A 288,358-nucleotide genomic window follows, 5' to 3' on the forward strand; every position below is an offset into this window, starting at 1 on the left:
AATTAGGAAATTATAAAGTAACTATCCACCAACTTCTATTTCTTTATAGTCCTTGGATTTAGAGATGCTCTTGAACCAAAATGTGAAAGGATATGCAACCCAGATTCAAGCCTTGTTTAAAATCTGATCTGCATGTGGAAAACAGGTACTTTATTTGGACTCTTAGTCTCCTTGCCCTAGGCACAATAAAATATTCTACACTAAAATCAGGTTTGGAGTCTGGGATTCCACCCTGCTTTTATGGATGGCCAAAGCAGAAGCCTCTCTCTGAACATTCTCTGGTGCCTGAAAGGCAGGAAATTTGCTGCAAAACCTGCAATCTTTGTATGATAGTCACATTCCTCACTAGATCAAGGCTTCTGCTATCTTTAAAAATATGACTATGACAGCTGCAGGAATTAATTAGCCTTGATAAACCTCTGCCATTATTTTATTTGATGGCACACTTATGCCTTCTTGTAACACAGCATTGTAAAATAAGCATGTGTTTGTCAGGCAAAAGTGGTAAGTGATACTGATTGATTCTACTCTGTTGAGCAGGCTGGAGTAAATAAGGTATTGCCTGAAATAATTTCCAGAATGTGAAGTCCCATTGGCTACAGTGGAGCAAACAGCAGTCATCCTGTCAAAAAGATAATAGCTTCCTTATTTTTTGGTTGTTAAGAAACTCTTAAGCATCTTGACCTATAAATGAGAACTCAGAGCTGGAACTAATCACCATCCAGATGGATTCTCCCTTCACTATTGACAAAATAGCACTCCAGAAATAACCAGCAATTGCATCAGCTGATCATCCACTATTAAATTCTGTCTCAATCAATGCCATAAATCTGACAGACGGTAAAAATCACAGCAGCCTTATTTTCATTTTAGGGCTAAAAAAAGTGTGTCATTTGAAAGTGTTGTAATTAGATGAGCATTTAAAGGGTTATTTAAGAACAGCATTCCTCCAAAACAATTATGAATTGGAGTAAGAGATCTGAGCAAGCCTGTTCACCTAGCATTTGAAGAGTGGCAGCTACTGCCCTTCTGAGTTGAGTTCACTGTGTTCCAGATGCCTCTTTGTCCAGGCATGCGCAGGCTTGACAGTTTCACTACAATGAGGCAAATGTTATTAAAAACATAACTGGAAAGTCTGAAAAGCCATCCTGTCTCCCAACCTGTCCCATTAAGAAAAAAACAAAACACATACATACATACAGAGGAAAGAAAATGCTCACATTATATTTGCATGCAATGCTAGTCAAATCTGTAAACCCTCCTGTAGCTGTTGTGCATCACTCCAACATGCAGTAAGCTTAATGCCTACTTCAAACAGATAGATAGCAAAGATTTAGCCCTATGCAGGGAACAATTTTATGCCACTCTTCTGCCCTGGGTACTGGGAGGTTCACTTTGGCCAGAACAGCTCTGCACTCCCCTAGTTGCCAGCAACTGAGGCAAACATCCTCTGAGGCCACAGAGGAACAAGGAAAAAAAAAAATGTAGATGTGCCTGCCATCACTCTTTCTTGTCTGGGAAGTGAAGAACATTAGATCACTACAGACACACAATGCCAAATTCCTTAAGTAGTAAAGAGACTATGAAGAAATAAACTTCTCTCTCCTTCACTATAGCAATTACACAGGCACTGCCATCCAAAATATTCTGAACTGTGAGCTAATGTGTTTAGTTCAACTGCACGCCTGTCACTCAGTCTCTAGTAGACAACCTCTGTGTTTCACAGAGATTACCTGGGTCCAAAATGACTTTGCTGTGTTTGGGAAATGAAAACCTCTGTGATGGCTCTACCTTTCCTGCACCTGAGTGTCAGTCACAGATGAAATGCTAGCTGGCTGAAACTGTCAGGGGAAGGCTACAGCTAGACAGAAAGCCCTTTTAACAAAAAAATGGCTAAATAAACGGAGAATGTTGCTTGCCAGCACTATGTCAGTCTTATGACTCTGACATTGTGCCAGTTCAAACAGCAGCAGCTACACTCTGATTTTTTTTTCAGCTACCCCAAAACCGTATGATTGCCTAGTAGATGCCCACCAGGGTCATGGTAATGCTTGCTAATGATCACTCCAAAGCCTGTCTACTGGAATGGGCTGTAAGAAGGTTAAAAGCTATTATCATATACTTTCCAGCTAGACAGGTTATGCAAGAAAGTATTATAATGAAGCTGAAAAAGAAAAAAAAAATTGCACCTAAACCAGTTCAGGCTAAAATAAAGAGGAAGGAAACTCACCACCTACAGCTCTTCTTGCACTTCTTTCAACAACCACAAGATGACGTCCTAAGCCTCATGTGTTCACGAAGTCCATCCACTATTTTGTTTTATTCCAACCCTAAATACATCTCACATATGGAGAGGTACAATAACATGTATTTAATATTTCAGAAAAAAACAACAGTCCAATCATAAAGTATGTTGTTGCTGTGGGTATTTGGAAATCACAGTCATAAGCACCTCTGGGACTTACCTGTTAAACAGAGACACCAGAAAGTGACTCAAAATGAAAGCATGTAATGCTGTTGTGTCCGTAGGATTTCCACTGCGCCATTAGATACCTAAGTAGCTGTTAGTGACTTGAAAGCAGAACCAGATAGGGAGATGGCAGCATTCAGTGCTGATAGAATCTTGCATACATGCTATCTCAGCTAGCTACCAGCACTCAGCTCTTACCCAGGGCTTTCCATTGCTCAGTGTTCTCTGCAGAGGAGGTTCTCAGGTATACAGATGGGGAACTGAATTAGAGAGAAAAAATCTCTAAAAATTCATACCCATAAAAAAATGGGGATAGAAGTTATGTTCTTTGAGTCCTAGTGCTCTTGACCACAAAGCCACTTTGAAAAAGTCTGTCTCCCAGATACAGCTTCACTGCAGCCAACAGATGACATCCATTGGCAAGTGAAAGATGAAGAACACAGTAGGGTAAAAAACACATTCCTGGAAGCCACTGAAAAAAAGAAGAAAAAAAAAAACCTCCGAATGAATTATAATTGCTTATGAAAGACTCCAAGGTAGCTCTATTTCTTTCCCAACCCCAAAAGATATCAGGACTAGCAGCAAAAAGCACAGGGCATTCAGAACACTGCAGGAGGTATGCAGACTCCTGATACAGAGCAGCAGGGCAGCCAGCCACCGCAAAGGCATTCACGGGTTCCAGCACCGAGTGGAGCACTCACTGAATACAATATCTTCCTTCCAGGAAGCTACCTAGAGACTGGCAGTGAGGGCCAATGAGCCTCAAGTGTCTTACACCTTGCCCTTAACTCAGGGCAGCAGGGAGCTGCCCTCATCCATTTGGGATCCACAGACCGAATAGGGCCCCTCTCATTCCTTTCCACAACAGTGCTGCTGCTGCTGTCTCATAGCAGTGGCGGACAGTGTTCCCACCAGCACTGCCTTAGTAAGGGCGTGCTCAGCCAGGTGGCAGATTTGGGTTTAAACCCTTCAGGCATAGAAGTGAACTGAACTTGCACATGCAGCTTCCTGGGTAACTGCTATAGCTGTTAAGCTGTTGTGTTCAAACAGAACAGAAGACACAATCACTAAAAGAAAGGTCCTGTGTTCAGTACTGCAGATGGTTAAGGAGTATGAGCAGGCATGCTCACACTGCCTGCTGCATCCAGCCCAAGGCCTTCAGAGACACTGAATCTTTCAGCCAAGATCAAGTTTAGGTGCCGAGCTGCTCAGCCTTGAGAAGACACAGATACTTCCAGGAAGAGATACAGAATTATCAGTGGCTGAGAAGCTAATATAAAACTTAAGTGCACCTGCTGTTAGGCAGTAACGGAACAGTTATCATTCTGCATTTAAGCATCTGAACTCCCCTCAGTTCCTTTTTTCAATAGAAGACAGCCATGTCCTCTATTGGGTCTGACCCTTAATGCCATGAAAGCAGCTCAGCATGGAAGAGGGATTGGGAAAATTAATAAAGTCATAGACACCATCCAGCAGGGAACAATGAATAAACCAGAAAACATTAGAATGTTTTTGTATTAATAACCTATGTTCAAACTTCATGTTTGATTTTGTCACAGGTCTCAAAAAGGGCACATTACAAAGGAATAAATATTCAAAGATGGACAATGAAAGTAATCATGAGCAAGCAAGTAGGCTAAGGCCTCCTGTACGAGAAAAGATTAAGTGAGTCAGCACTAGCCTGAAAAGTGACACAGTAACAGGAGAGTAACAGATATCTAAAGTAAGCTAAGGAGATGGACAGAACATATAAATCAGATGCCTTTCTTCAGGGAAGGTATTAAAACCATGCATGTGTACACTTGAAGACTCCTTCTTCCCCCTCAGAACATTCCAACTAGAAGACAAAAAAAATTTACAAAAGCTTAGAGGAGACATTTTTAGTGCAGATTTTAGCTAACTGTTGGAACTCATGGTCACAGCAAATTATTTGGTTTAGTAAGGTTAAAGAAAAGCTGTAATAGCTCCCTGCATTTACATATTAGCACATTACAAAATACACTAGTTCTTATACTTCACTGAATTGAATGATTACTGGCAGGAATTCCCAAGAAGGTATTCCACATCATACATAGCACTGTATGACTGGGAGCAGGATCATACATTCACAGCTGTGAGACAACCTTCTCTGCAGAATCCCCTAGTTCCCTTGCCTTGAGGGTATACTCCTCCCTATTGCTCAGAGTATCAGATAAAATACCATGGAGAAGTGATTAATAACACTCTTCAGAAGATCATGGATGAACTTCAGAGTCACCATTCCAATGGGACCATGACTTGACAATACACTGGCTTTGGTGGCATTACTAAGTTTAGGTATTCATTCCTACTCACTATAGCAACTAACAATATCAGGGCTAGAACAAAAGAAAACAATACCAGCTTCATCCTATGCCCTCTCTGCAGTTTTATTGTGGGATTATTCTCTTACTTGCTTCAGTCCTTAGCACCACAGTGTGTTGACACAACTCATGGGGTATAGCCTGGAGACAGAATATTTTAAGCTGCTGTCGTGACCAAAGGAAATATTCTCAAGCTGAGTTCCCAGTTAGCAACTTCCTTTGCCCCACAACTGTTTCAGACTGCAGGCAGATGCAGGGAGACAAGAATACATCAACTTCGCAGGAATGACCTTCAAAAGAATTTCTTTGCACACAGGAGAACAAATACCATGGGGAAAAAATAAAATAAAAAAGAGCAAGTACTTAGTCACCTGTTCACATAGGTATCAGAAATGTGGAAGGACAGTGCAAGCATGGCAGCTAAGCAGTCAAGATAAAGAATACTTTAAGAAACCCAACATTTATTCTAAATGTAAAGACAGATACTAGTGCAGGCCAAAACAATGAAAGCTACAGTTTTTAGCAAAATCTTAGGCATCATGTTATGCTTGGAAAAAAACATTAGGCTCCTGCAGCAAAATTCCCGATTTCCTAGCCCCCTTTCCCATATTCCAAGGGAGAAGCTTTGCAGAAGTATTTTGCATATGAATCTGCTCTGCTTTTACTCCAGGATACATGAAGCCTTTGTTTTAATTAAGGTAGTTAACAAATGTTTTGTTCAGATAGCTGTCTGGCTGAGAACTGATAGCACAGTTAATTAGTGCCTTCACTTCAGCGTTATGCCCTTACTTCTAGAGTTCAAGAAACACACACTAGACTCCAAAGGCTACTTATGGACTTAGCACCTCTGTGAACTCTAGCTATTAGCTCCTGCCCCGAATCCCTGACACTCCCTGGCCTGGCAGGGGAGATCAATTTCACTGTTTTCTTTTTCAGAGCTAAGAGTTCCTGTTTGGGAGTAAGAGGAAGCTGATTAAACTTTTAAAACTAATCCTGCTCACATCAGGTCCATCTAGGCAGAAATATATACATTTACCACATAATCCAGCTGCCCTCATGCAAAGGCCTGCACAGTGTAACTGCTGCTGTTAGAATATTAAGAAAGAAAAAGACTGAAACAAGTATCTATGCAATTAACAGAGGAACCTGAACACCTAGTCAGCTCTTTATCTGGTGTTGCCCTACAGGGGCTCTGTTATTGGAGACCTATTCCAGTTTCTGGTTCTGTTTCATGTCTTAAAAATTCCTGGAACAAAATGATGATGGCCACAATGTGTTGTGAGTTTAAACACAAAAAGTAGAAAGGTAGAAGCAATCAGCTTTGGGAAAGGCTTTTGCTTTTACTTCAATTGTGTAAGTGTATGTGCGTGTGTTTTTAATTAGAAATAAGACCTCTCCACTCAGCTTGCTCTGATCCATGCTGTGCCTACTTAAATCCTGCCAATGAATTTGAATAGTCAAACAAACCTCTGTCCCTCCCCAAACATCCACCATTCACATTAAATAAAATACATAACAATAGAGGGAAAATAGACCTGAAAAGAGCTTATTTCCAAATGTAAAGGTCTAACCTGAGGACAACTATTTTCATGCAAATCTGAATTCTTCTTGCCCATATACATAGACCAAGAACTATCTGTTCACTTAACACTGTAAGCTTCTCTTATGGATGAACAGGGAAGAGCAAATTAAAAGAAAATGGAATGGAAATCTCCCAAAGCAATAGAAGAGAAATGTACCTTCCCTGCTCCCAAATTAGCAGGAGACACTGAGAGTAACCTTGTGCAGTCAGGACAGGCAATAACGAGGGGAGAAAACTGGGTGAAACCCCAAATCCATCTTATACAGCAAAAGCCAGACCAGCCTGCCAAATCATAGGGGAGTGCTGCTGCTAGCATCAGTTCTAACTACTGACCTGCTCTTTGTCTCTTCTCAGGCACACAGAAAAATGTCTTCAATTCAGTCAGCCTCCAAGTCAGTCTTACCTGTCCAAGGATGCTGATGCAGGGTTATCTCGGAGGGAAGGTTACCTTTGCAACACCTTCCCACAGCAGTTGCTCGGCCTGTGGCCACCTGCTCCATAACATTTCAAATACTTTATACATATCCACTGCTGCATGTCGCAATTGGCTCAACAGCAGAGTTTCCAGTTTGGAAACTGGCAAGCCCAAATTTCACCCCCTCCCCCCCCCCTTTTTTTTTAATCTGACTTGGTCTGAAAGCAATTAAAATGGGGGAAAGAAAAAAAATCCACTGCTGAACTGTGAAAATAATGTCATCAGTTTTACTAATAATCATGAACACCAATTTCAGTGAAATACTGCAGAGAGCTACCAGAGATACCTGCAGCAGTAGTAGCTACATCTTAACTGGGCAGAGGAACCTACTGCCTGATGCAGGGCTGGAGCTATTACGAGCTCTTAGGAATACAGGCCAGGCTCTACTAGGAACCCTGCCCTTCTTTCTGCAAAAGAAGAATGAATCCACAACATTTCAACTGAAAGTACAAGGTCAATAAACTTGCATTTTCTAATTCTGCATAATCCTTCCAATATGAATAAATTACAGCAACTCTGCTGAACTGAACCAGAAACAGTCTCTCTTCTGGTGACAACCAAATAAGCTACTCCAAGCTGTGTACAAGGTACAAATTGCTTCTGTTAATTCACATAGGCAAGGCCAGTTCATGACAAGCTACAAATTCAGGTCCTGGTCCTACTTTTTCAATTGTTCAAGGAACGTGTCTAGGATTAAAGTGGGACTACAAATTTTCAATTGTCTGCACAAAAAACATCTGACCCATACTATCTGTCACCCTATAAAATCAACAAGCATTAGACAAGTTACTGTCACTTTTACCAGAAAACCAGCTGGACCTGAGGAGAACAAGATGAAATGCTAGTCAACACATCTAGTCTACTCTAATGCTGCGCAGTCTGCACTGCTCCAGCGTAAGAAAATAGTGGGGAAAAAAAAAAATGGAAATAGCTGGCAGACACAACACCATAAAACGAACTCTGATGTGAAAGCCAAGCACTAACATGAAGATACTGACTACAGAAGATCTTGGCAAACCTGAGTTTTATTGGGTCAGCATTTTTCATATGAGCTATTTGTGAATTTCTTTTATCTTTGTCTGAATTAAATGAGCAAGAGACTGAGTACCAGGGAAAGAAACAAAAGAAGAGGAGATGCAAATTAACACTGTATTGAATTATGCCATATGAGCCATTGCCTTATAGTAACGTGGATGGACACTTAGCAGATTTTTCATACTTTCTGATGCCAGTAAGAAGATATATTAGGAACAAGGCCAATGATTAATGTTCCTCTGGGGAAAAAATACACTAGAAAGCAGTGATCTGGTGAGAATAACATTATTCAGTGAACATGACTGCTTCTGTGGATTGCTATCGCAGGACTCTTCTTCAAAAATGTGCTTTTCCAAAAATCGACATTACTCATCCATGACTGTAGAACAAGAAAGATCACAGCACACCAAGTTTCTCACAGATACAATACCATTTACTTTGACAGTTACGCCAAGAGGAACCTGTCTCCTCTTTACATGCAATACATTTCTCATTACATACCAGACCTGCCTGTACAGATGTCAATATCTTCTCATCTACCACTTCTATTTTAGATAATGTGGTATTAACAATACCTGAAAATCAAAAATAACCCCTATAACTCCAAATTATAGTTTCACTTATGTTGTTTGGTTCCTTCAGTGAGTACATCTCTCTGAAAGATTTACATCTGACAAAGATCAGCATTTTTAACCCATTTCTGAGCAAAATGGTATGTATCACAGAAAACTGGACTCTAACCTCAACTAACGCTAACTCTGAATTCAGAATGACTCAATTTAAATAAACTACTGAGCATAGGACACAAGGCCACTGACCAACTCATTAATGAAGGAAATGGGATTTGGGGAGGATTTGAGGGGGAGGAAGAGTTGGCATAACAACTAGCATCAGACTGTGACCTGACAGGCAAATATTTGTAAATTATGGTGCCCTTATGAAACCTCATGAAGGTAAAGTGAAGTTAACATTCATATTCTTTTCTGAGTCTTCTATTCATTGCACAAAACAAAAAGGGAGAGGGCAGGATCCCACACCCCAGTGTTAAAAAACGTACAGGGGAAGAACAGTTCCCGAACAGGTTCTTTTGTGAATGTGCTCAACCTCAGCAGCCTCAGCTCCCACGCAGCTCTTCAGCCACACACTGCTCTGGAAGTCTGTCTCCACTTCTCACCACAGCCCTTCAACAGCTGGTGCAAAACATCCAATCTAATTACAGAGATGCAAAGACAATAATGGTGATATAATGGTGAGAACAGAGCGCTGCATAGCTACACTAACACAAAAAAACACCACAGAAGATGAGGCATCTTCTTAAATATGCTTCAAAGTTCATCTTAGTAGGTATTACCTTTACTACACTGTCTCCTTTTTCCCATGTTGTAACAAGCAAGGTTACTTCAAATTGTAGCTTTTTTAGTTCATTTCCCTCCAGAAATTCTTCCTTATTTTCTTGCACTCTGACATGGCGACTGGAAGGTTCCCCTTCATAACGCAGACAGCATGTTCTAAGTCAACATGTTTGTGTAATATCTCTCAAAAATTATTCATAACTGGGAACTTACCTCAAATTATTCATAAAATATTTTATTCTAACATAAACAAAAGCCAGTGAAAGTTTAGAAGACCTAGTTTTACTATGGATTATTTTACTTCTCAAGCTGTTTGCAAGAGCTAAAAGGGGTATACTAGGTCTCCTCGGTGGAGATTGTAGAGTTTGGAGAGGGACTTCATACCAATTCTGAGATGTATCTGAAAAGGCCAGAAGCGACTCTTGGAGGTCCTCTGTTTTTTGTTCTGCACTCAAACCCACAAGGTGACTGTCCAAATATCAAACTGGTATCTGAACATTTTAGCCTTTCCTTCCCAGGGTTCCACAAAAAAGCCCAGTTCCTTTGGTCTGGAAGGCTGGGTTACTTGACTCATTTTTATTTTAACCAGTCAGGTCTTCTCTTGTGCTTGAGATACCTTAGGACAAAAGCCTTAATCAACCACTTACTGTTTAAGGTCAAATCACTATCCTCTTTGTTTTACACAGACTAAATCTCCACTGAGCTCAGCCTGCAAACACTGAAGAAGATCTGAACTCCAACTAGCATAGAAAGCAGTGTGATCCTCATTAGTACTTATTAAGACACTCATGAAAGTATTCATTCTCAGAAGACAGCTCATTCAGGCTCTGGATTAATCAGCTCCTACCTCCCCTCAGTAAGACTTGGCTACAGCCCAGCCCCTTGAATATGTCATACAGAGCACACGATACTTCACAAAACTTGGAGGAACCTGTGAAAACCTTATGAACAGTTCATATCCATGGCAAGCAAAGGTGCATTGGCTGATTTTTTTTCTTTCAGCACAAAACATGATCTGTGATTTTTGTTACACACATAGTATCTTCCATGCACTACTCTGGATTGAAGAGAATTAACAGTATTCCCATTTTGCAGTGAGGGAAAGGAAAGAGATGCATCATTATTAGACTGTGCTAAGTGGTAGGCTAGAAGGTAAATGTAGGCTTGATCTAGCTGTCAGTGGAAATGGATAAGACCCTCCTAGACAGGATTGATGAATGCTTTGATATATGCATTTTAAAACAATGTTTCCAGACTATAAAAGCACTGTTTACCAAAGGAAACATACTCTGCTTTAAAAATCCATTATATGCGTTTCAAAGGTAAGAAACTTCATTGCAGCAAACATACTACTGAAAATGTTTCCGAGGTACAAATATGTCATCCCCAAATCTTTCTTTCAGAAACTGCAAACAAATAATTAGCCCTTCGGAACTCAGTCTGTAGCTTGTAGTTAACGTGATGTTACTAATGCATTTATAAACACCAGGCTCCAAACCCAACGCTGAGATATTCCATCATAATTTAGATCTCTCATTATTTTCACCACCCTGATGAACATGCTGTCACTAGCAGAGTGTTTGACAGTTTACATTACCTGCAGACATGAGTTCATGTCAATTCAATTAAGAAAGATTAATTCCAGAACTGACAATGCATAAATATTTTTAAATTACACCTGGCCTTGTTGGCAGTGCTTGCTCCAAGACTGTCTTTAGAAGAGAGAACATGTCTTTAGCCTCCTGGGCAGAAAGGGAAAATGAGAGGAAGGTGAAAGAAAGAATGTTTTATAAACTCAGTACTCCATTATACTGCTCAAGTCAATCCTTTTTTTTTTAAACACCCCCCCCCCCCCAAAACAAATTTCTCTCTCCTCTGGCTGTTACCAAATGAAAGGAAACAGGAAAGATTCGATCCAAACAGCCACTGGCAGAAAATTGTCAGAGACATATTTAGGATAATTGTTTTGCTGACTGGTTTAAGTGTAATTTGTGTACATTATTGCTTTGGAAGGCATTCAGATACCATGGTGATAGATACCATGGTATGAGAACCATATGAAAATGCAGATAGATAATATTTGACATTTATCTCCACGAACAAAGATCTGGGTAACACCCCACTGACTGCACTTCTGATGAGTTAAGATAAATGTCACATTAAACTAAGCCATCTTGTATTCTAGTGAAACATTCTTACTCTTGGCTCTGGTGTGTAATAATAATGTCTAGCTTCAGTGCATATGAGCATGCTTTATTAGGTGAGTATCAAGCACAGGATGATAAAATGACTTGCTCATTATCATCAAACAGGTCAAGGGCAAGAAGAGAATGAAGATTTCTTATATTCAGGTCCAGGGTTTCATCTAATAGGACAAACTTTCTCTGAGATGTCAATGTAACAATTATTGTCCAAAAACACCAACTGAAAAAGCAAAAACTCTCTGCTGCTGAAGCCAAATCAGTCATACCTGAACTAATAAACTCTGCTGAGAAAGAGTGCAGCCCTACATCAGTATCACTATCCTGCTTTTGGGACTTAAGCAGTATCTCTGTGCTGAATTATGCTGAACTATGCGGATGCACCAAATTCAGCAATACTAACCTTGGCTTAGGTACAGGTTTGTGCAGAAATTTTCAAACACTGGCCCACTTCAGAGTTTTAGCTTTATTTCCTAGGAGAAGAAGGCTTATGCTATCATATTCTTTGTCTATCTATCCCTCTTCTCAGTCCTTTCCTAGTAAGGCTTGAAGCTGCTAGCCAGGTTCCATCTCACACACATAAGACTTCTAGATGACCAACAGCATATATGAAAATGCAAGATGGATCCAATAAAACATCTAAGCACTTTCATGTTGGGCAATGCAGCAGCTAACCTTTACATACCTGGATCTGGTGTACCTCTCCTCCTAGACAGGAGGCAGAGCTTATTAGGTGCCTTTCTCTATGAAATACGCAGAGCGAATTATACAACGCTAAATGAAAGCCAAAGTAGCCATCCTGCGGAGCAGCCTACACCTGACCAACAAAGAAGCACTCAAGCCAGCTGTGTGTCTGAAACTCACCCTCTGAAGGACTTAGCTTCCTTCACAGCTCTAACCTCCCCTCTAGAGAAATGCACCAAGATTGATGCTTAGCCCACTCCACAAGAAATTTTAGCCTCCAAGAACTGCTTATTTTACCCAATGATTACGTTGTGTAAAGTGCTCATGCTCCTCTCTTTCAATCTTTTTTTTTAATCCTGGAATGTATTTGCAAGAATCTAATTGTTCATCATGATTTTTAAGATGTGCAAGGGAAAACAAAATGTTACGAAGGCTAAACCTTTTTTAAGTCACTTAGGGAAATGCCAAAGTCACTGAGAGTCACTTAAGTCACTAAGAGAAATGCAAAAAACAGAAACCCAAAGAAAATAAAGAAATTGGTCTCAAATGCCACTGAGGCAGCATCTTAGCCTTTTCACACGCTCAACTCCCTCCCCTTCCCACACAAAAAAAGTGTCCATTTTGACAGAAAAGAAAAACTCGGTCTCTATATAAATACAAGATGTTCGGCGTGTCTGCAAAACAAACTCTATACACATGCATATTACTGTTCTCACTTACCTGATCAAGCTTTACTAGAACATATTACATCTGATCTGGTCACTGCACATATCAAAGCAATCTTCATCAGACTCTACTTCATCAGACTCTACTAATGGGACCTGGTTCTGGGTTTCCTGTTTGTGGTGAACAAACATATTCATATTCTTTCATCTAATCTCCTAGTTTAACAGAACGATTACTCCACAATCAATGCTAAATGATGCTGAATCTCAAATGCCTCTAACTAGTTTGTAAATCAACTCTTCCTATCTTCTCCCATTTCAGTTTTGGGAGAACTATGCTTTAGATTGAAATTCTGAGGATTCTCAAGGAAACATTCTGCTAGATTTTACTACTCCCCTTTCTTAATTTTTCTCCTGGTGCATCTGAAAGACTTTGATTCTAAATTAAATCCTTCTTCATGCTATATAGTTATTCCTTTTATTTTTGATCATTTTAATCAAAACCTTCCTTTATGAAATAAAATGTGGAAAGTTTCATCTTCCAAATGTTTAAACATGTCATTCAGAAAAAAAAAAACCCAAAAATCTAGTAACCCAAAGTTTCTAGGAATTAACTATTTGTTGCCCACATTCCAGTCAGACCAATGGGGTCTCTGCCTTTAACGAGTTTCTGCTTGAAGTATTTGGGGTTAGCTGTCATGAAGAGGTTCTCTTTACACTGTATTGGTAAGTCAAAATTCAGACACTAATAAAGCAAACCTTGGCCAGAGGTTCGCTCTGAGTGAGTGCTGAAGTACTCAAGAGTCCCTAAAAATGCTCAGTGAGCCAAACACTAAAAGAGAATTCACAGAAGCCAGAACATCGAATGGAAGGTCACCTAAATTAGCTCCCAGAAGAAATGAAACTGCCAGAAACCTTAAAGAAAATGAAGTAGTTAATGCAGACCTCAAGGAAGATAACCTATCTCTGCTCAACACTGGTCATGTCCCTTCCCAAAGGTAAATGCCTAAGTCAGATCAGCTGTAATAAAAGAAAAAGAGGACATGCTGATTCTGCAGGGGAATATCTATTTTCAAGTCCCTATCTCTAAGGGCTGACTGATGATCTAAAGCAGATGTCACACCTGCACACAGCTTTTTAAGCGCAACAGGACAGGATCACAATACATGTAGAAAACTTATCCCTCAAAACACCTTGTTTCCACCTGGTTTTTTTTGCACACAGCTATATCTGACATGCAGTCACTAAGAATGACTGTTAGACTGGGCCACAAAGATGGGAAGGAAAACCCAGCAACAAGGACATGCAAAATTAAGTTACACATATCCTTGTCCTCAGGAATGCAGGATGCCCTCCAATTGGGCAGTCTGCTTTACTTTGCATTTGTCTAGGATAGTTACCACTCTGCAGGTGAGGAAGAGAGAGAGAGAGAGAGAGGGGTAGTAACTACCAGGTCAAAGCCAGTAAATGGAAACTTGAAATGCAGCAATTTCTTAAATCTGTTAAAAACAGTTGCAACAGCAGACCTGACAACGCCCTTAGTAACCAAGGGCATCAGTTGGTCATTTCATAAACAGAGCCCTAAGTTTCTTCCTGAAACCTGACCCTATTTATCCTCTCTCGTCCCTGATACCATTCAAAAGGGGAATGAGGAAATCCTCTCTTGAGAGATTAACACAATCAGGGATTCCCAGCTCTCTGGGAGAATCCGATTCTATGGTATTTCATCAAAAAATACCCACCCACCAGTAAAGGAGAAATGCTAAACCCCAGAGGAGATGAGGTACATTTCCTGGTTTCTAATCTAGCAGCTCAGATTTTTCACAGTCATGTCTGAGAGTGTAATGTCTTAAGAGCCACAAGGGAAGTGGATCTTCCACAGAGCACTCACCAATCCCCTATTTCCCTACCCTGTTTCTCAGGTGAAATATTTGACAAACTCATGCTACCACAAGAGTAAAGCCTTGATACTTGGAAAACTTAACCAGACACACGAGAACTGCCCAAAGACAGTAAGTGGTACCACATGACGGTTTACTGTTTCTCCCTGTAGTGCATCAGGCAAATAACTGTTCCTAATAAAAGCCTGGGAGCAGTTTGCTGGGAACATAGTTCTTTACTGTTCACAGAAAAACTTTCGAAAGGACTGAAACAAAACACAGTAGCTTCTCCAGCCTCCCTCACAAGAGCTCATGGAGTATGATCTAACCCTACCCAGGCAGGACACAATTTTGCAATCTGTAGGTGAGATTTAAAGGTGTGCTTTTCAACTCTTTTGGGAAGGGAAGGGAAGAGAAGGAAGCCCTACAGGTCTTCCAGTGGTTCTCCAGACCCATTAGAAACTTTTTGCAGAAAGACTGTATGCATAATAATGCACGTGCATTCTAATTTTTGTTTTTAAAGTCACCTTTTTACAGACTCCCAGTCACCTGCAGACCACAGGTTGAAAATTGCTGGTTTAGAGAACATTCTGTTAAGGAGGACTGTTTATTTTTCTCCCTTTCCAAAACTATTCATCACAAACCCACTACTTTGCCAGGCAGTGGATGGCAGAATGGAAAGCTTTATCATTTGGCCTGTCTGCGAAGAGATTAGAATCAACCTGTGGTCATCCAGAGTAATGGAGAGCCTAGATACAGCAAAACACAGATAAAGCAAGATGTGCCACTCATACTGCCTGACGTACAGTGGGAGCATAGAGGAGAAAGCAAACTCAGCGACCGCACTGACCCCTGAGAACAGATACACCACCATTGCCCACCAGAGTGGCAGGTAAGCCAGTGTTATGCTAAGTAGGACGTGGTTCCTGCAGAGAGAGCAGGTTTCCCTGTAACCTGAGCATGGTTCACCAGACACCTGGTTAACTGAAAAGTGGCTATTATCTTGGTAAGCTACACAGCTAATGCAAGGACACTGCCTTTTATATACTATCTAATCAAAGGCTTAGGTAACATCATGAACATTTTAAGGACGCAGTAGAAATATCAAGGCTTTCTTGGACACTGCCGTTAGTCAACCTACAGAAATCAAATTTTGGTTTCTCGGATGTGTCAGTTTCTTAAGAGATGTTTGTGGTTTTGAATTCCTTATTTTTTAGATTTTTTTTTTTTTTAAACAGAATACTTTTTTTTTTTTTTTTTAAAGACAGGTTTTTTTGAAACAAACCTCCTCCAACGGACACAGACAATAAGCTTGGGATCAGATGAGAAATCTGCTGAGGCAAATTCTGGAGGGAAGTCAAAACAAATCTGTTAAAAAGATCTGTATTAATATAAATTTTGTTTATGTGTGTGAAGACAGTCTCTCTTCTCTTGCTTCCTTACTTGGCCATTTTTAGACAGCTGACTAGCTTAGCAATGCTACCTTTCAGTGTAATCTGCACTTGCCTTAGCTGGAGGAGAGCCAGCATCATCACTTGATGTATCAGGAAAGCGTGGGGGCTTGGACTACGATTTCTGTCAAGGAACAACAAGGCCCATACATCCAACTTCAGGTATTTGAAAATCTACTGTTCTGAGTTTTTAGCCAGAAGTCCTGACTCTTACCAAATTCATCCTACTACTGTAAAGTACAAAAGCTGATAAATCTCCTCTTTGATTTAAAGCTTTCTAAGGAAGTCCTTCTTAAAGACTTCTGAAATCCAAACCCTATTTGCTGCAATTCCCACTCACGCTGCTCCACTGCCTAATCCATTTTCTCATATGAAAAGTAAATGATTAAAAAAAAAAAAAAGGCAGCATGAGTGCAACAGCAGAAAACTATGTTGCCAGCCTAGCTCTTTCATTCACTTAATAATTGTTCTGGGCATATTAACACGCACTTTACTAACAATTTTGCAATCTGCAGAATAATGTGATTTTTATGAAGTGGGGATATAGAAACAAATGGCAGCTAAAATAACAAGAACATGATTCATTTTATGTCATCCTCCTCTGCAAAGAATTTGCCTCATACAATATTTGAATTGCAAGAAAAAACAGAATTTGTATTTTTCTACAGCTTCTCCATAATACGCAGGAGATAAAAGCCCACTGCATTGTCCTTCTTAGGGACAACAGCATCCTGAAAATGAGAGCAACTGTCTGTCACACTGCAAATCACACTGCTATTGTTCTTGTAAGCAGACGAAAGATATTCCAGGCTGCAACATCCTAAGGCTAGAAAGCACAAAGTGAATGAGAAGGTGTAACAGGCAGAACAGTTTTCATTCTTGCTTTAGACTTATCATTCATGACCACAATGGAGATACCCAGAGGCTCTCGTACAGCAAGATTATTGGCAGACTAATCAGCATTTTTATCCGAAGTCTAGACAAATTTCCCAAAAGGCCTGGGACAACAAAATAGTTTGCAACAGAAGAGAAAGTAACTACTTTTTTTTTTTTTTTTTTAAACACAACTGAAGTATGTGTATACAAGTGTAAAAACAGAAGAAAGTTAAAAGAAAATAGAACATGAAAGTTATAAAAGTTATATGAAAGATTAAGAAAGGGTTACACAAGACAACAAGGCACATGTGTGCAGTTAAAGAAAATATCCAAGAGAAGAAAGTAGCTACAGAAAGCAGCAGAATGGGCAAAACAAAATAATAAAAAGGGCAAGCAGAAATTAAAAAAAAAAATCCCTCCTCCTTTTGTATTCCATCTGTTTAGCTTGTCAAGTTTTTAGGCACAGTGCTACCTTCTTCTGTGTTTCTAACACACATAGCACTAAAACTTTCAGACACTACAGAAATAAATAAATACTTCAAGAGAATCGCAGGGCAGCCTGTGGCAGATGGTGCAGTATCAGAACAAAGAAGGCACTGAAAGGCTAATATATTTAAGGTACCTTATATATTGGTTTTGGTCATGGAGAGGTGGTTTTGTTCTGATTCTCTTTGAAAAAAAATATAATCTACATCCATGAGCAGTCTCTGCATCAGGCAACAGAAGACCTCCCTCTTAGATGTTTAGACCCCTGTATGTTTTCCTGAGTCAATCCAATATGACCATAGGGAAATCTATGATCCTTAAAAGAGGGGCCATGAATGACATTAAATGGCATACTTTACTGCTAACTTTGAAAGCAGCTATTTAAATTCTGTATAGGCTTTATCCTAAGATTAGGTTTTGGTATGAGCATTTTAGTGAGTGAGTGGATAACTTTTACATTTACCTGCTTTTAAAGCCTCAAAATATTAACAAGTCCCTTAAATTAATAATGTCCCCCACATTTTAAACCAGTTTCTCATCTGTATGAGCCAAATCCAAACAACATCTTCCAAGCAGAGAATATCTTTGTCATTTTAAAAAGTCCACTCTAGGTTATGTTAAAATAAGTGGGGGGGGGGGGGTCATTTTTAAAAATTAAGAAGAAAAATAAATCTACTTTGCTCCTCTGTACTTCTCAATTTTGCATCATTTACATTCTAAATTACAGACATTTTGTGCATTTCTTGCCTAAGCAAGAGCCACTTGTCAATAGATGTATCAAAATATCCTACTGTGATTAAATAATGCGAAAGACCTGGCTTAAAAAGAAATAGGCAGGAAATTCAAAGTTGCATCTGACACTTTAACTCAAACGACTTAGAAAGGGGGGAAAAAGTTAAAGCTACAAAGACTCTCTTTTCTATGAAATTAATTTGAGAAGGAAGACAGTAGACTGTCTGCAAGTTGTGCCATCACACTGTGACTCAAACAACTCACCGTCAGCCTGGACAGACAAGAGAACACACAAGATAATCCTGTAAGCTGTAAGCAAAGGTGACTGCGGTTCAGGAGGCAGCACTGCTCCCAGCGAGCCACCACAGAATCAACACCAGGCTAGGGGAACACGCTCCCTTTGGCTTTGGTGCATTCTGAACCAGACACTTCGAGGGGTAAGTGGAGACAGGCACAACAATATTCCTGATCACTTGGATCGTTACAGATTTCAGGGCATTTATAGATATGCACATATTGATTCCACTGGACTATTCTGTTCATCCTTCTACTCTCCTTGTAGCTTCAGAGTACACATTCCCCATTCCCTTCCTCGGACGAGGAAGCATTCAGTGATCATGTCACATTTCAGCCTCAGCATAGCTCCATTTTAGCAGCTGATGAAGAGATTTCATATAATTTATAAACCTCCCTCAGCTGAAAAACATGGTCATAATCTGTCCCTTCAATAATCTCTCAGTCTAATGTATTTCAATGCTGCTGAAAGGTATTTCTGAAGACTGCTAAGTTTCATCTGTTCTCAGAGAAGCAAAAAAAACAATAAATAAAAAATACAAGGAGATAGGCTGACCTAAGACTTGCTCCCTAGAACAGTCCAAGAGAGATTCTGAAAATTAGCTGGAACTCTCAAACACCACCAAATCATCCCTGGACTGAGTGAACTACAGGTTTGGAAAGGAGTGATGACTGATGAGCTTGTGCTCAATGAATATCAAAAAGGTCCAGTAATTTGCTGATTACACCAATGCCAAGGCAGAAAAAGATGCTCACTCACCAAAAGCATTTAAGCAATTGGGGTCCCTATCTTAACAGCAAGATTGCTTAGACACTTCTACCAGAGCAGATATTTAACACAGAAACTATTCTCCCCAGTGGAAAGCTAATACGTTTTGCTGACTCCCCTCACAGCCAGAGGACAAGAGGCTTGAGGAAACCACAAGATATTGCCTTGATCTACAGGAGCTTCATTAAGTGAAAGTGCTGCCCTAACAGTCAATGGACCATGAAGAAATATCCAAAAGTGTGCTCAGCTTCCTCCTTAAGTGGAAGCCAGAGAGATCTGCTAGTCTTCACGTGCCTCTGCTCTTTTTCTTCTGTAGGAGTTCCTCACCCAGAAAGCAAGAAGATTACAGATACATTGCTGACATCAAGCAGCTGCACTGCATTAGCAGCAGTGGATCCCTGAACACATTTCTGTGGGGATGAACAAGGAGGCATAGGCCTGAAATCAAGGGTATCTACAGCTCTTAAATTGGTGGCCAAAGAAATTTGATCACTGCTGGGTACTGTCGGTGCTGAATGGTGTCCCTCTAGTGGGTCCAAGAATGATGATGTGATGCTCCTGAAAACTGCAGAATTCAGTGTACCAGGTAACCAGATAGTGCCATTCTGGGTCAGAAACACACTTACCACAAAAGGAAAGTAGACAGACTTACCTCCACTGACAGTGAAGTGAGCAGGCCTGAACCAAGATTAGCTGTGCAAGAAACGACTGGCAACCAAGGTTGTCAACAGAATTTGCTCCCTTTTTTTTTCCCAGCAGGCATTACATGTGAACCCTTCACACCAAGGTCGCATTAAGCAAAGCCAGAGGTCCCTCAAGGTTCTTTGTAAAGCTCTTCTGGAGATCTCAGAAAGGCCCGATTGCACATAAAGGGAGAACAAATATATTTTATTATCTCAGGCTTTTTTGATGATCCCACTTTGGACTCAGATGTTTGAAACTTGGTGTATTGGCTGTGCTGAAGCTGGGTTCTTGGTTTCTTAAATCCATTGACCATTTCAGCAAAAAGTCTGTAACTTTGATATCCCATCCCAACAACTATGGGATACAAAGGAGTATCAAGCTGAGAAATTACTTGGTATATGACCCTTCCCAGAGGAAAACAGTATCAGGCATGAGAATCAGTCAAAGAATTCAGCTACCATAGGTGACATAGCATTATCTTTGGGAAGGCCGTTTTTTCCAATGAGAAATGTTTCCTTAGCTGAGGAATATCTCAACAAGAGACAGAGACATGGTAAAGGCTACCTGAAGACTGATGATAAAACAGCAGCAGACAATATAGTATGATCAAAATCTGTGTTATTTCTCTACATGAGAGAGAATTATTTTAGTGAGGTGTTCGTCTCCCACATAGTTGATGGGAAGTGAAATTGTGCCAGACATACTCCACCTAAGCTGAATACGAGGGACGGCAGATTATGAATACACCTTCCATATGAAGGCAAAAAAAAAAAAAAAAGAAAAAGGCAAGTCTTTTTACACTACATTTACACTACATCTGCAGTGTAAATGTACTTTCACTTCAAGAAGAACATGGCTGGATCCAAATATCAGACATGATATATAGGATCTTGTATTACACTCAAGGTAGACATACTTAGCTAATGACCATAAAACCACTCACTCACAGTTGAAGAGATTAAATCTAAAAAACTATCATTCTTACTTGAAAATATGCATTGAGTAACCAGCAGGACTGTGACAAAAAAGACTAGAAACAAAAAACAGTCCATCTAGAAAGCAAAGAAGGGAAAAGTTCAAAAGTAGAAAGGAAGAAAGGCCTTTAAGAGTAGAGAACTGTAGCACAAGAAAGACGCAGAGAAGAGGGCACAACTACAAGAATGAGAGAGTTCAGCAGCTAAAAGAGGACAGGCCAAGTAGAGACAAACTGTAGGACACTGAAAGCAGGAAATATGTAACCCTTGAAACAAATTTGCCCCTAGAGATGGTACAGAGAGATAGCCATATTTTGCAAGGCAGCTATGTCCAGTGTTAAGCATGACCCATGTCACATGATCTAATTACAGCCAAGCAGCTGCTTCGTCTATCTCCCTCTCTTCTTGCATCCATCTTCCCCACTTAGACTAGGGCTCCATTTGCACCAGTAGGGAAATAGCTTAAGAAGTTAAAAAAACAAAACAAAACAAACAAACAAAAAACCCCCCACTAATTTAGTAGGATTCTGACCTCTTCCAAGTGAGATTCCCTGATGCTCTGGCAAGCAGGCATGAGTAATCTAATAGAGTCTGAGGGCGACAGGACCAAACCCAACAGTGGAGTAAGTGAGAAAGTGATGTGAACGACAGCTTGTTCCTCCTGGGCCTATTTACAGGAAAAGCAGGAGGGAGACCTGGACAAAGATGACATGGGATACTACTGGGTAGGGAAAAAGAGAAAGCATGGAGTACACACATTATATGCAAAGAAAATCCAATGAGCTTAACAAAATATTTCAGAGAAAACTAAAATTTTAACTTTTCAATTATTTCCCCCCCCAAATGGCACTGCTACAGAATTACTTTTTGTTTTCCTAATATTTAAAGATATTTAAATTGAAATATGGTGTTTAAAGATGGCATAATATTTAAAGATGACATACTTTAAATTAAACCTCATGTTAGCAAAAAAAACCCCTCTCAATCTGCAGATAAAGAAAAATCAACAATTCTATGCCTTATTAATAATGAGAATCAAACAATATAAGCTCTTCAGTGGGTGAATAAGGCATTAGGAAAACTACCTATCAATGGAAGACAGAACAACTTTTGTGTACGGGTATCTCAGAACAACATTAACCATCCCAGCCAGCAAATTTCTAAACACAGGAGAACAGCTATTTTTGTGATTTCTTAAGATATTTGCATAACGTATGTAAAAAGCCTAGAGATATATTTCCTTCACCGTTTTTAACATCCCCACAAGTAAGTTTTGTTAGAGCCCAAAAGAATTGTCTGAACACAACTATAACAGGAGGAAGAATTCTGCATTAGTCCCATTAACATTGCTATTACTTGATGCATACTGTGTTTTACTTTGACTCAAATTTTGTATGTAGTTAAAAAGATCATGGCAAACGCACGCGCGCACACATACACAGATACACAATCTCCTGTTTGTACATGATCAGTAAATCTTAGTCACTCTATATAGAGTTTCAGTAAAGAGGAAAAGATCTTATCTCTAAGATAAGTCTCATTATATGGGTCATGAATAACATTAGAAAGGATTGCTGTGTCTCAAAATTGGACACCAGCAAACAAGGGAGCTACAGAAGAGGGATAACAAACACAACAGACCAAAAGAGAAAAACATACGTCCAAAGCACTACGTAACTGCCCTACTTTGTTTATAAAACAGAGTTGGCTAGTAACGAGCATTAATTTAATTACTTTTTTAATGGTGTGGCATTATTCTACACATACATCTTCAGTCAAAACAGAACAGTGGCACACTCGTTTATTTTTGTTAGTTTTACATCCAATATAATTACGGAATTAGCTAATAAGCAAAACCATTTAGGAAAGATATGAAACTCAAATGGGACACATTGGGGAAAACTGTTTTAATCACATGATTTATCCAAAAGGAAGTGTAAAATGAATATAAACAGGCCCATTTTCATCTTGACTCTCTGTAAATGTTTAATGTGGAAAAAAATGTGATAATTAACGTTTCTATACTCATATGCTTAAGAAGTCATTACAATCAGCCTTTGTTTGCTGCAGAGTTGGCAGCATGGACCTACTGCATTTGAGAAGGGAATGTTTTAGGGTCATTTAACATTATATCACTCTTGGTGATCCAAGAGCTGCTATAATTCTGCCAAAGAGTATAGAGGGTTTCCCAGTCAAGTTTCATCCTGATTTTGATTATTGTTTATCTCTAGTCCACGTCTGAATAGTTGTAGTAAAATAGAGGAAGTTTTACTCCTGGATTTGAGGTCAGCTTGTAATGAACCATGGTTTCAATCGCATGAACAGCTGCTTCTTTTATAAGCAAAAAGGGTTCACTTACAGTTCAGGGTAACACAGTAATAATTTAAGGAACAAGGAAGCTTCTATTCATTTCTTTATTTTTTATATGTTTTTGAAACATTTTGACATTTGAGTGCCTATAGTGGACTTGTCTCAATAGAATGTAGTATTAACCCTATTCTGCTTTACAAAAAAAGAACTGAACAAAGTGAATTTTAAAAACAGAAATACAGTAGACCTATCAATCATCATATAAAAGCCTTTTTCATTGGGAACTTCATTTTCTGTAGCAAGAAAAACTATTATTGAACTTCTAAAACTTTGTAACTCCAGTTAAAAGGGACACAGTAAATCAGGCATACTCTCTGAAAACAGGACCAAAAATACCTGGAAATGACAACAAACTAAAGCAGGAAAAAAATCCAAGAAACCAAGCCACTACTAAAATCAGTGGGACATAAAATTTCTCACCATTAACCACCAAGACCTTGACAGAAAGAAAAATTTTTTTATTTTGTTTTCCATTTAGAATGCAAATGTTTTCTTGGATGAGTAGGAGTCATTTCTATGAACTGCAGAAATAAAAGATTACTAGGAATTTTTACATTTGTTCTCTTATGCTCATTTGTCCAACTTAGATTTGTTAATGTACTTGTAAGGCAAACGGGCTTGAAAGGTGAATTTAACAGCCTTTTGGCATTCATCATCTCAAACATATTATGGCTTCCCATTTTTGACAAAATCCATGTCGATGCTTTTTTGTTAATCACCCTGTTTACTTTTGGCAATGGATAAGTCAGTGGACTGGAAGCCAAGAGACCCAGACTGTATTCCTGGCACAGCCATTAACTTGTCATATGATCCTAGGTAAATCTTTGTGGGCCAGATTTACTCCTAGTGATCCTTAATCATCCAAGTAATCCCCATGGCAGCTCACTGAAGCTCACTCTCAAATAATCTCACGTTTTAACATTTGCTGTCCTGTGTTAAAGGCTCTGTAGTCAGTCCCAGAACTTCTGTAAGCCTCAGTTTCACTATCTGTAAATGGAGAGAATGTCCATCTCAGGAAATCCTTTAAGATAAAACCGCCATCTTTTCACATTATTTATGTTCTAATGCAGGGCTTATGCACTTTGGTGGATATATTAGGGCTCCTCCCTTGAGCGGGAGACACACTGATTTGTTGCTTATGATGACAGGCTAAGGGTGAAGCTGGAGGTTTTCACTTTTTTTTCCCCAGGAATACATGAATATCCTCGTTTCCCACAGCACATCCTTCCTTGCAACTAGCAAGATGGTATTCCAGATACAGATAACTCAGATCTTACGCTTAAGATTTAAACAGCTTTCTGGATTACTCCTTTGTCTTTTCCTTCTTTGATCCCTTCAAACACCCAGCTGCCCCCAAAAGAAAGAGCATCTTTGGACATGCTCATAATGTAATGCAGGAGCAAACATGAATCCAGAAGTATCATGACAGCAAAGAGAATTTTGTAAGGAGATTTCCCCACCAACTTACAGCAACCTTACCTCAAATCAGTGTTGCTCATTATTGGATTAAAGCAATCCGAAATACTCTGGGTGCCTGAAGAAGCTGCTCTAAAACTGCCGCAGGGTCAGCACAGGCACAGAGACATATCCACTGACACTGCTGTGAGACTCTCAACATCTGCCCATCTGCCGCCTTCTTCTCATTTTAAGGCAGGGTTTTGCTGCTCCCAGGGGTCTGCCTAGTCTGCCACTGCCAAAGTCACCCCCTTGCCTTCAACAACCTACTGTCATCACTGCCTTCTTGCCTCATATACGCTACAGTGAGTCTTGTCTTTAGTCTGCTCACTCCAAACCATGAACAGAAATTCTCTGCATCCTAATGTTTGTGTACATATGATACAGCCCCAATGGAAAGTGCAGCACAGGTCTCTGATTATAGGAATGCAATTAACTAGTGACAAGGAATAAATAAAAGCATAACTGACAGCAGAAGTATATCCAGCCTTCAGAGCCACTTCAGAGGTCACTGATGACAAAGATGAGGCTGCTGGCCATCGGCCAGCATCAGTGGATGCCTCAGAAGCACAAAACCAGGCATGCATTCGAGATATTTAAGTAAGAATTAATCTGTAACATTTAATATCACCCAGAGCACACCAGGCATCCCCAAAGTAATGCAGAAACACAGAAATCACATTGTCAGGCAGACTCAAGATTAAGCCATTCCCTCAGGTTACACTTGTCCTGAAGAGAACTTTACCAGTTCTCCTTCCTAACCTTTAAAGAATATCCTCTCTGCTCCTGTCACTGTTACTTCAGCTCAGTTCAGGCTATCCAAGCTATTCCATACTAGTGTAACTCTACTGCGTTTGGTGGACCCGCTCCATATTTACAACTAGAAAGATGAGGAGAGCCTTGTGCTTTTACTTTACCTGACTTGTTTCATTACTCAGCTATAGGCACGCATTTTTCCAGTGTTGTATTACTGATACAGTAAATGTCTGGAGTTCCACCAACCATTATAAATGAGATTTTACTTGCTAATGCTAGTACACCAACTCACACTAGGCTCTTCCACTCAGAGCCATTCATTTAAAAGTATCCAATTGCTTTGCAATTCATTTTAATCTCTATGTATTCTTTCTTTAGTAAGTAATCATCAAGTACTAATATTGTTAGCAGCAGTTTTACAGACTACTGAAGGTTCACTAAAATTTAGTAGGATTGGGTTTGGTTTCTCTGCAGTGTATTTTAGTGTGGTATTATCAAGGCGAAGCCAAATTCAAATGCCCGAAAGTTTTATTTTATCTAGTAGACAAAGCTATGGCAACTGGTACCTCACTTTAAAGGAAGACTGTCATGATGAATTCTAAAACTTGAATCCTAATGGACCAATGTCCTGAATTTAGAAGTAGATGGCTGCTTCTTTATCTCCCAGGAAACACTCAGGTGTTCACAGGAGGACTAGCATGATGGAGACTCCCAGGAGAAAAGGAATGAGAACATTAAACAGAAGAAAGGGTCCATGACTATCAGGTTGTGCCTTTATTCCTCTCCCATGCTTAAGCTGTTAGTTGTCTGATGACTCAAACAGGCTCTTGGCTCCTTTCTGAAGTGGCCAAGGTAGGATGAGCTAATTCAGCATTTTATGTGATCTAATTCAGAAAATATGCAGCTATCCCACTACGGCATACACTGCTCTGCAAAGTTATTTTATTCATGCCTATGTATCTCTAAGACTTCAGAACACTTGGCAACTTATATTTCTCAGACCTGCTGCTTTCTGCATGTCCTCCTTGTTGCTTCTTCTCATGCCCAATTAGATTCATTCCTGTTCTTCTCACCAGCCTCTCATTTTTCCATCTTTGACGCCTCCTAAAACAAGGATGACTTTCCGAAGCAGAAGCACAACCAGCACAGCTCTACTACTCAAAAAGTCCCTTAATTTTTGTACCACGCATTAAAAGCTTTCCTTCCTTTCTACATATATCAAACTAATATATCTTGGGAAGACAGACACTCCCTCCTACAGGTCTGTATGTGTTTTTTAAATAAAATTTAGCTTTGGGATTTTTAGTTTGAACTTAAGCAGCAGTGATTACATCTGTGTTGATGTACTCTGTGTGTCAATCCAGGGATTAAAGTATGGCACTTCTGCTGTAAGCTGCAGACATGTAAAAACATTCCAAGCTAATGCACTTCTCACTCCTGGAGCTGTAAGACTTCCAGCAGGGAAGTTGCTCAAGGTCTCTCCAAATGACAAGCTATACTTTCATTTTTCAAAAACATGGTTATCCTAGGTTTTGGACAAGCAGCACCCATGTGTCAACGGATCAACTCCTGGAATGTAACTCTAATTTTTGTCATTTTCTGAAGGGACTATGAAGCCAGTGGTTAACAGGTCTGTATGACGAGCACCATGTTTATGCAAAGGACAGGCTTTTGGAAGCACAATTAAAGAGTTCCTAATAGAACTATAGCGAGAACACGGACATTTGAATGGAAGATGAGCTAGCCTTTCCCAGCGCTTGTGTGGCTTTAAATGCAATCCCCCTTTGACTGTTTTTTCTGTCATTAAAGAAGCCTTTCATCTCCTCTCACTACATCTCAGCACTGTTTGAACCTTGGTTTTCTTATGAGTTATATCTTCTGGATTCATAAAGTACAGGCCAAAAATTAAAGTTTAACAATACCACTTCAGTATCATATTGAAAAAAGGGAGAACAGCCACTCCTTCACCAGGCTGCTTTGCAGGGTAAATCAGAGTAGCCTATGGATCTGTGAAAGACTGACAGCACACTTCATCCCCAGAGACTCACAGATTAACACAACTTTTTCTCTTCCCCTTAGTTCAATCACTTGTTGCCTGAGCAAAGAGCTGGTGCATAAATCAATCACACCTTTGCAGAATAACATTAAGGAAAACTAGTTGTTTAAATCACATTTTCAGGGTAGAATTCAGGCTGAAGAAAGCTAGTTTTGTGTTATTCTAGGATGGCACAACTAAAATAAGTAAGATAAATGTGGCTTCACATTTGAGATTCTGCCTATTAAAATGTATTATCCCAGATGCTGGTTATGTACTTGTAATGCAGGTAAGGAAATGGCATGCAAGTACAAAAACTTCCTGAGTAGTTCACTAATGGCTATATAAATGGTAACTGCCTGTGCACGCAAGTAGCGTTACGTTTTATTGCTAAGGTTTAGCGATTATTGTATGCAGAGTAGGCTTTCAAAGATGGTAGCAGTCCAGCTTTTTCTGACAGGGCCTAGGATTTCCAGACAGATGCCTTCAGAAATTTCCACGCAGGCTCAGCAGCCTATAAATAGATAGTAATGGATGCGCTGCTCACGCGCTATGGACAGTCCTACTGTTATGTTATGAGCTGCTGCAAAACTTGTAGGAGAAGCACTTTTAAACTGTGTAGCTAAAATGGAAAAAAGGAAGTAGGTTCTCTTAGAACTCTGGCCTACAACTGGGTAAGAACAGGAGAAAATTGAAATAAAAATTCCCTCAAAAAACAAGGGTGAGTATTTCCCCAGATTTCACAGTAAGATCATTGCTTAAAAACCAAAGAACATGAAAAAACAAGTTATAAGTTTCCATCCCCCCCCAGGGGAACTTCTAACAAACTGATATGGGAATAAATCTATATAAGGTTCTTTCTCTTGCTCTCTCTAAATCATCTTCCTGTTCAAAAATCAATCCTATATACTTCATATCAAAGAACATTTGTGCATATTTATGAACCACCCATACACCCAAAATTTAATTAAGTCTATGAAACTTTTTATTATAAATTAATTTGCCATCAAAATGCATAGAACTAAGTTTCAGATGTATTTCCAGAATAGCTAAAGTACCTTGAAGTACTGCAGCTAAGACTATCCTTTCAATTCAAGCTTTTGGTATTTAGATTTTATCATTCCACATACTTATCAAGATCTAAAAACTGACTAAATGGGACTACTTGATATCCATACGGCAAAGGGACAGAGTAGCAATTCTCTAAGGCTCTCTCAGTATTACTTATGTGTGACCAAGTTACATCTTTACATGGCCTCAAACTGCAAGAGCAACTACAACGACATTTCACCAACAATTATATACTCTAGAAACAAGAGACTTTAGTAGTTTCTCAAATCAGTGGAGATTCAGCATGCATGCATCAGTTAAGACAGAAATAACTGCTCAAAGACTAACTGTAGTTCATTTAAAAGATGACTTTCAATTGCTCATGGTGGACTACTGCATGTAGAAGAGCATGTAAACAAAATGTATCATAAAAAAATCCAGCATAGCTTACAAGAATAAAATTCTTGAAACTCTTTGTTGTTAGGAAATGTGAAAACAGAGAGGATGACAAAGCAGCTGCTGAAACAGCAGCAGAGGTATATTACCTGACAAAAATTGATCATTCAACTGCAACGGCTGTTTTATTTCATTTGTTTTACTAGACTCACCCATAGCTGAAGTGATAGATCATGGTAGGACAAGTTCTCCATGTGATGCTAAAAATGTTAGCTCTTCTTGAAACTGAAAGAAGAATTTTTGGCTAAAAGAGTTTCGTCTCTGATTTGTTCATAAAATGAAGTTCATGCAGTTATATTATCTGTGCATCTGTCATTCCTCCCCATAATTTTGGGGCCCGTTAACTGAATTCAGCCAACTCTGAAAACTACATAGTTGTCTCAAGATCTCAATTTCACACATACTTCATAAAATCAGAAGGTGAGTAAAGAAGCATGAACCAGCAACATCACTGAAAGAGACACTGTAGCCTGTGTTTACAAGTCATCTGGTCTGATGGTTGGCTAATTTGAACACAGGAAGCGACCAGCAAATCAGCACACATTTTCATCTAAACCAACAAAGCACATGCTGCTACTTGTCCTGCTGGTGGACAAAGGAGATGAGAGCGCCACAGGTGTTTTTCAGTAGAGGAAGTATGCGTATGTAGCAAGGAAACAATGTACTGCAAAGGTAACCATACAGTGTAATAGGGAGCTAGTTTGGCTGGGAATTCAGGACACAGGAAACAAATCTGTAAAGAAAACAAATTTCATTAGTTCCACCGTTCACGGAACCATTTGTCCACTGTGGTCAAGGATGTCTCAAACCATGAAAATACTAACATGTTTCCAGTTGTTCTTCATTAATGCCTAGTCAAAAAGGAGAACAATACATTATCTTATTTATCCCCAAAACAGCAATGAAGCTCCATCAGTAAAACTTAGAATTATAAAAGCTGTGCTACAATGAAGTAGTCTGAACTTGGATAATGTAGCAGCACTTACAGATGCGAGATTGTGGCGATCCCCCTCTTACTAAAGAATAATGAGTAGTAGTATTTGCTTGCATGTAAGTGCCCTGCTCAACCACAAGGCATACAAATAATCCTTAAGTGCAAGTAATGTTTTACGTAATGGAAGCTTTCAATCTATTACTTTTCCTGCCAGAAGAGATTATGGATTAGAGATATTGTCAGCCTTGAACACACAAAAGCATTGGATGTTGTCTACATAAGGCACAAACATCCTTTCTCTGAAGCTGAAAGGATCTTAAAATGCTTTCCAGCTAATAGAAGTTACTTATGCGTATGAGGAAAGGACCGACGGAGTGTGTGAGGGGGACCCTTAAGCCCAAATTCTCCCCTTTTCTTAGAGCTTGTGGAATTTGTAATTTCCATTCACCTCACATACAGCAATGAAAAGAACATTTATATAAAAACTGATACTTATGGATTATAGAAATGTTTTAAAGGTTAATTTTAAGGTCATACATAATATCAGCTGTACACAAAGCATCTTCCAAATGTATTTTAATGTATTAAAAATGATGATAAATATAAATTTAAACAAAACTTTAAGGTTTATATCAGAATTGTGTGTGTGAAGGCAGTATAAAAATACACCTGAAATCAAAATATAGGCTATGCTACAGGAGATGGTGTTTTTCTGGAATATCCCCCATAAAATTACATCCCATACTATCTGGAGCTCCTCAGGCTGGCCCAGAAGAGCTCAGAATGTATGCAACATATTTGCAGAGATTTTTTTTTTTTTTTTAAACTAGAGGATCTCTGGCCACCTACTCTAGCAGCACAACATGGCTACAAAATGAAGGCCAACTTTCGGATAAATATATACACAAAATGAGTCTGCTTTTCCATAAAGAGAGACTGGTCTGCAATTTGGCCTACAATTCCAGACTAGAACTTTGCGAGGGAGGCAGAGGAAGAGGTGGAAGAGAGGACTTCTCTGTGAGACCGTAGGTCTTTTCTGATTCCAGCAAAGTGGAATTCCTTGAGCATAACTCTGGTTTCACACTTTTCCTTTTAGTTTCAAAGGCAAACAGAGAGGAGGAAAACCAAAACCAACAGTAAGAAGTTAATAGGACATTATCAATCTCGAAAATGGTTTTGTGATGTAAGTTTTGGGAGCGTGTCTAAGTGCATTCATCTACTGCTAGATTTACATTAACTCCTAGGATTTTGATGAAAACAGACATTGGTTTGGAATGCAGCCTTTAAAAGGTTACAGCCAAACATAAGCAAGTTCCAAAGTGTAAGAGCAAGCTTTTCTTTGTCTGATTATACAGCAAACTATACAAACATATGAATGCCATGTTTTTCAACTTCCGTTAGTCAAAGAAGATTATGCACAAATTATCAGATCAGCAGAACTACAGCAGTAATTCCTGATTACATATCTATTTAGGAAATTAGATTTAGAATCAAAAAATAGAAAACAAACAATCCACCAAAAAGCTGGGAGTTAATCTTTCAAAGCAACGATAGAGCATGAACGGAACTTAAAATGTGAAGTAAAAAAACCAGAGTGCTAATGAAGGTCCTTATAGTACCAGTCAAGGTATGGACCCCCTCCCTAAAAAGCTTACAGCCAAAACAGACTGCAGATGAGAAGAGAAACAGAGACCAGAGAGAAGTTGAGCTGTCAGCTGCCAACAAACATGTATTTATTTAATAGATGTTATTAGCCACTCTACATTAGCCAGCTCTACAAAGCTGGCTGACCCCTGAAGAAGTCATTATAAACAATTATAATCCAAACAAGGGGGAACTAAACACTAATTAAAGCATCCTCACGCTACTTTGTAGTATGAAACAATCAGACCTAGTTTTTTAAGTTCCTAAATTAAAAAAAAAAAAAAACACAGGAGAAAATTACACCTCTGGCAAAGGCACACTAGGCACATAAATCCTCAAGAGTTCACGAGTTTGGTACTTGTATTTAAGAGTCTTTGAAAGCCTCCCCCTCAGCCAGGTTGATGAACTGCTCAGTCACATCTCCAGCAATAACACAAACCCTTTTACTTCAATGTTCCCATCAAGAAATAAATTCAGGATAAAAGGTGGAGATAATGGGTGGCACAGGCCCTGACCCTCCAGGAATTCTGGAAAGAAATGAATCACATTTTATGTTTTGCTGTTTCCTTATAAGAATGCTACCTGTACTTCAGGAGACCATTCCTTTCATGCCCTATAGAATGTTCAGTGTACATAAAGTTGTCAATTCTTAGTAATACTCTGAAAAGAAACAATATATAAAACACAGAAGAGAACTATGTATTAAGTACATGTAACATTTTCATCAATAAATGCCATGTTTATTTCCCGAAGTCAATTAGAAATAGCATATTAGAGTGGGCAAAAATCTCCTCATGATCCAAGGCACAGTGTTGTGCCTTGTTTTTATTCTCACCTTGAATCAGTCTGCATTTTTGAGCTAAGTTAAATCTTCATGTGTTTGCAATGATTCCTGCTAATACAGCTCTTCTGACAAAGACAAACATCTCTGCAAGCATTTACTAATCACACAGTTTGCTATTTAACAGAACTAGTTTTAGAGTTACGAAATCAGTGCATCTACTACTTGACCACATTTGTTATTGCAAACCTCTCAATGACAAAAAAATTAGTTATTAGCTAAAACCATAACCATCACAGTAACCCAAACCGGAATAATTACTCATCATTCATTTCTTTTCTCCGTCAACTACTAGGTTTTCGAACTTACCAAGCACTCTTTAATCCTCCTACTTCGTTACCATTTGCTTTTCATATTAATAGTACATTGTTTAGCATCCCTCTGAAAGTTTGTTGTTATCATAAGATAGCCCTGAAGCACATACTGATTTTGAGCATGCAACTTACAAGCAGGGTAAAGAATCATGACAGGGGACAAAGCAAGTGAACCTGAAACAATAAACTAAGAGAACAGCAGGTACAGAACGCAACCTTACCAAGAAAAGGAGACACTGCTGGTGGGTTGGTAATACAAGGCAAAGTGATGGAAAGCTAATACAATCAACTGGAATAAAACACATGAGAAATCAAAGCAGTGTGAAAGGTATGTTTGATAAGAGTGATGATAAAGGTTGCCTAGTTGCCTGGTCTGATGGACTAAAAAGGTTAAAGGTGAAAAGAATAATCCTGTCCATATATGATAAGGACTGATTAACCTGAAAGACATACATCCAAAAAAGTACTTAGAAAAGACCTGAAAGCAAGAGAGAGATGCCCCACGTCCAAAAAAAAAAAAAAAAAGTTTTCATCGTGTAGGAAACAGCAGAAAGAGACAGGAAGAAATAGTCTCAAACCTAATACAGGGAGTAGAAAAGTAACTTGTGCAGAGGGCACATTTCCTTTTCTCAAAGCAAACCAGATCTCCTTTACTTTGTAATGCTGTATGTTTGCATTCTGACGGGTTACAACAAGCAAATCCAACTACCATCTGTGCTAAACCAAAAGCAGCTCACTGTATTTCCAAGTTGAAATCCACATAAGAGTTAACAGCAGTCACAATGGTCTAGATTCCAGCACCTTTACTCATGCTGACTAGTACCATTAAAAACAAATTTAAAAATATCATAAAACAGAGACAACAAAACTGGTATTATAGCAGTTAATGGACATACAAACCCACTCTTGGACCAGTATAAATATTTAGTCAGCTGATGCTTCATTATGTGCCTCCACTAAAGAGGAGTTTCCCTTACAGAAGTTAAGATTGCAGCACGTGTATGCATGTGTGCACATGCACAGTTTAATGTATCTCAAGACCATGGAATTCCCATCAGACTATAAGGGTTTATGAATGAATTCAAGAGGCCTCACAGGATACCATCAGTGATGAGCCATTTTATAGAGTGGGAAGTTACAATAAGACTTAAATAATAATAATAATAATAATAATAATAATAAAATCTGTCAGAGACCCAGAGACACACTAATGGAAAACAGACCACATTTTTAATTGCGTGCTTGATAGAACCATTCTGAAACCACAGTGGCAAAACTGAAGCTTGGGCCTACACAAACCATACACAGGAATTGTGCTGCTCTTCAGAAAATCAAATCTAGTCTTTAGATATAACAGCAACTGCCAGTATTCCATTACGTACCTATTATTGGGGGGGGGGCAGAAGGGGGGAAAGAAGAGAAGGGAGGGGAAAAAAATATATATATAAATATATATATATACATACACCAAAAGTACTGGTATTGCTATACTTTGCCCTCCCATTCTGCCTAGTCTCATAAAACTGAACTGCGAGCAAAGGCAGACGTTTTTACTTCTATGGATACACTCAGGTTATCCAGACCCAGGTTTCTGCCAACATATTTCAGTAACTATTGTGTAAATTCAAGCACTGTCCCATCACTCTAATCTGTTTTAGAAATACAAAATTACTAAAGCAGGACTCAGCTATGACTTTCTTTAGGGTAGTCAAGTTACATAAGGAAGAATAGAGACACTTGATGTAATCAAATACTAGCTGGAATAAATTGCAAGCTTTTTTGTTTAAACAGGTCAAACCCTGTGGTCAGCATTCAGGAAAATTCAAAGTGAAGTTAATGGGATTCCTCCCTGAACAATTATAGCAAGTTTGCCCAGTACGACATTGAAAGTAAATTAATTCTGTAATTTCGAAGATTTGAAGCAGTTTAAAATAACCAGGATATGTTTTTAATCTTTCCATCTTAATATACTAAAGATTGCATTGTGCTTAGAAGATGACTGTTTCTTCGAGGCGTTCTCTCTCCAACTTACAGCAAAACAGGACAACATTCACCACTACTGCAGTCACTAGTCACGCTACTTTATTCTACATTATTTACTGGACCACAACGATCATATCCTTCTTTTGACCCCAAACCTTGAAAAATTCCACAGACTGTTAAAATACTTACAGTAAAAGCATCCATCTAACCTTTCTGCTCGAGCAAAACAGTATGCTCTATCAGGAATGAAAAACTGGTTTCACTGAGGCTCACTTGACATAGGAATGAACCCACTGAGTATGGAAGGTAAAGACAAAGGGTGTTAAAATAGGAGTGAAATGTTGCAAGGAGCGTTTCCCCTTAATGAATTACCGGGAGATTTGTAGCAGGCCAGCCAGGGTAAGTCTTTCAGCATGTGTATCCAGAAGTGTCATGGACTTGCTGCACTATATCGTTGCTGCCCTTTCCATGAACTGGGCAGTTTCCTTTCACCAGTTTATTTTCACTTCTATTCTGGCAGCTGTCTACAGCAGTAGACATTTATCTTAAATAATTTGCTACTTGTTGGAGAATTCATGCCGGGACAGGGAGGGGGGAAAGAGAGAAATAGTCATTCTTGGTACACCATGTCGTAACTTATTAAAAAAAAATTCAATAAAGATAGGACAGATTTTCCAGATTTTTTCCCCATTTCAGAGGGGATCTAATACATACAGGTGCCTTCCCCTCTTCCCCCAAGCAAAATAACACCAGAACTTGCTGGATTTAAATCTCCAATTATTTTAAGTAATGAAATTTGTGGAAGTTGCTTGCTTTCATTTAAATCCTCCAAAGGCTGTGTGTTTCTTTGCAGAAGGAAGCTCAGTGATGACTACAGGTAAAAAAAAAAAAAAAAAAAAAAGTAATAATACTACTAATAAAAAGTGTAATAAGCTTAAAGCTTTTCTATCTTACACAACTAACTTTTTGCAATAATACGGCAGAGTCTTTGATGCAAACTACCTGTTCTTACATTCAGCAACTAACATCAAGGGCAGAGTTTCTGGAACAAGCACATAGGACAGTAGAAACTCAAAGAGGGAAGAGCAGCATTTAATAGGAGTTTTTGCTGAAATGTACCATACAATGCCTTAACTTCTGTGTTATGAACAAAGTGATCATTTGCACAGTCTGTACAGTGCTCTGGAGTAAAGAAGGAATGTCAACGTCAGGTGTTACCAGCAACCCAAAGGGCTGTTCCAAGCTGGGAAAAAAAAAAAAAAAAAAAAACATTTCTGTTCTCCTTACTGGCTACAGTTATGGGAGGCTGTCAAAGTACATTGCTGGCAGACCTTATAAAGTATTTGGTATATTTTATTAAATAGGAACAAAGGCAAAATGGGGAAGAATGAAAGTAAAATTGCGTTCTTATGTTGCACATATGAAAGCCAAGGGAGTACCCGGTATTACAAGCACTGGTTGTTATGAATGATTTGATGAAAGACAGGTAGCTGTTAAACTTAAATGCTTTTCTAGCCTTTATACAAATTCTGTGAAGTCAGAAGTTCACTGCAGCAGGTGAGAAGTCAAGCAAGCCTCCCTAACCCTTATTTTCTCTCATTTGAATGCAACACTTTACACTGAAAGTTTGCACACTACAGTCCCATAATAAAATAAGTAGAACCACAATTCACTATTTAGAGTAGCTCATCTTTCCAGACTGAGCTAGCACTAAAACTAACCATTCTACAACTGCAGAGCTAGAAATCCATTGCTTCACATAACACATTCATTATATTTACAATGTGTACTGTCCCTGTTCCACTACCTCAGAAATATTTCAAATAAATTTAAAAAAAAAAGAAAGCAATTTTGGTAAACAAAATATTTTTTTTTGACCATAAAGTTTGAGCAACAACTAACCAGCATTCTCCAAAAGGAGATTAACAATGTTGAACCAGATGTTCTCCATTTCACAAGTGTCTGTGTCTCAAAAACACCCAAGATAAATATCCTTTGGAAAATGTCTCCCAAGTTCAAACTTAAGCTTGAACAAAAAAAAAAAAAAAAAAAAAAAAAAAAAGACAACCCACAACACTGCTCCTCACTCTATGTTTATGTTCCATATCAGGTAAAAACAGGTAAACAAAACAGGTAAAAAATAAAAAGTATGTGCACCTAATTATGACAAGCAAGTATGTTAGAGTGGAGTTATAATCAGAACCTCAATTGCAATGTCCTGATTCAGCCTAACATTTAAGCATAAAATGAACTTCCGATATGTGAGTCAGTCTCCTCGAAATTGTCCAATATTGAAACAACAGTTTTGACTTCAGTTAAAATCAAAACCAGACAGATTTGCTCCAGTTCTAGTCTCAGTTAGGAGTTGGTTGAAAAATTCATGAGAATAAGAATTTCCATGAGTATTGAGTTTCAAAGAGCAGACATCTTACAAGAACTGCTAACCTTGAAATACTTTCCTTGGAAACTTATGGCATATGGATGCCATTTCATCTGTGCCCATTTTTCAATCCAACCTTAAATTACACTGGATCTAAAACTGCCTCTTTATCCAGCCTCTCTCTCAGCAAAGTCCTGGTGAGAGTCTCATCTCTTTTTTCTCCCTGTCTAGAGGCTTACAAAACTATTCAAAATTTAAATTAAAACCTAGCAAGCTGGTCAATTTGTATATGCAGTGGAAGAGTCTCAAATCTGCTATAGCTATATATACCTAGGAGAAAGAATCTAAACAGAGGACACCAATACTGCGTTATAAATTCTGAAGATCATCAACTTTTGACACAGGAACCAGTCATCTTGGGTACCCTGTTTAACTAGACCAAAAGCAGCAGGACATGATCACACTTACGTTGTTTTCAAAAGTAGTTAAGCTTCTCCATTTTAAATATCCTGCAATGGATCAGATCATGTATCATCAGGAAGTGGTGTTATTATTCGTTTATAGTAATTTAAATATGCAAACCAAAGTGTTGATGAGAGACTAAAGGTTTAGGACTAAAGATTTAGGACTACAACTGGATTAGCCCTCATCACATGTGGGGTGACAAAGGCGGCGGCAGCCAGGGGCCTGCATGTTATTCAAAAGAAAATAGGAAATACAAAGCCAGAACATAGGTACCTAGCAAAATTTGTGCAGTCTACGAGTCAAGTTTTGTGTTTTTTCTTCAGAATTCAGCTCTTCGAAAACCAACATACAACAATCAGCTTCATTCTAGTCACAACTGATTCACTATTAGCTAAGATTATCCAGTATTTCCCATAATGAAAACATCTTTTCAGCTGACAGTAATTTTGTAAATTTTCAACCACTTAATCTGAAAACTCCTATTCCACTTATCTGCTCTGGAACGATGTTCTGGAGAGCTTCACGCAATTATTCCACTGCCCCCTGAAATGAGATTAAGAAATGATGCATTATTTTGCCCTTTCAAAACATTCAGATGATAATGCCTACCACTAGAACACTTAAGAACAAGGACTTGAAAATTCACTGGTGAGACCATCATTTCATAGTTGTATAAGCTCAGCATGGAAACTGGGACAAGAATGCAGTGAGTAGTGAGAAAAAAAAAGAAAAAACACACAAAAAAAGACTTGGTAGGACAGAAGCAAAAGAGTTCACATCTGCAGACTAATCTCTTCTTCAGCGAGTGACTGAGGACAACAAGCTACAGGTGCTGTCAGCCCAAACCCTGTGACAGAAGTCTCTGTGGGATTAAGTCACTGTAATTCCATTTTGTGGAATTATGCTGATGGTGTTTATGAAAGTTAATTTTTGTTTTCAGTTTCCTTTAAAAAGCAACCAAGAAATAATATCCAAAGTCCTTTACAATATTAAACAATATTATTTCTTTTCCCTCATAAAACGGGTCTAAATACCTCACACTGAAGACCCAAAGTAGTAACTTTGGGCACATTTTAGACCCCCAACTTCCCTGCACCTTTATCACACTTTATAAAATGGGGACAGCACTCTCCATCACCTTGTGGAGCTGCTCTGGAAACAAGATGCCTTAACTAAGATCTCTGAAGCCTAAACATTACAGAAGGGTCCCTTGAGAAAACACTGTATAAATCAGAGATAGCGAAGATTGTTTGACCTTCAAATTCTAAAAAGCGGTATTTTCCAATTAAGTGGAAGAGTCACCCAACTGCAACTGCATGCAACTACAAAATGAGTTAGTATGTCCAAAGTATCTATTAAAAATCACAACCACAGGCCAAACATTTCTAGATTTCTCTCCCTTCATGTGTTCCCTGATGTATCAGTCTCTGATCAAAAACATTTTGCCAGCGGCACGGACTTAGCAAAGGCAAAGAAAGAGAGAGAGAGACAGAGAGAGAGAGAGACAGAGAGAGGGACACACACACAAAGCCAAAACCCCAAAAGCTGTTACATGGTTTATTTACTTAGAAAAACATGTTTTCACTGTAATCTGAACAAGGCTCCATAACTACATTCTGGGAATTAAAAGATTCAAACTCTGTGTTTTTAATTTCTTTTTTTAATAGAGTCAAACCTTTCAGAGATGTTGTATGGTCTAGTGATGGTCAGAGAGAAGACTGAGAGCCATTAGGATCCTGGGTCCTAGTCCAAATTCACAGCACTGACTCATAGTCTGGGACAAGTCACTTGACCACCTATGCCTCAAACAGTCCAGCTGGATAATACAGAAAGAAAAGCAGGAACTCTGAATGAAAAACAGTTATTATGACTAAGATGAGCTCCTAGGTAAGTCAAACATCAAATAAAATATGTTTTCCATATAGAAGCTGCTTTCCTAGAGTGGAATAAAATGTAAATGCTTGTCAGTTATAACGATCTGAGGCAAGTGGTGAGAAAAGAGGCTCCAACAGACCAACAGGAAAGACTCAGCTAGGAATGAAGGACAGTCTGAGGTGCAAAGAAATGGAAAATAGAAGTCAGTCAGGCATCTGGCAGTAACAAAGGTGAAACCATGATTTGAGGAGGTCAGAAACAACAACGTGTCTGAGTCAGAAAAGGTCATTTATTCAATATTCCAGCTGTTAAGACAAAAGAATGCAAGACTCTTTTCAGAGCAGAGATTGCAGATGAATGAATATGCAAAAGGTGGACTGTTATCTGAAAGTGACACTGGCGGATATGATGAATCTATCCTGTCAGGCCAGAAAACTTCTCACCAACTCTTGATTTTATCTTTTTCGTTCACCCCTTCTTGCGCTCCTTCAAGTAGAGTTGTCCTCACTTTCACCAGGTTTCCCTCTTGTCCAGAAATCCAGTCTTTTCACTAAACTTCAGCAGGCCTATCCTAAGTTTAATAATACTGCACTGCTCTAAATATTGGACCTTCTGAAGGATTACTGTCTTCCATGACTCTACCAAAACCTCCAAATCACAGAAGTGGCAGTACAAGGAGATAAGATGTTCCCTAGTAGACAGTGGATACCTTTTCCAATATATCGAAGTACCATTCATCCACAAACAGTAATAGAGCTCTTTCTACTATTCTGCTGCCATAAGGATATTCTTATGTGAACCTGAGACAGAAAATTCTATGCTATCTTTCTACATATAAGAAGAGTCTCAAGGTTATCACATACTTCAGCTATCCTGGATCACAGAATAGCCCACGACCTTTCATGGAAGACTGCTCCAGGCACCCCAGGCTCCAGGCATCTGTGTCAGAAGCCAGCCAGCTCCCAAACTAAGGTAGCATAAAGATGACATTTCCTTTTTTCTGCCTTTCCTGAGCTGTGCTTTCTGCATGTTTTGGGGCCAAAAATGCTGAATGAGCCATTCTATTAAAATGCAGTATTTTTGAAAGAAGCATATGTCCTATATTAACAGAACAGTGGAAGCAGCAGTATCATTTTTATTGATATTTATGTGAGGCTAATATGAAAGTGTCTAGATGAGACTCCCAGTAAAAAAAGATAACAAATTTTAAAGAAACACCAGTACCTTCTATGAGCACATGAAGTGTAGACATTAAAAGCAAAACAAACAAGTGCAGCATCATTTGACCTTAAAACAGATATTGATTCTCCAGCATGACTACGAACATTCAGATTCATCAGCCATGACCTCATGGTTTTAGAGAAAACAAAAACCACAGAAAGGTCAGATGTCTTTGAAGTGAAATGCAGGCTGAAGAAAAAGCAAGTGACAGTAGGGAATTCTGAAATAAGTGAAAAAGGTAGTCTGAAAGGCAATCATGCACAGGTTGCACAGGGAATCATTTTAAAATAACTTCCTTGGGCTGACTTTACAGATAGAAATGATGGAAGTGTTACATGAACAGCACTGCCCAGTTTAAGATTAAACTTCAGGGAATCTGCTAATATAACTGACCAGAGAAGCAGTTTGCAGAGACTGACAAAGTTTATTCAAAACATTACAAAGCAAACACATGCAAAACTTGAGTTTAAAGAATTTATAGTGAGGGGATTTGGGTAAAATTGACACACAGCTGCTCCTTTGTTTCTGAAAAGGATACTATCCTTTACAATACATTTTACCTCGATAGTAAAATATATTTAAAGTCAGAAGATACTTACTATGTAATTCCATTCTCAGTAGTCAACAGAAGGTGAGCACTTCAATATTGCTTCAAATAAACCAATTCTCACATGAATCTAAGAAAAAGCTTCGAAAGACAAGACAAGCATAAAGTCAGGTAAGGCTAGGATCTGTATATGAAAGTTGACAGTGGAAGAAGAGTTGACCGTTAAAACATGTGATGTCAGTAAGAAAAACTGTATGAAGCTATTTCAAAAATATTCATATATGAATAATACGGAAAAACAGAGTAGGCTAACGGAATCAAAGTTCCTTTCTGGTAACATCGTATCATATCACTGACTGCACTGGAGAAATGCGACTATTCAGAAGCCTCTCTCTAGATATTTTTTTCTCCTTATGAAATATCAGGGCCCATGCCACTAAACAGAGAATGAAAGAGCATCTCACACAGCAGGGATGGCTCCAACCACTTCCTAGCCCACGGTGAACACATAAGCACACGAGCACATGGAGACAGCTTCACACACTTCCAGGACATCACTGCAAATAGGAACAATTCTCGTTAGAAAATCCTGAGAATCTCAAAGTTCTGGCTTGGGAAAGGACTCCAGAGTTCCTATGAGCACGCTGATTGCTGAACAGGCCCACTGCCAAAAACAAAGGTCTACACAACTAACCAGGGTTTTTTGAGCATCTCAGCAGTTAGTGGAATTAAGATGTCCAAAGACATAAACGGCAGCTAGATACCTTTGAGGCAGTGGATTTACGTCAAGACTTTTTGCAGCTGCAAGAACACACCAAAAGATGGGGGGGGTGTACTTTTTTTTTTTTTCCTAAGGGTATCAGTCTGCATTCATAGGATCTGTTAGCTGTGCAGATATACCTACAGACTTGGTAAATTAAAAAAAATGCAGACAAGCTCCATTTGATATTCGACTTCTATTCTAAAATAATTAATTAAACAAAATCAGCTATAGCAGAAGCCTGCAGTAGTGGATGCCCTGAAAATGCGCTGATGTTGTCATTACATTGTATGAGCTAATACTCCGGAGTTTTTACAGGACAGGATAACCTCCCAGGGCACAGGAGAAGCCAGCAGCACTTAGGGAATGCCAAGACAGAGCCATACAAACAAGGGAGGAGTGCCACATACTGTGTGGCCTCAGGCAGCTCCACAGGGGACAGAAATGCAGCCTGGCGGCTTCCTACAACCATACAACTTCCAAAATACTGTAGGGAAAACTTTCAATAGCACAGATTTTTTTATGTTCTGTGAAGCCAGCACTGACAGTTCCTCACTTTCAGCTACTCAGGGAAAAACTGAGGTCAAAAAAAAAAAAAAAGAGAGAGAGAGAGAGAGAGAGAGAGAAAAGCTTTACCACTTAAAAGTAAAAGCATATTTAAAGAATAAAGACAGAGAGGGTAGCAGCTGAGTAGCTGGCTAAAAGAAACCAAAGGCAGAGCCGAAGGCCTAGGCAACACACAGTCTTGCAGCCACCAAACAATCCAAACTATTAGACCTGCTAATCAAAACTTGGTCTGCTATCCAATCTTATCTGGAGATGATGAGGCTATGAAACACGGAACAATGTTAATCTGCAGTCACCCTGCTGTCAGTGACTCTGCTTTAACAGGAAATGGGAATTGTTCTGTAAGGTCAAAACAAAAATCTCTATTGACAGTATCCTGAATGGGATGTCAAGGAAAAAAAAACAAAAAACAGAGAATCCCAAGGCAGACAAAAGCACAAGAAACTTCTTGTTTGAATTATTATAACTTAATATTCTGATTGTTCCCTTTCCATTGCTTTCATCATCTTCTTTACTACTCACAAGTAAGCTGTTACATACTTAACCACTCCTGTTTGACCTTAACACAGTTAAAGACAGAAACACTTAGCAGAGTCACTAGAAGAAACATCATGCCGCTCCTATGGACCTCTGAGGAAACTACTGATTTTTTGCCCAAACTGGTATAGACTTGCCAGTGTTTGACCACATTAACTTTGGGTTGGGACTGCAGTTTACTATTTCCCTTTTCCCTTTTGGAAGCACAGTGTGTTCCCAATATTATTTTCAAAATTCTGAGCATTCAGAGGATCAGGTTCTTATATCTTTCAGTGTGTTTTCTATTTATGCCAGAAATTAGTGCACAAGCTCTTTTGTTGATAGGCACCTATTGTGGTATCAGCCCTTATTTTAAGTGACCTAGGTTTAAATTCCATGTCAGCCCCCATAGGACTGGTTAAACTCCTAATTAACCAAATTAATGCAACATTCATAAAGGAAAAGGTAACATTTTAATATTTACCCTTAAAGGATACTATTTAAAAAAATAAAATAAAAAGAGTTAAAAAGCCTCTGCTGAACTATAGAATTAGAAAACACTGAATTGGTGATAGTTCAAACAGTTTGGAAAAAAAATACAAATTTTCCACCGCTGTCATCCAAAAATATCATTTTAAATGTTTTTACATCACATCTAAATAGAACTTTTCTGAAATAACTTTAATGATTTTTCAATCTTACCTACTTTGCAAGCTGAGCCAAAAGGCCAAAATACCACTGAATATGCTGCTCACCGAGTATGTCGGAATGGACCAATAAAAGGTAATACCAGAAATGAACTTTTTGTTGCAGGTTTTCCAGCCGATGTTTAAAATCTCAAGAAGCTTGGGAAGAACGGACAGTATTTTAGGTGCTCAAATCAACAAAATCAGAACTTTGAATCAGAACTTGAGGCAGGCAATGTGCTTTCTGTGCTTGATACACTGTCACTACTTCAGTGTAAATGGCACATAAATATAATTATACAACTGTAACAACTTTGCTACGTTTGTTATGTAATTTGTTATAACAAGCAACAAATTATAATAATTTGAAAAGACGTGTAGTTCGTGCTTTCAACAAGGAATTTAACACCTATGCCAGTCTCATTCTCCCACCCTAGTCACTTCCATTCTCTAAAGAATCTGATCATTCCTATTAAACAGCAGCCTGACTGGAAGAATGGATTGTATTTATCCCCAACATCAAAAAAGTCAAAAGGATAGGACAGATGAATATAGCCTAATTTGTGAACAGGTACTAGATGAGTTTGACCCTTTTTACATTGCCTCAGTAACGAACCTGACGGCCTATAAATTTTTTGCTATTTGCACTTAGAAAGGACTGGGATAAACTGTAGAAAGAGACTTTAAACAAAAAAAAAAATAAAGGCCTCAGGTTAAAGAGGAAATCAAGGAGTCACAATTGTTTTCTATTAATATTTCAATTTTCTTACTATAACTCTAAAATACATCATGTACTGCACAGCAATTACTCTTTGTCTAGGAGAACTGATGACAAAAATGGGAAAGCTGGGTAGAAGTTTTCACCTGTTACAACCTACCACAATAAATTAGAACCTGAATATGTATTCATGCAAGAGATATCTACAAGAAGATATCTACTACTCTTCTATTGTCTCACTAAATTTGATTAAAACAGCCAATAAAATGAGAAGCACCGTATTATGTGAGTATTGTTAGTGCTGCCACTTGATTGCAGTAGAATAATCTTCAGCTAACGCACATTCCCAAATAGAAGAAGAAAATCATGTCTAAAAGCACTGACTCTGTTTAGAAAAAAAAAAAATAATAATAATAAAAACTATCCTTCCTAGCTCTTTCTTCCTCTGCTCTACCAGCCTCAACAACCGGGAACAAGGAACAGCCTCCTCAGCATCAGCTAACTCTATCCGCAGATCAAAATTTACATAAGACTTTGGCCTGAACTATACATTGCAAACAAACAAAAAAACCCCTGAAATTATCTTCAGCTCACAAGTTATACGTTCAGTCTTCCTGAAGTGCTGTATGCTGCACCTCTACACGCATTCACACAGAACTCTCAGAGAAGGGACAGAAGGGTCAAGTGGCTTAAGTCTGCCTCCGTCTTCCCTGATCCTAGGCTGCTTCCCAGTTTCTGCTGTAACTCACTGACAACATTAGGCAAGGCTGCCCAGAATCTCCATGATGACGCAGTCTAAGACCTTCATCTCCGACAACCCTCCTACCACAAACCCATCTCCAGAAGTGCTGGAAGAGATGGCAGGAGAGGTGTTAGAAGACAGCCTTCCTCACCTAGATTTAGAACTCTTAATGCTTTTTGTACTGCCCTGTAATTTCTTCCCCAGCATAAAGGACTGAGGAAGAGCTCACATGCATATGTATAAATCAGGTTATAACCAAACCTTTAGAGCAAGTCTGTAGCTCCTCTTGCAGATCCCTAAAGTGGTATACAGCACTTTCTGCCAGCACTGGTAAGAAGCTACTGTCACTGAAATGCACTGCTTGTATTCTGGAAATTGAACTTTTCCTTCCCTGGCTTCATAGCAAAAAGAAAGCTCATGCTTGCCACAGCAGATCTAGCCCTACGAGTTTAATATTACCATGTTCTGAAATAGGTGCACTTGGTTAAGATACCGTAGCACTTCTGTCTAATGTGGTAGAACTGCCCCAAGCTAATGAACATTTGCAACTATCAGGCAAGTCATGCAATCCTGTCTTTCATACAGTATTTTTTTCCCCACTTAGTGGACACAAGCCTTCAAAAAGGGGGAGGAGGTAGTGTAAACAGTGATTCTAATAAAAATCACAACTCGCACCACAAGTTCAACCACAACTCTAAGCTCAGCACTGCAAATTTTGAACTACAGCAGATGTCCACCTAATTTGACGTTCTCTCATCCTCTGCTCTCAGCTGTTCGCAAAGGACACGACTGCTAATTTCTTGCCTACGTTTTTACCTTTGCTTTGCCAAGTAATCCATTGCCGAATTACTTCAAACAGTAAATTGACTCTTTATGCAAAGGGCACGTGCTTCATACAGAACAAGACCAAGTCTAGCAATTTATACTCAAATCTATCATTATTTGTGTTCCTTAAATCACAAATTCCTAGAGTACTGTAATTATATGATAACCCCTCAAAGCAAGGTCCCAATTCACACAGTATGAAGTTCAAAAATTCAGACTTTTCCCAATGCAAAAATCAAGAAATCCCCACACTTCAGATAATGTCATGGGTTTTGGTTTGTTTGTTTATTCAAACAGAGGTAGCAATTTTGGAGAGCCCTGAATAGGGATTTTTGAATAGTCATGGTCAACAGACTTAAAGCAGTTGTTGTTTCTGATTCCAAATTTAAGTCCGAGAAGGAAACGCTGCTTATTCCTGGTAGACTGGGTCTCCAGAACTGCTAGGAGGAAGGACAGAGGAGCGTAAGGAATTCTTTTTCATGGAAAAGAAGCTGAATTTATTACAGGCTCTTCAACCTGGTAAGGTTCCACATTTAAAAGATAGCTTTGCACAAACTGTTTTTGCCCATGCATTTTTATTATCTAGTAAGTTGGTGAAAATTGCATTGATTGATTTTCATTCCTAACAGGCTTATTCCTCACATATGCTTGTAAAACCTGCTCAAGACTGTATCACGAGAGGACACGGATTCAAACTTTAAACAAATACATAAAGCCATGACCCATTTGTTTTGATATTCTGCAATGTTCCAGACGGGGAGAAAAGCCATCACCGAAACCATGAGACATACAAGACTTCACAATTTATTAAGAAGATTAGCTGGGTTTAGTTTGTGCAGTAATGATTAGTCACTGAATATGTGTTGGTCTGAAAGCCTAAAAGGTCAGGGATCAAGGAATTATTTGGCTTAATTGTGTTTGGGTTTTTTTTTCCCCATCTTTTTGCTGGTTAAAAGTTTCTTTAAATCAAACAGAACTTTGCAAACACAAAACTCCAAGTATATTCCATACAGAACAACAAGTGCACCTTAAATACTGCATGTTTTTTTTTCCACTTTTGGATTATATTTGTAGAACTGCCTGCTGTGAAATGACAAAGTTCATGGTTCATCTGAACTTTTGAACTCAAGTGAGTATTTGACACAGCAAAACAATCTAAATGAACCTAACACAAAGTTTTCATAGTTTAAATCTAGCTTTCAGGCCTTTGTCTGGGGCAATTGGGTAGGAAAGTTCTTTATTGATGTTGTAAAAACTACCAGTTTAGTAACAGGCAGAGAGAGTGGAGAGATCAGTGGAAAGAGCACCTTAGCATTTCTGAAATAGTGCTGGTTTGGTAGTTCATTGAACTTTACCTGACCCCATTACAAAGGCTTCCCCAGGACAAGTTGTAGCTGCATTTGTGACAAGACTGAAGCTTCCTATCTTATTTCAAATAGGCTCCAGGGCTGGGAGTTCACAGATAAAGTTAGTTAAAAAAAAAAAAAAAAAAAAAAAAAAGCGCTGCACACATGAATTCACTTGACTCCCTGCACTGCAATTTCATTTTTATGCTCAGGCTGAATTCTCTTTATTATGGAGAAGTCGAAATATTTTTTCCAAAAGGAAACCGTTTGTCACCTGCATTCCTGACATACACCAGAAAAAGTCCTTAAAAAAAAAAAAAAAGAAAAAAGAAAGAACGAACGAACGAACACGGTGCATTTAAGATTCTTATGCTAGCGCTGCTCAGCACCCAAGACTTGGCCTGCTTGTACGCGACTGCTCATCTCGGCATGCTATACTAAATCCACGATTCTTTCTTACAGTTACCAAAAATCCTGCAGCCTTCTCAACTGATCCTTTTAGACCTACCAAGCCACATAACTTGTGAAATATTTCGAGGCTTTTAAAATTACTTTTAAGACCCTGCAAGATGCCCTCTACTTCAAGTTCATGATCAGTTTCATAACTCACCAGCAGGTACGAACAACAAAGATCTCTGACCAATTAAAAATGCTGATCACATACTACACAGGGTTTAAGTGAGCCTTAAAGCATCACAGATGAGTGATAAAGCCCTACAACTGTTCAGTCCCTTGCAAGTCCCCTGTGAAAATAATCATACTGCACAAGAACCTGTATTTCACCAGTCCATAAGAACTGAGTCACTCGCTACTTCCCTCCCTTCAAATGGGTTAAAAAAGCAACCCAGTGGTTATTTACAGGGAGCAGCTAAAATAATCACTATTACATTTACTATCATGTCTCCAATGCAGATGTAATGTTACTTATGTGATTTTATTTTATTTAGCTGAAATATGTCAGAAATACACATTTCAGTACCAGAAAATTCTTAAAGCAATTTAAAAACATTTGGTACTACTAATTTTTCTTTCCACCTAAACTTCCAAGTTTACCATTTAACACCAAAGCCTATTTATATCATTGTATTTTTAACTCTCCCGCTTAATTTTCAGGCTGGTTGTATTTCTAAGATATCCGTTCTCTTTTTATTCATCCAAGACATCTGCAAGAATGGAAGAAAAAAAATACCTGTCTCGTTGCTTTTTAAAAAAAGAGAGTAAGCAGAGCCCGTGGCTCCAAGGGGCTGGACCGCCTGGGACCGGCCCTCCCCAGCAGGCTCCCAGCACCCGGGGTCAGCGTCGGACAGACAGACAGAGGCAGCAGGGCACGCACTTAAGCAGGCATTCGCAGGGTGCCGTCTGAGCCACTTCGGCCACTCCTAGTTTACGCTGCAATTTCTGAAGCGCTCTTTGCCACTCAGATGTGCACAGGCAAGACATTAGCATGTGTGACCTAGGAGAGGCTTCTTCACAGTAAATTAAGCCAGCTTTACCCTCTGGGGCCGCTCCCTAGGACTCCTGCTCCATTCCCGATCATGCAATTAACAGGTTATACAGATGCAAATAATGATAAGCAAGAACTCAATTTGCCGCCCAAAGCCGACTGCACACTCACTTAATTTCAAATGGAAATCAAACAGCTAGACAAGTGGATGCTTTGTACCTGCAGTTAACAGCCTGGTATCTTGCGATATCACTTGCATGAGAAGCTGAAACCGCAAAGCTTTTGCTCAGAGAAGGGCAGGGTCCGTCGCTGAGTCTGCCATCGACCGCGCCAGGAACCAGAGCGGCCGATCCCGAGCAGGGAAAAGCCGCCTCGTGAACATGAAGGCAGCACGGAGCCCTCACCAAAGCCTGTCCGCGGAGAGGGACAACAACGCTGTCACGGTGTCGGCGAGAAAGGCTCCAGGGAGCTCCGCGAACGTGCCCCGCCGAGCGGCCCGAGCCAACGGCCTCGCAGCCACACGTGCCGCGCACACGTGCGCAGGGCTCGCCCGCCACGTGCTTACAGGCCGCCTCCGCCCCTGCCCTCCCCCAACGGCCGCACTGCCCTAGCCCCCCGCCACCCCCAACGGCCGCACTCCCCTAGCCCGCCCCCCCCCAACGGCCGCACCCCCCCCCCCAACGGCCGCCGGCCACACACACGGAGGGCCGCACTCCCCTGCGCCCCACTTGGGCTTCTTAAAAATGGCTCTCCCTAAAGCAGGTAGTGGGCTGCCTTGTGGCACATGATGTGTTAGGAGCATTTTTTGAAACATTATTGGGCCTGGAATTTGAGTCCAGCTATCTGTTTTAACCAGGGAGCCCAGCCAGTAAAGGCTGAATCTCCCCCCCACCCCCCCATTTCATACTAGATAGCCTTGAACAAATTTGCAAGCAACACTTCAGCTCCAACTCTAATTGGAGAAGAAATTAGGGTTTCTGGTTTGGGTACACCTCTGAAAAAGCCATCAAAATAACACCACAAGTTCAGTTACGTTTCTAGACAAAATAACAGTTCAAATCCGCTTGCAGTTTAGCTCCCTAATACCTCCCTGGGTGTGCTCCACGTTGTCCTAAAATACTTGAAGAAGCTGACAGTGACTGTTTCATTATTTGAAGGGCAATAATACCTTAGTAAAATCTCTTACAGGGACTTGATCTTAAACAAGAACATTTTGTACACTCCAGTATTTGTATTTTTATCAGAGATCTGAAAAAATAGTTGAATAACTTCTTGGTTGGTTCTATAGATCCTCCGTGAAGTGTCTAAATTCACACTCTAGATGCTGTGTAAATTAACCTTCCCAACTTTTCAAGGGATAAAGTGAAATTTCACCAGTCCCTTCACGTTAGACATTTTTGAAATATCTACAATACACCAACACCCAGCATTCAAACACAGCTGGATGAATTGTCACAAACCCAAGTAAGCCTGGATTCGAGTTGCGATACGGACCTTGCAACTGTACAGTGGACAACCATAAATCTGGCTTGTGGTTTCCAACTAGCCACTGGCTACTGTGCTAAGGCTTGCAGGACAGTACCTTCAAATCAAGCCTTCTGCAACACAGGGAGGAGAATTTTGTTTACCCCCTTGTGTGTGGGAGTGATTTTGTGCTTCCTGCTCCTCTGGCAAAAGACTGTGGACTGGGATGGGGAGGAATCAGCTAAACTGAAGACAGAGGAGGACTAACTGGCACCCATTTACTGATCCAGGGAGAAAGTTACCTCTGGCATCTGGAAAGATAATGGATAGGAAAGATTTTGTTGCCAGGCCCCCTAAGGCTGCTATTACCTTCACAATGACAGGTGTGGATGACCAATATGTGTTTAATCCTTCAGATCCCCTTGTCTTTCTTCTGGGAAGTTTAGAACAGTATATCAAACCCATTCCCCAACTGAAACACTGAATCCTCTGTGAGACTTAGGAAGTTGACCCTTGCTCTGTAGACCCCGTGTGTGCCCCTGCTCTCCCATTTCTTTCTAATTTGTTGTAGGACTTGTACTGGCAACCTATTACAGATGCATCAATCAAATCTACTTCTAAAATGGCCTGTTAGACTGCTGTGTTGATGCATGCATTTTTAAGAGATTAGGAGGGAGAAAATGTAGAAGCAAGCAGTGCCACTGAAATTGGTTGGGGCCAGTTTTACTAATTCTGAAATAAATAGAAGTCAAACAGCCAACACATGAATGGGCAAAGTACGGTGTTTGGAACTATGCAAATGCAGCAAACTTTAAAAAAGTCTGTATTTAGGCATGACTTCTCTAATTATATGGCATCTCCCTGCTTGTTGCTGAAGGAAGGTCAGGTCTACACGCCAATTTAAGATAGCCATTAGATCATTAGATCAGTTAAAAATTAACTCTTCCATTTGTTGGCTATACCTTGTTGTGTGTAGCTATTCCATAAGCTACAAGGCAGTGGCAAATAACTCTAGCCTCTAGGAGACATAATTTTGGACACTTCTGTTGGCATTACTGCAGCTCCTCGCAATGTTGCATAAACACAGAGCAGAAAGAGTCCCAGTGTCTTGCCTCAAAGAGCTTACTATAAAATAAAAGAGAACAGATTACAGGGCTTTACAACAGACCACCAGAGCAACACTTATCAGCTTGAGGAGCAGGCATCTCAGGACCCCAATTTTTTTTTTTTTTGTAGGCACTGTAGCAAAGGGCAATGAGGTAAAACAGGTTATACCTCTTTCCAAGAAGTTTTTACTGGAGCTTCTGCCAAATATATGGATGAAAGCACTGTGCTGCTGGTTTGAAAATGTAGCAAGTGGGAAATAGACACTGGTGTCATTAACAGGTTAGAAATTGAAGTCGACCTTAGCCACTGAATGAGGAGCTCAGATAAGCGATGAAACTCCTTAAAAGAAAAGACAAATCACTCACGCTGACTTACACGATGGAGAGAAGGATTCAGAGAGGGATGAGTGAAATAACAGTCTAAGAAATAATTTTTGTAGCTGTGTTTCTGAATGGAAATGATCAGGGAGAAACTGAATTTGTGGAGAGCAGACAGAAAGATGTGTTAGAAACTGGGATATGAGAGGGTGAGTGTTTTATAAAAAGATTTTAGTTGTGTAGGTATCTGGAGAAGCTTCTATCTGGAGGTTACTGAACAGGAGGAATCCGTAAGATATAAATACAGTGCCACCATGCTCTAAGCGCAGTTTTCAAAAGCACAGAATCAGTGCATTAAAAGAGCTGTAGAGAGACACACTAAGACCTTCCACAGTTATCACTGTAACTACAAAGATGTATTTTTCATATACATTAGCCAAAGGACGTTTTTTATCTTCTGTTTCTGGTATTTCCTGTACTGCTTTTATATAACCACTACCAGCTGTATTGTAAACACAGCTCCCAGCAATGTAGATTTCCAGCTCAAATAATTGACAGCTTTCTCCACTGACCTCATCCTCTATTGATGCATCATCTCCAAAACACTTTCCACACACACACACTCTCTTACTCTTTGCATACTCTTAACTCCTGCCACTGGTTACTGTACTGTGAGGTTAGATTTGGACCTCTGTCCATCCACTGATGTGGAGTTGGTGGAAATTCATTTGGTGATGTTGCAAAAGTATTATGAAATGCACGTATCTTAGCCATTCTGTCATCTGCTTTAAGGTCATGATCCTTGTGATGCCTCCCTTTTATAAAATGCTCATGCTTGCTTGCTGTGTCACCAGCTGTCCTTCCTATGTCAGTACCTAATACTGTTCTTTATTTCCTCAGCTTGATCACTCAGCAGAAATTTCCCAGAAGATGATCTCATATCTTCTATGCACAGTAGTGCGACTGCCTCCCCTAACTGGCTTGTGGCAGTATCTTTTTCTTTAAGGCTTTGGCTTATACAGTTTAGCTGTTTCACATCTCCTCATCCGATCATGTTTGTTTTCGAATCTGTGTGCAGTCTTTAGAAGTACTGAGTCATTAAAAACAGCCAGTCCCAATCACTGTTAACTGCTGCCTCCTTTTGCAATGAGGCATGCTGTGCTGTCTCTGGATCTATTGCCCCAATAAACATCACATCTGTGACCTCAGCTCATTCTGTTGTATGTACCTCTGTGTTTCTCTCCTGGGAAGCACATTTTTGCAGAGGGGCTTCCTTTACCTTTTGAACACAGTTTACCATGTGCTGGCAGTTTTGCTTTTAATGGCACGATTGGTGCTCCGTTATTTGCACTCTCTCTTCCCTTCATCTCAGCTCAGGGTGCAGTTTGTAGTCTACCAAACCCCTCACTTCATTCTCTCCTCCAAAGTAACATCCCCTTCAGTCAAATTCATTTAAGGGCTACTGTTTTGCATAATCATCCGCGCAGGTCTTCTACCAGGTATCATCTAAAGCCCACTTAAACAGATTGAAAGACCTCTTCTGATGTAAGTGAACGCTGGATGGGACCTTTTAGTACTTAACCTGATCAAGTTAGATTGTACCTTGCAAAGTAGCTGAGGACCTAGAGTTTTCAACTCTTTTTCTATTTACAGCAAGAATAAGTTCTATTTCAAAGGAGGTCTATTTCAAAAGACCTCTGATGATCTTACAATTACGAAATCAAACTTCATCCTACATTTCACAAAAAGGCAAAGGCAAAACAAAACAGAAAAGACCCCAAATCCTTCTGTGAGCTGACCTATGAAAGCTGTAGCATGCGTATGTATCGTTCCTTTTCACATAACAGGATGCACTTTGATCCATGGGGTCTAAGCTGTCTGACACAACTGAAGCAAGACTTTGTTTTGAAGTGTTGTGCCTGTAATACAGATTTCTTTACACAAAAGGATGAACATCTGCCTTACAACCTATGCAATGCCAGTAAAGATAGCAAAAGTGCATTATGGCATTACCTAGGGCCTACTACTTTCACTCTTATGAACTTCCAGTGAAGTAAGTGGGATTACTCACTTGAGTAAAGTAAGCAGAATTCACTCTTAAATAAATGTTTTCAATAGATCTGCACATAGACTTCACAACTGGCTGACTACTGAAACATTTTTTCAACAAATGTACATCATTGCCTTTACATATTTGCTGCTGGATTTTTGGCTTAATTTTAAATTTTTATGTTTAGTATTTTAACATTTTTGATCTACCCAAAATGTAAACAAAGGAAGAGGGTGAAGGTGTTTCACAGACACAATTGCCTCAGGCAACTGTCAAATGTAAAATTCAGTGGAAAGTTTCAGCATGTCTCTAGTTTAACTGAGTTGAGGAATGCTGCAAAAACAGGTGTTGTCTGACACAAGCAATAATTATCTTTCACCTTGATGGATGTTAGTTTAATCTGTTTTTTACATGGTAGCTAGGTCTCAGCTGGGTTAATGCCAGAAAGCAGATGAGATGTTTTGCGTAGTTTGTATATGACAATACCCCAGACAGTTTTTCCTCCCCCTTTTTATTTATTACATAGAACAGTTTTAATAGTCTCTGGTTTATCCATTTTAACTCTACATTAATTTTATATTACACTATCAATATATGTGCACTCCCATTAATGGATTTTAAATGAGCTCACAGTTAAAGTGATGGCTTTTGAGGACTTCGCTAGAAGAAAAGACACACTAATTAACAGATTACGCTTCTAAAATATGGATGGATCCCTATGCAATATTCACAAAGAAAAATGGTTAAAGTACAAGTTTATAAGAACAAAGTAAAAAAAAAAATTGTCATTTAAATGAGAGAAAAAAGGGTAAGTTCTATCTTTAATCCAAAATGCTTTGTTACTTTTAGTATCTAGTGTTTACATTACATCCTTCATTATATTGAGCCATTCCAAACTAGACAACACCCTTCCTATGCCCTTGGGCAGGCTTTCTAGCCCCGTGGCCATTGGAATGGTCTATAACCCAAGTTAACATTGACCTTGGCACAATTTCAGGGATTCTCTTTACATAAAAATAACAGTTCTTCAACAGTTTCTCCAAGGTGTTAGGCAATAAATACAGCAAGCTCAACGTAAGGCACACAGGGCCTCCTGATTTGGCAAAGTTTTTTATTGAGCTTAAGTTAATAGATGGATGATACATCACTTCTGATGCAAGGTTCCTGGTGGTATTTCTCGCTTGTGCACACGCATGGTATTATATTGCTTGATGATTTCATACTAGCACTCTGCTAACTGATGACTGATATCAAAATGTCTTAAAGTACATACTAACTTCCACCAGATTATGTTGTCCCAATCAAGTGCCCTCTAATTCTTAGGAGCTCCTGATAGACAAATTTTCTGAACAACCTAGTCAACCAGCCACCTTCAAGAATGAGAAGAGGTCAATGTTCAATGGTGATGAACTGCTTCTCTAGGAAATTTCTATTTCACTTTATGTTCCATCTGTTAATAGCTCTCACATGATACAGACTTTCAGCATGACAGTAACCTTATGCGCTGAAAATGGTAGTTTAATGTTAGCAGAGCTGACTGCATCTGAACACACTTCCGACCTTCTCCCACTGTACAGAACAGCTAATGGTTTACCTAAGATTTGCTTTATTTGGCTTCCAGCTTCCTAATTCTTTTTCTTAAGGACACTTGTGTTGAAATTGACTTTTAAAAACTTTGGCATACACACACCAAATTTAATAGTCTTTATAATCTGGATGCCCTAAGATTCTCATTCATTTCACCTCTTGAAGACAACTGGCATTACTGTTTTGGTGTTACGCTATTAGGCTAAAACAATGTGAAGGCACTGTTCCAAAGGACAGCACAGGGCAGGAGCAGAAGACGTGTCTGCATGAAAACCTGTGTTGAAAGCAGACTGTGGTCTCCAGTGCTTACTGATACACAGGGAAAGATTGTCCCAAAGCTGTATTTCTGAAACAGACTATAAAAAGGATTGCTAAGCTGCCAAGTAAATTCCCCAGTGAAAGAAAGAAAAAAAAAGGGACATGGAGAATTTCTATTATAAAGAATTACCAATGAATTTGAATGCTCTGTGATGGTGGTAATTTTTGTAACTACACTGTTTGCCTTAGAGAAAACAAAAGACAGGTAATACCGATGAAAGAAAACAAAGAATAACAAAACTTATAGCAAAGGCCTATCTGGTAAGGCAAAAGTCTATCCATCAATCATAGAACAAGAAAGCAAAAAACAGGTTTCCTTCAAACTTTAGGAATTCAATTTCAGTTGGGTACATTTAGACAAAAAATATGGAAGCATAGTTGAGTTATTTAAAAATCCTGTCCCCACATATATCTGAGGTTTAATTTCTTCTTATTAAAATATATGTAGTACCATTTCTCTAACGTCTTCTTTTTTCCTGCACCCGGAAATGATACCAGGACTACGTTTTGTTTTTTCGAAGACAGCACGAAAACAAAACAAAAGTACCTGCATTTGCATGTAGTGTTGTAGGTATGGGGTATACATACATAGTTTCAGAGTTGTGCATCCATTTTTTCATCTGTCCAATTCCCCATTTCAACCTGACTCTCAAACCACAAACCTTGCACAGATTACAATGCTTGGCAGATAATTTTACGCTCTACAGAAAAAACAAAAGATAAAAAGAGAGGACCATGTGTGCTTAGGTATTAAATAAAGATACTTATGGATATCTTTTAATTAAAACTGAAGAGTAACTTTTATAACAGGTGCCCAGGAATTTCTGTGAAAGACGTTCACATGAAAGATTGGCCTGCTTTCAATATGGAATCTGGTTCCGTTTTGTCAATGTTTTTAAGATGGCATTATGATTTATTTAGTGACAGCTGGCAATATCATTACTAACATGTGTGCCCCTCCCAGGATAAGTGTCGGAAACACTCAGCAGGCAAGATACAGTATTAATGTTCTTGATTGCTGCTACAATAGATAAAGTCCATAAGTATAAGGCAAGAGAAGAAATTTCACCTGTGTAGACAGAAAATAGGACAAAACAGAAGGTCTCAAACTTATTCTTAAATTTGTGCAACAAAATTACAAGCGTTTTACAAACTCAAGCATTTCAGACTGTGTAGAATCATGTCTTTAAAGAGGTTTCTTTAAAAAAGCTGATGTAGAAACCTTACACAAAGCATAGGAGCAATACTGAAAGTCCAGTAGTTAGGATACGAGTTGAGGAGCTGACATGTGTTGAAGCATGTGGTCTACCAAAAGACTATGGCAGTCAGAAACTGAAGCATGGTGAACTATCTGTGAAATGGGAATAATAACACTTCCTTTCCTCATTAAGGGAAATGCAAAGACAATGCATTAAGGAGACTAGTACTCAGATATTACATTCATAATGACCACACAAGGGACAGACCTTGTATTGTAGTTTGGGAGTGGAAATTACAGAAGAATGATTGAGCTCTGTGTAGTCATGGCACAGAAACACAGCCAGGCTCACTGAATTAATATGTCCTCTCCAGGTACAGATGGCAAATATGGAGGAGTTGAAAACATCTCAAGAGCCTGTAAAAATATTTAACTTTAGACAGTTACCAAAAAAATCATTCAAACCCTGGAAAAATGCCATCCTTTGAGACCAGAATGAAATGAATAAAAGAGTTAACAGAATCAATGAACTTTGAGTAAAATGTGTTGAAGGATAAAGAAATAACTCAAGAGGACACATACAGGGAAACATGGCACCAGTTCCTAAATGTTATTAATAAAAGTTAAAGACCCAAGGAAAAAAGAAAACCAAACACCACTCAGACATTTACTTTAGGCACCTCACAGAATATATGGTAGAAATAGACCAATATTAAAGTTAATGAAGAGTAGAAGAAAAGATCAACCTGAGACAGATAATCTTTCACATATATTAAAACACGAAGCACTGGGATATATTGTCAAGACGATGTTACACTGCACACTGTTTAAAAGAAACCTCACAAAAACCTTTATTCAAAATCAGCAAAATTAGATTAGAATTGCCAGAAAAAAGAGAAAACATTATTTCATTAACAACATTAACAAATAAACATTAACAACATTCTAAACAACACAAAGACTGTTAAAAATAAAACTCAAATTTGGAAAAAAAGCCAGAAGTAGAATTGCAAAGGAGAATTTTTCTCCCCCCCCTTAGGTTTTCTCAATAAGGCCAAAATAAATTGGAGAGCTGGAGACTTTCGTAAGGAAATAGGCATAAGAAACACCTTCCCAGTGCAGGAGCAGTACAGGGAGAAGCAATGTAGCTGATTCCGATTGCTACGGCATGTTAGGATGCATGTGCCTTGGGGAAAATTGAATACTGATCCCTGTTCATATCTTGACATAACTTGACTGTTGAATAGCAGCTGTTGAGTGAGTAGACTCAAAACTTTAGAGACAAATACTCTTAAACTTTGAAAAATTCCAGATATGGAGTAGGTTCCTCCTCAAGCAGGCCTAGATTACCATGAATGTACTGTTAAGAGTACTTTATGTTTGTGTGGGATAACAAAGCTGTAACTACATGATATTAAATTGGCCAGCTCAAACGTTTTAGGGGGAGGAGTTGTTTTCTTTTTTTTTTATATAGCTTTATGTGATTTTATTACAGATAGGGCCTACTGATTAGCAAGAATCTTTCTACTTTTTATTTATGACCAAACTATTCATTACTGGAAATGGATGAGAAGCAGGAGATTTTTCTAGTACCTGCTATGCTGCTCAGAAGAATACATTCAACACACTGTTGCCTTTTTGTAGTCATTAGTAAGTATCATGTCACTACCATGGTGAAAATGAACAGAGGAGAGGAGAACAATTAAAGCTGAACCTTGATCTGGTTAGATTTGGCAGGCTTCTAAGAATGTGACATATCTTTTTTTTAATTCTACCTTCTCAAACCTACATCCTAGAATATATAAAAAAAAAAATTTGGAAGAAATTTTGACATCTTGCAAAAGTTATCTTCAGTTTGGTGAAATGATAGATCTGTGACCTTGGAATAGTATTTACATTTTATGAAGACACTCTTTCCCTTCCTCGGTAATCAGTCTACAGTGGAAAGAAACAAGTGTTTTAGTTAATCCAAATCAGTTTTGAATTAGATTTTTAATCTGATATTTTATTTGATAAGGGCTACTCCCTCCTTTCCTTTCCCACCATTTAAAGAGATGTATGGTAATGTTTTGGGTTTTTTTAACCACAGAACCTTGTCTTATCATGGTTTCAAAGTAGCAATCTTTAAAATAGAGCTGGAATATGATTATTTCTAGCATTTGTTCATTATTATAAATCTGATAATATTAGAGATCACTTTGTAAACTGAAGGCTGTTTCATGTAGGTATGATATGTATCTATTGCTTTTTTTTTAATAAATACATTTTAATATTTCAGATTTCTTCTGCCTAACTAGCACACTTTCACTAGAAACAAATAGTTTGCCCATGCAATCAAAATATTTATCTATCAAATTAAAATCACTGGCATTTTATTGCTGAATAAAGCATAAAATACAAAAGGAGAAAGATTTTTCGCTTAAATCCAAAACCCCAAGTGGAAATATACTTTTCTGTCCTTTTAAAGATTGAGCTGCAGCACTACAAAAGGAACACAAACGTGTGAACTTTTTTCTCCCCTTGTCTAGCAGCAGATCTATTTAGATGGGTCATTTTGACATCCCTATGAAAGGTATGAAACTCTCGCATCAAGGAAATTGCCTATGATTAAGGGATAATGTGAAAGGATGTTTAATCTTTTTTTTCTGGAGCACCTAACACATGTTAATGGCCATCAAGAGTTTTGACCCTTTCTCGCTAAATGAAAGACAAAACTTTATATTCTCTTTCAAAAAAAGACCTTATCCATTGTTCTTTATACACATGACTTGAAATGCAAATACATGTACAAACACTAGAACAAAATATGTAGTCTCTCTGCTCACGTTACACAAGGTCACTGACTAGTCAGAAATTATTTAGATAGTAGCAATTTAAAGTATGGTATTATTTCTTTGAAAAAACTATGTATGTGCAAAATCAAATTACATACCTATTAAAAATCTAAAAGATATACACAATAGGGACACAACAGCTGTGTTACAGTTGTTTATCACTTGTAAGAAATAATTTTGCTTTTTTTTAAATTTCTGATTTTGACTAGAAAATACTTGCACAAAATTAAGGGAAGCTGGTAGCTTGTTGGGGGGGGCTACAAAAGCAATGCATGCTTAATTTTCTTCTTGTTTTGCAAGTATCCTCACTGTTGCTGACATCTCCGCTAAAATAGAAGATGACAACCAACAACAAGATTTTAAGAGTCATTACAATCAGACAAAGTAAGAAAATCACAGAGCTAAAATAGATATGAAAAGGGAGCGTACAATTTCATGTTGAATTCACCCTGTTATGGAGCAATATATATAGGCTTACTTATTGTTTGCTTGCTGCCATGGTATGCATACATAAGAGCTTGTATTATCCTAAGTTTATGCTTGTGATTTAGTTTCATATACTGTTTATATTAGACATTTTAAACGACTCATAAGAAAACATATGTTGTAAGATTTCAGCAGATGAGGTAAGAGGATCGTAGCTCACGCTGAACTTCTAGGAATCACTTTTTAACTATTTCCCTAACAAATTCTGATTTTAAACACTTGCATTCTAAAACATTGTAAAAATTGTCTTTGGAGGATGACATGTGAGGCACATTAAATAACATAAAACAGGAAAAGATCAAATTTCCCTTATCAAATGCCGAAGAAGAAGGCTGAGACCCTTAAGCCATTCTGGAAATGGATTAAGCAAATATATATATGTATGTGTGTGTGTGTGTGTGTGTGTGTGTGTGTGTGTGTGTGTATGCATATAGGCATCACAAAGAGAAATATACCTGCACCACAGGGATACAGATATCAAAGATTAGCGGCAAGCAACATTTTGCTATAGAAATACGTTATTTTCTCAAGCATATATTTAGCAGTGCTGTAACGACATTGATATACTTCATGATTTCTTCTCCCTTCTTTTTAGAGAGAACATCCAGATTAAACAAAACCATCTAAAAACATGCCCCAAAGCCCTCGGTTGCATTTTGTAATTATTTACATTCAGACTGGCTATGCTAGTAATCGTACTGCCTTCTGGAGTAAGCAAAGCTGGGTAAGGCGGGTGTAAAATTTGATGATTGCTGTTTCATATCCTTGGTTTCAGATGTCTCTGAGTTTTAGAAGTAGGACATTTTAAAGAGAGCCACTCATTCAACTCCGTACTGCAGGCGTAAGACTAATATTTTGAAAACCTCTAATTCAAAGACCTGTTATCTTTACTTGACCTTATTTCCTGTCATTGGCAAGAAGCGAGTTGCTTCTATTCACTCTAATAGCCATATAGTATAACCCTTGCTGTGAACAACTGCTATTTATGCATCCCTTTGTAGAATGCTCCGATCTTGGGAAGTCATATGTCTGCCTCCGAAGGGTCATTTACAAACAGCCTCTTGTTTGACCTAAGGGATACATCACGTTGCCTCGCCCTGTACTTTTTACCTGGTATACTGTACTTCCTTCCTCTCATGTTTAACACTGCACAGGTGGTTCTGTGTTTCAAAACCAGGTGTCTAAGTCTGAAGTCATCTGCAGAAATATTTACCTTCTTATTATTTTTAGCTGGATTTCAGAACTTATAAAAATACAGATATTTTTCTTTAGGGGGGAAAAACTATTTTTCATGGCTTCTTTCCATTTTGTAAATAAAAGATTTTGATGCCTTACCAGAAGTATTTGTCATCTGACCAAATATGAGTAATATTCAAATACTTACCACCTTTTCCAGGACATTATTAATCATAAGACATTGATAATAAATGTATAGGTACAAGTACTGTGAGGCTGTATCTGAAGAATGAAAAGCTTTTTCCACTATTAAAACAACCCTTAGTAGATGTATTACAGATGATATTTTAGAAGAGAAGTCAAGTGTGGAAACTTATTTTTTTCAATAGTGTAGAAATAGATTTGGACCGGTAATTATATCTACTTGAAGTTGTCCATAGCAGAAAAACAGAAAGTTCCTCTCTTTTCTTTTCTCAATTTAATTGTGTTTCACTCATATCTATATTTCAAAAGCACATCATGTCATAAAACAATATGGAAGGGAAGGCATTATTATATACATAATTTCTATGTGATTAGTAGAATATTAATTTTTGTTGAACCATTGGGACGTATCAGCTATGCCAGGTACTTATTACAAAGATTTAAGCAGTCAATAAATAAAGATAATATTTTGCACAAACTGTAGTCATGGGAATTTTTTCATCAGCTTTGAAACGATTTCATCATTTTAATTCTGAGTAGAGAAACCAACAAGCAAACAAGCAAGTCAGACAAGCATTTCCAAAAAATTCTCTTGCTACTGCATTTTATCTCCTCTGTTATGGAAGGGATTGGCTATTGAATAGTTTGTTCATGTATCACAAAGCTGCACCTGCTAACAATACCATCATCAATATTTGAAAAGTATACATTTACATATCTTAAGTAGAATTCACCAAAATATCATTTCAGTGATGTCTTTGCCCCAGCAGGAGCCCCAGCATCAGGTTCCATACTTGAAAATATTGATAAAATTGAATATACATAAATTGCTTTGACAGAGAACAACGTCTTACTACCTCACTTGTTTTGTGGTAATTTCAATTCTTATATGATTTATTTTTTTCCTGACAAGCTAAGGATTGTTTTGTACGAGACTGTATGGAATTAACATATAAAGTTCAACTCTACTAGTGAGGATTTATAGTAAATCTGTCAGAGTGGGTGAGATATTTTATGAGGGTTTTCTTTGGGAAAATACTGGATTTTTGGGGCACAGGAAAGGAGCATTTCCACTGCTGCAGTGGAGCATTTGGTGCTTTGCTTCATGAGTGGTTATTAGTTAAGGCAGAGAAGACAGGAATTAAGGGATTTGTAAGGTGAATGAGAACTTTGCTAGAGGGGAGGTGCTGAAAGGAGGAATATTTGGTTGAAGGTGGTTTACTACTGCAATTTTTCAAAGACCTGTTTGGGGACCAACCTTACTTTGTATGATGACAAGAAGTTGAGGGGGTATTGTCAAAAAGAGGATGATCAGAATGACATACAAAGAAGGAGATGGTCTTGAAGACTACAGTAGTAAAAGCTGGATGAAAAGTAATGTATAAAGTACAAGTATATATTTAGCAAATAATAACGAGAATTTAAATTAGGCTAAGGGGCTCATCAGCTGGAAACAACAGAGGAAAAAAAGATCAGGAGGTATCACCTGTTCATGGAAAGACTGAGTCACTAACATGATATGGCTGTGAAAAGCCAAAAGTGATCCTGGAATATATGAAGTGAGGCATTTCCAGTGGAAATAGTCAAGTATTCATAACACTGGAGAAGGTGTTGCTCAAACCTCATCTGGAATAATGTTCATCTTAGTTCACATTTAAATTAATTTTTGTTCCAAATTGAATGACTGAAGAGAAGGTTTGCTGCAGTGACAGGATCCTGGAGAAGAGAATGAAAAGGCTTATGTGGTATAGCAGAATGAAAACTGCTAGGATGGTTCTCCATAAATAAATGAAACAGATGATTAAGCAAAATGGAGAAAATGTATTTAATTTTAGATCAAATTGGTACAAGAACAAATAGATATAATCTAGCTCTGAGCAACTTTTTTTTTCTGGATTTAGAAGAAGGTTTTAACCATTAGAAAAGTGACATTCTAGAACAGTTTTCCATTAGTAGAGGCAAAAAAGTTTAACTCGTTTTAAGACCAAGTCTGATGTATTTTGGGAATGGGTTGTATGACCAGATATTAGTTACCTGCAATAACAGTGCCAAAGAAGGTCTTTTCTAGTCCAGCACCATGATAATATATATTGCTTATCATAAAATATATTTGCTCAGATATAAAAATTACCACATTATGTCAAAATAAAATTATTTGTAAAATAACACTGGTGAGGTATTGACATAGTAATATTGTTTCTCTCAAAATCTGGAAACAACACTCCCTTCTTTCCCCATACCATTTGCTTCAGAAGACAGTAAACTTGGCAATAACCATTTCACAAAGCAATAGCAATGACAGGAATATATTATGCAAAATCTTGACCCAGTTATATTGAAAGTTCAGTATATCATTACTTCCAAAAGAAAACATACCTTAGGATGTGGTGAAGTGTAGAAAGATCTTTTTCCAGCAGCATGAATATTTTAGTTCTTATTTTTTGTGGCACATAATGATACTATGCCAGGAAGTTATTAGTCTTTAGTGTATGACTTATGGCCCAGTCCTGCCATTTTAGCTCAGACCTGTCACATCTCCTTTTCAGACGAGGAGATTCTTTTACATTAATTGCGTATTTGAGTAATGAATACAAAACTGTATCTCCATTTACTGTATTGAATAAAATGAACAAACCAAGTAGGACATGAGAGAACAAGGAATTTATATTTTGCACTGATTCAATCTGTAATACAGCTGTTTTCCAGATTTAACTCTTATTCCAAATTGTCTTACTGCTTGATCAATCACTCAGAAGTGTTCAGGTCTATGAATATCTTTTACTTAATTCATCTTTCTAGATAGAGATAATGAAGTGGAGAATGATGAATTTCATTACTTTCATTACTTTTGAAGTAACATAGTTACCTCCTCAGTGTCAATGTGTTCTGCATAGCCCCTCTGCATGGCAGAAACACTGTTCTGAAATGGTACTGGAAGACTTCTGTGAAGAGAGATGAGAAGGCAAGGACAGGCTTAGTGCACAGAAGCTGCTCAGGAAAGAAAATGCAAAGCAGACTGCGTTCCTCACCCTTCCTGGAGACTTCTCCTGTGATTCTCACTCAGCCGATGGGTTTGGATGAACGACTCTTGCAGGATCTGTCAGCCTTGGGAATGGAAGATGCTTTTCCATAAATGAGAAAATAACCACTGTCTCTATGAGACAGTATGAGTGGGAAAGGGTCTGATGACAAAAAACGCTTCCCACAAGTTTAGTATTGATAAATGATGAGGAGGCTGAGCAGATACCATAGTCATATAAAACCAGAGGGAGTAGTTTGTACCTAATGCCCCTCGAACAGTAAACTGTCCCAAATGAAAAGTGATCTTTAACCAAGTTTTCACATATCTACAAGTGCAGGTGTAATATTCCATTTGTTTAATATGAACATATAATTCTTCTATCCAGGGCTCAGTCGCCTGTAATCCTGAACACATATCTCTCTATAACAACTGGCACATACCAACCAGAATGTTCATCTAGAAAAAAATATAAGCCACAAATTATCCATGACATGCTGACGTTTTTTCCTTACCTTGGCTGTACCTTTAATTGAAAACAAAACAGTTGAAGTCTCATGTTGAAAGCAGCCAGTTAAACTATTATTAATAATCTTGTCCAAGTACTGTGTATATTATTGGTTGCACAGAAAGTACGAGAAAACATTCAGCCTTTTCTTTAAAAAAATCTGACTCACTGATCGCTTTCTGCTATCATAAAGTGCTTTTGTGCAGCAGTTCCTGGCCAAAGTTAGATCCTGTGCCTCCACAATTAGAAGGCAGAACCTCCCTCTGCAGAGTAAAAGGAAAGGACACATACTTCTTACACAGCTCCCCTTACCGCAAGCGGGTAGTTTGTGTAAGCCTAGGCACCTCGCCTTCGATAAACCTCATTCTCATCACTCTTCTCACAACTTAATGGACAGCTGATATTGTGACCATAATTTTACATTCAAATTTAAATAAAATATGTGTAAGCACAGTTTCGGGGGGGGGGGTGTCTTTCATTTTTTTGCAAAGCAAGATGTGTGTTAAAAAAAAAAAAGACAAACAGAAACCAAAACTCTGCCTTCCCCAAAACAAGTCATGCTACTGACTCCATTTCTTTGCCTGAAGAGAAGAAAAAATACCTGAACCCAAGGAGCTTGTGTTATTGCTCAATGCACTTCTGGGAGATGTCCAAAGTGAAGAGCACAGCAACAGAACTGCGTGGTATATAATGCAAGAAAATCTTGCACAAAAAAAATAAACAGAGCTCTGCACTCAAGGTGCTAAGAGCACCTGGTACAAGAGCATTTGAGGCACTGGCTTGGCCTGTATGCACTGGCACAACAGGCAATCGCTTCTTCCCAGTGCCAGGACATTCTGATAGCAACTCTGAATGGAGAAGGCTTAATGGAAGGGGAAATCTAAAAATTATGTTTAAAATGAGATTTTAGTCACATTACTGCATTGTGCACTAATGATAGTAATGCCCACCATATAGTTACATTTCTCCATAGCTCTCATGCTTCCGAGGGAGAAAAATGTTTTATAAAGGGGCAGAGAGAGGCGAAGGGGTGTACTCAAGGTGACTAGTAAGGAGTCAGCAACCCCAGGAAGGGAACTCAGGCCCCAGCTGGGCAGCCTGGGACCTGCTCAGAATACGTGGAAACCTCTTTGCTCTGTGGCGAAGAATGGTGAAAAGGGCACACGTATTTGTCAATAGGCACTGCTGCACTCCATGTCAAAGTGATGCTGTAATTGGCATCCAGCAGCCTCTGCGTAAGGCCACATGGTTAGAAGAAATTGCTAAATTATTTGACTTGTAAACCCAGTTTGAAATGCTAACTGCAGAGTATTTGTCTGAGTGATAAACTCTTTAAGGAGAAACCTTTGATCTCCAGTCGAGTAAAGACCCTTAAAAGTCCTGGAGTCTGGGGTAGTCAGCCCTAAAGACCTTTGTTTGCAGCCGTCACTGGAAGAGGGGGAGGGCAAAAGCATTTTGCACAGTGATTGCCCAGAAGTTTGGCTTTGCTTGTAAAGCTGGAAGGTGAAAGGCTGTGCAGCTCCCTTCCCCCCCAACAAAAAAGGCTACCCAGCTTTATGGTGTAAGGCAGTTCTTGACTTTAAACTAATGACTTCGGCTTAGCAAAGACGATTGTAATCTGCAAAAAGGTTTATAGACAGAGTGAATTTCCTTGTTCATGGAAAAAAGAATTTTAAGATCAGATTGAAAAGGGCCTGTGGTATCTCTTATGCGCAGCATGTTACAATACGCTCTGTGTTTCTAGGACCAAAATGGAAAGGAGTTCAATTTGCATTCTAGTTCTGGTAGAAACATTTATTCACTTTGTCACTGAGTTCAGATCAACAGGGCCAAAGCTTGCATGTGTGCTAACCATCATTCTTCAGCATCACTCAAACTAAAAGCAGCAGTATTATGCTCCCGCTCTAGTCCTCTCCACAGAGTAAGAGGACAGTTGAACCATATGTGAACTCTCTCCTGCCACTGCAGAGGCAACCTCCAGGGGATACAGAGCAGGTCAGTAACCTTTTCTGCCTCCTGAATTTATTCATTAATAATATTCTTAATTTCCAAAATATCTTGTGACAAAAGGAATTGGACCTTAAAAAAAAAAATCTGTCAGAAGTGGTAAGGTGCAAATTTCACTCCTGTGTCCTTTCACCCCACTCCCAAAGTTCACAGCTGACTAGCAGTGTCTCTAAATGGTAGAAGATCTTTTACTGCTGGTTTTAGCCTCTGCTGAGCTCCCAAATGGGACGGTGTTGCTTGATGGGGTCATCTGTTTACTTAAAACAGGACTGGGATCAAAAGTTCATTTTCATAGGCCATTAAAAGGCAATGATATATTAACAGCTTCAGCCAGTGCTGAGTTGGGCTGGATGTGACTCATAAGTGAATGACACCATATGCCAGTCGCCCTGTTTCTTACAAGATTTATTTCAAGTACCTTTCCTGTTCATCTCAGAAAATATGGAAACAACCATTTTCCATACCAATCTAGAAGGTGTACCTGTAGGCAATCTCTGACACATTATCTTCCCCTTAGAGGTCACTAGTGATTCATTACAGCATATTTACAGACATCCTACAGCTATTTGGATTTGCTTTAATGAATCAGTAACACCTAATTTCTGACTAGCAAAAGCTTACCTATCTTCCACATTTTTGGTCATGAGGAAAACACTATTAGCATCTCTGAGAAGCTTACCTCTTGTGGAACATCAAATACCAAAGTCAGTGAGTATTTGCAATCTGGTGCATCTATACAGAAGGTGAGGGAGAGAAAAAAAATGCAAAAGGGTAAAAATGTAAGTCATTTACATATCTTCAGGCAGCAGAACTGAAAATGCGAGCAACAATTCACATTGCTTCCAATAGGCAATGATTTTAGTTGTGAAATTCTGAGTTAAGTCATTCTATAGGCTTTTAAATTATTTGATATTGATATTGCATTATTATTGATAATTAACCATAAGAACTCCAGTTCAATCCAGACTTAAATTTATGTCAGAAATACAGACAACACAAAGGAAGACTTCCTTAATCGTGTGTGCTCAGAGCACACAGCTGACAAACACATCTGCTGAAGGTTCAGCATCTGACTGTTACAGCAATGTTTCCTCTCAGAAAAATGTCCTTTTTTCCCATGACGTGCTCAAAGACTTGAGAAAAAGTAGGGACCCAAGTCACCACATCATGCTCCCCTCTACGTGGCCAACAAATGCACTGCTAACTCAAAGAAAACACGGAGCCTTGTCCAGAGCCACTCTTGTCAATCCCTCCTAAGCAGGATGGTTCCTGCTCAGCTCAGCTCACCAAAACTCTCTCAAAAGCGAAGGTCTTAGGTCTTTGGTGATTCCTGTAAGGCCTGTTCTCAGCTTGATGGTGTTTCTCTCTCTGTGTTTTGACTGCCTCACGCAATCCATTAGAAAACGCCAAGCAATGGTGCAGTGCCAAACCCTTCCCCAACTGGAGGAAAATTGGAAAACTGGGAAGGGAGAGGTGGGAAACCCTTGTGCAGCACCATTCCAGCTTGAAGGACTTCTGCCCGTACAGACGAGGGGCTGGTGGCATCCATTAGCTGCTTTCAGCATAACACTGGCCCTTTCTCATCTCTGCCCATCCTCCCTGTCCAGTTAAATGAACTGTTTCCCAGACAAACGAAGATGGGAGAGACTGGGACGGGAACTCAGATGGGAGCACTTGGGAGCCTATTGAGAGAGGTGGGATGCTGGGGAGATGCAGAGCTCTGTTACAGGGATGTGGGGAAAGGGGAGATGTGAGAGTGGGAGAGCCTGTTAAGGGAGAAGGAGGTGCAGGGAGCACGAGGGGACATGACACCACACATAGCCTCCGTTCAGGGACCTGTGGGAGGGGGGGAGCGCAGAGGAGGGAACCCCTCACAGCCCAGTGCGGGGTGGGCATTAGGGATCAGGGATAGGCAGGAAGGCAATGGTGGACAGGCCGCAAGGCCCAGGAAGCTGCCAGTGAGGTGGGAACACAAGCATGGGACCTCCTGCACCTGCACCCAGCTCAGCCTATGGAGGCTGCCAAGTGGTTGGCAAAACCCGTGGGTGAAGGGCTCATTTTCTGCCCTCCTCACTTACTGGTTGCTGAGCAAGGCTGTATCCTCTCCGCCCACGAAGCTGAGCAGGCAGGCAGCCAGCCACACTGCTCTCGTCCCAAGCCGATAGCCTGACCCAGCTCCTGCCCCTTTGGCTGGAAGGGCAGACACGTCTGGTCGAGAGGCTTCTCCTGACTCCCCCGTGCCTCCTCCAGCCTTGGTCTGGGAAAAACAGACGAACCAACCTGCCTCATTCCTTGTCCTGCCTAAGGAATCCCAACACTGCTACACACGAAGTAGAGAACTTGGTTCCTCACACAAAATACAAATAGACTTGCATATACCCTCTCTGCTTAGGTACGATGCTGGTGCGGCCACTCTTCTCTGCTGAAGCAGCCGGAGAACTGGGGCTCGCGTGCCATGGGGAGCCAGGCTCGACCAGAAGGTGCCCCGCCATCAAGGCTTTTCTGAGCTGAGGGCCTTGCTGGGTGGCCCAGGACCACCGTTCCCCCTGTGCTGCCCCCCGAGCCCGACTGTCCTGGGAGGCTAAAGGAGCCACCGACCCTCGAGCTGATGCTTACGGAGCCTGATGGAGGTGGCACAGAGCCGGGTGCAGCTCCAGCAGCCAGGTGGGACACACGTGTGCTGCTCTAGATGTGACAGGTCAAACTTCACTTCCACAGTGAAACTGCGTTTCTTTGCCCAGTGTAGGTATTGTGAAGATAAATATGATTTTCTATATCTCTACCTCACTTAATATAGCTGGATGCATGGCTATATTCATTTGCATAGTGTTGGTAAATATTCCTGTGTCTAATCCGATCACAGCCTTCATGCTGTCAGATAAAGTAAGAAGTTGGTTTTAAGGTATTCAGGAATAAAAGATGGGTTTGTAACATCACTATTGAATTTTTGTCACTTCTGCTGAAAACAACTGCATGTTGTTTTGAAACGGCAGCCAGCCACAGTGATGTAGTGGAGACCAGAAACAGGACTTTGAGAGGGTGAAGTTCAGTATATGAAGAAGGAGTAGCAAGATGAAAATTCGATTTGTTAAAAGGCATTGAGTCAAATCTCTCTATATAGCACTATTAATTCTAAGAAAGCAATTGTCCAAATAATTCAAAGAAAACCATTTTGAGTCTGCATCACTAAGTCAGCTCAAGTATAATAGGCATACAGTAAAAAGCTTTAGGACCATCTTCACTGGTGTATCTAACAACTGTAAATCAAGGGTAACCTGCTGAGCAGCTTTGCAAAAGCAGCCACCCTTGTGAATCTCACCTACTATTTTTCTCCTGTAAGAGTTCTGCTACAGTCCTCCTTTCCTCTCCCTGGGGGTGAGAAACAAATCTCTGTAAAGCATGAAGCTGCACCTTTCCCGAAACAAGGCCTGCTGGCCCTGTGACACTCCTGGTGACAGGACACGGGTACTGTGCAGCTGCCTGCTTGGCTGACCGAGCTGCACCAGGGGTAACCTTTGCAGAGGAACCACATCTAAAGCAACGCTCTTAACACCAAGGGTTCACTGGGAAGCGGCCATCAACAAGACCATGGCAGCAATAACACCACCGTCACCATCCAGAAGGGAAGGCTAGGACGCCCGGTGGCAGTCTGGTATGGTCAGAGAAGGTCTCTAGCTTAGTAAGGCCCACTGTGATGCCTGCCCATATTTGTGGAAGGTGAAACATAAGGTTATACCTCGGCCAAGTCCTTGACACAAGCCTTTCCCTCCCTGAGCCATTCCAAAAGTCACTACTGTCACACAGCAGAGTTAAACTACCAAGTAGGATCTTTTGGAGTGAAAGATAGCCTGACATGGGCCCCTGCAATGAAAATTCTGTTTGGACAAAAATTTTCTTTGCCCTAAATATACTGGGGCTAGAAGATTAGTGAACTGCCACATTGTCACAACCTGAAGAGTGCAGAGAGCCTTGGGAAAGACAGAGCAACGGTCTGATCGTCAATTGCCTTAAACATCACTGCCTGCTGATGAGGCGATGACGCTGGTTAGAACAGCACTAAGAACATTCCCGGCAGCGGCTGAATCAGCCTGTCTCAAGTATCCCCTTCCCAGTCCATCTGCCAGTTAACTCCCTACTACACACGTACTGATGCTCCTGTATGTCAGACAAGGTTGCTTGTACCTGCATCTCTGCTTGTACCTGCATCTCTGCTTGCCCGTTCAGCAGGCTGCAGCAGCAAGGCAGTTAAGTGAGGCAGAGCATACTCGCAGGAAGACCCATGCAGGAGGCAGTTTGCAGCGCAGTTCCCCCCTTTTCCCTGCCAAGTGCACTCTCTTCACTATGCCCCCTCTTAACATTGCTGTGACTTTCTTTTCCCCTCCATGCTGTAGTACTGGTGCTGAATTTTGATGAGAGAAAAACAGGTGCAGCCCATGGCATTTATTCATTTGGAAGCAAATGCAACATTTTTGAGGGACCAGGTAGGTATTCTGGAATTACCATGAGGAATGCCAGGTCAGCTGCTTCTCTCAGTCCAGAATGAGTTCTTGTATTTTTATATGGTCAATTAAAGGAAATATTTGCCTTGAATCCACGACTGTATTTTTTCTTTTAGCTATTCCAGGCACTTTTGGTCTTATGTTAAAGTTAATGTTAGCTCCTTATATAATTCATACAGTAGCCACAGGCACAAAAAAGTTAATTTCTTAACTGTAGCTTTCCTCTTTTTATGCTTGCAATTTCAATTAACTGTTCTAAATAACTGACAACATGGAATATAAAACATTCCTGCAACAATGTAGGTCTAACAGCAATTACGTTGATTTACTCTGGACCATGTTAAGTTCAGGGAGTAGGATAAAGAGACAAGAGTTTAAAACTTCTTTCACACTGATGTAATAAATTCAGTACATTGCTTTAAAGTTAGGGCAAAATAGCTGGTAACTGAAAGTCAAAAAAACCCTTGTTTTGTTTTCCACTGTGATAGAAAACAATAGATTATGGGAAAGTTCTTCAGAAGGTGATCAGAGGAAAAGTTCACCAGCATCTATCATGGACTGTGTCTCTGTGGCCTGCTGGGATAGGAGGGAGGGACATAAAGGTGTCAGCAGCTGAACTGATACGGTAAATCACAGTAGTGCTAGTAAAGTGCAATGGCAGCCTCATGTAACTGCCTTCAGACTTCTATTTCTTTACTGAGGTTGCACTCAGGACACGTCCCCTCTTTGTGACCTTATCTCTGGGGCAGTGGGTTGTGCACTGATCTCTCCTCTTTAGTTTACGAGGACTAATCTATTTGCAGGTTAATAAAAGGTGAAAAGAGCAATCACCAAGGAGCCACCAAAATAAACGCATGATACCTTTGACTGCGTAAGGATTCTCATTTTTCTTCATCAACATGCTCTGTCCATCTTCTCTCTCTTCCTCTAAATACTTTGATAATAAGTACATATGTCAGCTTTTAATTAAAAAAGCACTAGGCAAAACAGTAGAAAAATAAAATGAGATGATTCTGTAAAATGTGAATAGTTCCACTTTGTGAACATGTAACCGTCTTTGTAAAATGTACTTTTCTGTGTATTTCCATGTGGTTGGAATTTGTGATCTTTGCTAGAAATGCTGCCTGATAATGAGTTCATTTCCATGATCAGTGCTCTCTCAGTTCCAGTTACAGGAAAGGTCCCCTTAGAAATGTCACAAATCTGAGCCATTTCATTTCATACAATGAGCAAAAAGGTCATGACATGCTGTTACTTCAAGCAATCTTTTGTTAAGATTAATGAACTTTTCTCTTTAACTACGAGATTTATAATACATGCACTAGCTTGCTACAGTGCTGTAGGCAGCATGGTTAACATCAGCAATGTGCATTTAAGATAATGACACCAAAGAGAGCGAGAAGGCAGGAGAAGAAGGATGACACGAGTGGAAATCACCTGTATCCTATGCAAGCAGGGCTGCGGTGCGGTGCGGAAGCGGTGGCACCGCTTGCCTCAGTGTGCGGCGCCGCGCGTTCCCCTGTGTTCCCGTCCCATCTCCGTCTATTCTTGTGAAAGTTCAGGACAACTCACAAAAGCGGAGGCTATTACCGGGTCAGGGAGCGGTTTCTGATTACTCCGTGGTCCCCACGCTTTCAAGGGAAGCTTCAGAGAGAAGCGTGGTGTTTTATAACGAGGTGCATGACGCAGACTGGTAAATGAGAGAAAACAGAACAACCCTGTTCACACAGGCAGTCACTACTACGGCTAGCGATGCACTACCGAGTCTCCTCCTTCCTTTCCCATAGTGTACACGCAGGTTGTTAATTCAGAGGGGCCTAAATCTAAAACAAAGACAAGGCAAAGCATGCCACAAACTTTCTGCTCCTTTCAGTCAATGAAATCATCAAGTCAAGAAATCCAAGACCTACCATCACTGCACTGAAAGTTCAAATCTAATCCTGGAAAGATTTGTCTTCTGATGACATTTTACACATAGAAGCAGCATATTTCTGAGAATGATTTCATATTTTTTGAGGGTATATTAAAATGCTTTAATGTTGGCCCTATGCCTCTACTTGAAAAGCAGAAAAAAAGAAGTTGGTGCTCTTCCCTCAAAATGATGTTTCCTGACAAAAGTTATTTTATTTATAGCAGCGAGAACAAAGATGGCTTGACACCATCTGAGTACATTTGCGTGTGTGCACATCTCCTTCTTAAACTGTCTCAGCTGTACCTAGACCCCAGTTCAGGACTGAGGTCTCTGTATTGCCACTGAGCTTGTCAGCTCCCAACCACCACGAAAAGTTACTGACCTGCCTCCTACCTTAAAGAGTGCAAATGGCATTGCCTTTTGGTTACTTTGTTTTATCTCTTGAGAGATCCTGTCAGGGGCCCTCAGCTCTGGAATTTATTCCCCCCTTTGCTCAAAAATAGCCTCCAATAATCTTTAACCTTCTGGGTAAGCTGTGAGGCCCAAATCCAAGGATTTGTGTTGGGAGAGGCATAAAAAAAGGCTAGTATTTGTGGGTGTGGAAGGAAAGCATATTGTCTATAGCTGATTTAGTCCTTGGTTTATAATTTTCTCATGTTAGGGCAGTTATCTTGTATGGTAGCGTAAACTTAATCTGTGGAGACTCAGGCTTTTTTAAATGGTTGTAAATTGAAAAAAAAAAAATTGAAATTAGCGAGTGCATGAGTGATTGTGGGTTTGTGAACAGACTGACCCTGCAAATAAGTACATCATAAGTCACTTTTGCTAAAATGATCCTTCCAGCCTTGCAAATTGCCCAAGTTCTGCATGTGTCTTTGGGGTACTAACACCAGTGATGATAAAGGAATAAATAACACTTTAATTAATAGAAAATACTGCATATATTACCCTGCCTATGTTGCAACTGAAAGGCCAGCTGTAAAAACCTATTAAAACAGCCCTACAATATCGTGCTACCAAAGTTCTCTTGTCTGTCACCTTTTAAATATTTTAATCTGAGATTCATTAAAAGCTGTCTCTTCTGCTCTTACTCTTTGGATATGAACAGATTTGTTAAATATTTTATTTCTAACCCACCCACGAAGTTGCATTCATTTACATAACTTAATGAAGGCTGCATTATTCATTGAACTTCTCATATAACATTTTTCATAAAAGACATTATTAAACAAGCGAAGCAAGCCAGTCTAGTAATGAGCCTTCTCTAAACTTGCTGCCAGTTACGTTTCCTTACTCCTAATCTATCACTCTAATGGTTGCAACTAATAAACTTTTCGAATCTTTGCTGCTAATCTGTATATGCTTTGCATTGCATGCTGGATGTATAACTTGACAGAGAATTTACAATACAAACCACCTGGCAAACAAAACTCTCTGGATTAACAAATGCTATCCAAACGTACACTCTCTTTTTTGTTATAAAGAGAGAAGACAATTATATGTAACACAGTACCTTTAACCCATAAATAAAGTAATTGATTCGGGCCTGGGACATAATCTCCTGAGCAATATGTCTCAAATACAGTATTTGTGACTGCCTTTAATTTCAGAAACATTGCCAAAAACCAATGGATTAGAGTTTGGTTTACATGAATAGAGAGACAGGCTTGTTTTGGGATCCTGTGAGACTGTTCTGGCAAAGATGCTGTATAACAAGTTTAAGGTAAAAAAAATCTGAAATGGACTGCTTGCACTTACGCTGCTTTATCCCTATTTTGGGACCAAGTCTAAAGTAATTGTATTTTCAGGGAGTCTGAGCAGTGGAGTTCCCTCTGAGACAGATAGCAGCTTTTGAGTATTTATACCTCATATAATCAACCCAAGTGTAAAAATCAAGATACGGATTTAGGGGCCTAATTTTATGCGCGTTAGTTTAAAACTACTAGGGCAGATTCCTTTATCAGCATTCATCCTGAGCACCTCTGCTGATGTGTAGAATTAACAAAACCAACAGCAGTCTGTTTTCAAAGATGACTGGAGACAGATTTGTAAAATCAATTAAAAAAATTTCCTGTAGCACTTAGGAAGAAACCGCTTGAAAGTCAAGGATGGAATATTTTACATATTGTTAAGTACTTTTCTCAGTACCTCTCCAAAGGTTATTCTAAATCATTGACCAGAATAAAATAAGAAAACATAGGAAAGATTGAAATGGGGGTAGAAAGAAGGGCAGCCTTTTTGTCAGCCTCTCATCTTGCAAGGTGTAGAAAAAGATTCCTGTAGAAAAGGCACAAAAAAAAATCAGTCAGAGAAGTAAGTGCAATACCTGAAGTATAAAAGGCTTGAAGCCATATTGTCTATTCAGTAGCTGTTTTTCTGAACCAAAAGAAAAAAAAAACCCTTCTCAGCTCAGCTGCTGAAAGTAACATGACTTTTTATAACAATTTCACTAGGACAAACTGAAAGAAATTTTGATTAAATCATTTTTATCAGCAATATTCTTTTATTTCTAATGAATCTGAAGCATTCATCTGCATATTTTTTCATATTCATGTAACCATTTTCAAAAGTCAACACTTACCTATTCTGACCTTGCCTGAAAATACCATTGCCTTTCAATTGGGAATCAGTTTAGCAAGCGACGTTCCTCAATGTCAGTTCACCAGCGTAGTTCTTTGATGTCATTTGTACTCATGAATGAATATAGCTGCATATTGTTAAGCAGAAACACAACTTAAGCATCACACAGAGACTTCAGAAACTGAAGCACTGGCGATACTGCTGGCTGGCAGGAGCTATAGTTCACGTGGGTCAGGAGAAGCTGGGCTTCCAGTAGCCCACCTTACCCTCAGAGAATAAACACAGAGCTACAAATAAAGCCAGGCTTTTCACTCCAGACATAGTACCTCCTGGGGCATCTGCATTTTTAAAGATAGACCTAGTCAAAGTTTTGGGTTTTTTTTAATGGCAGGTTAGGTAAGACAAGGAATATGAGACACCCCAAAAAGGTCTGATTATGAGCAGGGAGTGAGCACTCCCCCAAATCAGGCCTTTGAATGTTTTAGACTGTGCGTCTTGGACCTCCAGTCACTTAACAAAACACATGGTGACATTTGCAAAATGCAAGTTAGAGGGTGGCTCTAGGAACAACCTGTTGGCAGTGGTGGGGTTAAAGCAGTTGTGTTCTCTTTTTCCCTCTGCATGCCTCCTCTTCCTCCCCAACACAAACATGACCATCCGTGCCATGAACTGGGCTAAGGACCTGGTCTGGCTGGAAAACAGTTGTGGGGATTTTGGTTGATAACTTTTCAGCTGGCTCAGTTCCCTGCTCCACAGCGATGCCTTGGCAGGGCTAGAGGTGCTGGAGCAGGTCTGTCCCCGGACGGCACCCAAACCTCCACGCCTGCGCGCCCCGGCCGGGGCTGAGCAGGCAAAGCAACTTATTCACACCAGAGCTCGTTCGAAACTGGTTCGCAGCCAGCAGCTAACCTGTCAAGACCCAGCTGCACAGAGGAGATTAGCAGGGGCTGTAAAACCTGCTCAAGAAGTTGGGCAAATACTTCAGCAATTAACCCGCACCGAGCTCCCTATTCCTGCAGCTACACTGCTGCCACTGCTTGGGACGGCTTGTTTAAAGCTACCTCGGCGATGCCTAAATTACACAGCAGTGATAGATATTTAACTACAGAGATAAATTATACAGGGGCAGTGCCTAACTTAGGGTCATGTTGTCATGATTTACAACAGCTGAGGATGTGCCCCCAGATGTCCAGACGAAATCAAATAAGAGTATGGGTTTTTCTTCCTGCAAAGATAAAAGCATTGCAAACTCAGAAATAAAAAAGGAAACAGAGAAATGCATGTACAGTCTTAAACTTACACTGTGAAAGAAGCATATATTCTCCAGACACCACTTAGATTCCCACTCTTTATAAAAAGAAAATAGAAACTAAAATAATATGAAGATCATGTAAAAAGTCCCCACATGTAAAACTCAACTAACAGTCGTCAGTTAAAAATAAGCAAAGTTTCTGTAGAACGTCAACAACTCTTTGGATTTGCAGAATGTTGTCATGTTAAAGAAGAACATATGAATGAGGAATACCAAGACAAGAGCCTTAGCATTACCCAGATTTCAGGATCACCTCCAAATTAGGATGAGCATTTACAATTTTCCACTAGTAGACCGGTAATAAAGGGGTCTTAAACTTAGGTTAATCATCAAATCCCTGAAAAGCATATTAGGGTAGGATGTTCGCACAGTAAAAATTATTTAAGATTTTAAACATTGCCAAGAAGACTCAGGCACGATCTAAAAAGAGTACTTTTTGCATTCTAAGATTTAAAAAAAGTTAAGATGAAAAAACTATGATAGCTATACTCATTTTTATCATACCTAGGTTTTATCTAATGTCTTACATTAAGAAGTTTGTGTTTCCAGTTAGCATTTTAAATACATATCAAATGAATTAGAGAGACATTCCTTTAAAAAACAAAACAAAAAAAACCCAGAGCCCCTCATGGACGCTATTAAGCACCTGCAGAAATTTAGAGCAACTTAACTTCATCCTTAATTTTGATCTTGGGAAAACTTAATGAAAAAGTGACTGTTTTCTAGAAGCAGACAAAAAAATTAAATTATTCTATATGGTGCTGTAAGTGTTTGTGACACCGAATTACATTAGTTCACTTTGTAGATGTTTATAGAGACAGCCTATGTTGTTTGACTTTTGAGGGAAGACTAATAGGTGTAGTGATGGGGGGGGTGAGGGGGAGAAAAAAAAAGAAAAAAGAAAAAAAAAGCTTATGGTTAAGCCAAAACAGAGGTCATGCCTAGGGCATTTTATCTGCCCTGCTTACACACCCCTAGGGAATTGCATCTCAACAGTTGATTCTCTGTTAATCAATTCACATTAGCGCCCGCCTTTTAGTTTTCACTTTGCTGAATTCCAGGAAAGAAGTTCTCAAACCAGACGCGCGCTCTACCTCCGACCTGCGCACAACAGTGGCATTTCAAGACGAAATCGCAGCAGATTATTTGCTCCAGCAGCTGATAAGAGACACCTTCGTAAGTCAAGGTTCAGAGACAGGGGACTCAACACACAACAAGATCCAGTGGCCCGTTTATACACGTCAGGAGTAATATGGGAGGAGAAGAGCTTTAGGAAATATTTTCTTCTTGACCCATTTTCTCTGGCTAGAGAAAAAGGCTTACGTTAAAAGCTATTCTTCCACTTTAGCTTTTGTGCTTGCTATGTCTCAAGACTACACGCTGGAGAAAGCTGCACCACCTCGCCGCACCACTTGCCATCACTTCTTACTGTTTTTTGTGAGTTTATATGTTTTTGCACTGCTTTTGCCACTTGGAGGGTAAAATTTAGAATAATTTACCATTTACAAGTGGGAACTACATTTGTGCTGGGGGTGGGGGGGGACAAGTTATGTGCATAATAGGGATAGAGAACAATTCATTCACAAAAACAGATCTGACTTCACATCCAAACCTTTTAGACCCATTTTAACTTGTTAAGCTACTCTCTAGCATACAGGCAGATCTTCATACAGAGAATCTTCAAAAATAAACTTTATTATCAACTTAAAATTCACACATTAAACATAAGATCTAGACACAAGTAATACTGAAAACATTCTCAAACAATAACCATTTAGGTAATTTGGATGAGTAGCTAGTTACCATTTTTTCAAATGCCTTTAAGAATATTTCATAATACATACACTGTCCTGAAATGTCTTCAAACACTTAGCTGGTCAGCTTTCAGTAACATTTTTAAATAGGGGAAAACTTATTTCTATAGAAATAACATTATCTAATTATGAATCAGAGACCCATAATTGTAGTGCTTGGAAAAAATATCATAGCCTTTTGAAATATTTAGAAGACATAAATAACTATTATACATTTACAAGTTTAAATATTTAAAGGCCTTTGTCACTATAAAAAGGTACTTTGTACATACTAGATGCTATAGGAATCCAGCCAGAGGCAGGCGTTGAACCCTCAGATTTGGCCACTGAAGCCTATGAATTTGGTAGGCAGATTGTCCACAGGGTACACTATAGGGCCCGTTTTCATTGTAGGAGGTCCATTTAGCAGCTGCCAGTCACAGCTCCGAGCCAGCTCCACCGTAAATATTTTTAAAAGGACTTTCGCAAACTCTTTGCCTACGCAGCTCCGCAAGCCCCCGCCGAAAGGGATGAAACTGAACCTAGAGGAATCCTCCGGAGACGGAGCCATGAAGCGATCCGGGTTGAATTCATCCTTGTCGGTAAAGAGATCTGCCACATCGTGGGTATCGCAGATGCTGTAAATAACATTCCAGCCTTTAGGGATCTGGTAACCCTGTCAAGGGGGAGAGAAAGGAGTCATGAGGTGCCCGACTGTATTAAATGAGCGGAAACCTCGGCACGGGATGCGTTGCTGCACCCCACCTCCCTCCTGGCTTACTGCAGGTCACTCCAGCTGCTATGCTACCCGAATCCGCAGTGCTCTGCGGCTGCTCTGAGGAGTCCAGCCCCAGCCCCAGCCCCAGCCCCGCTTACGTTGAGCTCAAGGGTCTTGAGCGCAATCCGAAATCCCCCGGGAACAGGTGGGCTCAGCCTGAGGGTCTCTTTGATGACGCAGCCCGTGTACTTCAGCTGCTCCAAGACCTCCATGTCCAGCTGCTTGTCTTGGTGGGAGCCGCACAGCAACCCCTAGGAAGGAAGACGCTGCCGTGGCGTTTGCCGAACTGGCGGCCGGGGCTCCCTGCACCGCAAAGCGGCCGTCCTCAGGGAGCGACACTTTCCTGCCGCCCCCGAAGCGGGGCCCCACGTGGGCCGAGGGGAGCCCCACCTGCGGCACAGCCCCAGGGTCCCTTCCTACCGCCCGCTCCTGCGAAACGGCTCTGGGGGAGGCACCCACCTTCACCTGCAGCTCTTTCCGCACTTTCTGCAGGACGTCGTGGTGGAGCCCCAGGAAGGCGATCAGCGACGTGGCAGCACTGGCGGTGGTTTCGTGGCCCCCAAACAGCAGCTCTGTGGCAGACTCCTTCAGTTCCTTACACAGGAGGCAGAAAAGGGATAAAACGGGCCTCAAACAACGCCTCCCCCAGGCCCAGTCTACCACCTTCCCCGAGGGAGACAGACCAGCCGCCCGGAGCAGACGCCCGAGGGGCTGGGGGGGGATGCTAGGCTCCCTGCTCCGCGAGACGCAGCCCTGATCCCGTGCTCCCCGTCCAACAGCCTGGTTGCAGCCTGTGCCCACAGGAGCGCAGCGTGCGGCCTGAGCTGCTTCCCTGCACGGGGAGAGGAGGCTGCACCTCCTGCTCTCTCCGTACGGCCCCCAAGGGTAAGCATGCTGCCCCCAGGGGGAATGGGGGGAAAGGGCCGGATCCGGCCCTGGGGACCTGGGCGCAAGCCTCTCACCTGCATGTTGAGCTGCTCCCCGTTGCCCTGCGTGTGCTCCATCAGCAGCTGCAGCGCGTCCTTGTAGCCACCCTCAGGCTCCTTGCGGGCCATCTTGGCGCGGATGTTCTCCTCGATCTTGGCGTGGATGATGTTGCGCGCCCGCAGGCCCTGGGCGGGAGGGCATGGGCCTCAGCCCCCGGGCGCCCACGGGGCCGGGGCACCCCCTCTCCTCCCAGCCCGCGGGGAGCCTTACCCGGTAGAGCCCGCTGAAGGGCACGTCGATGGGGAGGGAGAAGAGGTTGCGGATCATCTCCTCGAAGGCCTCCACCAGCTGCTGCTCGCCGTCGGGGCCGGCCTGGCGGGGCTGGAAGCCCAGCAGGATCCTCATGGCGATGCGAAACATGAGGCGCTTCACCTCGGGGTACACCAGGAGGCAGGGCCCGGCGGCGCCCAGCCACCGCGCCAGGCAGGCGCTCACCTCCTCCTGGATGACGGGCACGTAGTGCTGCAGGGCGTCCCGCGAGAAGGCCCGCATGATCACCTGCCCGGGGGGGGAGGAGGAGGAGGAGAGGGAGGAAGGGGAGAGGGGCTCAGCCGCGGCGTCGCGGGGCGGCGTCGCCCGCTGCCCGCCCGCCCGCCCGCCGTCGGGGCCGGCCGTACCTTTTTGCGGTGCTTGTGCTGGCCGTCGTGCAGGTTGGAGAGGCAGCCCGAGCCCAGGATGGTGCGCACCGAGGCGGGCCACTGCACCGAGACCAGGCGGTGCTCGCCCAGCAGGATGTGCCGCACGTTCTCGGCGCCCATCACCCGCACCGTGGGCCGGCCGAAGAGGTGAGTCTTGTAGATGAAGCCGTATTTCCTGCGCTTCATCTGCAGGAATTTCCGCCGCTGGGGAGGGGGAGGAGGGGAGGAAAAGAAAAAAGAAAGAAAGAGGAGAGGCAGTGAGAGCTGCTCTTGCCCACCTGAGCACGGGAGCCCGGCAAAGCCGCCGCTCGTCCCCATCCCCGTCCCCGTCCCCGTCCCCTGCAGCAAGAGGAGGGGCCGGGGCGCCTCTCCGCTCCCTGCGACACCGCCTCGCCTCACCTGCAGCACCATCTGCAGCGTCTCCCCGAAGAAGGGGAGCCCCATGGTGCCGGGGGGCAGCGGCAGCGGGCAGCTGCGGTCGCGGCCGCTCACGCAGTACAGGTCCCAGAGCTTGACGGCGGCCAGGAAGAGCAGCAGGGGCAGCAGGAAGGTGCACAGGGCGCTGGCGACCAGGGCCGAGAAGCCCATGGCTGGGCAGCGCGTCCCGCCCGGCCCCCCGGGAGCTCCGAGTGCGCGGGCCGCGCTCGCCGCCCGCCGCCTTTTATACCCTTCCCAGGTCGCTGCCCACCCTACCTTGGTCCGATCAATTAGTTCACCCAAAGTTCATCTTTAATTGCGGATTGCGGCCTGGCTCCTCCCCCCGAAATCTTTAACCGTTTGCTTTGCGCGGCGCATCCTCCCCGCCGCAGACGGCGGCCGGGCTCGCTCCGCTCCGCGCCGCAGCGGGACGCCGCTGCCGGTGCCGCCGCCGCCGCGGATTTACCGCCGCCGCGGATTTACCGGGGCCGCTCGCCGGGGACCCGCAGGCTGCGCCGGGGCGGAGAAACGCGCCGCTACAGCGCCGCGGTACCCGGAGCGCCCCCGGGCCGGCGCCGCGGCGCTTTGCGAGCCGAGCGCTGTGTCGGAGGGGCGCGGAGCGGAGCGCTGTGTCCGAGGGGCGCGGAGCTCCTTCCCCGCTCCCCAGCCGCGCCGAGTGGAGCCGCCTCCGCCCGCCCGGCGCTGCCGCTGCCCGGGAGCGAGCGGGCGGCCGGGCCGGGGCCGGGGCCGGGGCCGGGTCCGGGGCCGGACGGGGCGGGCGGTCCGCTTCGCCGGGCTGAGCCGCGGCTGTGCCATCGCGGCGGAGGAGCCTCCGCTGCTGTCCTCTGGTTCACCTCGAAGGCCCGGCTTGTATTTCTGCCCGTCCCCGGAGGAAGGAGTAGCGGGCTGCAGTCCGTCGCGGCCTCCCGATGCAGGTTCAACCGCGGGTCACCGAGGGAAAGGGAGGTGAGCGCGGAAAGGCAACACCCAGCCCCCGGGAGCCGCTGCTCGCCCGGGGCTCGCCGCTCCCCTGCGGCCGTCGGGGCTGCCGCGGCCGGGAAGAGGCGCTCGGGGGCAGCGGCTCCCGACCACGGCCCCGGCCTGGCCGCCCGCCTGCAGCCGCCGCCGCGGAGAGCCGGGCGGGCTGCGCTGCGCGCCCGGAGCCGGCGGCGGGAGCGGGGCCGCTCCGCGGGACGGGGCGGGACGGGACGGCGGCGGCGGCGGGAGCGCGGCGGGGCCCGGGCGGCCGCGGCTCCCGGTTCCCGGTTCCCGCTCCGCGCCGGGGACGCGCCCGCCCGGGAAGGGCGCCCGGACCCGCGGCTGCCGGGGGACGGGGCCGCCCGGTTGCTGCCAATAAACTATCGTGCTCGCCTGTTTTTTTCTTTCGTTTTTCCCCCCCTTTCTCCCCCCGGCCGTTTTGCTTTCTTGCTCCTACCACGAGCTCAATAAACGCTGGAAGTTGCGTGCGCGGTGGTGGTGGTGCGGAGCGAGGTGCCACTTCTAATGCCTGCTTTTTAGCGACAATCCGCGCACCGCTCGGGATGCCTCCCTCCTCCTACGACGCCGGGCAGGAGCGGGGCCGCCGGCCCCGGTGCCGTGCCGACCCGCCGCTCTCCCCTTGCCGGGCGCTGACCCGCTCGTGACCTACAACACGGACCGTGACATCTGCGTGAACCCGGCCGGCGGCCGCGCCAAGTTCACTGTCTATCAAAATAACGAGATACGGTGGCCTGAGCACCGATAATTGCCGCAGGAAGCTTCATTATCTCCCCAGCTGCGGATGCGGCAGCCACCGGCTCCAGAAGAATCAAACGGTAAAGAGTGAAAGAGATAATTAAAAACATCTTGGAAGGGGGTCAAGAAATTAACAGCCTAATACGAACAAACTTTGATTACACGTAACAATTATTACACTTCATTTGTAAATGCTCATGTTTATTTGAAAACAAAATCAGTTTCAAATTTTTTTTTTTCCAGATTCATGTTACGTTTTTCAGCGGGCAGCTACAGAGCTTGTTAGCGCTCGCGGTAACTTTTAAGTGTGCTGCTGGAGGACTCCCGGCCCTCTCGCACCCCACGCTGGGCGCCGCAGGCCCTGGCCCTGCACCCAGCCCTGCCCTCGGTGGGAACCGGTGTCTCCCCACGGGTCACAGCCGCGCCAGCAGTTCCTGCTAATTAAAGTTAGTCATTGCCACTTGCAGCCACCGCCTCCTGATTTCACCTCTGGTGACTGGGAAGATTCCCCTTCGCGACAGGGTCAGGAGGGGCAGCAGCTCCAGTTCATTACGGGGTCGACCTGCCAACAGCGCTTAGCTCAGCCTCGCTGTTCAGCTTCTTCCAGGTTTGACCTGTCACATTTGGGAGCCGCATTTCCGCCCCAGGTAGCGGCCGTGCCTGCTGCGCAGCCCTCTGACGGCTGGCAGGAGTGCGTGCCGCGGCGTGGGGCTCCCAGCGCGGGCACGCCGGCGGGTCTGGCTGGGGCAGGGTCGTTTTTGGCTGGGCCCTGAAGCAGGGCAAAGGCAGGAGTCTGGGGGACGGGGCAGCTGCCCAGAGCCTGTCCGAAGAGCTCGGCCGCAGCCCTGCGTCCAGGCGAGCACGTTTGTGCCCTTGCGGTCGAGTCGCTGCTGCTTGTTCATGCGCAGCACACGCGGTGACAGGCCCCGGAGCACCGGAGGGACAAGGCGCGTGGTTTCCTCTGCCGCGCCACGGCGGGCAGCTTTACTGGACCTGGCGGGCACGAAGCTCCAAGGAGTTAAAAACATGTTTCAGTGCAATGTGGTCCTGCACCCAGCTCTGTCCTCACCAGGACTCACTTCCAAGCTCAGACTCATTTTACATGGGAAAGAAATATCCTGTGCCTCGCCCCAGCAGGCAGTGTTCACCCGAAAGCATGCCCTCGGCACCCAGCCTTAGCCCCCGGCAGGGCCGCCCTGCGCGGAGGCAGTGTGGTCAGCCCGGCCAGCCCCCGTGCCCCTGCCCGCTGCCTTTCTGATGTCCCCTTTGCGATGTGAGCAGCACAGGCAGCGCACGGGGGGGGTCCCGTCGTGAATCCGTTGTATGCAGGAGTGTCCGTTTTCCAAATGTTTCCTCCCCAAAGCTCCCTCCCCTGCTTCAGTCCGCTCCCTTGGTGCGGGCAGCAGCTGGGAAGCGCGTCCAGGGTGCTGGGGACGCAGAGCCCAAGCCGCAGTGTGCCACTCGGGCACGATGCTTCCTGCAGCCGGTACACGATGCGACACGGCCGCTTTGCGTCGGCTCAGATGGTAAGTGCAGGAACCAGATGAAATATTTACAATAAAAACGTATTTATACCCTATTGCTCTAGCTATAGCTGATGCTGGGTTAGGCAGATTTGGGTTGTGTGGTTCTGCAGAGATGCCCCCTCCCCGTGCTGTTTCCCCTCTTTTTTACCTCTCTAAAAAGCTACAGCAAGGCAGGATGCTCCCCCTGCCGCTCCTGTACCCATATCTGTATCTCCCAGGAGATGACGCTGGGACAGAAGAGCAGTGGGAGCCTTCGCTGCGGGGCTGGGGTTTTGCTGCCCGGTGCCCGCGTCAGCGCAGGGAGCTGTGCGGGGCAGCGGCTGGCTGAGCCCCCGCGGCAGCAGCTCCGTTGGCTTTTGCCCCGTCCTTGCCCCAGGGCTGGGGGCTGTGGGACCCCGTGCTCAGGGGTGGCCTCTGCGGGCACAAAGATGGGGGGGGGGGGAAATAAAAGACCTTTGGGGTTTTGCTTGGGGGCGAGTGGGGCAGGGCGCGCAGCAGCCCCCGGCAGCCGCCGAGGGGCACCGGGGCCGGGGGCAGCGCGCTGCCGGCTCAGGCCTCGCTGCGGCGGGCAGGCTGCAAGGGCCGAAAGTAGAGCTGCAGCCCGTCGACGGGGTGCACGATGGGCACTGTCTGCATGGCGGGGTAGGCGGGGGTGGCCAGCTCCCAGCGCGCCGTGCTGACCAGCTCGATGGCCAGCAGCTTGAGGATGGCCTGCGCCAGCGCCTTGCCGATGCAGCTCCGCGCCCCGCCGCCGAAGGGGATGTAGTGGAAGCGGCCCGCGGCCTCCGGCCGGGCGGCGCCGAAGCGGTCGGGGTCGAAGCCGCCGGGGGGGCTCTGGTAGACGGCGGCCGTCTCGTGCGTGTCGCGGATGCTGTACATCACGCTCCAGCCCTTGGGGATCTGGCAGCCCTGCGGGGGGAGAGCAGAGGAGGGAGCGTCAGCGCCCGCGCCGGCCGCGCGCACGCGGGGGGCGGCCGCCGAGCGCGGGGGGCACTTACGTCCAGCTCGAACGTCTGCAGCGCCGTCCTGTAGCCTCCGGACACGGGGGGCAGCAGCCGCAGCACCTCCTTGATGACGCAGTCGAGGTAGCGCAGGCGGCTCAGCTTCTCCAGGCTGACGTCCGCCGGGCAGCGGCAGCCCGGCCCCGGCGGCTCCTCGCGCCGGGGGCCGCTCGGGGCAGAGCCGGGCGCCGGCCGGGCAGGGGGCTGCGGGAAGCAGCCGCCCCCGGGCTCCCCGGCCCCCGGCGCCCCCGGGCGCTGGCTCCGGTCCTTGCGAGCGTCTTCGGCCGTGGCGAGGAGCAGCCGCTTCGCCCTGTCGCTGCCCTGGGCCGCCAGGGTGTCCGGGCAGGCGTAGCACTGGCACTGCCTGTGCAGCTCGTGGGACGCCAGCTCCTGCCGGATTTTTTCAATCGCTGAGGGGTGTTTTAGCAGCAGGAGGATCAGAGAGGTGCTGGCGCTGGCCGTGGTGAGGAAAGCGGCAAAGATGAGCTCAATCGCCGACTCCTGGGAGAGGAGGGGAGGTGACAGGTTTGAAAGACATTTTAACTTGGCTGTGATTGAATTTTCAGGCTGTTTCCACCTTTGCAGGTTTTGTCCCCGTGCAGAGAGCCCTGGGCTTTCCCGCTGTTCCCCACAAACCTGCACCCACCCTGGGTCAGCAGGGACCAAAATGAGACAGACCCTTATTCATCCATTTCATACAGAAGGGGATGAACCGGACATCCACTCGCCAAGGGACGGATGCAGAAACACAGCTGAGATGAGCACCCATCACCGCCAGCCCAGCCCTTCTGAGCAGTCCTCACACGATTTGCAGATTTTAACAAACATTTTAACATGCATTTTAGCATACTGAGTAAAGTTCACTTTAAGCATTAAGTTTTTTTGCCTTCAGCTGCCAGTTGCTCTTTGTGGCCAGCTTTTGCCTTTCTGGCCCGCTGGGGGTTATGAGGCTGCATGTTGATGTGTACGTGCTAGGTGCCCTCGCAGCCAAGACAGGTTGCATTTGATCCACCTCCAGCTAAAATCCACCATCTGCTTGTGTGGAGGGGGGCTCAAGCCAGCAGAGTGAAAAGCAGAAAAACCTTTGCTATAGCAAGTCAGCCCGGGAGGTCCTGTAGCTGGCAGGGAGCTGCTCCAGTGGGAGCTACGACTCAGGCAAAGGACTTGCTCGCTTTTTTAAGTCCAACAGCTTGAAGGATGGCAGTGTTCCTGATAGCTCCACAGCAGAGGTGTCCATAAAGAGTTTGGAGGTTAAGCAGCTCAAACACATCACAGCACAGCCGCAGCCACAGTTCGCTCGGCACTTTGTCGCAGGTCACCGATGCCCAGGCTCGCAGGACAGGCCCAGCGCAGGCACTATATGGCACAGCCCTCGCCAGGCTGCTGTGGGCTGTCTGCAGGGCCCTGCGAAAAACTGGAAAATAATCCTCCAAAAGTTAAAGGCTCTTGACAGCCTGCTAACTTGGCTACGTGGGCTATGGCTCAAGCGGCCACGAACCAACATCTAACTCAGGCAAGGTTACAGAACGAGCATCCCATTTTTCCTATCCTTACTCAAAGCCATGATGAAAGTGTTTAGGTTTAAGATAACTATTGCTGTTTACAGCACACACAAATGCAGCTAAGCATCAGGCAGCTACTGCACTGCTTGTGCCTGAGAGTGTCCTTCCCTGGGGCAACCCTCATACGCATCTTGCAGTCAAACCCCTCGCTGCGTTTTCGGGGTGGGGGGCAACGCCTGAGGGGCCAGCCGCCGTTCGGGATGCACAACACGCAAAAACAACACGGTAGGAACTGCTCTAAGCCTCTCACTCCCTTCCAACGCCAGCAAACTAAAACGAGGAACTGAAAGGAAAATTGCCAGAATAATGTCAATGAACCCTGGATCCCAGTGAAATCTCAAGGAAAAAAAAAAAACCCAGACCTCTCCTTGGCTTCAGTACAGTCAGGATTTAACTTACAGCACTATCTGAAAGTCTCCGTGGCACCGCGCCACGGGGCTGGGAATGCTGGGGCTGGAGGACGGACGCAAAAGCCAAGGGAGAAGCCCAGGGGATGAGTGCCGAGTGCCGAGTGCCTGGGAGGTGCCGGGACCCGGCTGGCCCTGCTGAGCACTAATCGCGCGGGCCACCGGAGTAGTTTCCTTGCACACATCTACGTATCTTGGTTTGCAATTGTTCTGACACCGTTTCTGGCACGGAGAAGCCAAAAACACAGGAAAGGACACCTGAAGCCTTAAGGTACCAGAAGCCAAGTCAGGTAGGCCGTGGGTAATATAACAAGGATTATTCTTTGCCACTGGTCCCCAGCACCAGGTATTGGCTGGACGACAGGCTTTCACCAAAGTGCAGCTCTCAAGGGCATCTTCAGCTGGAATAAAAGCCCTGAAATGACAGTTCCCCCCTGGTCCCCACCACATCTCCTGCAGACACCACCAGGAATTTCTGCTCTCACAGAAAGAGACGAGACCCAGATGAAAATAAATCTCTTAGGTCCACAATGTGCAATTAAAAAAACAGGACATCTTAGTACCATGAGAGGAACTCAGGGCAGGCTCTGCATATTGAAATACCAGCCCTTACGTCTCTCTGCATCAACTTCTGACAGTGCTGCTATGCAAGATGTGGCACCGAGTTGCTCGCTTTCTCTCTGCCTTTACAATGCCAGCACGACTGGTGCTGAGGAGGCCGCATCCTTCTGCAGCGTTGTCACTACTGCCTGGTGCTAAAGCCCAGCTCCCCACCGGGACTCGGGCAGGTCAGCGTACCTGTCCCACCAAGTCAGTCACTGACAGCTGCTGCTCTGCAAGGACTTTTTTTTTTTAAACCTTCCAAGGTTTTAAACTTTTTAAGACAGTGCTTTTGGCAAAGTGCTACACCTTTTAATGACCTTTATATTTCAGGGCTCTTGCTGAGTTCATGCCACCAGTGCAGATCACAGCCTGTCTGGGAAAATGCGACATCTTCCTTCAGATTGAACAAAAAGAGAATTGGTAACTAGTTTCTGCTAGTGTTTGGAGCGTCTCTCCAAGTTACATATCCACGACTTGAAGTCAGCTCTGAAATTTTGACCAAACTAGACCATTTCAATGGATGAGAGCTCTACTCTGTTTTATTAGAGTGAATAATGTTACTGTATTTACAAGTATATGCAGTGCGCTTTGCAAGTAATTTTGTTAAATAAAGGCAAAGTAGAAAGTTTGTAACTGTACAGGGTATAAGACAGCTTACGAACATACTATCATCCAAATCACCTGGCTGAGTCCTTCTAAGTCACTGACATTTCACTGTGTGTTATATTTAACATCCTACTCTTGTTGCCCCTTTGTGATCAGAGCCAGAGACATGATGTGCAATGTACATGTGCACACTAACAGAGATTAATCAATCCTAATCAATCAAATTTTGATTTGGCAATTATTGCCTTAGATTTTTCTATTTAGTGTTATAATATATGCTCATTCTAACCGTATCTAGTAGTCTCTGTAATGTCTTTCAAATACATTAGATTTACATATTTCACTTGTACAAAATATTTGTCTTGAGACAGTTTTCCTTAAGTATCTAAAAAAACCAGTAATACTATGTCTGTTCATTACTTTTAAACTATATTCAGCTATGTGCCCATGCAAAATAGTTGCAAAACTTGTCATATAAATCTAGTCTCTTATTTTTCACTGACACAGAATGACCTGGAGATATGAATGATGTTGTCCTAAGGGCATTTTTTTCCCAAGTCCTTTGACAAAATGCCATTCACTTTCAGTTGGTAGTTTTGCCTCCGTAAGGACTGCTGGAGTTGACCCTAAGTCACGGGGATGTCGCATGTTTGTTGTCTCAGCATAAAAATCCACAGGCTACGTGATATAATTAACGACTAGGTGATAGGAATGACCTGCAATCCATCATCTCATGTCCGGACCAATTTTGGGATATTGTCTCAGAGATTTCTGGGCTCACATCCCTGAGGAACTTGGTGACATTATCTATAGGCCTTGCTATGCTACACGTTGAGGGGTGTTCAAGGAGCACATGGCTAGCTCTAATATTTCCAAGATAATAGTATCTGGAGGTTACTGAGTACACTGTGGTGTACAGAGCCTTATCACAGCTGCATAACCCTAATAGCATCCTCTCTAAGCCAGGCTGAAGCCAGGAGGCAACGAGGAGGAAATGTTAAAGAGTATTTATTTGCTTTTTAAATACCAATTCTGTTCTAACGCAAAGAGATGTAATCCTCCAAGGCCATATAAGTAGTATGCTGCCTACCACCTTGTGTGCTGGCCCGAGGGCTAAGAGCTGTTTACACACCTGCTTTGCTCCAGCACCTACTCCAGGTGAGGTCCCCTGGACCATCCACCCTCAGCCCTCTTCAGTCTCTGGAGCGTTTCCTTCAGCAAGGAAGATGAGCTGTTTTTCATGGGCACTGACACACAAGGCAGGCACACAGCAGAGCACACCGAGTCCAAGCTTTCCTGCTTGCATTGGAGACGGTGTCCTCAGAGCTGGTAAGAGGAGGGCAGGAGCCAGCAGCTCGCCGTGGGACCCTACGTAACCCTCCTCCGTCTCCTCAGTCCAGGTCACCCAAACAGCCACCAGGTTGGAAGGGAAACAGCAAAGGGGAGGGGGTGCGAGGGGGGGGGGTCTCGTTACCTTTAGCTCCTGCATCGTGAATTCTTTGCCGTGCTCCTTGGCACTGTTTATTATGAAGTCCAGAGCATCACTATGATCTTCTGAGTTGCTTTTCTGCAGCTTTTCCTGTATAGCCTTCTCCATGTACTTGTGTAGCATGTCCCGTGCTTTGATCCCCTGCAGAAGGCAGACACAGTTCAGCAGAGCCTCAGGAACCGCCTCCCGTCCAGAGAGACCGGGGACCCCAAATGTGGTCATCTTTAATCCCAGGATCAGTAACAGCAAAAACTGCCTGATCCATTGCCCAGCCCCAAAGCCTTGCAAGAAGTAGTGGTTTGGCGAGATGCTTTTGCCTTTGGTTGAACTGCTGCAAATTCTTTCGGCTTTCTGTTGTGAATCAAATACAGCAAGTCCCAAGAAACGCTTTGTGGGGAACAGCAGCAAACCCACAGTACTGATTCCAGAGGGGCCTGCAGTGAGCAAACTCGCAGTCTTGTTAGGTCCAAAAGAGACTTGTCCAAAGGGACAAGAAGAGGTGACTTAATAAAACCGAGCCCAGGAAGCAAGGAACATCTGACGCAGTAACAAATGAGTGGCTTTTCTGAAGTATATTAGCTAAGGACGTGTTAATCACACCCAGCTAATCTCCAGTAGATTTGTTCTCCTATGCAGCAAAACATTTAAGAAGATCTCTGTGCAAAGTGGGGATGGACTAAGTCACAGAGTGCGGCTCTGTAGCACGATGCCTCCCTCAAAAACCAGAAGGAACAGAGGTTTGGGATGAAGAGTGGCCATGACCAGGAGCTGGGAAGAAGATACAAGGGCTCAGAGTTGAGGTGGAAAAGACTGGGCAAAGGAACTGGGATGGTGAGCAACAGCAAAGAAAAAGGGAGCTAAATGCAAGTTGAAGAGGCTGGTTTAGGGCCAGACAGACTGTGTCTGACCTGAGAGAGGACAGGGGGGAATGGGAGGGGTGCTGAAAGCACACGCTGGTGGCAACCTGCAAGGAGAAACTCTGTGGACAAGGAAACAAGAGCTGTGAACCAGTGTAGAAGAGCTGCGAGGAAGCTGGGGGAGAAGTAGGACTGGCTGAGGAAGGTGATCTGGTGGGGTAGAGCTCAGAGTGGAAATCTCAGAGACTGGACAAGACCTTGCTGAAAGAGCCAGGAGACTTGGGCTGCAGCAGGAGAGGGTCTGGAGGAGTGGAGAACCCAAAGCCTGAGGAGAGAAAGGAGCTTGAAATGTGAGAGGAGGGGTGGGACACAGGACTGATGCTAGGAAGAGGAGTGTGGGGAGGCAGGTCAGAAGGGGCAATCCAGCAGGGAAAAAATGAGTTTGAAGAGGCAGAAGACTGTCCCTCTGGTATGTTCCCCTCCAGAACTCCTCACCATCCCTCTGCTGCTGGGGGACCAGACACTAAGGACTGTTAGTGGGTCTGGTGCCCTTGGCACAGAGGGCACAGAGAGGTCCCTGCTGTGCCCACCTGCCATTTCCTCATGCGCGCAGACCCCTCTGCCATGGGCTGGCATGAGCCCAGACAGGATGAGGCGGGACAGGACCAGACAGGATGGATTAACCAGAGCCAGCGTGGGCAATGTATGGGCCGGGGGAGGAGAGCAGGCAATAGGCACACCGATAAGCTGAGCAGAAGGGGCCTGACAAGCTGCTTAGCAGAAAATAGAGCCTCGGAGGAGCTGAAACTCACCCTAGGGGAAAGGCTCCAGAAACGCGCGTGGCCACCCCGCGCTGTACGACGAAGAGCTGGAGCCAGCACGGGGAGGTGCTGGAAGCAAGCAGGAGTGGGCAAGAGGAGGAGGGAGGCTGGAGGGGCAGCAGCTGGGGTGGGCAGCACTCCGGGCCCTCAGCATGGCACAGGACCCTGCAGAGGAGGCCACCCCGGTCCATTGGGGTCCATATGATGGGTCTGGGGACACAGGGGTGTGTGCCACGGGGCCCAGGCCAGCGCTCCTGCTCAGAGGGAGCAGGGCAGGCGGCAGTACCTTGCGCAGCCCGCTGAAGGGTATGTTCAGGGGCAGGGAAAAGAGGTTCTCCACCATCTGGTCAAAGGTTTTGGCCAGGTCCTTGAACTGCTTTTCCTCCAGACGGAGCCCCAGCAGAATCCGAGCTGCAATGCGGAAAGTTAAGGTTTTAGCGGAGGAATAAACTGCGATGGAGCCTGGCTCCATGCACCAGCCCCGCAGCTCCCAGCTCACAACCTTCTGGATCCGCGGGAGGTAGCTCTCCAGGGCGGCGTGGCTGAACACTCTGGCCAGGATCTAGGAGGAGAAGGGGGGACAGAGGCAGGCAGTTAAAGTGGGGGGGGGGGGGCCGGGGTGCTACCGAGGGCCGAGCCCGGGCAGGAGGTGCCGCCTGGGCCGCATGTCCCGCCGGGGCGGCCGCGAGGCTCACCTTGCGGCGCTGGCGGTGCAGGTCGCCGATGGAGCCCAGCAGCGTGTGGGAGCCCAGGATGATCTGGGCGCTCTGCGGCCACTGCGCGCTGACCAGCGTGTGCTCGCCCAGCAGGATCTTGCGGACGTTCTCGGCGCCCGTCACCCGCACCACGGGGCGGCCCAGCAGGTGGGTCTTGAAGACGTTGCCGTACCGCTCCCGCCGGGAGCTGTGGAAGCGGGAGCCCTGCGGACGAGGAGGCGGGGGTCAGCGGGCGGCTCCGGCCGGCGCCCCCGCACCGCGGCCCGCCGCCGCCGCCGCCGCCGCCGCCGCCGCCGCCGCCGCCGCGCCTCACCTGGAGCAGCCAGTGCAGGGTCTCGCCGAGGAAGGGCCAGCCCATGGAGCCCCTGGGCAGCGGCAGGGCGCTGGCGCGGTCCCTGCTCAGGCTCCAGCGCAGCGCCCACAGGAGCCGGCACAGGGCGCCGAGCAGCGCCAGGGCCAGCAGCGCCGCGGCGGCGGCGGCCGCGGGCCAGCAGAGCCCCGCCGGCATCGCCCCGCCGGCTCCCGGCCCGGGGGCACCGGCGGCCCCGCTCCCTGGCCCGGGCGGCCCGGGGGCACCGGCGGCCCCCAGCCGGGCCCGGGGCGGCTGCTGCCGGCGGGCGCTGCGCGAAGGCTGCTGCCGCCTCCCGGGCCGCCCGCGCCGGCTCGCCGCCTCTTCCCTCTCGCCGCTCGGACACATTTATATAGATATTGGCCACTTGCTCCCGATCCACCTTCGGAGGTGACGTCTCCGCTGCATATTTAAGCAGCGCGGCCAAGTGCGGTGATTGGAGCCGGCGGAGCCGCGGGTATTGATTGAAGGGGCGCGGGGACGGCGGCGGCCGGGACGGCTCCCCCCTCCCCCGGCTGGGGCTGCGGCTGGGGCTGCTGGGGCGCCCCCCCGGCGGCCCCCCGGCTCCGGGCTGCGCCCCGGGCCCGGCCGGGAGCCCCGCGGCGGCCGCCGCCACCCCTCGCCCCCCACCGCCCCCTCGGGCCGCCCCCCGCCGGGGCCCGCCGCCGCGCAGCTCCCCCCCAAACTCAGTCCCCAGGTGCGTTCCAACGCGCGCAATTAAACACACACACGAAGGAGGTTTATATTACTGTATTTAGACCGTCAATAACTTAAAAATACGGCGAAATGTACATTATTTTTATTTATTTATTTTTTACACGTTCCGTTTGGTTTGTATGCGTTAGACATTCGCTTCGTGTCTGGAATAGCCAGGAGGGGAGAGCGCAGGGAGCGCGGCCGCGGGACGCAACGCTAAGCGCTGGGGGCTGGAGGGGGGTCGGGCTGCGGAAAGCGCCTACTGACCAACAGATGCGGCACGAAAGCAACGGTGGCGATTCTACCCCGCACTGCAAATTAGGGAAAAGAACCCGGGATCTTACAAAAGTACAGTTAGAAATGGTAACCCTGAGGAACAGAAACAAAACAAAACAAAAAATCACGTTGTAAAGAACTGAAAGGGTTATTTACATTCACAAACTCAAGATTAAACCCTTTTGGAGAACAAAGCCTATAAGCCCTAATGCTGAATAAGTATCAAGTCTAGTTCACAGGTAGTTTTCAAAGGTACTAAAAAAATCAGAAGATTTTTTTCATACCTCCAGACTACAAAATCTGGTATACAAAATTATGTGCAGTCACTTTAAGGCTAATATACATTTAATGCAGGAAAATGACAGGCAGCATCTGAAATGCAAGTATCTCAACGTTTAAAAAACATGAAACCAGGATTTATCCAGAAAACAGTAACTAAGGGATCATTTCTCAAATAATTCCTACCCAGAGCAAGATTTTGGACATCAAGTCTACTGACATTTAAATAATATTTACAGTTCAGCTGTTCCATGTACAATATGATTGATCTGTTTTTTATTGTACAGTCTCATTTTTCACCATTTGTTTACAATATATAAAATAGTATTCGATCCATTAAAAATACATACAAAGAATTGTTTACTGAAGACGCCATGTACAAGCCATCTCTTGCATTTTTTCCTTTATTCGGTCAAACAGACGTCCTAACCAATACCACTGTTTGCTTAGTAGAAATAGTGGCTAAGAAATACCTCTTGGCATGATGAGATACAGTTGATTTAACAGGCCTATGTGTGCTGGGACATACCATTCACTAAACTCCTAAGTTGCTTTACTACGGTCTCTATTAGCTTCTGCTTGTCACGATCATTCTTCCTGAACTGAGCAAAAATGTTGTTCTTTTTGCTAGTGTCTTTCATTCTGGAGGAAAGAAAGAAAGAAAGAAGAAAAGCAAATGACACGGACACATTAGAAACATAATTTGAGAAGGAAAAAAATCCGTCTATTTAAATAGGTTTACTTTCGTTCCTCTTTTGATCTTTGTGTTAATAAGAACTGAAAGATCACAAAAGCTGTTATCTATGTGTTCTTAAATTAAACTTCGGCAATACGGAATTCGTTTTAACAAATATTACTTCATAAATCGCCTGTAAGTATTAAGCAAATATAGCCCTTTAGCAGGAAACTGGCCCTACCAATTGCGTGAGAAGCAAAACAGAAAATCCCTTACTACTTCTATGGTAAGCCCAGGCTCATTGAACGGGTGTTTTCTTCATCATCAAATTACCCCAAACCGTTATTGCTAGTCTCGAATATCAACGAATTTAAAAAACGAAAACTGGGAAATAAAATAAACTGGGGGGGGGGAGTATGTTTTATAGTATAGGGGATACGTACCCTCTGTGAACTCTGCAAAATACATATCCATCGCAGGCAAGAGAGGAAAGAAAACACGGTTAGAAAAAATGCCTTTAAATCACAGGGCATTTTAGTTCGGTTTTATAAAGCAGGTTGATACTCGGCGGCGGAAACGCGTCCTCTTTTAACCGGCCCCTCCAAATCTGGCCGTCTGGGGCCGCTTAAACCCTCCAGACTTCCGACATCGAGATCGCACGCGTTTTCCTGGCGCAAAGCGGCAGCTCGGTGCGGCCGCGGGCCGGGGCCGGAGCCGGAGCCGGAGCCGGAGCGGCGGAGCCGGAGCGGGGCCGCGGGCTCCCGGCGCCGGGAAACCCGCGCGGCGCCGCCGCTGCCGCCGCCGCCGCCGCCGCCGCCGGCCCCGCTCCCGCTCCCGGCCCCGCTCCCGCTCCCGGCCCTGCTCCCGCTCCCGGCCCCGCTCCCGGCCCCGCTCCCGCTCGGCGGCGACCGCGGCCCCCGCGCAGCCCCCGCGCAGCCCCCGCGCAGCCGCCGGCCCGGCAGCGGGCGCTGCCCCCCCGCCCGCGCCCGCACTTACTTCTCCAGGAGCGTGAGGGCCGTGCTGGGGTTGACGCGCAGGTACTTCGAGGTGGACTGCCCGTAGTCGGCGAGGTAGGTGGACCAGTCCCACACCATGAAGAGGTCCAGGAGCTGCGGGACGGCAGGGGGGTGTCGGGGCGCGGAGCAGCAGCCCGGGGCCGGCTCCGCGGGCCACCAGACCCCAACCCCTCGCCGGCGGCCCGGCACGCAGCCCCGTCTCTCGCCCGTTTGTTTCTCTAAAGCTTTTTCACGCCGCTCCGTGCAGCGGGGAGGCAGGTGTGCAGGTCTAGCCCTAACAGGAGATGCTAACGGGCTTCACACTGGTATTCTGGGGGCCCCTTTTACCGTGGCGAGGGAGATAGGGATAGTGGTTGCTGTTGTCGCTCACAGTGATTTAAACCAGAGGTCCAGGTAGTCTCAATTAAGTGAATTAAACAACCCCTGCCGGACTCTCCATGGTGACTGATCCCCACGACTCGGCCCAGAGCCCCGCGTGCGCTTCTCGCCCAAACAAACCCAAAGCACTTAGGCAGGGGGAAAAAAGAGCCCCCAAGCACAGTCCACATCTGGCCACAGATTCAAGTCAGGTCTTTGACTCTCAATTTTGAGGTTGCTGTTCAACAAAACAGCTTGCTTTTACAAGCTGATGCAATGCCTAACCTCTAGCAGCCAGCACCCTCACCAGCCCTCAAAGCCCACTCCGTCTCGGAGAGCCAAACCGCCACTTCCCCAGCGCCCCGGTCATGTGTGCGGCCCGGGTGCTGCCGGGCTCCCTGCCCGGGCACAGGCGGCCCTGCTCGGAGGAGCATTTCCCACAGCTACCTGCAGGCAGGCGGGCTGGGGGCCAGCGGGTCCCGCTCCCGTTGGCATCAGTGCCGGGGTGCTCCCAGCCTCCCGGCTAACCCCAGCATCTGGTGTCTCGCCTCACCCCACCGCAGAAGGCTAGTGGGGGCTTGGGAGAACAAGGCTGCCCTGTGGGAGCCAAACCTGCTGTTAAATTAAGTGTGGGGAAGCATTAGCGATCCCACGTCCCTGGCTGGCAGTGCCCAGGGCTGCTCTGCTGAGCAGGGTCCCCAGTGTAAGCCGGAGCCCCTGCTTGCCTGGAGGCCTGGCTACAGTGGTAATGCCTGGAGAGGTGGGGTGGGAAAGGATTTGCCATAACAAAATCAATTTAAGAATTGTTATATAGACTAGTGCAGGCTGTACTGCTTCACTACTTAAATACACAACCCCTTCCACTTTGACCAGTCACTTCTGCTGTCTTTAAGCCAGAGCAGAGCTGTTATATCGGGGGTGCCGCAGCATTGACCTCCCCTCCTGCAGACTGCACCTCTGAGAGCATCGCCTCACCGAAAGCTTCTCACTCCGAGAAAATGTGACAGGTTGCCAGTAATGTCCCTCCCCAAAGCTACAGCACTGACTTACAATTACAGAATAAAAGCGTAAACCTGGTCTTCACAGCTTCAAATTTATTTGCTAGTCTTCTCCAAACTCTTCCACCTTCTATTCCCTTTTTTATTATTTTCAAATAAAGTATCTAATTTAAATAAAAATCAACTCTATTTTCTAATTAGTTACTCATCCCCTATTTGTAATACAGTCTTGTATGAAAATGTACTTAATGCTTGGTTGTTCCAAAGTCCTCCAGGGACCATCAAAAACCTCAGTGACATCTAGAACTAGATTTTATATTCGAATATTGCATTTGGGTGAAAGGTATATAAAAAGCTATACGGAAGCTATTTCATTCTCTCCTGGCTACATATCCATGCAGCTTTCAAGATCAAATGCAAATAGCTCTTTCTCACGAAGTGCCTTCTAAGGATGATCACCATCAATTCTCCTACTGACCTGGAGAGAAGAGAACACACTCGCCTATAGTCACTGAGCAAACAGACTTGGGAAGGCTCTGATAACCCAGGAATTAGTGGCATTTGTGAAACCCATGGGCTTACTTGCTGCTGCATGTTACCTGTCGCTGATTACCATGTTACAGCAGTCAGTAGTGCCCAGTGCTCACAGAGGCTGTACAACACACTCAAAAGCAGGCCACGGTCAGAAGATGGGAAAGAGGATGGGCAGATGCAGAGCGCAAGCCAGGGAGGACAAAGCTGACAGCACCAGGAACACAGACCCTACATCATCTGGAGACTTCATTTTCCCTCTCTCTCAGAAAAGCAAGCAGAATGTATTAATAAATGCGCTACTAATTACCACACTTGTCATGGGCTCCACATAGCCCTCATAGGAAAAGACCATGCCAATGTTCTTGCAGTGGTTGTGTTCAGCAAATCCAAGGTAAAAGATTTAATTTCTTATACCTACTGTAACATCTCTATTGAAGACTCTGGATAAATCCTAAACAACATTGAGGCTTTGTATCTCTTCAGTAATGTGTAACCCAAAGCCATTGATCACTGATAAAATTAAGTGTTGACAAGTTCAAAGAAACTTTCCTGCTAATAACACATGAGCAATTTTCATACCATACTTCCAGTGTTTGAATTAGCCATCAGATCGTGTTGCGGCTCTGGGACATCTTAGTGATAGTGATGGCTGGGGTGGCAGCTTAGACCTAATTTGTCATCTGATTAAACACAGATAGGCATTCGGAGTCCTAAATAGACCATGTAGCCTGCTGCTTTGCAACTCACAAAGTAAAACCATGTCCCAAGGGACCATGAGGTACACTCTGCCCATTCCCAGATGGTCCTGGCTCTGATAAGGTGAACACCACTGGAAACACTCTCAGCAAAAGGCATGTGCCCAGTGCTAATACAGCTCCTTCCTTTCTCCACTCTTGGTCAAAGCGCTGCACACAACCAGCCTCATGCTACTGTTAAAGCAGCTGTCATGACATGTGGCAGGTCATGTGAAGCACCAGGGACATGCAACCAAATGACACATGCTACCCAATCATAACTCCTTTCCCTCCTCCTGTGCACAGGTTCGGGGGCTGCAGTGTGACCAACGTGCGCTGCTGCTGGAACAAATGCGACAGAGGACTGCAGACATTGCTGAGGACTGGACTGCTGCTGTGCACAATTATGTACTGAGCGTTTTGTCCCCCTCATAGCTGCAGTTCTGGACTGCGGCATATTGCTATACGTAATGGGCTTTGACAGCGTGTACTGTACGCTGTGGGTGGGCAAGAGCTGCCTGGTGTGCAACTCTTCGGATCTGTGTCCTGGCCACTCATATCACCTGCATCTGACTTGGCACTTGGCAGATGTATGGTGAGCACAGGCGGTTTGCTAGGGTAGCGGGCTGGCAAGCAGCCAGCAGTCTGGCAAGGACAGTCAGGCAGAAATGGGCTGCTGCCTCCATCACACGTATGGGAAATAGCTTCAATCCACCCATACAAAACCTGAGTGCAGCCCAAAATTCTCCTTCGCTCTTGGACATGATCTGGAAGATGGTCCATCCATTCAAAGACAGAGAAAACTATCTGGGCTACTTCATGTGATGCAAACATACTCTTGGAAATACAAAACTGATAATGAAGCACTGGCCTACCTAATCCTTTGGTAAATGAATATTATTTTAGTAAAGGATAGAGATATCTCAAAACTCATATATAAAGATTCTCAAAAATAACAGAAAAACATGAAGATGCAAAAATTTTGTTTTTTGATTCATGCACACAGACAGCCACAAGAAATTTATCTTGAAAAACTAACTTTTGCCCAACTCTTCACTAGTGTAGGAAAAAGAAAAGAGGACAAGTTATTTTCCCCTATATTTTTGCTGTATTTTCATTCACAATAGATGCATATGAAAATGATCTTATAATGTGACAGGGACCAGGTGTGTGCAAAACCACAAGGAGAGGGAACAATGTTTGGTAATGTTACACAAGGTGAAGATATAATGGAAATACTTTGTGGATTTGGCTTGACATACTGACATGACTCATACTACGGAGATGTAATATGTGGGATATGTTAAATTCCACTGAAATAAAAGGAGGTTATAAATCTCTGAGGTTTTAAATACGGTAATTACCATTAATGCGTAAAAAGAAAAATTATATCAAGGGCAAGTCTCATCACAAAAATGTTAATTTTGCCAAAAAAGAGTATCAGCTACAATTAAACAAAACATTTGGGGCATATAAGTTCAAGTGCACCCCCTCCCTTGGCTTCTCAGTTGTAAACCACAAAGTACAGGAGAATTTGCTGGTCCTATGACACTGGTTCTTATTGTGGCAACCAGAATCAAGGTATTACAGGCCAAATTAAATCAGCATTTCCCTACTATTATTTTATCTACTAAAACTGTTGCTATGACTGTGACAGTAACCAAAAATGACATATATTATCTAGCAAGGAAAGGACCACAGTTACTTGCACTGTAGTAAGAGAAATGTGCACACAGTAGTCCTAGCAATTTTCCTGCCTAAAAACCAATGAAAATCCGTACAGTGTAACACATCACATTTGCACTACTGGCTGTCCACATGCTACTTCAAGGTTAGAACGTGCACTGTGTGCTTTGAAGCTACAATAGGAAGTGTCTGTTTTTTCTATGCATCTTTTCAAAGTTAACATGTACGGGAAATACTTGAAAGTGGACAGAAAGGAAATCTTTTACTTTCGGAGTTCGTCAGCCGCTCACACACACCTAAGGAGCCACGCGACTGTGCTTTAACAGAACCAGCTTATCGTGTGGCTGAAACACTGTGATGCAGCCAACAGACCGGATACAGGTACTCTGCTACGTGAGAACAACGGCATTGTTGTACTCAATTCTTTTTCTTTTTTCTGTACTCTCCCGTAACAACCATGGAAAATAAGAATGAGCTAAGACAAGCAAAGCTATACCTGAGAAAAGAGTTTTATAAGAAAGCAGAATAGGTTGCCCTGTGAGCAAGAAAACAGATCTACTAGTCCCTCTGACAGGGAATAATTAACAAAGAGTTTGCAGAGAAGGGCGCACGTGCGTGCGCGTGTGTGTGAATCGTTACCAAGAAGGAAAGGAGCAGGGGAAAAGCTCTGCCCTCTCTCATATACCACATGGAGCATCCAACAGACTGGCTACCAAGGCAGAGGGTGTACACTTCTGCCTTATTTGGAGGATTGGCCTCTTCTAAAAGTGTGATGGAAGGGAACCTTCATCTAAACATCTTGAGAACATCAAGGCTGATGACCAGAGAGCATGTTCCTTTTACTGTATGTGAAACAGGGTTGTCCTCTCAAACCACCCCATTATTCATCATGTAAATACTTCTAATACATATATATAATACATTTATATTATTTTATATATATATTTAGATATAACTAAAGGCCTTTGGTTGCTGTCCTACACTTGCATCTTCTAACTTTCTGTTCCTGTCTATGTATTTTCTAAATGCCTTTTACGTGTCTAACATAAGCTCTCTCTGCTTGAAACAAACTGCATTTGGAAAAAAAAAAAAGGAAGGTTATATTTATGTCATGCCACAGATAATGCTGCTATTTCTAATTAGAAGACTTCTGATCTTAAACACAACAATATTATTGTAGAAGATACTGAACTATTTTTCATTTAAAAGAGGTCCTACTTCAAGAATTTGACAGCTAACAGAGACATGGATTTGTTTAATGCAAAATATTACAAGATTGATACCAAAGGGAAAAAAAGTCTAAAGATTTTACGGATAGGATTCAGGTTTCAAATAGGGCATCTATACTTATTCTTCAAGCTCAGAACTCTTATGTTTTCCCAATATCTAGGTGATATGGCCATGTGTGGATATAAATTAATTGTAACCATTGCTCAGTAGTGCTTTGTCTTTTGTTACCTAAGGTCTGGAGGAGCTCAGCCCTCTATTTAGGCCATCTTGTAATTATGTGAGAATTTTATGCACTTGGAATTGCTGGAATCAAGCATGTAGCCCTTTCAAAGTTGTTTGAACCTCTGTCACATCCTCAAACATCATATGAATGCTCTTGACTTTTTTGCTTTTGGGCAACTGTCTTGGATCTTGGAAGAGAACACAACTTCGGGAACCAGCTATCCACGGTCAGCTCAGCAACAGGGAGAGGTGCCACAGGAGGAAATGGGTGCTGTAGCCATTTGACAACACCAACAGGGTTGGCTATACTCAAATACTCCTAATTTTAAATTATCATAGTAGCTTTGTACAAGTTGGAATGCTGCTCTTATCTCTTCTGAAGTATCGCGAGTGTCAGTAAATTGCTTTGGTTGTACAATTAGGCACCAGCGGTCCAAGAGCTGGTGATAAAAATGAGAAGTTGTACACTTAATATCCTGCTTACCTTTCTGTAATTCCAAATAATCTATCAAAAGAAAAGTGATGCTTTTTTTTAACATATCACTGTTAGTTATGCCCTTCTGGCCCATTCTCCTCGTGCACAAGCTGAATATTTCTCATGCTAAACAGTTTATTAACCCCTAATCACCCAGTTACTCCTGGACTTGATTGCATGTGTAATTACCTTTTGTCAGGTACAATTTGCCTGATAAACATGTCAGAACACTTGCTGCTTAGTCTGTTTCAACAGATAAAGGCTGTCTTTCCACAGCCTTGGGGCATAATTAACAAGGGAAAAAAATGGCAGTTATAAAAACACACAGAAGCTGATTCACTGAGGCAGGAGTTCACAGCGTGCAGCCCGCCAAGGCCTATTTCGGGGCCGCTATGCTTGCCTGAGCGCCTACTGAGTTCCAGCCTGCTGTGACAGGGCAACAGGGGCAGCCCTGGAAAACTGTGATTTAAAGTAGGTTTCCACATGAACTTCAGAAGAGATAGGGATGATGCCTGTTTGAAAAAATAACCCCAAAGTGAAGCAGCAGATAATGATATTGCTAGAGCCTCTGCCATTGTCATATATTATGTGTTCAATCAGACTCTCTTGGATGGTACCAGGAGGGGAAAAAATTAAAAGGAGACAACGGAGAAACAGAGGAAAAGCAAAAAGCCAAGATTAAAAAAAAAACAGAACAGCTTTGTGGCATTCTTGGGCCCAGTTGCTTCTGATTTCTGCCCTACAGTGTTTGCAGGTTATGTACCCATGCACTATGGGGAGTGCAAAAAGAAATCCTCACCTGACCTCTGGATAACCCAAACAGGAGATTAGCCCATTTCCAAGCAAAGCAGGTTGTCACACTGTTAGGCCAATTGCTTCTATTGACACTTTGCATAAACATCTTACACAGGGTGATCAGAAAGGACTGTTATGCCATTAACGCTCCTTTTTATTTTTTTATACCTAAGCCTTACAGAATAAAGGCCTTTCTGAGTAAGGGATAACAAAAGGGTCAAAAGGTCACAAACATTCTTTTAAGTAGGTAAAAATCTGGGAAGTTTAGATTCATTGAAAAGTGCAAATTAGAACTTTTTTGCACCTGGAGACATTTCAGCACACTCAGCTTTTGCTAATTTTACTTCTATCAAATTCTTTAATGTGCATTTTTACTTTTACTTTTAAATAAGAAAATGCTAAAATCTTCATTTTAGGAAATAGCAAGCTGTCTAATCTTCTTAGCTAATCAGTAGTCTAAACAGATTTAGACATTACCATTAAAATCCTCATGGGGAATAGTGCTAAATATATAGAATTTTTCTTGAAGTCGTACAACTGAGCAGTCTCTCACACACAGCTTTCACCTATAATTTACACAGCATGTGGTTCGCACTGCGTACAGGAAAATATTCTGTATTTTCCTTTGTTTTGTTTTTGCTTTGATCAGAGATGGAAACAATCTCCCTTTAATAGTATAAAAGCCACCTGCTGGGCATTGCAGACTACAGCTAATTGGTAAATTCTTTGAAATTTAGATATAATGGATTTTGACCTCTTTAATTAAAAAAAACCCCAAAGCCTAGAATACTGGTGAACTCTTCTGGGAAATGAATGGTGCCAAGCATATACAACTGCAAGCTATGCCAAATCTTTTTTTAGGAGAGAATACAGAACAATAACAGAATGAGTTTTTCCTTGAGGGTACACGGCTTTTGACCTAAGGAAAAAAAAACTGTGATTTTTGTTAGCTATGTCATTTAAGCCATTGAGATACAAGAAGAGCAAATATACCAATAATACAGTTATTACTATTGTGTTGTGGTTGTGCTGAAAAAGCTCCAGAAACGGAAGGAACTTTCTCAGTTTAAGCGCGGTAAACGCACAGATGCCACCGCTGTCCCACTCCTCAAACTCCCCCCGCGAGGGGCTCACGCCAGACCTGCACTCACCGTCTATCCAGAGGGATGCACAAGTTTGCTGCCGGCGGAGGAAGCGCGTCAACCAGAATCACTGTTGTTTCATAATTTCTGACATAACTGTAACCTTTCAGGGGAGCTATAATCTCATCAGTTTGTGAACTCCGAGGCGACATTGTCTTCCTTTTGTTAAAACACTTATTTATACTCTGTCCAGCCTAATGGGGCCATGGCCTATGACTGGGACTCACCCGCGCTGCAGTGATACAGCTACGGAACAAAGCCGCTTTCTTCTCAGGCTCTGTTTACGTTTCGTGCACAAGTACATGTGAATATACATTACATAGGTGTACACTTATTTCCAGTGAGTTAACAAAAACCCCCATGTATGAACATTAAGATAACATGCCCGTTAGTTCACAAAATGTGTTATCTCCCCGTTTATTAAAGCCTGCACACCATGAAAGCACTTACTAGAATGGAACTAAAATGTGAAGGACCAGAAGCAGAACTGGACAAAGACAAGTCTTGTTCACTCTAAACATTTCCGAGGCGCAAAGGAACAACAGAAGTGTTTAAAATACAGATATCTATGCCCAGCTCGCAAGGAAGAAAGACAAAGTTTGCTAGCTGTTGAATAACACTGCACCAACCAAACTCAATTATCACTTAATCAGTTGGAGTTCTTTACTGCTGACAAATGTCTTGTTAGCCTGGTTAGCAAGTCTGTCTGCCACTTGCCAAAATATTTTGTTTTATTTACTCCTGGTGACTTATTTTGTGAATGTGGTGAATTTTAAAATCCCCCCCTACTGATCACATAACTGGAATAACACACATCGGTTTTGTATTTCAAAGTGTAAATTGATCTCTTGATCTGTGAATGTCTCCCTATAGTTTATGCTACCCTTTTTCTGGATTGCTATAACAAATGCATTTTCAAAGTGATGTTATAGGGTCTTAGCTATGCAATTCCCCTTAGTGTCAATGGGGGTCGCAGGCTAAATTCCTAGGCATTGCTTTGAAAACTGAGCCCCAGATTTTCAAAGGAAGGATAGTTTGTGTTAGAAAGGAGGTATCTTTAAGTTTTTAAGCCACTGCATTAAAACTTTTTTTTTTTTTTAGCAAAATGCATTTAGAAATTGTGCCTAAATGTGGAACAATTAAATATTCACATGAGTGAAACAGTTGTTTATTTGAATGCTTGCATCTGTTTCAAATTTATAAGTGAAAATCATATCTGTCACTATCTTGAATGTCAGGATAGAATCTTTAACACATTTGTAAGTGTATAATATATAAACTCAAAGGTTATGAAAGCTGAACCATTGGGAATTGTTGTTATGCTAAGAAAAAAAACAGAAGTTACTTGGGTTCAGACTAATCCTTTATAACTTAAATTCTCCCAAAGGGCAGAATACTTTCCTAAAATCTGGACCCTGAGGTACATTCTGAGAGATGCCTGGTCTTGTTATATTCAAGAGTAAAAAAAATACTTTTTTTATTCTTCGGCACTTCAAATGCACGTAAGCCTGCCTAAAAAATAAATGCATATTGCTGAAGTGATGCTTGTTGCTTATCATAACCAGAAAAGCACTCACACTGTACAATGTTTAAAAATCCCATTAATATTTCAAGCAGCCAAGATGAAACACCTGAAGAAAGTAGCTGAGACATGGTCATCGAGGCAACTATAAGTAGCTAAGCCCTACGCAATATACAATACTGCAACAAATAATACATACTCGAAGAAGATTTGTTTAACTGAAGTGTGAATAATCCTTATTATGAAGTGTGTTCTTCCTCATCATTAAAAAATAAGTTGGACTAGTAGCAAAAGAACAGTCCTTTGAGTCTAGAAACAGCCAAGAGCTGCCTGGCAGACCGCCAGTCTCCAGAGGGCAGGGGTTGGGGCCAAGCTGCTCCTGTGTAGCCCCTTAGACTGTACACCAAGTCCCTTTAGACAAAGCGTAAAACTATATCAATGGTAACATTTGTGTGGATTAAAAATTGTGTATCATGCAATGTTCAGGCCATTCACCAGTTTTTTGAGCTTCTGATACGAAGGCGTATGCTTTCAAAGAGCATGCAGCCCCCAAACACAACTTCTGCCCCTGATCTGAAGACGACTTTGAAAATCTGAGTTGTTAAAATCATAGAGAAGCACTTAGAACATCCCAGTTAAACTTAAAGCTGTCATTTTCAGTTTGCTTCCTTTTTTTTTTTTTTTTTCCTTTTTTTAAACACAGGTTGGCAATTAGCACTTAAACCTTGAAATTTATCAAATACATTTTGAAGAGGGAATTTTTACAGTATAGTTTATTTAAACTTCCATTTTCTATAAGCATTTTTTTCAAATGCATGCGACTTATAATAGGCTTGCTTTTAAGTATTCGCTCTTTGAAATAGTGCTATAAATGGCATGTGATGTGGCATAGTACCTTAAAAAAACATTTTGGGGGTATCAAAACTGTATCATTTATCTCATTTCACAGGTAAAATTCCATTTAAGGTAATTCACTAAAAAGGGGTATTCACAAATGCTAAAATCAAATGGTAAAATTAATTGGTTTAGAGAAGGTGGGACTAATTAAACATAGTTTAATTTGAGGTAACTGAAATAAAATTTAAATACCAAACACATTCACTTCAACTTCCATAGAGCATTCTGGAATTGAACACTCTTGTCCCATCTGTTATAAGTAAAATTTAGCAGTATCCATGTGAGTAAGTCTAGATGTCTGTAGTCTCACCAAAGGTTAATGTATACATACTATAGCACAAAAAATCATTATCTGAAAAACACTGTTTCGAACTAACTAATCCAAACTGTCCTTGTACACACACACCTCGAACCTATGAAGTCAGTGTGCTGTGCTCTGCAACTAAACATCTGAAGTGGTTTGTCCAAGCATAACTACGACTTCAACTTTAAATTTCTGGGTTTACTTTTGGGATTGAAGCAAGGAGTTTTGGAAACCCAGGCCTGGCCTGAGAATGTAACCTGGTGCCTGAAGGAGGACAACTGAGCATGGCCCAGCTCCACGGCATCAGGCTGGTGCTCACAGAGGAGGCCAAGATGAGCTGCTGCAGCGCTCTGCACGAAGACACAACCCACAACGCTGAGGCAGGAGCAGCCAACCTCATTACTGTGAACTGTTTATTTAGAGGTAGGACAGGACATTTCCTTTTGCTAGCTTTCCAGTTATTTTTGTCATACTCTGACCTGGACCAAAACACCAGGTGAAATTACATTTAAGAATACTGAAATTACATTACTACAGATTGAGGATTTCAGCCTAAGAGCAGGGTATTCATGAGGTCTATATGGTTTATGAGCATCTCTTCATTCTGCAGCATTTAGTCTCCACAGAGTTCAGTGATCCCTCGTGTGTGCTGTGAAATATATAGCATTTCCACAGAGGTAACCTGAGGTCCTACAGTAGGTAGGAGAAAATAGTTTGTTTCAGTGCAAGAGTCTGTATATTTCTGAACCAGTCAAACTGTTTTGTTTTGTTTTAGTTTTAATATTTGTGCAGCTCTTGAAAAGCTGCAAATCTGAATTAAAAAACGTGTAGATTCCCAGTGCTCTGGATTCCCTTCTTAGGTGGCCATCACAGCCTCCAACACCTGACAGTAAAGTTCATGTAATATTTCACTGAGGCTGTATTTGCTCTACCCATCCTCTTTGGTCTCTCTTCAATGACTATGCCTCAGAGCTATACCATCCGCATTACATAAGATCTATGCCTCAGTTTTAAAGAATATGTATGGCACACTGAAGTTGTGGGTGTAAAAATATAAATGTCAGCAATACCACAAATGCGTCTCAGCTACCACAGCTGAAACTCCACTTCCTCAGCCTAATTCTTGGATGAAGATATCTTTTTAAATAAACCCAACTGGTTAACAAAACTGAGCTCTTGCAGGCTAAAAGATGAAACAGTTTTATACACAAAGTCCTTCTCTAAAAAGCCTCTGCAGGAAGCTGATACAAGTGTAGCAACTTTTTGATGAAGTATCTCAGGGGATCTCAGGTGCTGACTTAGAGTACTTGGAGAGCCACTCAAACAAATCTAAGATATAACAGGCCAGAAATCTGCATCTTCTTTGTTTGCATCCAGAAACAACAACAACAACAACAACAAAAGAATCTAGTGCAATCCATAAAGCACAGACACTTGTGGATGTGCTCACCATCAGTTTACCGTAAGCAGAGAGTTATTTCCTCTAAAGCAGCGCGAGGGTATGCTTGCACAACTGCCCTCAGCAGCAGATGAAGTTACATCCCTTAGGCAAAGCTATACTAGACCTGGGAACCACTGGACAAGGAATGCCACAATCAGTAGTTCAGGAATGTAAATATAGAGAAGTTACAAGCAAAGCCAAAACCATTAGCCAAAAGTTACATATTCATTCCTGGACAAACTTTACTTTTTTCTTCAGCTACTGCTACGAGTTTATCTATCAAATGGCTCTAAAAACAGTTTAGCAAATTCTGTGGCCTATGTAAAATCCTGGTATTTGTTTTTTATTTTTCTTGCCTAGCTAGCTTGGTATACCGAAGGTCTTTGAACCTAGGAAGTTGTAGTAATAAGAGACCTGGATAACTCAGAACCTGTTTTTGTCTTTTTTTTTTTTTTTTTTGCAAAAAATCTTTCTTCCGCTGTTGCTATGTTCACAGACATTTTAGGAAAGACTCTCTTTGCTTAATGTCAATAGTTCAATATTACTTCTTTTCTAAGAAATGCATCTTCAAGAAATTATTTGCCTTAGAAGTTACCTTCTTCCTTAGAATATGCCTTTTCTCATCACTTCTCAGATGACAATATTTTCTTAAAATGTTTCCTCCAATAGATCCCATTATACGTGAAACTTTTGCTGAGTAATGGTGGCACAAAACAGCCTCAAATGCCTGCTGCAATTTGAAAAACACTTCCCCTGATTTTACTTGCCACTTTGAAATGTTATCCCTTTCTGGTGAGTAATCCTGTGCTAGATTCTTTTGCTTCTTAAACGAACATTATTCTCACCCTTTATTGACTGACCACATCTATTATCACATGTAAGCAGTGTTAATCCTCTAGTAATTAACACCCTTATTAAAGTAATTTTAACCCAAAGAAGTTTAAATCGCATTATTGGTTTTATTTAATTAAGCTATGGGGAATGTTTTACGCTGTCATTTGAGTTTTCAGCTTGTGTCTTTTCAATCTATCAGTTACACCACTCCCTGCCCCCCAACAAGTTACCTATGTATTTGTGTCTAGGAATTATTCAACATTATTCTGTCTCACTGTGAACTTTTTATATTATCCTCTAGCTCAACGGTTGCAAGATTTAGGCACCATGCTGAAGATAATACTATTCCTAAACATATCATATGGATGTACATTTTAATTATAATATCAAAATTAGGATCAAATCTTCTATACTCCCTCAAGACTCAGTATCCTGTTAGTGCTTAAAATGAAAGAGCACTTTTGATGTCTTTCCCATATGCCCTGAGAGAAGGCAGAGTTTGATTTGAACTCCAGACTGGCAGTGTTTGATAAGATCCCTTTTTTCGTCTTATTATGAATGTTAACTTTGGGACACTACTTGCAGTAGGACTTAAGATCATTCTACTTAAGCATAGCTTCATTCTCCTATATGAATTAGGAAAAAAAGAAAGGAGAATCTGAATGTACTGAGTCATGCCACTGGCTCAGCACTTTTTCTGTAGCTTAAAAAACAAGTCAGCTTTTAAAATTACAATTTTTTGTGTGTCTACTGAATGTTTCTTACTCTGGAGAAATATCTGATGGCCCATGTACTCTTACAGATCTCATGTAAACTACTCAACTGACATGTTTGACACAGGGTCAAAAGATGAAAATTGTCCTCTGGTTTAACTGCATCGTGTTACACTGAGCGTTTGGGAATAGCATGGGCTAGCTGTGCGCTCTCCTGTAATGATTTCCTGGAAGCATGCCATTTAAACTGGGAAAGTTTGTCTTCTCTTGGGAATAAGGTAACTTGATGGCTTCGTGGACTTTACACACCATTTTTTGCATACTGAAAGTCCTTTCCTTCCTCTGGGTAAAAACACCTCTTTAATCTTCTGCTGTTTTAAAAAATAATGCTCTTCAGGGTTCTCAGCACAAACCATGAAAATGATAAACAGAAAGAGAAAAAAGGGATAAGGACAATAAAATGCATTTATGGACAGGAACTGACTTTTTCACAATTTTTTGTGCCCTTCCATCCCATATCTTTATGTCCATTCTCTCCCATCATCTACTGCTTTCATCTACTCAAATTTTGACATTTATTCCTTTTTAATATTTCATTATTTTTCCATTCTTATTCCTGTCTTTTTTCTCCCATTATCACACTCTACAATTGCTGGGGTCTTTTAAGTTGTGCTGTCCTTTGCTACTAATGCTCTAAGGAAAGCCCTCTTCAAAAGTTTCTAAAACACACCTTACATGTGCAACTTGTATGCAAACTTTATTTGTTATTTCAATATTCTCTAAAACAGTGCAACTTGTCAGATGATAAATTGTTCCAGAACAGACAGTCTTCTCATAGACACCTATGTTAATATGGTATAAACCCATATGATATAGATCTGTGCTTAAGAACATGCTGGTTCAGTCAAATCCCTTATGGTATAATTATTTCACCTCATTTATCTAAATAACAGTATGAAATTCACTCATTTCTTTTGCCATCCTATATATGTATCTTTGAGCTAACAGAAAGAAAATATGAGGATGGCCAGTTTTCATCTTCTGGATTTCACTGACTGACTGGAGGCAGTAAGATACTGAGAATTATTATTTTTTAATTTGTATTTCTGCAGTTCTAAAACTCCCTGCTGAAGAACAGTGGCACCCTATGGTACATACTGTACAAACATCCATGAAGATATGATCATTTGCCCTCAGAGATTGTGGCCCAAATGACTAAACAATCATTAACTACATTTCACTTATTCCACTCCTTGTTGTACTGTGTCTCTGCAAAGCTTTGGAAGCCTTGACTTGTGAAGGCATTTTGTGCATGAAAAAAAAGCTCTACTTCCTTTCTCGTGTTATTGCTCTGAAGCAGAGAACAATCCTTGATTTTTTGTTGTAAAAGATTCCTTTGATTTAAATTCAATTTGCCCCGGCCCTATGGCAACTTTAAAAGAAGAGACAGATTAACTTTCTTTTTCACAGAAGAAACCGTAGCAAAAGGAAAAAAATGAGATATTCTGCCTACTGTCTGTGATTGACAGATAATTTAGAGAAGGAATGGAATCTAAATGGGTTTGTTGACTGATGCAACTGAAAAAATACTGAAGGCAAATCTGTATGGTTAATGGGTTATGGGTATTGCCCAGTATACACTACATACCAGTGATACTACCAGCTTAACTAAGGCTGGAGGATGTAAGCAATCTTGGGGCAGAAACTATTGAACACATTAATGCAGCTCTGAGCCCCATGGCTCCCTGATGGATGACTAGGGCTCACAGATGTTACCAGAATACAAATAACAAATAACTTGAAGGAAAACAAAAATTTTCTTCTCTTGTGTTTTTCAATTAACACTGCTCATTCGTTACTCAGGAAGCACATACCACCTAGGGGATGCGGAGGAAGTCCTGTGGAGCCGGGGGCTTCACCACTAGACTCCATCCATCAGCTGAGGGCTACAGAAGGGCCCGGGCACAATGGTAGCAACTCTGCAGCAATGGGCTGTCAGTGGGAAGACAACAGCTTCCTATGACGTATTCACTAACTTCAGGGAAGTCATGCATCCAAAACTTCCTGCAAGTAAAACCTTCAGTTTGCATTTACGTCATTTCTTAAGTGACAAAGATAAAGGTGTGGGTGGGAGCAGGGAGCAAAGCTGCTAACAGAAAGAAAGCTATTAGAGAAAAATGCTTCATTCCACTGAATAACTTATATCCTTCTTCTTCCTTAACGGGATGCAAGAGCAATGACTCACAGAAAGGGTAAGCAGGAGTTTATAAATGTAATAGTCACAGGGATAAACTTCCAGTTCAAGAGATTTATTAATGGGGAAATTATTTGGAAGTGAACCTAGTGATACCTTCCTACCAACAGCTTCTTCTGTGAAAGAACGGAAACCTTCTTCAGACAAGTGCTTTCTTCTGTTAACAGATGATGTTGCAGACAAAACCTTGACTGCTTCATAAACAGTTTCCCAGACACATTGTTCTGGCATTATGGACAGGGTACAATTGGCACATGCACTTTCAGTACCAAAGATACAGCCATTTACATCATGATCTAAAAGGGAATTCCTCTCTAACTATGGGAGGAACTTTCTTTAACAGAAGGACTTCCTGGAGATGAGAATAAGGAGTTTTCATCATAACAACAGTTCTGCAGGTTTTGAATGGATTGGTGAACTATTTCTAAACCTTGTCTTGTGAAAGTACTGACAATTAAGATGATGAGTTTAAAGATGATTAATTGTGACATTTGGTAGTATTCAGATGAGGACTTAGACATGTCCACCTAAAGAATCTTGGCAGGGGCTTCTGCCTACTTTTTTTTGTAGTACCTGCTTTGATCAACCTCTCTAGTGAAATTTTTAGTAATTTCTATTATGGTAGCATTTAGAAGCTGGAACTCCACTGCATTGTTCTAAGAAGTCAAGTGTTTCATCCACACGTGACAAATGAAATCAATAAATGCCATTTCCTGTCTCAGTTCTAAAAATTATCATTCACCTAAAACAGGAAAAAACCCTCACCCTTACTCAAATAAGGCTTATGTTCTGATTCAAAGGCTGTTATCTACAGGTCTCTATGTCAAGCTGAGTCAGCACTTCATGAATTCTGCTATTTTCTAAATATGCAGTAGAGATTTCTTGACAAATCATCTAATATCTGGGTATAACTGGTTGTGAAAGTGAAGAACTAAGACAATTGTATCCCTTAAATACTTGCTTAAAGAAATAAAAAGAAAAAACTGAATAAAGAAAAATGAGCTTAAAGAAATAACAAGTAAATTATTTTCTTATTTTTGATAAGTTACATGGTTACAGGATTCCTATAGCACTCTTCACTGCAGATTAGGAGATGACATCCATTTTGAGCATTATACCTGTCACCACATAGTCCTTACATTTTCCTTGGAAGAAACTGGTACTGCTTTTGCCATAGATGAGGTAGTACATCTTGCAGATTAATAGCCATATGTACAGGGTTTTATTCAGGTAAGTTACTGATAGGGCTACTCAAATGAATTAACAGCAGTGAATTTTTAAAATCTGTTTTTCAGGTATGCTCCTGCATCATCAGTATACCATGATCCAGAGTCAAAACGTGGTGGGCTATCAGCACACTATTTGCACTTCTCTGCTGAAAAAGAGTCATTCAGATGTAGAACTGGATACGATCAGATTTGCATCGAATCTGGTGAATGATCTAATGTCCTGGAGAACACACTACCTAACACATCACCTGTGCTCTTAGTTCCTGGCACTAACAGGGTAGGAATGCCTGCTGCCAGGAAATGACTGACATGCCATCCTGCTTTGATTCTGCAAATCCTTATCAAGACAGTGAATCTAGAGCCATGCTTGTTTTTGAACCCCCTGCTGCTGATTTCTCTGCATTTGCTTCCAAAGCTTCCTAATTCTTAACAGCTGGCAGGTATAAATCCCACCCAAGTGATGAGCTGGTTTGTTTCTGTGTACAGAGCACTGACTGAGACCTTCCTCACAAGTGTCTGTACACACATAGCTTGTGATCGGAGCCTACTGCGATTACCTACAGGCTTTTCAGAGTTTAGGTGAAGAGGAGAGATCAAAAGTAAGAGTTGCCATTGGGGAATGGAATGCTCACGTTCACGTGAAGAATTCCCATTTATTTGTAAGAATCCAGTATGCTGAAAAGATATTGCATGTTCCCTGCAAGCTGGCTAGCACACATTCACCATACAGTTATACTTAAATAACTGAGTCATTTGAATGCAGATAGGGATTCCTTACATACAGGCCTGTTACCCCAGTATGATGCAAATACATGAGAAATGCAGCCTTGAACGGACGGGTCCCTGTTCTGCTCACACCTTGCCTCAATACTCCTTCAGCTTTAGTGTGGAATCAGTTTATGGAGAAGGAGAAGGTCAGCAAGAGACTTGTTTCCTTCCCAAGCAGAGTGAGGATCTGTGGCCTGAAATCCAGAGAAGCGCAACTCCCATTTCACTGCTGTCTGAAATCTGAGCTCCTTTCTTTAGCTGAATAAGTGGCACTGGACTGAAAACTAGAGATGCACAAATCCCATTACATAGCACCCTGAGGCTGGGCTTCATGTTACAGATGTAACATGATCCTCTGCTTGTTCAGAGAAGCTGGGGAGTGTATGGGGGAAAAGGGGATCAGTAAGCATTGTGAAAGAGCCTCTGTGAAGATAAAAGTCTCAGCAACCATTTCCCTCAGGAAAATATTTTATACTACTTGCTCATTAACAATGCAAACTGCTGCCTTATGAAAGAGGTGCTTACTTTTATCTTTAAACTCTGAAGTTTTTAAGACTTACTCCTAAAGATACTGTTAGGATTTTCTCTCTCTTGGAAAATCCTGATGGTCTTTCTGGTCAAGACTCTTCTGCAGAGCAGAGGCCATGGGTAGGTGTAACCTACTGATTTCAAAGCCCAGGTACTGTGAGGGCTGGCAACTTGTGAAGGAAGCCACAGCACAACTCTAGTGCCCTTACCTTCCAACAGTGATAGCGGATGGTTTTGGCAACAGGCTACAACTTATTCTCTGAGGTCTACAGAAGGGCTTGAGAGCATTCTCTGCAGGGAACGCAGATGGTGAGAGCTTTAGCGTGCTGCACATTGGGGGAATCGGAAAGAAGCCAGAGCTGAAATGCAGTTACTACCACAGGAATTGAGTTCAAATTAAACACTGCAAACAAAATGACAGGGAAAAGCGAGCTATCAGCCTGCCTTTCATGGCAGACAATCTACTGGCTGGGATTGAAGCCCAGTGATCTGCCCCACAGTTTCTAGCTACAACAATGAATTACTCCTGAGTTGATCAGACGGATGGTATCATCTCTTAATGATGAATGAGAAGCAAAGTTGCGCTGCAGAAGAAAACGGAGGACTATATTAAGACACTATTAAGAATTTTCTCCTTGAAATAAAATTACACCTGTTGCATGCAATACTACAATTAATTTGTATATTAATCGCACTGATTGCATTATGTTTTTATGTCTAATTTACATCTATCATTAGCAAAATGTTAACAGAAACTGCTGCAAAACATTGAGAATTTCCTCCCACAGGCAGGCAGAATTTATGGACCTTGCTGCTCAAGGAATTTGGTCTCACAGATTGGGACTCATCACTAGTGGACTGTAAACTCTATATGGCTGGAGATGCTGCTATGATGACTACTCAACTCTGAGGTTACCAACAACATATGATTATGCTTCACTTCAGAAAGCTGCCCCTGTTGCAGGCCAATCACTGACAGCAATTGGAGGATATTAACATGCTTAAGTGCCAAAAACCCACAGATGAGAAACAGTTCTTTTCACCTCTGACAAAATAAGAAAATTTCACAATCATCAAGTCAGTTTAGTACTTGTCTGAGATGATACAGCAGAGGAAGAAGCCTGTTGGAAACAGAAGTAGTGCTCACGGCAGAGGAAAACACTAGAAAAAACCTGAAATGTCTATATTAAAATAAGTCAAATTAAATTTACAGCTTATCTTTTAAGTCTTCTCTGCGGACAATGAGTGGATTTCATGAACAGGCATTTGCTACCTCCTAGTTGGTTAAGAATCATGCAATTTGCCCTAGGAAAGCAACGATTAACACAAAATACAACAGGGTATCACAGGCTACCAGAAGGTTTTCATGCTTGTCCACTGCTCACTACACTGATTCTCTACTGAATATTGCACAAATTTTAAGATTCAGGCCTTTTCCTCACAATGTTTAGGTGTCCAGGACACCCAAGAAATCACCTCTCATTCCAGAACTGTAACCCTAGTCTTAAGCACTGAAGAATAGATCATAACCAGGACAAAACTAAGTTGTGTAGGAGCCTGAGCTTCCTCAGGGACTAATTCAAGTAGGAGGAACTAAGACCTGTTTACTTTTGAAGGTTAATTCCAATTGACCTAGGATCTGAATTGGTAGCAAAATCCCCAAAGTTCATTCCACCTCACTTTGGGCAACTGTGCTATTTACCCAGGTTTCCTATACAGTCAGTAGCAAGAGATTATCTTCAGAGAGCAATGCAGGTTGCAGGTGGGCTGGGTCATCTTCAAGAGATGCCAGAGAAGATTCTCTTAAAAGCATCACTTGCCACTTTGATAATCTCCTTGGCAAGCTGGCCTGCCCCTCAGTGGCTTTAAGTAAGTGGGGTGAAAGGGTGCATGTAGGCAAATGCACCTCAGGTCATACAGTAAGACAGGTGACAGGAGACATGACATGATTACAGCAGCTGTATAGAACCATGCACCTATTCAGATTTTCTTAGTAGCTACTTGCTGCTTTAGTAGCTGCTAAACTAGCTGGAATTGAAAGTTTCTAGATGATCATGGCTATGTGCTTCTGTATTATTAACCCTATATTGATGTTGTTCTTTTTCAGTAAACTTCAGGTAGCTTTCTAAGAAAGTGCTCTATGTTATCCTGTGGTTGTATAGCCACTGCTTATCTTCCCAGGTCTGCAGCACAATCCACTCTTACCAGCTCTGGAATGACCCTACATGGCTAAACGTATTCTTTGGAAAAAATTCCATTGGCCACTATGAACGCAAAGATTTACTGTGACGTAAAAGCCAAGAGTGTGTTTGACTATGCTTCTTACACACCAGTCAGCATAAAGCAACTGAAATGGACTCTTCCCTTAGAAGTCAATCACTCGTACAGAAAAGACTGTCCAAACATGAAATTATCCTGGATCATTTTTCTAGTTTACTTCATGCAATATATAAGCTTTTAAGTTCTTTAGAAATTGTGGCACTCCCCCTCTTCAAGGAAAGATGTTTTCTGCCTTATTTTTACCAATAAAAATATACAGCAGAGCACAGTCAAAACACAGGAATTAGAAAGAAGTCTATGCACACAAAAGTTTTCCTTCTGGCAGAAGAAAACAGATTGGAGAACAAGTGAGCCAAGTGTGACTGGCCAGGCACATCATGTAAGTCACTCTTGTAGGATGCTGAGATACCATGGCTATAGCAGTAGCACAGAAAATTTTATTCACTAGGACTTCTACAGATTACTAAGGTCCCTTAGGGAGTATTATGTTATTATGTTACTTATTACAAGAAGTAAATGAGGGGATAGTGTAAAGACAAAGAGGTGGCTCATCAAAAGGGACACTGGGAAGTACCTGCCCCTTCATGATTCCTGGCCCCTTACAGCTTTCTGCTACTAAATACCATTCTCTTTCCATAAGCAACTCCTCATTATGTCCTTATTATGGTTGCTCTTCTAAGTCTCTGAAAGGAGTACCATGATCAGAAGGAAAGAACTGAGCTTGCAGGAGGACAACATACTGTTCATACATTGCCTAGGGAGAGATGAAGGATCAGGAACTGTCACCATGAAAATATCTGTGGCAATTCTTTTCAAAGCAGCTACCTGTTTCCCCATCCCTTTTCATCCAAGTGTAGTTCTTCCCCCTCCTTCTTCCAAGCTGGTTCCTCGTAAGTCAGTTTATTTCTTTAGTAAAATGTGCTACAATATTCTACTGCCCAATACTCATTAATCTTACACATTGTCCTTGTACAACACAGACAGAGTAAGCTGTTGTTGAGATAACTGGCTTCCATTAGCAAGTATGTGATTGGCAGGACGATAAAGTCTTTTCCCTTGCAGGTCAGCTGCTTTTCACGAAGAGGGCAATCCTGCTGATCCATCTTTTAGCTACAGTCTCTCACTGAGTCCCAAATCTCCTGCCTTTTAGCTTTGATACGGTTCAAGCTTTCCCCCTTGTATCAGCCCCTACCTGTCATCAGCTCCTCTGTACCAAACAGCCAATATCAGGAGTTTGACCTCAGGGCACAGTCCGGGTGGGCAGGTAAAACCTGACCACTGGACCTACTTCCTTATCTTTCATATCCTGCAATTCATGAAGAAGTATCAAATTCAAACTAAAAAACAGAAGCATGACCTTTTATAAGAACTTTCTGAAAAAGGCTCTGTTGCCTTGCTAAGTATTCTTGAAAAGAACTGTCATCCACCCTATTAAGATAGAAATGGATCACAAATAAGGAAGAGAGGGAAAACAGTGCAAATCCTTACTAAATGGTAAATGCTGTTTTTAATGTGTACTTGCAATACCTATAAATTTTTGGTGAGGCACGCAAAAATATAGAGCGTGTGTACTCCAAATAAACTAGAACTGTTCTACATCTACAAGCCCAAATCACAACCTAATAAAAACAGCTGCCCAAACTTTTGCTGTTTATAAAGTATCTGAAATAGATTAGGTTCCCATGGCATAGAGCGAAGTGTTACTTGCACCATGAGGATTCTAAATATAAGTTGCTAACATAAACTGAGCGCTATCATAAGCAACATAATCCCTATTTATGCGACAAGCTCGACAGCTGGTACTTAAAACATACAAAAATATTATTTGTTTCCTGTAGCAAGTATGTACACACCCTGCCCTCCTGCATGGCTGGAAATCACGTTTTCCCTTGAAAGAAACATAGGCTCTGCAAAGATTTATAGCACTTAGGAGAATGAAAGAAATGGTGCCAAAATCTCTCAACATCCTTTCCCTACAACTAAATTGGCTTAGTACAAATTGGAAGAGGTTTAGTCACTTCTAACAATAATAATAAAAAGAGAATGAAAAAGAATCCAGAAGAGGAAGGCTGCTAGTCAAGGCAAGACTTCTTGTATTTTAAGTTTGGCAGAGTATATTTCACATACTGGATTGCCGTTTTTGAACTTCTGGAACTCCTAATACACAGGTATCACATTAACAAATCTTATGGACTTGATCTCTATCTTGACTATCCTCTTCGCTTAGTCCATACTCATCCCATTGTAGATAGTGTTTGCTATGTTATATTCCTGTGAGAATTTAACACAGAACTCTATCTTTTAACTTTTTCATTGAAAAATATACTTTAATGAAGTCCTTCCTAATTATTAGGAGAAACTGGAACATTATCTACAAAATACTGTTGCCACAGGTATTTTCCTTTCTGAAATGCCTTTTCGTTATCTTGCTGAGAGAATACTATTAAAAGCAAAAACATTCTGACTATATTTGTAATTTGGTATGGAACTCTTTCTGCATTTCTCTTATCTTCCAATGACTTTGATAGACTCAGAATGGTGCTGAAAAATATCACTAAAGTCTGTAGAAAGTTAAAGCATCTCCATTTGCAGTTAATGGTTTATTTCATTATTTGAATGACACTTGTACTAGCAATTTTGAGAATAAATAAATCCTTTCTAAAAGCTTACTTTAAGAAAGAAAAGTTTATGAAAATGAATTCTTATGGTTGGATATAATGCCAGAACTTACAGAGAGCAGGGAATAGAAATAACTAGGTGAAATTAAGATAAATTGAAGTTAGGTTGGAAAAAACCTTCCTTTTGGCAAGACCTGTGGAAAAGCACTTCCAATATAAAGGCATTTAAAAATAAATTTGACATAGAATAGAGATCAGCCAGTTGGAATAAAGCTGCTTTCTAACAGTTTAAAAGAATTTTATGTAACAAGTTAAGGAAAGGAAATGCTAAATAATACCATGCCCAATACTACTCTCCAGGGAGCAGTTTTGTAGACAGGATCAATTGCTCAAAATGGAACCAGGCCAGCACACCAGGGTAACATGTATACTCTGGCAAAAAAGCATCATAGGATCTTTACAAATTGTCAGGACCACAATTCAACATTATATCCAGTACCAATTCAACATTATATACAGTACCACCAGTAGCACAGTGCCCCCTAACATCACGTTGGGGAAATAGTTTTATACTAAATTACAGGGAATGGTGCCACTAATAACACTTCAAATAACTGCTGCTTTTCAAAACTAATTACATGGGAATGCTAAAACATGAAAGGTTCTTGAATTTAATAACTTCAGCATTGGTCAAAAGGGGAAATTAGTAGGATAAAAAACAACAACTAGTGTCTTACTTGTCTGAGGTCGATGAAAGCTAACTGCAGGGTGTCTCCCTGGAATCCTGGCACAGGCTCAGAACTAGCAAACACTGCAAGGAAAGGTTAAAAATATTACAGATGCAGATTTTTGAAAAAACCTAGCAGCAAATCAAGCTTTATGCATTATAAATGCTACCGAACATTAAAATGAAATTATTTTGACAGAAATAAAGAGATTACAATTACTAATTCACACTGATAAAAAAGCAATAAAGTGTTCCCATCATTTTCCAACTCCATTAATCCCCAATAACAACACACGTAGGTGGTTTCTCTTGCTTAAAATTCTAAAACAGTAATAATGCTACAACCATAGAAGCTGACATCTTTACGTATTTGTTCAGAGGTGAACAATTACTGAAGCATTTTGAAATGATACCAATTCCATGGCTGTCAACATCGTTTTAAACAGCTGCTTTTGTTATAGCATCTGTTCTATAAAAATCCCACCTCTAGCCAAACAGCCATAAAAGACAGACACTAAGGTGAGAGTTAGCTTAACGTGCAGACCACAGGTGGAAAGTCCTAAGGGCCACAGTCCGAACAAAGCTGGAATGTCTGTTCATGCCTTTTAACCAGCTTATTGATAATGGACTTCTGCTCTATATGAACCCTGAAAGAGACTGGCAAAATTGGAAGGCAAAAGTATGTTCAAAATACAAAAAATGGTAACACTTGTGTTAGGAAACCATCAATAATTGTCAAGCTTGAAAAAACACTCTTTTAAGAACTTTTTTTTCCCCATAATTTTAATATAGCTTGAAGGTGGCTTAGGAAAACAGAATCACCTGTAATAGCCAAAACCTCATAGATTTCAGTTTCTGTTGTTCAGTAAAACAACAAAATTGGAAATTCATTAAAACTAAGAATCTACAATACAACACATCATAGAAGAACTAATAATCAAGAAATGTCAGAAACTGATGATACAAACTAATAAAAATTACACTCTGGAGAAGGCCAACAACTCCAGGAAGAAGAAAATGACAGCGCTTCCCAGGAGCCCCTCCCTTGGTCCACCTCATGGAGCACTACTGAATCTAGGCTCAGGCAATTTCCTACTTTCTTCTATGAAGCTCAGCAAAATTCCCCAGAGAGCTTCAGGGTGGACACAAATGCAGCATTTACTGCTGCCAGGATGCAAAATGATCCTTCCTAGCCCTTTTTATGAAGTAAAGCCTTTGGAGCACATAACATCTCGTCAGCTGCATGGAAGAAAGGGGAGTGAAGGGCAGAAGGGAAGGGAAATGGGCTTGTCTGGTACAACCCAAGTGTCCACGGGAGGCTATTCCCAGGCACTTTCTCTTCTTAAATGCAAATGGGGGAGCTGATTTTTGAATATGGGAAAAGGAACCATAGAATAAAGAGCCAGATGATGATAATGTTTTGACAGTGCCTTTATAGGTGCAGATCAGAGACAACAGAGCACATATTTACTACAGAATCAATAGACTCACATATATGATCAGTGGACACATTAATGGACTCAATCCAGCCCTCTGGACAGCAACACTGAAGAAGCATATGATCAAGGTCTAGGAAGTCATGAACTGAGTGAAAAAGGTAAAGGGGAACTATCATTCCTTCACTGTTTCTCACAACACAAGAAGTAAGAGGCAATGAAATAACTGGGCAGGAGTTTACAAAACAAAAGACAGTATTTGTTCATGCAACACAATACAATTGCAGGACTTACTCTCATGAGGCGTGGTGTGTGGCAAAAGTATAAATGAAGCAAAAAATACAAACATAGAAAAATAAGTGGAATACAGGCCCTTCGGTAGTGATTAAACATAATGGCCTGAATGCATCTGCTCATTAAAACCCTAAGCTATCGCTTGCTGGAAGCTCGACATGCAACGGGAAGGATCACTCAATTTACAGCCCAGTGTTTTACGCTCTTCCCTAAATAGCTGTTGATCACTGCTGGAGACAGGATACTTGGCTAGAGGGATGTTTAGCCTCACTCAGTTTGGTAGTTCTCAGGTTCTTATCCCAGTCACACATTTGTAACAAAGACACTTGCAGAAACACCCACTGCCACTCATGCCCACTTAAGATAGACATTCTACTTTAAAAGGGTTCAAGAGAAATTTTTGTATGCGCTTCTGATAGAACACTTAACAAAATACAGTAAGTATAGCTGTAATAGTTTCAGAGAGGTATCATTTGAGGCACTGAAAGCTATTTTTTTTTTCCAAGATTGAGAAATAGGTAAGTCAATGGTAGAGCTGGAGAGGAAAAACTGAACACACGTCTCCAAAAAATCCCAGACCCAGTGCCTAACTCTGTTGTGCCACATGGACTCCTAACAGGGTTTAAAAGTAATGTGAAAAACTTAATATATATATTTTTAATGGTTAGCTAGAAAATTTGGATCATCAAGTGAAAGCAATATCCAGAAATAATATGGTGCCTGAAATAACATGATGGTAAAGTCATGTCATGGGCACAATCATTTCAATCACTTCTGAATGTATGGTTTCCATTTAAAGCAGTCTATTGAATTTGGAGAGACTATTCACAGGTCTAAAAATGATTATGTGGAATGCAATCGTAAACCAAAATAATAAAGATTTTTGCTTGACTGGGTACAAGAAGAAACTAGTATCTTACAATATCTAAGAATATCTTAATATCTAATTACAAATGAATATAGTACTGGCATAGCAACTTTACTGATAGAGGTTCAGTTTATTACTTGAATAACAGTACTGCAAATATTTTTTGGACAATCATGTAACGTGAGAGTGAATTAAGGTGGAATATTACTTGATTCTCCACCACCTAAAGTAATAAGAAATAGCAATCAAATGTCTTATTGAAAACAGCATCGTGCCACAGCCAAGTATTGGTAACAGTTGGCAAACGCTTACTGGTTACTTTATTCAAGTCTGAATTATGAATTATTTGTTTTTTCTATTATAAGTAACACTAACTTGCTAGGGAAGTTTTCAGGGAGTTTGGATCCACCACATGAACATTTTCTAAATAAAAAAGAAGTGAAATAAAAACCATAGGAAAAGGATATCCTAAACCCAACTGTTTAAAGATAGAGAATTTGTTTAATGATAAACTTTAAAAAAGCAACAAAGAGAAAACACTGCCTGCACAACTGTCAACCTGCAGAAGTACAGAAGATCTCCAGGCCTATGAAAGCACACTTCTTCCCAACTCCCTAGTCTACAGACAAGACTCCTCGGCTCTCTTGTGCAGGCATTTCACATCCACTGGGACTGCTCTTTCTACAGAGAGAGACCTTTGATTCTGGCCTGTGTCAAACATAGCGTTTAAAATAAGGGAAAATCATACTATGTTAGGGAATTCTTTGCAAAGCCCCATAACAAACAGCTAAAAAGACATACATGGGTTACAGCTATGGCAGCCCACTAGTAGGAATGATTAGCATGATTCTACAAAGGGGCTTTTTAAATCCCCCAAACACGGGAGGAGAGCCTGTACTATCCTTGCAAGATAAGGCCTACCTGTACCTGATCCTGTATAACTTTCCATTCATACACTGTACACTGAAATCAGCTTCTCCCACTTGAATGTGAGTCACTCCAGTCACTCCATAATGGTACCACTGGGAGAAGGAAGTACTAGGGCAAATGAATGGCTAGGGAACTGTAAAGTGTGTATAGAGACTGGGAGCGAACCTTTTCAAGCAGCTTTACACATTGGGAGGTACTTTCCTATAGTGGGATACATTTACTTATAACAGGGCAAATATCTGCCTCCTTTCTGCAGCTTGTCTGGCTACTCTAGTTTGGAATTCATCCTAATGTATTAGCTAATATAAAATTATTTTATTCCTTTACAAAGTGCCTACTACCAGGGCAGCTATAAAGCAAGAAGCATTCAAGGCACCAAAATTAATTTTTATATATGCTCCACACTCTTTACTCCCAATTTTATATTATAAATACATTTACAACAAGGGGGCAACCATTATAGCATAAGCATTTATTCTCACGTCTGGTGTCAGTTTTGACAGGTGACTACAGTAGAATTTGTTTCATTATTACAATTCCATGAGTTCAAAGGGCAAAAAGATAATCTACTTATGGTAAGGGTCAGACAGTTTTTTCCCCCCACTCAGGGCTTTTAAGTTTTGCTAACAATTTTGCAAGGCTAATTAAATATTTTCTACTGCACAGCATTTTAGGAAGATATTATAAGAACAGGATTAGCATTCTTAATGTCTTTGTCCTAAGGGTCCTTTTCAAGATAGTAATGAAACACTGTCATACTTTATCTTTTAAAATATCCATTCTCTACATTCATTGTAGGCTTAAAGAGGATTTGGGTGGTGGGGGAGTTGTTTGTTTGTTTTAATGTGCATCACAACATTCAGGAATTTTACAATATATGAGAGTGAAAATTCAAAGATCATCATTAAATAGTTTTGTACAGGGACAAACAACTAACTGCTCTGTAGTTTGTGACAGACTTCAATGTTTTCAGAAGAAATAAGCTGAAAATATGCATTACACAAATCTGATAGCCACAAGGCTTTTGTTAACATGTTTTCCTGCACTCCGTTGGTATAGTGTAGTCCTTTTACATGTATATAGATAGGATATTTGACAGAATATGTGTCCACAATATGCCCAATTTCTTCATTATTCAACAGAGAAATTAGGAATTTAAGGAAGGTAGGATCCAACAGTAAAAAGATGTTATAACAAAAACAGGCTGGGAGGTAACACAAACACAAGAATGGTAAATTTAATCACTGGAAGGATGACTTTAGTCCATTTTCTTTTGAATACTTCACTTTGGTCTTTTAATTACATTTTTTAGATAGGATATATGTGAACTGATGTATATATGCATTATGCATATCTTAAAAAAAAAGATTGTTGTTGTTAAAATGGAATTTAAGACATCTGTAACTGCAGATGACACTGAATTTCTATGTACTTTTACTGATATATTAGCAGGTCTCTTCTTCATTTTATTCTCTCAAAACACCACCTTTTAGCAATCCCTAAAAACATGCAACTGCCCACGATTACCTCTCTGTTGGTCTGGGAATGCAGGGTTTACTTTCTAAGAAGTACTTTGCAGCTCAGTGGTAGAGACTGAAATTAAGAGTCCAGACTTGGGATCAAAAGCTAAATTAGCACAGTTTTTCTTTCCCTTTCTAACATGGATTCTTGACTCAAAGTCAGGACAGCAATGCTGCAAATTTATTTTTCAATGAAAAGCAGAGAGTCAGGTGACTGCCGCAGCAGCCCCTGGCCACTTTGCAGCCCGGCTGGGTGCTCCAGCTGTGCAAACACACTGGGGGAGCCTTGCTGAGGGGCTGCCAGCTGGCCCGGAGGCAGCCCCCAGCTCCACCGCGACATCTCCCCGTCCCCTCGTTCCTGCGCTGCCATATGTGGCCACCAGATGAAGGATGGTCCAAAGCGAGCTAAGGTGACCTGACTTTACAGACGGGAGATGAGGCAGGTAAAGCAGGGGCCTCTGCAGGAGAATAGTGGGCCCTTTCAAGAAAAAACAGGATTTAGGTACCTCAGCTTAAGGCATGCCTGCCCGTGTGAGATCACCTTTCTGTACGCTCAGCAGAGAGGATCCGGGTCAAGATTACCTCTTGCTCTTGGATACGGCAACTCTCAGAGAACCCAGTGCGTCAAAAAGGAGGAACTGGCAGAAGTCCTATGTTGGACTAGTCAGGAGGGTATACTGAGTCCGGCTTTGCACTAATTCTGCGCTAAGCCATGCTGTTGCAGGACTTCTCTCACCCTGCTTTATAGGCAGGGCTCAAACCTTTGCATCCTTGCACAGACTCATGTCTGGACGAAGCAGGATGCTTACTAAACCTTACCTTCTTCTGCTGCTTAATCCTGTCTCACAATTCACGTATGTTAAAACACGGACATAAATTACAAAAATTATTAGTATTTTTTCAGCCACTAGGATTTATGAACCGGTTACTACTTAATGAGTAAAATGCTGATGTAAGGCATCTAGATCTGGATGGTGTTTTAAATTAAAGCTCTATGTCCCCTTAAACTTATATTCTGAACTTTAAAGATTACAACAAACAGATGAGGAAATCTACATTCATATTAATATGAAGGAAAGTCTTTCTGGGTAAGTCAACACCACCCAAAAAGCAGAAAACATAAGTATCTATCATTCCTATGGAGAAGGAGCCCACATATTTTTGGATGGTCAGATCTCTTCAACAAAACAACTTGATAATAATGTGGGATCTTCAGGCATACCGCCTGAGCCAGAGAAAAATATACAATTACTATTTAATGCAACATTTTACTTAAAATTTTCTTAATTTAGAATCTATATTAAGCAGCATATACCATCTTACTAGTACATTTCTGTGAAGATCAAAAAGAGACTACATAAAAGAACACTCTTCGTTACTAAATATTGTATCAGTAGCATAATATGCTCAATACCTCGTTACTATCCTTTCTTTAATTCTATTTTGTTCACTTCACAGACTCAATATAGATAAAAATATTTTAAAATTTAAAATATTTTCCAGGTATTTGGAAAATTTTAGAGTTGCACTAGCATGGAAAGCTATACTAGAATATAATACATAAAACACTATATACATGTTATAGAGCTAAAAATAGAGATCACATGATTACTATTCTATTTGACTTCAATAAACATACAGGAAAGATTTCAAGTACTATCATGCTAAATAATTTCAAATACAGTAGCTAGTTTCATAAAGCTATGATATACATAAAATGATTCATTTTATTTATAAAATTATGTATCCATGTTTATGCTTATACAGATATATTATTAAATATACTTAACGATGAATTAGTCTGTAAAATAAATATACATACAATACGTTAAACATTATCAGTAACAGTCTACTATTACTATCAAAGTTCATAGGCTTGTGGCCAATGGATTCGAGGTTCCCTAACACAAACAGCACGCATTCCCCAAGTGATCTCTGTCCCTGAAAAGCTCATTTCCACTTATTTACACTTTGCTTCTCATGAAGAGATATGCAACAACCCACATCGGAATTTCACCTTTGAGAAACAGCAAGAGCCTCCCTTCCCCAAACCACACCCTTCCTCAGGACACCAAAATCCAACATTCAAGCAAAGGGCCATTCTCTGAGTTTTGTTCAGTGAGACCTCCTAAGTTCTATTTCTTTGACTACTCTTGTAAGAATCTCAATCATACTAGTGGGAGATCACCACTGAAAAAGAATGGTGTAAAATACAGAGGTAAAACACTGCTCTAGGTTATAAAACATGTTGAGAGAGTGGAGAAATACTTCAGTTAAAAAGGGACAACCTGGAATCAAACTTAGTATTTGGAATGTTTGGAAGAGTCTTAGAAGCAGAGCAACTAAAACCTGCTTTCTTTAACATGGAGAAGAACATCACTATTGTTTTTTCTATCATCAGAGAAGACCTCCTGATCTTATTCTCTAGCAAAATTATCAGACAGTATCTTCCAGATTTGCTGCTCTGCCTCTTAAAGTTAGGTAGTTTGTGTAGAAATGCAGTGCAGGATAATGAAATCCCAGAATACACCACAAGATTACCTCCTTCCCTTCTCCACCACTACCTCCATTTCATGGAAGTCCACTTATCATTCTGCCTTATCATTCTACCTCTTTGCTATGACTCCAGGATATCAGGACTTACTGACTTAACAGTTCATTAACAGATTGTTGGGTTGTTTGTTGGATTGTTGATTGGTTTTTAATGGAAAAAGATCTGACAGGTAATCACATTTTACTACTGTTATTTATATCGCCTCCATTTCACGCTGGAAAGAATAAAAATGCAGAATTAAAAATCAAATAAATATCCTGAATATTGCCAAGAATTTTTTTTTAAAAATCTTCAAATATTCATTACTTTCTGCATTTCACGCAACTACTTAGTTCAAAATGCATCTGAGTATACTCCACTCTATCAGGAAAATGTCAAATCCATGTATACAATACAGTAGGAAGCTACCCAACATTTGTGAATTATTTGCACACCCTGAGCACTAATTGAAATGTCACTGTCGTATCCATTAATCCCAAAACGTCAGAGAAGAAAGCTGGAGGAGGGTGATGAGCAAGAACATAAATCACAGGCATCACAGTGATGCCTGGAATGTGCCTGTGATGGACCTTATGAATGAAACTGCAACAGCAAAGCAATCTCTAGGCAAAATCTTGTGCCAGCTCCTTACTCCACAGATTGTAAGATGTTATTTGTTGTAACATACCATTGTGACAAACTTCCATAATTATATTTAAACTTCTCAAAGGGCTTCTGTGCAAAACCAAAATTTTTCTAACGTGCTTTAAAAGCTTCATAGAAAGAAAAGGAGTTAGTTTGTGATATTTGCAGTTGTACAGCCCATGCTACAAGTTATGCAATGGTCAAAAGAATGCAGTTTTCAGTCCTTACTAAGTTACTACCTTTTCTGAAACTTCCTCATTTTGGCCCAATGTTCCTATGCCCTGTCTGTGCTAAATCACCTTTTTGGGGGGAGAAACTGAAATTAAAAAAAAAAAATCCCTTTAACCAATTTTGAGATATGACAAAATGAAAAAAATCATACTTCCTCCCTCCATAATTTTTGCTGAGTCTTTGAAAGAACAAGCAAAAATTGGAACATTTCCCACAAGTGCAAGATAAATATCTCATAGGGGATTTTGACTGACAAATATTTGAAGGATAATGCTTAGCTAGGATTATTATGGCAAATAATGATGGGAATTAGTTTAGAGCTGGAAAAAAGGAACGTTTAATTATTCTCCCCTCAAAAATAAAATAAAAACAAAATCTATACTGCACAAGAATGCCATGTTAGACATCCCGTGCTTGTCCTGTGCAAACTGCTACTTCTGTAGTCATAGCCCAGCATGTATATGTGCAGCTCACACCCCGGAAACAGCATATGGTGTTATAGCAATGCAGATGCTGGACTAATTGGTAGTCCTGTCAGCAGTTAATAGTATTTCTGCTTCTAGCTGTAGCTCCTCTGGCATTAGACTCAGTATCTATGCACTCCACTGCTTTGTACTGTGCTGTAGACTTCACTTGGAGAACGATTTTGGTGAACAGAAGATGACTGAGCCAAATAGAACAAAACGTCTTCTTACACAAGGTTATTCTTTTCTCTCAAAATAATGAAATGTTATCATGTTACATTAAACTAAACTCTACTAAGGTCTCTTCATTGGTTGATACTTCTGGTGTACAGCAACCAAGGATGGTAGAAAGACTGATAATGGAAACTACAACGATAAGTAACAGGGCAAAGCAGGAGAAGGGAAACGTCTGGAAAGACCCCAGAGACCCCAGCTGGACTTTCTGGGACTTCTCATTACTTTGCTGTGAGAACAGGGTCTGTGAAAGTTACCTGCAAAGCACGCATTTTATCCCCTCTATTGCTAGAAATCCCTGAGTGACAGTGAACTGGTTAATCTATAGAGTAGTGAAGTACAGTGTTGTGCAGAGATAATATTTCAGATCTGAGAAGCAGAATAATACAGTAGTGGGCAAACTTTCTCTGCTGTCTGTCATGCCCTTTCTTCAGACGGCAGATGACTGTGTAGTGGATGCACAGATTCAGGTAGTCTAGATGACCGATTCTGGTGACAATATTATGAACATTATGGGATTTCTGTTTTTACAGCTGGGATCTTTTTTAAATCTGGGAAATTACACAAATTCACATGCACACATCGCTACCCACCTACTTGAAAGGAACACTATTAAAGTGCAATATCGAGTATGCTAAATGTAGAAAATGTCAAAATACGGTCTGTGCGCCTCTATCCAACCAGCTTGTGCAGCCACACCATGAAACAAACTATAATGTCATGATCACAAATATTTTTCAAACAGATTCTGACAATCCTGACAGTTCATTCCATGAGTGGATGTTTTTTAAATGGGTACTACTACTCTGCACAGTGAGTAAGGCAGTAGGTCTAGGAGGGAGGAAACCCTATGTAACAGTATAATTAAAATTTGCATCATAATAAATAAAATCAAGAGGAAAAATTAAAATTACACAGACATTTGACCTTTTTTTGTGCTCAACTGTAAAACCATAATTTTTAAGTACTGTTCTGGGGCAATTTTATACTAGATTATCGTCTTTTTACTGGACATGGTGATTAAGAAAGTCCTTAGCAGTAACAACAGATGTACATTTCAATCAGACATATAAGTTTAAAAAAAGTTTCATCAAAAACTTTCCCAGAAATGTTAAAATACTTAATCGTATGTACTTCTACTGTAAATTGCAGTGTAATAAAATTATATTAAAAAGACAAATTTTAGTAGAAAATTTTTATGGAAAAGGATCACCATATATCTTACATTAAAGAATTTTTTGCAATGTTAAGACAGATACAGATAGGAATACTGGAACATCTACTTACATTCACACTGTATCACATCTAAATTAAACTGCTGAATTGCTCCCATGCTTATTTGTTTTAATTCACTGTCCAGTAGCATCTGCATTAGGGATGTTGAAAGATGCTGGCAGGCTGACATGCAAGCTGTCTGGGCCACTTTTCCCTAATAGAAAGACCAACAAATTTTAGGATAGAAGCAAATGATATGCCACTAAAGAACAGCTTATCTGATGTGATTTTATTATACGCTCGGTCTTAATGATGCAGCACTCAGATTAGAAGAAGAATGATCAGACTTTCTGTTATTTCTTTGACGTGTTAGCTTTGACTCTATTACATCAACTGGGGAGTTGAAATTAAATATATATTAAAACAATTACTGCTATTTCTTCCAGATTTACATCCAATGGTCTTCAAAAATACAAATACATTTCCAAATATGAAAGAGCATAATGACAATATAAGTTGTTGAAGTGTGTGAACAGCTTTGTGGATTTCTTCTACCCGAACAGAATGAAAGCAAGAATGGAAATCAACATGCTGCATATGTTCAACGACAGTAAAAAGAAAAACAAAAAACCCCCAACTTTATATAAACCAAAACCATTGCTTTCAGTTAGGACATTTCTTATAACAGCTTGTGCTAATTATTGACAAGTTAATTGTTAGAATTGCACCTCAAAACTTGTTGTTAAATTATTCAAAAAATTCATGCTTATCCTATGTCTTTTCAGGTGCTTAATAAGTCAGTGCAGTCAGTAATCAACTACTTACAAAATGAAATGCAGCCCTCTGCTGTACAAAATAGAAATAATTTTCCTATCGCAATCTAGTTATTAACATTCCTCTTCACAATGTATATGACTGAAACAATTTTCCAAAACTGAGATCAATAAAACAAAGCATGAAATGAGATATTAATTTGCTAAATTATTGAAATTTAATACAGAAGATTAAAAAGACTGGAAATACTACCATATAAGGCAAACTAAGGAAGACCAGATACCTGACTAGATGGCAACATTCTATCCATAATGCTACAGTCTTTAGAGCACAGAGATCTTGGCTTTTAAATGCAGTTATGAGATTCACTTCTCTCTAGTCACCATGCTTTTCAACTGAGCTATATGTTACAATATATACTGATACCCAAGTAATTATTAATATGCTTATATGAAAGAAATAATTATGTAATATACCTACTGGAGTGCAAACCACTATCGTTTTACTTATATGCATTAGTAAAGTGATGAAGCCTGTTCTCTAAAGCAATGGTTCCCCAACTGTTTTCTGCAAAGTCAGGATGATCAACGACTCACAGAAACACATATAAGCAATGATTTCAAGTAAGAGTTTGATGATAAGGATGTGTACAGATTGGTGAAAAATGGTAAGACTGACATTGATTCACTATTCCAAAAAGTTTGGAAAGTTCTGGTCTAAAATCCAAAGGACCAGATCTTGCCCTTAATAAGACAACATGTTCATGTCTTTGAATTTTGACATGTACATATAGCACAAAGCAAATTTGGCCCAAAATATTTTGTACTTTTAAAATCTATTTATTGTTAAAATATATTTCATTAAAACGTAGGCAATGTAATGTAAAATGTTAATTCTCTTCACATGTCAAATTGAAACATTAAATGATCTTTGCTAATACCTCCTTAGCATTAAGACACCTTGAGCTGTAAGGAGCTTCATATCTAAAATGAGATGTCAGATTCTTAATTGAAAATCTCAGAAAAGCAAATAACATTTTTGACCAAAATAGATGAACTGACAACAAGGAATGTAAGAAACAATGAAGGAACAGCATGCTTAAAAGTCTCCCAAACCCAATGGTAATTACACTGGGAGACATGCAGCTCTATTCCCCAAGCAGAACAATATCAATATGAATGGAAAAAAAAAGAAAAGGGGGAAAAAAAGGAAAAAAAACAGAAAAAAGGGGGTGAGGAGGGGAATCCATGGGCCATAGTTCATTTAATTACAATGTAGTAGGTTTGAAATACTTAATGGAAATGTCATTTTGATTTAATGGAACAACTAGTGCATTTCACTTTAATGTACTGCTCCATCAAATCAGCTCCATGTCCTATTTATGGTGCCACTATAATGTAATAAAAGTTCAAGCAGATTAATAGGTTGTCAAAAAAAATTTTAACATTCAATTTATTTTATATGCAAAGAAAGTGTACTCCACTATTATTATAAATAAAAGACAGAATTTTATCTTTATGGCAAGCATCTGTATTTAACTGTTAAAATCTGGCAAGTATCAATAGTACTGGAGCACAAGATAATGGTTACAATACAGAAATGACACGGGAAAAGTCACCCGGACTTTAAATAAGTATCAATATTTTTACATGTAATGCTTATTTAAAAATCTCATAAAATGGAAACATCCCAATTTTTAACTATTTCCAACTATGCAACTTGAACTACAGGCTTATTGTTCACTTGGCACATCAAGAAATAATACAAGTTTACTATACTCAGTTTATACTTACTTAGTAAGACCATTTGATTTTCGTAAAACTAGAGAAAAATGAAGCTTAAATCTATAAAGTGTATCAGTAAAAAAAGCTGGATTTCAACTCAGAGAAATGTGAACTTTACTGTTATTCTCCTCAAAATTCAGTGCTTCCAAGTTCAAAATACATTGGATGTACAACATTCAGAAAAGAATGAAGAAAAAGTATTTCTTTGAAATCAGAGAACGTCATTTCAAATTAATGTTTGACAAATGAGTTCTAATTAAATATCTTTTAAAATTTCTACCATCTACCAGTTAATCAATTATTTGCTATTTTTTTCACAATGCATTTTAAAGAGGAAATGTAAAGATTTGTGAAAATAATGATAACATGATGTTTCTTTTCCAGAATGAAACAAGTTTCAGCTAGTTTTAATGCCAAAACACTCTTAATATTTAGCATTTGTCAGCTTTTTTTTAGAGGGGGGTGGCAGCGGTTACTCTATCTAGCAATTAAATACCGATATTCAATAGCATGCAGAGATTCAGCAGTCTTCTTGCATTCATTCCAGTATTGCCTCCCATTTGGAGACACTACTATTATCTCCACTGTGCCTAAGTTAATTGCTGCTATCTACAAAACCTTTTCTTCCACTCAACCAATGTAAAGTTTAGGAAACAAGGACCCTATTCTATAAGCAAAAACACCTGCTAACAGTGTTAAAGGCAACTATTTTTTTACCCAGCCTCCACATTTTGCTGAAATACAAGTTTGTAAGAAGAGAAAACCCTTAGACAAACTTCTTATATTTCAAAGGAGCTTGTAAAGAGAATCTGCTGACATATTAAATCCTTTTTTATAGGACCCAAAAGCTTTTCTCCTAAGAACAATTGCAGTAAAGAGACATTTGGCTCCTAGGAAATTCCCAGAGGGTCAGCCATATGCATCCTTCCATGGCACCTTCACGGTCCTGCTTTCTAAGACCCATGCTAGCTGTCTCAAAAGCAGCTTTCATCATTCACTATGGTGTCAGTCAATATGATTTATGGACTGCATTCAACAAAGTCAAAGCATATAGAATGAGAAATATGACTACAATCTGCTAATTTGTTTTGTATTGAGCCACTTAAGAGTCAAAGACCCGATGTCAGGCTGAGACCAGCAACACAATTAACCGGCCGGTGACAGATTCATCCATCCTCCCTGCCAGGCTGTGCCAATCAAAGACAGCATGAAGCGGCATTTGGAGAAATCACTAAGAAAACCCATTCTTCAAGTAGCCTGTGGAGGCTTCTGATTGACAGTTTTTGAATATAGCTGCAGAAAACCACCACCCCTTCACCCTCACTGCAAGCTGTGAAATTAGGCTTTTACTGCCAATCACAGAAACAATAAAATAACACAAACTGCCATCCTCAGCATAAAAGGAAATAACTAAACTTATATGTTAAATCTAAGAAGTTAAGCTTAAGAATTAATTTAACGATATGAAGTGACAGAAACAACAAAAAACTTCCTACAAAGAAAGTAAACATACAGATTTCACCAGTCATAAATAAAACATGTTTTTTGCTTAACATTGTGACTAAAATCCAACTTTAGAATTACTGATAAAAAACAGGTATACTAAAAAACACTAATGGAATTTTTAAAAGATTTAAGTTTTTACTTCCACTTTTGTAATTCTGCCCCAAATTCCCAAGTGGCTACTGAAAACAATCAAAAATACCTACTTGAAAGTAATTTGTAATTCTTTTTTTTAATAGTCACTCTTTTCCAAAGGGGTGTCCAATCCTAACTTTGTATTGATAAAGCACATAAGCTGCATCTAGAATAAAATTTCAGCTACTTCTAAACTTCTCGGAACATAAGGTATGATTTCTCTTTAGCTGCTCCAAATAAAATCTCAAGAATGCAAGTCCTTAATAACAAATTTGGTCATCCAACTGACTTCTTGAGACAAATGGCTGTAGAATGAAATTTTGGGGTTTTTTTGGTTAGAAGTATCTAATGCCATTCTAAGCTGCAAAATGAAGTTCATATGAGATGCTTATGTCAAAGAACCTGAAAATAGCAATAAACTCAAAAGTTTAAATTCTAGTGATTTCACAAAACTGGACCATTAAAAGCTGCATGACTCACAAACAATAATCTTTTTGAAGTGATGCATCCTGTATGCTCTGCTTCTCTGGAATTCCAGGACTGCTTGGTCACAAAACAGCCTGCATACTGTCACCTACTCAACATTAACAGAAAATATTTCTACACAAAATACTCAATATTCCTAGTGCTAGTGTCACCCATTATCTCCATAGTTTAACATGAAGCTGAGCATTCAGTTCATAGAAATCATAGAAATGTTGACTGGTGAACCCCTAATGTCATCTACTCCAGCCTCTTACTTGGAGCAGGACTATTGCCAATGCTACTAGTACAAGTCCGTCGTGCTTTTTTTTTTTGGCTGAACCTTCAACACAATCAAGGATGGAAATTTCCCAATCTCTCACGCACCCTGTTCCAACACTGCACTTCTCCCCTAGCGCAGATTTTTTTTCCTAATGTCAATGTGGTACCTCCCAAGCTTCTACCTGTGACCACAGCCCCATATCAAACCATCCACCATACCAAGATGAGTCCATCATCTTTGTATCTCCCCTCCAAGAAGCTGTAGGCTGTCACTAGATCTCTCTCCAGTCTCTTCATCAGACTAAGCAAGCCACCTCCCTAAACCTCCACTTGAAAGTCATGTGCTCTAGGCTGCTAACAACCTTGGGAGCCCACTGCTGAACCCTCTGCAGTTTCTTGATCTCCTTCTTGAACTAGGGGAGCCAAAATTGGACACAATATTCCAGATGCAGCCTCATTAGTGCTGAGCAAAGGCCTAATAACTTCCTTTGATCTGCTAGTCACACACGTTGTAATGTAGCCGAGTATGCAGACTGCCTTACTCATAAGAGTGCACTGCTAACACATTCAGCTTGGTGTTCACTGCATCCTCCAGACCCACAGAGCGGCTACTTGGCCAGTTGGTTTCCAGGCTGTAGCAATGCATGGGGTTATTCCAGCACAGGTGCATAACATTTGCACTTCTTGTTGAACCTCATGAGGTTCGTATTGGCCCAATCCTCAAAGTTTCTCAAGGTTTCTCTGGACCAAAGTCCTACTAATTTGGCATGCCAGCTACCCCTCCTAAATCTTCCACAAGAAAATTCTAACCCCAACCCCTAGATGCAAGTTTTGTCCTCTTGAGTGCACAACCCAGGAGAACTCTGCCGAAAAGCTGGAACTGTGTGTGACCTAACACAATTCTTCACTGCGGTGATGATGAGGCAGTTGGGCTTCATGATTCTGAACATTCAAAGGAGGCAATAATTCTGAATCAGCTTAAAAATTTCACAGCTTCTGTGACAGATACAACCTTGTTGTCAGTTTATCCAGATAACTGAGCCTATTCTAGACAGGAGTTCGGCTGAGATTATATTTAGAAAGACTGCAATTATATTTTCATCATGAATAGGCAGTTGTACTTTTCTGAAGGTAGGTGAAGTTTTCTGTGTTGATTCAACACCTGCTGGTTCTGTCTTAAAGACCTACCCTCAGAAACTGATGGAATCAGTAAGTTTTCGGGAGGGCTACAGGAAAAAAAGGGGGGGGATGGGACAGGAGGAAAGAAAATTATACCTGGTAGGTTGAATACACTATCCAGTGTTTAAATAACTTTTGCCTTGGCATATACAATGGTATTTACCTGATCTCACTAATGTTTTCAGCCTTTCAGGTTATCACAGATTGCAGATAATATGATTCAGAAGAAATGACAGAGGAGACTGTTAGGGCACCAGTGAAAAGTCTCTTGCTGGATGACCAATTGCCAGAAGAATGCAATAATATAATTTCTCTTTATTCTCAGTTTGAATAACAACTATGAAAATATATCCTTCATCTACAACTGGTATTTGGTGGTTGGTACAGTAAGAGAAGTAATCAAAGAAGTAATGAAGAAAGAGTTCTTTACTTCCAAAACCGAAAAACCTTGAGCAGGGAAACATCTAGTTAACGGTCTGTTTGAAGTGAATTGCCTCCATATAAACAAACAGCAGCAGCATCACACTTTTTTCCCCTCTGAAGAAAAGAAGTTGTTCAGAAGTGAACTGAGTTTTTCACCTCTGTGAATTTAGGGGAAAAAAAAACATAAGAGATTCATTGAACTGAACCTCTCTCTTTTGACCAGTGAAGCACAGAAGCGCTAGAACATCTTCTTTCAGTAGAGATAGTCGAGCATTTCCTGCAAAGGAAAGTGGCAAGGGAACTAGCCTTAAAGAAGCTGTTGTGAGGAACCCATATCATATCCATTATTTGGAGCAGATTAAATTAAATAGCAAGAGACAAGAACAATACTAGAGGCAGAGGTAGAAGGCTAGGGCACGGTGAACACAGAGCTATAATAGCAGTAAAGGGTTTATGGAGCAGGATACACTTGCCCTGCATGCTAAACAGTATTTGTATGTCTAAATCAAATAGTTAAGAATTAAGTAAGGAGACAAAAGCAGTGGTGATGCATTCTGCTCACGATACACTTCTGTGAATCCTATTCAATTGATATATTTGGTGAAGTGAAGCAGTGTCTACACATGAGACTGGGAGATAAGGAAGGACCAAACTGTTTATGAGAGAAGCTCTACAGGCTGGGAAAGGGAACAGAGGAAGACTTAATTATGTGAGCACCATTGGTTAAATGAAGATGACTGCACTCTAAAATAAAACTGCATTGTCATATTGTGGTGAATAATGAGAAAACAGCTTTGTCCAAAAGTGTATATTCCAGGTGTGACAGGAAGAAATTATTTTTGGAAGCATCTGCTGGGCATTTGCTAGTATTAACTATGACTTGATCACTTCCAAATTAAGTGATTGTAGTTCACACTTACTGTGCCACATACTGAGACTGTTTCAAAACTGAAAACTCTCCATGGTGACTCCCAGCTGCAGCATATCAGCTCCGTTGTTTTCAAACCCACAACACAGAGCATCCCATTGCTGACGGTAGATGCAGGTGTTGGCTTTGTACAGAGATCACCAACCTCAAGATCTTCCCATTAGAAAAAAAGGGGAATGGAGAACATTTCAATGAGGGTTTTTAATACTGGAAATTGTTCCTTCATTTGCAACATCTTTCTTTAAAGACCACTCTTTCTCTGGCACTTTAGAGGAGGTATGTTGGGCAGACATGATGGATTCTATCTAGGATGAGGGAATTTAGGTTGCATGCTTAAAAAAACCCTAAGAAACTGTGAAAATAATCCCAAAATAAAAGGAAATAGGAAAGAAAAATATTATCTTTTGTACATCCAATGTATTTTTTTGGCACTCAGGAAGAGAACCTACTATTTAAAGGATGAAGTTTAACTTTACAGATGTTCCTTATACACTCCAGCACAAGCTACTTTGGATCCACTTCCATCTTCCTTGGAAATTAGGAGACTAAGACTCTCCCTTTCTTTTTGACATCTAGTCATTAAGTGTGCTGTGCTATTACAAAATAATGTAGTTGTCTAGCTGCCCTTGATGTTAGGTTCTGAACTGCACTACAGACAAATACAGTAATTGAAATAGTCTATGTTACTATTGAAAATCACTGGAAAACATAGCAAGGAATCCTAGATAATAACACTGGTCTTACTATTGTCTCATTAAATTGATATATTTGGTTTTAATTCTATATAACTATTATTACTACTATATAACTACTAACTGCTTCTATAACTGTTGGTAGTTTGATAGCTATCAACAATTGTTTCAATACAGATTGGAGTTTTTACTAATAGGACAAAATGACTACTCCATATTTGTTCACATTTTAAGTTTATGCTTTTTTGAATGCAAGACTATGAGAATAGATCTGTGGACCAACTAGATACTGAGCTTCAAAGTTTTTGCCCAAGTCAGTATCCTTAAATTAAAATTAACAATTTTTCAAAATAATTTTCCCCCTGAGGAAATATGATTTTAAGTATAAAAACTACATCTTACAAAATATGAATCCCAACACTTTCTCTAGTAAGTACCTTATACATTTGTGCATTTTAAAAATGAGTGTATGGCAATAAGACTCAACCACATACAAGTTGCTAAACCGGAATTGTACGTTCACATAAAATTAGGAAAAATAAGTTTGGAAATTCAGTATTCAGAAGCCACTCCTAACAGAACAGTATTAATTTCGACATTCTCATTATCATGGAAATGCTTATGCTGAATCAAAATAAACTGCTTATACAAAAACTGGTGACCTGCAAATAATCATGACTTGGAAGAATTCTAAAATGCAATCCATCATTTTCTAAAAAAATACACTTGAACGCAGACATTCCCTTGACCCCAGGCAGATGCAGCAAAGGAGCAATGGAACTTTCACAAATTCTTTATTCTGTTTCACCACTCTACCCTTATTCTGTATGCATGTCTCATAGCTGCATTTTGATACCTGACCTCACTTCCAGAAGGTCTCATAGTCTCCTCTAAATGCTCTCATTTGGGATGCGATGCACACCCTACCAAGCTTCCACACGGTTTTTAGGACTCCTGCTGTCCCAGTGTACAGAAGACCAAGGTTAGTCATTAACCTGATTCCTGCATGCAGCCACACAAGGTACGCAGCAAGTCACCAGCAAAACAGAAGGGTCTTTTTTATTAATTGACTAAATATCGAAGCAATAAGCCTGCAGGCAGTTCATAGTTTTTCAGTTCACATGCTTTTTCTTCATCTTTCATCTACTTACCGACATAGCTGCATGGTCATTGTTGTTATTCTGAGAAGGAAACCAGTAAGGCAATCAAAACAAAAAATTAAGATGTACTGTCAACATCAAAAAAAAAAAAAAAAAGAATAAAGAATTGGTAGCAATAAAAGGTAAGGAAAAGTTTCCAAAAATAACAAATGTATCTACATAATTCCTTTAAAAATACTTTTAAACCTATGAACTTACTTAGTATATTGTCAAAGCACACCAAAGAAATTATAATTGAAATAATACCAATTTGGCAATAAAATGTTTTTTTGTGGTAAGGAACTGTATGCCAAAATATCAAAGTAGCAAACTCCATATGAGGAAACACGTTTCAATCTGACTTTCAAGAAACTTTTCATTAAAACAAATACTATATTCTAAAATACTTACGTTAAAAAATAAATGCCTCTTTTACCGTGTTGGCTTGCAAAGCTACATGTATGTTATTAACATCCTCATTCAGGCAAGACTTAGCAATGGCTTAGGACAATAAAAATCTACATGCAATACGACCAATATTAATACCTTTTCAATATAAATCTAATGTTAATATAACTGGAGGGTGGAATAAAACTCTTTTATCAGAACTGCTGCTGAAGTACAGTACACAAATAGAGAGGAGAGAACTAAGATGTAGGACTCAGGAGAAAAAAAGCTTTAGAGACACAAGATGTTTCAAGCAATTCCATGGAGATATGAGAGCCCAACTAACTTGTGCCACAAAGTAAGCAGGTTCAGAAAAATTAAGATCACAGTCTACCTGATTTAGATTTCTTATGTTCCAATAAAAATAATATAAATTGCATAAAACAGATATTTGGCATAAGATATATTTTTTAAAGTTATGCCTACATTGGTACAGAACTACTTCACAGCATAGGCCCACATGGAAGGACACATATACAAAGAGACAAATCCTTGGGTGCTTACACAGCTTACATGTACATCTAAAACAAAAGAGGATGAAAATCAGGTACCCAATGATCCCAAATAACATATTAAAGAACATACCATAGCACTTCAACAAGATGACTACAGTTTGAGACAATATCAAAGAGCAAGTTAATAATCCTTGCTTGAATGAGACCACAGACAACTAGTGGGGCAAAGTAGTTGTGTCCCTCGCCCTAAGAACAACACCCACTAACGCAACTGGATATGCCAAGGTGGAAAGAGAAGACATTTTTCCACCTGTCCAACCCTCCTCCTTATTAAAACTATGGCCAACGGCTAGGACTTTGGCTCTTTGATCTCTAATTACAGACAAGGTTCTAAGAAACTGTTTCGAATAATAGCATGTTTCTGGCAGCTACACAAAAGTTGTTATAGAAATTACATTGTGACATTCTTATTCCATAATGAAAATGAACAATAAAACTATTCCAAATCTCAGCTATGGCATGTGATAATCTAGTTTTGCTTAGGACACCAAAAACATTAGTTAAGTTACTGTGTTATGGAAACTAGTTCTGGGCTTCTCTTTGAAAATGCCTTTACTATAAATAACTATGAAAATAATATTACAAATCTAACTCAATCACCGTAATGAAACTCTAAATACATTTTCATATAATTTTCACAACTCATGCACAACAACATTCATAGGACTGTATGTTTCTACAGTCAGCCAAGCCAGAATAGCAATATATGGGGGAAGTAAAAAATTGCAAGAACCCTCTTGCCAGACGAGACCAGGAGTCCATGTAGTTCTATATCCTGCCTGTTATCTGGTTAAGACTGAACGCAAGGAAAGGCAAAATCTGAAATTACACAGTAATCTCTTCACAGAGGCCACTCTTAATCAAAAAATGCTCACCTGACCTGGTATGGAAGCCCATGCCTCACACTTTGCATTCATATTGACATTATGTGGTATATTTTGAGTGAGCTATGTGTTTGAATCAGCAAAAAAGAAGACAGAAAAATCACAGCCACCTGACATATGATTTAGAATACTAGATAAGCCTCCTAAGCCAGCAACTTCAATATCTTGTTCCTATAAAAAGACCTTCTTCTGAAACACATACATTTCATCAAACACTTTCTTAAATTGTATAGCTGTGCTGTAATGTAGCACATGAAGAAATTATCTTTGACTTCCAGTCTGAAGCCTCAAAACATTCTGTGTGTTGAGAACTTACTCTCTAGAGGCGGTGCATGTGAGTAAAGTGATCAGACATCAGCGTGACAATAGCATCAGAGGACAAGCTAGTGAAAAGCAGATGTAGCTTCAATGACTTATTGAAGTTACTGCAGATCTATACAGGTATAAACTATTATGATGATAACTTAAACTAGATGTTGTATTTTTTGTCTTAAAGCAGGGGGAATTAGACCACAATGTAACAATTAGCACATAAAACAGGTTAACAATGCCCTTTTACCCGGGACAAAATAACAAAAGACATATACGAACAGGAATGAGGATTCATTTCACTGAAGCTCAGTTAACTAGAATCAAATGGCTTTTTATAGTCAAAACTATTTAACTGAAGACAACCTTGGAGAATCTGAGCCCTCCAGGATCTCATACACAAATCGAAAGCTTGCATTAAATTCTGTATTCTTTGAATCAATGAATATGTACACAGAAGCAACATAGTTAATCAAAAAGGCCACCTGAGGACTAGCCTGCTCTAGAAAACTAAGTTCTTACTATTTGTAATTTAGCTGTTGTTAACAATATTACCAAAGTATTTGAAAGTGTTTTTCAAAATACTGTCATGAGTATGCATCATCAATATTATATACTGATAAATACATCTACCAGCCTGTACAGAAAATCAAATATCATACCTTTCTTCTAATATACTAACTTGATAGCTATTTCAATTAAAAATCTTAATACTTTAAAATAATATAATGCTCCAATAGCTTGAAATTAAACAATTTTGACCACTTACGGGTAAATGAGTAAAAACTTGAAACGTGCTTCTTAAAAAGTTAATAAGGTCCATTAAGTATCCACTGGCTCTTCCATCTGATTCAGACATTGTCCAGTCATAGTCAGCAATCTGAATAAATTCATCTATTTTTTGGTTAAGTTTTGTGTATATTTCTCCTTCTGCACCATGCCTTGCATCCTGAAAAAAATAGTGCACAATTGTCACAATTCTAAAATGTTATTAGAAGGCAGAATAATTATGTTTACCAATGAAGCTGGTGTTTTTCTTAGAGTCAAAAAATAACTATTTTAAAATTTATATTTTAACTTGTCTTGAAGCAGTAAGTCTGAGCCTGTGGTTTTAAAATATGCCTGTAATGCATACTATAAGAGTGTTTGTAACAAAACATGCCTGAAGAGCAATCTAAGTTCACAGAGATAAATGAATGCAATTGAATTTGTAATCAAAGAGATTGCTTTACTCTCCTTCACAGCAATCACCTTTGATTCAGCCTTGCAAATTTATCAACCTTGAAACAAAGTTTATTCGCCCTCTTTTATACAGAAAATTAATAACACACAAAAAAACCCATAATTATTTTAGCCGTTATGGCTGGAGGTCCAGCAATCATAGGATTTTTGTGTAATTAATGTCTTAAAGTTGCACATCTGAAGAATACTCATGTCTTTACATCCTCCCTTAAATATGCTGATCATACCGCACTGCGATTCGGAGCACTCCCCTAAATCCTTCTCATCCCTCGTTTTGTTCTGCCACCACCCAAAGTCTGTTCTGCAGGAGCAGTAGACATAGAAATGACCTGATCAGAGGTAAAGCATAGCATTTACTGCGAAGCAAGTCTATTATATTATCTGCCTCATTTATTTAGGACAGGTCCTCACAGATGTAGTGGGATGTACCCGGAGATGCCTGATGAGGTATATCTTGCTGGGAAAGGTGTGCTTTTGCCAGCCTGGAATTTAATGATATTTGACAAATTCTCTGTTCTAAATTGGTGTCAAGGTAAAACTTTCTTCACTGATGTTGAGAAAGAGTTCAAGAAAGAGGTAAAATTTAAAATGGATTGCTCAGATGCTGAAGCTTTCTAGGGAGAAGGAATCAGCTGGGTATACTAGAACAACGTAAAAGTGGATGAAATTCCTATCCCTAGCTTCTTCTGGGTGAAAGCAGTCCAAAATCACAGCAGTTCAAGCAACATGGAAATACAAAAGGCAAAAGTAAAAATCAAAAGGAACTAAGCCTAAAGGTGTCATCAAATTGTGTGTGTCAAATTGAATTTTCAGCCAGGCCTCAGTGTGTGAGGCACTTGAGGAAGGAATGAGCAAGCATATAGACCTGCGTGTAAAGATGCCAGAGGAGGTTTCCCTAAAAATGGCATTTTTACTGCCAAACCAACTTGTAAAAGCTTCTAATAAACAGCTCTCCTAAACTGACATGTAAGAATCTAACAACCTGTTAAAATGTCAAATAAAGAAATATGCTGACATTTACAATTTTGTAGCTGGCTATGTCTATAAAAGCTTCAATTAGGGATAAGTCTTTGTTTAACTTCATAATTAATGATAAGACCTAGGTTTCCAGAATCTATAATGATGTGACCTGTAAATATACCTGCTTAGGTTTAGTGTGACTGCTTGTTAAAGAAAAAAAACCAACAACCCAAAACATTAAGGCATTTCTGGAGTGGTTGCACCATTTCATCAGCTAATTGTTTCTAGTAACTGGTAATGACAAGATTAGTCCCTCAGGTTTTGTTTCTGGAAGCCTGTTTTTGGTTTTTATTTTGCTTTGTTTTTTGGGTTACAATAGGAGCAGTGTGCTGCCAATACTGTAAACCAAGAATGCTGTACTTTTCCTTGAAGAAACTGTTGAACAGACTAGAAATTGGATTTCAAACCCAAAAGTGACTTTTGAGAAGCAGCATTGTGAATCCCATGCACAAGTCAGGAAAGGGTGAATTAGCCCTTCCCATTTAGATTTGGGATGACTCCTAGAAGCAGATAAATTACTCCATCTCTTCTTTTAACTCGGTGACAGAACTGTATGAAGAAACTTTAGAAAGCTCACCAGACTTTCCCCCCTGAATAGGGAAAATGAGGCTGTTTTGTTAAACAGCTTCTTTCTCAGGGAAAGAGTAGGTTTGGAAACAGTTATTCTATTCCCATGGGCACCAGGTCTAGCCCTGCACAGGATCCCATGCTGTGTGTCAGCTCTTCAACAGCCATTACACGGCTTAATGCTGAGACACTGATTTCAAAAACTTCTACCAGCTAAACCTGCAGATACATCTGTTTATGCTTAGTGTGACTGCTGATTGAAAAAAACAAATGAAAAAGATGATATCCACATCTTCAGTCATCCAAAGCCAGAAAATGTAACTATAATATTGAAAGCTACACAATTTTATATGATAAAATGATTATACTAAGTTTTGGGTGTTTTTTTTTTTTAACCTTCATCCACATGAAACAGTACTTAATATTTGAATGACATCTTAAGATGAGATCTTATGTACAATAATAAAATGGGAAAAGCAGCCCTCTAAAAAAGTAGCCATGAAATAAATCTGAAGGCTTCTATTAAAAATACAGTGTAGATGCATTTATAAGACCATCTCATGGAATGTAAATGGGATCAGCACTGCTAACAAAAGGAGATGTTTGACCACTCAAAAAGAATGAAGGTGACATGATTTGTCACCAGGAGATGTAATTAATAACAGGAGAACATACCAAACTCTGTAAGGGCCCTGTTGGGGAACTGCATGCAGTTTTTCATTAAAACAAAGAAAAAAGGGGGGATTAATGAGAAAAGGATTTTTTACTATGAGTAGAGCATATTGTGCTAACATTCAGTTCTCCAGGGAGAGAGAAAGGAGGATAAGGAGAGAAACCATAACATTCTTACGCATTTGTCACTATTCATTCCGTATTTTCCAAAGCTGCTCTATAACACAGCCTGAGCACCCAGTTAGTTAGGTAAGATACGACTATATGAATAAACCTTTATATATAAGATGTCAGATTTTTACTACTTAGCCTTTGATAAAAACGATAATAACTCAAAGTAGGACACAAAGTTACTGCATACATGAAACCTAAATAACCATTTTAACTAAGATTATTAGTAAATTGGCACATAGCCTTGCATAGATTTTTTAAAAAAGATAATGAAGTGATAAGGAGTGGGTAAAGAAAATCAAATTATCAAAGCCTTCTTTGTGCTATGATAGCAGACAAAAAGCAAAAAAAAATTTAAATGAAATACAATGGCTTCATCCACAAGAAAGCTAAAACAAAACAAAACAAATTACAGCTAATGTTAATACATCTATCCTGCTTTTTAAGTTCACTCAGAAGACTTCCAGAACAGAAACTAGAGAATATACTACTGTAATATTGGAGGACAAAACTTGAGGAATTTATAGGATAGTTAAACATAATGTATAGCATGATAAATAAGCACAAAATGTAATTTAAACTGCGTTTATCAAATGAAATTGAAGGACAAAGAAGTTCTTACCACTTAATGAAATCAAAGACTACGGCTGCATTCAGTGTTTTGGTTTGAATGTTAAAGAGCATGGATTGACCTTACAAGAAAATATCTACAGACATACACGTTCAAACACACACATGCTCTGTAGGCACACAACAAGCAAATTAGGCAGTGGAAATCTTAAAGACAAGGCAAAATTAGTGAAACTACACTGGCAGGGCAATGGTAGCCTAACTACATTTCCAAGGCCAGAACCATTCTATTTTGCTTTCTTCATTAAATCCTTTGCAAAACAAATGACAGTTAATGGGAAAATTGTTGGCAATCAACTGGAAAATATAAAGTGTACTGCAACAATGTCTTATTCCACCTCACCCACCTTTTAAAATCTATGCCAGAGGGGATATTATAATAGGATAGGCTACGTCTTGTATCAAGGGAAAAAAATGAAGTACAGAAAACAGAACTACTCTCAATAGGATTAGTCTTCCTTATCCCATAAATACAAGAAATCATCTTCCTTTGTTTCAGTGTACACTGAAAAAAAAATTGAATACCTAAAGTTCAAGTTGCAACCGTTTTGGAATCCTATATGATTTCTTTTTTTATTTTCTTCCCTTCCAAAAATTTCTATATAGAAGCCCTAACTGATTGAGAGGGCAAGCACTGGCTAAATTAACTGCACAAGGTGACCTACACAAGGTCATTCCTCCATTGTCATTCCAAAAAATTCATGGCCAGTTTTAATTAACAAACACGCACATATACATTGATGGATTTTATTTTGTTTTATATGGCACTATGGTTCATATGAAATATGCTCTTCTGTGCAGTGCTTGTGAGACCTCATCTGGAGTACTATGTCCAGTATGGGCTCTCCAGCACAAGGAAAGGCATTGACCAGCTGGAGCGAGTGTAGGGGAGCGCAGCCAAAATGGTGAGAGGGCTGGAGCACGCAACGTGTCAGCAGGGGCTGGAAGGATTGGGACTGTTCAGTCTGAAGAAACCAAAAGGAGTGACCTAATTGCTGCCCTCAATTTCCTAATAAGCAGGCGTAGAGAAGATGAAGTCTGGAGGTGCAGAGCAAAAGGGCAGAGGCAATGGTCACAAGTCGAAGCAGGGGAGGTTCCCATCGGATACAGTCTAGGCTTTTATTCTGGACACTCTTACGTCATGTACTTAGATTTTTCCATTTGAATGTTATACCCATCTCACCTGGAATTCAATATGGAGCCAAAATATTACCCATAAAAAAGAAATTATACATAAGAAATGATATTTTAATTGACAACCAGTTTCTGGAATAGAAATGACAAATGACAAGGACTACTCTATAAATTATTTTGAAGTTAGACTGAAATTTCAGTTTTCTTCTTAAAATTTTATGGTGGTTTTTATAAAGTTCTAGAGAAGACCACTGTAATTTGGGGAATTCTGAATAACAGAACCCTGTATACATGATTAACTTCAAAGTATTTTCATTTTGATTACTGCACAATAGTTCCTCTTACATGATAAGTACATACTAATAGCAATTAAAAAACAAATACATAGCAACAAGAATAGATGATGAAGTTACAGAAGTGGGGTAGCTTAAGAGAGAATAAACATAAATGCTATATTTGATGTAAACAGAATTCTACTAAGCATCTCAAACATCTCAAATATGAATCAACTCATATATAAATCACTCAGACTGTATCCGTGTATAATGGGATTACTGTTCATACATCAAAAGCATGACATTTTAATTTATATCATCAAATAATTACCAAAGAAAGAAATTACTTAAATGGTAAACATGTCAGGATATGAATGGATAAACACATTATGAATATAGGTTCACTTAATTTCCACACACTTGACAAAAAATTGTGTTCAGGATGGAAATCATGCAGGGTAATACTTAGATGCGATTTAAAAATGTAGAGGACAACCTGCAAGGCAACAGGGCAGACAAAACAAAAACCTTTTGCTTAATTTTCTACACAAATTATTACTTATGACAACTTGACCTTCCAGCCCACAGCAATAGGTGTGACAAAGTTTATGGGGAGATGTAATACCTTTCATTAGACCAACAGATATAACTGGGGAAAAGAGACGAGGTTTCGGTCCTAGAAGTCCTTCTCTCCAAGCTGTGTTCGATGATTTGAAGCTGCTTCCAAAGGTTCCACAGCTTTGCATTGTATTTTTCTTCCCCCTCTCTGCAGGGCTATGAAAAGCACTAGTACTTACACCTTTATGTGAGATTTTTTCCCAAAGAAAAAAATCCCAAATCACACCCATTTCTTCTAATGTAAACCAAAAATGCTAGTTGGCTGGAGTAGGTCAGGGAAGTAATTTCTGCCATACTTGCTGTAGATGTGCTTCAAGACCCGGTGCTGAGACACGCACAGCTCGGGAACCAGCCAGTGCTCAAGCGCTGCCCCAGCACGAGGAGCCTGAAACCCCTCTGCACCCTCAGAGGGCTCCGGCCACAGCGTGGCCCACGGCTTCTGCCTTCTGCCGCGGGGCCACCACAACGGCTGGAGCCCGGATGATCTTTGGACCCAGCTACCTAGTTCAGCTGCGTGGAGGTTTTTTTTTTTAAGCTTATTATGGTCACTATGACATAAAACAGCCTGAGTAAGGATGAGAATTTTGATCAGCTTCTCTTAGTGAAAAATTTCCGTCACCTCGAGTTAGCCGACATTAAGCGTACAAGTGCTCTGCAGCAATTTCACTTTTACCCGCAGGTTTCTCCCTGGCAGCACACACCTATCTGCCTGACGACTGAAAGGGAACCGAGACCTTGTGAGTAAGATCGTGGAGAGGGACTTCACAGGCAAGGGTACAATTTTTGCTCTGCCAAAAACACCTAGTGTGACTGTACAAGTCACTTAATATTTTTGCTTCAGTTCCCCCTTTTCAAAATCCTTCAGAAATTTTGTACAGATAAATGCAGTAACAACTAGGAGGAGTTTGCCTACTAACACGATGCGGAGCCATACATAGAAACAAACGAGAACATATTTTATTTTGAGATTCTTTTATACTTGGCCTGTAAATGTTGTCAAACTAACTGTTGAAATTAAAATTTTCTATGCTGAGTATGCATCACCACTTTTTTTTGAGGTTTAAGCTTACATATTCCTGCCATTTCTGAAGAATATGTTAAGAAAAATGCAGTTTGTCTAGATAAGCAGGTGCCATACATTAGAAACAGTCAAGTTCCCAGTGATCATTTGTTAAGGCAGAGATGGAATATTATTCTAGTGTCCTGGACATGTCTTTCATCCTTATAATATAAAATTGACTCTAATCTGATCACGATTCAAGCCTCTGAGGGGAGGAGGGGGGAAACACCTTCATCCTCTATAGAGATTTGCTACTGTGAACAATTTATGGCACTTTCAAAATCATTTTACAATGGGACTATAATATATCCCCGCTTACATACAAAGAAACTGAGAAACGAAGAGGTTAAGTGACTTATTTCTGAGTCATTAGCCAGTGGCAAACTTGGAAAAAGACTGCAGTTCATTGCAGTGCCAGTCCAGTGCCCTCTCACAGCTGCTCATGTTGCTTGTGAGAATAATTTGAAATGTTTGATTTGAACACAAAATGCTAAAGGGAGCAGAGGCAGGCAGAGAAGGGTCAGGGGCAAGAGGGTTGATAACACCAGAGCACACTCCTTTCAACAGCCAACCTAGAATTACTCATTCTCAACACTCCTTTGATGTGAGGGAACAACTTTTAAATCTGGTAGTAGGTGGTTCACATCCGGGATAATAGCCTACTCCTGCCCTGAACCCACACACAGACAGCAGGCACAGCCCTGAGCTGCTACCCTGCTCTCATGCCAGCGTTTATACAACTCCCCGTAATGAGAAAACAGGTTTCTCTTCCTTTTTTTTTTTTTTTTTAAAAACAAGTCTTGGGAATTGTTCAAAAGAAAAATATGTACGAACAGTTGTTGCAAAGTCAAATATTAGCATGTTATAAAAACTCCAGATTGAAGGTTGTCTTAATAAATTAAGTTCCTATTTTTGATGTGAATGCATTATGATACAGTTTTTACAACATTTATTGAGACACCTTTCACACTACAACAAGAGAAAGCAATGATGATATTTTGGATGAAGTCACCAATGTGACCATTCTCCAAAACACCTGTTTATTTTTTCCTCATGCTTTTGTGTGGATACACTCTAAAAAATACATTTAGGGACACTAATGCAAGTGGCAGTATTTCCAAAGAAATGAGTAGCAGCGCTGCAGCAGCGCGTGCTGTAACCTGAGTTCCACCTACACTCCCGGACGTATTTTCCCGTCAGCGGCTGCAGCCACAGGCAAGATACCGGCCTCACCTGAACTCTGGCACCATGTGGCATGGCGGTTCTTGTTCAACTCAATATTTTGGAGATTAAGTTATGGCACAACATGTTTAGAGAGCACAAGTATCATAGAATTGTGATAACTAAGACTAAGCATACAGAACGAGCTGCGAAGAGCAAGGGTCACATAGGGCAGCAAGAATACATCTTGTCACTTCCTTAATTCTGGGGAGCAGCAGCAGCGAGCTGAGGGGGGAAGGCTGCGAACAGGCGATGCCAAGAAAACAAATGCGCTTCTTGTGCTTTTGTTTCAGTCTCAACGCAGAAGTTTTAAAAAGTGAAACCTTGAGCAAGACTAGCAAAGGAGCAGGCTAGACAACCAGAGAATTGTAGACTGGTAACGCTGACTTAACTTTCAAAAAAGGAATTGGAATAACTAATGAATCCATTTATAAACTCCTAGAAGCTAATGTTATAAGTGTCGCAGGACATGAATTTGTTACATTGTAGAAATGCTGAACATTTGCTTTGTCAAAACCAGTGAAAAAACAGTGACTAAAAGCTATATTACAAGCACATAAGAAGCTAAAATTGATGAACAGAAAAAAGAAAATACATTCTGCACTCAGTTTATTATCTTCCTAGGAACAGCTCCTTTTTTGTCTTATAAGACAAATATTTGTGCTTCTGTATGGCAATCATTTATAGGTTTACTTTCTGAATAGGCAATTTTGAAGATTATAATCTTCTCAACCATTCAGTCATGTACATGTAAGTGACCAACTCCATCAATTTAGGAAATAAATCCTCCCCCAGGTTCTTCCCCCCACTGCTCAGAATAGCTATTATTTAATGACAGCAAATATTAAAGCTTCTTTTTCAAATAATAATTTGTAAATAATAATTGTATATAATTATTCATATTTGGCCCCATGTATTCCATTTTAATAAGTATTAATGTATATATTTATTTATAGGATGTAAATAAAAAACAAACTCTAAAAAGACAATTGTGTAATTTAAGTTTGTTTCACTTTGTTAATACTGGTTTTACATTACTAGGTCACTATTTGAAAATATATCATAAAAATTGCTATTTTAGAATAAAAGCAAACAAAACACATTTTAGATCACACTAGCTCTTTGGCTTGATTCTATTCAGAAATGGAAGATGCCACATGATTTGAAGCTTAGTCTAATAAAAGCTTCTAGCGCAGTTAGGCTTAGCTTCTCATTTTGTAACTTAATAAAAGATCGTAACATGTCTGGAAAAGAATGTTGATGCATCTGATGTACTGACATATTTCAAATCATACTGACGATATGAAAAAGTGTTTATCTGCTTAGTGTTAAAATTTAATTCTCATCAGTTCAGAATTTTTTAGCGTCAAAGTGAGAAAATGTACAGACTTCCCTTCCTTTTATTTTTCAAATACTTAATTTATAGTGATTTTGATGTAAATTTTCAGACATGATAATTTAAAGGATGACATATAGCATACCTTAAATGTAGAAAGTCCATAAAGTCTCGCTGTGTGAACAGTCACTTGGGAAATACTTGTAATGTTAGTTATAAAATCCTCAAGGTATTTACAGGCTTGTTCCAGGTGTGTTGTGTTTATGATGATTTGAACAAGCTACGAGAGAGAAAAAATTCCTGTAAAATGCCTTTTTGTATCACCCACTGCCACCTGATTTTTTAAAGGGTTACTGCTTTCAGCAGCAGTGTTACTAGAAGTTAATTACAGTATTTCAGGTTATCACTTAATAACTGCCAATTTTCAAAGTTAGCTTCCAAATACCACCAAAAAGTAATAGTACAGTTTACATAGAAATTATGGCATTTAAAAAATGAGGATTGCAACCACCTACTCAGTGAAATAAATTCATTTGATATTTTAGAAATAAAAAAGGGAAAATAATGGAAAAGGTATTACCAAAATGAAATCACTAATTCCATACCACAAAAAAAAAATCAAATTACCACAATTAAAAAAAAAGAAAAAATTACAAAGATGTCTTCAGAGTAAAGCATTCTGAAGTTAGGAAATTTCAAAAATGAGGTTGCCACTTTTTTTTTTTTTAAACAATGGTAACAATCTGCTGCTATATGACATTAATCTTTTTACAAGCAGGACATGCATTCATATTCATTCACAAATTACACCACACAGGTAATGGGCAGTAACTGAAACATCAGTGCACCATTTCTTAAATCATCACTGCACTCTGTCTGGCTCCCATACTGTTTTAGTGAACACTATTTTAATGCTAGGTAAAATAAGAGATTTCTCTTTTAAACATGTTTCTCATAAAACATATTGCCTGGGTAACTAAATACCTCAAAAATATTAATTAATTTATTTTCATATCCTTGCAAATTTCTGTCATCAGTTTTTAAAAATGTAAAAAATTACAGCTCAAAAAAACTGTATGTCTTGACTCACTAACATGGCAATATATGATTTACACAGATCTTTCCTCACCTTCTTTTTGATTTCACCTATATAAGAGATTCTTGCAGTTTAAAACCAGCATTTAATATGATCTAACACAGCTCTAATGGCTGCAGTTTAACTCCTCCTCAGCAGTATCACGCATCATCTTTCACTAGGTATCTGCTGACTCCTAACATTGCATGTGACTGCAGGGAACGTTGAGAGAGGAACGCACTGTCTCGCTCCCTCTTTTTCTGTCCAGCAAACACAATGAGACAAGAGTCCTGACAGAGAAACAGCATGCACAAACCTACCAAAATATTTTATTGTAATTAATATAGAAAAAAGAAGTTGCATGTGTTAGAGCGAACTTCAGACTTTAGATTTCTTAACCTGGCAGCTTCATGTGAGGGAGATTCCCCCCTCCCCCTGCCTTTTCTTTTTTTAAGGGGGACAAATAAACTCAATAATGTCACGCTATTTGCTAGAGAGGAGCAGAACACACTGAACCATGCACCACGTGCAATCTAAGCAAGAGGAGACTTTGGCCAATTCCCCACGAGCCTTTGTTTGTCACAGAGGAGACAGACCTCGGTCACTGTGGTCTTTCCTTCAGCGCGCATCCCGACGGAAATACACCTCCAACCAGAGCCAACACTGTAGCGCTGTCAGTTATGGAACAGACTACTTCCAAATATCACTACCTTTTTCTGCTTCATCTTTCATCTCTTCAAATTTTCAGTTTTGAAGCAAACGTTACCATTTTCTTACACGAATCTTAATAGTACACTATATCTACGTTTACAGGAATATGTTTAGCACTAACTGTTTTAAAAAAAACAAACACAGTTTTGAGTATGTATTTTAAAACTTACCTCTGTTAAACCTATATGAGGTTTTTTAATTAGATTCTGTAAACAACTACTTAGAGTTCTGGTTAGCAGCAAATTTGTAGATTTTCTGAGCATATCATCTATTTCTGTTGAGCTGAAAGACAATCACATTTTTATAACTATGCTGTATACGACAACATTTTGACATAATTTTTTTTTTTTTATGCATAGCAAACTTTTCATGTTCAGAATTCCCTACGCGCATTTAATTTCTGGTAGCAGCAAGTGTTCTGCTATCTATCACACACAATACCTCTCTCACTTACTAAATTATCCACTAACTGAATTTCAACACTGAAGCAAAATCTGTTATTTTTAGATTTTGGACATGTTTATTAACACAGCAGTTAGGAAAGACTTACTTGTGCTTTTAATGAGTTACTATGGAGGTCAACATGCACTCATTAGTACGTGTAAATTATAAACAGTATCAATTAAGAATGTGTGAAAGAGAGTCATTTACATCTTTAGCAGTGAGGAAGTGGGTGACCAGCAATCAATACCTCCCAGATTTCAGATCTACAAATGTTATTTTATGTAATTAAAACCAAGCCTTTGAGGGGCATAAGGGGAAAGGACTCAGGATGTTTTCCATTAAGAAAAGGTGGCAGGGAAGAGGGAATTAGTATGCAGCCAGTACATTTTCTGGCAGGAGAAATCATTACTAAGGAAACTCAAAGCACAGACAAGGGAAAGCCGGGTTGAACTACTCAGGGATGCAACACAATTATTTCTGAAATAATCAGTACCAAGTTACATTTTTCAAATTTTACATGCTTTGTTAAATAAAAAGCTCTCTAGATTATTCAAATCAGTCAATACTGTTTAAAAGTCTCACCAGTGTTTTAGACTGTTCACTATGCCAAGCTATCTTCATCCATATCCATTCATATATATATATATATACATACACACACACACACATACACACACACACATATATGAAATGTGTAACAGAACTAGAAATCATGTATTAAATATAAAGAATTATTCATGGAAATTATGAAACAAGCATATCTAGCAAGTACCCAGGAAGATATATTTTCAATTTACTGTATGTTTTTAGGGCACATGGAAGTTATAGATTACTTTATACTCATACTCCTGGCATTTAAAGCTTACCTTCGGTGAAGTGACTCTGAAAACTTAAGGCTTGCATAAATAAATTCCTTAACCTGGATATAAATCTGAGGCACTGACTGAGACATTGGAAGTTTCTTTGGAAAGCATTGCTGTGAAAACAAAGGATAATATTATGTTACATTTTAAACTTTGATTCTCAGGAGAGATTTGTATTAAATACAACAATTCTAATCTGTTTAAGCTTTTCTGTTTTTCATCAAATATAGGTAATGACATGGTGGGCATGCTTTACATCTGTTTAAATAGCTTATAAGAAAAATGTAATGTTATCATTTATTTATATTTAAAATAAAATTCGAAGACTTCAGGTAATTTAAGATCCTCTTGTAGAAAGCAGTTTACAAACACACATTAAAAAACAAGTCTCAAAACACTTTCAATCTGAATAGAAAAAATAAAAATAAGTGGGATATGAGGTTCAAAAAATGTTTGCAGTTTGCCAAAGAAAACAGCAAAGTTGAATATGGCTGAGATTTTCAAAGCATCTTGAGAATTTTTAGACATGTATATTTATTGTCATATATTTACTTCCTATAGTTGGTTCACAAAACTAAAGCATTATTTACATTCTTTTTCATCAGTTTGGATGAACATGTTTTGTAAATACTGGTAGTCTGTAAGAACAAAATCATGCCTCTTTTATTTCATTTTTAAATTTGATATTGTATTTGGGGGGACAAAGAAGATAATGCAATTCAGTTAAATCTACAGACACCAGATAGACAGTTCTGCATTGAATACATCATACTTGAAATCCCCCAAACAATTAATTTTCTGTTGACTCTATGACTAATGCATGAGAAAAATAATTAACAACTGGTATCATCCCAGGAGAATTTTATTTTTTCAAATAAAAGCATAATCAACAGCAGATCAATATTGTTGTATTTAAAAAAAAACAGATTATCTTGACATTCTTCTAACCAAAACTTTCATTTAAGATTTGGCAGCATGACAGATACGTGGTCTAAGTGCCAGGCGTTTGTACTCTGTTGTGCCATTCAACAGTGATAGAAAATATATCTTAGCAATAAGACTTATTTCAAATATGTTTTTGATCGTCAGATTTAAGCAATGAATTTTTATAGATTAAACAAGTATGATCACACACAACTATAAGGATCCTCACAAAGTCCTGTCAGCAGGGCTCGAATCTCAGCCTTTAGCCATTCAACAATTTAAGAGAAGTAATTGTTTATCCTCTATAGTGGCTGGCCAATACAGAGAAACACTGCATTCCTTCTGCCAACAGACTAACTTACAACAGGCAGCAAGAGAAAAACAGAGATAAAAGCCAATTGCTTAATTTCTGAATGTACAACAGAAATGCAGAAGTTAGATGATATAATCAAACCATGATAGCTTGGCACATTCAATCTGAACAGCAGAATGCAGAAAAAAATATATTTTGTCCGGTCAGGTTTTATTTGCTAAATTAAACATTTAGTAGGTTCCATTCACAGTTCTGCAGAAAGTGCCTCAAGCAGCTCCTATGAGAAACTTACCTGTAAAACTGTGAGGGGGATTCATCCTAACTTAGAGTTAAAAATTAGATACTTACTAATGTTAGGCTCTTTTTTAAACTAAATGGAGAGAAACAGGCATTTTCAAAGGTACAATTCATCTTAATCTGTAATAGGCATCGCAAATGCATCAAATGAATTAGCCCTCTGGGGTTTTCCTCTACTCTTTTCTACCAACTATACAGGATCCTTCAGTGACTAGCTGGGACTTACACATCTAATTATTTTTTCTTTACATCAAAATGTAGATTAAATTAACCCACCCAATAGGAGCTAATAACCTCCCAGTGCCTTATAGGCCTGAGGCAACAACAGAGAGGTGAAGTGGATGAGATTATAAACAGCAATCAATAGAAGTGATGCTGGAGCATTTGTCAAGTTTTTCTTCCATGCGGATTCCCTGCTATCTAATAAAATGTCAGGTAAAACTTCAGTCTTTCAATCAACATGGGTGCTTAAAGATTCTCCCTCCTCTAGCTCACTGCCTATTTGGCAAAACTTGATTATCTTTGAGACCCTGCCCCTCTATTAAATTTGGTTGAAGTCAACTAAACTGGCTCAAAGATTGCTAGGACACAAGAAAAAAGCCACACTGTCTTGTTTCCAGTGATGCCCTAATACAATACATCCTGCTTAACATACAGGTTTCAAAGTTCTTTGTAAATATATGTAAAAATCATTATCCCTGCTTTACAGATGAATTAGCAGGGGCAGAAAGATGTGAAGTGACTTACCCAGAGCCACACAGCTGGTCAGTGACAGAGTTGGGAACAGAATCCAACCTGATTCCCAGCTTTAATCTCAAGCTCACTAGACCAAAAACTAAGTATCAGTCTGAGATTCTGCCCATAAAATATCTACAAATCAAGTGCTGTTCACTATGAAATAACAATCTCTTTCTGTGTCATTAAACAAAATGAAAATTGATGGGTATACAAAATATATTCTCCTTCTAGTGAAAGACAAGCCAAATGTTTTTGTTCATCATATATGTTTATATATATACACACACACAAATAATATACACATATGCATGCAGATACATCAGAGTGAAAGCGAGAGGCTAGCAGATAAAATTATTTAATATGATTTTAAAATCTCTGCAATTTATCAGCAAAATCATCATGCTAAATAGTATCAAGAGTACTGTAGACTTCTGATACTGTAAGGGGTTTTCTTATGTTGGTATTATTTTACAATAATATGTTACAATGACTAAGTAAATTGATGGAAGAAAGCATGATAAAATAACTTCAAGAGATAAACAAGACATGATAGAAAGCAAAATACTATTAAAATCATCACCACAGAAATGTTATTTTTAAAGGATTGTTAAAGATAATCATATATGATGCTCTGTAAACCCAGCAAGTGCTTTGGAGTCCTATTCAATAATCATCATAAAACCCACCTTTAATTTTTCATCATCTTCACTGCAAAACTATTAATGACATGGAGTTGTTACAGTTGCCTGGTAAATCCCTGCTGAATTGCAGAATTAGAGTATCTTTTTACTTTTGCAGGTATCTGTAATGGTGGATGTTGCAGAAACCAGTTTCCCACTAAATCAGTTATTCCCACTGTCTTGTGGTTCTTAGTTTTAGCTCCTCTCCACAGACTCCATCATGGGCCTGTTATCTCTTGACAAGTATTACCAAAACCTTATTTGAATAGCGGAACATACTAATCACCTTGCTGTGACAGTAGCTCTTAGCGAGAGAATGGCTAAGGCTATACAAGACTATCCTGTTGGAATGCTAGTACTGCAGAATTATTTACAGTCCCTTTGGGTTTATTTTGCCCCAGATATCTCAACACAAATAAAGAATTTACAAAGAAAAATAGAGAAGTTGTTTTCTCTGATAGGTCCCTGTTTATTATTACATATATATATTTTAATACTACAGCATATAACACACTTTGAGTTACTAAATCCAATATCATGAAATAAAATTTAAGTTAACTGTAATTTAAAAAGACTGCTTTGTAATTAAAAACTGTATTACTTAATCAAAGTGCATTTTAAATTTGTTTATAAAACAATGGGTCACATTATTCACTCAGACTTCAGAGCAAATGACTAGAGCTTGAATTTACATATTTAGCAATGACTATAATTACCCATAAAGAAGATGATTTAGCCTCTTAATCTACCTGGCTTTTCAAACCTTTATTACTTTTTAATTATAAAAATCATTACTGTCCTAAAGGTCCTTAATTGGATTTCGGCAAGCTGTAATGATATAAAACTTTTTCTTACCTTATCAAGTTCTGGATCTTGAAAAGGAAATTTGCTTATAACTATTTTGTATTCCTCTTCATTTGCTACAGGAATAGGGCTGTAGTTGTCTGCTTCAAAAATATCCCTGGTCAAATAGTTAGTGAAGTGAAAAAAATTAGGACATGTATTAACACTGAAAAATAATGTAAATAAAATATATGTAAATTAATAATAAATTTTATTATCACATTTGGGTATGCAGCTTCAAAAAGTGATGAACTGGAACAACTATAATCTCAGAAATCCAGACTAGATGAATTTGAAAGTACCTTTTATACGCTAACTTTTTATACTGAGTCTAACTCTGGGAAAAAAATAGATCATAACTGAAAACATTTTAATATGTATGACTCAAAGCATAATATGGCAAAGAAAATTCAGATCAAGTAGTCTGCTCCAGGGTTAACCATAATGAGATACTTGTAAATTATGGTAGCCTATACTGTGCCTACACTAAAGCAGATATTCAGACTGTCTAACTTATGTAGCACAACTACACACAGTGACGATGATTCAGATACCTCAGGTAGGCATGTGGCCACAGCCTAATTTAAGTACCCTCCAGATGACTCTATTAGTCCACTGATTATATTAGGGGCCTAGATAACGTAAAATCCTTAGACACTAAACTTAAACGATTAATTTATTTTATTAACATGTTCTGCAACACAATATAATTTTTTTTATGGTAAACAAAGCCTGCGCTTTTAGAGATCATACCCTATGTGCAAAGGGGCTTTGGAGTACAGTCGCAGGCTGCCCTACTCCTGGGTTTACAGTTTGCCCAGTCAAATGCTTCAAAGGCAGAGATGGAAGCCAACTTGCATTAAAAGCTCCCTCTTTCTGGCAAAAGAACAAGACGACTTACTGGCAATGTCAGTAGTTTGTTGGGGAGATATATGTATCACCTCAATTTAAATATTAAGACAACGCAAATGAGGAACCTAATGCCCCATTGTGATAGCCTAGGGCGATTAGGTTCCCAACGGAGAAAGACGGGCACCTCTCTTCTGGGTCTTTCTCCAACAATGCTCCTTTGCAGAACCTCCCTCTCCCCATTAACTGCAGAGCAGTCTTGGACAGCTCTTCTCCTAAACATTAGTTAGGTGTGATTAATACCTTAGTCCTACTTAACCAGGCCTTCACATACAATACTGAGTTAACCAATTCTTCCAGAATTATTACTGTATCAAAAAAATGTGGGGTAGAATAAAAAGAATAGATGCAATGAAAAAGGCACAATTATTTTGAAACACTAACCTGAACAATCCAGACCACTTTTTAAGCAACGTTTCATTGTACTGGTCTCTTATCTCAAATAAAAGATCAAATAATCGATTGACAGGAAAACCATAACCCTAAGGTATAAAAGCAGAAAGGATGGGTAATTCAAGAACTAATACACTCATTTCTATCGCATCAATTCAAGATATTGAGAAGAGATTTCTTATCCAGTCTTGTCACTTTTATAAAACAAACTAGTACTTTAAACACCCCACTACTTTCAAAAGATTATATATTAAATTCTTACTAAATACTTCATGCTGTGTTTCCAGTTTTTGAGCAGAAATTTGTCCTATTTCTCTATAACATTTTAACTTGCTATTTATGCATAAATTAATCTGCTTTATCAGTACATCTGTTAAATATTGTAAGAATAACTTGCCAATAACATTCATTTGATCTTCCAACTAGAACATTAATGACAAATGGAATATTATTCTTCCTAAAGATCAGAAGTAAAGCATTTAGGAAAGAAAAAAAATGCACACAAATTACAGAGCTAACATTAATTTGGCATAGATACGGATGCTAACTGCATTGCAGGGATTGGTAATATTGAAAAGCAGGAACCAGAACAAGAAATACAAATATTTTTATTATTTAAAATATTACTGTGTAATTCTGTTCTTGATTCATACATATGACTTCAGGGAAATTCAAAGCATTGCACATACATATCTAAAAGAAAAAAATGACTGTAGGTATTTCAGCTGAGTTACTAATATAATACCAACCTGCAAAGTATCAGCAAACACTACAATGAGATTCTTCAGTTCCAAAACAAGGTCAGGATCACTGCAATACGACTGAAAGTGAGATATTCTGGTTTTGTTAAAGTATTTTAAAATCTTGTACATATTTTTTTAAATAACGTCATAGAAGGGTAAACTCTCCAGCCTTATCCCTTTAGCTGACTGTCTTTGTAAAAGCAACTTAGACTCAATTGTTTTCACTTAGTCCAGTTATATACAAGTATTTGCTCAATTTTTATAAGGACTATCCATGCTATAAAAGGTCAGAAAAAGTAAATGAAAATATACTGTGCAATAAACAGAAATGTGTTTTACCTAGATTCAAAAGCAGCAGATTGCACTTACTCTAATGGAACACAAGCACACATAAAAATGCTTTGCTAAATCAGTATCAGAAAGGGATTTCCACAGGACACGCTTTTGAACACCAAGGTTAGATCTAACCAGCATTAACACTGTGCCACCTCAGACAGTTTCCCAAATGTAAGGGAAAACCCTATAAGAATACTTACTAAACATGTATAACACTCAAATTACAAACTCAGTTGTGAAAAGTCACACATCTAAGTTATTTAGTCCACTAAATGACTGATACTTAGTTTTCAGAGGCGTGGAGTCATATAGCTACAGTTTATACCTTTGCTTCACTATTCTGAATACTGGATAATGCCTGTTCTGCCTTTCTTTAATTTTTGCTCTTGGCATAATCAAATAAAGTAAGAGTTTGGTTTACAAAACCTCAGAAGACAATATATGCCTATTTAAAAACTAGTCTGTACTAGGGTCACATTTGGGAGAGATTAATGTGACAGAATTAGTTTTGATGAGAGTCATGGATTTTGAGAAGAAATAGTGATCAATTGTACGGCAAGACATTAAAGAGTTCTTTAAATTAGAGATTACATAATTTTTACATCTTAAATTATCATATTTTTACATAGGAGTATAAATCAGCATTAACATACAGCCAGCTAACCTGCAAAGCATTTGGCTTAAAAAATGCCGAATATCTCTCAACTTATTTCAACCTTCTGAAATGAATTAAGGACTATGAGAACAAAATCTCATGTACCATTGACCAATACATTTCCTTGAGCTTAAACAATAATTGCAATCTGATTTTCCTCTATTTTTCCTAAGTATATATGAAATGCAAAATACTCCTCAAATTAAAAATCAGTTGTAAAAAAAAATAACATGAAAAACCTGCTATTAGCAAACATTAAAAAGAGCAAGATAAAACTCTTCCATTTTTTCCTCATACTAAAAGTTATGCCAAACCAGACCTTACTGGTAAGCTCTGAAGTAATTTACTAACAGTCAGTCTCAATGAACAATAGTATTCGATTGGTTATCACAGAGGAATCAGAAACAGCATACAGATACGCAGCATCAGTTGAGCAAAGAGTAGAAGTGCAACTTTAGGATACACACTTTGAATATACTGGAATGTTCAGCTAATGCAGAATTACATTCTAAAATCTGTGAAGATTTTTGTAGTATCTTTACTTCAACATCAAGTTGCTACATTGAAGAGGTAGCTCCAAGGGTTTTGCCGGTGGAGTTTATTTTGGAAACAGAGCATTTGGAATGATAATTAGGAACTATTTCCTGGTGGTGCTTTCAGTGCTGAACTATTCAGTCTGATCTAATGAAGAGGTCAGCTGAGACTAATGAGGAAGGATTGCAATAATAACAGCAGATTAACTCTGCATATTCTAAACTGCTGGACTAAGAGAACGTTTGGAAGACCCAGTGAGTTGTAAATCAGTGGAGGATTATGCAAATAGCCCATGGTTGTGGATCACAGCCTGATACTGTTGGGAAAAACAAAAGCTTGGCAGGCTCCCTCCCAAATCTGAGCAATTTTTAATCACAAGGGGAAAAAAAAAAACATGAGGGAGGTGTAATTTTTCAGTTTGTTTTTATTATAGTTTTAAACACACATAGCTCTTAAGTGAATGGATTTAAATTGTATTATCACTAAGTCTTCTTACTTACTGAATGGGTTCTAAGGACAGCAATGATCTTTGAAAGGGCCATGTTCCAGAGTTCATCGGTATATGTTCTAGTTACCAGTCCTTGGGTTACATGTAAGATGTGGTCTTCTACTACAAAGAAACTAAGACAAAAACAATACTTAAGTTAAAAAGTTATTTCCAAACATTAGAGCAAATTTTGCCCTTTCACACAGAAGTATAAATCAAACCCTGCCCACGTGAGAAGTGAGACTTTGGTGTTCTGCTTTGTCCACCATGAAGTCATAACGTTAAAAGCTTGTTTTATGACAGTGTGGCAACAAACTTGTAGCATATGGGAGCTTTTCACTGCCCAGATCCACCACCCACATGATTTGCACAGAAACTGAGTCTTGCAGAGGAAAGTTTTGGGAAGATGGGTGAACAGAGGACGGTTAAGAATCAGTATAGTAAAACTGGAATAAATCTCCATTTAAAAAACTTACCCTACAATTTGACTGAAGTATCTTCTATAGCCTTCTACTGTTTCATGCTTTCAGTGAAAAAGAAAACAAGTTTAGGAATAAAAATAGTACTAAATATTAGGTACAACCCAAGTCAACGCAAAAACAAAAGTGGTGGTTACCATGCTTGATTGCGGCTGCAGAACTAATCTCGCTTGTTTCCTTCTTTGCTTTCTGTAGTAATTTTCAAATATTTCTCCATCACCCTAAACCAAGACAAAAATAGTTAAAACAAGAACATTCTCTCAGTATGAAAAAGCACTTCTGAAATTAAGGGTAGAATTTTCTCTGTTTTAAACTACAACCACATATTTTGTATTTGTTCCATACACAGACATGCAGCTGAGATCAACGAAATTTTGCATGCATGAAATATGCAGAGATTATCTTTTTTTTTTTTTAAGAAAAAAAAAGCAGCTTACAGAATGTACTGAAAAGAAAAATTCTGCTCATGTGTCTACACTTTGTCAAACAATAGTTATGTGTTTTAAACACATTAAATGTAAACACATGCGTAAACACATGTATGTATGTTCTAAAACTATGGTCTTCATACTGCAGTAATTTTTATAGGTGAGATATTAATTACTGTTCTATAATGGAAACTCACTGTTTCTTTAGGTTATTCAAGAAACTGAATGCATCATAAGTTAGCTATAATAATGTTTTTGTGATTATATTATACATCTCAATACTGAATGCATTTGCTTTGCTTGAGCAAAATACATGAGAGTTATACCTAATATTTGCTTATTTCCTTTGGAACTGGTAAATACAATGACTTCAGATTTGGATTTTTCTCCTATCACAGTCCTCAAAATACAATATCCTCTGTGCATAATGATTATATTGTGAGGAATTCAAGGGACATCCTAGCCATCTCATTAAGATGACCATTCAGTGGAAACCATCTGTCCATTTGAAATCAGTGCTACATTGACTCATCTACCTACTGAATGCAATGTAATTTGCATGCAAGCAGAATTAAGCAGCTTAGCATTTTTAAGGTTTGTTTTTACTTCATGAACCTATTATTAGATCAGTGCTATTTAGAATTCCATTACTTGGGCTTCCAAAAATCTTCAAATAAAAATATTATAGAGACTGCACATTCCTAAGCCAGCATTACTTATCTAACTCCTTTATGAGATGTAACAGAGAAAGTTTAAGTTTAGTATATTAAGTTCATACTGAATATTTCACCATATTTAAAAATACTGCTATTCCAAAAAGCAAACCAAAAAAAATGCTTGAAACTCAGAGATGCACATTTACTACTACAGCTTATTACAGCAGAACTTTACACAATGTATTATCATTCATACTAACATATTTATCAGACATACTAACCAGTCACCTCCAGCCCAAATGTGCAGTGCAGTTTTCAGACACACAAAGACATTATTTATTCTGCTTCCCATACCACATTTCTACTCTGTCCTAATAGAAGTGTCTCAAGTGGAAAAGAATAGCTGTTCTTCTCAAAAGAACACACCAAAAATTGAGATTTAAACTACCTGGTGACTATTTATACACCATGCTATCCTAAGAAGTTTCATAGCCTAAAGAAAGGGTACTTGTCCATAACTACAGTCTGCCTGGTGTGTAGGTACCTTGTAATCACAAGGCTGCAATCACAAACTTCCTTCATAGTGACTGAAGCTATGGAGTGCTCTGAGGTCTGCAAAAGCCTGCTTTCTTCTGCAATACGAAGAAGCAGAGTAGAAAACTAATGTTCTGTGTTAAAAGATAACATTTTCTACAGCTTTGTAGGAGAGAGATAATTCACTTCTTAGGCGACATTTGCTTGTGAGAGAAGGTCTTGAAGCAAAAATGTAATGCATAACCACCTTTTATAACCTCCCCACCTTTGCTGTCATCATAAAATCCTGTAAACGCCAAAACATGAAGAGATGGTTTACAAAGGGAAGTAAAGGAGAAGGACTCCAGGAAGTGGTTAATGCACAGCTCTCAATAATCCTATCATGGGTTATTAATCAGATGATGTCGACAGGAAAGACAGAAGCCCTTTTCTGAAGGCAACAACAATCTTTTTTCCAAGGGGCTAAGCAACTCTGATAGCAGAGAGACAGTAAATCTGGAAACTGGCAAACTTTCTTTCTGTGCAAACCCATACAACCCATATACCATCAGGATTCCTGACAAAGTGAAGGACATAATCATGTGTTATTTTTAAATTTGTCATCTATCAATTTTACTACCTGTTCCTTTATTACACAAAAGGAAGAATAAGCAGAAGTTGTCAACTGGTCTATTTTACATTACACATTCTTTCTTATATCACTCAGGGTATTTCATACTTGTTTCCTCTGTTAAAAACATGGTCAACTCTTTGATAATAGTTCTGGCACCCTATCTTTCTATCCCTCCCATATTTTCATTGAGATGAATAATTACTGATGTAATAAAACCTTACAATAGTTCTGCCACTGAAATATTTAAGCGGACCTGCTACATTTTTAGCTGCTTTTATTTGGATTCCTTCTTTTTTAAAAAAGTGACAGTGAAATAATACTTTAAACATTATTTCAAGATACAAACCTTCATGTTACAGAGGCAAATGTTTCATAAAAAGAAGATAACCCAGTCTGAATGCTAGAAGTCAAGTCCAGCTGAGTTTGTAGGATTAGCAATACTCATCAATATTTCATCTGTACACCTGTACTACTTATTCTAAACATAACCTGACTTCAGAAGTTACTGAGACATAGGAAAGGTGAGAAAATAATAAATCATTTGTTACTGAGTTACTTTCGAAAGGTTTTAGTTCTTGTTGGCCTGTGTATTGTCCTTCTTCTGCAGCAACTAATATGGGCTGTTGTTTCTCTGCCCTTGAATTTGCTCTAATCTGTCTGACCACAGTCTGTCACAATCTTCAGCTTTTGCTCACTGTTTTGCTCTACTTTTCTGATTTCCACAAGATTCAGACTGAACATACCTATGTTTTGTAATGTTGACAATCTTCCCCCAAACATTTGGATAACACGGAACACTTGGGAGAACTGCAAAAATGGTGTTATCATTATTGAGGCAGACATGCATTTATTACACATATTCTTAAGATCACTTATGTAATTAAGTCTTGCTGTGCACTCCTTTATTATGCACATAAAATAAAACATGCGGTAATGCCCTGAGTATCTATGCTACAGCCATTTCAGCCAGTTCATCCAGGACTACAGAAGAAATATGCTTGCTTGCTTGTGAACTGTCAGAGCATGAAAGGTAAGAAAATGAACATTCAACTGCAAAAAAAAAAAATCTTTTTAAAGACAACTTAATACATACCAAAACTGAGTAGATGTGCAAACACCTATAGACCGGAGAAAAGTCTACAAGATCTTGAGCAGTTAAAACCTGAAGGAGAAAAGGAAAAAAAAAAGAAAAAAGAAAAGAAAAAGAAGCATATAAAGCATATAATCTGCAAAATGTGATATGTTACCAACAGAGCTTGTCCATTCCATAAATACTTTGTAAGGCATCTTATTGGTAAGGAATTGCCATTTCTTTTTAAATTCTGTTTTAGTGCCCTTAATTTTAAAACTGCTCAACTTGGCTTCTTAGAATTTGGAGAGTTAGTGAGGAATTAGTAGTTTAGTAGAGTGTGATGTTAGCAGACTGATGAATCTAAAATTCATACAAACATGGAAATTCTTTGGGGTTGAATACAAAAGCATGATCAAATCAAGTCAGCAAGAGTCAACTCTGCTGACAGATTTTATGGTCACTAAAACCACTATTTTGATAGAAAGTGTTATAGAGAATATGCTTTAATAAAAGACTCTTAAGATCTTTTTTTGCCAGTAATTTCAGTCATTCTATCACAGAAGAGTAAATGAAAAGCTTGTCTCCTCCCTCTCTATTATAGTTTTAGAATTTTCTTGTGTTACAAAATAGACCATTTTCACAGTGTTTTCAGAGCTTCAGATTTAAGAGTCTAAATACTTGATCCTTTATTCAGGAAAATTTATGAATATTGAATATTTGATAGCTGAAACAGTTCTAACACAAGCTAAAGTCCTCAACAAAGTAATGATGACTGCACCAGTAACAGAATATTCCAGTGGGCCACATATCACCTGCAGTGGGCAGGTTCATATAATATAAGTTGCAATGGAATTCCTGAATAATTACAAGTTCTATTCAACTGAATGCCTCCAAATATGATATTGAAGCTAGCATTAATACAATCAATATTTTGGGATGCTTTTTTCTAAAATGCTTATCTGGCATGGTACCCCCTTGAAGGTATTCTCTAGTCCCTCCTAACCGCAACAATGTCACATCTATAGACTGTACCTAGAAGTTTTATTTAAAATTCACTTTAAGCAAGCTGTACTGATTTAGTATAAAGTTACCTCTTCTTCATGTTCATCTTCTTCCTCAAATGTTCTCTTCAGTGTAATTTCATTCTTGGATTCCCAAATTCTGCTTTTACCTAAATGCATATTCCGACCATAGTTTACATTATTCTGTTTCTGAAGAGCGGTACTAAAGGTTTTCTGCTGCTGTGCCTGTTTTAAAAGTAGCACCAATAAGGAGCAATGTAATACAAATTTCATCACTGATGAATATATGCTATGACATGAAAAGCAGGTGGCAATATCGTACACAACCAGAACATTATTACCTGCTGAACACACATCATTATAACTGCAAGATGCATACTTGCTACGAACACTGATGATTTTGTCCCTAATCAATTCGGGATGACAAACTGGTTCAACACCTAACTTCTTCATAATTTTTCCCTAATTCTCAGAATGTAATTTTAAAGGCAGAAATAATTACAAAGTAATCTCTAATTTTCCTAATCGTATACACAAATACAGAATAAATATTTAAATGAAGTACAGTTTCCAGCTGTTTGTCTTCAGTGAAACCTCTGTAAGCAGTCAGCTGCAGAAGTTAAATGCACTATATTGTTTTTATTATTGAAAGAAAAGCCAAAAGGTTGCACAGAATAATCTTGTGATTAGATTTCACTTACAATCATCACTACTTCATTTTTACAAGAATTTTGTTTTTGAAATGCAAAATAGAATTCCCAGAATATTAGATTACAGAACAGTAAACCAACCTGAACTCTGCCCAACAAAAAGGCAAATCCATACTTCTTACTCTCCAAATAAGCTTAAAAAATGCTGGCTGTATGTTTAAAAGCTTGCCCAGCACCAGTGCTTGTTGAAGTGGCAGATTATTTTATGATGGAACAGGCAAAGGCTTCACCTCTGTCCCAATCTCATCCTGGCTCTCACTTCATTCCTCTCCCCTTGCCCTCTTCAGACAGTAATATGCCAGTAATATGCCCTGTACTCCCAGGATTAGGAGTTCTTTCTTCAGAAAGAACTAGGCAGTTATCTCAACACTTCTTTTAGTCTTATTCATCCTTGCAGGCTGGCCAGATGGGTATCTCTTTGTTCTGGTAAGTCCTTACTTTCCATCCTGCTGTTAAGTTACTGAGTGTCTAGGGGTTAACTATACAAAGTATTTCATATATATATATTTTTTTAACTGCAGATATACAGCATTTCTCGCTCCATTCTCAGGAAGAAAACTGCTTCTGATCTAAGACACAAATACAAATTCAGAAGGAAAGTCTGAGTGCTACCAAGGAGTCACACTGCTGCTTCCTCTATTAGCCAGAGACTGCTAGAATTAACAACTTCATGTCAAGAAGAAGAAACTACTCAAGATGTTAGCAAGCACTTCACAGCTTTCTAGCTCTACTCAAACGTCCAAGTGATGACTACAACCCCCAGACAAACCTTTTGGGCTAATCTGAGGCTATCAATGACACACTGATAACAGTGCAGCCATACAAGCATACAACCCAAAGTAAATTAGCTGTCCAAATGGGTTCTACAGCCCACAATGAGCTCCATGCTACTGTAGCTACACCATTAGCAGTACTCAGTCTAGTAACATAAACATACCCTAAATTATGTTAGTTAACCACATTTTAGGGAGCATCTATTTTTCCAGCTTTAGGCCGATTTTCAGTAGATAAGACAGAAGTCATACTGTTAGGTAGACTTACCTGCTTCATTGCAGTTTCACCAATTTTGTCAGAATGCTTTCGAATACTCTCTAAGAAATCCTTGAGATCTGACATGGAAATTTCTTTTATTTCTTCACGCAGTTTTGGAAGATTTTCTATCATTATCTGGCAAAAACGGTACTGGCTAACTCTAGGAAGATACAGATTTTCTAGCTGTTCCATTGTTTTTAAAGCAGAATAATATCTGCAAAGAAATGAAAATCAAATTATGTATCAAACATTTATAAAAACATTTTATTAAATATGTCAATTTCATACCTGCAGTCAATATACATGTAATTAAATCAATTCATTCTTGTAAAAGAGTCATGTGAAAAAAAGGTCACCCACACAGTGTTTTAGTCTGGAAAAAACAGTGAACTCTCAGAGTGACTCAGTTAAGTAAGCTCCTGGGGTACTTGCTGTTCTATTCAATATCGCCCTAATGCCGCACGTTGCAGTCTGCAGAGGGGCACTAAAGTCATAACAATTATTTCCCCTCTTAGTATAAACTACTGTACTGGCAAGACTTTTTATTACTGTACTGGCAAGATTTTTCTTCTTCTTCTTCTTTTTTTTTTAGTCGCATATTCTAAAAAAACCACACAGGTTGCCAATCACCCAATTTTGCAGTACCTGCACCAGAGACTGAAAAAAATCCTGGAAAAGTGGGCCCGTATACATATGTCCTCTTTAGGTATATGTGAACACATGCACATACACACACCCTTTCTCTCATCCCTAGCTGGAAGAAATATTTACAAACTTATCTCAAGCAGTACTTTTTCCAGAAGTATATCATGTTTTGCTGTAAGCCATGAATCTATTTATTGTTCTGACAAAGTACAGGACATCCCATCAAGAAAATGACTAAGAAAGCTTTAAGATCAAAGGCTGTTTGTTTGTTTTAAAGCCTAAGATTCTGTAATTTTCACTGCTTTTCAGTGTTCTGTTAGGCCTATAGATTATTTGTAGCAGAAATAGGGAAGATATGGTCTGAAAGTGGGAAAAAAAAAAAGAAACACCAAGAGGTACTTCTTTTATAGAAAAAATGAACAAGACCTGTATCCATCTTATGGAATAGAAAAACTACGATGTTATTGAAAAAGCTGCATAGACAACAGAATCTGAACTCTCAGTACATCATTACAAAACATTTTATATGAATGCTACACAGTATTATTATTATGTATTATTATACAGTATTAGTATTATTATTATTTTTCAGTTAAGACACTGAACTTCATAAGCAATAGTAAAAACTAAAAAGTTCCAATAAAAAAAATATATTACTTCAAAGGATTTTTGGGTCTTATGATAACTAGGGAGTCACAAGCTCAAAATAAGAGGAAGAAAGATCTAGTAAATTATCAAAATCTCCTGCTGTGAATTCTAAATCTTTATTCAAATAAAAGCCTTTAAGATGTAGAGATTTCAAAGAGATGGAAGATAAAAGAGCACCAAGTAATACAAAATAAATTCCCTACAAACAATAATGTTAAAATGAAGGAACAATTTAATTTGTATGCATATAACATATAGCGCACTCCTTAGATGGGAACAAGACCACAGGTTTCCAGCGTATGTTCTACAGCACTCTGAACATGTTAAATTCTAATTATTATAAGCTCTCAAATGAAAAATCCCTTTAAGTTAATGCTAACTTTCTGGATTGCTCCTTTGCTCTTCTGACCACAACTGCTTTGCAGTCTGTTAGCTCTGTACCTTCCCACGACAGAAAAGATATTTGGCAAAACTTGAAGCATTTCCAGCCTCCCTAGAATGAGCATGCTGCCCAAATCCATTTCATTCCAGGAAACGTAACCTAAAGAACTGAACCTGCTGCACCACACGGCCATTATTTACATTTTAAACAGCCTTTTTAATAATCTATTACTCCCCTGGCAAAAAAAATTGCCAAACCTTTATGATCCCTGTAGGAGATTGCAAAATAATACAAAAATTAAAGAAAACTCAAACAAATTTGACATCAGAGGGCTACCAAATTCTGAGACACCAGCTCTATCTATTACTGCTTTTCATAGTTATTTATCCATCTCCTCTCTCAGTACTCTCACAGATTACAAGGGTTTCAGGACCAAGACTCTTACTTGCTAAAATCACTCATCAGTTCTAAGCCTGATAAGTAAAATTTTGATGTTTCCAACTGATTTAGGGAAACATTCACAAAAGGAAATTTTAATAAAGGGTAATTAGTTTTCCCAGGCTTCCTCTTATAATCAGTGGAGAGATGAGCACCACCAGGAGGTGATTCAGAGCACTGAGTTAGGCTCCTACAGGCCTATTCCTGAAGTCAATTCATTTTCAAACGTCACATAGGCTCCTAAGTTCTGGATACAGCCAGAATGCTTCTGAAATTTTTTACTTTATTGAAAAAATGAAGCAAAATAAAAGTGAGGCAATTCTGCTATAGACAGCAAAACTAAGAAAGCAATAAACGGAAACATCACGGTTGCTAAAACTGCAAAGTTAACAACATTTCAAAGAGAGGTGCACGAACAGGTTAAACATGAAGAGGACAGCAATTATTTGTAGATGTGACAATAATTCTCCTTTAATCAATATTCTTACTGGCTATTCAGCCCAGAAGGAGGCTTTGAAAAATGTATTTATTTTGGCCTGTTTTAATATAAGAATAAGGTGAACTGAGGCTTTCTAGGTTGGTTTTGAAGGAGAAAAGGAGAAAGGCTGAGATCTGACTGAGTTAACTTGCTGTTTAATTCCAATCCTTTCTTTGCACAAATGCAGGGTAATATCATTAGCCTATTTTTAGCCCTTTGCATTATAACTTTAGCTCCTTTTTCTTCCTGGAAGTCCTACACTATCAATAAAGTCAAACAGCTGAATCACTGTGAAAGGAGAAAGCCAAACACATGCAAAGTCCCTTCAAAATGTTAAAGAAACCTGGAAAATTGTCCTTTCCAGTTATAGTGCTTCTGAACATTACTGTGTAGACATAGCAAGTAAAACACTTCCCAACAGAAATACAATTCAAGTTGATGGCTCTTCGTCTGTAGATAGACAAGCAATAGTAAGTTATTAAAACTTCATTTGTAAACTCTCCTTTCATTCCAAAACAAACATATTTTTTGAATTTTCTCAATCAAGGCATTTCTAAGCTAACAATGCAGCATAATCAGAGGATGGGAAAAATCTTCTCTTTTCTTCCAAAACACAACTCCTTTCAGGAGACTGCAAATAAAGAGGTTTCAAGTGTAAATTAGGAGCTTTTGTTTATTATATACTTGGTTTATATAAAATATACATAAGGCAATGGGAATGTTCCAGATAAGAAGGGGTTTGGGTGTTTTATGTGGGGGGGGTTTGTTTTTTTAAATAACAAATGACCAAGAGTGCCACATGGTGAGACTTCTGGGGAATAAAACCATAATAGCATCAAAATCGTATAAAAGGTTTTTATTTAAATTACACAGATCAGCTTATCAGAGCACTGTTAGTTCATCTGGAAGGTTTTTGACTGCTGTCTCTAAGATCCGAATTAACATAATCCATTTTAAATCCATTCTAGAGTCCCTTACTAATTATATAAATATATATGGAGCTCAGGACCTTGCCCTTTTAACAACTGTTCTGATAAAGCATTGAAGTCATCTTAATTTGAAGGTCACTTGCAGGTCAGGATTAAACTAAAAAGTTTTGCATATAATTTCATAGCATGATGTATTTGTATTTTTTGCTTAAAAAGCATTACATAGATTTAACTTGATGCTTAAGATCTTATTTGACAATGATATTATTAATTGTCTCCATATATTATCAATCAGGTAAGTCAAAAGGTTGCCCAACTAAATATAAATGAATTACAGAAGCATCTTCAACACTATTTTTGTCACATAAGTATAGCAGTTCTCTGTTTATTCTTCTGAGCTAATTTTGTAAGAATAGGTTTACCAACACAAATTTTATCATTTAAATTTTGAAACTGAAGATGCAGAGCTGAAATCCTAAATCGGGTCCATAAGATAAGGCAGTACAGAACTGAACCATCTTGCCTTCAGGACCAGAGAACTATAAGCTGCATTGACCTAACCTTTACTAACTCCTCCAAACTATAAGAAAGAAAACTTCTAAAAACTGCAAAAAGCAGAGCTGGAGGAAAAACAGAAATTAATATTACTGTTTTGCATTATCTTATTTTAAAATTTTCCAAGCCCCAGGCATTGAACAGTCAGGTCTGTATTAGAATTTAAAATTTTAGGACAGCAATCATTAGTTTGAATTTTTACTAGCGTACATAAAGCAGTACTTTATGTTTTAAATGACAGAGAAGTGTTTTAAGATTTTTATCAATGGAGTGTCATTTGGAGACAAATAAGAGAAATACTGCAACTTATTAGAAAAAAACTCATCAAGTTAAAACAGCTAAAACAGCTAAAACAGTCAAGCAGCTACATGGGATAGGAGTAAGACAGGCTCAAAGGCTGGGGTTTTACTGAGATCTAAGCGCTTGTATGCAAGCCTTTTGAAGTAGGTAAGTGCAGTCATGGCCCAAAACTTCCTGCTGAAAAACCAAGAGGAGAGACAATAATCTTAAAAATCTAATTTTAATTTAATTAAGGAAACAAACTCAACAATTTACAAAGAAAAAAATAACGTTCCTCTGACTTTTGTGCTTCCTTCAGAGACAAATGCTATACATTCCTGTTTATTATATTTCCTAGATTTACTCAATACATTTTTGTATTCTACCAAACCAAGAAAAACTTAAAGCAGCCCACTGGAATTTTTCAATGATACAGAGGAGGAGCGGCTCTTCATCTCTTGAAAATGACATATTGAAATTGCAATTTGAAATATGTCACCCTTCACCACAGGAACAATCTGATCCTCAATGCGAGTTAGTAACTTAAACAACTAATCAACTGGGTCTTTCCCACAGTTCTGAAGAAAGCCTATAGCAAGATTGGGAAAAGAGCCCAAGGCTTTCAGGGGCAAAATGCTCAGTCTGCAAGACCATACCCTTTCTTTAGTCCTCCTCACAGCAGATTCAAGAAGATTCAGCAACAGCCTTAGTAGAATTATTTAATGGTATTTTCACTGTAGGTTGGGGTATTTTGGTAATATCTTTTGTGGAATAAGAGTTGTAAATATGCTAGTTTAACAATTCCTAGTGAAACTGTTCACCCAACATCTTCTGAAGCAGCCAGGAACTTTCTCTAGAGACACATATCAAATACCCATACATACAAGCCAAGGCAATAGGTCTGTATAAAGTGTGTGATGACCTTATCTCTGACTTACAGCTAAAGATCAGGGAAGTTCAGGCTAAATTTATAACCCTCCTCTAGGCGTTTTGGAGAGAAGCAGAGAAACCACACCCTTTCCCTTGTGCTTCCTCAACTAAGACTTAAAACCCTCCGTAACACTTTCCAGCCAACTGTGTCTGTTTAGAGCAGATTCCTCAGTTATTCCCCCTCACCACTATAGTTCTCGTCAACTTGTGTTATACATGGCTCAGAAGACAGATAAATAGGATGCAGAGCCTTTCACCTCTAGGTCAGCAGTTCAAATACAGTCCATGTTGGTAGTGACCAAAAGTTACTATCAACAGATGGCTTTTTGGACTCCTCAGCAAACCTTCATTCTGTCTGTATAAAACAGTATGTATCCCAGACCTGAAACCTTGCATTATCTTAAAAGGTGACTGCCATGGAGAAAAGGAAATAGAATTCCAATATTTATCCTAAAACAACTGTTCCAAAAAGTGTAAAACATACACACTTTCTTCTCCCCTTTCTTTAAACATTAGAAATTCTAGTTTTATACATTCTACAAAATTCTATGACAAATCGAGCAATAATGAAATATTATAAAAGGCTGAAAACAGAAACACTCAAAAGAACAGAGATCTCTTTCTTAAGACCAATGCAAGCTTTGCTGCATTAACAATCTCAGCAAAGATTTATGAGAAAAGTTATCTTGGCAAAAAATAAACACTCATCATCATTTAGTTGATATAGGTATTGTGAATGCTCCTATCTCTGATTCTTCCAAGAAAGACTCATAGCAAAAACTGGGAAGGTCAGTTTTGAAATGTCTTATATCTGTACGTATCAGCTACCAGGTCTTCTTAGCGCTGATGCTCTATAAGTCCTTGCCACTTCTGAATCACTTAGTGATAAAGGCCAGGATAGAGTCACTCTTTGAATTTGTTGCCTGTTAAGCCACAAGGAAATTACCATTTGAATTAATTGCAAGTTCCACAGGATATCCACCTCTAGGCTCTAATAAAGGGAACTGTAAGTCACAGGCACAGTAGAAAAAAACATAGCATAGTTAATGAAAGAGATATTTGAGCTGGAGCAGTAGCCTGGAGCTGAGTCTGAACAGTGTGTGCTCCACGTGCTTTCAAGGTATGGTACATCAAAGCTATGGCAGCTCCCCTCTCCCTTAGATCTTGTTATGGGATGACAATGACATGTCTAAACCCCTCAATTCAGTATAGCTCCATTTGACTTACAACATTTAACATTTCCTGTCTGGCAACTCCTTCCACAGAAAAATTATCGGATCTGAAACTCTTAAATAATGGAAATTGAGTTTTAGATTTGAAGAGCACTGATGACTTCTCAGAAAGCCCATCAGCAATCAGTGGACTTGAACTACGAAACTATTAGTGAATGTGGAGTCAAAACGCTAAAAGCTATCTGCCATTTTATCTCACCAAAGTGATCTACTCTGATGACATTAGGTAATATAACTTTCTAACAATGCTAAAACTAGGATGTTACTTCTCTTGGCTGCCAGAGCAATGGAATGACAGAACGTAGTCCTAGATACCAGTGTTTCAACTTTTTCAACTGGTAGAAGTGGCATGCTCTGCAGACCACCTTGCAGGTAGTCAAGTGAGCAGGAAGTGGTGCCAGTTCAGACAGCACATACTGCAGTATGTTCTCTGACTACAGTAGCAAGGATATTCCACCGGTTAATTCATTCTGCTGAGCTGCTCCAAGAGCACTGCAACAACACGCTGCCAACTACTTTAAGTGGATGTCAAACCAGTGTCCAGTTCATAGCAAACAGTGTACCCTAGCCAAGCTGATGCGATCTACAGCACTGGTTCCCATCTAGCAGGTTTTGCTTGTAACAACAGCATGGTGCCATAGCTATTACATTTTTTCTAAAGCTCTTGTATTTCTGCAGAAGACTTCCCAGAAAGCATTATGTGCACAGGCACCATGACAGACTTGCTAGTGCGGCTGCCAGGAGCTGTGCCAGGGACACGGAGAGGTAATGACAATGATCCAGCAGGGGAAGAGACTGAGCAACCCACAGGACAGGCAGCAGTAAGAGCAGCCAGGGATGAAGGCGGCAATGATCCTGTAGAAAGCAGGAAGAAGCAAGCAGCAGCAGCATTCCTGGGATGGGAGTGCCCAAGGTGCAAGGCAGCAGGGTCAGCAGTGGGACAGGGTGGCAGCTACAGGGGGGGTGAGGCAGTCAAGCCACCATGGAGAGAGAACTGGTGATACTGCAGCAATGAGTGGATCTCTCAGGTGATGGAAAGCAAAAAGGCAACAGGAAGGAGCAGGTGGTCAGGTACCAGTTAGAAACCACTATTATAGAGGTTTATTTTTAATTACTGTTATTACTTTTTACAGCTCAGTTTGTCACACAGGAGAAAAAAAAGAAAATATTTTCTGCATTTCATACTCACAGTCCCATGTACATAAAAGATTAGCATAGAGATAGCAGATAGGTCTTTAAGAATACATAGAGAAAAAGGTCCTTTTTCATTGTATTATAAATGTGGTTTAAATATAATACAATAGATTATGCAGGTATTAATGACTTCTGCAAAGATCATCATTTTCTATTTCAGTTGAACTCCCTAAAGATCTTATTATTCTTGCTTCTTAAACTGTTTTTAAGTATTAAAAATAACATATTATATTTGACACTTTATAATCACATTTTCATTGCTTATTTAAGTAAAAATTATTTTTCATGGCATTCATTAGGCTCCTAAAATTCTTTTTAATATAACATTTGTTCATTTGTAACAATAGTCTTGAAACAAAGACAAAGAACTATTGAAAAGGCTGTAAGTACTGAACTACAGGACTCAATATTTACTTGTCTACATTAATGTTTGCTATCCTATCAGTAATTATAAAATATAATGACTGTATTCTTTTATTTACAAAAGTTCTATTTTCTCATAGATATAAATTCACTCACCTTTTTACATTCATCTGTTCTTTTAGTTTGCTGTACATTTCTAGCACTGCATAAAAACAAACATTAACTCATGGATCTTATTGTGGCTTTAGTTAATAAAAGAGAAAAAATATACGCTATAAAGCACAAAATAGATCACAGAAAAAGATATGTTAAATTTACCTTGTTCAATTCATACTATCACATAAAAACAATAAAAATAGCAAAAAAAAAATTCTAGAATGAAGGCAAAGAAAAAACTGAACTCTTAACAGCATTTAAATGAAAAGAATAAGATTAAGCACAATAGACACAGTATAAGACAATATATATCAAGCACATTCATTCACTTACTGCATACCATAACTTATACATATTACCTGTCTCCATTAAAAGGCAACAGTACCAGCTACTGTAACCATAACAGGTCAACACAAGACTCTTACAAAGAAAAAGTTTCAAACATGTTTTATGCTAATATCACAAACAGGATAAAATCCTTACAGAACTGTGTGCAATCCTACAATATTATCTTTCTGAAACATCATTTAGAGGTCTTAATGTTTTATAAGAGTATTATTGTAATGCCACAAAGCTAAAAGACAATAAAATGTTGAAGTAGTATTGTTAATATTTTCCTTAGAATTCAAACAATAAAGAAAATAATTCTTAAGCAACGACTTTGTGATCTATCATATTAAAAATAAGACTGCATTTAAAGGTGTATGTAGCTACATTTTTTGCATCATTTATATCCATCTCATTGTTTTCTTACAAAGTAGCATAATTATCCTATTTCAAATGCTATAAAGTCATGGAATCTACATGTGGACATCTTTTTAACACTCAGTAATTCCTTTGCTAAATTGGATGTTACAGGACCTTAACTTAAAAAATAAGATTCCTCTGTATTTTGAGTATTGTCTTTTTTTTATTATTTTTTTTATTTTTTATTTTTTTAATTTGCCATCATATTTAGCTCTATGTCACTCACCTGGAAGACACAACTGTAGTTTTTCCACAACTGTTGTAATATTCCGCTGCTGAACTCTACATCGGATGATCCCCTCTGTCTGGGCTATCACCTTAGAGATTTTTTTTAAATAGAAAATTACAATTAAATTATGCAAACAAATTTTATTTGCTACAAATGTTCATAATGCCCATATAGGAGGCACCATTTTCTCACCTCTTTCCCAGCATCCTGAAGCCTTCGGTTGGTATCAGTAACTTGGACCTTAAAAATAATTTCACCTTTGTTAGACAAATATGCATATATTGCCCCGATGTGACTGCTCATCCTTGTAATCAGATCATGCTTCATGAGAAACTTAGAACAAAGAAATGCAAATTCAAATTAACTCTACAGCTTGAACTTGAACTTTTGATCGCAAAGGGCTTTTGTTAACTTCAATTACTTATGACAGTTCTTTTTAACAGATTCTGTGGCAAACTTCTCAAATTTACTTGGGATTTTTGAACTTTCCTTGTTTCTGTAGGTCTGTCAAACAATTCAAATCATTGACCCAATTGACCACTGGTCCCTTTTTGATAACCTCAATGAGCTCTATGGGCCATTCATTGTCTGTAAGAAATGGTGATTGCATTTTATGGTAATTAAACATTCATACTTTGCTGAATGCAAACACTGGGTGGTTGATTAACATCAAACGTGGAAATCTCCAAACCACAGCAACATTTTAATGCTGCAGGTGCAGGCGAAGCTCGACCTCAGATTTTCCCACATAGTAAGTGACTCATTAGGTCATCATAATAAGGAAGCACATTCTAGTTTATTAAAAATCTCATTAATTTCTGAACAAAGATGCTCAATGACCTCATTGACGCTGTATTTGGTCTCTTGTTATCTGAATATCCTTTATATAATGCTCTTCTAATCATAACCTCTGATGAACTATGCTCATTCTGTCTGGTGTGCATATTTTGCTCTCAAAAGTGTAAAGAGAGCTAAAAGGGACAGATCTCATAATTCACTATTCTGCATTCTGATTCGTGAGTAAATCTTAGTTCTCATTTCCAAAGAAAACTACCAACTCCACCTGCTCTCCTACTCACTTACAGTGTAAAGAAAACTATTATTTTTCATGCATAATTGCAGTTTTGTTTTGTTTTTTTTTAAATCAAGACTTGAATTTTTCTAAGGTCTGAGATAGACAGACAGATAGATAGATAGATAGATAGATATGCATGGCTTAGAAAAAGAAGACCTAATGTAAGAAATATTGGGTTTGTCAATACTTTTCCTTTTGTTATTCATTACCTTCTGAGAAGGACTTTAAAAAGGGCAAAATAATTTTGGTAACATTTTCTGAAAACATACATGAAAACAATCAGAATTAGACCTAATAAATATTCAATTTTGCAAATGTACTACTGGATCAGACAACACAGTCCTAATCATAAATCCTAAATAACCTGCTTCCAAAATTTGTTGCAAACATCACAGTGTATATGATAATTGCAAAAAAATCTTATTTTTCGGTAAAAAAAAGAACAAGTTACTTCTGAATTCACAGACAATGATATATGAAACTCTGAAAAACTACTTCCTTACCTTTAGTTTTTCTGCATCAGCCCTAACTTTAAGAAGTTCTGTAATAGCATCCACAAAGCCCTGATGGTGAAAATTGCACATCTTTTCTATCTCCCTGTCATGGTTACGTATGCAGGCATCTAGTTTTTCCATAAACCTCTGGTGTGCATTTGGTTGGTCATCATATACAGACCTGTTAAATACAAGCAAGAAAACCAAAGTTGACTTTTTTCCCCTGTTAAATATAGTATGCAAGAATCTTTATTGAAGTCTCCCTTAAGGGGAAAAAAAAAAAAAAGCAGCATGCAAACTTGATGGCATAGTGGCTCATTTGCGATCCATTCCTCTAAAGTCAGCATTAAAAGAAAGAGATAGTCCAAAACTGAGGACTGAACCCAGCCCTCATGGCATTAATCCAGGTGCTTAACCAGTTACATCATGCTTGACCTGAGCCTCACTGGTCGGTTATTTATGCCCTAATGCTCAAATATGGGTACAAAAGAATCAGTTTCTCCAACTGCCTCAAATAGCATGGATCACTTTTCCATCAAATTCCACTTTTTGTTAAATATAAAGAAGTGCAAACATACAAATTCGCTCTTCTAGTATTCCTAACATCAGAGTTATTCAGCTCAGTGTTGGATGCTCCCAGCCAGACCCATCTGAGAAACGCGCAGCGGCAGCCAGACCCTGGCGGAGCTCATCCCACACCACCCGCCGAACAGCCCCGCTCCTCTCCCCTCTGCCAGCGCACAGAGCGTGTGGCCCAAGGCAAAACTGTAACACGCATATGCCTAGAGCTGCTATCTAAACGTGCTTTAACTTCCAGGAATGGCTAGAAATCTGCTGCTTTTCATTTACATTATCTGGGGGGGGGGGGGGGGGGAGCAGGAAATCAGGTCTTCTTTGAAACTTAGGAGTCAAAATATAGCTTGAGGTGCTTAACTTATACAGTTCGCAAATTTTGGTCTGCACCTTTACAAGATGCATGGATTGTGCGGGCCTCAATCTTTGAACAGCTTATTACACAACAGCTATCATGCAAGTGAAGTCTGAAGAACAAAGAAAACCCAAAAAAGCACATTTGTTAGAAGTGTTGTTAGATCTTTTTTGTTTTAATTAGTTGGAAATGCGGAAGACTTTTTCCCAGCGGGTATAGTTTACTGGTTTACTTTACTAATTGTTCGAAAACTGAATTTATAAACCTCAAGTAGGAAACACGACTCAAGGAGGAATTAAGAGTGCAGCTTATTGAGCCGTGTCCGAAATAGAAGCTGCATGGCAAAGGCTCAGGCGTGAGAATGAGCCAAGCAGACAATGGGCACTTTAAAGCTTTAGACCTTAGCAGAGGAAGCAAGAAAAGAGGTATTACTGAGAGCTGTAGCGGGAATCAAAGGTACGAGGTCTCCCAAGAAAGGTAAGGAAAAGGCAGTCCAAAAATGTGACTAACAACTTGACATAGCAACCACAGCAGAAAAAAAAGACAGATCATTTTTGAAGCAACTTTACAGATAGAATGAAAGAGGAAATATGAAAGTGAAAGAGGTCAGAGAAAACATGTTAGTACTGCCAAATACAGACATTCAAAAAGACTAGGGATTGAAAATCCTGAAATTGCTTTAAAAAAATCACAAATATTAAAACAAAGAAATATTAAACTTTTTTTTCCCAAGCCTCTAATTTCCCTTCATAATTGTAAATTTTTCTTCATCACAGAATCACAGAATGGTTGAGGTTGGAAGGGACCTCTGGAGATCATCTAGTCCAACCCCCCTGCTCAAGCAGGGTCACCTAGAGCACGTTGCACAGGAAGTTGCACAGGAACTGCACAGGAATTTCTAAGGATAAGCTGTTTAAAAAAAAAAAGCCTCTTAAGATGAGAAAAAAAAAGGCTGAAGTTCCCCAATAATTGCCTTTTTTTCACTTTAAGAGAAAATAGCAAATGACTGAAAGTTTAACTAAGGTTTTGGCACTGGATAGAACTAAGTCTCAAAGCTGGGTTTTGAAAGGGTTTATTCACAAAATCAGAAAATACTTTTCACTTTCTGATAGCTCCAGGTGGAAAAATGTGGTAGAAAGGAGAAACATGCTGGCGGCTTCATTTTCCCTGGAATCCTCAATTTTCATTTACTAATATGAAATTACTTTTTCTCTAATGTAATTAATTAAAAAAAGGCAAAACTGAGCTAGCAGAAAACTTCTCAAATTAGTAATGCTATAGTGCTTGATAGCATGTAAAAACATTCCTTATGCTCATTTTTCAGATTATGCTTTCTTCTGTCATTTTTTCTGTTTTATTAAGAGAATCTTCAGGACAGGCAATCCCTTAGAACAGTCTTCCTCTTGGTAGCATACATTTTTGTTCTTTAAGATATTTTATTTCTGGCCTTTAACAAAAATCTCGGTATGCAATGAATGCAACTTTGAATAAACATGACTGTGGATAACCAAGAGACATTAAATCTAGGCCCTGCAGTTGACAGCAGTGATGTCCAAATGCTTAGTCTCTAGAACAGCATGGATTGCAAAACACCTCCCAGTACTTACACTAATCAGAGTCCGACAGTGTTGAAGTGAATATATACACTTCAACTTGCATACTATACAAGTGTATACTGTAGAATTGTTACTAAAAGCAAGGCAAACAGAAATTGTTATACCAGCTAAATACTTAAGGCTATGTTTATGTAAATCTAAGCACTCTGCGTTGGCTGTTCATGCTCTGAAGAATTTTATTCATTCAAAACGACCTTTCCCTCCCCCTCGTTCTTTGGCAAAGAGATTCAGCATCTCTCTCTTTCGTAGCTACGCAGGATTGCATAAAATGAAACCCAAGAACACAGGAGATGAAGGGGAGATTTAAGTGTGAATTCATATTATTTTCTTAAAACAGAGTTCAATTATTTGTCTCCAAAGTGTACGAGGCAATGTGTTCCCCTAACAAAATGCAAGGGTGGTGTCGTTGCTGCTTGCAGACAGCTACAGTCTTAAGCGCAAGAACCGCATTGCTTCTCCAAACCTTGAGTGGAGGGAAAGTACTTCCCTCTCCGTCTTCTCAGAGAAGTTTGACTTCCCATACTCTTCTGGATCCCGTTTTCAAACCAGACAGAGCTGGGCTCTGCTAAGATCTGGGTTCATAGTAACCTGTTCAATAAACCTCTAGCCAAGTGTCTGACAAGAACTTGTCCTTTTGAGGAGGAGAAGGGTAAAGAAGAGGCTGGACACTCTCATGTCTGGAGTTCCTTTTGACCTGGGCTGGCTTTTAGGCAATATTGTGAGAGAAGCAACTGAAGTCAGAGAAATAAAAAAGGTTATAAGCTGCCCTACACAGGGAAGGAAGAAAGCCAATTCCTGATAGCTTGCCTGCTACAGATATTTTCTCAAGGAAAATCTATTCAATAAGATATTCCTGGCTGCTGATTCCTGGCCCCTAAAAGCTGAGGAACATCCCTCTTCTGATTAGGATAGGAAAAGGCAGCTAGCATGCTGAAAGACAAGCTCTTTCTTCCTAAGTGCACCAGGAGACCATCCAAAGTTGCTGACCTGTGAAGTGGTTCACAAGGGGAGAAATACCCCTCACCCTTTCCCCTGCTGCAGTCCGAAATGACAGCTGGAAGGAGCAAAAGCGTGACAGACAGTCTCCCTTCCTGAGGTTTTTGGCAGACTGCCTGGAAGTGACACCTCACGGCTGCCCAGGACCACTGTGGTTTAAAGGGCTCTAATGGAAGAACATGAGTGACCTACCCCTGCCAGAGGGAAAAAACTGCAACCAAAACCCTGTGCTGGTTGGAGGGAGAAGCAGCAACCTGGCTTGGGAGGAAAGAAAGGTGCAAGATGAACAGTCGGCAGGACAAGCACTGAGTGAACTCTCATCACTCTCACACAGTCCCAGGTTGCCCTCTATGGAAACCTTCGCCACATATACATCTTTTTCTCTCTGTCACAGGGCTGGAAAGTATTCCCTCGTATCCCATCAGAAAATATGCTGTGGGGCAGAGGAGGCAGGCTAATGTGCTGCACCAGAGGAAAAGGAGGAGGCATGCAGAAGGTATCAGTATTACCTGTAAAGAAATGGGGAAAGGATAAGAAAACGGTTTGACAACTGCTGTCATAGTACTCCAAAATACAAGTTGATTATACAATCATTGCTCTGTGTCTACAGGAAAAGGGCTAGAGATGTTGAAACATATAAGGCAGACATAGAGGGACACCTGCCTGCCTCCAGAGTAACATTCCTGGAGAAGAAATAAAAAGATTAAGAGGAGACAAGACACCAGATAGTGCCTTCACAGATATCATGCATGCATGACCTTCCCTTGAATGAGCTGGACTCACCATCTATACTGGACTGGACTCTGAAGCAAAAACCAGCAAAACAGTTTAATTTATTAGTGGTTACTTGAACCTTGTATTTCAGAGTGCAAGGAGCCTCCAAGTTTAGGTCTCGTTCCCATGTTCTCAAAGGAAAGTGAAAAAGGGGTATCACTATCACAAAGACAGGAGACTTCTGCCCCTGTCACTTCACACTCTTCAACACGTTTGTAAGTGAAAACATTAGTAAGAGAACCCATGACTAAAAATATCTAAAATGAGAATAAGACTGTGAAAAGATGATGCAAGGGGAATGCCATGCTTGGGTATATTCTGCCAAGCTTTCAGCTTTTGGTGGTAACAATGCACAGTCTTTTGGAACTTAGATGTGCCCTGTTGATTTTGGAGTATCCAGTAGCTGCAGTTCAGCATGACTTGTCTGATACCTTCTTATTGCTTTCAGACCTATCAACCTTGACAGACATGCTGTTAAAACACTGAAATAGGAAAATAATTTGTTATCAAGAGATTTCTTAGGCACTTAAAACCTTATCAAATAATTCCAGACAGCACAGTTATAAACTCTAGAAGGACATTAGTAGAGGCAATACAGTAGTCACAGTTAAAAGAATCAATGTTTATTAGGGTTTTTTAGCATTAAAGCAACTAGTACTTCAGGGGTATTGATAATAAATAACAGGGTATTGACTGATAATTCCCAGGAGCATTGTAAGAATATTTAATTCAAAGTCATACAGAAAGTAAGGGGCTAAAATTAGGAAGAAAATCAATATTGCATATGTTCCAATGCACTGCCTTAACCACAAGATTACCCTACTTTATTAAAATAATAGTTACTATTTCATGTTCTACATTATACCACTTTCTAGAAGGGTACTAGCAAAATGGTGATCTATGATCTAAAACAGTATTTGACAGAGCCCCTTAAAATTCATTAGTAGTATAAATTCCATATTACATATGTAAAGAGCTCCATCTTGTGGGAACAGTAACAAATCAACCCTCTTCATCTCACTAGGTACTGAAGAGAATTCCTGAAAGAGAACTGCTTACATTTAAAGAAAAAAATCATCACAGTATTTAGAAGAAATTCACACTTTGTATTACAACTCTCTGATATATACGAGAAGTAAGAAGACGAATTAAACAAGCTTACTAACTTTCTTAAAACACTGTATTCTTAGGACACTATACACATGTCATTTCAGAGGCCTCAGACAGAAGTCTGAGCTAGAATACTGGTCACTTTAAAAGCAAAGTGCACTGAGATCTCCATATCATCTCTGGCCCTAGAAATAAATTATGCTTTTTCTCAAAACTGTAAACACATTTGAGGCAATGAATGCCAGATTTACCTATTATGTATGCTTATACTGAAGCTTATTTTCCATACATACATTTCAAAAATAGTCTAGATATATGTAAGAAAAGTAATTACTAACTTTGAATAATTATCTGAAGTTATGCATTTCAACAGATTATGGCTTTTGGGGTCTGCAGCACTGCAAGCAATCCTGATTGTAATTCTGTGCTTCTCAGAGCTAAACTGTGAAGCAGACAAATCAAAATATTGCAGTATCTTGGAGAGACGCACAGAATCCTGAGAAGCATCCTATAGTTAATTCTTTTAAATTACAAGACAGAAAAAACAGAATTTAGGAAATCCCCCAATTCTGCTGGGAGGAGAGTGAGGAAGTAGCAACCTGTCAAGATGCAGTTCTTCAGAATACGACTATTGCATGCAGTTACCTCTAACCTAAAAATATCTCTCTCACTTTAAGTTGCTTCACATGTTTCAGTGGAAAATGCCATAAAAAGGGGCAAAGAAGCCTAGGTTAGTATGAGAAATTTTACACGTGCAATGTATAGTTGTTTCAAATTTGTTTACATTTATACACTTCTGATTGAAGAAACCCAAGAATTCTCTTCAGCTTTATGAGCACCTGAACTGACTGCCAGTGGTCTGAAAAACAACACAAATCTGAACTGAATGAAATTTAAATACATGATCAGTTTGCATTACAATTGCTTTCAACCTGTGATCTATACATCTCCAGGGACCTATGGGCTACTACTGACTGATTCACTCCACACAACTATGAAAACCAGACTTGTTGTCAGTAGAAGTCTGCAAAATTGGAAGAAAAAGGTGCAAAACCAGTGGTCTAGGAGGCAGAAGTTTGTGCTTAATTTTGGCACAAAAATACACATCTCAAATTTGAATCTGGAATGAGAGACGACTAATCTGAGTGATCTGCTAGACAGTACCGAGACTCAGTAACAGAGGCAGGTACTATTTTCATTCTCAATTGATGGAGGAAGCAGAGCGCCCATGAAGAACACAAGCAGAGGTCAAGGACTTTTTTTTCCTGGTAAGAAATGTAGCAGGTTATTTGTTTCCATAACTCTGTATAGACAGAGATATTTTTCTGACTCATCCCAAAAACTGGACCATATGAGTCATATTAAGGCTGGTCTAAGGTAAATAAAAGACAGTTAGTGCAGAAAGTGTTTGAAGGAGAAAGAAGAGAATAATGAACTAGGAACAGCCATGTCTGGGAGGCAGCTTAACCATGAAAGCTTATTAAAAAAGAATTATATCTAGATACAAGTTAGCAGCAGTACAGCTTGCTGTATCACTGAACGGTCAAAGATTAAGGAAATATGCAAAAAAAAGGAGAAAAATATCTCAGTCACTGTCTCAATGTTACTGCAATAGGGACACTTGTGTCTTTTCTTATCAGCTGGCCTGAAGGGAGGAAAAAAAAAAAAAAAAAGCATAAACAGATCTGAATTCAGGTCTCAAACAAATGAAGAAGAATTTTCAAATACGCAACTATTTACCATTAAAGACAAGTAAACAAAGTCATTTGTATCCCCACTTACAATGACAAAACAGAAGTTAAAAAAAATGTTCATTTTCAAAACAGATGTATGCTGTGAAACCTGCACATTCACTAACAGTCTTTCATTGACAAACATTTAGTGTTCAGCTAAAACCTACTGAAGCACCAGAGGGCACCATTCTATACACAAACTTACTATTTGTTGAATAAGCAAAAAGGCTGATCTCCAGAGAGTTAAAATTCAGCCAAGAATCAAACCATCCCCTGCCATAAACTCCACCTGAGCCTTTATAAAATAAAAATCAAGTGCCCTCAAATCATCTGATCCATTATATAATGGCAACTTCTATACTTATGCATTATCACTCAAAGACACTATCATAGAGCTCTTCACAAAAGGGTTACAGCACAGCTTTAAAAATTGTATTTTTGCTATAGCATCACATAAATAATTTTTGTGGATACAACCAGGATGCAAGTCTTGAAATGCCCAGTTGCAAACTGGATAAAAAGAGGGAGAAAAAGATCACTAATGAGGGGGAAAAAAAAAAAAAGAAAGAAAGAAAGAGTCACAGGACAAAAAAGTCATAAGCCCAGAAATTAGTTTAGTACCTTGACTGGACTAGTGGAAAGGCAAGCAAAGGAAGTACATACAGATTGGTAAGTGTAAAAAGAGAGGAACCTAAAAATATTTGTTGAGAGCTCAGCAAATTCCCCTCCCCACCCCCTGCCTTCATATCTAAGCCATCTTTCTGCTAGAATATGAGAAAATCAGAAACCTGAATGTGACTACAACTCCCATGGTCATCTACCAGGCAGGATCTCAGCATGGAAAAGTGAATTCCCACAGTAATTATAAAGAGAAATAATGTAGTTTTGTCTCTTATAGCTATGTCAATAGACATAACTTTTCAATGATAAGTAGAACTGCCCAGGTACTCAGATTTCAGGCAACTCGAAAAGATAAAATTAAAAAAGAAATTCCATACTTTCATAAAAAGTATGGTTCAGAAGATGAGATGACGTCCTGGTTGGTAGCAAATAATTCTGTCAGTGAAAATCAGTTACTAAAGCAGCCTATTAGACAAAGAATAATATTTAACAAATCCCTTTTGGGTCTGAAAAAATTAGTCCATTATTTCTTGATATTTTCTAAATGGGCAATGATTTGATTTTTAATCACAACCCACATTCAAGACAAACATCTCTGAGCTTATGGAGCATTACTGTTAGTTTCTAGAGTCAACAGCTCTCTTCCCAGTGATTACATCACTTGCAATAATAGGTTCTAACAGCAGCAGCAGAAATAAAGCAAAGACTTTAAAAACAGAGGGTTTGTTTAAAAAAATAGAGAAAAACATGCAAGAAATTACAGAAAAGCCCACCTGTCTTTTTACAGGATAAAGGATAGGTTATGAAAAAATAAGAGAGTTTGATGAATGACACCTCTCAAATAGAGTCTTGGGAGTAAAACAGAGGCCTAAACGCATCAGCATTTGTAAAAAGTGCTCAAGAAATACACGAGAATTCTAAAATATTTTCAATTCTTATTATGACCAATGATGGGCCACCTTCACTATAGGAAAACTACCTTTTAAGCTCAAACTCCCCAATTTAATGACCTCTTGCTCACTTCTCTATTTGCCATTGCGAGCAGGTATCCTCAGAAATGTACAATTCTATTTTTGCCAACATCAAGTTTTCTGCACCCATCTTCTGTCACACTAAGTTTTAAAGAGGTAAAGAATTCAGCTCAAAATGCTGATGAAAGAATTCAAAACGTTGGGGAAAAGAATGTGAGAAACTAGGCTCAGGCAGAGAAGGAACTGTCAACATTAAAGTTACAGTGTTAGGACAAAATTAGCAAGATAGTAACTCCTCGCTAATAATGACTTGACTCCTGCAACCATTTTCACACAGGTGCACACACACACGCACACACACCCCGGCCCGTCTCGTTCTGTCTGGTTCCTATAATAAATTGCACGTTCCCCACCCTGCCTGCATTGCCGCAAAGTCTTTCATTTCCTGATTACACAAGACACATGAAGCAATTAAAAACTGTATACACGTTCCTTTCGCTGTCCTGACACCCGGTTAGTGAGCGCCAGTTGGTTTCATCTCCCAGACTGCTGCGATGATAAGGGCAATTGCACATATTTGCACAATAGTTGTGCGAGTTCGACATTGAACACGAGCTTAACCATGCAACTTCGAGAACTGCAAAGGATGAAAGATTCATTTGCAGAGCTTCAGATTTGGAAGTCTGGGGAAAAAAATAACTAACTGATCGCTTTGATATAAAAACCACATCACAAAAAAGAAACTCAGACATATCACTTTTATTCCTTTTTTCCCCAAAGTAATACTTAAAAAAAAAAAAAATGAAGCAACTGTACTTGTTGAAAATTGTGTTTTTAGAATTTGTAACCTGTTACCAAAGGCAATTTTGTATTAAAGCTAGAGATGCTCTCAACTAACTCCCACATGCACATTGCAAGAAGTGGCCAACTGGACATTTGTTCCCCTCCCTCCATTTCTCATTTGATTAAAAAAAAAGAGAGATTGAAAAAAGTTATAAAATAATATTTACAATTCAAAGTTGCATGATGAGTTCAGTGAACTCTATGCAAGCACAATAATCTGACCGTGCAAATTAAGTTTCTACCCTTAAGAGAAGACTGTCATTATGACTATAACCATGCCATCCCTAATCATGACACTGTATCAAACATTCAATTTAAGCTGCAAATTCACAGGAAACACTGCAAAAATTTCCTTTGTCCTACAATATACAAAGATATTTTCTGTTTACACAAACTGCAAACTTTGTAGGGAGTTTTCCATGGAGTAATTTCATATAGGTTGCTGCATACACCCTTAAAAAGCTTTATAAAATAATGTCCAGGTGTTTCCTGTAATTCAACTAGAGTTATGGTAATAAGCACATTTCTTAATACCTAAGCAGACTTTCTATGCCAGACACTACCTAGGGTCCAGTTTTGCCATCCTTATTTATAATTACCTCTCACTGTTCTATTTAAAAGATCATATTACATGCCAGCATAATGTAGAACTCAAGCCATGGCCTAATCACAGAAAAGATTTTATTAATCTTAGTTTAGCTGTTATGCTTTACTTGCCTGGTTTTCCTGTATGTGCAATTTCTGTGAATTGTTCTCACTAATAGTATCCTGTTTCTACGAGCAGGAAAGGGCTGAGTACAGTTTGTTAGTTAACATTACTTCCTATAACCAGGGTCCATATTCTGTAGTAGCAACACTCCAGCAGTCATTGTTCATTCTGGATAAGCAATGTATCACGCTGATGGCTGTTAATGGACATCCTCTGGAGAGCAGCACAAACTGATAATCAGCAAACCCAGATTTGCAATAGACTTCCTCCTTCCTGTTTTTACACTGCTGACCAAGGAGATGCCTCTTCCTGCTAAGCCTTTGTGCTACTTACTGATGTATGAAACAAGAAGCTGAAAAACAAGTGCTGTACTACTACCATTTTTTCAAATTGGTATTGTAGTAGTACATAAAAAAGACAGCAGAGAAAATGCCAGCTTCTCTGACTTTAGTAGTAGCTATCCACACATAACAAAATGCCAGGTTTGGCCATCTGTTTCATACAGGTAAATGACTATAATGGAAGTAATTGGAACCTGTGATTTTTCAAAGATAATAAAATAAGAAACCAAAGTCCATCTAGCAATAGTCTTATTATCCCTCATTATTTCCACAGGCTGTAACCTAAATTGTTCCATTTCAGGAGCAACAGATTCATCTATGAATGAAAATGTGAGCTTCCCAAAAATAATTACCAATCATGGCAATCTATAGCTAATCCATCTTCTTTATTTTGGGCACTTCATACATAATCTTCAAGACAAATATTTACAATATGTTTCTGCATATCCTTCATGATACATATGAAAATGAAAAAGAACATTTTATGTAACAAGTAAGTAAGATGTCTAACTAACTTTTTTCACCAGGCTTTGAATACCAACACTACACAGATGTAAATACATTATTTTAGGAATTATGGAAACTCCAAATTAAAATATCCAATAATTTTTAAAAGTTTTTAAAACAATTGGATTCTTCTGCAAACATATAATAACCAAAGAGTATCTTTTCCAATAATTTTGTATTTTTAACTTTTGTTCACTTTACAAGCTCATATAGTCTACACTTAAAAAATCATTTTGCATTTTTCCTCATACAAGCAACAGTCTGTACTACATATGCTTTGTTCAGGCACATGCCTTCCAGGATCACTGAAGAAAACAGAAAGAGATGACTTAAAAAGAAATGCCTTTATTCTAGCTCAATAGCCCAACTAAACTAACTCTCAATGTTGCTCTCCTTTGGGAAGCAGCTGACACTTCGCATTAATTGACTTCTGCCAATCTTTGTTAACCCATTTCAGTAGTCCTACGTGCTTGAGAAATGGACTCCAACTGCAGAAGAATCTGTTCATACCTTAGAGGAAGGCGACACTCTACAGAAACTCCAGAGTTCAAGAAGAGATAGCGCATGTTAGCTACCTCAATACAAGTACTTACATTTATAAAACAAAACAAAACAAACCTACAGTATAAAACAATAAAAACTATCCTAAGTTTACGTTGAAATTAACCTAGAAACAACATTAAAAAGAAAATGCTGCCTTGCTGAAATCAACGGGGTAAAGATCCTTCACCAAAGTCAATCTAAGCACAAAGGAGCTTGCAGACCATGAAATTCTGTTTTTCTGTTAGTAGTAACTACCACTGGGAAAGTTCTGTAACATAAAGTGGCGTGGAGGGTATGAACACTGACGTATACAATACTTGAAGGTTTAAACATTCCTTTTTGAGGTTGAAATGTCTCAGAATTGTCCCACTAGATACTGGCATTACAGTATATGCATTATTAATTTTAAATTACTCTGATTCACAGAAGAACTGCAAGAGTTACATTCACTGGCGTTTTGCAAGCAAATGATTTTCTCTAAGATATGGTGAAAATCCCACTCACAGTATTAAAAGTGAACAACTTTAAGAGAGCTGGATTCTATCACCAGAAGAAAGCAAGCCCCAGCCCTCTCTCCAGGTTCCCAGTGCAGAACTGTTCAAAGACATCTTTTAGGTCCTCCATGTCAAAACCAAAGTCTTTCTGTCAGGGCTGATGCACTCTAAAACCTGCTTCTTTACTTCTTAATACCTCAATCAGTGATTAATTCCCTACTGGTTTGGTATTACTGGCAAAGGTTGAGGTACAGGAAGCGCTTCAGACAGTCTCCAGGATAGATCATTAACTCCTTCCTGCACAGGACACCATTTGTCAGGCATATAAATAACTCCTTAGAAGGCAGGTAGGAGATGAGGAAAAGATGTATTGTTGGGCATACTTTAAGCTGAACTGTAAATTGAATATGATGTCATTGTTTTACCACGGTCTGTGGTGACAGGGATTGGTTTGGGCATTTCAACCACAGTCAGAGAATAGCCAGAAAGACTAGCAAGAGCTAGATTTTATAACTTGCCATAGCAAGCCCTGAAGTAAGATAAAATCTAATTTGATTGCCTGATGGCAATGCAAACCAGTCTGATGTTTTTGAACAAGTTAGTATCCAACAGCTTACTACAGCTTATAGAAATAGTTTCCTATTTGCAAATCCATTCCTGGCATTATCTTAGAAACATCATTCAAAATACAGCAGTCCTCACAGACTTGTATGAACTCCTTTTAGAAGTCTGATCCATAAAATGCAACATGACAGATTCAAAACTTGCTTAATTGTAGTTGCTATAATTCAGCCTTTCATATGTAAGTGTCAAAAATAGGCTTATATTCAGTTGAGTTAAACTACCACTCCTCAGGTAAACATCTGTATTGAGGAAATTGCAAAGTCTCAGAGAAATGGTTCAGAAATGTATATGGAAAGCTAGAGTACTGTATATGCTATTGGGTTCCAAAAAAACCTGCAAGAAAAGGATGGAAAATTATGTATTTTCTATGCATATGGCAACTCCAGAATTGGGACAACCGCCAAGAAATAAAATCAGCTTCAGGAATAAGTCAATGAAGTGCTACATAAGTAACATTGGCTTTCCTGAATTTAAAGGATGTAACACTAAATGAGTTGCTCATAAGAGGGGAAGACTAAATTTAGATGAGATACAATGACACAAACTGCATCAACCACCTTTTAAGTACACTATTCTGGATCTCTCAGCAGATGATCTCTCTATTTTAAAAGCTTTAATGCATTTTGAAACGCGTTTCCTAAACATGGGAACACTTTCAAGCTCTTTGGTAATGCTTATGAAATTACAGAGAGCTATTTCAGAAGTATCCTTCACATAGGGTGCTAGTTAGGTTAAAGCTTCATTTGGCTGTTGCCCATTTGGAAAACGCTGCAAGAACTGAGTCAGAAGCTGATGCACAAACACTCTTAAAAAGATCAAGATAGCCTGATTTGCAAACACGTATTTCACGACAAACCTAATCAGCACTGAACCTAAAAATTTTTGTACAAGACATGTTATGCAGATACGATTACCCACAGACAGCTTCAGGCTTTGAAAAAAGTAGAGAAGTACCAGGTTGGAACTTGCAGCAATGGAAGCAAGTCCTCACTTTCCAAAATCTTTTTTGCCACCAATGGCAAATCTGAAGAATATCTGAAATATCAAACTAGCCTACAGAAAAATTAGAACTGCAGTTCTGCGACTGAATATATACATTCTAGATTAATCTGCCTACAGCATGCACTATTCTTATGGCTATGGGGTTCTGACTCCATACAACAGGCTAGTGATAAAAAATTGCTTTGTTACAATATAAATGCTGATAGATTTGTTCTAGCAGATAGTTGCTTTATCTGACTGCTACCTTTCAACTTTCAGCACAGAATACCATCAAATCCTGCACCAAGTGACAAAACCCACAGTAAACACTCTACAAGCAAACCACCTGTTTTTCAGGACACACTGTTCCCAATGAACATGGCTATTCTCATTACACTATAGAACTGGTATTTTGCAACTGCAGTGAACTATTATAATAAAGATAAACTGATACATACGTATACATCAAAGTACACTTCATAACCCGATCCAAAAAAATCCACAGCTGACACAAGAATTTTCTAGTTCCTTCAGGCTATTTTGTAACTTCAGTTTGAAGAAGGAATCAGGAATGAAACACATCAACTTGAAAACTGAGCACAGGGTTAAGACAGAGCACTAATGAAGATTTAGACTATTAATTTTAAAACCATAAAAATAGCTTATAGTATTGTAAGACATTATCATTTTAATTGAAATACATGATTTAATCATTTCAATTCTGATTTAAAACCTCAAGTTGATGATCTCAGAGCCCTTTTAAGTTTTGCTCTGTATTTAAAACAAGACTAAGCTATAGACAAATAAAAATGTGAATCTCTGGCTCATAATCTGAAAACAAAATAATAAGAATATGGAAAAATTCCTTTAGACAATCATACCTGACAAGTAAGACCACAGGGCAAAAATGAGGGCAACCACATTTTGTCACTGGATAACCACATCAGAAATCCCAGCAGCCCATAGGCAAGCGCCCAGAAAAAAAAATTTCCCAGCCTGTGATTGTGTTAATACTGCACTATCTTTTTACATCTGGAGAAATCATTCACACTGTCTATGCTACTGCTTACTAACTATTCCGTTGAAGATAAAGAATCATATAACTTACCAGTCATTCCTTTTAGTAATGGTGCATACTTTTGGTAAGTCAAACTACATTGAGGCTTCAGAGCATCCTGTCATACTCCAAAGGGTATTTTAGGCACTTCATTCACTTTGCTTTGGATAGGCGGCCGCAATGCATATAGGAATATCTTTGTCTGAAATATAAATTACAGCCCCCATCTGGACAAAGCACCTACAGTTGCAATGTGTACCATGACTCAATAAGCGCAGCAGGTTTAGACCCTCACTTTATACTTCTACCTCTGAGTTTTCTTAGAAATCTTGATCCGGAAAGTGTAAACACAATCTTGCTTTTACTGCTACTGCTAGTCTTGCTTCCTCAATTTACTCCTCTAATGATGCCTTACTGAAGTGTACCTCTTCCTTCAGCTTGTCTGCAACACAAGAATGAAAGTGCAGGATGAATGGTTATTTCATCGATTGTTTCTAACACTTCACCCACCTTCTTTTATGAGGCTCACAACAAATTTACATTCTCCCTCCAAACTCTGTTCAATCTAAGCGAGAAAAAAGCAGCACTGTGCAAAAGTGGTGCTGCTTTGCAGCTGGGCAGCTCTGAGCCTCCTTTGCCAGTGCAAAGCAATCCTAGGTTTGTGAAAGGTCCCCACAGCACACTGCGATATCAGGTAGAAAAGAATCAGTATTGTAGTCCTAATCACTATGATTCCTATAGAATCCTATATATACATCCTATATATTCCTTATTCCAGATAACATGTCAGTCATATGTCTGCATATGAGACTCTAATAACTCAGCAAAGTTTTATGGCCAGCATAATTTACAGCAACCTAGAAGATGCTCTAATATCTACAAAGGGCCCTGCTTAATGATGACTGATTTCAGGATCAGGTGAACAGAAAAGTTGCTTAAAAGCATTTTTACACTGACTTACTGACTTATGAGCAGTATTTCCAAGCTGCATTTGAGTGTCAAAACCTCGCTTGCTTGCACTTACTTATATCAACAGACATAGCACCTCCTTATCAACTTTACCTTATCTGCAAAATTGTCATCACCAATTCCACTGCAATTCTTAATTTTTAAATTTTATTTTAGTTTTGTACTAGTTTAGTCTACTAATTGCAGGTCCTTTGACATGCTGCACATGGGGATCACAGAATGCAGCAAACTCAGTTATGCATCATCCAGAGGTGAAGCGTACAGAAAAAGAAGCGTGTCACATACTCACTTAACGTCTCCAACCTGGAGTTTAAGAGTTAATTCACTTTTCTTTTTTCTTTTTTTTTCTTTTTTCTTTTTTTTAAAAAGGTCTTTGAAATATTACACTTTAAAACAACCCGGAAAAGTCTCCAGCACAGTATACCAAGATAATGCTAGAACAGCATCTTCCACTCCGTTAACCTCCACTTTGACATATTTTGACCAACATATTTCTAATCAGCAGATAAATTATATTCAGAAAAGAATAATTACAAACTGAAATTATCTTATTAATTACCCTGGCTTGTCCAACATAGTATTAAAGAACAGTGAAAATGTTCTTTAAAAATTGACTCTTGAGATTTTGCAAAACTATATGAAGTTCAACAAGGGCCTGAAAGCTTTTGTTATTAACTTTTTAATTATATCTGTATTTTTGGAGGGTGGTAGGGGAATTGCCTTTCTCTCTTTTTTCTTTTTTCCTTTATAAAGATCAGAAATTTACTGACAACTCTTCCTGGTTTTGCAAAGCCCAATGGTATGCATATGACATGAATTATAATATATTAACACATTATATAAAAAGGTGAGAGTGATGAGCCTTTAACAGGTATTGTCATTAATCACATTTAGTTAGCCATTAAGATAGAAAGATGTTGATAAAACAATTTCACAGAGTCTGCTCAAAAAAGAAATCTGGCCTGCTATATCCACAGTTTACCTATTTAATGAAAGGCATGTTATACAGTTGATTTAAGTCTCATTTATAATGGCTTGGCTTGTGTTACTGAATTTACAGATGCAAGTTAAATACCAGCAATCTGAAATCATAAATTCATCCACTTAAAATTTAAAGAGAAAATTAATTTAAACAAATGCAATCTCTGCATTTTATTTAGTAAGTTGCACAACAGTCCTTAGAAGCTAACTTTCCCTCCTAAATGGTAAATAACTCCAATCGTTTTAGCTGTACCTTCATTCTACCTATAAAGTACCTGCATTTCTCATTCCTATATATGGGTGGATCACAGTACTATAAAATCACCTGCAGGGTCAATCTGTTCAGTGTTTCTCATCTTCTACATCAATTACACACAAAAAAATATTGTGTATAAAAGTGTGCATGTATACACACACACACACACAGGCTAGCACACAGTTCTCTGGCAGTGATATACACCTCAAACTAACAAAGAAAACAGTGAAGAAAAACTTGAACAGAAATGTGATTTCATGGAATCTGTGTAACGCCCACAAAAATATTACACTTCCTTTGTAAGCCTTGATGCATTTAAGAAAATACTAAGATCTCGCTAGGAACAATTAAGGATAAGTCAGCTCTTGCATATCCTACAAACTTCAGTTTTTAGTATTACCTCATGCTCCTCATCCAAACCACTCAGCTTAAACCCTTTCTTTGTTCCGCTATTTAAATAGGTATGTTGGTACTTTATACTGTGTCACAATGCTACGAATATTCGCCCAGCATTACAGGTCATAGATTACAAAAATATTTCATTAGGTGAAATGTCTGGTGTCAATGGATTCCGTGACTGGAAATCAATGGATTGCTTTATGTTGTAGGCTTATGCCTACAACAGGCTTATGGCTTATGCATGTGGAATTACTAAATCCATTTATTTGATTTATATTGTTCAGCAACTAAAATCTAGATTTTGTGCAGAAAATAACGCTGCATTTTTTGTTTGTGCTTTTGCTTGTTGAAATAGATCTTGAAATTAGATGTGGCATTTTAGACTTCTTTTCAGTTTCACACAGCAATTCACAAATTTTAAACAAGGCATAGCAGAATGGATAGCTACAGTTTTGATTTTAAACATTTCTGTTTTTCTAAAGTAGCAGAATATTTCTGTGGTGTTAGCTGGACTGCTTGCAAAACACTAAGCCAGATGTAAATGTTCTTTTGTCTGATTGTTTGGTTTGTAAATGAGTACTAAAAGTTTAAATCAGACCAACACGCACATCTTTTCTAAAAACTCTGAAAGGCACCAATGCAAAACTCCCCTTCTGAAAATTCACTAAGATAACAAGTTATAAAGCTATATAAATGTATGAGAAATTAATAGAAAAAGAAAGGACAGAAACACGTAAAAAAGTTAAGAATCTCAGTATTTCTATCTATATGTCTATAGACATATAGACATAATATAACATGGATATGAGAATCATGTTGTCTCTTCTCCCTTTTCTGTCTCCCTCTCATCCATACTTGTGGTTCCCAAACGCGCATTCTTCCACTGCTCTGCCTGGTTCTCTGCACATCTTTCATACGGGTTCCCCCAATAAAAGCTCTATACTGGAGACTGTAGAGGAATTGCAATTGTATTTCATATTCTGTTGCCAAGTTTTTGTTTTGGCATGGGATTTTTTGGAGGCATCAGCCTTGACCTGCCTGGGCTCGTTAGCTCGAACACGGCTAAGCCGCTTGCAGGGCCGTCTCACTTCCCCGCAGCCTGAACTTATAAACCCTCCGGCACAAGCTCCCTGTGAAGCTCCGCGTAGCTCTTCCAGGCCGTGTTCCCGGCACCGGCCGCGCTGAGGGACGGCCAGGGCCCACCGGAGCAGCTCTGCCCCGCCTGCGCCCAGGCGGCCTTCAGGACGGGCCCGAGGCCGCGAGCATCCCGAAGGCAGCGACCAGCCCCGCGCAAACGCCCCGACCGCAAACTCCCGCGGGCCTGGTGCGCCCCGGGGCGAGGACCCGCTGCGGGCAGTCAGCCACGAAGTGCAAACGCCCCGTGCCCGGCGCGGCGGACATCCCTCCCGGCAGCTCTCCGTCCCCGCGCACACCCCCTCTCCCCCAGCGCCGCCCGCGGTGCAGACCAGCCCTCCCGCGCCCGGGCCTCCTCCGCCCCTGCCCGAGGAGGTCACGGCAGTACCCGCAGCTCTCTCCCCCCTGTTTCGGCAGCGCCCGAGCTTCCCGGCTTGCTGCTCCCCCTCCAGCTGCGCCCCACGAGCACGGCGCCAGCGCAAGGCGGCGCCCCCCCGCCCCGCGTCCCCCCCTCTGCACCCCCGTCTTCCCCCTCCGGCCTGCCCGCTCTCCCCAGCTCACGCTGCCGGGCGCCAGCGGCCTTAAGCGAAACCGCTTCGATGTGTGAGCTAAACCACTGGAAAAAAGATTTCTTGAAAAAAAAAGAAGATTCACTGAAATCGTGGCGATTTGAACCAGCCGCCAGGTTACCGGGAGAGGCGACGCGGCCGGGGCCGGAGGCCGCTTCGCGGCGGCTCGGCGGAGGCCGCGGACGCGCCGGCGCGGGCTCGGCCGCGGCTGGGCACCGGCCCGGGGCGCCGCCGCCCGCGGGGGGAAGCCCGGGGGCCGCGGCGGGCTGACACCGGCCGCCCCGGGCCCGCGGCGCCTCTCCGGGGAGGCGCTGTCAGCGCGGCTGCCGGGCCGCGGCGGCGGCTCCGCGGGCCGGGCCGGGCCGGGTCGGGCAGGGCCGGGCAGGGGCCACGCGGCGGTGGCGGCGGGCCGGGCCTCACCTCAGCGTGGGTCCCACGCAGGCCGTGTCGGTGCTCTCGATCTCCTGCAGGATCCGATCGTGCTCGGGGAGGCTCTCCGCCATCTTGGATGGGAGGGACGCGGCGGCCGCGCCGCGGCGGGGAGGGGAGGGGAGGGGAGGGACCGAGGGCGGAGGGAGGCGGCCGCCGGCCGGGCGGGGGGCGCCGGCGGCACCGGCTGCGTTTTGGGGAAGCCTTTGGGGGGCTAGAGGGGGCTTGGGGGGGGCTCCTTCTGGGTTGTTTCTTGGGGTCCCCAGGAGCGAGGCGGCAGGTGCGGCGGCACCGGCTGCCAGTCCAAAAGCTATTATTATTATTATTATTATTATTATTATTATTATTATTGTTATTCAGTTGAGATCCGCTGCCTCCTCGCTTTGTTCGGGTGACAGAAGTGCGGGGGCTGGGGTGGAGACCACCTGCGACGCAGAGCGCGCTGCTTCGCGCCCCGGCTCGCTGTGTTTCGGTTCACTAGAAACCCGTACGGTTTCCTGCACTGCTGCAGCCCGTCCTTGAGCGCGCGCACGGTTAGGCTCCAGTTTTCGATGAAGAAGGAATAACTCATTTCTTATTTAAATGATACACTTTGTGGTTTGTGGCCTAAGATGAGCGAGTCCCTGGGTTTTGCGTGTTCGGGAGGCAGGATACGCCTGCTTTCAGGGCAGAGTGGTCTGTGCACGAACGGGGAGCCAGCTTAAAGAAACAGGCCTTAAGCATGAAACTTCGGGGCGATGTGTGGCTACTTCTCCAGAGAAAAGCTGGCAAAAGCTTACGGCTATGAAGGCATCTAAGTCTAGACGCCAGCGAGCCACAGTAACGCTTGGCCTCCTTCCAGTTATTGTTGTTAAATTTGCCATATCTCCTGCCCTCGTGCAGCTACGCCTGGACACTAGTTTATAAATGGCGCTTAAGACCGCGTACGTCTTGTCTGTGCTTGTAGCTTTATAATATTCAGTGTTGAATCAGCTGAATTTATTGATGACACCTACCAAAACAACAGGCAGTTTTCCAAATGTAGACAAGTGCCTGCAAAGTGTGTACTGCAGAAAGAAAAGAGGAAAAATCCTCCTGGCTACCTCTGCAGTAGTATTTCCTTCAAGAAATCACTCAAATGCAGTAGCAATCTTCCCGCGTCCTTTTTTTTTCCATCACCAAATTACATAAGTAGTAGATTGACGCATACATTTTCCAGGGTAAATTAAATTTTCTTTCTTTAGCCTGGTAATCACTGCAACCTGATGCCTACAATCCCAGGCAGGCTATTTTTAAAACTCCTCTACAGATACTAACAATATACTTAGGAGCATAACATCATAATCTTTTTTTGTAGGGATGAATATCCAAAGGATTTTTTTCAGTTGCACTTCTACCATTAAACTGTTTCCATAAGCTGTATATTAAATAATATTAAAATCTTCAGATATTTAGGGCCATCACTAAATAAAACTTTACTCCAAGTAGCTGTGCCTTTAGAACGAAAGTTGCACTCAGTAAAAATCTAAGAAGTAGAAGCAATTACTTATTCTTAAAAAGTGTAGCTGTCAACAAACTAAAAGCACTCTGCTACGCAAGAGTGATTTTCCCCTTTTTTCATGTTGAAGTGTAATTTCTTTCTTCAGAGATAACCTGCAACCAGCCTTCAGTAACAGCTGTCTTTGTCCTGATAAAAGGAAAGAGTTGAGCTGATGCCCTCAGTTTATACTTTTTGATTTAGAGCCAATCACGTTGGAATCAAATACAACTTTCCTGTATATTTCAGTGTCAAGATAATTGAGCTTCTAATATATTGGGCTGACTGAAAGAACAGCTAAAGAATGGAGCAAATCCATCGTGAACAATATAATATGATCTAAATGATGCATACCTTAGCGTGGTTCCAAGAGGCAGCTCAAAGGACTGGATCTCAGCAAGGGCATTTTCATATATCTGGTCTTTGTTTTCTTCTAAATACAACTCTGACATATTTGACTTGCTTTTCCTCGCCGTAGTTTAGTATAAAACAGGTCGAACTTTACAAGAGGACTTTTATTCTGATTATTATCGTTGACTGACTGACTCTGTGGTCAGCAAAACCAGGCATGAAAAAACAGATCCTGCACTAACCTCGTGACTCTTGAGGACTTTGTGTCCAAGAATGGTGCACAGCTGCTGTTTTCCTGTCTCTGCTAGTAACATTTGCCTTGTATGCAGTACCCAGGCCTGCGTAGTCTTTTTACGTGTGCGTATCCCACTTATCTTAATATGAAACTTACTGGCAAAAATAATATTTCTACATGCTCGTAATAGTTCACAAGTAATAAGTATGGAGCCTGAAATTTAGTCAATTTGAAAACACAGTTGTAAAGTCATTTCAGACACTGGACCACAATCCTCAATTTGTCTGTCTAGTTTTGTGAGGTTAAAATCATATTTTTATAGAAGATTGCATTTTTCCTTTTGCTGTGTAAAAAACCTGTACAAACAAGTAAATTAGCAGCTTTTATGAAGCAGTTTTATGGACTTTATAAAGTAAACTGAAAAAAAACAGAGAAACTTTTATGTTCTCACCTTTTTCATTTTTAGCATTAGTAGATGCTATTTATAATAACGGCTTGTAAAGAATGTTCTAGGATAACTGATTTCTATATGGCTGTGTTCCCCTATGCAATGAACAAAACGGTTACTAGTTTATTACGTGTGTTGCATTCCTGCAGGGAAAAGAATATGGATGGACTTCTACAAATGTTCAGAGCAATGCTGATTTCATAATTATCTGATAATGGTAAAGAAAATACTTTGTACATCTGCCACTAATTATTTTAATTTCAAGTAGTTATTTGGAACACAGACTGGAGTTCTAGATCATACAATTTAAAAAACTTATTGGAAGCCTAATATCAGCTTTCATTATTATATGGCACAGTCAGTCTTACTATATTTTTCTATTTTTGATTTTTCAAAGATTTTAATGAAAATTTAGCTCTTATCTCAGTACTGCTCCTGATGAAATTAATGAGAGTTTTGACACTCATGGTGCAGTCAACAGTTGAATGCAGGAAAACAGAAATTACTCATTTCTGACTTGGGCAATATATTGTTTATTCACTTCTCTGTGCTCAGCAGGAATACTGAGACGAGTTTACTTCAGTAGCAGTGGGAAAGTGCTCTAAAGGGTTCAATGTGTTACATGCATACAAATTTGTAGTGTTCCCCGAATAAGCTTCTTTAATCATCTGTTTATTTTGAAACCAAAATTAAGCAGTTGCTCTGTTAGCATGAATATTCAATGCATTTACTGCTTTTGTGTTCTAAACAGCGTTGTGAGCCATTTTTACACCTTTAGCAAGAAATGCATGCCTGTGATTGACCCATCCAGCCACTGGATGTCACACAAATGCAGATGAAAGGATATCTTAACTACTCGTTCTAATCTTGACAGATATCAAGTTAAGTATTAATTTATCAATTATGTGGGGATCCTGTAAATTTAATAACTGCAGAAATTATTACACTGATTGACCTTGGTTTCTAATTATGAACTCATTTGTCCTAACTCTGTCAGTCATACTACATTTCTGATTTAAAGTTAAAAAGTTCTAAAAAATCATACCGCTACAACTTCCTCTGGGTTTACTTGTCACTAGATATAAATGCTGGATAGATATTTTTAGAAGGTTCCTTGCAATCATCTTGTCTTCACAGCTTTACAGCAGCTTCACTGCAGGCTATTGCTCACCTGAGGTAAAGCTGCTAATTACTGATGAATGAATTTCCTGTATTTGATGCAATCAACATACATTAAACATGAAAAGTAACAGCTTGCTGTAGCAGTGTCTTACCACTATGTCTGGGACATAGATTTACTCTAAAGCACTACCCAAGCTACTGGCCCTCTTCTGAAAAGCACAGTGTGGGGCCACAACACTTGGCTTTTGGCACCGAATTTATTTGATCAGGCTCTCTCAATTCTGCCCGTAGTCAAAGGAGAAAGACAGGGTCCTCCACAGAGCGATGTAGATTACCTACATTAATCTCTGCTCTAAAACTTGCCCCGCTGGAGCCTGTTCGTCTCTGAGACATCGGTCTTCAATCCCCTTGCCTTCAATGCAAGCTGCAAGTGGCAAAGACTGGACTGTTTCCCCCAAGGAGCGCTTGAATTGATTGACTGTTGCTGATACATACATCACCATTTTGCAAAGCTTGGTTAACTAAACAGATTAATTCACTCTTATATCAGATATCTTAGAAAGAAGCACAGTCCTGGGATGCTGAGGACATTTGGCATTTACCTGCATATACCAAAAGTTATTTTGGGGCAAGATTTTGAATAATTTCTATTAATTTCAATAACAGACTTGTAAGCATTTTATTCCAAATAACATGGCTATCAATAAGATGTGTCCACCCACTTTTATTTGGATGAACACTGGCTCATGATAACATGGCACATAATAGAAGAAAGTGCATCTGCTGCCGCTGTGGCTGAGCACAGGCAAGCCAGATAAATCGGAGATGCCTTAGGCACCTACAGCCAGCCATCACACACAATGACTTGCAAGAAAAATGTGATGCAGCAATGGGAGCATGAAGCCATATAAAGAGTGCTTTTGTGAGTGTTTTTATGGGATTTTAAGTAAGTTTGATACTTACAGAGGCTTTGGATACAATTTCCTCTTTCTCTTCTTTCCCAAAATCTCTCACACAAGCTTACTTCAGAAATAAATCAACTAAAATAAACAGTGCTTTGAATTTGTTGTACAAATGTTGTTGCAGGTATCACAGCTGCCTGTGAAAAAACAAGCTTAATAACAAAGCAAAACAATGTAAAAAGGGCCAAACATACAACAATGAATGACCAAGAAATATGCAGTATTGCAGCCTAATTGGTTGTGGAACCGGATGTCGGAGATCAGAGATCCATTGCTTCCCTTTCCCTTTGGGTGTGCAAGATTACACTGAACTGGCCGTCTGGCGCTCTGGAGTGCTTTGCACCCACCTTGAAATTTTTCGGAGGCTCCATTTGCTATATGATCACGAGGTGGTGGATCTGTATCTGCTCAAGATACGGGGCTAGAGTCCCTTAGGGCTGATACCATGCAAAAAGCTCTTTTTGATGCTGGAGATCTTGCTTTTTCCCTGTGCTGTCTGTCCAGTCTGCTCTCCTCCTCCATCTCCATCTTCTGCTGCTACCCTCCTCTTCCATAACCCAGGTCTTATTATACATGCCCAGAGGCTGTGTCTTTCAGTCATACATGAGCTTTTCCTTTTTCCAGGTGAGTTCAGGGTCTTTAGGAACTGCCTTGTCCAAGGAAGAAATTTTTTTTGAGAAATAAAAGAAGAAAATTTCTGTATTATGACATGGCAAAAGCTTTTAGTAGGGTGGTGTATCTGAACTTCACATCTGCGCATAACCTGTTCAGAGGCCGCAGTTAACTACATTATTGGCAAAGATGTACTGTGATAAGTATTTAATATTTGATTGATTTTTCTCTCTTTTTTTTTTTTTTTTTTTTGAAAAATGTACATATCCACTGTGCTGAAAGGGAGGGTAGGAATAATCATTTCTGAGGCTTGATATTGTAGTGGTTGAAACTGAATTTAATCAAGGAGCCTAAGAAGGTATTAATGTGCTTCAAGTCCTTGATTCAAAAAGGGCAGAATTTTTCTAGGCTTGTTAAATTCCAGCAATTCCTGTGACAGAGACATTTCATTGCCTGCAGCCCGCACAGCCAGAAATCCTCAGGGCCTGTGAGCTGTACAGATCGCAGCTGGAATCTCTCCAGTCATCCTGAGATTTTCCTGTGCAAAAATATGCCCATGCCAGTCAGGAGCAAAGGAAAATTGAGGCAAATCTGAACAAGACTGTGATGCAGGATGCAGACGCTTATCCAGAGCAAAACCACTTTCTCCACATCCTTTCTGTCTTGCCTTCCCCTCCAAGTTCTGCTCTTCCCTCACCCCAAACTCTGTCTCATGACTGGGGATACCAGAGGCCAAAAACTGCTGTTCCAGTATTTCCACTAGCCTCTGAGGTTTAAATCTAGCCTGTCTGGGGTAATGCTTTAAAAATACAGTCTACCCATGTGACAATTACAAAAAGAGTAGTATGTACCGTAATATAGAGTCATGCCTGCTGGGTTGGTAATCCCAGTGCAGATTACTTTTTTTTTTTCTTTTTTTATAAGCAATGCTAGTTTAGGAGCAGCAAGTCATCAGAGGCTCCTTTAATTATATTTTCCCAGTTGGAATCTGTTTAAAATCATCCATGGAAAATGGTAGAGGGTGAAAATGTCCACGCTCACACAGAGTTACTGTATATAATTTTCACATGTGATACCTTTCATAACAAATGACTTCACTGGTCACTGCCTAGATATCTCCTTCTCTTTATATTTATATTCTCTTTATATTTAATGTCATCAGGCATTTCTCCAGCTGCCCTTGCATCTCCTGCTCTGGGGCTACCGCCTTTCCTGGGCTCATCCCCAAACCGGACCCTGTTCAGCACCACTTCCCTCAGCCTCCTTGAGATGTCCAGGCTACTTCGCCTGCCTGGACAGAAAAGTGATATTCGCAGCCCCGCTGAAATCATAACAACCCACCCCAAAAGCCGTGGCCGGCAGCCCCGTGTCAGGGACCGGCGGGGGATGCGGGTGCCTGCCGCAGGCGCCTGGGTGAAGGTGACACCAAAGCAGCGCAGCCCTCGGCGCAGAGACCCGGCAGGGCGGCAGCTCAGCGCGTCGCTGCGCCAGCGGCACCGAGGGCACGGCAGCGAGAGGCAGTTTGAGGAAAACCTTGTTACTGGCCCCACAGTCGGGCTGCACATACCTAACCGCGCTGAGCCTTTCCTAGACACATTAACTATTTTCTACAGTCCCGAGCGTTGCAGTCAGGAACGTCTGGGTGAAAACAGTTCGCGCAAGGCAGCGCTTCCCGCACCTCTCGTCCCCCCCGTAGGACAGAGAAAAGCGCTTTCTCCCACCACGATGCGCTGGTGTCACCCGCGTGTCCAGCTCGTCCGCTCAGCGCAGGCTGCTCCTCGCATCAGCCAGCTTGTGTTTGTCTCCGGGACCTGCAGGCAGCACGAGGAGCCCCGTTGCCCAAACCTCACCGCCAGCAGGACACCTGCGCCCAGCCCAGCCTGGCCTGGAGAAAAGGGCTTTTCTCAAATACAGCATTGAAAGTCTGGAAGAGCAGCTCAGACTAATGTAGTGCTCGAGGTTACGTCCCCCGCAGTCAGACACCTTTGGCCAAGCAAGGGTGGCCGTGCAGGCACAGCTAATCCAGTTTCACCTGTGCAGCGTAGCCGACGTTCAGCGTAGGCTGGTCCGAATGGGGCCCAGCTTGAGACATCAGCAACACGCTGAAGACCACAATCTTTTCTCTACAGAAAGGGACTTCTGGTGGCTTTTTAGGCCTCTTCATTCATTATGCACAAAAAATTCCCCTTGGAATTTTTCATTTTTTGAAATACAGAATATGAAATTGTGTATGAAATTGGAGTTTTAAAATAAGTTTAATAAATGGTATATGGGTTACCTTTTTCTTATATTTTGATCTTAATAATCTAGTGTTTTTTCAGATTAAGCACAACTTGGACCCACTAAAAAATTTAATATTAAACTTTAGGATCTATAGGATAACCTTTCCCACGTTAGGTAGAAGGCCTCTGTGTGTGATTCACTACTATTTGCTGCAAATTAATATATTTTTCTAATTGTCCCAAATGCACTTTGTTATGAAGGGTTTGCAGGACAAACTGTGCTTTAGGTTGTTGTATATAAAATTGTTATTTCTATTTCAAGAGTAAAAGAACATTTATTGTCAAATATTACACTCATGCACACACACCCCATAAGTCAAGGAAAATATGTTAGGAAGCTGTGCTTGCTCCTCCAGCTCTGTGCTGGAGGCCAAGAAGGCAACCTGAAAGTCTGAGCTTTGAGCTGCTTTATTCAATGCTGAAAGCACTACCATGACTAAAAATCTGACCCTTCTGAAACTGAATTGCTCCTGGGGCTCTACATACATCAGCATTAAAACGTCTCTTTAGCAAGCATCTCACAAAACATGTTCTTTTCAGATGCTGATTTTTCTGATCACTTGATTCTGCCAGCCTATGTTAAACTAGCAGGGAAATACTTAATTTTTTTCAGAGTGGTTAAGTGAATTATGCTTCCTGAGTTCTAGTCAAAATTTTTAAATTCATGGGTTTTTTTAATCACCCTAGATTTAAAAATTAGAACGGTATATAAAACTTTTCACCAAAATATTAGAGAAATAACATTCTATTGCACATTTACACCCGATTTTTTATAGTAACTTGCTCAGACAAAGTACATCTCTCTTGCTAGGATGGCAGCTCATCACTAACTACTTTTGATATTTCATTGACATCATACAGGTGGCTGGTGCTGATGTTATCTTTGTAAAAATCATTAAAGCCTTAGAGACTGCTGACTTAATAGAGGCCCTTCTGACTGACATCAGTGGGAACGGGAGGAGATTCAGTTTCATCATAAGCATTTATACAATGTTCAGTGTCATTGAGAAAGAAGTACCATTTAATTTTCATTGCAACACAGACTGTGAAACAACACTCAGCCCTAGCTCTAGGCACACTCAAAAAATAATTAAGAGTTCAGACTAAATAAATGCATCTACATTTGAACACAGCGTTTGAATTTCAGATTGGAGGGAGACGCTGCTCAATAACGTTTTACAACAGCTTACAAAGCCGCCTCTGTGTCGCTCTTGGAAACAAAACACTGATGCACAAAAACTTTGCTCCCGGCTTACTAGCGCTTTTAAGGGACGCTCCCGAGCGAACCTGCGTGCCCGCGGGCCTTGCTGCCAGGCCCACAGCGACCGCCCGCCCTTCGGAAGTAGCTTCTGGGCTTGGGACTGGTGTAGGGCCACCCAGCTGGAGACGACCCGAGACTGTGAGCTGCGCCAGGCGCCCGGCAGCCACCGCGCCGTCCCGAGCGCCGTTGTGCTGCGGAGCAAAGCGCCTTTTATCGTGGCCTGTGTTCTTTAAATGCTTTGGGGGAAAAAAGTCCCGTTTCTAAACATAAGCTTGGATCAGTTTAGCTGACAATTAATTAAACTGAATGTCTCTATAGGCATTTTCAGTCTCCTGGGTTCTTATTTCAGCTTAGCTAAAATCTCCACCTAATGGATTTTAGTGAAATAACTCTGTCCTCAGGAAAGAGAAACGGTCGGCTATCTTTTTGCACCAGTTCTCGGCAGGTCAAGGATTTGCTTCTGCTACATTTTCCGCTCTTGTTTCCCTGCAGTTTGCAAGAGGGGATAATTAACGTTAGCATATTACTACCTGATAGCTGGTATTTTAGTTATCCTGTTATTCAGACCCAGCCAGAGGAAGTCTTCAGAACTGATGTTTACCAAAGAGCCTATTTATACTAGTGATCACGGCTACTAGTAACATTAGCAACGATAAGAAATTTTAGAGAAAGTTTCTTAAGGTGACAGTATCTCCTATTTAGCTAACAGCCGTTTTATTCCTGTGAAAGACCAAAAAGGTGCTTTATACAAATAGTATTATACTTCAAGAGAAAACCCTTTCCCAGTAAATGAATGCAGGAATCATTGCTCACAGTATCACCTAATACTAGCTGCTTTTTGCTACTGCCTGCTTGTTATATTCAACACACGCGGCGGGTTAGACCTTGTACACCAGCACTAATAGCTCTGAAAGGAACCACTTGTTTTTTAAGAACATTCCAGTCCACAAACACATTTTCCAGCATTTCAACCGAACAATTACAATATGACTCTGTTTTGGTAAGAAAATAGGAAATGATGCTAAACAAAGGGGAATGTTTATTTAGAAATACCAAGGCCATTAATTTATATTAAGAAATTTTTTTGTGCTCAGAGACTATAATCAAAAGGTGATGTCAATCATTGATCACAAAAGGACTTTATAGATAAGGAGCAAGTGCAGTGCTGGATGATTGTATTATATATTAACAGCTTTCATGAGCACCTTTTGCTGATTCATTTGGCAGGAAGTGAGCTGCTAAGAGAGATTTCGAGGGGAGGAACAATCAACAATATTTTCATATAAAATAACCTCCAGTTGCTGTATTGTTCTCACAACATTTGATAATGAATGCTTTCCTGTTTAAGAAAAAAGCATAAATCACAAAAACAAAGACAAATCTGGTTTAGTGTTACACAGTTATAAATACACACGTACTCTGGCAAAATGAGGGGAGGCCCTGATCAATTAAAAAATTGAAATGCTGGTAAGCACTCCTTGAGAAATTAGTGTACAGTTGGGCATTAGTGATACGGTAACTTAGTTTTTTCAGGGAAAAAGAAGAAATCTGTGCTGCCATCTGCCTTCGGGTCAGGAAGACCACCTGATGCAGCACAGCTGGGATTTGCTCCCCAAAGCAGGATCTGGTGTCCATCGCAGGAGCGCAGGACCTCCCCGCACCCTAAAGCTGCGGCGCGCTCGGGGCTGTTACAGAAGAGCTGGGGGAGCTGGATACTGCGAAAAGCAGAGCTGACTGGTCCTGAACGGGCCCGCTGCCCCGGCAAAGGGGTGTCACCGCAGGGGTGGCCCAGCACCGCGGTGGCCGCTTGCGTCCCGGAGCCCCGCGGCCGCAGCCGGCAGGTGCCCTAAGCGGGGCACCGCACGTGCTGACGGGGCTGTACCAAAAGTACCCAAAGGACAAATGCCTAAAATTAGTCTTAGTTAAAGATTTGCCAGAACTGGGTTACCTCGGGGGTTACAGCCAGCCCCGTCTCTGGCGCACCGAGGCGGCCTGAGCGCTGCAGCGGCGGCGGCGGCGGCGGCGGAGGAGCCCACGGCGAGGGAGGGGGCAGGAGGCAGCGCGGCGCCGCTGGGACCGGCGGAGTGAAAGATGCTGCAGGATCGAACAGGCACTGGGTCCCTTTTGCTGTCCTAGAAAAATCTTTAAGGGGAAAACAGATGTGCAGAAGCCAAACAAGTCTCTGGAGCTGACTTGGTTTAAAGATCACTGGCCTAAGAAAAATTGCTTTTTGTAAGCACTGCTCTTACTGGGTACCAGAGTTCGATGTTAGTCACAAGCAGTGTGTAGCTCTTTAGCACAGACTTTCCTATTATAAGATTTCCGGCAGTTCTTGTCCTTAAAAGCATAGTGGTGCTAAATAGTGGTAAATTTAGGAAGCAATCTATTTAGGTGACTAATAAAGCCTTCAAACAAATTAGGAAAAAAATTGCCCTTGTAGGTTTTGATTCAGCACAATACCTTGTAGGTTTTTGGTTCAGCATCTTTCTTTTTTACTATAAAACACATAGCTCTTCTATGACTCAGGAAATATTTATTAGGAAGCTATGGAAACATAGTATTGCAAAGGAAAAAAGTGCCATGGAATAAAGAATCCTGCTAATTTTGCCACAACATATTGGGCCCCAAATGAGCACCAGAGAAAGTACTGATTATCAAGATCCTGTCATTCAAACTTTTATATATATATATATATATACACACACACACATATATAAGATTAGAAGGAAAGCATTTTGTACTTTTTATTAGAACATCTTGAAATGTTGTGGTAGGTCAGCAAAATTAATTAATATAACCAGGGCCTGAAATCAAGATACAGCTTATGCAATTAAAGTAAACGTAGACTTAAGAAAATGCAGACAGTGATGCCAAATGAATACTCAAGCTCTCACCTCTGCTGCTTGACTTCATCATGAGAACACAGCATCACATCTCTCAGTAAGAGTACATTATCTCAGTAACAGGACATTATAAGATTTAGGCTGCCCTGATAATATGGCTCATCTAAATGACAGCTCAACCAACATACAACTAAAGTCTGTCCAACCAGCACTGCAAGAAAGACAAGCTTAAATAATGGCAAAATACCGGTAGTGTAAACCTCAGAAATTCCTGATTGAGAGTTAGTTGTTAAATAAAAGGAATTATTTGAGTCCATTCGCCTCACTACCATAACTTACCAAGACAGTGCAGATACTTTTAAGCAAATAAAATTTACAAAGTGGCAGAGCAACAAATTGCATCCAACAACATAAACACATCTTGAAAGCTGAATATCTATGGTTTAAAGTCCAAATGATGACTTGCATTGTATTTTTCCCTTAACGTACAGACATAACAGCCAGCAATGTACCTGAAGTATAGAGAGACATTGAAAAGATCTCAGGAAATATTGTCTATTCAGTGGAATCGATTAATAACAAATGCAGTGATTTAACAACTCCTTGTCTCCAGTTATCTGGGAAGGATGGTAAAGATATCTGAGCCGTGTTAGGAATGAAACCAAAGCGTTCACCACTTCTGGAATTACTTTAGGCAGCAAGAGGAATGCACTGAAAGGGTTAGGCTGGATTAATTCCTCCGTTCAACAGCTAAAGAAAGACACATTTATAGGACAAATCAATACAAAAAACATGCAAGATGCAAACCTTGGAAAATAGGAGAATATTGAGTCTTTGTCAGTATTAGAAGGATTCAGATTTTCACTGCACACAGTGATTCTAAAGAAGTTAGAAAACAAACAGTTACCTGTTTCAGAAAAATTGATAATGATAAAATAAGGATATTTTTGTTCTCTCTCCTCTTAATTAATTACTATTACTACAGTCCTGCAGTTGGAATGTTTTATTGCTTGTTTAAAAAATTAATTGCATATATAATAAAAAATTAACTGAAATAAAGGGTGGAGGCATAATTTTAGGTAGCTTTTGAAACACAAAACAAAATCTGTATTCTTTTCTCTCTATTAAGAGGCATTAGAGAGATGTTTAATTGTGGTGGCTATCACTTACTAAAACAAGTCTTGTCTTGCTTCATAGATTTCAAGCAAAGGAGAAATGTGTTTCTTCAGTAACAAATCTTCTTAGCAACTAATTATGCTCAGAGATGCTGTCCCACAAGAGAAAAAAGGATAAAAGTCATATCTTAGCCTGCCTCCCCTTCCCCTGTCTCAGTCTAACATAAACTTTCCACTTATGGTTCTCCTTTCCTGTCAAGGCCACATGTCATTTTCAGAAGTTATGAAGAAGCAGCATAAATTCAGACAGATGAAACTTAGCATGTAACAGTCCCCCCCTTCTTAAAAGCCTTGGGGGAAAATTGCTCAATAGAGACAGAAAGTAATTAAGGCTTCAGCATGGCTTCTTCCCCCCCCCCCCCCCCCCCCCCGATGCTGTAGCTGCAAACTTGCTTTGAGAAGGCTCGCAGGTGTTTTCCCTGCCTGGGACGAGCTGCCGGCTGCCTTGCACAGACTGCTGCCCAGGCACAATGGGAAGCAAAAGCACCTTGAAGTTGCAGCCTTAACTCCAAATTTCCCTGGTTTTGTGTGCTTAAGTCAGACACTTAATGATTTTTTTAAATGTAGGTTTTGAGTTTGAATAGTACTTTAAGCACTAAACTGTCTCCTTAGTGTTTGGAGGGGATTAAGTTCAGAGTTCATTGTGTTGTCTGTCATTTTAAAAAGATTAGATAGTTTAGTTCGGCTCCTACTGGCAATGTAAAAGTCTCTGTATTTATTGACTGTCTGGAGTCATTATCAAAGCTTCTAAAACCAATCGACACCTTGTAAACAAAAATCCCATTATTTTAGTGATCCTGATAAGATTTACATGGTATTCACATTTTTGTTATGATTGATTGAGTTGTTAAAGATATTCATACTGTAATGGGTACCATGATAAATGATCACAAATTCAATTAGCAAATTAAGCTTTACATTGGTTTGGAAAACACAGAAGAATGTAACTGATCCTTTTCTATGCCAGACACAATTTGCAGTTTTGATTTTGGATCAGGAAAATTCTGAGAAAGGTTTCAAACTTTCTTCCAGGAAAAAGAGCCTTTCAAAGGGAGGAAATGATATTCTGACTTGGGGATTTTTCTTGTAACTGTTAGTAACCTGAGAGAGAATATCGTGTGAAGGAGTTTGAAGCACTAAAATAGTAGATTATGGGCATGTAGAAGGAAAGGTGTATACCACTATACTGCTACTGTACCAGTTTGAATTGTATGAACTACTTATTTTTTACATAACCATATAAAATCAAGATGAATTAGAAGCCCAGACTTTAAAGAGGCGTTTTGAAGAAACGGTTGAAGGGGTTTAGTTTGGTTTGAAGAAGTGCCAAAGCTAAATGACAGGGCTGTCGGCCGAACAATCCACATTTGCAAATATTAGCCGCACAAGCAGCCCTGCTGCCCTGCTGCCAAAGCCCCCAGACCTGCCTTGACTAGGCAGACGCTGTAGATACAGCAGTGCACTGCAGTGTATCTCTCAAACAGGACGTATTTCATTGTATGTATTCTTAAGAAATGGATTATTAAGCATGACTGTCACACTGAGCAAGCTCAAATTAACTTGAGAATTTCAGCATAATTTTTATGTTGTCACTGTACTGTCAGGGCAATGTTCTTTTCACCATGATCGTGAAAGCAGGTACGTTAGTTAAGGTACTCCAGGAGAGGTGATAACTTTTGTTAGACCTAATGATACAGTTGGTTTAAAAAAAAAAGGGAAAAAAAAGTTTCTGAATACCCAGATTATACTAAAGACGTCATGCGGGGCTCTGGTTTCAGTGATAGCCTGTTCCTGTTGGATTTCAGCTCACATTGTGCAACAAGACATTTTCTGTGGGGATCCTCCTGCTGAACTGATGTTTACCGACATTTGATAAATACTTGCTACTGCAGATGTTAATCAAATGGTGTTAATAAATCAAATAAGTTTGTTAAAACCTCGTGTGTTGACAGTGCCAAGGTATCCTGTAATCTATGACAAAAGAATCAATAGAAACACATGAAAATGTTACCACTGTGGGACAATATTGATTTTTGTCTTAGAAATACTTACTTAGCTCCTGAACCGAATCATTAAAATCAATGGGGAGTCTCCCATTGACTTCACTGGGGTTTGGGTCAGGTTTTGTGACTGAGGATTCCCGATTCCCAGCGATTTCGCAGGAGCAGAGCAGACGGGGGGCCGGGTCCCTGCTCCACGCACGCCTGCCACGCCAGCAGCAAAAAGCCCCCCAGGGAGACCCACCACAGCCCTGTCCCCACGGCCTTTCGCTTACCTGCAGCTGTGTCTTGAGGATGAATTTCGTACAGATCTCTCTCAATAAACCCATTGAATGGTTTCTTAGGAAATACAAATCTACAAGGTCTACATGACGGGCAAAAATTTAATTCCCCTCCGTTATTAATTAAGTTTGTGTGGCTTGGCTCTTCAACCTTAAATCATCCCCTTTTTTGTCATATTTAAGCATGATGCTTTAAGTAATGCCCTTCCCCATTAGAATAATTTCTCAAAGAATTTATAACCTTCAAGCTAAAGGTCTGTGTAATGGGATTATAACCATAACAGCTGCACAATACTATCATTAAGGGCACTTCAGTTACATTTACTTTCCCAGTGCTTGAATTTATTGCTACACTGTAAAGTCTCTATTCAGAAAAAGATACATTTACCTCAATTTATAGAGCAGGCTTTGCCTGAGAGAGATTAGAACTAAAATGATTTGAGATAGAATCAAAGAATTCCATCTTTTTAATTAGTCTGTTAAAGGCAGGAGCACCTAATACAAATATTTAACTCTGTTGTTGAACACTACTGCCAAAGTCATCAAGAGGAAATTTATAGGGAGCTCTAAAGTCACTTGACAATGATTTTCTTGGGTTATGACTTCTCAAATTGCTGTTTATTGCCAATAGCACTACATTTGGACATAAATAGGATTCACGGGATTAGTGTACTGTCTTGGTAAAGATGTTTAATCTTCACTTTAAATGAGATATGGTAATTGAACCCTTTTATTTTTGTGTAAGAAGTGCCTTTAAACAAGGTTAGCTATTTTTATACACGCTAATGAATCACTAGCTAAAAAACCTTTTTGGTCAGATGCCAGACTTGTCTTGTTACCTGCTGTTCTCAGTAAATATAATGCATGATGTGGAGAGTGGGAAGAGGAAGAGAAATTACTGTTTAATGTTCTAATAAGAAAGAAGCCATTAACCAATACTGCTTGAAATACTTCAGCATCAATGGGATTAAAAATGAGAAAAAGAAAAATCCCTCAGCCACTAAGTAGCTAGTTCAAATCTAGCCAGTTTAGTATTTAAAAAGCCATTTGAACATTTTGTTTTTATGTCAATGAGTTTGTTAAACTCCCTGGTTTTGTGAATGGTCTGAGGTGCAGCAAATCTTAACCAAGAGCTGGGGACAGGATTGCCTCTCCGTTTTGGGATGAGTCCTTTCAAGCAGGGTTAGAGAGTGCTCATGATTCTCTAGGTTTTGCTTTCCCAAAGCCTGACCTATTCCTAAACTGCCAAAAACAAACAAAAAAAGGGACCCAGGCTCCCTGCCTGTTACTTCATCACTCCTGCTTGCTGCATGATAGTAATTTTAAGATCACTTTAAATAGTCGAGTGCAACCCAGAGCAGTTCATGGTGGGAGTCGGTCAAAGTCCCGCGCCGCAGGGAGTCAGCCTCTCTGAGATGGTCTCGTGAGCGCTTTTACGGAGCCGTTCCCTCCTCTTTCCTCAGCTCTGGGGCTGGCACAGCACCGTTTGCAACAGTGTGAACACACCATACCCCTGGCAGCCCCAGCACAGACTGTCTATTTAGCTTGTATGCATTTAGGGGGAAAAAGAAATGAAAGGAACAAATGATGCTGTTTTAACGTTTGCTGGTTTCAGCTAGTGAATTATGGAGCTCCGTACTTGTATCCTTGACTTACCCCACTATCAGGCGCAGTTGATATCTGTTTCTATAAAGCCCTGGAGGTTGCCCTCACTCTAGGAAACTGATGGGGGCTGGCACCTTTTCTGCGGCCCTGTTGGCAAATGGCACAACGTCCCCACAGCTGGGCCACGAGACCCCTGCTCCCCAGGAGTACAGATTTCCAAAGGGGCAGAAAGTCATAGAAAACTACCGCCAGGTGCCGCTTTCCAAAGGCAAAGCAGGGAGGATTCACCCTCACAAGCCCTGGCCCTAAATATCCAACCGCTCAAGGACTTTCAAAGGTCCAAGGCCAAAGTAACCAGCTCCCCTCCTCCAAAAACATCTCAAAGTCAAGCTGGGGAGAAAGAGCAAAGACTTCCCCAGCGATAGCTCAAATCCCCTGCACCTGACAGCCGGAGGTGCCTCCAGGCCATGACGCCGGAGCAGGAAAGGGAAGTAGCAGGGCTGTGGCTCGGGGGCGCAGCCCCCTCCTCGCCGCGGTGGAAGTGATACCCCGGCAGCGGCACCTGCGGCACAGCCGAGCGGCTCAGCTCGCGTGGGGCAACCATGGGCCAGGCAACTGACGGCAGGTCCCATCCCCAGCCCACAGGAGCCGTGGGGCAGGACCTGAGACTTGTGTGGTTTTCCCAGGCAGAAGGATTCAGCAATAAAGTGCTCTCCTGGCTGGGTCTCTTGCTAGAAGCTCTCATTTTGACCATGAGGACAACTTCTTGTTTTTTCATATTGAAAAAAGTGAATTTCTGGTCACTTCTGATTTCTATTATGGGGAACAATGATGTAACATCTTCTGATTTTGTGTTACTGCCAGTAAGCTGCCGAATGACTTCTGGGTGCCTTAGCAGTGATGGCTTCTCAAATCAGATGTTCTCAAAAGTAAACATTCAAATTCATTGACATTGCTAAAACAAGAGATGCAAAGAAAGGCATTCACCATCTGTCCCTTCTTTTGGAGAATGATCTCATCTGCTTCTCCCTTATTTTAATTTACAAATTTTGAGATGGTGGAATTCACGTTTGTGGGCCAATGATCTGTTTTGGTCAGATCATGCTAATTTTTAAATCACTGAGGAGGTCAACATGGAAGTGGTTTGTCAAACTCAGAAATGCCTAACTAGGAAAGTGGAAGTGTTGTATTTCTGCTCTTCTCTCCCTTTATGCTCCCTTGCAACAACCCCACCTATATTAGACTGTAGTTGTAATCTTCTCTGCCAAAACAATGTAGTGACATTTGTGAAAACTGGTGAATAACTGCTAAAATGCATCCAACACACTTCACAAATATAGAAATAGTTTTAAGAGAAAACATTCATATGGAATATTCTATATTATATATTCAGTCAGTAATATAATTGATATCCAATACCAACTTTTCACCTTTTTAACATCTTTTTAAGTCTTTCTACCTTGTTTTTTAACACCTGAATCAGTGATATCCTAGTAATGATTCACGTAACAGCAAAGCCATGCCAGCAGATCCCAGATTTTTCAGGGTTGGTTAAATCTCTGTTTCTGCACATGGAGTTTACATAATCCTTTCTCCCCTGTACACCACAGTGCACGGAATCACAATTCATGGACTCAAAAAATAAAAGCATATACATATTTTCAAATGCATTAAAGCAACTGTCATTAAAAATGAAACTGTTCAGCTCTCTACAGGTTACAAGGCAAATGGAGTTTAGCAAACAGGCTAGGGCACGTACATAGAGCTGACCTCTTCTAGACAAGATCAGAACTGTTCCACTCTGCTAAAGTCCTTTACAGCTAACGTTATTAAAGGGCTTACCTACACACCCATGGGCCTATTCTCATTAGATAATTTTAATGTCATACTTGAGCACAATCTTGCAATGGGACACAGCTGGTATCTCATAACGTGGGGGAAAAAAAGTCCTACACTCAATATAATGAAGCATAACAAAAGAGAATTATATCATTCTGGCTGGTGCACTTATCTTCTGCTAAGGATGTGGTACAGCAGACCTTCTGAGATATTCTTCATTGCACTTGCTGGTTTTTAAGAGAGCTCATCCTCTAGTGCCAAGTCAGAGCTGAAGATCATGAGTTGTCTCTCCCAATGGCATTTATGCAGTTAATGGAGGCCTATGCCTATACGTTCAGTCAACAGCTGTTAAAGTGCTAAGAGGCAAGAGGTTACTAGACACTCCCAATTTCTAGAAGTCTGGAGAGGCTGTAAAGGAGGAGTGTTATCAGAGTCCTGGCTTTTACAGAGTCAGGAGCATCCTACTATAAGCTGGAAGCAGAGATATCTACTCCAACATGAGAAAGACCCATAAAAACCAAACCAACCTCCCGTCCCAATCCCTCTCAACAGCTCTAAAAGAAGATTTTGAAACAATGCTTAATGTGAAGAACATTTGTACATTACCTAAAGAAACTCTTGTTTTCATACTTTTTCTTACTTCAAATGCTACAAAAATATAAAGAGTATAGATCTTCCTTTGTCAGTCCTCAAAAAATAGAGCTGACCAATCTAAAATCAAATACTTGGTTTACCAGGCAAGGATTTCAAAACTCATATAGGGATTACTATCAAGCTCTTTAAAACTGTGCAACTATATTTGAACTCTTTAAAGTTGGTCTCTAGTCAGTGTTGAATCCCATCTTAGACCCCCATCCACTACTTCATTAATCCAATGCAACTAACTATTCAGAAAATTGAGTCCAGATAACATATCCTATTTACCCAGCTACAGCTTGCATATATTTTCAAAAGTCTTGTGTCAGTTATATACAATGCCATAACAACACAGTAACCAATAACCATACCTGCCTCTGGCAAACATTATTTTAACAAATATAAACTTCGCAAGCATGGTAAGCTAGGTCTTCTCGCTGCAACTCCTTTACTTACTCAACTTCTGTGTTCTTACTACTTCTGAAGTAGCTAGCAACAATTCCAGTTTCCAGTTTGTGCCTCTGTAATAATAAACATGCAATTTTGTATGTCCTATCAGCTTCAAGTTCAAAGTGCTCTTTTCATAAATACCCTTCGCTCATCTTTAGAACTTGCTGCGTTGGAAACGCCTCTGAGTTTAACTTCAGTCTTTCTAGCTAAACTCATGTGCGTATACAGATGCTCTTTCTGACTGTAGGTGGCATTTCCAAAGACTACTTAATATAAAGGCACAGAGTGCTATGAGAAATTAAGAGTATAAGTGTCAAGTATCCATATCATCATAACATATTTACATAGGTGTATGGACAGGATTCAAAGGCAGCTTACTCATTGTGTAATGGCTAAGACAAATGACTGCCTTTTAATGAGTACAAAATTACTTAAGAAAATAGTAGCCATTTGCTCAAGAATCATTTTTAAAGAAGATTGGGTTCCTGTTAAGCACAATGGAGAAGTCAATACGTAAACCAGCTGCTATATAATTGATACTTACTGATGTTTTCAGAGATTTTAATACTTGTCTTTTTTGAACTGTCATCTGACAACTGCTGAGGCAGTTGTGATGAAATTTGTCCTGGAAATCTAATCACTTCTAAGGTTTTCTTTTGCAATGTATTGTGCTGAATAGTATGTTCTGCAAATAGTTTAATTTTTGTGGCTTGCATTTCCAATTAAAGGAAATATAACAAACCCAGGATTAAATATTTTCTTTTTGTGCTTACATAGCCTTTTCAAAAATATGACTTATGTGAAATCTTGCAGCATATTCAGAGTGCTATGTCATGAAAAGTGAAAAAGTGTTATTAACTTGTTATTCATACTTACTCTATATAATGATATGATAAGCAGTATCATTGCCTAATATCTTTTGACCGGAGGAGCATCATGAGATTTAGTGGGGTCTTAACGTAACAGCCGAGGATCCTTGTGTCATTGAACAATCCTCATCAACAAAGAGTTTATACATCTGGCCCTGCACTACACTTATTCCATTCATTTTTATAAATAAAGGGTCTAGAAAGAAAAGTTTTTCATTAAAACTGGCAAGTGAATTGATTCACCATTCCCTAGCCCAAAAGGCATAGCCTTCAGGTCATTAACTTGAGCCAGAGTTAATTAGACCTGTGGCTGCCCTTCAGATAAAGTCATTTATGACCCATCTCTCAGATGTACCATGCTCTTGTGCATCTGGCAACATAGTTCTGCATGCAGAGAAGAATCGGAGTGGGGAAAGTAGTAAAGGACTTTTCCCATCATCAGTCACACATTACAGTGCAGTTCTACTTCCATATTCCTGAGGATAAACCAAGGGAGGGATAAATGGCTTTTTCACCCCATCCCAAAATGTATCCCTGCTCTTAATCAACCAGCAGTGAGTATTACGTATAAGTATCAGAAAGCATAAGCACTTTTCTGCTGCATCAAAGGTCACTGTCAATGCAAGACAATCCACTATAGAAACAGAAAATGACTGAGATCTCATCTACAAGTCAGTGTCACATCACCAAAGCAAACCAGCTTATTCCAGGAAAGGAACTGCCAAAAAGAAAATGTTTGCAAGTGGAGGAGTGAGAAGACATAATGGCATTAATAGTGAAAATAAAAATGATTTTATTCTCTCTATTGGAACTCTCAGTTCCAATAAGCTAATGCAAATATGTTTCATCTGAACCTTCTTCCAGGACATTGCAATCAGTAATGAAGCACTTGGGAAGTTCTCCTGAAGTATAAGCAAACTAAAAATGTGATGTGGCATCTGCATGTACATGCAGGTAGTAAAGATGTAGTAAAATGAAACAAAGTGGTCTAGTTGGACAGATGGGTCTGTCTCACTTTGCCAAATGACGGATACTCAGACACGATAGACAATTAATAAAAGATCGTGTTTTTGTCTTTTTGTAGTGAGATTGTATTGGTTTTAACACCCAAAAAGGTAAGGTTACTGCAGTTATTTCCTAATCCCACAATCTCTGTCTTCCTGGATATCACACAAATCTGTTCCCTGGAACAAGCCTGTGCAAACAGCAGATACTGTGGGACTGCTTGGGCAGAGGACCTCTGGGTGGAAGAGTCACCATTCACATCCACAGCATGCTCACTGCTCCCTGAGCCAGGACCACGTACGCAAGGTGATGCTCGCAGCCCCCTCTGAATCCAGGCATTGGCTAGCATTCAGCTCCACTAGCTGGGAATTACCTCGGATAAAATGGAAAACAACAGTACATTGCTTCACCTCTCTTCTGCTTTCACTCCAAAAACATGCAAAAACCCCACTCCTGGGGCAGATCCCTTTCTCCCTGCCCATGACAGCCAGTCCCAAGCCCTTCCCGGCCACAATACGTCCCACACCACCCCTCACTCGGTAGCATCCCTAGGCAGCGTAGGCACCACGTATCCAAGCCCACCTCTGGCCACCCCTTCCTGACAGCCACCCTAATGAGAAGAAGAAGAGGAGGAGAGCTGTGGTCCTCATGGCTCCTGCCTGCTGGATCACAGCTTCCTCCTAGGTTAACATCAGGAGAGCAGGATTTACCACTCTCTGCTTCTTTAGCACAGGCAAGAACAGTGAACTAGAAGAGACTAGCTTAATTTTCATATTAAGCAGTTCTTCTGCCTGAAGGAAACTGTGCGCCATCAGGTATGTTTCAGTGGTTTGATGAACCTGGTTATTGCAGAGGCTACTGTTTGGATTGAGATGCCTGGAACTGAAGTGAGGGTCATCAGGAATTGAATATATGAGGCAGTGACTTGAACTACAGAGCCAAAAATCTCTAAGCTGGGCATGGTAACAAAGTCAGCCCTTCCCTGCCTGAAGCCAGATGTATAATATATACTTGCACTGCCCAGTAAGTCACACTGCTAGGTAAAAATGTAACTATGCTTATCGCTCAAGATTTGCTATTCTTTAGGTCTTAAAATAAAAAAAAAAATTATTAATGTCCTATCGAAATTAGTACATCTTCAGTAACTCCCTGTAAAAGCACCACTGAAGACATGTTGTCTATCACATCACATCCCAGGTTAGCTGATTGGGACCGACACTGCCAAAACACACACACACACAGAGCTGCTTAGTACTGGGATAACACACATGTCTCCAGAAGCAAACACAACAGCTTGTTCTCCAAAAGGTTAAAACAAGATAAACATAATGATTTGGGAAGCAAAAACAAACCTGAGTGTATTTAAACCTGACAACATTTTGTTGTTCTAAAAGAGCCTCTCTTATGCTCGCAAACGGCTCCGATCCCCCTGGCGTCTGCGCATCACAGAACCACAAATGTACTTACTACCCTCTTGATAAATGAGGAGATATCAGCTGTTTCACAGATGGGAAACTGAAGCATAGACTTATTTTTTTAAATATCTTACCCAATGTTAAAGGGGAAATGAGTGGCAAAGCAGAAAACTGAGTCCACGTTTCCCCACCCCCAGCCCACTACCTTCAACACAGGAGCACCCATCCTTTGCAAAAATGTGTCGTTTCTGGCACTTCCAGGTTCTGACGGGGTTGGAAGTATTCCAGCAAAAGAAGGAAGTGGAGAAGAGTGTGAAAAATGAAATGAATACAAGGGTAACCAAACTTTTTTTTTTTTTTTTTGCAACCTCAAACTTGGTTTAAGTTGAGGACAAGTCTTAGAGATATTTTTTTCAAGGCAAATCAATCTCTAAATAAAAGCCTCTGACTTGTGATCTGAATTTCCTTTTTTAAAGCAGATTAACAATTGCACCTAACATACCAAAAAGTGAAGCAAACAGTTTTGGAAGCAAAACACTTGGGGTTCAGTCTCAGCTTACTGCTGAGGGTGCTCTTACGGAGAACTGCTGCCCAAAGGGTTGGTTTTGCTGCCCTCCGTCTTCCCTAGAACACAAGCTCCTGACCCTTCCCGGAGCTGGAGCAGAGACTGAGAGTGGCAGAAAATGAATCACTTTTCTTGAGTGTTCGCTTTTTTCTGCTTTGGCTCTCTGAACTGGCTGACTGCCAGGTCAGACAAGCCCCAATCCCGATGCAAGAAAAGGGGCAGGAAGCTATGGCAGAGAGTGCAAAGTAGCACCCTGCTTTTCAGCAACAGATAGGTGTCACAGAGAAGCTAATCTATCACCAAACCACATAAAGTGAGGAAAATCTGGTCAAAAATTAAGGTTGCCCTTTCTTTTTGACTGTAGAGAGGAAGAAGGGCCTCCCTCCATTTCTACTTTCTCTTACTTGGCAGGAGTATTTTTCTGAACTGGTACCACCCTGACTGTGCAATGTTATGGTCTTCTGAAGAGCTAAGACATCAATGGGATAGAGAAATCCATCTCTGAAAGAGTCGTTGATACAAAATTGCCACAAACAGGGAGGTTGTGGATCTACATTGTAAACAGCAGATCTGTGCACTGCTAGACTATCTAGCACGATAAGTTCAGACCTGATCAGGCATGAAAACGCAATCACATACATCTTGGTTAATCAGTTATAATATGTTTACCCTTCCAAAAAAACTGAAAAAATCAAATTTTAACTTGCAGAATGACTGACTGACTGAGTGCTGTGCTTTATGTCATGGAGCCCTGCATTTCTGATCAGGTACAAGGCTCCCTAAAACCAGATTCACCATCTATTGGAGCCACAGCTGCAAACTTACACTCATTGTATAGCAGTTTGTCTACTTACTACGCTGTAATTGCTTCAGCTTCCAGAAGGCAACAAGTTGCCAAGTAAGGTGTTGTTTTCCAGTTTAGCACCAGTTTAGCTCCCGCAGCAACCCAACAAGATGGAAACAGCTTGTGGTAAATATAATAGCCGGCAGCCTGAACAATAGCAATTAGGACAACAGCCTAAATCCTGTGGTGTCTCTGGAAAACGTGTGAACAGTCTTGCTAGTCTGGCGATAAGAAGTTCAGATTAACATGAATTAGCATCCATGGGAGTTCTGCAGCAGGCCCCCAGCCAAGAAATCATTAAGCTGCTGCTTCAGCCCGGCTGACCTCAGTCGCATTTCAGCAGGACTTTAAAGCTGACACTATCTTATGGGCTTTGCTGAGCAGAGGCACAATCCCCAGACAGGACCAAAACGGGAAGGGGCGGGGGGGGAAGCAGAAGGAATTCTATTTAAAAGCATCATCTTAATTGCAAAATTGAATCGATTCAATTGATTAGACCTCTCATGCCCACTAGAGCACACAAACCACAGGCTGTGAGGAGAGGTGGACTCTCCCAGACATCTTCCGTGGCAGATAAGGAACCACCACCTAGCTGAACGTCTAACACTTCAGACACGTGAAAATATTTTATTAATCTGTAAAGAGAATGGCAGTACCTAGAATTAAAACATCAAGAAAAGATCAACCTTACCTACACAGTACCTGAAACCCCCTTCCCAAAAAGAAGTGCTTGAGGATAGCAGTTTTAGGACGGTTTGAGGTTCCACAAAGCAGAACTACGCAAAACTCCCCGTTTTCACTGTGCGTGTAAATGTGATATGACAGATCAGTATCTGTGAATTTAAAGCCAAGCACTGATTATCAATACTGACTAACAAAATCAGGTATTTTTCCCCACAGTGAAAATGGAAGTATTCTTCATTAGGCGACAGTATGCATTTGCTTCCTGCGGGGTACTGTTATTTTCAAAGTAAAACTATTTTGGAGCAGACAGACAGTTTTTGAGGTGGAATCCTGGCTTTCACTTTTGCTATGTATTCAAACTGAAAGAGAAGGAGAGGAAAGTTCAGCTTCTTTGAAAAAAAACAAAAAAAAACAAAAAAAAACCCTTAGTTTTTGTGAGGTTTCTTGTTTTCCGGCCAGCAGTGAGAGTTTGTTCCCTACAAAACCCTGACAAAGCTCAAAAATACAGCAGAGCAGGGTACGCCCTACACCTTTCAAGGTTTTCCTCAGCTCCACTACCTGAAGAGGACTGATTGCTGGGGCCTACACCACCCTCCCATGGAAAAAACAGCGGGAGGCAGGAAGACTCCGTAAAATCCCTCTCAGGCTTTCCTTGGCACAGCAAGGCAGGGCGGAAAACAGTGGAATTAGAAAACGGGATTATTTCCTAGCTCTGTCTTGAGAATTGACAGGAACGGCTCTGCCAGCGTCTGCCCCAAGCTGGAGCCATGCCGACAGGTCTGGCCCCGCCGTTGCCTGGTCGCGTCCCTCCCTGGCTCCCCCGGCATGTGCCTGATGAGATTTGGAGCTATCTTTTGTGATCATCAACCCGTACAGCACTTAAAATAATGAAAAGGAAAAAAAAAAAAAGCCAATGAGCAATCAGTTTCTGTCCACGTTGTATTAATAATACGTTTTTCACAGGTAAGACGAGACGTCAAGCGGGTAGACTTCTTTTACTTTGTCTTTTCCTGCTGAGTAATTTCCCCAGGTTTTCCTTTCGGCAGCGCTAGTGGATCTGCGCAAGCGAGGAGCCTGTTACATCATGGGTCTGGGGGTGGCTGCCGGCATAAGCTGCACGTTCTCCGTTTTGCCTGCGTCGCGCGGTTAACGCTCGCGGCAGGAGCGCGCGGGGAGGGCGAGACGCGCAGCCCGGGCAGCAGCTTCCCAGGCTGGCAGGCGGCTGCCGGGCTCTGCGACGGACGGACGGACGCTAATCAGCTAAGGCGAAACCGGCTTGCGTTGAGCAAAAGGGCCAACGCAGCTAAGTAAGGGAGCGCAAGGGGCGTGGGAGAGGGTGGTATTAAAAACCAGAGTCGGCGTGGAGGAGCTGTTGCTCAGAGCAGAAGTGTTGCGACACGGTTTGAATAGGCTTCCTGTGGCTGCCCATGAAGACTAACATCTGGCAGTGCAGCCTGCTGTACTGAAGAGGGAACTCCTTTAGCAGAAACATGACCACAAAGGTGGGAGAGCAGGTTCATAAGCTGCAGCCAGCCTCTTACGGTAACTGTTTTTCTTAGTCGTTATAGTCTCGGACACCGCACGTTAAGCTTATTTGACACACGGGGATCCAGATAACCATCTCCCGTTTTAGATTTGCTCAAACAACAACCAGCGTAACGCACACGAATTCAAAATCGCAGCGCGTGTTTTTGTCATGTAAGCAGACATCACAGCGGTTTACGCCAAGTGAATCCCAGTTGGGTTTTTTTGATTGTGCAAGTAATATTTTGGTTTTCGTCTTCGTTTACATAGTAAAAACAGGCAAACCATGTCACTTTTAAAAAGGCAATAAATATAAAAACAAGAAGTGAAACAGCGCAGATACCTGAAACTACGGCAATTCTGCTAGCTTTGCTACACTACCAACAGAAATAGTTCTGTCCTGTTTAGATAGACTTTGTTTTGCTACATGACTGCATATGCAGCGAAGTGATATCAAGTCCTGAGGGTCCACTCCTTTGATGAGTTAAGCACACAAAGGCCCACATTTTGATGCAATCTGATATCATATATTTAAGTCCTAGACAAACTGCAACTGTGAGGAAGTGATAAACAGAACTTCCTGCACAAAGCTGCCTGAGATAACACTTTCCATGGGCTGGAAAAAAAGAGACATGATTGCTACAGAACTAAAAGGGAACTGTTCTGCTCTTAATAAATAACCCTTTCTTTTTCACGTGGCTATTGCAAAAGCCTAAGCACAAGTGACTAAGATTCAGTAAGCTCCAGCACAGCTCTACTCACACATTTCTGAAATGATTCTTTGAGGAACTGTGCTTAATTCTTAGCTGTTCAGACACGTATCCTCCCGAAGGCTCCTGTTCTGCAGCTGAAACCCTACCACTCGGGAACCTTCCGGCTAGGAATATTTTTACTTCCATTTTCAAGAAAGCTCTGTTTAGTTGAATGGAGGAATAAAGGGTAATTTCTTGAAGAATAAGACTACATTGTCTCCAATGTGGGAAAGGTCCTGCAGGAAACATCACTAGTTCCTTCTCATGGAATTTCCTCTCCATTTTTCATCAATGTCAACTCAGGCTTCAAGAAATTTCAATTTCATATATATGTGTGTGTATTTATATATATGTGTGTGTGTGTGTACATATATATAAAAAATTACTTAGTGTTTATTTTGTGAATATTTGAGCAGCCAAGTTTTTCCTCACACTATAACTTGTGAGGGGAAACGAGCTTCAAATTTATGCACTTAATATACGCCAAAGAGTATTTTGAATTAGAAGTTAGAAAATGTTTTAAATATTGTGGTGTTCCTTCATATGTAAACTGATTAGAAGACAAAATAAAAATCTATGGAAGTTAACAGTCCAAAGCACATGCAATTTATAATGCATATACCAAGAATTCATAATAAACTGTTCACCAGTTGTTAAGAAGAAAAAAGTAACATTTACAAGCAACTTCAAACAGCAAATAATCCTTAACATTTCTAAGTAGTTTATCAATGTAAAAAGAAACATAAAGTTCTGTAGATACATGCATTTTGAATTCTGCTCTAAGCAAGATGAATATATATGTTATATTCACTTCTTCTATAATGCAAAATAGATTTGAAAAATAGACTTGTGCATTGTCAAAAAGCAAAGGCAAATCACTGAAGCCAGGGAGAGTTTCCGCAGGTGCTCCTACAACGGCTCATCTGCTGCGCAAACTTTTACTCCAGCCTGATGTGGTGGCATCCTAGAGCCAGCCCTGACATGGAGCAACATCCCCACGCAGTCCTTGTTCAGAGGGACCAGAAGGGATCTCAGCTCATTACATTACCGTCTATTCTGATACAAGGAAAGGGTCTTTCTTCACTTTCACCTTAGAACCATTGCTCTTCCTCTCTTATTCTAACCTGTACACTTCTTTCTACGATTTCAGCTGGTATTATTTTTTTTAAAAGCTCAGACCATGCAAAGAGCCAGGAGAGGAGCAACTACCCTGCGTTAAAGTGTAATCAAATGCTACCAAACTTTGAAGAGTTTTAAAACTTCTGCTTCTGTTGCAATTTTATGAAGTAACAGGGGAAACATAATGGCAGATTAAATTAACGTGACAGCTTCGTGGTGATATTCCCAGAGATTTGCCCTGCACTGGGTTTCTTAACACATGAAAAGCCCTAATGTCAGCATTTGCTCCGGCCCGTTTGGACTCTGCACATGGCTGGTCAGGGCTGAGACTGACCACGAGGCACGCGGCGAGCTCCCACCAGAGCCGTGCCAAAGACCGCGGCAGGCAGGTGCCATTCAACACGGCTTTGCTGAGCCCCAGGCCAACCAAGCCGGTGTCTATGCAGTGCTGAATCAGTCTGTGAAACACCAATCTCTTTGAAAAATAGCCCAAAATCTTTTTTAGCAGGGTTTTGTTTTGTTTTATTTTTTAAAAACTGGATCTCTCGCCAGGCCTGGGTTAGGGCACAGCCGCAGCAGCGAGGGAACAGCCGCAGCAGCAATCTGTGCGGCAGGCAGGAAGGAGCAGAGGGGAACCAGATTTGTCGCTGAAGAAATTGTAAATGGAAACACAGCCCAGCGATTGCTGACAGCTCTGCAGCCACAGCAATATGCTGCAGAAAACACCAGGCATAAAGCTGTGCTCTTTCACACACTTACTAGATTCACCAGATTTAACAAATTCAACAGGATTTAACAATGGTTTTTCTCCAGATAGCCTCTTTGTCCTACCAGGAATACGCTCATGCAAAGAGCCAAATGCCGAAGAAGACAACAGGCTTCTTATGATCTAATAGAAAATAACTGCCACGGTGCCAGCAACAGGTAAAATTATTCAAACAAATGAGAAAGCACAAAACTGGCAAGTGTTTGTGTATTATTTCCATTGTTTCTACAGTATCTTGCACATATGGAGACCTGATCATTTATAATCTAAATCAAAATTGATTGCTTCCCCTTTAATCTTATACATTTACTAATTCTATTCTGAGCCTTTGTACGTTCCCTCCCAGAGGGATTCCTGTTGCAGATAAACTAATGTAATCAGTCAACTAGTGATTAGTATTTTTCAGGTGTGAGATGTTATTGAATAGCAACTACTGAGACGGCTTTCCTCGGTGAACCCACGGGCTGATTGTTCACTTGGGAACTATGGCAGAAAATTATTGAACAAACATTTTTATCACCATCAAAACAAGTTTCGTTTTCATTATACTAAGTTATCTTGAAAGCAATATTTAGTATAACACTTGAGTGACTAGTTTATTGTTACTTAGATAGCCTGGTGATAGGCACCTTGGAAAAAACTAAAATAGGCAGTACACCAAATTATAAGTAGCAAATGCTCTCAGTCTCCTCCTCCCCCTCTTTTAGCATAAATACAACTGAGGGGCTTCACGGTGGTGGTAATCTCGTAATGGGCTTGAGCCCTTTATCTTGGCTATGAATGAAATATTGATTTTTCAATTGCAAAAACAAGCCTGCAAAGCCGACACTTGTGACTGCAGCAAGAGTACCCAGCTGATGTGAATCAGTAGGTAGAGAAGTGTCTCGTGCGTCAGCAACTGATTCTTAAAACAAATAAAATGTCACTTAAATATTGTAAAAAAAGAAAAAAAAGAAAACAGTTGATTTTTAGCGTTGCAAATGGGACACTGTGCCAACTTTGCTCTGCACAACAAGTCTCAAGAAGCTCTCCTGGGAATGTTTATATTGTGCTTCTGCCCAGGCCTCATATTTGCTTTGAATTGTGACAACAGTTTGGCCATTTTCATGTTAAAAGCTTCCTGCCTTTGTCATGAGAGGAGCCTTTCATCAATATCTACAGACAGCAGTCAAAAACAGGAATCCAGGAATATGGCAGCAAACTTTGCGAGGAGGCACCTGGACGCGCTGGCGCCCCGGGACCCCCCTGCGCACCCCTGCCGTCGAGGCCTGCAGCAATTCGGGGGGACCCAGAGCCCTTGTGGTCACCATTGCTGGTTACGAAGGTCCTTCCTTTGACTGGGGATTTCAAAAGGGACTACAAGATCTGTCCCGCAAATTATCATCACAAATTTTGGAGCCCTTGGGAATGCAGGAGAAATGCTGACAATGTAACGCAAGCTAGGCTATCGGCGACAGACGATATTTGTGCATTTAAAACTTTTTAGACAAATATTGTTCATTTTCTGTTCTAGTATCATAGGACAGGGACTTTGACCAATGCGATCAGATCCCACTGCACTGTGAAAAGTAACCAGTACAAAGCATTTTAAAGAGATATTTATGTATGTGTGTGTTTGTGTGTGTGTGTGTGTGTGTATACATAGAGATAGATATAGATATATGAAATTTGTATATGAGTTTTTCACATCTGAAATTTGTCAGTTTTGGTTTTGACTTTTTATACTTAACTCCACAGAAGAGCTTACTATTTTTACTACTCCTGAGTCAAACTATTTGTGTCACAGTATCTTGGAATATGTTACCTTCCGCTTATGGGAAATTCTACTTGAAAGATAAAAGTACACACAAGACTGTGAAACAGTAACTAACCAGGCAGAAATCACAGTGTATTTCCCTGGAAGAATTAGGTACCTCAAACTTTCAGTGCAATGAAAAGAAATCGGAAAGTATGATTCGTGTTTTAGATCGTTTTAGTTGAGTAACGAATATACTGAACTTCCTTTTTTTCAGAGCGTAGTCAAATAGTGATTATGCAAAGTGTACAATTCTAAACAGCTAATTAAACAGCAACCCCAAATTTTTACAGCTGAATAAGCTGCTTTAAAAAAAAAAAAAAAGTCCAGAAACCCTAACTGTGCATTGTATACAACTTTTAAAAAAAACAAGATCAGCTACTCTAGTGATTCATCCCTCTACACATTTTACCTGTGCAAATAAGCACCACGCACAGGATTCAGTGTATTTTTCTATCAGAGCACTTTCTGTCTGAAGCTCCCAGGAGAGATACTCTATTTCCTAATGCAAACCATCACGAAAGAAAGAGCAATGCAAACAACTGTGATACAACCTGGCTCTTCACTCTCTTCATTCAGGACTAAAACCTAACTACATCATACCAAAGGAACCGGGGAATCTTACACTTTTCCAAAGGTCACTTTAAAACAACCTTTGTGTCAAGTGTGCCCTCTTCCCGCCTGATATGTACAGAAAAGGGAACAAAATATTACAAAAATAAGTTTGAGCAAGATCCACATAACTTTTTAACTTTTGGGGACATGGCAGGTTTCTTCATATCCACAAAGAGACCGTTTTTGAGACAACTTTTTCCTTGAAGTTAACTAAACGTCTGGCATCATATAATTCCAGTAGTTTCAAAGAGCTATTTAGTACAGTGGAGAAGGGTACTCCAAAATCAATGCGTTTGTACGTCTACACTTCATAAAAAGTGCCTTTGGTAGCGTTACTGCAGACTTAGCTGGCACAACCGAAAGCAGGGGCAGGGTTTACTTTAATGCCTGTTGGAGAGGTCCTGGGCTCCTCCGGACGTTGATCAGTCGAGGGTCATTTCTTTAAAGCCCAGTGAAGAGCTACCAACTGTTGCTATAGGAGTCATTTTCTAGTACGTTTTACTTCTTTTTTTGAAACCTGAAGAGAACCTGAAGTAAATGAACTCCTTTGGTCAAGCACCACATTAGTCCTGTCACAGAAAGTTAGTCCCTCAACAGCGTAATTGAATGCCTTTAACTGTTCCTTATGCACACTAATGGACTCACTTAACTATGAAAAAAAGCCATTATTACCCAAAAAACGTTTTAACAGGAGCAGCAGCTACAGTAGTTCAAGCAGCCCTGGAAGAGCTTCTCCCTCTCCAGCTCCCATTACTGTAGATAATTGTGTTTGGAGCTGTACAGGAAACAAAAGCAACAGGCATTACACTTATGACCGGGGACCTGAAGAACACAAGTCGTCTGACAAATTGTCTTAAGGAAACTATCTGGCTCATCTGGAATAAAAAAGCCTTGGCATTTTTTCTTGCTTTATTAGGGAATGTTTGTTTGGACTGGTCACTTATTAAACTCATCACATTAATTTCATTTTCGGAAACTCCTAGCGTACATTTAAAATTTTTGTCCATATTTGCATATGGTTAATAGTATGCTATTTTATGATGCAGGTTGCCCATTGCTGTTGGGATACATAGCTTTAAACGAAAAAAAAAATCAAAATCTGAGAGCATAAGATATTTTAGCAATAAAAAAAAATAATGCTTTTCACATCTGTTATGACAGAAATAGTATTTTGTGTCGCGGGCACTATTACAGGATTTTTCCCTCGGCAGCCAGGCGTGCTGACTCAAGGCACGCAGCTGGTGGTACCCCTGTTATCTGGGAGCGGGACACTCGACAGTAGAGAGCACTGCTACGCGAGACGTTCTCAATACTCTGTCTCCAAGGTGTTAAGTGAAGTCTATCACTATCCCAGAAATGTTCCTTAATTCCATGGCTTTCACAAACTTATATATCCCGTTTATCTTTCAGCTCGCCTGGGGATTACAGAGGACCTCAGCTGAGTCAGAGCGTTTAATGGGCTTACGCAGAAGACAGGGCTGAGAGGCCGCGTTTGCTCCTCCCCAGGAAGGCCGCGGCTCCCGCTCTGGCACGATGCGAAGACGACGGCGTCAGAGCGCAAGCTGGCGGGGGAGCGGACTTGCTTCCCCCCGCGAGCTCAAGCCAGTTAGCCAGGAAAAGACTGAATCTATGATTTCGTGAATCATTGTTTCCTGAGGACGGTGGATCATTGAAATACAGCTAACCCCCAACACTTATCACAGATAGCCATGCGTCTTAACACCAGCTTTTAACTGATGCAGTTATATGGCTCAAGGGACTCACTGAGGTCACTTACCATTGCTGAAACTTGGGTTTCTCAATAAACTGAAGCCAATCTAAATGCATGCTGCTACCCATAGGGGCAGTCCTGCTGCCACTCTGATGCATGGGCTTACTGCGCCTCTGCTCAGAGCGTTAGCAGTCATGAAACTATGTGGTCAGTTAGACGAGGGAACTTCAGCTGAAAATTGACCTGAAAGAAATACAAATAAAGTGGTTAGTTTTCACTAGCGTGAGTTTTCACAAGGCGCATGGGAACAGTGACTGGGAAGAAAAGAGCCAGAAAAACCCTTTGGGCTGCAACTCTTCTTAAACCAATCATGGACCCATAAGGGGGACTGTGTGCTGCCGCAGGCTAATAGGAGTATTTGCAAGAACTTAAAACTGGGCTGTTTTGAAATAGTATGTTGGCCATGTGCTTCTGTGCTGCCTCCTACTGAGGATGCTAAAGAGCTCAGCAAAGCTCACAAACAGCTCCGGGGTAGGCATTATCATTCCTATTTTACAGGTTGGAGGATGTGGATAGAGCTTGGATTGCCCACTGGAAACAAAAAAACAAGTTAGTAGAAGATAGATGGAAGAAAAAGAAAAAAAGAAAAAGAAAAAGAAGAAAGAAAAAAAGACTGATCCTTGATTCCCACCACTATGTTAATTAATAAATCAATTGTGACCAACACGCAGAACATGCAGAAGTGGCCCCTGCGCATTTGCTGGCGCGCTAGGCAAATGAGCAGCTGGGGAGCCACCGCAGCCCCGGCACAGCTGCGCACACAGAGACAAGCCCGGCGCTCAGCGCTCAAACCAGGGCGCTGGAGCGGGTGGCCTGCAGGTCTGGAGAAAAGGAGGTTATAACAGACGAGGGGAGGCGACTCAGGAAGGACATGACAGGAATTAGACACGGATGCAAAGGCAGCAGGTTCACAAGGGCGCAGGGTGTTCGCTGAGCCTGCCCTGCCTACGGTGGTGCTCTGCACCCTGCGCAGGATCCTGCTGGTGAGGAGAGAGCCACTGCCTGTGGCATGGTCCCTAGCAAATCAAGAAGAGTGTATGCAGCCCATGTGCCTGTTGTTAAGTTACCCCACTCCCTCTTGGAAAAAAACAACTTACAATATTATTGGAAGAGGAGATATTTCATTTTACTCCATTTTAAAAACACACTATACATAAGGGTAGAAAAAGGCATCTTCAAAAGGATAAAGAAACCACATAATAAAAATGTTACAAGGGAGAAGGTCTCAAATTTACTCTTGTGTGGTAATAAGGTATTGAGACATTGTCATGCAAAGCATTTAAGAGCATCATACAGAGGTATCTAAATCTGGGCACCTACAAGCAGTCCGAGAGTTTGTATTCCTTGACTTTCTGACAGTCTTGCAGGTGGCATTATCCTGAACAGTGGCACCACAGCTATTACCAGCTTTCATCTGCTTTTACTTTCAAGAGCAATTCTTTGCTTTGAAATTATTCTGATTGACTGATGTTGTGTCATTGCTTCAGAGCTTGTACAAAGCCATGTAAAAATATGTGTTGTATTCTCTGGTGTTCCTTTGAACCTTTTGGAGAAAAAAGTGCTTTATTTTGCTATATAGTGTAGAAAAAATTCAGATCAACAAGTAACTTAGCATATTTTCTTACCCTGCACTTCTGACTTTCATTAGTTTCTTAAGCATGCTCATTTTAAGACTCAAGGTCAACATAACAAGACCAGACTAGGATTTCAGCTATATAAACCTTCAGACCCTACATATTAAGATTATCATTGGCTTTAATAGGATTGCAAAATATCAACCACTGGCAGCATTTTATGCTCACTTTGTAGCAGTATGAATGACGGCACAAGCTGCAGGGCAATGGATATTTGGACTTCACCTGTTTGCAAGGCACAATGCTAGTTGGCTGTTAACTATTTTTATCTTGTGGTTTTATAGCCTCCACTACAACAGATAGACAATCTCTGTCCTCGGAACCATAAAGGTTAGAAATTTAATGCGGGCCTTTGCGGTGGCACCAGAGAGGTTGCAAGAGCTGATGAGCCCAAAGTCGCCTGGTCTACCAAGTCAGATTTTGTGTGTTCTGACTGGTTTTCACTGATCCTAAGTATTAATAATGGTGTTTAGTGCTCTTTTCTTTTTAGAGAGGCCATCTTTACCTAGACTATATTAAATTCCAAAGTTTCCGAAATTCCCCAATTGTGATCCAATTATTTATAACATACTTAATTTCAAACAGGTCCAAACCCTTCCTTCAGCAAGGTCCAAATAAGTCCAGGTTCATTATTCCAGACTTTGGGCAACATCTACTATTCATTTCAGAAAAGACCATGTAGAAGAAAGACTTGGGCAGAACTGAGGCATCTAAATCTAACATGTGTAAATCAGTTCCATCCCCTAACATGGAAGGGGGTGGGGGGGAATCTCAAGCAATTTCCTGTCCCTGGCTGGTGCTGGGTAGGGATGCAGAGCCCTGCCCCAGAGCGAGCAGCCTGCCTGCCGAAACTCGGGATAGACACGGTGCGAAGGCAGCCGCCCGCGGGAGAGGGCACGGCGCTGCTCCCTCCTACGGCAGGGCCCAGGGGCTCGCTCCTTGCTGCCGAGGCCCCGGCTCGGCCGCCGCCAGGCAAGCGCCCTCCCCAAGGCTCGGGCTGGCCACCCTGGCAGGTTTCTCTCCCTGCAGCTGTAACCTGCGCTGGCAGCCCTGGCACTTTGTTTAATACCCTGCTTAGCGAGTCTAGAGCAGACAAAGTAGCTCCCTGCGGGCTGTATTGACAAGAAGGTCGTTAGATCTTGAGGCCTTGAAAGGAATAGAAAATACTGAAATTATTTGCTCCAAGTTTTAAGAAACAACATCGGACTGCTGTGCTAATGGTAGTGACGTTTTCTTACATTCTTATTTCAACCATGGAGACTGCATTTTGATGGTGAAGCTGTTATCTAAAACTGGTGCTTAAAAATACAGTTATCAGGTCTTGGTAATTATCTAGCTTGAGGAGATGCAAATGCTGGCTTTTTCAGCAGCATTTCTAACCACTAATAGAGGAGCTGTTTTACTGAGCCAGGAAGTCGAGAGCCTTGCGCAGAGCCTCACGTTTCTGATAGGAGGCAATACAGCAGAGCGATAGCAAGGGAAGGTGGGGAAGCCGGTCACGCGTGACGGAGCCGGAGGCTCTAACAAAGCTTTGTGCCACGATCGCTTTGTGTGCAGCTCGTCCCAAGGGGCTGCGAGGGGGGCATGACCCACTGTGCCATAGCTCTTATCCTGCTTCCTTAGGAGCCCTGCGAGAAGAGACTGGGCAGGAACGGTGTTAGAAGTGGGACAGAAGTCTACTGGAAGAGACAGGTACAACGTGGCCTGGGCACACACATGCCTTGCACTTCTCCACTCCTTCACAGACTCCCAGGAAAGGTTGATTTAGAGATCCTAATCAAGGAAGCACCTGGATGCCCGATTTTAATGCTCCACAGCCCTTCCCAGCCAGCTGTCATGCCAACTGCTTCCTCTCGATGCCTACACCAGGACGTGGATGAGACTGACCTGTAACATTCAGACAAAATAGGGCCGTGAAGAGGAGCTGAGGGATGTTAAAACCATTCCCTGGGCATGGTTTTCCACCGGAAGTGACGTATGTTAAGAAGGCTTTTTCCAGACAGGAATAGGAGCTGGAAATGTGGGCTCCAACATCACACTGGTGTCACAGAGCTTAGCAGCTGCTCTCCTTTAGGCTTCTGCCTATGTATACCCTGACACATGTATGACTTAACAGGCACTAGAAAACATCATAAAAAAAGTCATAACAAAAGGTCACAGAACCTGACAAAATAAACACATATTGTTAGAGTAAATATTTCAAATGCGATTTCATCCTCTAAGCTTTCCAGAGTTGGGCAAATTAGAGTTTGTGCAGATCTTTGCTACAGACCCATTTCAGTTACATCAGCATAAACTGAGCAGAAATCCCCCTCCAGAAACAAGGAGAGGGGCTTTGCGCTGCCATCAGCGTAGCGGAGAGGAGAAGGCAGCTCGCTGAAGGGCATCCGGGAGCCTGGCTCATGGAGTGCTTAAAAGGTCCCAACCAAACTGTTTCAGGCAGGAGAGCCTCCTACGTACCATAAACAATATATTAAAGACAGCTTCCTTAAACCCTTACTGGAAAGTCGTTTGTGTCGTCGTCACAGGCATTTCCCCCAACATTTTCATCTTTGTTGTTTCAATCTTTGATAGTGCGGGAAGGAAATCAGACAACTTGTGGATATTGCTGCTACCCTTCAACTCTACTGATAATAGTTGTGGAAACATACACATAAGAATAACTTCCTGAATGAAACAATATTTAGCACGTATAGAAGCTTTTGTTCTTGTTGCCCAGAGGATATATACTTTTACACAATTATAGTGACTTTTAAATGACCATTAAGAGCACTACTAAGATGTGTGAGTGTTCCTTTTGAAAAAAGAAAAAGCCAAATTAGTTGGTTTTTTCCCCCACAAACAGAAAGGGCAAACAGATATGTGCTAGCTCCATTTTTCTTAAGCCATTTGTATCATAACAGGAAGTGTTACTCATTCTAAATTTGATGTTGAATTATTTTACTAAAACTATGATGAGCAGTGGACAGAACTTTCCCCATTTTTATTTCATAAACTTGGATGGATTTTTCAGGAGAAGACAATGATACATCAGTCAGCTGAAACATATTCAGCTGTAGAAGTGAAAACATGGGGCTTCGATGCTCCTGCCCCGAAAGTTATAGAGAATCCTGCTTGGTTTTATTTGACTTGAGCGTAAAAAGAAGAGAAATTTCTGAAGAATATATCTGTCACAGCAGACTGACTGTCAGATTTACAAGCAAGATGGTAAAAAATGAAAACAAACAGTGAAGTTTTCCCAAGTGATTGGGCTTTAGGCTCTTGTAAAACAGTAACAATTTGAGAACATAAAAATAGCCACATTGGGCCGCACCAAAAGTCGATTTAACCAAGCATCCTCTAGCAGTAGTTAATGGTGGATAATTAAGTACGAGAGTAAGAAAAGAGCAATAACAAAAAAACAGGGCAAGTTCAAACAGCATCTTACAGCTATATACACTTACCTGTTTCTTTAATCGTAAATGTTAAAGGACACCAAGGACCTAACTAGTCCTCACCTCAGCTCTCCAGAACCAAGGCAAGGGAGTAAACTGGGCTGGAGGAAGTAAATTAAGTCAGAACAAAGAGCAAACAGGTGCTTCTTATTTTCGTTCATGGTAGGTGAGTAGGCTTGTCATTTCCTGAGGCAGAATTCAGACCATGATTTCTAAGAAATCATGGGGTTTGTAACTTTATTAAGCTTAGCTTTTCCTTTCTCTGCGCTGGAAGGAGAAGAGATCTATTAGATACTTGTACTTACCTTGCACTGTGTATTTAGCTTCGTTGTTTCTAGGGTATGTGGTTGTGATCTCACATACATTATTGTAAAATGCTATCATGACATATCTCTAATTTTAGATCAACACAAAATTGGCAGTACTGATGTTTTCACAGTGGGCTAAAACTCCCAGCATCTTCCCCGTCCAAGCCGGTGCTTACCCTAGTTATCCAGCTCATCCGAGCAGGATTCATCGAATCTGACAGTGCGTGGAAACAAAGCGTGCTCACTGCTCTCTCAGGGCTTTAGTAGGTATGTTTACTGTTTCAAATGTAGCCATTAAATTCAGTTTATTTTATTTGCTTTAGCAGAACAGTTATTTTAGCTCTGGCTGGAAAAGTGAAGGGAAGTGTTTGGCATCCTACATAAGACAAGGCAGATTTCAAGTACGAAGATCATCTTTTCCATCGGTCTGCACACCTTGCGCAGTTCTTCACCCCGATTCGGGGCCTGAGGCAGTAGTCTCTGATAGTTACAAAATGAAATTCAGTGGAAATTAGACCTGCAGATTGCAATCTGCAGTTTTGGAGAAATTTTGTGCCATAGTAGAGGACCATACTGGACCTCATCACGCAACAAATGCAGTGTATTTTGCTTCATTTATTTCAACCTAGGATGACAAGGATGGGCTTATATCTGTTTCTCAGTCCCTCCCGCTGTCCGTTTGGGTAAACAGTAAGCATGCACAAGATCAAGGCCTGTGGGGAGCAGTGTGTCTCAATCTTTAATTAAAAAAGCAAAGTAAAAATACAGGGTAGAAAGTCTTAGAAATCACTTCTCAGAAAATTCTTCTGCATGAAAGAGACTGGCTTTAGTGTATGAACAAATCTCTGTTCTTTTTCAATAAAAATATGTAAAAGGTCTGATGGCTGCTTATTTATTCTTTTTGAGTATGCCTGAGGCTATAAACTCAGCTTAAATCTTTAAGAGGGGCTCTCATGAACATCTCTTCCTTTGATTTGCTGAGCGGGCTGAGCGGTGGTACAGCAGCGAGGTCTGTCGCAATGAGACGTCGCGGGGGGGTCACACCTCCAGAAGCGGGCAGCGATGCCGTGTCGCCCACTGAGGCACGCGAGACCTGGGCATGCGGGTCTTTGCAGAGCCACGGCGCAATCGCTCCCCAGTAAATACCCCAGACAGTTAAATGTTGGGAGGGGAAAACAGATTTTTAAGCTAGAAGACAGTGCCAGTGCCTGAGTAAATGGTAATTAACTGGACATAAAAACATTTAGGGTGGCACTAGGAGAAGACTCTAACTAGCAGATGAGAGAGTTTCTGGGACGGCCTCCCAGGGCGGTGTGGGGAATGGGAGGAGACAGGGAGTGGAAAAAGAAACTGTGATTTTAATGTAGTTCCAGTCACAGCCCTCCAATGATCTATATAAGGAAAGGCCTCTGAGAGCAGAAGACTAAATTTGATGAGTTAGGAGAGTTCTTCCTGTTCTTGGGTTTTTGGGGGCTTTTTTGGGTGCATCCACCCACATCATTGTCCCCTTAAAGTCGTGTCCAGGGCAACCCTGAGAACTGCGCATGTGAACAGGAGCATCGTCAGCCAGGTTAGAGGACTATGAAGTGCAGCTTTTGCCATCTCTGCTAACAACAAAGTTAAAACTATGAGCCGCCCCCAGCAAAGTCAGGAAATTGGAGGAAAACATGTTTGTCCTTCACATCACAAAGGTTTTTATTTGCATTCCATTTCTAATTCTTTAGCTATACCAGTAGCACCTTTTCTAACTTTTCTTTGACAGTTTCATGGTTACAGGGTCTCCAGTGTTTGACTTTATTATTATTATTTTTTTTTAGTGAAAGCTCAGATTATCACATGATAGCAAGAACTTGGGCTGAAAATGAAAGACAAAACCTGATGCAATTACCAACACAATCAGAAGAGTTGGTGCGACCAACTCTGTTGTGTGACCCTGGGCAAGCCTGCGCTTCTCTGGTCCCCTCTCCACTGAGTAAATAGATGCGAGAGGGGAAATACTCTGAGCATCAACCCCACAGGTCAAAGCTACTGAGACAGGGCAATCACAAAAACCTTTGCTTTGGTATCTACCACCATCCTGGAAGAACAGCAGCACTGAATCAAAGGAGTCGGGTCTTTCACATAAATAAAGTGCTGATCCCATGAGCTCAAGAGCTGCTTTCCCATCACGTCAGCAACTGAAAGGTGCTGTATGAGTGGGGCCAGAGGCCACCCAGAAGATTCATATGAAAATGTTAATCCCTACAAAAGCATGAGTTATACCATGTGGGTAATTTTGCCTTGATAGCAACCCAGCAAAATAGGTGATATTAGAGACTTGGTAGAGACCTGGGGCACAAGCCCAGCTCAGCGTCCCCAATGTGCCAACCTCGTACCGCACAAGGCAGTGCACGTGGCTCCTTCTACAGCTCTGAGAGCAAGTCCTTCCTTTCCTGACCAGAGGAGCAGCGCGGGACGGGGCGCCGAGCGCCGCTGCCCCCGTCCCCGAGGAGGGCGCCAGGTGCCCCGGGCGCTGCGGCCCGTCCAGGCGCAACGGAGCAGCGGTGTCTCCGGGGACGGCGGGGGCGGAAGGGTGGGCCCCGGGCAGGAAAGGGTGGGAGGATGCGAGGAGGCACGAGTGCGTGCTGTTCTCCTCCCACCATCTAGCAGGGCTTACTTGGGAAGTGGTTTTCTTTTTCCCCCTCTTTGCTCTCCCCAAAGCACAGGGAGAATTGACATTTTGGGGGGAAAAAAGCATTTATACCTGTAAAACAAAAAGTGTTGTTTTCAGTCTCCTGAGCAGCTGATTTTTCACAGACTTTCTCTGCCAAAAGTCAGTCAGCAAAGGCAAACGTTCTTTTCACCCATGCAAATGCTGCTGTTGGCTTCAGCGGACTCGAATGAGTAAAAAGGCAGGTGAATGGGCAGGATGAGCTGGGCGCTTTCCGAGTGAGGGGGCTGCCTGCCCTTGCACTCCTGGAGACAGGGCAAAGCTCAGGCTTGGCCTGAAAGTTTGCGATTCATCTCGTTCAGATAACTGTCACAACGTGCTAGACTTCCTAAATATACACACTTTGGTATTTCTAATGCAGTCACTACACTGAGCACTGTACATGTCATGCAGTGAACTCACTGATTATCCAAAACGTAGCAGATCGTCTGGTTTCAACAAGCTCTGCAGAAAATCACTCATCTGCCAGTGGAGGTTAGTGACTGAGTGAGTGTCGGAATAGTACTGCACACTGGTATTGCATTTGTCTTTTCAATACTATTTTACCCATTTTGATAAATCCTGTAACGCTTGTATTCCGTAAGCAGAGCCTGATGGAGTGAAGAAATATCACGGGAGAAATGGAAATCCCCAGCTGTTTTTTTACCTCCTCAGGCTTCGATGATTATCCTGGCAGTGCTGCAGCCCCTGCAGTGTGTTGGTGATACAATATCCCCTTTTAAAATGGAGAAGAAAGAAGGGGTTGAGTTAGAAATTAATGTTAAACAATTTTGCTGGATTTATAATAACACTTTGAAATAATTTGGACTTGCTAGAGGAGTATTAGCGCAGCATTTGCTCTGTGTAACTTGAGACTACACCTTATTCTAGTAGAGTATCTCTTAAGGAACTAAATCAGGTTCTCAAAATGTAATGTTCATCTCTCAAAAACAGAGCAAAGCCCCTGTGGACACTTGTATGGGATCATACAGTATGAGAGGGATTCCCAAACTTAGTGTGCTTGAATGCCACCGGCTACTGCTGCTCTGCAGAGAGCCGCAGGGAGCAGTGCAGACACGTCGCACAGCGCTTGGAGGCAGCTCCCGCAGCAGCAGTTGTACAAATGTCGCGGCATAAGGGCACCTCAAGCAAGGGAGGGGAATTTCTCTTCTAAAAGAGGGATTCGAAAGCAGCCTCAGGTTAGGAAGACCCTGGAAGCGTGGCTGTGTCACTCGCAGCATGAGCCAGAGCCACCACCCCACACGCAGAGGCCCCGTCACAGCTGGATCCTGAAAACCAGAGGGGTCTGGAGCCTGAAAGTGGGTGGCGGACAGGGAAAAGGGTCAGGTCTTCCTCCTGCCAAAAGACTTTGGGAGAAAAAAGAGTTGTGAAGCAGAAAAAACAGTTAAAGCAATGGGGTTTGTGTTTGGAAACCTGCTCTTAACTTTTTAAGCCTCATTAACACAAAGAACAAAGTCAGAAACTATTCGGCACAGTAGAGCTCAGCAATCAAAACTGCCAGAGGTGCGTGTTAGCACACATTTTAAATGAGTTTTAACAGTATATGATATACACTGTTCTCTATAACTGGGAACCAGGGTCAGGCTTTTTGATGAGAAAATAGCCACAATTTTTCATATTTCCCTTGCCGTCATTAACAATAGAAATACTTTATAAAATGAGACAATTAGAATTTTACCTATTTTACCAAATGTGTCTTAAGAAAATCTGTTGTGGCATGGTTTGCCTTTGTTATGAAATTTAGGGGGCTGCTATAGAAATCTGTCTCATTAAAACGTGACTACGGTGAACCTGTGGTCACAAAGTGATCCTGTGATCCTGTCAGCCTGCGTTTGCTGCAGTGCCATGTACACACACTCAATAGCTTTACTGTCGTAAAGCGGATTCTCCTTTAGTTAGCTCAAACACTTAAGTGGTCGCTATTCCCAGTAGATCGAACTGGGGTCATTATGCACCTCAACTTGTGCTGTCTCAAAAAATGTCGGTGGTTTTCATTGCCTCAAGCACACCCGTGGGTGAGCCAGTGAGTATCCCAGCTCTGCCCAAAGGAAATGGCAAGAAGTATAACAGAAGTGAGCAAGACTATTGATATTTGCGGTGCAGACCCTTCAGACCCGGGGTAGTTAGCACCGGTATATCCACGTCGTCTAACGGAGCCAGGCAGTGCGGAAAGGCGTTGCTCGTTCCCACGGCCCAGCCTCGGTGACAGCGCGTGCCCCTGCAGCGGGTCTCTCTCAGGGCGAGAGGGTCCCCGGGAATCAGCTCAGCCGAGCCCCCGCACAGCGCAGGCCCGTAATTTTACCCTTTTCAGCTTTGCCATTATGTGTGGAAAGTTGATTATTTTTCTCGCTACCCGTTCACAAAAAGGCCCAAACAAAAGAAGATCCAAAAGGAGGTGGAACTGAAAATAAGGAAGGAAATGGAAGTCCAGCCGTAGTTTAATTCCAGCTTCAGCTACTTTGACAGCAATAGTGCAATATTTAGATAACTTTTGACCACTCGGTCAGTTTAAGCTATTTTTGTACCATCAAAACCTGATTTATAGTCTGGGACTTATCTACTGTAGTAGAGCCAAATGAACTTTAAAATCAACCTGTTTTAAAATGACTAAAAAACAAAGGTTTTAAGGAAATGACAAGTGACCCCTCTCCATAGCAGCACAGTGCTACAAAAGGCAGCTATAATGGCATAAATGGACGGTTTATCAGCTTTCTGCTAGGGACTGACAAAATCATGTCAAATGAGGCATTAAAGATCACAGTTTTGAAAACTGTGATAAATACCACCTAATCTACTGACACAATATATATTGAGTCAAATATTTAGTTTTGCATTAAATCTAAATCCAACATTAGAGCATTTCCTCTTGATTAAGAAGGATAAAATGTAGATGTTATTTTACGCTCCAGTTCCCACGCCTAATTAATGCTCAACATTCGGAGCCATTTCTGACATTACAAATGTATTAGCAAACATGCCAAGGAAAGGGGAGAGGCACAAGGGAAACAAGTGTAAAATCTGTATGCTTAATTCATATTTCTCCATTTGCAGTGGCTGCTAACATGTTATTGCAGAGACTATTTGCAGACACTTGCCCTGCCAGTGAGCAGCCAACTTCCCTGATTGCTTAGATAAACAGTCTTCTAGATGCGGAGATAGATGTTGTAAGAGAGCACATAGCTAATTTAATTTTAGTATCATTAGGAATTAAAAGCAGTTAATCGATTCATGGTAGATGTTGGCTAGGCAACATAAGCGTCATACGATATGATTATTAAAAACCTTAATATTTGTAAGTGATTATATAAAAAGGTTTACAACAAAGTTTATTAACTTGGGTATAAGATGTACATAATTAGAGAAAAGATTACTGCTGAGGTATAATAACACACTTTTGAAATGTATTTGTATCATATATTGCTGATCTTAATGAGCATGAGGAAATCGTGCTTTTAGATTTATGTATAATTATAGGCTAGTTAATTGCTTACTCGTACATAGAAATAGAATGAGACGATTCCTCAAGAAAATCACTGAAATATTGTCTTCATTCACTACGCATTATACTCTAAGCATCATGCATTAGCTGATTCTTGTAAAGTAGAAATCTAGGAAATGCATTTTATTTTAAAATACTATGACTGTCAAACTCTGGTAGTAGTTTGAAACACACCTCCCTGTAATTACTCCTTTTCCACAGAATACATCTTTGAAAGCTTAAATGAAATCCAGTGTTGTGTAAGACGGTATAAACTCATCTGAAATGAAAGAGGAATGAAACACACAAAATAAGCGCCCACCTACAACCTTCATGTTGGACAGGGAATTGATTTATTGGTTAGGGAGAAGGTCTCTGTAGGTTGACACTGTTAGTTAAGTCTGCCATAAAAATCTGTATTAAGTATATCCTGAAGGATTTAATGTATTTCATGGCACCAGAGAAATAGTTCTTCATACTATATCATTGAAAAGAAACATAGAAGAAAAAAATAAAACACAAGACTGAAGAGAGCTTAAGAAGATGTACTTCTTTAAAATCAAGTACTTTTTGCACTCAAGAAAACTACACATGGGTTCTACCTTTTTCCCCCATCTTATTTCCCAAAGGGCTCTTGTAAATGTATCCCCATGTGTCAGCATGTGTCCTTCAGGGTATTGACTGAGAGATATTTGACATTTAAGAAGTAGTATGAACTTCAAGGCCGGTCAAACCCCTTAGAAGTTGTTTACCAACCGCAGAGAGGAAGCGTCCCCCAGCATACAGGTCTGCAGCGGGAGGAGGTGGCACACGCAAGCTACCTTCCTACACAGCTCACCCTTTTGGTGGGTAGTTGCTTTTATTCAGTTTCCTCAGTATCTTATCTCAAAACCACAAAGACCTTAGGTAGAACCAGAGTTCAGAAAAGTTCGGCACACGCTTGGCCCTGGGCTCTTTCCTATGCGGGTGATTCCCGGAGCGCCTCCGCGCGAGGCTTCCCACGGCGCAGCGCTCTGCCCGCAGGAGACTTCCCAGGCACCGATTCCCGCTGTGGTGGGTATCCCAGCCCCCTCACAAAGTGGGAAATCAACCCTCTGTTGAGAGCGGCTATCACCAAGAAATCCCTTTGAATCTGTTAAAAATGGCTTGATTGTTCCTGTAAATAAATCACAACCAAGTTCTCTCTCATGCCAGAAACGGCAATGGAAGACCAAGTCACACTGGCTGTACCCCTCCCAAAAATGGGTTTGTGTCATTTAAACCCGAGACTTTTCCGTGCCGGTTTGGACAGAGAAGTTGACCGCAATAACGCTGGCGTAACTGCCTTGTCTGGCTTGACGTACAAATGAGTCAGGAGTTGCTCCGCACAGCTCCTGCTGCTTCAGGCCACTGCCACGGCCAAAACAGCCGCCTAAGATGGAGGCATCCCCCACCCCCAACAAACCCTAAAAAGGCAATGGCCAACGCGAATGCAAAGAGCTCCAAAGAGTTTTGTAGTCTGAAAGATTTAAATCAATGTTGTCTTATTCATAAGTGAAGTGGTTCGGGTCTTTCATGCCGTGGCTCTGTGTTACAACATCAAATACTTTTTCAGGCCTTTCTGGCATCTACCATAACATTAAGGAGACTCGGTGTGAATGCCCTAGCAACTGGTGCTGATCCCATAGTTTATATTAATGCACGAGACAGAATCCAGTCACCAATTTATATAACATTAAAATGCGGCGCTAGTGGCTTCATTGGCCTGGCATTTTGCATGTCACCTCAGGTACCTAAAAACCTAAGTGACAGGGATACAGAGAGTTTGGAACTACCGGTGCACAGGAACTTAATGTTATGTTAGATAACTATTAGAAGAAAATAAATATATTCACTGAGAAGTTTGGAGGCATGTGTTACGAGGTTGGGGAATTTGTACCTTTCTCCCACCATTGCTATGTTCTTTTGTTTCTTCTTCTTGTGGTGACAGTCATGTTTGGCTCCAAAGAGCCTCTAGGCGGTATGTGAATAGGCATCGAAACAGAAATAGCTATCAGCGGAGATATCTCAAAAACCTGAGAAACCCACACATTATTGAATTGCTTCTAAATTATTTCTCAACTTCTAATATCCACCATTACTCCTTTGTGAAAAAAACAGTACTTCCTACATGTCATTCTGTAACTTGGTTCATAGCCTCTTGTTATGTCTTTGCACTGAGCAGAAAACACGTCTAGCTCCTTTTGAGAGTTCATCGAGTTCTTGTGACTGAAGTTCCATTTTCATTGCTTTCAAGAATGAAGAAATTCAACCCAGACTCCTCACTCTTCAAGGAAGCCTACTGTCTTTCTAATAACTGTTTTAAAACAAAAACAAAATAAAAAATACGTAGAGAAGCAAAATTCTGTTGTCAAGTGGGTTTGGAAAAAGGAGCACGACCCAGGACAACCCCCCTTCTCAGTCTGGAGCTCGTATTACTGTATAGCCACTGACTAATCGCTCACCTTTTCTACGACTCAGTCATCCTGCAAAATGAGAACGCATTGACTTAGAAGAATCAGTTCATGTGATGTTTGGAAATACAGCAAATGCCACGCATCCCTGGCGGTGCTTACGTCTGAACGCCAGCACGGCGCACGCCGGCCCGCGCGCAGCCCTTCCTAGCAGCTCCAGACAAGGCGGCCGCTCGAGGCTCAGGGCACGGCTACCTCCTACTGCCACGTGGTCAGCTCTCACGTCTCTACAGCACCGGCCTTCTTCCCGGCGCAAGGACGCCAAAGGCTGTCTTCGTTTGCATTTGTCCTTTATCAAGCTCTGTTTCGTGCCAGGCACGACTTATATTTACAGCTGAAATAGCTTTAAAGTTTTATGTACATTATATGGGGAAAAATGCAAAGAAATTGCAACTTCTTCTGCCAGCTTTACTAATCCCTCTATTCATTCGTTTTGAATATTTAGGCAAAGTATTAAAAAACTTTAAGGTCCACAGTTCATTTAAACAGGTGTAAAAACATATTTCATAGCCTTTTTCATCTTTACATACCTGGTAGATATTAGTCACTCAAGATGTCTCGCATGGAGAAAGCTAATTTGGATGCTAAAAATATCACATGTTTACACTTGTAAATCACCATTAGCAAATGATTTTCCTAATGCTTTAGACAATATTGTAGCAAAGTGCAGCTGCTTCAGCCAGAATGGTATTTTAGTGATTTTTAAGAACTTAATGAGATCAGGTAATTGACTAGTGAAGCTAAAAATTTTACCTTCAATTAAGCAATCAACAGCTCCGTACATCAACATAATCACCTCCTTAGCCCCTCCACCTCCCTGTTATCGAATCAATATGTGGATAGCAGTTGTCTAAGAAACCACTTCCTCTGTGCTTCTAAACCAGTGTTCGGGACCCATTTTAAAGCATTTATTCAATTAGTCTGCTGTAATTTGCAAATAATGGAAAGTATGTAGTAATGCAGATTCCATAAGCAACTAAGGAAAAATAAGACCTTAATTCATTTGTTGTTGAACGGCATTATTTATCCTACATTTACCCTACTGCAACCAACAAATAACTTAATACTCTACACTGTAAAATATCATGATCTGTGTTTGCGTTGGCAGTGCCAAAAATATTGATTATACATAAGGAAAATAAGATTATGCAGGTTCTGTTAATGAATCGTGCAATAATAGTTCAGCAGGGGGCATGAGGCAAAAGTATTGCATTAAAATAGACTGCATTGAAAAGTAATAATAATTTTGTCAAGAAACCATGTCCAAGGGTTATATTACAACACAGTCATCTCATTTTGGAGTGGTCAGTTATGAATCAATATAAACTGCCCCCCAACAATGACTACGATAGTGCAATATTTATTTCTTGAAGCACAGAGAACTTCTGCTATTTTTCAGTGAAGCTGTGAAACCAAGCATTCTTCTAGCACTGTGTATTGCATCCAAAGGAGTCCTAGTGTCATGTTACCTGGAGTTATTGTAGCATAACTCTCTTCTGTATCAAAACCATTTGTTTCCATCTGCAGGTAGCACATATTTTATTACAGCAAAAATATCAGCCAACGGTTTAAAAGGGAGAAAATCAACTGCAGTGCAAAGTGGAGATCTTCAGGAGTAAATTAGTGACTTTCCAACGTATAGTTTTTAAATTAAGCCATAAATATATTCCAAAGGATAGATGCCACTACCTGTGCTTCCTGTGATTGACCATCCCAAACACTTCCAGAGGTCCTGAGGGGCGGCTGGGGGCGCAAGCCAGCACTCAGCAGCAACAATATTCCTTACGAGAGTAGCCTCAGCAGAAACTTCATGTCTTTTGTTCAGCTATTGCAGTGTCAACGTTGTCGTTCCTTACTATGGTACGGGAAACTATGGCCAACATGAAGACTACTTGCATGCAGTTTTGCCCAACATTTTCAAAAGGGACTAGTGATTTGCTTTGGTTCAATCCTCAGCTTCCCCAAAAGTGTCACCGTAAAGGGGACTGGTTTGCAGGAAGCGCTGTGTGTCTCCTGCCTGCCGGCGGAGGAGCCGCACTGTGGTGGAGCCTGCCAAGAGGCAGGTCTGTCACTGGCACTGTTGCTCCACGGAAATGTTTTGGACTGCTTCACCAGGGGAGGGTGCTCGCCAAGGCGGGCGAGCGGCGGGAGGGCCCCATGAGTGCGCCAGGGAGGCCCCTCCGTGTGGGGTCTGCTCCCCAGCCCTGCCACCTGGGCTGGTCTCTGCCTCCAGGGCAAACCCGGGAAAGGGGCTGGCTCAGCAGGGCAGACCCCATCCATTTCCCAGGGGAGTGCGCTGCCCACGAGGCTATCCCAAAATCTTACCAGGGTGGAGACCTACAGCCTGCTCCCTGCTGCCGGGGCAGTGCCTGCATTTTACACAAACCCATCAGTTGACAAATTTGAATTTGTCATTTGACAAAATCCAGAAGAAATGTCTGGGAGAGGGATGAGATTGCCTTGCTTCCTGCACGAGGGCCCCAGGCTGCAGGACGGCGGTGCCGTTCACGCTCTCTTTCTGCCCCCGTGAACTGCTGAAGCCTTGGCTGCCCACAGCACAGCTCCACCTCAGCTTTTCCCACGCTGACTTATAGAGCTGCTGTTCATATTCAGCCAACAGAGCAATTCATTCACAGTTCCTCCCCATGTCTAACCAGCAGTGACATGCTTCAAGCCAAATTTAACTCAGTGCCTCACTAGCCAAAGAGCCCAGAACCAGCCAGCTGAACTCCCTGAAACAGCGAAAGTTACTCAGAAGTGCCAGCAGGGCTGTCTGGCACTGCGTGTCCTGACCCCCATCAGTCAGCATGAACCAAGCTAGTGCAGACCTTTTCTCTCAACTGTTCATGCCAAATTGGGCCATTTCTCATTTGAGATAGGTTAGGAAACCACTCCGTTGGCAAAACTGAAGAGGTTGGCAACAGGACTGGAAGGGCAAGTCCATAGAGAGGGACCTCTTCCCTAGCCCAGCCTTTTGCAGAATTGGATCTTTCTACACCCTACATCTACTACAGGTCTCAGCTGCTCTCTAATTGACTCTTTGTGCTAAATTAGAAGGTCTTTTGGCTGGGTAAGAGGGTTCCTTCTTACATACAGAAGGAAGTGGAAGAACTGATGTGTATAAAGCAGAGTTACCTCTTCCCCTTTCAACCTGTGATCTTTATCCTGATATCTTCAATAAATCATTGAGATACAATTACATTTTAGTGGACAAACCTGACTCATTCCAGGACAAGTACTATCTTTGGGTGCATCTAGACTGGGATAAAAGTTGTGTTTTTAAAGATATTAGCTAATATGGTTCGACTAACCTATTTTGAAATCTTGCATAGATAGGACAAGTCAAATGCTAAAAGGTGTTAAAAAGTGTTTGCTAAGTCATTCTAAAAATACAACTCGTATACCAGTCTAGACAATGCCAGAATACCTTTAAAAATGACCCACAGTGCTCATGGGAAGTCCCACTGTACCAGCCAAGGAGAATTATAACATAGGAAACAATCAATACAAGTTTCTCTACATAGGCCTTCAAAGCAATGACAAATTAACATGTGGGGAAACCCTCTAAAGTCTTGTCTAGACTACATGAGAAAAAAGTCCTTTTTCAATAGATTCAATTCAGTCAGGTTCTCTTTCTTAAAAAGCCAAACCTACTTAAAGTGTACTAAGGTTACCACCTTATGCTCAGTTTTAGCAGGTCGTAGTCTGGGTCCTGGGTGACTGTAACTCAACCTGCTAAAGTCATGTTACAGGTATTGAAAAGTCTACAAATTTGTCAGGAGTTTTCAGTCCTTAAATAAGTTTGATTGAATTAGTTATCTTGGAAATAGCCCTTTCCCTTAGGCAGATGAGACAGTAGTTCATCTTCCATGCCCGTTCAAACTTTTGCCCAGATGCATTTGCCTAAAATGTATCAATGAAAGCAAAGTTCAATGTACCTTTACCGTTAGCAGTTCTGCTTGACTGTGAGCACCAACACATTTCATAGAGGCCACCAGACAGTAAATGGTTTTGACTCTGACTGCATTTTTACTCAAAGGTACCAAGACAAAACTCTTTATCTAATCTGCTCTTTTAAACAGCTACTTTAAAAAGTCTAGACCACATATCCATTGTAACATTTGTCTTCCACAAAGTCAGCGGATAAATTCTTAGTCATTAATGTATATTAGTGAGTGAATAAATTAGGGTAAGTGCTTCCCAGAATTGTACTAGCATCTTTGACATCTTAAACAATGCTTTCAGACAAAAAAAAAAGAAAAAAATCTCTAGCACAATTGAAGAACAAGCATGAGCCAAGCCTCTCAGACTGTTTAATCTTAGGCCTTTTTTAATATGGAAAAAAGGTACATTAGTTCTATTTATTATTATATCTTTATGATATGGGTGGGCATCTGTCTGGCAGGAAAAATTCTAGATTTCAATTAGTCCTATTAGAGAATGTCTTTATGATATGGGTGGGTATCTGGCCTTCAGGACAAAAAAATGACAAGTCACCAGCTCAACTGAAATGGTTCACCAAGTAGTAATTTGCTGGCAGTATCTCCGGGTGACCACAGTAACATCATCTGAACTTGACTTTCTTGAGGCGCCACAGTTTGAGTAGTCATTTGTCAATAGCTCTTGAACAGTAAAGTTGCAAAATGGAGCCCATGAAGTTATCATGGTGAGTCTCTCTCTCTCACAGTTCTTGCAAGTTTTTTGGGGGGGTGGGGTGCATCACCTCATATATTTTAGAAATATACACTTATTTCCTGAAGAAATGGAGTGCTTCCTATGCTTGTGAGGCCTGAAGCCAAACAGGGCGTGATTCAGATTAAGACGGAGGCACCCTCCGCTGTCGGTAGTGGCTCTTCCATAAGCAGTTGCTGTCACCTACAGTCCTGGACAAAATCTTTCTGTCCTTATTAAGTTCAAACCGCCGTTAAACATTAATGGGAAGCTGATCTGAGTAAGGCCAGCGTGCGCTGATCTGCTGTGGGCTCTTAATGCAGGTTTTCAGCACCGCCTATCCTGAAACTTATTCATGTGCTAAAATGACAGCTTTAAAATCTTTTTTTTTTTTCTTAATCTGAAAAACAGTAATGTGCATGCATGGATTTTTTTTTGTCCTCTCAGGAGAAAACATCTAACAACAGATTTCTTTGGGGACTAAAATAATTTACAGACGTCCCCCTAAAGTCAGTAGTAAAGCTCCCACAGCTCTGATGCGAGCGGAGGCAGCTCCTTCTCGGTGAAAGCGAACAATTAGGCATCCTAAGTTATTATTTCCTATTATTGTGCAATAAAAGAGGCTCTGGACATTCCCGCACGAAGGATCAAAGTGTCCAGGAGTGCAAACACCATGCGGCCGCCTTCCTCCCGCTCCCTTCCCGGGGCCGGGCCGCGGCCGCCCCCGGCCTGAGCCGCCCCAGCCCCGGGCACCCCCGGGCACCCCCGGGGGGGCGGCTGCGCCCGGCCCCGGAGCACGGCGGCCCCGCGGGCTCGGGGAGCCGCGCTGTTTAAGGAGTCAAAGTACATAGGCAGCCGGGTCGATACCCTATTAGGCTAGAAACAGTTCTGGATATCAAAGGCCGACGAACCTAATGGCTAAAAATATAAGTACCTGACCCAGAGGATTAATCACACACTGTCAAGCTGAAATTGGTGCAATTCTTCCAATCATTAACGTTTTGCTTACAAAAATGTGCTTTTCTGTTTGTTTTTCTGCTAAATGATAACCATTTTCATGTTGAATCTCCTGATAAAAGAGTCGAAAACAAGACGAGAGTTGTGCTGTAAAGGTCATACGTGCTAGATCGGCACGAAATAGCCAACAGGCAAACAAATAGGAGAAAGGAGGGTGGCACGGAAGGGGCTCGAAGCCTTTACCGAACGGTGTAAAGTACTTTGGCCGTTTCTCTCCGCCGCCGGAGAAGGGGCCGGCGCGGCTGCGAGCCGCTGCCCAGCGCGGCGCCCCGACGGCGGCCGCGGCTCCGGCCTCGCTGCCCCCGGGCAGCGGCTCCGGGCGAGCAGCGCGGCGGCTGCCCCCGGCTCGCCGCCCCCCGCCCGGCGCCGCTCCGGGCCCGCGCCCTCGGGCTGCGGCTCTGCCCCACGCGTGCTCCCGGGGGGCGAAGCCGCCCCCACGGGTAACGCCAGCGCCGTGCGCCGCGGTCCCGGGGGACAGCGGAGAAGGAGGCACGGGAAAGGCCGGAGGCGCCGAGGGAGCCGGCCCGGCTCCGCAGCCCGGCGGCTCGGCCCGGTGACTCAGCGGGGCCGTTTCCATCCCCGACGGGGCCGCGCGGCCTCCGACTCAAACACGCGACAGAAACACTGAGCAATGCGCGGGATGGAAATGCGTTTTCCTCCTCGACCGAGACCCGCCGTGGCGAACCCGTCTGTTTCGTGCTCCGTGCGGTGACCGCGCTGCCCTGCGCCCCCCGGGCCGGCGGCGGAGGAGCTTGTCGGAGCGGCCCTGGGGGATTTCGGGTCTCCCCGGCTCCCGCCTGGCACTAAACCGGGGCCACCCACGGGGGCCGCCCGTGGGGCGAGTGGGGACAGCCCGAGACCTCCCGACTTTCCCCCCCTCTGCCTTTTTCCAGCACGCACTAACAGGTGGCAGCGAAACATCCCCTTTTTTCTTTTCTTTTTCCTTTTTTATATGTTTTAAGGTCCCCATCGTGAACGCAGTTTGAAAATAAAATAAAATAAAGCAAAGCTAAAGCCAGTCAATTATTCAGAAAACGGAGTTGCCATTTCTAAAAGCATTAACCTGATGAGAGGTAACGCACGGGTTCCTCTATGGGCGGTACCAGACCAGTACTCCATCGCCAGTCAAAATAGTAATTTCTCACTCCCTAAAATCCTTCCTTGACACTGAAACCTGCGTGCCACCCGGCTGCGGGGGGGTCTCTGCCCGGGGGGCGCTGAGGGTACCTGAGCACTTGCTGCAGCGCCCGGTTGCAGCGGGGGCTGAAGACGCTGCGGGCCGACCTGTGCCAGGTACTGGACCTAAAATGCCATTTTCCGGGCGCAGTTCCCTGCCCCCCCCCCCCCCCGCACAGCCTGGCGGCGGGCTGGAAACGCGACAGGGCGACGAGCCCGAGCGAGCCCCGCCGAGGCGCTGCGGGGCTCCCGGCCCGGCTGCGGCGAGCCAAGCGCGGTCCCGACTCGCCCGGGGGCCACCGGGGGCCGGGGCTCCCCGCGGCCAGCGCCGCGCTTCGCCTTTGCTTCGCGGAGAAGCCATCGAAAATTAAATACCGGGTTTTGCTTCGGGGGGTCTCTTAACGCTGAACGAATATGTGCGACGGGAGGTATGAAACCGCAAGGCTTTAAAGCGAACTGGCACGTGCAGAAGCAGGTATGCGCACAAGAGGCGCTGCCTCCGCGCCTCGCTCAGCCCCCTGCGGCTGGTGCCCGTTTCCCTCTTGCAGCACGACCCTACCGCTCCTCGCAATTTTTTTCTCAAATATGAAATCTGGCAAAACCAGCGCTAGAGATTTTCAAGGAGAAAAATATGTCTTTTTTTTTCTTTCTGCAAATGGAACCATCCAGATTGCGGGGCAGAGCCCTGCACTCTCTGAGGAAGCACCAGGGGGTGCGGGCATTTCATCCCATGCAAGAGCAAAAATGAGTCCGTCCAAAGATGCTGCCTGATAAAACAGAGGGATGTCTCGGTAGAGAGCACCACGGGAGGTAAAAATATATGGGCATAAGGCACTTGCTGGGACGGTGAAATCCCTCTGTATTTCATGGAACGCATTTCTCTGCTTGGGAAGGGCGTTTAAATTAATTTATTTAAACTACATTTGTATACACATACAAAGGGCTTAGTCCTGCAATCCATACTCACTTCCACACGAGACAGAAAGGAGTTTTGCCTGATCACTGACAGCAGCTGATTCAGACCCCCCAGTGAGTATGGGCAGGATGCAGTATTATATTCCAGTTAGAACATTAATTAATGTACAAATATATCTTACAAATTAAATACAAACCACGGATCTGTTCCTTTAACCAAAATTAGAGATCTGCCAAAAATGTACTGTTTGTGAAAAATAAGTCTCTCTTTCTCTGCTTATTATAAAATGAGTCTGTCTGTTTTTTTCTTTTTTTCAGGGGAACGGTGAAAGTTTTCTCCTGTAACAAAATATTCTTTAAAGCCAGCCCCTGGTAAAGTGCAAGCCGAGTTAGGGTCCACTCTCCAGCGTGGGGCCGTTAGTGGGCAGGGTTGTAATAGCCTTTGTCGCCTTCAATGTCCACTTCTTGGTCGGAGTCGTCGGAGACGTCGGACTCGAGGTCCTCCGGCGAGGCGGGCGAGGGGGCGAACTGCGAGCCGTCGAGGGGAACCTCCTTGCTCTTGCGCTCGGGGCTCGGGCAGCTCTCGGGCCGCGGGGCACAGTGACCGTCGGCGCCTTCGGCTTCTTCCTTCTTGGCGGCCTGGGGGTTTTCCTGCGATCACAAGGGAGAGAAACCCGCTTTACGCTGCAGCACGGGCCGCGGGGGCCCCGGGCCGCCTCGGGGAGGTCTGGGGGCGCCGCGCTGGGCCCAGTTAAAATGACTCAGGAGCAGCCCGGGACCCTCTGAACTTGTGTTTTAAGCAAGGAAAATGATTATTATGACTCTGCCCACAGCGACACGCCGCTTCCTCCTGCCCTGATCTTCCTTTAATTGTGCTCAAGGGCAAAAGGAAGGAGGCCGAATCCATCCGTAGCCCAGAAATAAACGGGGAAAATTCCTAATTAAGCTGTAAATCTAAAATTCAGCATTAAAACGCACATAATGGAAAAACAAAACAAAACACCCCCCCGCTGCCCAAGGCAGCAGTAGCCCTGCGTCGGCAACTGTCTGGGGAGCCTCGTCCCCTAAGGGGGCATGAAATGATATTTCTCTTAAGCAAAGAGAAAGCAGGCAGAGACACGTAGCAATGATATAACCGTGCGGGCTTGGAGAAATGGATGCGACTGAATGAAAAGGAGGAAATGACTTAAAATGGCCGAGATCCCAAGCGGGCTCTCCGGCCGGGGCGGGCGGGCCGGGCGCGCCGGCGGCCGGCGGCAGCTCGCAGCACTAGAGCGCTTTATTCCAAATAATCCGACGTGCGGGTTAGACGCGGGGAAAGGTCACGGCACAAATATAGCCAACAAATGGCACTGCGCTTCGTTTTCTTTCTTTCTTTCTTTTGCTATATATATTAAAGGCTGGTTTACTAGCGAAACTCAGCAGTCATGTGTCATGCTTACTCAAGCCGGAATCAGGGCACCAAGCAGGGATTTTTTTCACCAGTCTTTGAGCCAAGGGGCCTCGATCCGGCTGAGCCGGGCAGGATCGGGCCCTTTTGGCCGTGAAAAAGAGATTTATCCACTTGAGCACGTTTTCTAAGGGAAGCAAGACAAACGTGCTACAACCGCTCAGCCTCATACACTGTAACCATTCGTAAACGAAAAGCAAAAGCCACTTATTTTTCCATACGGCTCCTCAAAACAAACAAGGCGTTTGTACCTGCCTCTCCCAACGTTTGTAAAATAAATCAACTTGTGTTTATTAAGAGAGGGTGATTAAAAAGACCAGTAAATATTCTCCTCTAAAACAACTGCCTAAGTAATTTACTGACAATTACTTATCTTCTCCACGTTAATTGGATAAACAACATATGGGTTTACAAAACAATTAGTGCGGAGTTTTAATAGGCGGTGTGTGAAACCCGGGCATAATTGATATAGGAGCTACATTAGGAGCTTTTAACATTAGTGCTGCCTGAGCGAGCCCTCATGGATTCCAGCATGACTATTTGTCTTTTTAATCAAGGTGAAGAGGTTAAACAGCCTTTCAGATGACTTCTGCATACAACCTGGAATAGGCGAGCACGGCGTAAGATAAGACAATTAAAACTCTTATTTCTATAGAAACAGAAACATCCCTGTACCTGCTTTAGACGCCTCCATTTGGCTCTGCGATTCTGAAACCACGTTTTGACCTGAGCAACGACAACGAGAAAAAGGGTGGTCTCAGAGCCGGTGAGCAGCGGCCGCGGCCGGGAGCGCGGCGGCTCCGGCAGCCCCCGACGGCGGCGGCGGGGCAGAGCCCGGCCCCGGCCCCGGTCCCGGCCCCGGGGGAGGTTTCCGAGGGCCGCAGCCCCGACGTGCGCGGCGCCGAGGGCCGGCGGGGCGGGCGCGGCCTCACCTGCCTCTCGCTGAGCTGCAGCATCTTGGCCAGTCGCTTTCTCTCCGGCGGCGAGAGGTATTTCTGCGTCTCGAACTTCTTCTCCAGCTCAATGGTCTGGTCGTTGGAAAAGCGGACCTGGCCCCCTTTCCTCTTGTGCAGCGGCCGCTGGATGAAGGGGCTCCAGAGCAGGGGCTTCCCTTCAGAGAGAGACACGGCGGTCACCGGCGTCCGACGGGACGGGCCGCCCGTGGGACGGAGGCGCGCCGGGTTCAGGGCCCGCTCTTTTCCTCCGCCTGATTTTTTTTCCCCCAGTTCTAAGCCCGATCTTTCGCCTCCCCTGATTTTTCACCTCCGCCGAAGAGAGAGACCAGTTAAAGCCACTCTACGGGCTTTGGCAACATTTCCGTCAATGTGTTTCCTGTTGGTCTATCTCGCAAAGAAAAGAGAGAGAGAAGAAGAAACAAAACAAAACAAAACAAAAAAAAAGACCTTTGCTTCCTTTTGCTCTTTCACTGCATGCCCCAAAGAAACCGTCTCCCCTGCTCTGCACCAGTGCCCCGGGCCCCGGGGAGAGCGGGGCCACCGCGGGGCTCAAGGGGGGCATTTCGGGTGCGCCAACACGAGGGGTCGCACCCGCCCGGCTTTAGGCAAGAAGCCTCCCCCCGAACCCCCCGGGCAGGGGGAGTCGCCGCCGGGGCCCCCCCGGCTCCCCGACGGCCGGGCCGGGGGCGCCCGGGGCCGCCACGGGGCGGCGGGTCGCAGCTCGGGGAACCCGCCCCGCTACGGAGCGGCAGCCCCGGCCCCGGTTTCTTCTTCTCTCCGGCCAGTGCCACTGAGTCACTCTGTTTGCCTTGCTGTCTTGCTGCCTGTACCCTTTGAAATTTGCTGCATTGTTTTTCAAGATTTTGCTTGCGTCAGGCTTTAGTAATTCTGGTGCAAAACAGACTCAAAAAATAGGAAGCAACTGGTTATTTTAGCTGTCATAAAGTCACATCCCACACAGAGGAAATGAACAATATCAGAAAAACGGATCCTGGCTATCAGAAGTCGAGTGTTTCCTGAATTTGTCTGTATTGAGGATGTCGATAAAGTAATCAGCAATGTGCACGACTCCCGGGGAAGAGCCTGCTTCAGGCGGCCAGGAAAACACTTAACAGCTTCTGAAACCAGATTTACTCCTATCGAGAGCTCAAGGTTTCCTGTATGAACGGAAAGGGTCAGCCTCTTTCACTGCACAAATGTGGTGAGTCAGGTCCAGTTTTGCAATCACTAAGAGCAAGTGCCGCAGCGCGGGCGCGGGCGCGGGCGCGGGCGCGGGCGCGGAGCGGGGCGGAGCGGGGCGGCGGGACGGAGCCCGGCGGGGCCCGGGCCGCCCCGGCGAGCGCGGCCGCCCGCCCTGACAGCGGGCGGCAGGAAAAGGCTCCGATCGGCAGCGCGATCTCCCAGCACAATTAAAACTCCCCACCAAAACCACACGCGACATTACTAAGGACACTCTCAGAGTCACTTGGTTGAAGGAAAACAAATCTGAGTCACCGCGGCCGCGCACTGTGGTCGCGCTCCCAACGCCGGAGCGCTGCGCTGCTTTAATTTACTGTAAATCAGCCGGAGGCCGGAGAGAGGCAGCGGGAGGGCGGAAGGGCCGCGGGGCAGCAGGGGCAGCAGGGGAAGGGGACCCGCTTCAGCGGCCTCCCAGCCGCCCCCCCCTCCCCCCGACGGCGGCGGAGCCCCGGCGGCGGGGCCCGGCTTACCCAGCGGGTCCTGCCGCAGCAGGGCGTGCGTGTAGTCGCCGACGGTCCGGGGGAAGGAGTAGAGGGGCCCGGCGTAGGCGCCGGCGCCGTAGGAGGCGGCGAGGTGGTGGGAGAAGGCCGGGTGCACGGGGGTCGGCTCGTAGATGGGGGTCCGGTACGGGGCCACCAGGCTGGTGAAGGAGGAGTTGGGCGACGGCAGGGTCGGCGGCGGCGGCGGCGGCGGCGGCGGCGGCGGCGGCGGGGCGGGCAGGGCGTGGGGCGGCGGGGCGGCGGCGGCGGGGCCGCGGCCCAGGATGTCCTCGATGTAGAAGGGCGTGGGGTGCGCGGGCTGCAGCAGCGGCGTGGGCGCGTACAGCGGGACGCCCAGGGCCGCCGCCGCCGTCGGCGCCGCGCCCGCCGCCTGGTACTGCATGGCGCGGCCCGCGCCCGCGCCCCCGCGCCCGCCCCGCCGGCAGCGGCCCCGACCGCCGCCGCTGGGTGCTGGCACCGCCGCCGCGGGTTTCTCCGGGCCCCGGGTGCCCTCCGGTAGGTTTCTATCGGCGCGGGGCGGAGCCCGCGTGGTCTCTGGCCCCTTCCTGCCGCGGCGCCGTCTAGCCAATGAGCCCGGCCAGGCGAGGGGGAAACCACCCCCCGGCGGCAAACGCTCCCCGCCGCCTCCCCCGAGCAAACTCCCCGCGGCGCCAATCAACACGCGCGGCAGCGGGCCGCGACCCGCAGCCCGCCCCGGCCCCGACGGCCCCGGCCGGGGGCCTCGCCGGCGGCGGGCGGCGGCGCGGAGCGGAGCAGGGCCCGACGGCACCCGGCGGGGCCCCGGCGCTGCCCCGCGCCGCTCCCGCTGCTCCCCCCGCGCGGCGCAGCCTCACCCCGGTTTCGGGCGGCCCCACGGGGGCAACGCGGCTGGCGTCGGGCGGCGGGAGGAGGCGGAGAAGGGGGTGCACGGACCCCCCCCTCCGAGCCCGCAGAGCTCCGCGGGCCTTTGGAAAGGCCCCGCGCGGGCGCTTCGCGCGGCCGCGTGGCCCGGGGAACGCGGCCGCGGAGCGGGGGGCCCACGCGTGGGCGGCGGGGCCGCGCTGCGCCGCTCCGCGCTGGCCCCCGCCCGTGCCCGCCGGCGGGGCTCCCGCAGGGGCGCGGAGCGGCTTCCTGCTCGGTGCCCGGTCGGGCCCCGCCGGCTCCGCACCGGCGGCCACGGGGGCCGCGCTGCGCCCTGCGCGGGCCGCGTCCGCGGACGGGGCGAGCGCGGCGCTGGGGACCCGCTCTGCTGCGGCCCCGAAGGGGAGGGAGGGAGGGAGGGAGGGAGGGAGGCGCAGCGGCCCCGGCGGCCCCGGCGGCGGCTCGCTCTCCCTCGAGCAGCGCCACCTGGACACCGATTTAATTTTTAAAAACCCGCCGTGTCTTTCCTCCGGCCCCACCGCCCCGCGCAGGGGAGGTGCGCGCTGTCGCGGGGGAGCCCCCGGCCCGCGGGCGCCTGCGGGACCCGCCGCCCCCGGGCTCGCCCCGACGGCAGCGGGCGGCGCCCCCCCCCCCGTGGGAGCGGAGGCGGCGGGGCCCCGCGTGTCCCGCCGTGCAGCCGCGGAGCTGGGGACAGGCAGCCCGGAAAGCTGTTAAGGAATAGCAGGTGCTGTTTAAAAAAATTAAAAAAAAAAATAAAGGAAAGGAAAGAAGGTCTCCGGTTCAAACCCACGAAGATCTTAATAACTAAGAGGCTCAGAGCAAGACGAAAGGGTGTTGGTGAAATGGAAATATATATATTTTTAATAATATAGGGAGGCTGTTTGGTTTTTTTTAAACAGTGTTCAGAAATGCCAAAACTCACCTTTAAAGCGTGGTCTTGTGTCTTGTAAATATCAGGTACACGTAAAGCGAGCTGACAGTTTTGATTATTTTTTCTCTGTGTGCTCGGTCTCCCAGGCATTGCTCTTTCCAAGGGGTTTAGCTAATGTTTTCATCTGGAAGTGTTGGATTTGCAGCTTGATTTACTTAATAAATGTACAGTAAACCGATGACCCGTTACCCTTTGGAATAACGACGTGCATGATATGAGGCAGCAGTACGGAGGGCCCCCACCATATTTTACAAGCTGTCGATTCAAAATCCTGAGAACAAGTTTAAGCAAAAGGGGGAAAAAAAAACATGTTTTGCTGTATTATTGGAAAACAAATAAATAGAGGAAGAGATTATTCTTTTCTGACTTTTATACAAGCAATAGGTCTTGTTAAAAGGAAGTTTTAATGGCACAGTTATTACATTCCACTACCACTGCATAATCCCTAACAAGAAAAATGAAGCACTTAATTTTGCAGTTCTACAACACTGCCTCTTCCAAATTCAATTGTTAGACCTCAGCCCTCCTCCTTCCATGGGTTAGAGACTATTAAATCCGCATTCATGAAATGTCACATTTATTGAACTACATAATTTTTTAATATCACTAGTGCAGGTTTTATAGTTGATTTTATTGTTTTTATGGCCATTCGGGGCTCTAAAACCCGGATTTTTTCAATGTTGTCCTTATAATTTTTTTCACACAGTCAGAACTAATAAAATAGAACAGTTGTGACTTTTTAATGCAAGGGGTCTCGGAGTTTCAATATTTTCACTCTGCTGGATACTAAAACCAATAAAAATACATGAGATTTTAATTATTTTCTGGATTAAATAGGACCTTTTTCTCTTTTTTTTTTTTGGAACATGCATTTTGTTTGTAGTTTCTGTCGTGAGGGAGATAATGCAGCTTCAGATAAAATACATTGTTACCAATATTGTTGCGAAGAATGCAATTTTGGCGGTTTTTTACAGAGTAACGCGCATTTAAAGCAAGGTGTTGCAGACACCGCGAGATCAGGACAACCAAGACAGCGCTTTAACATTCCTATTATTTCTCCTCCAGGTTGCCTCTGCGAATCGCTCTATTTTACCCGAAAAAGCTCGAGAGAGAGAAAGAGAGAAAAAAATACACGCCATTCCTGACTAAAAAACCTTTCCCATTAATTTTCCTGGAATGCACTTGGAACGCCCCCGAGCTTTCTCGCCGGGCTGGGGCTTGCTGGAGGGCGGCGGGAGGCCGCGCGCATCCCCGCGCCGGCCCGGCCTCAGCCCGGAGGCGTCGCCTGCAGAACTCGTTATTTTCCTGAGTAACCTCGGGCCCCGTCCTCCCTCCGCTCTCCGTGCCATCCGCCGCCTTCGGGGAGCTCTGCGCCGGAGGGGGGAAAAGAGAGGTGTTTACAGCGGCCCCGCGCTCGCTGCAGGCGCTGCCCCCGCGGCGGGCGGCTCCCGCCGGCGTTTCGGTGCCGCCGGGCTTTGCCGCGGGCGCGCACGGCTCCGCGCAGCGCAGCGCAGCGCAGCGCGGGGAGCTCAAATAAAAAAGAGCGTTAAAATCAAGAAAACGAACAAAAAAAGGCCGGGGAACCCGAAGGTGAGTGCGGGAGCTTCCCGATGCGGGCGGCGCTTGCACGCACGGCGCTGAGCGCCCCGTAGAGGGTTTCTGCTTCGCGGGGTGATTACGCCGGGCGATAAATGAATACTTTGCAATTCGTAACTGAAATGAGCCTCGACGCGCAGAGCTCTTAGCTTGCCTCGCGGGTTCTGCTGCCACCACCGTATATATTTTTGGCAGGGTACCTGCCTGATTTCTGCTCACAGAAATTGGAGTTTCTAGTACAAAGGGATCGCCGGTCCTTAACAGCACCCTCTGACACTGCAGGCTTCAGGAGAGTTACATCAAAGAAGAATCATTTCTAGCTGAAATAACTGTGTTTGGCTGTACAGCAGGAGTGAGCGATCCAACAAAGTCCATCTTTTAACAGCAGGAGCAGGCTACCAGCGAGTATCACCCCCTAATGCTACGTGCGCTTTCCAAGAGGATCCAGCCCGCAGCCATCCCATCCCTTCCCAGTATTGAAAATGTTTCAAGACTCTTCCAAGAGAGGTGAGGCCACAGCCTTGAACACCTTCCAAGGAGGAAATAGGAGGGAGTTCACCTCCCTGCTTTTCCTAGCGCCTTGGAGGCCAGACTGCGCCAGACAGAGGCAACTGCGCGCTGCGGGGTGATGTCAGCCGGTGCTGCCGTCTTACAGATAACTCATGTGTTAGATATTCACCTCTCACGTCCTCCTCCTCCTCCTCCTCCTCCTCCTCCTCCTCCTCCTCCCCATAGTGATTTGATTTGCTAAATGATTTACAAACATAATAAACATTAAGACAGGTCAGTTTTAAAAGTATTCATTAGATGTGGCAGTACAGGACAAACCTCGGTCTAAAAAGAGGTGGACGACATATGAACTATTACAGACAGAGCTGGCAGTGCTAACTATGGCTTAGTGTTTTCCACCCTACATCCCTATATTCATCTGATTGTGATTTTGCTGAATTTAAATCGTTCAGGTGGAAAAATTTCCATTCCGGGGGAATCCACCTCATGCTGTGCATTTTTTCAGGTTTCAGCAGAGCTGGTCCAGCTGTTTCTAAGTATTAGGTTAGGGGAAAACAGCCTCTTTTACCAACAGTTAGAGATCCCTGCACCATATTGAAAACCTGTGGTGCCCCACCGCCAGGGGACCTCCAGGAGGGGAAAGAGTCCGGCAGAAAGTCAGCCAGGGGTTGCCTTTTCGATTCTGCCTTTGCTCTTCTGCCTGGGGCTGGGCTCTACAGCCAAGTAGAAGAAAGACCCCAAAGCCCGGCCATGCTTAGGCTACCTGTGGCCTGACTGGGCTCTTCGGTGACCTGAAGAGCTCTCCTTCCTTGGAGATGCATATCTGTGGGTAGGAGCCACGTGCAGCCACCAGCAAGAGTCCTTTTCCTATACGCTGTCGCCAGCTCTGAGAAAACAGAAGCGCAAGAAAAAAAATATTAATGATGTTTTTAAATTCCGTCAAAGATTTCCCAGCCAGCACAGGCCAGATCCTCAGGGGAATGTATTGGTAAGGTGCCTCCGTTTCCTCTAGCCCCCATATTTGCGATGTCAATCTCTCTTCTGGGACGCCTTGACTCTGCAGAGAGGGATATGCAGCGTTTATGGCTCTGTGGTAAAAGGAAGGAACACATGGCCCCATATTACAAACACAGCTTGCTTTCTGGACTATAACAGTGCTAAAATGTGTGTGCTGTCCTAGTGATTACCACGATACCAGCTCCTCTAAATCTATTTTAGCTGAAGAGTGACAAAATTCACTAGAGAATTTTTTGGGTTTTGTTTTTTTTTTCTTCTGAACTGCAAAGGATCATTTTATGACATTATTGAGTTTTTAATCTTCTTTGGAATGTCCTTTCCTAAACCTTCCTTGTCCTAAAGAGTTTCTTATCTGACCATTATGAGAATATGGTGAACAAGCAATAAGAATTGTTTCTAATTGCTTAAGAAACAAAGCAATATATTGTTCCTTACAGGCTCGTATTTTCTATATATCTGCCACCACAAAACATGGGCTATTCTGGATCCTGCCTATATGTGCAACTGCAAGTGCTTGGTTAATTATATTTATTTGGGGTGATGGCAACTGTAACATGTTAAAACTTCTCTATATTCTTATCTGTTGGCTACACATATAAAGATTGCACCCAAAAATATATATAATTCCCAGGGGCTAGATTCTCTCTCACATCTTGCACAATCATTTACGTAAGCGCAAACTGAATATAAAATGCTGCTAACACAGACTGTTGGCTACTGTACACCCACTCTGTGTTGATATAAGTGACTATAACAAGATACCAGACAATGGAGAATCTGCTTAAACTACAGTGATGACAAAACACCTTTTTTACAGAGTAATCAGAATACAAAATATTGTACACTTCAAACAGGACTTGTGCAGCAAGATTTTTCACTGTAACAGTTCCAATGGGTCCAAAGTACACAGAGCTAAATTTGATGTCAATAAGAATTAGGTATGAATAGAGAGTGTTACTTAGTTATTTTTGTTAATGTTTTCCAGAGCTTACACATTCTCTGCACATTTTTAACAAACTTTATCATTTTGGCATCATAAAATCAATCCCTAGGTAGGTTTATTTTATCTGGAGCTGATACTCACATGCGGTTGTTGTTAATAGTCAAATACAGAAGCTTACAATAACAATCTAGCTAACTATTAATGGCTGTTTAGCAGTGGAGTTAGAGGGATGGATCTGAAATCTGTCCTCATCTGAAAAATAGATTGCTAGACACAAAGGTCCAAAAGCTCTTCAAAGGCTTCGTTTCCATGGATAGGAGCCAAAACACTTGGGTAAATTTGGCACTGGAAGACTAGGAGAGGAATTGCCTCAGAGACCAATTCAGAACTTGCGTAATGGTCTTGGAGTCCCTGGAAGCTGACAATTTTCATAGGCAAAGCATGTATTTTTTCATAGCAGAAAGACAGAGTATGCCTTGATATGGAAATATCTTGTGAAGTACAATATTAAATGGCAGCAATAAAAGGAAACATAATTTTTCCTTAAGGCAGATATCTCCCCCTCTAGCTCCTGCCCAGAGCTGAGGTCTCCCTGTATCGCAGACTGCACAGCCCAGGGTGGGCTGAATGAAGCGCAGCCGCCTCCGTAGCAGGCGATGCCCAGACGCAAGTCGCCTAGTCCAGGGGACCTCATTACGCCAATATATAGTCTGTCAGTTCATGCCACAGGTGGCATGAGAGTTACTGCCCGGTCTGATGACAGTATGGAGGATCCTGATGGTGGCAAAATCTCGGTGACACAGAGTACTAGTAACACTTTTAGCTGCATGGAGACCCCTCTGACTAGGACTTCTGCTTCGTGATGGGATCTCAGGAGGCGCCGTGTCTCCTGGAGCAGCAGCAGCAGCTAACCTGGCCTTTGCTCCACACCGGCTCCAGCATGGGAAGCAGCGGCTTGTGACTTCCCCAGCGCTGCCGACCACTTGGGTTTGGGCCCTCATATTGCTATCAGGGAGCAGAGAAGAAACCCACAGGCTTTGGAGAAGATCAAAGAAAGGATACTCTCCTCAGTCCAGGCAGAGGATGATGGCTCCATTCAGTGAGGGGGAGATAGGAGTAATGGACATCCAACCTGGAGAGTTATCCTATTTTCATGCCTCAGAAAGCATACACCGTTTAATAAACAGAGCCTTGCACCAGCTCTATATTCACTGCTGGCCACCTAAAATGATGTCAGTGCAAGCTGGCTCAGAGGAAGGTGTAGGTGAGCGTGCTGGCCGCGTCTTTGCTGTGTCTGGTTTCATCCACCTTTTCCAGCAATAATCATGTGTCAGGCAAGTCACTGTTCAGGTCTCGTCAGAGTATGGGAGCAAGGAGGATGTGTTTACAAAGCTGCAGGCTTTCACGCTCACTACTACTTTATTTCATTGCCTTTTGGGCTTTTGTTATTTTTCTTCTGGAGAGACTGGCTGGGAAATTTGTCTTGGTTGAGCTGCAGTGATGCCACGCTGCTTCTGTGCGTCGGCAGCACTGGTTGTGGACACCCCCTGCAATGCTTGTGTAACCGGAGAGCATAACTCTCCTCGTAGGAATGAAACCAGGCTGATACCAAGGTACTTTATACCAAATACGATTACTCCTGAATGGAAAGGAGTATCTTCATACTGGGACAACACTGTCCACCCCAGAAGTTGTACTGATTGTAATTCTCTTGGTAAACACAAAATAAAAAATAAATCATACTTGGCATGAAAATAAATATGCTGATAAAAAATCTGTATGTCAGACCTTGCATATAAAAAAAATACAGTTCTTTCCTAATACTTTGAGGATTGGGTTGGACTAACTTTTCAGAACAGCTGCTCTTTTTCCTTCCTTCCCTAGTTTGACTGGCTCATAATCTTATCTCATCCCAGTGTTGGGGCCTGAAGTTATAGGTGCAGACATAGGCGTTGCGGTGTTGCAAAATCCAAACCGTAGCCCAGCTGTTTCCTTGAACCCAAACCATGACCTCAGAGCCAAACCTGATGCAGATGCTAATCCAAATCTTGATCTCTAGCCACAGTATATGTTTATGGCAAAGTGTTTGCTTTAAAACATTACAGCAAAATTACTATGAAAAGATGCAAATAAGTGGCTGAATAGTGTCCCAGAAGCCAGCTAGGTGATACACAGCTACTGCAGCAGGACTTCAACGTAGGGGCTGAGGCCACCCCCAAGCAATCTGGTACTGTTAGTGCTACCCCCCTCGTAGCTGCCTGCACACTGCTCAGCTCAGCTGCTGAGTTAGCAGACTAATTCGGAGGCAGGTCTGAAGCCCACACTTCTCCACCCACATCTGCTGGAGGAAACGCCTGGAGAAGGAGCACCGCGTTGGGTGCCCACACGTGGCTCCCTTCCCCAGCACAGTCAGCATGTCCCCGCAACCCAAAAGCCTGTCCGCTCCCAGCGCTGTGGGCCAGCGACGGCAGTGCCGTGTGGTGGGGTCGTTCACATGATGAGCAAGGAGAAATCTTGTGCATGTGGGTCGAATGACAATTCGTGCGGTTCTTCACGTGTCAAGGAACAGCCTGTATCTGAACAAGCACAAGACTTCTTAAATCTGTGCATTCTCACTGGATATATAGAGCATCTGGTGAGAAGATGCAGAAGGCAGACTGCTCACCAGGACGGAGACTTCAGAGACTTTTGTAGGTTGTGGAAAAGACCCACTAACTACAGACTCATAACAGACTTAATGTAGACCAAAATGATCCCTTGTATAGTATTACCAATATGTACTAGAAATGAACTGGACTAAATATATCTTGCTTCTAGAAGATCACTTTCTATTCGTAGTTTACCTGCCACTGCCCTCTGCATAGCTGTGTGTTTTGAATTTGCAAAATCTGACTTTAGGAAGTTTATGCAATTTCAGTAATTTTATTTGAAATTTAATGAAAACTAAAACTTTAGGATTAATTAACAGGATCTAACCAATTTAAACTAAACATAGAGATAGTTCATATGACTCATTAGTTGGAGACCATCCGACGGCCTGGGAAGACCTGGGTGGATGCTAAATTTGCCATTATGTTACCTTCTAGAAGGTTTGTTCTTGAAGAAAGGGAGTCTTCTTCTGCAGTGTCACATGCACTGAAAATCTGATCATAAGTAAAGGAAGGTTTAGATGGACCACGATTACAGAATCAGGTCAGAACTGTCTTCCTCTAAAGATAAATATGCAATTTAATTTTAAGATGCACCCAAACCAAGCCCCCACTGCATCACTTCAGTTCTGCAGCTTCCCAAACTGCTCTTCTTTTGTTTTTTTTTTCTCTCAAATTATGTCACATTTCATATCAGGACAGAAACTACCGGGAGACATGACCTTGCTCTTTAAAAATCCTTCACAGCACCCATCTGACACCTGTAAAATATTAAACGGTAAGAATGTATGTTAAAATCAGTTAGCCAAGGTAAGTGTGTGCTATAGATAAATTGGCTTGTTTGACAGAGAGCACCACAGCTTCCTAAAAGCTCTGTGTGTATCAGTGAAGAGTAAATTCCTAAAGAGTCAGGATGCTCTAGATAAACTGTAGAATCACTAAAACTAGCAGAAGGAAGCTGTGCTGGCAAGGTCTGCCACACAGCACGTGCCCTCACGCACACTTCAGAACAGGCTGCGTTTGCAGCATTTGTCAAAACATGTTGCTCTCTCTTTTTCTGCATATTGCCTTTTCACACTATGCTGCACTCACATTTTCTACAGCTTCCTTCACGCTTAGTTTACCTATGGGCTTTGGACCCATCAGTGTCCCTATGCATGGGTTTTAGGACATAAAGATCTTAAGAGCACATTGAGACCTGGGGAAAAGCCTAAACAGGATGAGATCTGTTCACAGCTTAGGCACGGGGACGTGCTTTCCCTGGAGGGCGTCCTGGGCCAAGGTGGAGGTCCTGCTGGCAGTGTCACAGATGGGTCCACAAACAGGCCATGAACAGCGCTTCTGCCTGCTCCCAGGACAGGCAGAGACAACCCCAGCAGCACCAGCTGGGCCTTTCCGCCGGGCCGTGAGCACGCGGCTCGGCTCACGCCGGCCCGGGGCAAGGGACCTCTCAGCCTGGGCAGCGGCACTAGCGCCTTTTTGCCCACCCTTCTCGCTGCGGCGTAGCGTTGCAGCTGGGGCTCCTGGCAAACGTGCCAAAACTTGGGATGCACAGGTCAAGCCCAGATGTTTGGCAGGTCTGGGGATGATGAAGTATTGTTATTACTTTTCCTTCTGCTAAGCTCCTCATTACTTATGATACTTTCTTGTACCACTTTAACCTAGTTCCTCTCTTTCCTGCAGGTTTACGCTTTAAACATTAAGTTAACAGTTATTATGTCATCTCGCTCTGTAAGCATTGGGTAGCAAACTACACCGTCAGCTCGTTATACTTTTTCTCATCAGCCGGTTCTTCCAAGCACAGAGCCGCAGCTGGCTGCTCTTCCCCGAAGTGCCTGCAGCTCCCCTTCTCGGTAGCGAGGTGCCCAGAACCGCGCTCGCCCCTTCCAGGCGCTGGCGCACGCCACTTCCCAGAACAGACGCTCTTGCTCATCCCCTGCCACGTGTCTCCAGAGAGAGCCCTGAACCCGACGGATATTTGTAACTATCGCATCCCCTAGCAAATTCAGGTGTCAACGCGGAGCCCCTCCTTGCCTGAAACAGCAGCCAGTGAGTCCCTTCCACCCTAGCGGAAGAGGAACGCTGCAGAACTTGCTGTTCTTACAAACACCATCCCTTCTGTAGTGAGTTCAGATCGCTTTCTAACTCTTCACACTAATCAGGTAAATTGCTTTATTTATGACAGGGAGAAGAACGATAGGAAGTACTAACTAACCCTGTAGCGGTGGTCAGGGTAAAACAAAAACAAAGCCAGTTTCCAGCTCTCCACGCTGAGACCGATTTTCCATCGTCGCTGCGCATTATCTTCCCATTTAAGTCTCCCCGTGCAATTCTGTTTTGCATCCTGCGATTCTGTTTTAGCAGGTTTAAAACAAACAAAAGGAAGTACTTTTTCACACAGCGCATGATTAAACTGTGGAACTCGTTGCCATGGGAAGCTGCGGATGCCAAAAGTACAAATGGGTTCAAGAAGGAAGAAGACAAATTAATGGAGGATAGGTACATTGACAGCTATTAAACATAGCCTGCTTGTGAGGTTTGGCTCAGGAAGCCCTTACACTGCTGTTTGCTGGAAGCAGGAAAGGATTTCTCTATCTGTGCCTGTTTCTCACCCGTTCACCTCAGTAGCTTCTACTGGTCCCCGGAAGGAACAAGATACAGGGCTTAACAGTCTGACTTAGCATGGCAGCTCTAATGTTCCTCTCCTAGTGCAAGACACAGATATCAATAGATGCCTGTAGGTTTAAAGGATAATTTTTTAGCCTGGACATTGACTCTGGCTTCTCCAAATTCCTCTGTGGATATTTTCATCAGATCTGATCCAGCTGATACCAATACATGAAGTTTACAGCAGAGTACTATTGAAAGCAGCTATTTTAAGGTTTTAGGACCATGGGGTTTCTTGGTCCAGCCAACAGTTTGATTTTGCAGATAACGCAGGTTGGATCAACTTCATGGGAGACTGATGTCAGTAGGAAAACTGTTATCGGTGCTGTAAAAGTTGTATCTGCATTTAGGGCTGTCTCCCCTCCCTGGAGCGCTGCTGAGCAAACGCTCCCACCGGCCAACACGGTGCCATCCCTTCTTGTTGACTTTGCTCTGCAACTGCTGGTTGATCAGTCTCTCCTCAGACTTCTCAACTTGTCTCGAGCAAAGAGCAAAACAAGCACAGCAGCGCGCACACAGAAACAAGAAGACGGCCAGCTGGTGAGGAGGGGAGCGAGCCCGGGCCCCGAGGCCGCTGCTCTCGCCTGGGCAGACAGCCCCACTCCCCCGGCTGCACCAGTCGCTCTAGTCTGGGAGGGAAAACTGGCCCTTAATTCTGACATCAGCATTAGCTGCTCCTATTTCTTGTTCTTGGCTGAAAAATATAGTCTGATTTTATCTCTATTGCTTTGTCATTTAGGTTTCTTTGTGCATCATTCAGAACGACAGAACTTCATTTTGGTCACAGCCTTGTTTCCCTACTTTTCCTGCATTAGCTCAGACCATATGCTAACTGCCTTGTTTACTGAAGATTAATTCACTCAGGAAATGTAATGAATAAGAACCAAGTGATTTATTTCTAGTGTGGAGAATGCTGTATATGTTTGTCTACGCTGTTTGTTACAATGCACGCGGTTAAAAGCCAAAAAACAATCTGTTTGTTGGCTAAGGGCCCACCTCACTGTAAAGTTAATGGAAATGCAAGAGGATGAAATGCAGAGGCTTAATTTTTCCTTTGCATCCAGAAGCCCCAAAGTACTAGTCATTTCCTTGGATCTTCAAGAATTTTTCAGAGCTTTAGCCATCTGCTGCTCTAGCTCCATCATGCAGTACCTTTAACATTAGCATCTTCAGGGTTATTAACACAGTTTTCCTAAACGTTGAGATAGTTCCTTGCCTTGTATGATGGTAGACTATGGAACAAAAGCTTATATTCAAGTCAAGCGTTAGGAGCAGCACTGGTTCTCTTTTTCTCCAAGCACGTGCCCTGGTAGAGGGGGGAACGTGCCCTCTCAGTGAGGGCTGCAGCTGTGCGTATGCAGGACCCTGCTGCCAGACAAGGAAGGGAGAAGAGCCTGGTCTGGCCATGCTGCCCAGGAAGCTGCGACCTGGATTGCAGCTAAGCTCTGTCACAGCACGCTGCTGGAGCTCATCACCCCATCCCTCTGTGCCTGCCACCTTCTCCTGCCCGTTCTTTTAGACTAAGTTCCTCTATAGGCATGATCTGTGCAGAGCCCTGTCTGCTCTGTGGAGACCGCTAGGAATTTTCATAATTTAAAGAAGAATAATGATACCAAAGCAGTGATCCAAACATTCAAGCCATAATCTTGAAAGGAGCTATCAAAGACCATTTTATCAGTCCTGTTTCAAGTTAAGATGCCACTATGAAAAACAGATCAATCTTCTTTCTGTCGATCAGTTATTAGCCTACTAGTCCTCATTTTTTCCATTGCCAAGCATTCTTGTGTCTCTACGGACTGAGGTGCGCTGTTCATGATTCAGAATATTTCCTAGAAATAATAGGCTAAAATAAACAGCCAGCCCAAGCCCGAAGGCAAAAGAGTAAGTCGTGGACAGTGGGCAAGATAATCAGGGAATAACTAACACAGATAATCAGCAAATCATTCAAATGAATTGATTTGGCTCTGGCTGGCGTCCCCCTTTCTGCCTGAAAGCTTCAGTGAAATCCAAATAAGTGCCAGTTATCTAACTGTCTCTTCCTGTTATCTGACTCTAATGACAGCAGGGGAGAGAGGGGGAAATCATGTCTTTGAACAGGATCATGGCCTTTCCTTTAAAGTAAATACTACATCGAAATGGAAACTGTCTGAAGAATGAGTCTGCCTTGGCTTAGTCCTGAGCAGATTAAGTAATGTATTAAAACCAGACATATCAGATTCTTGCAATGGCTTCAGCACTTCTACTACAAATACACACAGGGAGAATCAAAAGGTGCTATTTTTAATTATCTGAAGGTGGATAACAATACAGTGTGAGGTAGCTGTGAAGAGTCAAAACTCAGCCAAGGCATCTGTATTTTATGTTTCAATAAATATCTTTCACAGTAAAAAAGAATATAATATGAATATTCAAAGTGAAGGATGCTTATCCATCACTGGAGTCCACTATGAGTTAAACTAATTGCAAAGGAAGACACTACATGTCCCAGATTCATCTACCCGCCTGTAGCATCCAAGTTAAGATCACGATGTTCTTAGATTCCCTATGTAACTGACAGAGAGAAACAAGCAGGGCACCTGGTGCTGGATCGCCCTGTGAGGCTTCCATCTTTGACTTTAGAGGGAGCAGAGCATGACTGGGTTCTCACTTGGGTACTTCCATTTCGGTGCCTAGACATAGGTAGCATGCTTTGCTTGTGGAGCAGAGCCTGAGCCTAGGCGTAGGCCTGGGCATGAGATGACAGCCTGCACTTGAGGCTGCAGGAAGACTGACCCCTGACCTCTGTCAAAGTCACCGGTGGCTGATGAAGGGGTGGTGAGGGGAGAAACCCCTTCTGCTGCTGCACCGGACTCGGCTGAGCTTGTTACCCTCAGCACCACAGCTCCAGCATAGCACACAAAACGCAAGCTGAAATAACGGCAGTTCCATCAACACAACAAGATACCAACAGTGGTGGCTTAGGAGGAGATATATGGGCTGTGCTCTGATAGCAGCTTCTGTCCGAGGGGCAGGAAGGCAGCAGTGGTAGTCAGCCCTCAAAGCACGGCAGTACGAATTGCCAGCACCCTTGGTGCATTAGCACCCTTCTGCCCACTTGCACTCGGTTCTGACAGGATCTCTGTGGCTGTTCACAGAGGCGCTATGCCATAGAGAAGAGGAATTTATCTGCAATAGCTGAATCCTGGAAGCGCGAGGTGGGTACCTACCTTTAGGGCAAGCAGCAAAGTACTCCGGGTGCAATCGTCAGGAATGTCCAAGGAAGAACAAGCCTCAAAAATAAAGTGGAAACAAAGTGGTTTATAGCCCTTTTGTTAGGGAAAGCTGCTCTGGGCACCACGCCAAAGGGCAACTGGCCATCAGGGGAAGTTACAAAGCACATCAGTGCTTTTTGCACCGTGCACCAAGCCGATTTGTCGTGGAAGGAACTGAATATAAGAGAAACACCAGACTCATCTATGTTGCAGCCCAGCACCCAGCAACATGACATCCTTGGTAAACTGTATTTCTTGAGATGTTTTGGTCACCTCCACTGTACTTGCCTTCCAGCTAAACCTTCTTCCTACGCAAACTGCAAAACCATGAAAGAGCTAATCACAATTAGTTCTGACAATACAGATTACCTACAGCCAAATGCACTTCATTTTAAAAAATAACTTGTCAAATGTTCATTCTTACTCCACAGTTAAAAACATTCTTCCTAAAATGCCCCTCCCCCCCCGCTTTCTTTTAAGGACTGGTCCAAAATGGCAGAGACGGTGACAAGTTTCAAGTCTGCAATGTTATGGCAAATTAGTACTAGAAACCAAAGATTAATATTATAGTAAAAATATACTGTTAGTGTTCTGAGAAAATTTACTTGTATATGGGGTAGTTCCTATGTTGCCAAAGCTTAGGACTGTCCTGTCACTAGGCTAAGAGATACTATTTGAGATGCTTTTCCAAGGTTTCTAACATCTGTTGTATTCCTCAAGTTCATGCACAGCTAGACAGATGGTATTGAGAGGCAGAGATTTATATATCATAAAAACAATACAACTAAAAAATACTAAATAATTTCTATGCACTCTGATTTTTGCAAGGTCCAAATTCACTTAATAACTAAGCTTTTTTAAAAACTTGAAAATCAGATTTTGTTGTAGATCCAACATCTTTTTCAACACACTTCTGAAAAACTAAATGACAAAACTGAGAAATCAAAGGACAAAATTCTGTTGCGTAATACATTTATACCTAGTGCTATATTTTGTTTTATTTCTGTAACTTTAAAAATGTTTTGATTTTGTTTTATGGGAAAGAAAATAAATTGAAATCAAGGCTTAAACATGAACATTTTTTTTCCACAGCAGTAGATATAAACCCTGGAAAATGAAATGGAGGCTAGAATTGTTCAGGGACTATTAAATGTAATGAAAAGAAAGCACCTATCACTTAGTTGAATTTTCGCTGCTAAAGCAGTTTTATGTTTGCTATTCACAGGTACTACTAACATTTATGATAGTAACCTTTATAAAGTCAATTTAATTATCTTTATCTCATTACAAATAACAAATTTAGTTGTCCTACAATGAAAATCAATTGTCAACATAAGCTATGGTTAACATCTAATAAAACAGCCCTCTGTAAATCCATGATTAATAAGATTGGCTTCTGTATTAACTAACAGACATCATAAAATTTCCTTCCTTGCATTAATCCATATATTCAAGGTCCATCATGTTGGACTGAGTTTCCTAAAATAAACTGTTAGAGCATATGAGCAAAATTTTGGCGCCTATCATTATTATACTATAACCATTCAAATATATGTCTATAGCTGAATGATTGGTTTTGAAATTAATGTGTCTTGTTTTAATTAAGCCATCGAAGATACTGACTATAACAAGCAATAAATGATTCACCTCGCTTTTGTTTCCTGTAGTTTCTGAACATAATGATAATACTGCATATATTTTGTGTTGTATTATTTTGAGGGCTAGTGGAAATTAACTGAAAGATGAAAAAGCAATTTCCCCAAACAGTCTTTACATGTGACAGTGGTTACATAAACTCTTCCGTGTCAGCAGGAGGAGTGGAATTTGCTACCTGCGAAAGATGTTAAGAAGCTTCCACTTCCACAGTGGCAGTGCTCAAATTCAGCATGAAGTTATATTCCCAAAATAGGGGAAATCTGGTATGTGGATTTCTGTGCCATCTTTTGTAGGTTTAATAGGTTACTCTGATACTCACTACGCCAAAGGACTCTGTGGCATGATCCAGCGGCCACTGCAATTAGTACGAGTTTCAACAGACATTGGATCAAGTATTTTAGCAGCAGAACAATAAAATCATACCTATCCTGAAAGATCCCAAAGGCATTTTACGAAGTAGGGGAAATAGATATGCTTGAAGTACCTGTGAAATAGCACATATGATTAGGAATGAAAATAACTCTCAGGACTGCCGAGACAAACCCTTCTAAATACCATGAAAACTTTAATGGCCATAGAGAGCAAACAGAGACCTGAATTTATGTTCTTTAAATTATCAATATCAAGTTAGTCTGTACTTTGGAAAACAGATGATCTGATCACCTTATTATTTTAATATAAATTAAGTGGTTGCAGGCGAATTACCCCCAAATATAATTGGACTTATACAGTGAGGAAATCAGTCCTCTAAAAAGCAGTGTTCTTTACTGTGGCTGGAAGGGCTACAGAGAAGTAAAAGACAAGTATCTTACCACATATGTCAGACTTTTTGTTTAATATTTGCATAAACAATAAGAGAGATTAGCATATGCTATTTCCTGCCAATTTTGTTATGTTTTGCTTTGCAAAATTGCTGTTAATTAAGCTAAAAAAGAGATTTTTTTTTTCTTTTAAATGACTTCTGCCAATGAAAATACTTATCACATGAGAAAAAAACCTTCAGGTAGTAGTATTAGTGCTTTGGACATTGTCAGAACAAAATTATAGTCAAAATTATATATGTTATCAACAATTGTAGATGATTGCATCTAAAAAATTTTTGGAAAAACTGAATATATTTTTATGTCATTTGTTTGTTTAGTTCTTGATTTTCATCATTTTTAATAAAGAAAAGGCACTAGTCAAGTTCAAAGTTTAATCTTTGTGCCTTGTTCTTTGAATTACAATGTTTAGGTTATGAACAGACCAAGAGAGTCACAAAAGTATTTTAGGTGTAACTACAGAAATCAAGGAAACATTTCTATCGGTTTAATACTTTGGAGAAAAAGGAAACAATCTTTGCTATTTTACAAACCTAATCTTGGGCCATCTGAAAGCTGCTGGTTCTTTTATAAAGATCTTTGGAAATCATATCTTTGACAGTGTCTGCAACAGAGTAAGCATGCAAAACATGGAACGCTGTTTAGACCTCAGATCAGTGGCAGCTGGTTTCTAACTTTCTCTCTGAAGAGAGAATGTGGGACCAAGCATTTGCTCCATTTTATCTGTCTGGAGGGCACTTGTGTATTTATGTGCACTCCTTTGGGCAGTTAGCCCCTTTACTATAGCAGCTAAGATGATTTTAGAAGTACTATTCCCGACGCAGATTTAAACGTTGTCAGCTGCACTGTGTTCATACTTACTCAGGGACTTCTGGCATTTTCAAATGGTAAAGCCATTTTTCAGATGGTAAAGCTGCTGTGGATTGCGTTTGCGTTAACCTACAAGAACAGCCTACTTTGCTAGGTGGTCTGCATCTCACCTACAATACTATGTCACATAAAGCCTACTAATGCAAAGCCTGGCATGATTTATTGTTATTTAACTTTATAAAGTAACCGCGTGGGTGGGCAGGCAGTTTATAGAGCATAGCCCTCTAGCATAAAAAGTAGTTTCTAATAGAGAAAGAAAAAATAGTAGTCAAATAGTTGTAAACACTTGATTAAAACTATGTATTTAAAAATATATATATTTTTTAAATATATAATTGGTCTCTTTTTAATGCTCTGGAACATTAGAATCCCTTCTTTTTTCCTCTTCAATCTCTTTTGGATAGAAAAGGAATTTTAATCTTTCATTTTATCTTTCCAACTTCTTCTGTTTTTAGTCTTTCTTTTATCACCCCAAAGAGTTACACACTTCCTCTACCCTTTTAACAGATGCTTGCAGTGGCATCTGATACCTCACAGAAAAGGAGAGGCTGAGTCTAGCAACTATGCACCTTCTCTTCTCTGCTCTCTCGCCCCACACAATTACTTCTGATACCTGAAATAAAATCAGCCAACAGCAGCAGCCAGCCAGCTTCATCTTCGTTCCTCTCTCCAGGCAAACACTGCATCCTTAACTTCTCCGACGCAGCAAGCACCTCAGCTCCCCTATTTTCAAGAGGAAGCAGGAGGTTTCCTTCCCTCTGTTTCCTCCTAACCCCTCCTTTCTCACTTGAAAAGAAATCTGGTGACTCTGATTATCGTGCTTCCTGTGGCCCTCTTATCACTCTCTCCATTCCCTCTTTACATGCTCTTAAGCTCTTATTTTTCCTCACTTTCTTTCTTTCTTTTTTTTTTTTTAAACAAGTAAAATATGACATGGTGAAATTAAGAGCTGTCCAGCTTGGCTGCTAACCTAGAATTAGGAGAAACTCATCTGGTTAATTAGAACATGGTGAATACCACAGCCCCTGCCACACCACAACACTCCCTCATGTCCAGCTGGACTAGTTCAGTCAGGGTATGATCTTGCCTGTTATTCTGTTGTAATAGTCTCTTATTCTTTTTATAAAGAATACTTCCTAACAAGACAAATTCAGAGAATCACCTAAAGCCGCCTGGACCATAAGTCGTCTTCTCTCTAGGTTAAGCCCATAAATCCAGTAGCTGCATACAGGAAACAGCTCTTGCTTGATTTTCCTTACCCTCCTTTTCTCCCAGTTCTATCACACATTGTACAATATACCAAAACAAATAGGCTTTGCTTTCTACTTCGAGGAATGCTTATAGAGTGGGGAACCCAGAGAGCAGGTCAGAACAAGAATTTAGTTACCATGAGCTTCTGTCAGCCCTGCAGCACAGCTCAAGACATAGGTCTGACTATCTTTTCTCAAATGCAGCTCTTCGTAAAAGAATTCCTTGCCCAAGCTTGAATATAGGATTGTCCTCACTGAAGCATAAGTTTGATGTTAATTTTTGAAAGCTGTTCTTTTAACAGATGCTTGACAAAAAGCTTAGCAAAATTCCTACTTCTAAGTCCTGGTTAACGGCCAGTACTTTAAGCTTTGGAGGAATGGTAAGTAACATTGGAGCCACCTAGTGGGAGAAGATAGGCTGACAGGGAAGGCAAGACTGGTTCTGCATCCAAATTTTTCATTCAACTCAGCTTTATAATGTGACCTCTGGGCCCCATGCATGATGAAGTGATAAGCTGCTATGCCAGTATCACACAGACAAAAAAAAAAAAGAACCCCCCCCCCCCATCCAGAGAGAGACAGAAAGTGCAGCCCATGAAATTCCTACATCTGTTAAGACTTTCGGTTACCGGAAAGCAGCCTGTGCCTGTACCAGGGCAAACAAAAGAGCTAAGGTCGAGTGGACAGTTTCAAAGCAGATAAAACTAGGAAGCAGATTCTGGCAGGATTTAATGGATGTGGCCCTTCTCAGGTACTGGCTGTTCCAGGTTGCTTGTGCATACTGATCCTGTGACATCCATAGGGAAAAGTGAGCAGCAGGGCAAGAGGCTTGCACAAGCCTGATTTGGCTTAGGCCAAATCTGGAAAGTGGCCGTTCCAACCAGCCCTGGGATCAGATCTTCTGGCAGAAGTTTTAATTGGTAAACGATTCCTTGAAGAGTTTTGGAAGAAGACCACGCTAAACTCTAGTCAGTGTTAAAGGACATCTGGTCCAGGAAAAGGGATCCTAAGCCCTAAAGAATACTTAGGTGCGTAAAGCTTCTGGTGCCAAGATTTAACAATATGCCAACCACTCTCTGAAGAAAACATTCCTGCAGTGAGAGTCAAAAACCCTTCCACTGTTTCAAGGCCTATACAACAATAGAAACATTTAGTACGTGCCAGCATATATAAGGGAGGGAACTCCCCCCCCCCCGCCAAAGCCCCCACCCTGTTTGTGTGGGATGAGGGAGTTATGTTCCATTAATTTGAAAGGGAATTAATTCCTTCCCTCCCTCCTCCTAGGCTATTTAAAAAAAAAAATGCACACACAAAACACCCCCCCCCACCACCACACCCCATGCAATTAGTTTTGCCCAGTAAGGCAAAAGAAGTATACAAAAGGTAGTGGTCCAACTCACACAAGAGATGAGAACGGGAGTGCAAAGGAATAATTCTGACTATTTTTCCATATCAGACAGCATATTCCAGTCCTGCTAAGTGTCCAAAGCACAGTACACCTGAGCACTGTGGCACACTTGCTCAAAGATGAATAGACATATGGACCATCACCCTGAAGATGGATCAACTTAAGTCTTCAAGCTGTATACAGAAGAGAGAAAAATCACCTAAGTCTTACCTTGGCAATCAGCTAAGACTGGCGCTTCAGTATAAATTGAAATACTTTAGACTGAGCCACAGGAAGGCAGATCCCTTCCTAACCTTACTCATTCACTCCTTATCTCATTCCTTTCTTAGTACGTCCTAGCATAAGGTTTTCTTCAAATTCTCAGGTAAGAAGTGTGAAAATAGCAGTAGATCAAATACTCCTCTCAATGACTGGAAATTTACTATTATTATGCAGCACAGGAGCTGCATTCATAACCAAGTTTTAATATTAAGTATCCACATCTTACAAGAAATGCAGCTAGTTTACAACTCATAAGCTGTGCTTGACAAGATAGCATCCAAACCAACACATCACAGCTGCACATTACGATGAGAGCAGAGCACTTCAAACAAACAAAAAAAACCAACCAAAAACCCAGCATAATGAGACTCGCTCATATATTGAAGAGGCACTGAAATAAGCCATTGTCTATTTTGAAACAAGGGAGGGAGCATGAGTCAGCCATCCTTTTCTGTCAGCACAAGACTTAAAGCATAGTTGCTAATGTTACCAGATTTAATTTTAAGATGGAAGTAGTGCAAGCTTGTTTTACTCTGAGGGAGGAGGTGCTTATGCATTTGTGTTCCAGGTATGAATTGATTTATTTGAAGTATCCCAGTTACAGAAAGACAGCACTTCAACAACTATCTATTTCATAGCAACAGGAGACAGACTAAAGCAGGTATGGAAACAGAACACTTATTTACAGTTAATTAAAATACAAGCTGGCAATGCTGACAGAGCATTTTTCCGCATCCATTTCTGCTCTGTTTCATATCTACTGAAAAGCAGAAAAGGATAGCTTATTTGACAATCTAAAACTCTTTATTTAACATGTAGAACCATAATCTGATTTTTTTTTTAAAAAAAAAAAGAGGCCTGATAATACTTTGCAAGCTATAGCGTATAAAAATAGGACAAAGGCAGGACACATGGCAGGCCAACCTTTTGATCCAACTTTGCATCAATATATCACTATATACAGAGACCGAGAATAACCAAGAAAAGTTATGGCTCAGTAAACAATTAGACATAAGTATTTCAAAACAGTGATCTGCCGTGGATTTATCTTAGTTCAGTGATCTTAAAGGAAGCTTAGATTTTGGAAGAAACTGCTCCACCATATCCTCTGTTTTGGTCTTCTCCCATGCAGCTGTAGATTTGTTCTCTTTATCCTTTTTGTGACTCCTTTTGTGCTGAGGAGTTAGAGAAAATGTCTAATTATTTCCTTTGTATTCTCTTAACATGCAAAAGTAAAGGTTTCTTGCTCCCATACAATGCAGTATACAGTGTTTTGAGGGGAAAAAAGTTAGCAGGACTCCTGAAAAGTTTCCTAATATTGCATTTAGTAAAAGGATTTATTGCAGACATCTGGCAAGTCACCAACTACTTCTAAATGAACCATGAAAAGCAAGTATATATACACAAAAAAAAAAAAAAAGACACAGGCCTAATATACCAGGGATCTACATCTATGCTGGGGGAGCAGGAAGAAAGGAAGAAAGTACAGTTCAGTCTTGCAAATTTACCAATTACTAGAGAAGAATCAAGAACACTAATGTTTTCATCAGGCCTCTGAGAAATTATTTCGCATCTGATTTCAGCTTTTTCATTAAAACAAACATGTACCTGTGTGTCTAGTAAATCATGAGAATTTTTTGTCCCCATGGAGGATTATTTGCTTTCAGTCCAGACAGTTGAACATCTGAATTAGAATGTTACTGTTACTTTAGCTCAAGGTTAATAAAGCTTATTCTACAGGATTAAGTCATTAGACTACACTGAATGCTATTAGCAGGTGAATAAGAAACACAGCACTATTATGGAAGGATAATTTTCTTTCACTCTTAAACACATAGCTGTTTGGAATATCTGTGGAAGTTACCTGGAAAAAGGGAATGCCACCATTCGTGTTGCAGCATATGTTCGTATCCAGCACGGATTTGTCACTGACAAGACTTTCATTGGATTCCTGCACCACCTCCTCCTCTTCCAGTAAGTCCTAAAACAGAAGTTGTCAGGAAAGTGTATTTATGTCTGAATTCCCAGGTAAATGTTCAACTTGTGATCCAATCTAAGACAGACACGGCACTTCCACTTTTGTAGAACAGGAAGAAATGCAAGTCTCTAAACAACTATCAACAATTTCTCTCCTTTTTCAAGGTACCGTTTTCCTCGCAAGCTTAGCACATGTGATTCCAAGTACCGTGTAGAACACAAAAAGCTGCAACAACTCTGGGGTTCTAGTCAACTCTCTGAAATGAGAGATGAAAAATCCCAAAGATGTGAAATCAACATTTAAGAGTGTTATTTACTATTCACATACATACCTGATCTGCATTCTCTTCCACTTCCTTTGTCAAACTGCTTAGCATAGCATCAAGCTTTGGTTGCTTTTGCCTTAACTGCTCCAGCAACAGTTCCCGGGGTTCTGTTCTCACAAGTGTGACTGGATAGAGGTAGTCTCTTCTCTGTGGAGTTGTCCCTTTAATGAAGATGGTACACTAATGAAGGGAGCTATTTAACACTCCCAGTAATTGCTTTAATTACAGACGACCCTCAGTTTTACATTAACTAAAGGCAGAAATCATCCTTTGTTCAATCATCATTCTTAGCATGCATTTTAAAAGAAGGATCAAGACTTCCAGTTGTGTTTTGCTCCTGTTAATCCTCACTTACAAACTCTGCAGCTTATAAATTGCTTTCTGTAAAAACATTCTACCCTGCCCTACTTTAAATACCTGTTGGAATATCCACTTTAAGATCCTCTTGCAGGAAGCCATTAACCTGAGTCAGTCCATGGTGTGCTTCCTCATTAAGTGCCAGCTTCTGCTCCAGAAGTATCTCCCAATCAACCTTTATCTGATCAAGAAGACCAGTTAGTGTCTTCTCTTCAGCAGCCTTTTGTCTACCAATATGGTCAGCAATTTCAGCAACTGCTCCATCACAGCTCTCTTTGGTTTTCTGAAAAAAACAAAAACACCAAGTTAACAGGAAAGTTAAGGTTATTGCCCCTTTTCTAAGATGTGGTGCATAATTAGTGACGTGACCTGAAACGAAACAACTGAGACACCTCAAACTGAGAGGTTTCAGTGCCAGTTTTACATTCTCATTTTGAGAACTATCTTCAGAAGAGAGTCAGTTTCTTAGAAAGTATGATCATTTTAGAAAGCTACTCATAGGAATAATGATGATGTTGTCTGGTTCAAATCAGACTCCCCAGGCTTCTATGCACAACCTTGCATGGAATCAGGATTACAAAGTGAAAGCAAAAATAATCCTACTAGGACTAGTAGCTTTATGAATTTCTAGGGAATGAGGAAGAAAGCTTGCATTCTTCACTCTTCCCATCCCAAAGAAACTCTTTAAGCATTCAGCATGCATAACAGATATAGGGCTGTCTTGAGACTACAAATGCTTGGAATACTAAAGTTTTTAATTTCTTTCTGAAAGTTAGTGAAATATTAGCTTTGCCTATTTCATTACATATTATTACAACAGAACAAGAAGGGTGGGGAGTGAAGTTTATGATTGAAATTAAAGAAAATGAGAAAGACAGAAATTCTCAGACAAGAGGCCAGAATTAGTAGATACCCAAAAGAAATATTTTCTCCCCTAATGCTAAACCAATAAAGTAATTCGAATCCTGCAGAATTTGATCATTCTGCAGATCTCTCAAGGATACAACCTGTAGTTATGGCTTTAGAATAAGAGATATATGATACCAAAAAAGATATAAAAGTCCCAATTATAAATAGAAGTTAGCTACACAGGATTTATTAAGTCACAATTTCCTTGAGGTTATTTGTACTTAAGAGAAGATTTTGTACTTAAAGCTTTTGACTTCCTGTAATTGCATCTATTTAAGTCCTGTAACTCAAGTCTGCTCTAAAGAGAGCATCATTTTTTTCCAATTATAAGTGATACTAAATTTGTTTCTACTGTGAAAGTTTGCGTCAGAATATTGCATTAGACTACAAGTAGCTATAGATACCTTTTGTAAACAGTGAAGGTGTTGTTTCTCTTTGCCAAATGACAATAGCTGCTGATCAGTAAAGCTGACTACTTGAGCAGTTGTAAATTCACACCATTTATCAGTATCCTGAGACATGTTTGTGAGATTGCTGAGAAGTTGCTGGCAGCGGTCAGTGGATTCCTCCAGCATCTTCTTGTTTTCACAATTTATATCCCTGAGCTCTTGAGAGAAGTTATCCAGAGAGGCAATAAATTTGTTGTGGTTAGAAGTTGTACTGCTGACTAGGTCTGTAGTTTTCCTGCAACAACAGATTCATAGCAGTTCAAGATTTCAAAAGGTGGGTTTTAACACGTTCTATATTTAGAAACATTTGTGACCAGCACTAGTGAGGTAGCGCAACTCAATGTAGTTCTATCCAAACAGAAAGCTACAATGCTTTTGCTCTATTTAGTAAACATACTGATTGCACTCTGACTAGCAAGACTGTCCAATCCCTTAAAAATTTTGGTAAGACCGTAGTTTTCAAATGACAAACTCTCTTCACAATTAAAAAAGATCCTATTAAAAGTATCTCAAATAGGACTTCAGGTAATCCTTTGAAAAATCTTGATTTCAAATGTTTAATTCAGTTTGTTTTTCCAACATTATGCTCCTTAGGACCACAAGTATTTTGCAGTAACTGAATAAAAGTATGCTGCAATAGTTAGGGGGCTTATACTTCAAGCTAAACCTTCATTGTAGGAAGTTCTGAAGTTCAGCCACACTGAGGGCTGTTCATCAGCATATTGTTCCCAAAAATAGAGCCTCTCATCTGCAATATCCTTTTACTCTGGGGAAAGCTGAACTAGGATTTATGTTCTGTGGCAGGACTCAGCTCTAATATGCCGTTCTTGTACAGAAGGATTTGTAAATACGTACAAAAATGAAGACCATATAGTTTTGTGGCCCTTTTCATATACAGTTTTTTCTTGCATCAATATACACAAATGATCTGTTTCTTACAGGTGAACATTTTCTTGCACAGCAGTGATGGTGGTCTTCAGACTCCCATTTTTTGCCAGTACACCAGTTAAATTCTTCTGAGTCTCCTGAGCAAACAGGTCAAGTTGGCTTTGCAGTGAGGATATTAATTCAGCTGTGCTCTGTTAAGAGAAATGTCATTATACACATTACTGGTATTCTGCACTTTAACATTAATAAAGGTATTCAAAACACACTCTTTAAGAAAGTTATAATCAATATTAAAGTTCTGTTGTTCTAAAGCTAAAATTTGGGTGTAGAGAAGATATTGACACTTTGCTTTTGGAGGAACGGGTAAAGACATATCTTTAAGACATGCTAGAAATGAGTAATTTTTTTTTGTTTCCTTCCCACACAAGCTTCCTAAAGCAGCACAAAGGCTGATAAAAGGAAGTAGCATCATCGAGCTACTGTCCTAACATTGTTTCTCAAGCAAGTATAACAGTTTACTGCTATAAAAAGTTTAAAACAAAGCAGGCAGTCACACTTGTTAGAATTTCTTCTTACTCTAAGGATACCTTTGTATGTGCAATCCTTGTCATTTCCACTTCTTCTTTTAAATTCTCACAATCATTCTGAAGCTGAGCAAAAACACTGGCTGTTTCTTCCTGTAATTTTTTCAGGGTGAGACAGAGATCTCCAAAGAAGGTATTCATTTCCTTTTTATGGCCCTCCATCTTTAGAGAAAGAAGTTTTATTTAAAGTTAGATATTTGTGGTTAGATAAGAACTGGATCCTTTTCTCTGACATGATTTATGCAAATAGAGACTCTGCACCACGGAAATTGTGAATTAAAAGCACTAATGAAGTATTGTGGATAAAAGGCAGCAAATAACAGAGCAATTCGAAATTACAGAATGGCACTTGGTACAGGCTTTTCCAAACACAAAATTTGGCATGTGAGGAAGACAAAGTAGGAAGACCCAAACAAGATGCTTGGTTAAAACAAGAGCAAGAAGCAAGAGTTGATAAAGCATGAACTACTCACAGTCTAAGCTTGAAAACCAATGAAAAGCTTCTAGATAAGGAAACAGAGCCATAAAGAAGAAACATTCAAACATCATCTTGGGTGAGTTGTAAGTGACAAAAGCAGGGAAGTTTAGCAGTCACAGCAGCAAGTCATCAGAAACAAAGATTTGTTTTTGACAAAAGGGAGAGAAAGGAATAAAAGGGTGAGGCCATAGTTTTAAGGCGGCATCATGAGGGAGACTAAAATTAAGAATTCAAGCAAAGAATTTTTCATTGTTTTCTGCACTTACGGCTGTCATTACAAAGACACAGGATTGCATTCCCCAGGAATCAAGATAACTAGTGAAAAAGTTTGGCATGACAGCAGGAAAAATTTGATACATAGGTTGGTTATTTTAATTTCTATAATCCAGGAGAGAAAATAATAAGGATATCATCCTGTATTTCTGTTACGTATAGCTTTAAGCATCTATGCTTTATCATTCTTCTGTGGCATTTAGGCAAGCAGCTGTGCCTATGTAAGTAGCAAATGAATTCACTAAGCTCAGAAGTGAAAGAGAAGTCTGAAAGAAAGAGCTAAAAGGTAGAAGTCATGGGATAGAATAAAGGAAAGACACCAAACTAGAAGTGGAAACACTATGACATGCAGCAGAAGAAACACTGAAAGATTATCTGCAAGTCAAATAAAATAGAAGACCACAAGATAAGAGGCGAGATACACATTACCTCAACAGCCATAGCAGAATATTTCTTCATGTTATTCTGAAACTGACAGTTTAGCCCCAGGACAAATTCTACCATTGGCATCAAACTATTTAATGCACTTCTTAATCCAAATGTATGCTCCTCCTAGAAAGGGCAGGGGTGGAAAAAATAAGGAAAAGCAAGAGTAAAACAGTTCCTCCATCTACATTTGTAAGAAACTACCCATATATATTTGAATATGTGTAGACCCATGTGCTCTACAATTGCAGAGTTTGCTATACAGTATATTAAAACTTATGGCGGCATGAGAAGGGAAGTGGGGAGGGACACAGTTACAGCAAATGTCAAATCAGGGACAGGCAGAGAGCACCAGAGAAGACTGGGCAATATTTATGGCAGCCCCGACCAAGAACAGTTTTGTATACTTTAAATCACACAGTAGTAGGTAAATATACTAACAATCAATCTCAGCAGCTCAGCTTTGCTGTCAAGTGACAGAGTCTCATGTTGTAGTATTTTTTCAGACACACAAGAAATTTCAGTAGACACCAGTTCTTTAACAGAGGCAAAAGATGCTGATACAATGGATACAAGGATATTAGCTGCTGAAGAACTAGTAGATAGGAGGTCACCTACAAAAGAAAAAAAGTGTTACAAAACTTTTCAAAGTTTTACTCTAAGATAGGAACTCTTTCTGTTGCACACAACCTTACTACATCTTACTGCACAGGAAAGGAGTATAGCTTTTTGTTAGTTCCTAAGACATATCTAGAAGAGAAATTTGATGTGTACGGTTGAATATAACCACTATTTTTAGTTGATCATTCCAGTTGCATTATTATTGATGCAACTGTAATCACTACATTGTTTAAAATAAAGACACGTCCATTTACTAAAATGGATGAGTTCTAGGAAACAGTCCTTGGTATTACTGTTGCAGAGTTCAGGATGACAGATTAGATACAAATATTACACTTACCTATAAAACTTGTGTAAGATGTCAATATGTGTTGCTGCTTCAAACTGTTCTCACTAACTGAATCTTGTATTTTGTTGAACAAAACATTCATTTGTCTTGCAAATGTGTTTTGGACAATAGC

General features: G+C 41.2%; 5 protein-coding genes and 2 long non-coding RNA genes across 16 annotated transcripts in view; 2 read left to right on the plus strand and 5 right to left on the minus strand.

Annotated features, from left to right (window-relative positions):
• Positions 1 to 79,141: 79,141 nt before the first annotated feature.
• On the minus strand, positions 79,142 to 82,377 carry CYP26A1 (cytochrome P450 family 26 subfamily A member 1). Of its 5 annotated transcripts, none has more exons than XM_067300068.1 (7): positions 82,350 to 82,377; positions 81,636 to 81,860; positions 81,229 to 81,516; positions 80,994 to 81,143; positions 80,491 to 80,625; positions 80,130 to 80,282; positions 79,142 to 79,929 (listed from the first exon to the last, which is right to left on the minus strand). In XM_067300068.1, exons 2-7 carry the CDS (start codon positions 81,840 to 81,842, stop codon positions 79,588 to 79,590), a joined length of 1,275 nt encoding a protein of 424 aa, XP_067156169.1. In that variant the 5' UTR covers positions 81,843 to 81,860; positions 82,350 to 82,377; the 3' UTR covers positions 79,142 to 79,587. The 5 variants fall into 5 exon arrangements, with proteins under 5 accessions (XP_067156169.1, XP_067156167.1, XP_067156166.1 ...); XM_067300066.1 differs by lacking the exon at positions 82,350 to 82,377 and adding an exon at positions 82,056 to 82,244 and having other exon boundaries at positions 81,229 to 81,480; XM_067300065.1 differs by lacking the exon at positions 82,350 to 82,377 and adding an exon at positions 82,056 to 82,244.
• Positions 82,378 to 82,823: 446 nt separating this feature from the next.
• On the plus strand, positions 82,824 to 84,267 carry LOC106491529 (uncharacterized). 2 transcript variants are annotated; one of them, XR_010884734.1, is made up of 3 exons: positions 82,824 to 83,039; positions 83,592 to 83,887; positions 84,051 to 84,267. It is a non-coding gene; the product is annotated as an uncharacterized lncRNA (long non-coding RNA). The 2 variants fall into 2 exon arrangements; XR_010884733.1 differs by having other exon boundaries at positions 82,955 to 83,039; positions 83,592 to 84,267.
• Positions 83,988 to 93,903, minus strand: CYP26C1 (cytochrome P450 family 26 subfamily C member 1). Its single transcript, XM_067300064.1, has 6 exons — positions 93,709 to 93,903; positions 93,375 to 93,599; positions 92,966 to 93,241; positions 90,987 to 91,142; positions 86,332 to 86,835; positions 83,988 to 86,242 (listed from the first exon to the last, which is right to left on the minus strand). The coding sequence occupies exons 1-6, from the start codon at positions 93,901 to 93,903 to the stop codon at positions 85,883 to 85,885; spliced, it is 1,716 nt and encodes a 571-aa protein (XP_067156165.1). The 3' UTR covers positions 83,988 to 85,882.
• Positions 93,904 to 94,479: 576 nt separating this feature from the next.
• EXOC6 (exocyst complex component 6) lies at positions 94,480 to 200,692 on the minus strand. 5 transcript variants are annotated; one of them, XM_067300071.1, is made up of 24 exons: positions 200,589 to 200,692; positions 181,022 to 181,193; positions 179,636 to 179,683; positions 179,441 to 179,531; positions 178,468 to 178,513; positions 170,248 to 170,452; positions 168,566 to 168,721; positions 167,496 to 167,564; positions 164,309 to 164,392; positions 164,169 to 164,215; positions 163,706 to 163,826; positions 161,687 to 161,758; positions 160,929 to 161,026; positions 159,648 to 159,753; positions 155,844 to 155,953; positions 154,704 to 154,815; positions 152,893 to 153,027; positions 143,571 to 143,750; positions 140,659 to 140,688; positions 131,418 to 131,559; positions 120,986 to 121,059; positions 96,668 to 96,780; positions 96,115 to 96,126; positions 94,480 to 95,637 (listed from the first exon to the last, which is right to left on the minus strand). In XM_067300071.1, the coding sequence occupies exons 1-24, from the start codon at positions 200,669 to 200,671 to the stop codon at positions 95,505 to 95,507; spliced, it is 2,439 nt and encodes an 812-aa protein (XP_067156172.1). In that variant the 5' UTR covers positions 200,672 to 200,692; the 3' UTR covers positions 94,480 to 95,504. The 5 variants fall into 5 exon arrangements, with proteins under 5 accessions (XP_067156172.1, XP_067156173.1, XP_067156171.1 ...); XM_067300072.1 differs by lacking the exon at positions 140,659 to 140,688; XM_067300070.1 differs by lacking the exons at positions 96,115 to 96,126; positions 140,659 to 140,688 and adding an exon at positions 122,467 to 122,559.
• Positions 200,693 to 200,947: 255 nt separating this feature from the next.
• Positions 200,948 to 204,023, plus strand: LOC106491526 (uncharacterized). Its single transcript, XR_001293784.2, has 3 exons — positions 200,948 to 201,130; positions 203,297 to 203,364; positions 203,899 to 204,023. It is a non-coding gene; the product is annotated as an uncharacterized lncRNA (long non-coding RNA).
• Positions 204,024 to 255,744: 51,721 nt separating this feature from the next.
• On the minus strand, positions 255,745 to 260,301 carry HHEX (hematopoietically expressed homeobox). The gene is made up of 4 exons (XM_067300078.1): positions 259,890 to 260,301; positions 258,157 to 258,335; positions 257,900 to 257,950; positions 255,745 to 256,425 (listed from the first exon to the last, which is right to left on the minus strand). Exons 1-4 carry the CDS (start codon positions 260,299 to 260,301, stop codon positions 256,192 to 256,194), a joined length of 876 nt encoding a protein of 291 aa, XP_067156179.1. The 3' UTR covers positions 255,745 to 256,191.
• A 20,464-nt stretch (positions 260,302 to 280,765) lies between these two features.
• The window catches only part of KIF11 (kinesin family member 11), a 17,908-nt gene continuing 10,315 nt past the window's right edge, over positions 280,766 to 288,358 (minus strand). Inside the window, exons 13-22 of the mRNA XM_067300075.1 lie at positions 288,238 to 288,358; positions 287,718 to 287,890; positions 287,280 to 287,402; positions 286,103 to 286,261; positions 285,567 to 285,706; positions 284,583 to 284,862; positions 283,330 to 283,552; positions 282,919 to 283,073; positions 282,474 to 282,590; positions 280,766 to 281,784 (exon numbers count right to left, since the gene is read on the minus strand). The exon at positions 288,238 to 288,358 is cut by the window's right edge and continues 87 nt beyond it. Coding sequence (XP_067156176.1) covers positions 281,659 to 281,784; positions 282,474 to 282,590; positions 282,919 to 283,073; positions 283,330 to 283,552; positions 284,583 to 284,862; positions 285,567 to 285,706; positions 286,103 to 286,261; positions 287,280 to 287,402; positions 287,718 to 287,890; positions 288,238 to 288,358 — 1,617 coding nt within the window. The 3' untranslated portion in view covers positions 280,766 to 281,658. The remainder of the gene's footprint in view (positions 281,785 to 282,473; positions 282,591 to 282,918; positions 283,074 to 283,329; positions 283,553 to 284,582; positions 284,863 to 285,566; positions 285,707 to 286,102; positions 286,262 to 287,279; positions 287,403 to 287,717; positions 287,891 to 288,237) is intronic.

Source organism: Apteryx mantelli, chromosome 7, assembly GCF_036417845.1.
Source record: "Apteryx mantelli isolate bAptMan1 chromosome 7, bAptMan1.hap1, whole genome shotgun sequence".
Taxonomy (NCBI): Eukaryota; Metazoa; Chordata; class Aves; order Apterygiformes; family Apterygidae; genus Apteryx; species Apteryx mantelli.

Bases quoted from the DNA above. Each gene is read 5' to 3' on its own strand.
- CYP26A1 (XM_067300065.1), bottom strand. From the start codon at position 82,244: ATGGGCTTCTCGGCCCTGGTCGCCAGCGCCCTGTGCACCTTCCTGCTG. The intron at 81,861-82,055 runs GTGAGGCGAGGC...CCCCCTCCCCAG, and splicing joins CGCTGCAGATGGTGCTGCAG to CGGCGGAAATTCCTGCAGAT. The intron at 81,517-81,635 runs GTACGGCCGGCC...CCCCCCGGGCAG, and splicing joins AGCACAAGCACCGCAAAAAG to GTGATCATGCGGGCCTTCTC.
- CYP26C1 (XM_067300064.1), bottom strand. From the start codon at position 93,903: ATGCCGGCGGGGCTCTGCTGGCCCGCGGCCGCCGCCGCCGCGGCGCTG. The intron at 93,242-93,374 runs GTGAGCCTCGCG...TTCTCCTCCTAG, and splicing joins TGCACCGCCAGCGCCGCAAG to ATCCTGGCCAGAGTGTTCAG. The intron at 86,243-86,331 runs GTAAGTGCCCCC...CTCCCCCCGCAG, and splicing joins TGCAGACGTTCGAGCTGGAC to GGCTGCCAGATCCCCAAGGG.
- EXOC6 (XM_067300070.1), bottom strand. From the start codon at position 200,671: ATGGCGGAGAGCCTCCCCGAGCACGATCGGATCCTGCAGGAGATCGAG. The intron at 168,722-170,247 runs GTAAGTCTACCT...CTTTTAAAACAG, and splicing joins GTGAAACTGCAATGAAGCAG to GCACAGCAGCAGAAAACCTT. The intron at 154,816-155,843 runs GTAAGCTTTAAA...ATTGTCTTTCAG, and splicing joins TCAGAGTCACTTCACCGAAG to CTCAACAGAAATAGATGATA.
- HHEX (XM_067300078.1), bottom strand. From the start codon at position 260,301: ATGCAGTACCAGGCGGCGGGCGCGGCGCCGACGGCGGCGGCGGCCCTG. The intron at 258,336-259,889 runs GTAAGCCGGGCC...CTCTCTCTGAAG, and splicing joins GCTGCGGCAGGACCCGCTGG to GGAAGCCCCTGCTCTGGAGC. The intron at 257,951-258,156 runs GTGAGGCCGCGC...GTCGTTGCTCAG, and splicing joins TGCAGCTCAGCGAGAGGCAG to GTCAAAACGTGGTTTCAGAA.